This window comes from Lethenteron reissneri, chromosome 43, assembly GCF_015708825.2.
Source record: "Lethenteron reissneri isolate LAM-NWPU_2019-01 chromosome 43, ASM1570882v1, whole genome shotgun sequence".
Taxonomy (NCBI): domain Eukaryota; kingdom Metazoa; phylum Chordata; class Hyperoartia; order Petromyzontiformes; family Petromyzontidae; genus Lethenteron; species Lethenteron reissneri.
The window spans coordinates 3,334,232-3,580,778 of record NC_083821.1 but is presented as its reverse complement, the minus strand read 5'-3'; the positions used below and the strand labels follow the sequence as shown (position 1 = coordinate 3,580,778).

At 49.4% G+C, this 246,547-nt stretch overlaps 5 protein-coding genes across 5 annotated transcripts in view; 4 read left to right on the top strand and 1 right to left on the bottom strand.

Moving 5' to 3' along the window:
• Positions 1–16,289: 16,289 nt before the first annotated feature.
• LOC133353234 (uncharacterized) lies at positions 16,290–23,716 on the bottom strand. Its single transcript, XM_061569319.1, has 2 exons — positions 23,355–23,716; positions 16,290–17,159 (listed from the first exon to the last, which is right to left on the bottom strand). The coding sequence occupies exons 1-2, from the start codon at positions 23,529–23,531 to the stop codon at positions 16,290–16,292; spliced, it is 1,047 nt and encodes a 348-aa protein (XP_061425303.1). The 5' UTR covers positions 23,532–23,716.
• A 3,465-nt stretch (positions 23,717–27,181) lies between these two features.
• On the top strand, positions 27,182–53,457 carry LOC133353233 (collagen alpha-1(XXII) chain-like). The gene is made up of 14 exons (XM_061569318.1): positions 27,182–27,373; positions 34,296–34,421; positions 35,960–36,193; positions 37,114–37,340; positions 37,999–38,169; positions 38,978–39,203; positions 40,922–41,045; positions 43,833–44,220; positions 45,583–45,660; positions 49,290–49,301; positions 50,061–50,186; positions 52,011–52,064; positions 52,958–53,011; positions 53,431–53,457. Exons 2-14 carry the CDS (start codon positions 34,322–34,324, stop codon positions 53,455–53,457), a joined length of 1,821 nt encoding a protein of 606 aa, XP_061425302.1. The 5' UTR covers positions 27,182–27,373; positions 34,296–34,321.
• A 1,636-nt stretch (positions 53,458–55,093) lies between these two features.
• On the top strand, positions 55,094–92,618 carry LOC133353369 (collagen alpha-2(IX) chain-like). Its single transcript, XM_061569561.1, has 19 exons — positions 55,094–55,137; positions 57,086–57,139; positions 58,939–58,992; positions 60,660–60,713; positions 61,755–61,808; positions 64,033–64,086; positions 65,371–65,415; positions 69,357–69,410; positions 72,657–72,710; positions 74,307–74,360; positions 76,064–76,135; positions 76,898–76,933; positions 78,613–78,657; positions 78,913–78,945; positions 79,876–80,022; positions 85,256–85,432; positions 86,997–87,087; positions 90,774–90,851; positions 91,342–92,618. The coding sequence occupies exons 2-19, from the start codon at positions 57,110–57,112 to the stop codon at positions 91,542–91,544; spliced, it is 1,335 nt and encodes a 444-aa protein (XP_061425545.1). The 5' UTR covers positions 55,094–55,137; positions 57,086–57,109; the 3' UTR covers positions 91,545–92,618.
• Positions 92,619–99,858: 7,240 nt separating this feature from the next.
• LOC133353368 (collagen alpha-1(XXI) chain-like) lies at positions 99,859–234,539 on the top strand. The gene is made up of 32 exons (XM_061569560.1): positions 99,859–100,036; positions 108,071–108,211; positions 109,646–109,782; positions 110,983–111,222; positions 114,094–114,277; positions 114,607–114,772; positions 123,301–123,526; positions 124,364–124,537; positions 126,098–126,175; positions 130,560–130,571; positions 135,372–135,461; positions 146,672–146,725; positions 148,460–148,513; positions 151,333–151,386; positions 153,744–153,797; positions 158,183–158,236; positions 161,525–161,578; positions 163,151–163,204; positions 174,810–174,863; positions 200,579–200,623; positions 201,426–201,479; positions 202,530–202,583; positions 217,219–217,272; positions 220,271–220,342; positions 224,721–224,756; positions 225,489–225,533; positions 226,520–226,552; positions 227,970–228,116; positions 228,474–228,528; positions 229,521–229,709; positions 230,451–230,528; positions 230,832–234,539. The coding sequence occupies exons 1-32, from the start codon at positions 99,988–99,990 to the stop codon at positions 231,017–231,019; spliced, it is 2,979 nt and encodes a 992-aa protein (XP_061425544.1). The 5' UTR covers positions 99,859–99,987; the 3' UTR covers positions 231,020–234,539.
• Positions 234,540–238,092: 3,553 nt separating this feature from the next.
• Positions 238,093–246,547, top strand: part of LOC133353380 (KH domain-containing, RNA-binding, signal transduction-associated protein 2-like) — an 18,058-nt gene continuing 9,603 nt past the window's right edge. Inside the window, 8 exon segments of the mRNA XM_061569583.1 lie at positions 238,093–238,363; positions 241,637–241,764; positions 242,494–242,526; positions 242,528–242,611; positions 243,276–243,422; positions 244,025–244,167; positions 245,134–245,308; positions 245,681–245,752. Coding sequence (XP_061425567.1) covers positions 238,270–238,363; positions 241,637–241,764; positions 242,494–242,526; positions 242,528–242,611; positions 243,276–243,422; positions 244,025–244,167; positions 245,134–245,308; positions 245,681–245,752 — 876 coding nt within the window. The 5' untranslated portion in view covers positions 238,093–238,269.

Sequence of the window (246,547 nt, the reverse complement as noted above, 5' to 3'; positions counted from 1 at the left end):
ATCTATTTTCGCCTTCCACGCGTATACTGGGAACGGGTGTTATAAAAGAAAACACAGGCGCGAATGGTGTTATTTTTACATCAACTTTTAATACAATTTGTGCAGCGCATTGAATAAATGAACACGACCACCTCTATGTACCTTCGGCCGATTATATGAATAGATTTTCATTATTTGATGTTGCAACGTGTGCGTGCGTGTGCGTGTGTGTGCTTGTATGTGGAGGGCGGTAGTGTAGTAGTTAGCGCGCTGTGCTACGAACCCGATTACCCGAGTTGGATTCCCACTCACGGCCAATGACGATCATCTGTGCCGGTCATGGACCTCCCCTAGGTCGACTCAGCCGCAAATGAGTACCTGGTGCCCGTGTGTTAGCATCGCCACTGGGGAGACAAACGCGGCCGGACGTGGTGTTGGCCACCCACCCTTCGTGTGCCTTTCCGGCCTTCATAGGTGCTCGCTAACAGCACTTTCCCCAACAGTCTGTTAAAACTATACGGGGGATCTTTGTCTTGTGCTGGTCAACCACCCCTCGTGTGCCGTGCCGGCCTTCACAGGTGCTCGCTAACAACTCTTGCCCCAACAGTCTGTTACGGCCATACGAGGGATATTTGTGTATTGTGTGTATTATGTTGCTCCTCGCGAACAACGCCTTGCATGGGCTGTGCGGGAAAACCTTCGTTTTCGTGTATCGGGACTTGTTCGAAATATAATTGTCATTATCGACACTTTAGCAACGGGTACAAGTTCGCAGGCTTGCGACCGGACCTGTGCGTCACATAAATAGCCCGTGCGAGCTCGCAGTGCGAACACCTCGATCGCGTGGCGGCGGTAATAATGACTCCTGCCATGGGAAACTCGCCCCGACAAAAATGAAAAAGGCTCCACCGACCTCAATATAGCTTAGACGGCAAGCCGAGTCTCATTACTTGCTAGACTGCCGCCCCGGCTCGTAATTGCATCTAAATATAGCTGGTGTGGTAATGCAATCACGTGTGCGTGCGTGTGTCTGTGTGTGTGACCCGGGTCGTGTGTCTATATGTGCGTGTGGGGAGCGGTGGGGTAGCGGTTAGCGCGCTGCGCTACGAGCCCGGCGATCCGGGCTCAATTCCCGCTCACGGCCAACACCAGTGACGACTTTCTGAACCGGTCCTGGGCCTCCCCTAGGTAGACTCGGCCTCAAATGAGTACCTGCTGCGGTGTGTACACATCGTCACTGGGGAGACAAAGGCTGCCGGGTGTGGTGTTGCTGGCCACCCCTCGTGTGCCGTGCCGGCCTTCATAGGTGCTCGCTAACAGCACTTGCCCCAACAGTCTGTTACGGGCTATAGGGGGATCTTTGTCTTTGTGTGTACACAAGCGTTATCCGACTTTTGACAGCGGCGTCGTATATGTTTTATTATATTTAACGAAGTGTGCGCAACCTGCCAGTGGACCCCGCTCCCACCTTGACGGAAGCGCGGCGTTTACTTATGCATTATTATTTGCGGTGAGTCAGTCAAGAACAATGACTTTTGTTGGCTCAGACTTTTTTTTTTCCACGAGTTGGACACATTGAAAGCGCAGGTGTGGCTGTGTGTGGTGACGCGTTGTTGATTATTAATGTGCATCTAATAATAACATATATGCGCGCGTGTAAGGTGTTGGCTAACATTACTTGACCCATTACGGGGGATCTTTGTCGCAAGGGAACGTGATGTTTAGGTTTTGGATGGCGCGGATGTGATATTAGGAGATCGCAAAGCAACACTTTTCTCAAGTATTTATCGATATGAGCGAATTTCTTTTTTTTTCACATGTTCACTTCGCGCAAATGTATGCGCGCATGTTGAGCGTATGACAGTGCCATTTAAACACCTTTGAAACATGCGGTTCGCTTGCTTTCCAAGAATTCACGCCAAACTGCGCACGCGAAACTCGCAACGTGTAGCGATATGGGGAGACGCATAAAGGTTTCGCTTTATTGACCATTGCTGCCACCTATGGAAACGCTATTATCTTAACCATCAGCAGATCGCTGCGTTGATACCAACTTCAACGTGGTTCTAGATGCCCCGTATAGCCTCAACAGACCGAAGGGGCAAGTGCTGTTAGCGAGCGCCTCTTACAGGCCGCAACGGTACACGAGGAGGTGGGTGGCCAGCACCACGCCCGACCGCCTTTGTCTCCCCAGTTGCGACGTTTACAAACCGCACCGGGTCCTAATTTGAAGCTGAGTCGACCTAGGGGAGGCCCAGGATCGGTTCAGACAACCGTCACTGGGTGTTGGCCGGGAATCGTTCGTAGCGCAGCGCGCTAACCGCTACACTACCGCTCCCCACCTACACACACACACACACGTACGCACGGATAAATGCATCACCCACACACACAAAGACACGTGCGTGACCGCGCACCCTGTAAAATGTAATCGGGCACGAAGGATTGGCGACTTATTTGTGTCCGCCGGTCACACAATTTTTTTGCGGACTCGATTAATCGAGCGCAACAACCTCCACCCCCCCTCCCCTCCCCAAAAAAAAGGTGTTAAAAAATATATAAATGCGCTATGCAGACACTGGACGGGTCAGTTATCGGCTCTCTGCGTCTAGGGCCACGGGGAGGGGGGTGAGTCATCCCAATCGCCTACCGCCTCGCACGCGGATCTGACGGCGTTCGCTCCCCATTCTCGTCGGCGTCGTCCTCACAGAATTCTCGAATTCGAATCCGGCGGGGGCGGCCCCCTGGGAATTGCCTCTGCGGATGTGGACGGTCGTCATGGTGGGAATTGCCTCTGCGCGCGTGCGCGTGGCCCGCTTCTATGAACCCCACGGCCACCCGGGAGTGCGATTCTCGCTCACGGCCAACACCCAGTGACGATTGTCTGAACCGGTCCTGGGCGTCCCCTAGGTCGACTCAGCCTCAATTGAGTAACTCGGTGCGGTGTGAAGACATCGCCACTGGGGAGACAAAGGCGGTCGGGCGAGGTGCTGGCCAACCAACATCTCGTGTGCAGTGCCGGCTTTCATAGATGCTCGCTAACAGCACTTGCCCCTGCAGTATGTTAAGGCTATACGAGGGGGATCTTTGTATTTTGTGTGTGCGTGTGTGTGCCTGTGTGCGTGTGTGTGCGTGTGTGTGCGTGTGTTTGCGTGCGTGTGTGCATGTGCGTGCGTGTGCGTGCGCGTGCGTGCGTGTGCGTGCATGTGTGCGTGTGTTTGTGCGTGTGTGTGTGTGCCTGTGTACGCGTGTGTGTGTGTGCGTGTGCGTGCGTGCGTGTGTGCGTGTGCGTGCGTGTGTGCGTGTGAGTGTGTGCGTGCGTTTGTGTGTGCATGTGTGTGCGTGCGTGCGTGTGTGCGTGCGTGTGTGTGCGTGTGTGTGTGCGTGTGTGCGTATGCGTGTGGGTGCGTGTGTGTGCGTGTGCGCGTGTGTGCGTGTGTGTGCGTGTGTGTGTGCGTGTGTGGGCGTGTATGTGCGTGTGCGTGTGTGTGCGTGTGTGCGTGTGTGTGCCTGTGTGTGTGTGTGCGTGTGTGTGTGCGTGTGTGCGTGTGTCTGTCCAGTTTAACAGCAGAGGTCTCACTCCAAATCAGTCGAGCGGCATTACCTTTTCATCGGTTGCGTAACGCTGTGTGGAAGCTACCTGGTCTGTCGCTCCGCACGAAGCTTCGGGTCTTCTCGGCTACAGTCATTCCCGTGGACTCCCCTACGAACCTGGCGACCCGGGTTCGATTCCCGCTCACGGCAAACACCAGTGACGATTGTCTGAACCGGTCCTGGGCCTCCCCTAGGTCGACTCAACCTCAAATGAGTACCTGGTGCGGTGTGTAAACATCGCCACTAGGGAGACAAAGGCGGTCGGGCGTGGTGCTGGCCACCCACCCCCTCGCGTACCGTTCCGGCCTTCATAGGTGCTCGCTAACAGCACTTGCCCCTACAGTCTGTTAAGGCTTTAAGGGGGATTTTTTTGTGAGTGACTATGACTCTGAGTGACTGTGAGTGACTGAGTGAGTGACTGTGAGTGACTGTGAGTGAGTGACTGTGAGTGACTGTGAGTGAGTGACTGTGAGTGACTGTGAGTGAGTGACTGTGAGTGAGTGACTGTGAGTGACTGTGAGTGAGTGACTGTGAGTGACTGTGAGTGACTGCGACTGTGAGTGACTGTGAGTGACTGACTGTGTTATTGTTGAACTTCTTTCGCACCGTACCTCGTGGGCACAGATCTGCAGGTGGGAGCGATGCAGAACACTCCCTGGAGGTTGAATATTTACTCCGTGCACACCAAGACAAGTAAAAGTCGTTTAATATTGTGTGTGAGTGTGTAGTGAGAGAGAGGCTGGTGTATCGATCAGTATGCACTGTTGTTATCATAGCAGGTACGACCACAGTCAGTATGCACTGTTGTTATCATAGCAGGTACCACCACAGTCAGTATGTACTGCTGTAATCAGACACTGCCTTGGTAGTGGTGCAAAATTATTATTAATATTATCCGCTGACCTTTTAAGTCGTTAACATTGCCCTATAACATAAATACCATGTTAAATAGGATACAGTGTATGCCGAAGAGGAATATCCGCCGTTTAGTCTTAACACACTTTTAGGGCTAGCCTCCACGCCCGACCGCCTTTGTCTCCCTCGTCGCGATGTTTATACATGGCACCAGCTCCTCACTTGAGGCTGAGTCGACCTAGTGCAGGCACAGGACCCGTTCAGAAGATCGTCACTGCAGTTTGCGGCCGTGAGCGGGAATCGAACTCGGGTCACTGGGATTCATAGCGCAACGTGGCGCTAACCGATGCACCACCGCTCCACAACAACATGCCCGCGAGAGAGCGCGAGAGAGGAGATACGTCAACCGCGGAGATGGAACGATGAAATCCGATCTTGTGCAGGAGGTGAATTTATTGTTGCAGCGCGCAAGACCCGCGAGGGTTGGTTAACCGCGTTGGGGGAGGCCTTGATTCAGCAGTGGATCGATCGTGACTGCCGCTGCTAATGATGATGCCGCTGCTACTCTTTATCAGGTTAGAGCGATAATTATTGACATATACAGCAGTTCAAAAACAACATCGCCCTTTTGTATCGCGATAGCATCCTGGCATTGGGATGAATACCACGCCGCGGAGCGCCATTTCCGACGACACGTCAGCTGATATGGCTCTCGCTAGAAAGGGGTCATTACCCGAAACGTTAGCCTATTGCGCGCCCCTTTCTTCCGTTACGCGACGGAGTTAATGACGGCGGGCCGCCATATCACGAGGGCCGCGGACACACCTTGACAACGAGCCGCTAAGACCCCGTTCTTGGCGAAGCGTGCGCGGTTTGTGCCATGGAATTGACTTTAAATGTTCCGTGACGTATTTGTTGACCAGAAAGCGTGAGCCGTAAATCCTCGATGATAATTTTGCAATCAAGAATAATGTATGTATTAAAGGAGAAAACGTTCAGATGCGATCGCATCTAAATACTCTGGCTGCATAAGACATTAGTACGTGTGCTAAAACTTAATAATAATAATGTGTGTGTGTGTTTATTATACCGTATGGGGATCGGTGGCTCAGTCGTTAGCGCTACGCTGCGCTTCGAACCCAGCCCTCCGAGTTCGATTCTAGACCTCCCCTAGGTCGACTCAGCATCAAATGATTACCTGATGCGGTGTGTAAATATCGCTACTGGAGAGACAAAGGCGGCGTAATGCTGCCCCCTCCCCCGCCACCCCCAGGAGTCTGTGAAGGCTATACGGGGGATCTTTGTCTCATTATACTGTGGAGGGCATGATGATGGCTCTGTGGTAGAGAAAGTGGATCTCAGTTCGAAGTTTCGAGTGAAACTCCTGGTTCTGGTCAACTAATCGCATCGATAACATGAGCACCACTTTGTACTCAATAGTGGTTGTCCAATGTTTACCCTCCTTCCCCGTCATAGGAACGTGGAATGTACACTGCAGGATAGGTCTGCTTGTGAACGCGTGCATGCGCACGACTTGATTCCTGATTTGAGCAGCAATGCATTTTTTCTTTTGGATATTTATCATAGTTTTGTTTACATCAATATACCGTTACTACTAATAAGAAGAACCTCACAATATAGATCATGAATGTAGATATTTATGAGCTCGTAAATGTTTGAATATCAACGAGGTGCAAACAGCACAACTTGCATGCAGCTTTCTCTTTAAATATGCATGCATTGTTCTGCATGCTAGGCAAGATGCTGACGTCACCCACTTAGCATATACAACAAATGCCAAATTATCGTTTTGCATCGCTGGGTAGCACCACAAAAGAGACAAGAAAAAGATCCACGCCTTAACACACCGTTGCGACAAGTGACCTTAGCGAGCACCTATTAAGGCCGGCACACGGCACACGAGTGCGTGACTGGCCTGCACCATGCCCGGCCGCCTTTGTCTCCCCAGTGGCTACGTTTTAGAAATCCCATCAGGTAGCAAGTCGACTTATAAGAGGCCCAGGACCGGTTCGGATAATCGTCGTTGGCGTTGGCCGTGAGCGCTCACCGGTAGCACAACCGCGACGCACACGTGCACACACACACATGCGCGCATTCCTTAAACAATGTAATCCATAATATTGCGAGTATTCAATCTGCATACAAATCCATTTAGAGTGACGCACACGCAGAGGTGGAGGCGCGCGCGCGCCCGTGGTATGATTCAGGGACATGGAGTGTTCTCGCTTTTAAGAGGAATCCAATCCGCCCCGTTCAGATACGTTGACTTTCCTTTCTTCCCTTCATTGCAAGTTTCTTTGTGTTGTTGTTGCTGCTGCTGCTCCATTGTGAATGCTATAGAAGAATGGGCTTTGCCGAGTGACCTTCAACGGCAACACTGTGTGGTGGTGGGAGGTTTACTACACGAGTTACACGCGGGGGTTGGTCAGCGCTTTCAAGAGGTCGCAGCGAGCGAGGTCGCTTCTCTACGCCACGTAAATGCACCATTTAATCACCCCCGCGCGCGTGGGGTGTATGGAGCGGTGGCGCAGCGGTTAGCGCATTGTGCTTTTCGTCACTGGTGTTGGTGGACGTGAGCGGGATTCGAACTCGGGTTTCGCTGGATTCGTAGCGCAGCCCGCTAACCGCTCCACCACCACTCGCCATGCATATTCATACACACTACAACATACACTTATTCACGGATGAAAAACTCGTTTTACAATCAGGCTATGACAACGATTATTTGATCAATCTACACACGGATCCCAAACGTTCTGCTATGTGTGGATAATGATAGGGGGTTTTCCCCTTTTTTATGCCGATAAAACTGTAACCTTTTGTATGGAATAATGTATACATTAACCACAATACTTGCAGTCAAAATGCAAACGTAAAACAACACTCTGATAATTTATGCATTGTCCTTGAAACTGATTGGTCCACACCAGGGACAGCTTTCCTTAGAGCCGAGTCTCATACGGTGTTCGACCATCGTATTCGGTGCTTCACCTGGGATATGACTCCACGAGGGGGGACCGCCGTCTTCTGGCCACACATCCGCGCCTACAACACCTGGCAAGCCCCAGTGGTGGTGGTGGTGGTCACCCCAGACAAGTACTGTACTAACCAGGCTCAAAACGGCTTAGCTTTCGAGATCCGATAAGATCGGGCACATCCATCACAGTGATTTTGTCGAAGGCCAGGTAGAGGCACACATACAAGCACATCGCACCTGAAGGCCGGGTAAGGTCTCACTTACAAACACATCGCACCTGAAGGCCGGGTAGAGGCACACATACAAGCACATCGCATCTGAATGCCGGGTAGGGTCTCACTTATAAACACATCGCACCTGAAGGCCAGGTAGAGTCTCACTTACAAGCACATTGCACCTGAAGGCAGGGTTAGAGTCTCACTTATAAGCACATCGCACCTGAAGGCCAGGTAGAGTCTCACTTACAAGCACATCGCACCTGAAGGCCGGGTAGGGTCTCACTTATAAACACATCGCACCTGAAGGCCGGGTAGAGTCTCACTTACAAGCACATGGCACCTGAAGGCCGGGTAGGGTCTCACTCACAAACACATCGCACCTGAAGGCCGGGTAGAGTCTCACTTACAAACACATCGCACCTGAAGGCCGGGTAGGGTCACACTCACAAGCACATGTCACCTGAATGAATGAATTAACCTGGTTCAGGTGCCATGGCTCGCGAAAACCATTTTCGCGTCCACACCACGTCCCTGACACGTACGCGAACGACGCGTGCGCTGAATGCGACAGCAATGCTAATGCGCTGCACTGCTGCTTGTAAAATCCACTGCTGGACACAATGCCGACCGCCCCACGGCGTGCCGGTCAGGGGAGTTGTTTGGTCATACTTCACCACGATGGTCGGTGCGGTCTGGTTAAAGGAAGGGGTGGGCGAGGGGAGATGTAGAACCGATGGGGCATCACTCGCCACTGATGTTATCCGTGGGGCGGATATCCAACTCGTGTTCGATGGGGTTCGTGGCGCAGTGTTGCAACCACTGCGCCACCGCTCCTCGCCGTGCTAAATATAACGCCGACGACCAACGGCCGTAATGAATCCGTGATTAAAAATGCACAAGAGTGGGCTATGAAAGCCTGGGTATAATGTCACTGCTACAACCCCGAGGCGTCGAGTTGCAGGTTACATTTTCAAGCACTTTCGATGGAGGAAACACGGACGACGGAAGCACTAGCAGCTGTTGAATTTCCATCAAAAAATGATGATGCGTGCCGCGTGCACATCGCCTGCGGTACGGATGAAACGATGTTGCAAATTCATCTTCTTGGTTCTTTCGGTAAAGTCACGTAGAAGGGAAATAATAAAATAATAAAAATAAAACATAATAAAATACAATTCTCACGACGTATCGGCCACAACGCAAGCAGCCGTCCTCAGGTGCCATAAATATGCTAAATTCCGCTGTTGATATGCAAATTCCTTTGTCAAGGCGCCCTTCCTCCTCTAACGCAGCTTAAATATACGCTGCCAAGCCTGGTGGTGTTCATTCAGACGCTGTCTTTCCGACAGACCTGTTCTTCACCTGAGGACGGCTGCTTGCGTTGTGGCCGAAACGTCGTGAGAATTTTAGTTTATTATGTTTATTTTTATTATTTTATTACTTCCCTTCTACGTGACTTTACCGAAAGAACCAAGAAGATGCATCCCTGCAGTCACGAAAGCTTTAAATCGAAATTCATCCATTCATGTTATTTGTTGTTGTCCATCTTCTTCTTCCACCACGAATGTCCATTCGAAGAATCCATTCGGAACCCTCAAAGAGCCGGTGCATCGTCAATCGTGTGCTAGAGACTTGTCCGCAGAAGCGGATATCTCAGAACTATTTCCGTGAGATGCCTTCAGGTGAGCGTCATCACACGCTACATGGGGATGCAATGTCCCACATGCCCTGCTTTTGAGTGTAACATTCGCCGCAAGCTATAGCCCAAGGCGATACATTTAACATTCAAAGAGTTGGAATTTTAGGAAAATTTAATGTGAATACAAATTAAATGTGACGATTGTTTTTTTTTTTGGTGTGCAAGGAACTTGAGGCCCTCAACGCATTACAATTGAGAGTCCAGTTAGAGTATTTGGCTGCTATACATGACCACCTGATGATAAGCCACTTCGTTGGGCTATCATTTGTGGCAAGGTCGATTCTGAAAAATAACTGCATAGCTCAGTGGGCCTTACCTGGCAACATAAAAACAAAATATGTAGTTTAGTTTTTAGTTTTATTTTATATTTTCCTCACCATCAACGTGCGGAGAATCGACGAGTATTTGGCTGCTATAAATGCCCACGTGATGATAAGCCACTTCGTTGGGCTATCATTTGTGGCAAGGTCCATTCTGAAAAAAGTGCCGTACATCTCAGTGGGGCCTTACCTGTTAAAATATGAATGAGTTAAACCACAGGCGGCTCCTGCGATTCGAAGCGACGATATCCGGGCTTCTTATTCTCGATTATTAAGACTCGGTATGGACATCGATGTACTCTTCGGTTTTTTTCGGTAAAGTCACGTAGAAAATAGATAAAATAAATAATAGAAATAATAATATAATAATAATATTTTATTTTATTTCTATGAATCCTTGCAGTCACGAAAGCTTCAAATCTAGAATTAAGGACATCGATGTGTTTTTTTTTACGAGCGAATACAACTCTAAACAAGAGACAGAGGGGGGTGGGGACGGGGGGTGGAACGAGAAACAACGCAAACGAGACGGTAAAACGAAGGCAAGGCTGCTAAATGATTCTTTACGCGAATTGCCGCTTCGAATTGTGCCCGTTCGTAGGATCGTTAGTGCGTGAACTTTGACACACCGAGGCCACAGAAGAAGATTTTAAACAACAACAGCACAAGCGGAATGGGTTCACAATGGTGACGTCGTCTTGACACCCACAGAATGCTGCAGGTCACGATATTATTGCATGTCATTGGAGATACCCTTTTCGCGTAGGTTCGTGCCGTTCGGGTTACGGGGGTCATTTGACCATACTTCACCACGCTGGTCATTGCTTGTTGGTGCAGGCGGGGAGCAAAGACACGGGAGCATAGAAATGCAGCACAACGCTTGATTTTCCTGCGTTTCCCTCCGCTGTGGTCGACGTCGCGTCTAAGAATCTGTTGCGAGTCCCGAGGTCTTTATACAGGGCGTCCCAATTCATAGATATCCCAATAAAGTTATTGGCAGAATTTAAAGAGGAAACTCAGTTTCCCACCGATCTCAAAGACGCGTATCAAAGCGGTGAGCTTAGTAAACACATTCCTGCGGAGGGAGCTGGTAGGAACGTTGGGTTGCTCGGTCAATGGCCAGGGTCAACGGCGGCGTGGTGTATTCCGCAAATATTCCCGACTGTGAGGGCGGGCACAAGCCGGCGTGAGTAGGTTAAACGTTGAGTTTTATAAGGGCACCACGGGGTGACCAGCCCCTCCCCACCCAGCCCCACCCCCCCCTCCCACCACCCACCCAGCCCCACCCTCCCCACCCAGCCCCCCCCCACCCAGCCCCTCCCCACAGATCGATGAAATCAGGTGGCGCGGAAGTGCTCGTGGATTGATTGTGGGGGAGCGGTCGCGCTGCGGTTAGCGCACCTCGCTCCGAATCCGGCCACCCGAGTTCATTCCCCGCTCACGACTAATAACAGCGGTGAATAATTTCACCGGTTATGGGTCTCTCCTAGGTATACTCAGCCTTAAAATAGGTCCAAAATAGTGCAGGCATCAGCACTGGGGAGACAAAGGCGGCCGGGCATAGTGTGTTGCCCCCACCTCGCCTCTCGTGTGCCGTGCTTTCAAAGGTGCTCGCCAAAAGCACTTGCCCCAACAGACTGCGAAAGGCTATACGGGAGAACTTTGTCTATGTGGGGCTAGGGATGGTGGGGGGAGAGGGGGGGGGTACATTCAGCAGTGGATTGACCACGTCTTATCATGCTACCGCTGCTGCTGCTGCTGCTGATGATGATGGGGATGATTGATTAGTGGAGTACCCACAGTTAATTACCACGTTTGGGGACGTCGTTGACAGCTTGCTTTAGTGGCCAAGGGCGCTTACGCGTTGCTGATAGGGCTGTGTGCGCGCGCGTGTGACGGCGTCAACTTTGACATTTACTTAATGCGAGGCAGCGAGCATGAAGGCAAATATCACTTATCTCGTACGTACGCATCTCGAATGTGTGCCCAGGGTGGAGTCCGCCGCGAGTCCGCTAATGAGAGGGGGGCGGGGGGTGTGAAGAGAGTAAGTTAATTCAAATTGGCTTCCCAGTTTACCTGCAGTCACGTCACTCGGAGCGCACCTTTGGGAAGAAGTGACTTGGGTTTGTTTTATTCTTAGGTTTTTTCGGTAAAGTCACGTAGGTAAAACATCAAAATTAATAAAAAATTAAATAAAACTTGGGGTTTTGTGCAACGTTCTAAAATATCAGCTCCGTTGCGCACGTGATCGTGCGGAATATTATTATGACGTGGCAGATGACGTGAGAGAGATGGCGACGGCTGTGGGGTGAGACCTTCATCCAGCAGTGGAGTGGCTGATGATGATCATTTTTGCTGCGATACATCTCCACGTGACGATAAGCCACTTTGCTGAGCTATCATTTGTGGCCAGGTCGCTTCTGAAAAATACATCAATATTCTTAAGTTTTTTCGGTAAAGTCCCGTAGGTAAAAAAAATAAATTTAAGTTAATAAAAATAAAATATTAATTGTATTAATTTAAATTTCATTTTTTTACCTACGTGACTTTACTGAAAAAACTAAGAGTATGAATCATTGCAGTCACGAAAGCTTCAAATCTAGAATTAATACATTAATAGTTAGTTCAGTTGGCTTCATCTAGTAGGATATCATATAGTTTAGTTTTATTTGTATAAGTTTAAGTAATATGTTTACCTTTTCTATACCGTGGACTCCTATCATATGTTGTACTGTTTGTTGTTGTAAGGTTCTAACCCGCCCCGACTGAACACCTGCGATAAAGAGCTTCATAGCTCATCGGATTCCTCCAGTATGAATACAGATCCTGATTTCTGAAGAGGTTTCAAACGCGTGCCGGCCGTCCGACACGCGGTCACTCGCGGTTGCACGCAACAGCTGATCTTTGCTTCGGCGAACTGTGAACGACTGCGGTTTCTGATTCTTACGCAATAATCGATTGTCTTGAGTCTTTGCCGCAACTCTTAGTCCCCGATTGTGCGATCGTCACCGTGACACATTCAGACGAAGGATGCATTCAGTGCCCTCGCAACGCATCTCCGCCTGGTGTAGACAGAACGGTCCGCGGAAATAGACATCACACAACTGCTACCGATCTGTTATCCACACTCTAGGCGGCGGGCACTTTTCGACGCTGCAGAGATAATTATTAAACGCCCATGACGTGACGGTCAAACCGATATTTGTGATCACGACAGAGCTGGAACATTAATTGACAGTAAATGTGACGTGAAGTTATATTTTAATTAATCGACAAAGTAAATGTGGCGTAATCTTTTTTTTATTAATCGAAACAGTGAATGGCGACCGAGGCTGAGAAAAATCCGGTTAAATGATAGGCGGCTGTCTGGATTCGAACCCATGTGTTTTGGCGGTGCCGGTCCAGCACTCAGCCTTATGCGAGGCACCTGTTCACCGCTAACTCGTAACCACTGCAGGCGCCACGTGGCGGGCAGCCCAAGGGCAATGCAGCAACATCAATTAGTTGCATTGTACGTCCTACGTTCCCGCAGTCGAAACCTCACGACTTCAGCAAACCCGCATTGGTCGTCACGGTCAAACAATCCCGCAAGGACAAAGTTTAAAGCAGTTTCATTTCGATCATTGTTTTTTTACCCTTCTATCTGGCAACAAAACTGCCACCTTTTTTTTTACAAGGAGTCATGTTTGCATAGACCACAATAGCTGCAGTCATAATGCAAACAAAAAAAACATAACTCTGATAATGTATGCACTGTCCTTGAAGTTGATTGGTCCACACCTGAGACAGCTTTCCTTAGAGCTGAGTCTCACATGGGTTGGACCAGATGACGCCAAAAGGCGCAAAAAAAACAATTATCATATTTTTTACTGGCAAATGAGGTTCCAATGGTGCAGTTTCATATCGTTGAGCCGGATGCAATCTCAAGAGACCAGGAGGATGAGTTTCATTTGCAAGTATCACCCAGTCGGGAGATATGCTGCTGCTGCTATGTATAATCTAGATTTAAGAATGTGCGGCTCATTTTCGCCAGGTATCTGTAATGTCTCCTGTAAAACAGACGGGCGCGTATTTTAGCGTTTTTTTTTTATTTACACCAGTAGTATTAACCAGGGCGGCCGCTGGAGTCGAGCCGCGAACCTCTGCAACGACGAGCGGCAAAACGCTCTGCCGATTTGCCTTGCCACCGCGTCATAGCCATCATCCAGCAGTGGGTCCACGAAGGTGCCACATCACGAGGTGGGTGGACCGCTGTTGGGTCTCGATGAGAAGAGATGGGGGGAAACCACGTGACCTATGCACAGCCGACGTCGTGGATTTTACCGTCCACTGAACGTGAACCATGTAGATCCAACCGGTCTATGCGGCACACGTGGGATTGATAACGCGATGTAACACAATTTTTGTTCCTGGGTAGTAAGTGTTAGTTTGTAATTGCTTATGTCCAAAAAGTATAGAAAATGGCTATTATTTGGGGGCTGATTCGTGAAAGTGATTTGCATTATAATCGTAAATCTCGAAAAACTACTCACTTATAAATATTTTGGAGTCATTTTTGTATGTCTTTAGTATAAATACGTGTTAATTTTGATTCATATGTTGTTGTTTTCTGACTATACGTGAACGAAAATACACATTCGCCCGTTTTCTCATTGAGAATATGTAAATTTTAAGATATCAATGTCCTGGTAACAGAAGCAAAGTTTTTGGGGAATAATAGCCATTTTCTGTACTTGTGATGGATAAGCAATTAGGAAATAACACTTACTACTCAGGAACAAAAATAAATAAAAATGTGTTCCACGGTGTAATACCAGTGACTAAGCGTAAGCTCCCATCGCAAAGCCATTTAGCACAAATATATAAAAACAAAGTCCATCAGCTGCTGCGATGAGTCAGCGACTTACGTGGGGGTGGTTAATTGGTATCAAATTGTCTGCACACAACGTGCACACAGCGTGGGTGATAAGTCCCTTCCCCCCCCCCTCCCCACGTTTACAACTACGAGCCCATAAACGCCATTCAAGAGACGGGTATAGGGACTTCCCGACCACCCTGCACATTCAACAGACATGCCCTGGAGCGCGGTGTCTTTGTTAACGTCGATGATCATCAGCAGGTGGCTTCACGGCACCAAGTCACCACGTGGGCCCTCTGCAAGCAGTCTATATATAGATCGGGCGTGGTTCGTGCTTTGTACGTCTCTAACTGTGATCCAGCGCTATGGAGGCATGGGGTTAGTGGACCACGTAGAGATTTGTGAAAGTCACAAACTCAAACTGTTTTGTCTCATCCACACTTCCATCGCACCGGACGTAGCGAACCGGGCTCATCGGGAACGACATCAAACTAAACACAAAAAGCAGTTCTAAAGAAATGCATTTTCAATTTAAATTTAAACGTGTATATCTCCAGTGGCTTTACCAATGTCGGAAGAGCGTTCCAGACTGCCGCAGAAGCACATCTGACGCGGTGACCGTATTTGTTCGAAGGCCAGCCAAAAGCCGCTGCGAGGGTTACGGGAGTTCGCGTGATGATTTATTTTTCTCGACGAGATAAGCGAGGTTTTGTCGTTCATTTGTGGCACAGGCACTTTGTGTGTGATGAGTGCGACCTTACAATTATTCGCAAACGGAAGCCCATGCATGTATTATTTTATTTGACCAGGCAAAGCCCGCTGAGCTATGCAGTGTAGCTTTTTCGGAAGCGAACTGGCCACAGATGATAGCTCAGCGAAGTGACTCATCACGTGGAAATGTATAACAGCCAAATAATCTTAAGCGCATGTTTCTAAATGTGGAGGGGAAACACCGGAGGACGCGGAGACAAATCCGCGCTACCACGGGGAGAGAGAGACACGCGAACTCCAAATAGACAGCAGGCGTCAGGGTCGGGATCGAATCCACGGTCTCCTGCATACCAGGCGAGACATTTAACATCTCGCCCACTGAAATGCTCAACTTTGCAAATGCTTCCTCTTCGTCGTCTCTGTTACCCCCAAGTGATGTATAACCTTGCTCACTTCAGGAAATCTATCAACCCCCATATGTATTACACACACAAGAACATTGTTCGTTTTTGGCCACTTCGGAGTTTTGAGCCTTTGCTCAGCAACCGTGATTTTAAAAACAAAACCCAGCGGGCCACGTTAGAGATGACCAGGAGATGGCAGTAGACCCCTAAGTGGGATCTTTAACCCGTCTGTGCGGACCTTTGACCGTCGACCCTTCGGAGTGCTTTCGATTTCCTCCCAATAGCAAGAAGCAAGAACAATAAAAACATTCCTCAATTTTGAAAACGGAATAGGCCAAACATCTCAATGGCAGGATGCTCTTGAAAGGGAGTCTCGAGACTCATCAATGCGGTTTTCCCTGGAATACAAACTCGGGACAAAAAAAAAATTCCACGTGATTATGCCAGGGACCATTCTCTCCCTCGATGCTTCCAAAAGTTTGGTCTTTGCACGAATACAGTCGGAAGCGGCGTTCTTCACGGCAAGGCCCCTGGTGGCCTTTAGCGCGGCCCCTGACAATACACAAATAGTGAAGACCCCACCCCCCGCCCCATCATCGTGCTGTCCACCAACCCCCCCCCCCCCTCCCTGAAAAGGCATGAAGAACACTGCTCTAAAGTGTCCTGATAAAATCTGGCTTGTTCCCGTAGTCCCGTGTCGCCAACTCGCTCCTGATGTTCTGGAGTGTCTCTCCTCGTCCTCCTCCTCCTCTCTCGGCGGTGGTGATGATGCCCATCTCCTGTGGCCGCATGCAGTAATCAGCAGGCAGCGTCTCGGTCGAGCTGCCTTGATCCCCCTGGCATGCCGCGTCCGACCGCTCGGATCCGGCGTCACGGTTCGCGACCGGCTCGAGCGGGCGCGCCGCGGCCGCCTGCACCACCGTGGCGAAGTCGCGAGGCGTCGGCTTGAGGACCTCGCTTCGCTGCACCTGCGCGACCTCGTGGCTGGGCTCGTAGAAGGTCCGGCCGCACAGCCGAGCCACCGAGGGCCCGGTGCTTCTCGCCCGAAGCGGTGCGGCGGACGAGCCCGCGGGCAGGGCGCAGGGCGCCGGAGGCGTCGCGGGCGCCGCGGCCGCCGCGGCCGCCTTGGCTTGCGCCCGAGGCTGGAACGTGGTGGTGGTGGCGGCGGCGGCCGCCCTGGCAAATGCGTGGGGCGAGCACGAGCCGGGCGCGTCCGTCGAGTGGAGCCTCGGCAAGGGGATGGAGAGGGCCATGCCGCAGTGCTTGCCGTAGCCGCCGCTGCTCACGCTGCTCTGCCGCAAGAGGGCCACGGATGCGGAGGAGGGCCCGCGCGGCCTGAACGTTCCGCCCGCCACGACGCCCGGGAACATTCGCCGACGTCGAGTGTCGCCCGCGACGCCGCCGCCGCGGCGATGGGGAGCAGCGGCAGGACGACGCGAGGAGGCACGCGGAGGCGCCGAGGAGAGCGCCGATCGCCACCGAGACTGCGAACACCAGCAGGAGCTCGGAGAACGAGTCCAGACCTTCGAGAGGGGTAGACACGAGGATGGGCAGCGGAGGGGGGCAGAGCACAGGCGAACACAGGGAGTGACCGGTCACGGATTTGGCAAATCGGCGTTCGTGTCGGCTGCAGCGTGGATGATGACCGCTGTTTAATTTATGCTCGAGCAGTCAGTAACAAACATACTCGTAGGATCGTGGTTAACGTGGGGTTTGGAGGTAGAATGACATGGGAGTTGTTTACGGGCAGGTGGTGTAACTTAAAATCGAGTGATTTAGTGACGCAGCCCGACAGTCCACATTGCAAGCCGGCCTTTGAGGCAGCTCTCCAGAAAACATTGAGACGCTAAGATCCGAATCCGCACCTCCGATTGGCTCGGTTGGCTCCGTACGGTGCGAAAGAAGTTCAGCGCACATACATGTGACTGAACGCGGTTGATGTTCGTAGTGTATGATTGTTATTGTGCGCGGCAAAGCTGCAGCCCTGCAATTCCTTGCTGATGTCACTGCTGGCAGAAGGGCCTTCATTATTAGTGTTTTTTTAGAGAGCCCTTCAACAGGGTAATTTGGCCTTCTCTTTTACGCTGGCCACACGGCATGGGACAACTGTTTGAGTACCCACACTTTACTCCACCACACGTGCGAACCTGCATATCGACTAGCTCCGATGCACCCATTTGTAGATTGAATTAAACCAGCTGACCAACCCTCTCGATTGCAAGTCCAGTACGAGAAACCCTTCCACCACGCCAGCAGCAGCAGCCTTGTTATGGGTGCCACGGTGGCGAGATGTTAACTACCTCGTCTGGTGTACAGGGAGTCGTGGGTTCGATCCCGGCCTGTATATTCGAAGGTTTGCGGTGTCTCTCTCCCCGTGGTCGTGTCAATTTTTCTCTGGGTCGTCCGGTTTTTCCCCTCCACGTTTAGAAACACGCGTTTAAGAGTAATTGGCTGCTGTATATTCCCACGTGATAAGCCACTTCGTTGAGCTATCATCTGTGGCCAGCTTGCTTCTGAAAACGAGCTATACAGCTCAGTGGGCCTTAACTGGTAACATAACAAAAATGTTTAGTTTAGTTCGTTTTATTGTTCCAAGTGTCATTAATAATCATAATCAGTGCTCAGATCATCGTCATTATCATTCTTATCGTCAGCAGTATCATCGTGATTCATTACTTACCTTCACCCTCTGTCGCCTACAATTTGGCATAATCACTACGTTCACCATCCATAACCATCCATCTTCCATAACGTCATTAGTCTGTTTGTGTGGCAACAGCACCGTCAATATTGGAATTGATCGCCATAATCAATGCGCCCACTGAGGTCATCATCATCATCACTACCACCACCACCACCACCATCATTATCAAATCACCAACTGTTCAAGCTGACTATAACTTAGTCATGCACATCATCACCACCAGCATCAACATCGTGGTGCTGGTACGAAATGCAACGACCAACTCGTGTGTGTGGTTGTTACTCCGTATTCAGTAGTTCGGTACATATATGCAATAGGAGAAACTGTTTGTCGTACTGAATTAACCAAGTATATTGCTTTACCCACTTTCTACCACGAGCTTTTTGCCGTGAGCTTTTGCCACATACCATGGTGGGCAAGCTACTTGGTTCACTTAGGATGGGTTTGGGGATTTTGTTGGTAAGCGTTGAGCGTGACCCACAGTGTGATGTATAAATTTAGGCTGACGCTGCCTTACCCGTAAAACCCAACGGACTTTTGCACCCGAGTCTCATTTTAGGCTATCAACAAAGGTATAAGCTGATAATTGGTTTTCTACCCTTCTATCTGGCAACAAAACTGACACCTTTTTAACAAGGAGTCATGTTTGCATAGACCACAATACCTGCAGTCATTAATGCAAACAAAATACATAACTCTGATAATGTGCACTGTCCTTGAAGTTGATTGGTCCACACACGAGACAGCTTTCCTTAGAGCCGAGTCTCACATGGGTTGGACCAGATGACGCCAAAAGTCAGTTTAGTTGCCAGATAGAAGGGTAAAAAACCAATTATCATATTTTTTACTGGCAAATGAGGTTCCAATGGTGTAAAAGGTATAAGCTTTTGGTTTTCGGAATGTTCTGGTTATGTAAGCGTAGAGGCCGACCAAAACTTAATTTCTGGTTTCGGCCGAAAGCGAAACCAGACCGAAAGTAAAAAAAAAATACTTTCGGCCGAAACGAAAGTTAACCGAAAATAAAAAATGTAATTTCGGCCGAAACCGAAACTTTGCCGAAAGAAGCCATTTGCCAACTTTCGGCGCCGAAACCGAAACCGAATTTTGGTCGGCCTCAATGTTAGCGTAAACACAACCAGCTGTAAAATGTCAGCTTCATATCCCTTCTCGAACTATGTATGTATGTTGAGCTCCTTTCGCGCCGCGCGCAAGCCAACCGTGCTAAACGAGCATCCACGTGTAGATTGTATGAGCTGTGAGTGTACGTACAAGAGGGTATTCTGTGTGTATGTATATACTTAGCAGATGCTTATTTGCATGTCCATGCGACTGAGCGAACGGCACGAGGTGCTGGCAGCGCTGCGTGGATCGTTGCCATCGCAGCATTTGTGGGAGATGGCCATGACTTGGGGAGGCCTTCATCCAGCACTGGATTGACCATGACCGATGATGATCACCATGACATGATGAAAATGAGTACTACTTTACAGTAAATCTACAGCAAATATTCCGTGGAAATACTTACCCCTGCCTTGATCATGGCTGATGGGTACATGCAAATGTGTTCGTGGGGAGCGGTAGTGCAGCGGTTAGTGCGCTGCGCTACGAACCTGGCGACCCGAGTTCGATTCCCGCTCACGGAGAATGCCAGTGACGATTATCTAAATCTGTCCTGGGCCTCCCCTAGGTCAACTCAGCCTCAAGTGAGTACCTGGTGCGCTGTGTAAAAACATCGTCACTGTGGAGACAAAAGCGGTCGGGCGCGGTGCTGGTCACCCAACCCCTCGTGTACCGTATCGGCCTTCATAGGTGCTCGCTAACAGCACTTGCCCCAACAGTCTCTTCAGGCCGTACGGGGATCTTTGTCTATGTGTATGGGAGTGTACGTGCCATAACAATATGAGGTGCTCGCTAACAGCACTTTCCCCATAACAGACGGTGTGGGGGGGGGAGATATTCTTTGTATCAATTCGAGTGCGTGTGTATAGATCTACAGGAGTAGCACATATGCTTAAATGTACATGAGTGTATCTGTATGCGTGCACACGTGTGTAAATCTGCGGTCGGGCGAAAAAAAAACCCAACCATTTGCGTCTTTTCCTCACTTGGGAACGTCAAATTAGACCTGAGTGCTTCAACGGAGATGCCCCGGGCGATGTATTGGCCGGCCGTCTATCAATTTCAAAATCCTTCGGAACGAGGACACGAGAGCCGCCGTGTAAAGTTACAGCTCGTGCTACTCCGCCGTGCCAACGAGCGGCCCCAGCACGGCTCCGCCCGTGGAAAGCCGGGCGTGGATTTTTGTCTCCGCGCAACGACGCGACCGTGCTGTGATTGGCACGTGTTCATAATGCCCTCTCGGTGCGTGTCCTAACAAGCCCAAGATCAATGCTGCAGGTGTTATCCTGCGTAACTTGGATGAAGCGAAGACCCGTGGCATTGACTTCGTACGTGTGTTGAACTTCCTTCGCAGCGTACGTAGCCAACCATGCTCATCGGAGGTGCAGGGGGAAGAACAACAAACTGAACACAAAAAGCAGTTTTGAAAAATTAGTTTTCAATCTGCATTTAAAGGTGCGTCGCTCCGGTGGTTTTCCTGATATCGGAAAGAAGAGCATTCCAGACGGACTGCAGAAGCGCATCTGAAAGCGCGCGATGCGGTGACCGTTTTTGTTCGATGGCCAGCCAAGAGCCGCTGCGTTGAATGGCCGGAGTTCGCGTGATGGCTTACGCTCTTTGACGAGGGCATTCACGCAATGGACATGAAGTCTTCGTGGATGACACGCACGAGTGCTGTTGAGGTGTGATCATGTGCACGCTGGACTTGCGCTACAGATGTCGCCGGTTTGATCTCACGGAGTGGCACTCGAGTTCCTTAACTCCCCCACCCCCCACAACCACAGCCGACTGGCAGTTCGCACGTATGGTGGGGTAAAGTGCGGGTTTCTTTCCTCCCACTTCGTCGTTCAAGACGTCTGGCCATCCGATAAGAAGAGGCCGAACATTATTTAGAGGGGGGGGGGGGGGCTTGCTTAGATCTCCCACTCGTGGAGGCCACTTCCGACAGCAGTGGCGGAAGGCGGCACTTGCAGGGCTGTGCCTTTAGCCTCGTAGATGACAAATACGTTGGGCCATTTGTGCGGCCGTAGCAAACTCCGTTGGAGGGTCACGTGATGTGAAATCGCGCTCAGGCTAGCATTGCTCGTGTGCCCATAGGTCGTGGCTGAACGTTCAACCAACCATCGGCTTACCTCGTCCACTGCACAATGGACGATAAAAACTGGAGCAGCGTATGACACGTGGTCGCAAAAACGGGTAGTGACGGGTGCTACCCTGCAGTGTCCTGCTCATTCCACTGCTGGCAGATGAGCTTCCACTCGTGGGAGCTCCACCGTTGGCCAAGCATCTTGGAGGAGGAGGTGGAGATGGGGAGTGCCCACACTTTTCCCCCACCACATTCAGACTTGCTAACAGGCTAACAATTGATTTTTTTTTATGATACTGGACATATATAATGGTGGTGCTATGCACATATCCAGGAAAGCCTTAATGTGACCCTGGGGGTGGGGTGGGGGTGGATAGGGGAGAGGGGCGGGTTCTGCGTTGGGATGGTTGGCTGGGTATTTTTGATGGGTGTTCTTGTATCCGGAGAGGAAACCAAAGTGCCCGAAGAAAACCCACCATGAACGCAACTGGATAACTGCCAAAAGTTCGCACGGACGGCATCAAGAATCACAAGTTCGGGACTGTGAAACCCGCGCCGCGTTGCAGCAGCTGAAAACCGCCGGGGGAAAATATGTAATACGCAGCTCAGCTCTGTCGTATCGTTATGAAAAGAGGGAGATTGCAATGTCCGCGACCGCGACGCTGAATTTTGAAGATGCCACAGCGCACGATGCGAGCGCGAGAGAGGCAAATTTTAAGTTGACGAACGCTAAAATCGCCATCAGTGGCTGTGAGAGACCAAGATGGAGCCGTAATAAACGATTTATAGAATCACAAAACTAGGCGGAGCCATTTCTATGCAGTTCTCTAAAGCCAGAAAAGTTCGCTGAAGCCTATGACTGATTCATATACCACTCGCCACTGATGTTAGCCGTGGCAGGCAACAGACCCTGGGTTCATAGCACACTGCGCAAATGACCGCACCAACCCAGACTTATACTGAGCATGACATACATGAAGATTCCATATCTCTTTTGTAGGATAATGCTTTTGATTTAAAGCTTTCGTGACTGCAGGGATTCATATTCTTGGTTCTTTCGGTAAAGTCACGTAGAAGGGAAATAATATAAATATACTGCAACACAAGCAATCATCATAAGGTGTGAAATCCACACCTGATGATGATTGCTTGTGTTGCAGTCGAAACGTCGTGAGAATTTTTATTGTTTTATATTTATATTATTTTATTATTTCCCTTCTACGTGACTTTACCGAAAGAACCAAGAATATAGGCTAATGCTTGTCACACGTCACCGTGGGTTCTTGTAGTTACCATATTCAGCCAGTGAATAACATACAATAAAATAAACTCCAAAGTTTCCTGCAATTGCCACTTTCGATTGCTTCAGTATTACGAACGATCACATTTCCGGACAGGGAACCAGTAGTGGGATTTGCCTACTTCTTGTCGTATTATCGAATTTAACGTCAACCTCCAAGGATGGCAAGCTACTTGGTTCACTGATGATGGAGATTTTCTCTTTACGAGTGTCCACCGCGATGCTTGAAGCAACGCAGAGCTTCCGGCTGAGCCTGTCCCGTTGAGTGAAAGCAATCGGCCCCAGAGCCGGAGTTGTCGGGAGAAGAAAATTCGAAATAAGATTTTTTTATTGCTTGGCGAGGAGGGGGGGGGGGGGGTTCTCGATTAATCGTTAGTCAAAATGTCATCTTTGCTTTCACAGTTGACATCAGTCGCTCTGTTCACGGTCGCCTAAAATTTTGCACGCGTCATCGGCTGGCGTTGGTCGGCAAACCGTCGTCGTCGTAACAAACGTCGAGTCCAACTTACCGAAAATGTTGCTCGGATCGGGCGCGGCGGTCGAGTTGGTCGAGACGCTGCCGTTCGAATGCATCGTTGCTGTGCGAGGTGCAAGCGGACGGATCTCGAGGGCATGAGCCTTGCCGGACAGTTAGACGGGTGGGTGACACATAGAGCGGAGTGTGTCCCCGCGATGTAGGGAGGCATGGGGTGGGAGTGGTGGCGAGAGAATGGGTCATCAACGGTGGGATTTAAAAAAAAAAATTGGAAAAAAAAATTGGAAAAAAATTCAGTGACGGAGGGGCGTTCTCCCCTCTCCGCGCGTCCTCGGGAGGAAACGGAGCTACGCGTTTCCGACTTCCCGAAGCTCTTCTCGAACCCCCCCCCCCCTCCTCTCGTGCGTCTCCGTGCAGGCCTCGCCGATCAGGAAGCCTCCGACGCGCTGTTCCATTGTTCCACTCGCGCCTGTTTCCTGCGCCTCGTCCCTGGAGGAAGACTGTTGGGGAGAGCGCGCGATCGAGACGCGGCCTGGCCATCACCAGTGACGATTGTCTGAATCGGTCCCGGGCCTCCCCTAGGTCGACTCAGCCTCAAATGAGTGCCTAGCGCGCTGTGTAAACATTGCCACTGGGGAGACAAAGGTGGCCGGACGTGGTGCAGGCCAGCCGTTCCCTCGTGTGCCGTGCCGGCCTTCATAGGTGCTCGCTAACAGCACTTGCTCCAACTGCATGCATGGCTCTTCGGGGACATATTTGTCTTGGTGCACGTGTGTGCATACGCGATGGGATTTCATATTGATTTGTTTTCACATTTTGTACGATTCCGATTAGAGCCAGTTTCTCGACTATTTTACGAGGGGGAGATCTGCAGTGAGAGGGTTGCACAGCAACAACAACAACAACAGAAACGAAGACAACAACAATAAACGGCCATCGATGATGCAGAGAACGAGCACAGCAATATGGCACAACTGACAAAAGCGGCGTGATTCACGGTCATACACTGAGCGCAGTGCAAATGTAGCGTGCGAGCAACAGGCGCAAGAAAAGCGAGCGATGTGTGCAAGCAAGCTCGATACTTTAGCGACATGAACACACGCGAATCGAAAAACAGCGGTAGGGCAGTGCTCTGAGCACTGTGCCACGACCCCAGTGACCTGGCTTCAGTTTCCGGACACGTGCAAACAACCGGTGCCACTATCCTCCAATCGGCGCGGTTGGCTACGTACGGCGCGAAAGAAGTTCAAAGCGCGTACAATCCCGGGCCTTCCCTTGGCCGATCGCGGTGCGTGAACGCCAGCCCCTTGGGGAGACAATGTGGTCCGGGTGTGGTTCCGTCTGACCGCCGCGTTTGTCATGCCCAGCCGCATTGGGCGCTCGCTCGATGTGAGGCTAAACGGGGAATCTTTGTTCTTTTGTGTTGCGGCGATGGGGACCGGCGGGCATTGTGTTTGTGACGGCTGCGACGGTGGCGTCGCTACGTCGATTTGGGGCTCTGGGTGGAGACGGGCTTCCCTTAATCCCGGCCTTCCTGCACATCAATTCTCTCCTCTGTGCAACGGCCCCGTCGCTGCCATTCTCCATCATATAACGCGAGTCCACCGAGATGGAAAATCCACTGCGTATTGGGGCTGTCATGCTCCAAAGACAAAGATCAACCGTATAGCCTTAAGAGACTGCTGGGGCAAGTGCTGTTAGCCGGTACGGTACACGAGGGGGTGGGTGGCCAGCACCACGCTCGACCGCCTTTGTCTTCCCAGTGACGATGCTTTTACACACCGCATCAGGTACTCATTTGAGGGTGAGTCCACCAAGCAGAGGCCCAGGACCGGTTCAGATAATCGTCACTGGTGTTGGCCGTGAGTGGGAGTCGCCTGGTTCGTAGCGCGGCACGCTAACCCCTCCGCCACCGCTCCCCATGCTCCACACACACCCCGACTTTACGCGGCCTCCCAGAACCAATATCAGCCCATTTGAAAAATCGTTACGGGTTTTGCTTTGCCACGCTTCCAAGATTTCATTTTCGAGGGGGGTTTGGCTCCGGCTGAGACAAAGTCGTCGACGTGTGGCGAAGTGGCCGGCTGACTGAGACGAGGGGGTGGGGGTGGGTCAGAGATTATCGAGTGGACCGGCGCTGCCGAAATCCTGGGTTTGAATCCGGGTTTCGGCCGCCGCCCCTGTGACCCCGCCGGCTTCTCAAGCGTCGTGAAGAAGCGAGGGCCTCCACCTTGGTCGTCACCGAACACTGCCCGTGAAGGAACACCTCCCTGCCCCCCCCCCCCCCCAGTGTGTTAGTTACCGTTTTATACAGGGCTCGCGTCGAGTTGTAATAATAGTTTCTCAAAAAATAAAAACACACCACGTAACATTTGGTTTTCCAGTTAATCTGAATACATTCCACCGAGGATGTGTGGTGGTGGTGGTTGTGGTTGTGTGGGGTGGGTGCGGAGAGTTACGGCCCCACCGACCCCTCACTCAGATGGCTCCACGGTCCCTTACTGCACGTTCCCCAGCAGAATAGGGACCGCTGCGTGTGTGCGGGGAGGGGTAGAGTGGTGGCATTGGTGGTTCTGGCACAGCACTTGCATCTCAGCCACCTGGGTTTGATTCCCAGCTACTGGTTAACGGTTGCAGGTGGCATCTGAATCTTCCCCGGGCAAACCCCTGACACTGGGGGCCACGTTACCCCTCTCTGTGCTACACTGGCCTCAATAGGTGCTCGCTAACAGCACTCGCAGCCAGCGTTTGCAAGGCTTACGTGGATGATCTCTGTGGGTGCGAAACTGTTTTCTATCTGCTGTTGATGCGTGAAGGTCTCCTCTTGTCACGTATCGTCTCCCGCCGCTGTAGCCATCATTGTGTCGTCAACATTTCAGCGGTGCGTGGCTGTTGAGGCGCAATGCACCCATCGTACCGCACGAGACGAGTTGCCTTTATCCTCCACGTGCATCGGCTTCCGTTTGCGGAACGAATGCATGAAATGGTCCTTCCCCGCACCTTCGATTTGCACGGTTGGCTACGTACGGTGTAAAAGAAGTTCAACATGCGTACGTGCTTGAACAGGATTGCTAGAAACGACCCAAAATAATGAATGTACCCCGAGACCCATGCCAAATTTTGCCCATGATAGATCGATCAACATGTTATATAGTTACGTGGGAGCTTAAGCATTGTGTGATATTTGCTGTGCACAATTTCAGTCTGGCAAACCTTGCAGCAGTTAGTGTCCTCTATGTATAAATATAATATATTTACATATAAAATCCCAGTTTGACACGTGTTGCCGACAGTTAATAAAACTCGGATCTATAGGTTCCACGCCTCGAGCAGTCCACAGAAATACGGCAATTAATATAAAAAAGCACTTAAGCAATCTTATCCCTCGCTGTCCCGTGCTCGCTGTTACTCGGTGACTCAACGCGTGTTGGAGTCAGTTTTTGCCTCGCTAGTTTGGCGAGTGAGGGCGGTGTCGTCAAGGGAATATGTATGTGAAGACAGAGAGAGCATTGTTTGTTGACAGATTATTATATTCGCCTCTAATTGTGGCTCGTGCCAGATACATTTGTCACGTGGTGTGGGCCCAAAATTGAATTAATAATGGCTTTCGTATTTTTCTCCTCTACTTTTGAGTGTTTAATCTATCGAGTGTTCTTTTTTTCCCATTCCCTCCAGTACAGTACGGGGTTCTGACCGTAACTCTGGAATTTGCGGACGATCGCGCCTGGGTGCGAAATCTCCAGCCGAGCCAATCACGCCGGGCGTCTGGTCTCCTGGGACCGCTATTTCTCAGGGTGACGAGGTGGGCCCCTTTTCCCTGCCACCCACGGGTCCCCCCCCCCCCCCACTCCGCCCCCCAAGCCACCGTCACCTCTCCTCTCGCTCTCTCGCTGGCCGTGCTCGCTCTCGCCGTCGTCGCGTCCGCCTGCTCCGCCACTTACCGGGGCTTCGCGAGTTCGCGACGCGGTCCGAGAGTCGCTCACATAGGCACCCGGCCTCGGGCTTCGCGCGCTGACGACGCCCGACCGAGACCCCACGACCCCCGGATCGCAGGTGAGCGTCACCTGTCCCGCAGTCGCCGACTTTCGTGCCGACCGCTGTGCAGGGTCACGTGCTCGCGTTCGTGTATCGCTCGTGTACGCCGCGGTTCTGGCGGACCCACGCTGTTCAACCCCCTGGCGATTGCGCGGCGCCGGTGGGCGATTGGTGTCCGAGCATGGGACGGATGTTTCCCACGTTAACGATGTTGCGCTACGATGCTTGTGAGCCAGGCTCCATGCCCGACCGTGTACGATGAATGTATGCATGTATGTTGAACTTCTTTCACACTTTAAGCAGCCAACTGTGTTGATTGGAGGTGTGCGGGCAGGACAACAAACTAAACACAATCATCAGTTCTAACGAAATTCGTTTTTCAATCTAGGTGATGATTTTAAAGTGCATAGCTCCAGTGGCTTCCTACTATCGGAAGGAAGAGCAATGACCGTCTTTGATGGCTAGGATGGACTGCTGGTGGTCGTTGGTACGAAAGTTGGTTTGGACCTGTCGCACGTTAATGCTGCTCTGCTAGCGATCTTGGTGCCCCTGGATCAAGTCCTGGCAGTGCACAATGCTGGTGGAAGTTAGTACCTGAGGCTGGTATAGACTTATTCAAGGTTGACTCGGTTTAACATGAGTACCTGGTTTAGTTGTGGTGTGGTTGACATCAACATCGAGTAACAAGTGTCTGTGTGTGTGTGCGCTACGATCCTGTTAACCCGGGTTCAATTTCTGGTGCCCCGGTGGTGAAATATTACCTGCCTTGCCTCGTATACAAGAGTTCGTGGGTTTGATCCCAACCCTGACGCCTGTATATTTGGAGTTTGCATTGTTTGCGTGTTCTTCCCATGGTCCGTTTATCCCTCCACATTTAGAATCAACGTGCGCTTAGAGTGTTGGCTGCTATAAATTTCCACTTGATGATAATCCACTTTTGTTGAGCTATCATTTGTGATTTTCAGGTCTCTTCTGAAAAAGAGCTACATAGCTCAGTGAGGCCTTACCTGGTGAAATAAAATAAAATAAATTATTTAATTTAATTTAGAAAGTGGTTAATGCTAATCAAATCCGGTCAGGACCTCTCATAGGTCAACTTGGCCAAGAATTATTACCTGCTAGAGTGGAGCGATTGACATTGCCAATGGGAGACAAGTTAAGTTGAGCGCGGTATGGGGTGTAATAACACTGCGTCTTTAATAGGTGCTTACTAACATAACGTATCACAGCAGTCTATGGCGCTATAGAAGCAGATTCCTTTGTGAGTGTTAAAGAAAGCTAAGCTGCACTCAAGTTATCTTGAGTTTGGCCAGAATAAACTTTGTAAATGTAACAATTAGGTGACACGGCTGTCACGATCACAGGGATAATTTCACCAGCAATGCGAACCTAACAGAATGTCTTTAAAAGATCAATCGATGTAGATAAATGAGTCAAAAATCCGGAGATTTGTGTGGCCATGTTAAAAAAAGCTACAGCAGTTCCCTCTGCAGCGAGTCTCGTAACACACAGCCAGCTTCTCATGTTACTCAAAAGGCAGTTTGACTTAATTAGCCAACTTTGTTTTAGTTAAACGACACAACACTATTTAATTCCCAGCCGCATACAAGTTGACCAACGATTCATTACCAAAACAACTTGGAACAAAATTTGCGTTGAACGCCGTTGGCTTTTTCGTTGTTGCCCGCTGCTGCGACGTTTTCACGCTCGTACTTTGCGAACGTCCCATTACTTGCGGACAATATCCCTTTCTTTTGCACGTATAAAACTGAATGCGCCGTTTCGTGTGTTTGCTTATTTCCGCCGTGCACGATTTACGGAATAGAGAGAGTGGAGCATTTCTCGGGCGACAGCGGGGTGGGGGGAGAGGGTGGGAATATTTTGGTTGCTCGATGGTAAATGTCTCAACAATTCGCGAAAAATGAGACCAGCGCGTGACCTTGCAAATGACGGGCGCCCCTGGAAAAAGTTTAAAAAGCCACCATGGATGTAAATTTCCCATGATGATAATAATAATACTTTATCTTCTTGGTTCTTTCGGTAAAGTCACGTAGAAGGGAAGTAATAAAATAATAAAAATAAAACATAATAAAATAATTCTCACGACGTTTCGGCCACAACGCAAGCAGCCGTCCTCAGGTGAAGACCAGGTCTGTCTCCCTTTTACGTGACTTTACCGAAAGAACCAAGAAGATTAATCCCTGCAGTCACAAAAGCTTTAAATCGAAATAATACTTTAATTTTGTAAAGCGTGACTATTATTTTATTTCACCAGTTAAGGCCCACTCAGCTGCATAGCTATTTTTCAAAAGCGACCTGGCCACAAGTGATAGCTCAAAGAAGTGGCTTAAAGCATGGAAATGTATAGCAGCCAGATACTCTAAATGAAAGTTGATTCTGAATGTGGAGGGAAAAACGAGAGAAAAATCCACACTACCACGAGAGACACATGCAAACTCCAAATATGCAAGTGTCAGGATCAGAATTAAACTCACGACCTCCTGTACACCTGGCGAGGTAGTTAACATCTCAGCACCGTTGTGCAACGACGCTGTCCATTAATTATATATAAGGACAAAATCCCATATACGTGGTTGGCTACGTACGGTGCGAAAGAAACCAAACAAACACACCAAGCAAATGAAAACCTAACCACTACCAAGCAAAACAAAATCAACAACTTGAGAAATTTCACCAAAACAAAAAGCGTGGTAACAATCGTTCCATTTATTTAAACCAGCCAAGCCTCACCTTGTCTCAAGACTTTATTTTCCAGGAGAGTGCCACGACACTGCAATGTTTGGCCAATTCCTTTAATTCGCGTTTGGCTTGGTGTGTGGGTTGGACTTCTGAGCACACGAGGCGGGGCTATTAACATTCCATGCAGTCGGATTCACGAATCCGTTTAGTTTGATGCCAACTGCTGGCCACCTCGCAGACCCCAGCTTGCAACGCCTGGCATTACCAGGCATTACTCCGTCGCAAGCACCAGCCATGCTCGCGGACTTTGCCGCTTAGCTTCCAAGATCGAGTGAGATTGGGTGCGTTCAGGGTGATTTGGTCATAGGCCAAGCTGCACAATCTGTGGATATGGAAAGGTCACAAAGCATCCGCAGAGCCATTGCAAGGCGGAGGTTGGCAACATCATGCAAATACCCCAGTTCGCTTCACGTATTACATCAAGAAAGCAATACTTTTATTGGGGCCGTTTCACACCGTCTTGTTCGTGTTGGAATTTACCAGCATCCTGAATTTGTATGATGCGTTAAAATGTATTTTTTATTTCGGTGCAATTGTGAACAACAGCCATATCGGACATTAGTAATCGGCATGATCATTGGTTCACTGCAGCTCAAAGTCTAAATAAGGGTTCAAGAGTTGTTGGCCTTTGACCCCAGACACACGTGAGCAGTGTGCTGGAGGTGTCACGCTATACATGACCTGATCTGAAAGCATCCACACACTCGTAACAGATCGTTCTCAGGCAAGAGCCACTAGGTCCAGGGTTTGGGTGACCAGCGTTTTTGTTATACCCCCCCCCCCCACATCCGTGGCAGTAAGCGCCATGGTTGCACGGTGCTTACCGCCACTGCACCGTAAACCCAGCAAACTTGAGTTCAATTCCAGGCCACGGCTAAACATCAGTGGCGAGCGGTGTCTACACCTGTCCCGAGCCTCCCCTCGATTGCCTCCAGTTTTACGCTGGTGTGGTGCGTAAAAACATCAGCTCTGGGGAGACAAAGGCGGCCTAGGCGTGGTGCTGGCCACACCACCCCCCTCGCGCACCGCATCGGTCTAAATAGGCCATCGTGGTTGCTATTAAGCAACACTGGCGACCGTGCCTTGGCTCGCGTACACCTGCTCAAGCGTAGGCCAGGTGCGCAAGATAGCCGTGGGGCAAATTGGCGAAGCGGGACCATCGGCCGTGCGACAAAGTCAAAGACCTTGCACTGAATGAACGGGTTGATGAGCAGTTGCGGTCTCTCTGTCGCCGTTTTGGCACTTGCTCATGTCAGAGGCACCGAATGTCGTCAGATGGAGCAGTTGGACTTCATTTTAGCTCTCCAGATTGAAGGGATAAAAATGGGGGAAAAGAAAACTAGATTCTAACCCTGAAAGAATAGTTGGGGGTGGGAGGGGAATTAATTAAGTGCGAAAATGTGAAAAGGCGCGAATGTGGAGTGAATCATAAGTGTGAAGCAATGATATAAATATATTCTCACAAAATTATATGAATACGTGAATCGAGTCTGATGCAAGGATATTCTATACGTTATCCATTACCGCTGTTATTGCTGCCGGCGTGTGTCAAGCGCGTAACCTGGTGGTGAGGTGAACGGCGGGGAGAAAAAAAAGTCATTAAATTATTAACGGGCTTATAATATTTTTCTGTATCGCTACGCACTCAATTAAAAATCGAAACGACGCATTAAGATCATTCATCGCAATGCCCGTGTCACGCAAAGACACGTGTTAGCGATGTCACTCCTTGCACACATTTGATCGTAATTATTTTTTATTAATATTATTTAAAAAAAATCAATCGAGGCTTTAAAATTGAATTGACGTTTAACGCTGATTACGCGCCGAATGAAAAAAAAACGGTACGAGGAATACTCTCCGTGTCGCGCTCCGATTTCGGAATTAACCTTTGTGAATTGTCACCCCCGTGGCAGAGAGCTCTGGCGCTTGCGCCGCCGGTTGTCTGGCGTTGCCTCTCTTCTCACCTCCGCTCGTGCCCGCTGAAACTTGGCGACGAACACTTGATCTGTCCGCCCGCCCGCCAATTAGCGGCTTAGCCATGTAATGCACAGGTGGCGGATCTCATGAAGTAATCGTTTGCGGTTGTGGATTTGGGGATTTAAAAAAAATGTATCTTAATTTTTTTTTCAACAAACAAGGCTCTCTTTTTAAATCTACGATTGTGCATAAATGGAAAAGTATTAAATGATTAAGTCAATTCCCGATCAGAGTTTGAGGTTGGGGAGAGGGGTGGCTTTCTAACAATTTCAAGTATTTTTAAACAAGGCCCTACAATAATAATTTTAAGAAAAAGCATTCCATTTCAACTCACACTGTTTATTTATTTAATTAAGAGGTCCTACGGTGGTTAGATGTCATCTTCCTCGCCTGGTATGCAGGAGGTCGGGGGTTCGATCCCGACCCTGACGCCTGTGTCTTTGGAGTTTGCGTGTCTCTCTCACCGTGGTCGCGTGGATTTTTTTTCTTCAGGTCCTCCGGTTTTTCCCCTATACATTTAAAAAACATCAGTTTAGATTATTTTGCTTCCTACAAATGATAAGCCACTTCGATGAGGTTCCATTTGTGGCCAGGTCGCTTTTGAAAATGAAGCGCATAGTTCCGTGGGCCCTACGTGGTCAAATAAAAATATATAGTTTAGTGTTATTTCGATGTTTTCTAACTGATTTGTTTACTTTCCCGATGCTTTGCACCCCTACTGGACATCATAAAGATTATTTTAGGTCAGATCGCGTAAATATAAATGCGTCGTTAACCCCTCACCACCTGACACACGCAATTAGTAAAGCTTGCCACGTAAAACAAAACCTGACAATTAGTTACTGCTTCAGCCCACGGATGTGTTGGAGAGTAAATACACAACGTTTACAATATGAGTAGTACGATGTTTCGCTGCTAATTACACGCGGTATCATCGGGCGCTTTTTTCCAGAGTTGTGTTGATTTGTTACGTGACAAACCTTACCAACAGGCTGTGTCGGGTGGTGGCGGGTCAAACGACACATTCATAATTACGCGATTCTAACCCAACAACAACCTCTGCTGTGAATAATATTGGCCGCGAAAGCCTATTTACGTGTTAGACTGACCTTCTTAGCTCATTGGATTCCTCCAGTAAAACTACACATAGTGATTCTGATCGAATGTATTTTTCCGGTGAATATCAATAAAATGCCAAGGTTTGGGGGCCTCAAGGTGGGAGTCAAATGGAGCGGAGGGGGGGCAGAGGGGGGAGGTAGAAATCTCTCCTACTGCTTCACCCCCCCCCACCGCCCCCATATCTGCCACTGTTACCATTGCGACCCAAGTGATGTTTCAACGTCGCCAAGGGGAGGGCGAAGGTAATTACAGGCGCAGTGAAGGTGGCTCATCTAACTAAAAACAAAATCCAGGCCCAGCGGGGTAACCGAGTTGATACGAACGTTTGAGCAAGAGAAGCAATCATTAACTGGCATTGCAATGGATAGCGCAGTCGAAACGGGCGCGGGAGGACAGGTTAAGAAGCGTACAGAGCATATTTTGTCTGGAATAATAAAATTCATTCTGAGACGGGGGAGAGTTATAGACACAAGAAACGGAAGTGCCGACAGCCCATGGACCCTCTGGACCAAAGTTTTCCAGCAGTATGATGATGTTGTTTTTGTTGTTACTGTTGTTGCCATCCTTTGGGATCCTACTCCTGGGCAAACATCTCTCTCCCATTCTCTCCCATCTCCTCCTTTCCCCAGCTGCCCCAGTCTAGTCGTGGCCTCCTAGCTCTGATGATGCGCCCTCGCTGCTGCTGCTGCCATCTCTTCCGCTCTCTCCTTTCTGCTTCCCTTCTCTGCTCTCGGTCTCCCACTCGGGAGCTGATTCTGTCTCTCGTTAGAACAGCAGCACTCGGGACAGATGGCAACTTTCCGCGTTTCGCCAGCAGAAATGTGGCCAGTTAATCAAATGCCACCCACCCCTACCTCCAAGGTTACCCGATGATGTTCCAGGCAATGGGGCATCTTACTCGGTGCACAATCGAATTTTAACCACTTTTGCTGAACCGCTTTAGAATCGAAAATCGGCGTGCTCACGCAATTTGGCGTTGACGATCTCCGGATCAGAACAGCTGGCCTGCCCCCCGCCCCCCGCCGTGGCCTCCGCTAGCGCGGGGAACCCTCACGCCGCGGTCGGTGGTCTGTGCACGCAGTGGCGCTCGCGACCCAACGGCTGGAGATGAAGTTCGGCACGGTGAGTGCGGTGGCGCTGGCGGCGCTGGTGATGGCGAGCCTCTTGCCGGGCCCGGCGTTGGCGCAGGGCGACCCCTTCACGTCAGGTGAGTGCTGCGTCTGTGCCGCTTCTTAGCCCATCCGATGAGCCGTCCAGGCTCAACCCCTGCGTAGCTCCTGAGACCCGGCGAGGCTGTCGCGGATTTTCCGGTTGACGTATGTTCCGTTTTTGTTCATCGTGGTTGCTGAGCTTTAGCCTAAAACGCAAAGTGGTCAGCAACAAACAGCAGGCCAGATAAAAAACATATTTTTATCAGGAATGTACAATGCTAATAATTGTATTATTACCAGGCATCGCAGTGTTTACAAGTGCATTTTCAAACTCTTATTATCCACTCTTGTTTCTTTCACCTCTCTCTGTGTGTGCCATGAAAAGGGGCCATTGGCAAAAAACGTCGCCAATTATATACTGTGTTGAACCACCAACTGCCACTTGTTGTTTTGTTTCCGAGAATTTGGTTGGACGTGCGGGCAGCACCCCGTGTGCCAAGGACGCCTGGGGCTGCCACCCCCAGTCCTTGCTCCGCCACTGTTTGCCTACAGCGGTTGTTCTGCACTGCAAGACCCGCGGGCTATTGGAGGCCTCGGGTGGCCTTTAGCGCGGGCCCTGACATACGCCCCCCTCCCCGACAATACACAAATGGTGAAAACGCCCCCCATCGTTATCATCATCGTCGTGCTGCTGTCAAACCCCGACAATATACTCTTAGTTCTTTCGGTGAAGTCACGTACCCACGTGACTTTACCGAAAGAACTAAGAGTATGAATCCTTGCAGTCACGAAAGCTTCAAATCTAGAATTAAACCCCGACAGTGCTTTCAAACGTGTGGCGGCCCTCACGCTGATGATGTCTTTTCGGCGAAAGTGCCCCCCCCCACCCCCCCAATCTGAAAATTAGTGATGGACACCGGCTTACCGTGAACGCATTGGGTGACAGGGTGGCGCAGCGGTAAACCGTGTACCTCACAGCAACGAGAGCCTGGGTTCAATTTAGCGACTGTGGTGGCTTTCTGCGTGGTGTTTGAATGCCCCCCGCTTTTGTACGGGTGTCCTCCGGGTTCTCTGGTTTACTCGTAGATTTATCGATGTAACAAAGAAAACATACGACAGAGCTGATATTGGCCAAACATCGTGATGCTGAAAAAATGCATCGGCTGTACCCTGTCCTTCAAGCCTCATCTTCATTCTGGCAAAAAGGGTTCCATATATTAAACAACCTGCTAATTACTCAATTGCTGCTAATTATTAAATGGCTGCTAATTACTCAATTGAGATTACACACACACAGCGTCATCTCTCCCCCTAATGCATACAACTTTCTGGTAAACAAAACAAGCATCATAATAATAATAACCCTAACCGATGATTGCCCTACAACTGCCATCATAGTCAACTTGGAACCGTTAGACAAGCATTGGCCAAAACGTTTGGTCCAACGTTCCGAACCACATACCACACATTGTCGTCATCCCATGCGCGCCGGGGGGGTAGCGCGCCATCACCGCTTTCACATCCACGGCGCGCCCGCCCCCCCGACCGGGTTGGTACTGAGCTCCTCCAGGATGTGGCAAATATCTGCAAACAGACGAGTACTGGAACATCGGGCAGGAGGGCGAGCCGGAGCCGCGATCGTCACAGGGGCGTGACCCCTGGGCGACCTCGGGGGAGAGCGGCCCGACCCCCGAGCCTCCGCCGGAGAGCGTCCTGCCCACCATTCCACCCGTCGCCACGCTCTCGCCACCGCCGCTGCACTTGTGGTTCGAGAGCGGCGAGGACGACAGTGCCGCGTACCTGGAGGACGCCGAGGCCATGCTCGGGGGTGAGCGACAAGTGGGCGAGTGAGCGAGCGAGCGAGTGGGCAAGCGGGCGAGCGAGCGAGCGGGCGACTGAGTGGCGAGGGTTGATGATTAAGAACGAGTTTCACATTTGTTTTGTTGAATCAGTTAAAATAAATGCACTACGAACCCGACGACCTAAGTTTAATTCCCGCTGACGACCAATAACGGCGGTGATTTTCCGGTCCTGGGCCTCCCCTAGGTCGACTCAGCCTCAAATTAGTACCACCACCACGATTGTGGACACCACCATGGCCACTGTGAATCCGAGGTGGGGGCAATTCTCCCACCACTTCCCTCCCGCTCTGCGCCCCTCCCCCATCCCTTGAGATCCAGACAATTGGTATTGTATGAATAATTACTGGAGAAAATACATTGAATGTTACATTTTGCAACATAAATGCACAACCCTGTTTAAAACAGGGTCGCCGCTGTGGCAAGATGTTATCTGTCTCGCCTGGTGTACAGGAGATCGTAGGTTCGATCCCGACCCTGACGCCTCCTGTATATTTGGAGTTTGCGTGTGCTCTCTCCCCGTGGTCGCGTGGATTTTTCACTGCATCCTCCGGGTTTTCCCTCCACATTTATAAAACATGCGCTCAGAATTATTCGGCTGCTATGAACGCCACTTCGTTGAGCTATCATTTGTGGCCATGTCGCTGCTGAAAAAGAGCTACACAGTTCAGTGGACCTCACCTGGTTCAGTAAAAAAAACATCTTTACAATTTAGTTTAAAAAGTTTGGGAGCTTCTCCGCCGGAACAAAATTCTAGCTCGCACCGCTGCCACCGCTGCCAGCATCGACGGGTCGCGTTCGCCGTGCCATGCCTGGTGCGCGCCGGCGGTGACGCGGCTGCAACTTTGTCACCGTCGTCTTCATTGTCGCGGTCTTCGTCATTCCACAGCCTCGCACGATCTGTGCCGCGCGACCCCGATGGACCTGGTGTTCGTGCTGGACGGCTCGCGCAGCGTGCTCGCGCACAACTTCGTCAAGGTGAAGCACTTCGTCAACGCCCTCGTCGACTCGTTCAGCGTGGGGCCCAGCGCGACCCGCGTCGCCGTCGTGCAGTACAGCAGCCGCGTGCGCACCGAGTTCACGCTGGGCGAGTACGACTCCAAGGAGGCTGTCAAGGTGCGCACGCACTCACTCGCTCGCTCACTCGCTCGCTCATTCACTCACTCACTCGCTCACTCGCTTGCCCCCCACACTGCTGGGGCCCGCTGCGTCGCTCGGGCAGGGACGTTGGGGGGGGGGGGTGGTGGAGAGATGCCAATTCTGGGGGAGGATTTTTTATGATTGTCTCTATCCCCTAGGTAAATAAACGGGGTGTTTGGGGAGGGGGCTTTTTTCGTAACGGGAAACTATTGTCGCAAGAACAATAAGGGGGGCGGCCACGCATCACTGGGAGGAGCTGTGGCCGGCGGTCGACACTCGTGACCGGGGGGGGAGCAGCCAAAGGCGGGGGGGGGGGAGTGCTCCTGAAATCACGGCCGCCGCGATGGGAGACGGAGCGATGAATTCTCCCGCGTGCGCTGGTCCTCGAAGGATCGTTTCATCGCAGGATCGCCGCGAGAGGTGGCGGTAGCTTTGGTTTGGGGTAAGGGGAGAGGGGGTTAGGGGAGGGGAGTTTAGGGGAGGGGGGGTTAGGGGAGGGGGGGTTAGGGAGGCCTTAGTCCAGCAGTGGGTGGACCGTGTCCGACGGTGTCGACGACGACCGTGAACGTCGTTGACCGTTACCCGATGAGAGTCTGCGTGTCAAATTGAATGAATGGCTGTCGCCGCCGCACAGGCGGCCGTGATGCGCATGAGCTACATGGAGGAGGGCACCGTGACGGGCAAGGCGCTGAGCCACATGACCGAGAAGAGCTTCAGCCCCGAGGAGGGGGCGCGACCCAAGGGCCTCGGCGTGCGCCGCGTGGCCATCGTCATGACGGACGGCCGCTCCGCCGATGACGTCAAGGTATAGCGCGACCCACCACCACCACCGCTGCCACCATCACTGCCACCACCACCACCGCCACCACCACCACCGCCACTGCCACCGCCACCACCATCACCGCCACCACCACCGCCACCACCGCCACCGCCACCACCACCACCGCCGTCACCACCGTCACTGCCACCGCCGCCACCGCCACCACGCTCGCCCACGCTCGCTCGTCCACCCTCAGCCAATTGTCCCGCTACTCGTCCGCTCGCTCGCGAGTTGCAAGTCTCAGCCCACGATCGCTCGTTGCCCGGAATCACCCAATCACCATCTTCCTCCACTTTTGTATGGCAAGGTCAAGTTTAGCAACGTTAGCCGTGTGAATATTCTTAATCTATGGTTCTTTCGGTAAAGTAACGTAGATGGAAAATTTAATAACAATAAAAAATGTAAAAATTTAAATAAAGTGAATGTCGAGGCGAATCAGCCGTTCGTTAGCCCCTGTAGAAGCTTTTTGGATGTCGTTGTGGGATAATGAGACCGATGGTCTTGGCTCTGGTGACCACGGCAGCCATGTTCACTGACCTGCGCTCACCCGCTCGTCACTCGCCTTAATTCCGGTACTCGCCCGCACGACTGCGCATTTGTGAAAAAAAGTTTCGTAGCTCATCGGATTCCTCGAGGATAAATGTCACGATGATTCTGATTCCGCCTCGCCGACACTAATTCGCCCGCTCGACTTCACAGCCACTCGTCCGCCACTACAAATTCCTCGTCGCTTGGTGAACAGGTTCACCCGGCCGGCCGACATCTGCCGCTGTGTTCACGCGTGCGCGTCCAGGACTCGGCGCGTGCGGCGCACGAGGACGGCATCCTGGTGTTCGCCCTTGGCGTCACGGACAGCGTGGACGTGTCGGAGCTGGACGCGATCGCGTCGAAGCCGTCCAGCGCCTACATGCACCACGTGGACGACTTCGACCTGCTCTCCAAGCTGCACGTGCAGATCGTGCGCAAGATCTGCGAGGGCCTCTCGTGCCTGGGTGCGACGGGACGCGACGGCGTGCCCGGTGAGACCCGCGCCGACGACGCCGACGCCGCAGTGCGCGCGCGTGCGCCCGATGCGAGTGAAACGCAATCACGCGTGGATTTACGCGGCGCCTAAATGCGAGCGCCGTCGTGAGATACCGCACAGGGTCAGAGGGGCATATTCCATCGGTTAAAAACGTCGCAGTTACTGAAGAAGGCCCCGGGACGCGGGAGCAAAACGTCGGACGCCGCGCCGAGCGACGCGCGGCACCGACGCTAAACGAAGATCGCCCGCTTCCAACGGAGTCGTCGGGGCAAAATCTCCCGACGGAAGATACTTCCTGACGAGGCTTTTTGCGAGCGAGCATTTCAAATGATAATAATAATAATAGTGGTAATTATTATTAATTGCATTTCCGCGAAGGAAGTGGGCAAACATTGCGAAGCCCCAGCAGTGCGCAGGCGACGTGAAGCCCCGGGATTAAGGACCTGTCCCCATCATTATCCTCAAGCACGCACGCAGCGTGAGTGCTCGCCAAGCTGGCCCTTAATGCATATTTAAATAGCCAAACGTCTTTATTAATGAGCTGATGGGCAAATGTGTGCCGTTAATGAGGGCCGCGTTTTAATGAGGGTGTGTGTGTGGTGGCGGGGGGGAGGGGCGGGAGGGGGTTTGGTCTAAATCGCGATGACAAAGTTGAATTTTTTGGCTTTTGAAGCCCCGCATGCCTCGGAGTGAAGTTGAACACTTTTAGTGAATTGGTTGATGTAAATGTATGCAAATGAAGGGCGATTCATTAAATCGTGCACGTCTCGGTCTATTTGAGAAGTAACAAATCGTTGTAGGCTCCCGTGTCAAATTACCATTCAAGCACTTCACGAATAAGCAAACTGCAAATATGTGTAGAGAAGTTACCGACGGACGTACTCGGAGACGGAGGTAAGTTAGGGGCTTCCGCCAGGGTTTATTACTCTTGGTCAAAACTACACAGGGTACACAACTCCCAGGGGCTAGGGGTCCTACTCTGAGTCTGGGTCCCTGCCGGCTAGCTCCGGTCTCTCTCTCGTGTCGGATCGTGGAGTCTGCCGACTCCACCGACCGGAGAGAGAAGCACCTCTTCGGCTACCACCGGCTTCTCCCCAGACTCCCTATTTGATCCCTCTCACTATCCCTGGTTCCCTCTTCACCCTGTTTACTATCCCCGTTCCTATAGTGACCCCGCTTACGTTACGGGGTCTCCCTTATATACCCTCGGAGGGGTGATGTCGCGTGCACTGCCCAGCGCGTGCGACCCCACGTCCCGTGAGGTCACCGCACCTGACAGCGCACACGACGCCACCACTCTCCACTACTCCTCTACATATGTAAGCGCCTCTCTCAACGGCATTGAGGAGTTGATTCATTTTTATTTTGTTTAACATCGTTGCAAATGTTCGTGCCTCTAGTGGAGGGAATGCATAAAATAAAAAGCACTCGACTCTTACGTGCTCCGATCCAAGACGTGTATCGCGAGCTCAATAATCGAGGCGGCTCATTGGTCAGCTCACCGTGCTATGAACCCGGTGACCTGAGTTCGATTACAGGGTCATGTCCCAACCACTGCACAATTTTTTTACCGACCTTGTAGATCTATTGAAAGCCTTCTGGCTTATTGAAAGGCACCCGTAGTACATCGCTCTACTTCGGCACCTGATTTAGCGTTCACTTTGTTGCTTCGTTTCTTCTTTTTTTCTTTCTTCCAACATCTTAACGCCCCAGGGACCGACCTGGTGAAGGAGTTCGGTCTGGCGACGGCTCCTGGAGTGACGTCGGTGGAAGGAAGCTCCTCGGATCATCCCGCGTTCCACCTCGACGCTTCCGCCAGCCTCATCAAGGACACCGTGTACGTGCCGCTCGCTCGCTCGCCCGCCCGCACTCACCCCCAGCTACCCCCCCCCCACCCCCCGTTTCTCCCCTCTGACCCCCGTCCCCCACAACCTCCGGTCACCAGTCCGCACCAACGCAAGGTCAAATAACCCCGCCCGAGAGAGGAGCTCCGTCTTACTTGGGAGCCGGCCCCTTCTGCCAGCAGTGCCTGAGCAAGTGGTCGCAGGGCCGAGCCTTTGCCTTTTAACCCCACCCCCCCCCACCGCCCTGACGAATGTCCTTCACCCGCCGTGCCGACGCGAAATATTTTTTGCGGCTTTAGCGGCGAAGGGGGAAGGCATCGTTATGACGACGTGGACGACGGACGATGAGGACGAAGACGATCGCGGTCAATCTCAACCTGCCGTGCCTTGCAACGGTTCGGCTTCTCTCTGAAATCTCGAGGCTCGGCTGAGGTGTTAATGGTCACGTTTGGTCAGTGCTCACTTTGGGTGCAGGCAGCCGAAAATCTTGCTTTGGGAATCAGGCTGTGGACCATTTCTGCCGCGTCTTTTGCGCGTCGCCGGCGGTTTGGGGCGCCACGGTGACGAAATGTTAACTCCCTCGCCTGGTATGCAAGAGGTCACGGATTTGATCCCGACCCTGATTGCCTGTATATTTGGAGTTTGCATGTTCTCCCCGTGGTCATGTGGATTTTTCTCCGGTCGTGCCCTGTATTTGGCATCAATGTGTCATCCCACAACTGTTGTCAGGCCTGGAATCAGGCGCGCAGGTGTGTGCCGTAACATTTGCCTCTTTAATTGACCCCCCACTTGGCCTCTCGAAATAGCCGCCTCAAGATGAATGTCACAAAATCCCTCCTCCTACGCCTAGCGCAATTTCCAGCCGCCATCTGCTTTCAGACTTAAATATTTGCGACTGCCCTAATCGTTGAACGCACACGCCCTAACCGGTCGTTCGTTACCTGGAGCGTGCGGGCACCCAGAATCCTTTCACAAACACTACATTTTGACGAATGCCGAAAAGCAGTGCCGTGCCCTGGCCGGCCCACGCTTGCAATGGGCCAGAAGAGATTATTTCTCATCCCCGGCACCTCAAGGCCCGGGTGGCTACGTGGGGGTAATAGCCCTCCTCTGTCTCTCGCTGGCCCTGCCGCCCGCCCTTCCTATTCCATCTTTGATTGCGAGGAAGCGCTCACGAAAGTCACTCTCAACGAGGCCCAACGAATGCCTTCACGGTGAAGGTTGACGCTGCCCAGAGTTGAAATACCTCAGTTTTCTTCGTCTTCGGTCGTGGACCTTAGTGGCGTCGCGACCGCTTTGTCTCGAAGGCGACACCGGTAGAAATTGTGGTCTGACACTGGTGGTGAGACATGGCCATGAAGAAGGATGTCTCTGGTGTAGGCCAATCAGTTTCAGAGGCAACGCATATATTACACTGGTCAACAAAAAAAAAACTTTTTTTCTGGCCTGGACTTTTGCAGCTGACTAATTTCAGGGTGCTGATTCCAAATCTGATCTCAGATTTTCTCTATCACATCTCATCTTTATGCTATCGGCATACCCCATTTTCATTGATTTTACCCGAAATTAACTCTGTCACTTATGATTGCAAGTTGTTGCGAGTCAGTGACTGCTTTAGTGTTAAAATATGGTGCTGTATTTTCAGGATAGTGTGTTTATAATATAATTTTATGTAGATATCCACATTTATTTAATATTTTTCTTCTGCAGTTTTTATTGAAAATGCAATATTTGATATCTCAAAAAAAACCTGATGTGATAGATAAAAACTGCCAGATTTGGAATCGGCACCCCAAAATTATCCTTAAAACCGTTGGAATACCTTATACCAGAAAACGTGTGTTGACCAGTGTTATAAAACCGTTGGAATACCTTATGCCAGAAAAAGTGTGTGGACCAGTGTTATCAGAGCACGTTTGTTGGCATGGTTTATTTTGCCACAAGTGCGTGGCGCAGTTGGTGCAGACTTGATGCCTTGCAAGAGGTGTGTCTACTTGGTGTTGGAACATTTTAACACCTGTCCTGTTCTGTTGCCAGACAGGGTAAAGTTCCTACCTGAAGACGGAAGCTTGTGTTGCCGTCCGAAACGTCGTGATTTTTATTTTATTTTTATTTTACTTTTATTAATCTAGATTTTTTTTACCTACGTGACTTTACCGAAAAAAACCTAAGAATATGAATATAGGGTAAAGACTATTCTTGTTTTTCGTCATTGTTGATACTGGCAAAAAAGGTCCCGCAATTATTTATACTCGCTTAGTCATGGGGCAACAATCACAAATAAAACAAAAACTCAACATATTTATGATAACAAAATTAATAATTTAACTATAGAGAGCGTCATTCATGCTAATTGTATCCCACAACGCCGTACATTAATTATATACAATGGTCACATCCTACGTATAGCAACTACCTAGCAAATTAAAACCCATCAGAAATGTTAGTTTAAACAACAAAGAAGAAACGGCACGAACAACAACAAAAAAACATCACAACAGAGAAATTAGTTCATTATGTCACATCCCCGACCGCCAATGCCAACTTCACCATAAATTGAACATTGGTGATGATGTTTGGCACGTGACACTTCTCCTATCGCCCAGCTTCTACTGCTGCTGGCTGTTACCCTGATCAAGGCACCCAATGGGAATCCCAGGCGCAGCCGGGCGGAGGGAGGGGGGGGTCATCTTCCCAGTGGCCGTGAGGAAGGTGGCCGTGGAACCTATCGCTAAAGCGCCGGTTCCATCATCGTCGCTTCATCTGACCGCTCGATTCAGGTCCCTCCACCCGTTCGGGCTGCCCAACGAGTTCGCCCTGGTGGCCACGCTGCGTCTGCCCATCGCGATCAACTCGGAGGCGCCCTGGAGCCTGTGGTCGGCGCGTTCGCCCGACGGCGAGGAGCAGGCCTCGCTGCTCGTCGACGGCCCCTCGCGTTCCGTCGAGTTCTCGTCGCGCCGCTCGGGGAGGCACACCTTCGGCCAGCTGGACGCGCTCTTCGACGGCGAGTGGCACAAGCTGGCGCTGTCGTCGCGCCACGGCCGGGTGGCGCTGCTCGTGGACTGCCGCGCCGCCGGCGCGTCCGACGTGTCCGAAGCAAGGGACGAGGCGGTCGTTGAAGGCGGCACCACCGTCGTTGCGCGCCGGGCTGACGGGTCGACCGTTCCGGTTCGTCGCGCGCCCCGCCGGCACGTCGGTCGGGGTTCAGGCCGATTGGCTCGACAGCTACACGGAGGGGAAAAATCTCAACGATTGTTGGTTTTGCGATGGTTAGCTTGAACATTGCCAGCCCGCAATGATGTCCCGTGGTGACTGCTGCCACCACCCGCGCCTCTTGGGCTGTGGCCGTCCATGTTTAAAGAGCTGCTTGAGCTCAATGGGGCCTTACTGGCTGAGTTTTGACAGCCAACCCCGAGACCTGCTCGCCAGTGTCCCAGCTAAACTGTTCAGGAGGCCTCGATGCAGCAACGGCAGCTGGCACCACTGCCACTGTGACTGCTTTCATATATGGGGTGCCATGGTGGTGAGATGTTAACTATCTCACATGGTATGCAGGAGGTCGTGGGTTCGATCCTGACCCTGATGCCTGATGTATATTTGGAGTTTGCATGTCTCTCTCTGCCCGTGTTCGTGTGGATTTTTTTCCTGGTCCTCCAGTTTTTCCTTCCACATTTAGAATCGACATTTTATTCTATTTAGAATGTATCAACGCCCTTTCTAGGGCGCTGTACAACGCAAACTGACGGCGGTAGACAATTGGGGCAAAAGGGGAGCAACGGGTGGGGTTGGGTGGAGCGTCTGTCAGTGAGGTAGAGGTAGGTGACGGAAGGGATGGAGAGACAGGGGCTGGGAATGGAGCCACGTGATGTCGCAAGGGGTAGTGAAGGAGGAATAAGGTGGAGTGTGATCATGAATGAAGGTGACAGAGGGGTGCAAAGTGGATGAGAGACAGCGGCAGGTATAGGGCACAGGCGTAACGTGGCAAGATAGATAGGTGCTACGGCTGGGCATGGATGAGGAGGGTAAGTGAAAGGAGGTACGGGCAGAGGTCTGGTGGCCGCATGGTTGGGCTGATTGAGGAGCACAGCGGAGGACTGGGCGACAGAGGTGGTTCAGTGATTTGCTTACATTCTAGATTTGAAGTTTTCGTAACTGCAAGGATCCATGCTCTTTGGTTCTTTCGGTAAAATCACGTAGGTAAAAAATAATAAAAGTTTTTAAAAAATGAAAAATAAAATAAATGTTTTTTTTATAAAATAAAAATTAAAAATTAAATAAATGTATTTTTCTTTTTTTTTATAGATTTGCTTACCTTTCCTATACTTTTAGCTTTTGTCGTGTTTTTGTATTGTTTGTCGTTGTAACGGTCTGACCCCGTGCCCCCTATTGGACATCCTTCGGGGGGGAAACAAAAAAAATAGCTTCACAGCTCAGCGTCAACAAAAAATATCTGCGCACCGATGAAGTTGCGACGTCGTCTGGTTTTGCGACCTGATGCCCGATCGCGTGTCCGACCGTGCCTGGCTGTAGATCGACGTGCAGCAGCTGCAGGTGTACTGCGATCCCGAGAGGGCCTCGCTGGAGGTCTGCTGCGAGCTGCCGAACGTGGTGAGTCAGCACCGCCGCTGGAACCGCCGTCGACCAACTTGGAAGGGCGGCACGGCAGGAGCTGCTTTTGTTGTAGTCGTGATAATTATTGTTTTGATTCAACAAGAGGCCGGGGGACAAAGCACCGTTCAGTTTGCCGTCCTTCCCACCCGCACCTCCGATTAGCACGGTTGGGGGCCGTCCATAAATGACGTCACGCACCTAGAGGGGGATGGGGGTCAGACATTTGTGACGATGTGTGACGATGTGTGACGAGGGGGGAGTTGAGAAATGTGACGTCACATCAAAATGCGCAACTTTAAATAAATATAGACAACACGTTCTGCTTAATTAAATTGACTTTTTTAATAAATGTTTTCTCCTACAACATCAGAGTGCAGCGGCACATTAAATACGCACTACAATGACAATAGTTTAAAGCGATTTGAAGCATGTTTTATATTTTTTATGGGGGGAGGGCAGAGCTTTGTGACGTCATATTTGAGGGGGAGGGGTCTGACTTTTTGTGCCGTCGTGTGACAAGGGGGGGGGGAGGGTCAAAAATCGTCCAAAATCGCGTGACGTCATTTACGGACAGCCCCTTGGCTACGTACGGCGTGAAAGAAGTTCAACGCGCACATGAGCACGAGCGACGTGGGAGAGGGTAGGGGGGGGGTTATAGATGTTCGGCGGACAGAAAACCCCGAGGCCAGGTGCCCTTGGGGCAGGGGAGAGGGCTGGTGGTTTGGGCTCAACCCCCCTACTCACTTAGGGGCAACCCTTTTATTGTAAGACAACGCGAGGAGTTGAACACGCACACGTGCGTACTCACTTCTCCGACTCGACATCAATAACAATACTCGGGCCCCACGTCAACCCACTGCTTTAGATGGAAAAATGTGAACACTTCTGAGAATTTGCAACAACGCCACGATAAATGTGCTGCCTCCGAGCTCTGGAGACCACCTGGAGAAGATTCCAGGCACGTGTTGACAATGTTGGCGAACAAGTGGAGACTCTTTGAACTTTTTAAAGCTATTAACATTTACATTTGTTATCACGTTACAGTGTATTATCTTCTTGGTTCTTTCGGTAAAGTCACGTCGAAGGGAAGTAATAAAATAATAAAAATAAAAATAATAAAATAATATAAAGTCCGATATAAGTGTTAACATTTTTTTGAAGCACCCCGTCTTAAGAATCCAAAGTTCACGTCCGCAGTAGGTCCCAGCTTGCCCTCTCTCCGACTCCCCCCTTAATGAATCCCACGGTCCCATTGGCAGCTGCCTGGCACCCTCCCCGCTGTGTGAAGTTGGCCTCCCCGATAGACGAGGTTCACTCGTGCGTTGGCCCAGATTCGGGTTCGTCATCTTGGTTTAGCAACAGCAGTGAATACTCCCCCCCCCCCGTTTAACACGTAGCAGGCTTTCGCGACCAATATTATTCATAATCAACGTTTTTGGGTTTAGATCGCGTTATTTATAAATGTGTCGTAACCCTCCACCACCCGACACGGCCAATCAGTAAAAAAGTGTTACGTTGACAAAAGACAAATAGTTCACTGCTTTAGCCCACCGGTGTGTTGAAGCGTGAAACCACAACATTTACAATTTGAGTACGTCTGGCGAATTGCCCGATGATGCTGGATGCAATTAACAGCGAAACGTCTGCATTGGGTTAGCTCTGCATATGAATGTAACCGTGCATCGATTAGTCGATTCTTTAAAAAGCAATTATTATTTTCACGATACGAGCATTATCCCTGTGCCGGTAAGAAGTGGGGTTGCCACCCGTTCTGGTTTTCCCAGAATTGACCTTTTTTATTGAGGAGGTAGCTCTTCTGCGAAGTCTGCAAGTCTTCCCGGGAAGTATGCACGTATATATGTTGAACTTTTTTCGCACCAGCCGTGCTAATCGGTAGTGTGGGACATTGCAAGTTCTGGCATTTGTCAGTTGCGTAATATAACGCGCTACTCAAGACAATTTATTTTCGTGCACTTTTCCCCTCGTTTGCCCTTGCGAGGAATTCTTTTTTTCTTTCCGTCACTCGTCCCGGGTTTTGTGTACCTCCGAGGTGGCGGCGGCGCTTGTGAGACTCGATGATGATTCGTGCAAACACAGACGACCGTTGATTCCACCGAGCACGTGGCAATGCGTTGATGTATCGGTTACAAATGTCGCGCTCCCGATAGATGCGAGTGAAATTTTATTACTTAGCGATTAATGCAAATAATTTGGCCACGTCACTATGTAGGTTAAGGCGTGGACAACCACTGTGCAAAGTGTGATCAACAAACAAAGATATTCAGACATGATGCGGTCCAAAATGAGACAAACAGGAATTGAGCAGTCGTGTAACCACGTGGAGATTCATTGATTGAAATCCACCTTTCCAGCCATGATACATCCATTAGGTCATCAGGCGTTTCCACTTTCCAACATTTACTCCCCTTTACCAATTGACCTCCCTTTCAAACACAGTACAAATTAACTCGTTGCACGCTGCACACGCCTGATGATTGATGAAAACGGCCCACGTGACGCACTAGGCAATCGACTCTACGTGCGTCACGCGGAGCACGCGCGCGCGCAAAGATTTTCGATCTTCGTGTGCGAATGTGCTCCGTCAAACGCGGACGGCGGCAATTGCCCTAGCGCATCACGTCGGACGCGCTGAACAAACATCGGGCGCGTGGTGCGTGCATTGAGTGAAATTTGTATTTGAATGGAGAGAGTAAATTGGTCAGCGGAGGGGGAAAACGTAGCGTGGCCGTGGGTCGCGAGGACTGGAGTGTGGGAACACATTTTAACCTGAAACACGTGACGTTGCTCATACTCTTGGGTCTTTTGTTCAAGTCAAGTAAATAAAAAATAATAGCTCACGACGTTTCGATCGCAGCACAAGCAATCGTCTTCAGGTGAAGACGATCTATTATTTGTTTTTATTAACGCGACTTTACCGACAGACCCAAGAGTATGAATTCCTGCGGTCACGAAAGCTTTAAATCACGTGACGTTCTATTCTCACTCGTTGCATGCCACTTGTTCACGGGACCCCCGGTAGCCGCTAGAGGGCTCTACATTTTAGTTATGTCGTAGGTTTACTCTCCAACACGCCGGTGTTGCTGAACTAGTTTTACGCGACTAACCCTATTAATTGGCTGTGTCGGGTGGTGGTGGTGGGTTTAACGACACAGCATTTATCGATCTAACCCCCCCCCCCCCCAAAAAAAAATATCTATTACGGATATACTGGTCGCGATAGCCTACAACGCGTGAAAACTTGACTCACTGGTATTAACAAAAATGAAGAGAACAAATCTAGAATGGAATCGTCACGTTGTAGAATCGTGGAAATTCCGTCGGATCTCTGTGGGGGTGTCGTAGTCGGTCGGGGGCTGGAGTCGTGCACCCTCAGCCGTGTCACGTCCTTTGGGCTGCAGGCAGGCGTTCTCGCTTGAGGACGCGGATAAAAGAATACTAATTAAAACTTGATTTGAAGCTTTCGTGACTGCAGCAATTATAATAATAATTGTTAAATAATAATTGTCGCGCGCGCAACAGTGAAAGAACCAAAAAAAATATCCGTTGCTGATCTTTTTGTTAATTTGTATTTTTTTTTATTGTTGTCCCGTGTGTCTCCGTTTCAGATTGACACCAGGGTAAGTTGCGCATCTCGTGCCCTCTCCTGCACACACACGGACACGCGCACGCACACGCGTGAGCATCCACAATTTGTACGCGGCTAGCGTTGGCAGGGACCATCCCAACGACACGGCAACCCGTGTTCAACTCTCACACAAGTGTGTGAGGCTTATTGAGGCTTGACCTGCGTTTTAAAAAAAACCCGAAGCGATTCAGCGCACGTGAAAATCACTTCGAGTGTTGTGTTTTCTGTTGTTGCTGCTGTTGTTATCGTCGCTCGACGCATGCGTTAAGCGGTTGTTTGATTTTCTTTTGTCCGTGCGCTGAGTTTAATTTGTGCCGCCCAGTAGTCGGCTCCCACGCACAGTAATACTCGCACGGGGAGTTGATTAAAAAGTAATTATCCCAAAGCAGCGTTTTATTTATATCATTAATAATTTTAATAAACGAAAAGTGTCAAAATGCATGCATCAACAAACAAATATTTTGTCACACTCTTCAAATCCAGTAAAAGTTTCGGAAATAATTACTGAGAGTCTGGCGAGATCTTTTCTGTGTAAACAGATTAATTTCTCTCATATAATTATTACCGATTGATCATCTACATGCCTGATGAGACTTTTCTAATGCACACGCGCACGCACCACCGCACAGATTGCTATTGCCATCTTGAAGTGGTTCTCCAACCCCGCCATCGTGAGGCGCTGCCTTCTTCTTCACGCTTGGTTTGAGCTCTCTCACGACGCCCGCTTCGTTACCCCCCCCCCCCCCTCCAGTGCGCCCCGCGGGTCCTCGTGGTTCCGACGCCACCGCCGCTCCCGTCGCCGCAGCCCGCGCCGGCAGCCGAGCCTTGCACGTGCCGGATCGGACGCCTTGGACAGCCTGGGTTTCCTGGGACAAAGGCATTCGCACGCGCAATCACACACACGCACGCGATCACACGCATCGGAATGAGCGGTATTGCCAGCTGTAACAAACAAAAAATGTGTTCCCTAGATCGCCCTCTTCATGTGGTGTAGGCATCCCTAGGAAAGCCTAGGGACGGCTCATTGCGACGCGAAAAGTCCTGGGTTTTTTGTTGTTGTCGGTTGCGTAGTAATAACCATAATAATTATAATGCACCGTGTGAGATATTCTTGTTTCCAGATTGCGTCCCCCAGTCTGTTGTAGTTTAGAGGTAGCAATTTTAGGACGGATGTGAAATGCGCTGTTTTAGCCATGCGTACACAGGTTGACATCTCGCTCTATGTGGTAGTCGTAGTAGTAGATGCGTTCCGAACAAAGAGCACGCAAAGTGAAACTGCGCGAGTAGCACACACACACAGTACCGACGCACAGTACACACATAGTACACACATATTGCACACACAACGCTGTCCCATGTCCGACTGGATAACGGTGAAGGGCACCACCCACATTCGCCTTTTTCTTCCCAGTGCTGATACTTACCGACCGCGCCACGTGGCTCATTCAACAATTAGTCGAGGCCCAAGCACCGCACAACAACAACAATAGCCGCCATTCGCCGCGGTGACGTCACCACGGCGCTTGTGCCAGGCTAGGTGCGCTTCGAGGCCACGTGACGTGTCGAAGGCTCGTTGGCAAGAGGTCACGGGACAGACCCAGGTGGCATGGGTTGACTGGCTGATCACACGCAAAGGCAAAGATCCTCCCCGTATAGCCTTAAAAAATTGTTGGGGCAAGTGGTGTTAGTGAGTAGCACCTGTGAAGGCCGAGACGGCACAAAAGGGGGTGGGTGGCCAACACCACGCCCGGCCGCCTTTGTCTCCCTAGTGGTGATGTTTACACACCACACAGGGGCAACTCATTTGAGGCTGAGTCAACCTAGGGGAGGCCCGGGACAGGTTCAGATAATTGTCAATGGTGTTGGCCGTGAGCGGAAATCGAACCCGGGTCGCCAGGTTCGTATCGCAGCGCACTAACCGCTACACCACCGCTCCCCAAGGGGCATGGGTCGACTAGCTGGCCACACACACACCGACCTACACAGAGTCCATTTCCACAGACGAATGTTTACCTACGGTTGTTTTCTTGCGCAAGCTTTGGGCCGGATTTAAAATAATTCAAACCAAAGGGAAAATATGATCTCGCTCGTCGTCGTCGTCACTACCAGCCTTCGAGCGGTAAAAACGCGTGTGCCTTCAGTGTCATCTTGTCACCTCATTGGCATGCAGTTCGTGTGCAGCGTGTCCCGTGGGAGATATTCAACTCGCCTTTGCTCTCATTTACAAAATGTTGTTTTGCTTGATACTCAACGGCTCTGAGCATCACAAGATTAACAAACACATCTATTACATCCATGATACAGGTGTTTTTTGGGGGGGGTTAGATCGCGTAAATATATAAATGTGTCGTTAAACCCGCCACCACCCGACACAACCAATTAGTAAGGTTTGTCACGTAAACAGAACGTGCCAATTCGTCACTAGTACAGCACACCGGTGTGTTGGAGAGCAAAGTCACAACATTAGCAATCTGAGTACCATGTGTTGCCAGTAACTACAACCAGCTTCATCAGGCGACAGCCAGATTTGTGGAGAAATCATCCTGTTACGTTCCTGAAATAGAGGGGTAGATGTGATGACGACACTAGTGTGCTCTTCTTGTTCCTGTTGTCGTCATCGTTTTAGCAGCAGGCTTTGCACCCTTGTGCCGTTCGCATATTTCACCATTTGTTTCATGTTTTTTTTTTACTTTGAAACCAGGGTCCAAAAGGCAACAAGGGAGAATCTGGATTCCCCGGGAAGCAAGGTCGAGCGGTAAGCACAGCAACCAGCGTCGTGCCCCGAAGCGACGAATCCATTCAGCGCTCTTGCGGAGAGCCCTTGCGTGCGACACACACCCGTGCCAGAGAACATCTTGAGCAGAATGGGATATATATCACCATACTTGACCATGCTGGTCAGTGTAGGGCTGGTAAAGAGGTGTGGTGGGGAGGAGGCAGGACCGGTTTAGGCTATCACCTCGCCGCCGAATTTAGCCGTGGCCTGGAATCCAACTCGGGTCCGCTCCACAGAGGCACCTGGGGAACACAAGTCATTTTATTCGCGTGCGGATGGCGGTTTGACAACTGGATTATGGCAATCTGGACGTCACAGGGGCCGGTTGTAATAGTTGGGGTTTGGTACAGAGCCAGGTTTAGAGGCTCTGGTGCGGGGTGAACATCCCAACTCTGTTTCGTTAATGGGACGTTAAAGAAACGTAGACAGAAGCGGGTTCTGTTGAATGCTCTCACACCAAATTTATTACTGAAGGTAATGGTGGTGCTTTTAAATAATTTGGCGATACAAGTTTAATACAACTAAAAGTTAAATAATTTTGTTCAAGGTACATGACTCTTAATGGTTCCATCAACCTCATGTTTAGTAATGAGGGGCAATGAAAATCTGCATAATCACCTCTCTGAACTGGGATTTCATTTATTTCTGGGCCGTTGGACAGTTTTGTGATAATTTATGCAAATGTGTTTGGGTTTTATATATATGCCAGCTCTTGATGACTCGCGAAAATGGGCAGAATTTAATTTAAGGAGTGAAATGAGTGATTTTTTTTTCGGTACATATTTTAATTATATTCCCTGGTATTTATTTATATCGCTTTTTTTTCGTCTCTCTTTAATCTCTCTCTCTCTGTCTCTCTGTCTCTCCCGCAGGGATACCGAGGCTTTAAAGGAGCCCGGGGGAGAACCGGGGACGGTGGCCTCACGGCAAGTTGCTTCCTCCTTGGCTTCGCCCGTGTGTTCAGTCGTCTTTGTGTGCCCTGTGTTCCCACTGGACACAAATCCCTCCCCCACCCCCCCCCCCCCCCCGCATTTGCTCGTTCATTCTCATCGCCCGAGGTGTGCACGCGAGTGATCGTGCCTTGCTGATGATCACCGAGCAAGGACGAGTCGCAATCCGGCGTTATGTACGCTGCAGGCCAACGACCCTAATGCCTCTCTTCTTTATTTGAGCCTCTTTTGATGGGAATAAAATATTGTTTGAAAGTGAAGCTTGCAAATGCGTAAAGGCAACACTTTGTGTATGCTTGCAATTAATTTTAAGATCAAGTTTATTCAATTTTATTTTTGAGGTCTTTTGGAATTGTGTTACATTTTGGGGATTAACATGTGATACATGTGAATAGGCTGCATTGCTCATGCACACACTGTAATCGTTTTAATACATTTTATATTAAGCAAAAGACATTTGACCATTTTTACCTAAAAATTCTTTAAAATCAAAACGAATGCAATGTAAACTTGTTTACATTTTGATGATTTAAGCAAAAGTAAAGTTCGCGTTTCGTAGAAATTACTTTGAGAAACGGCACTTTCGACAGGAAAGAAGGCAAAAGTGATGTCACTTCCTATGACATCACAGTATTTCAGATCAGTTCGGAACAACTAATTCATCTTATTGGTTCTTTCGGTAAAGTCACGTAGAAGGGAAGTAATAAAATAATAAAAAATAAAACATAATAAAATGAAACATAATAAAATTAAATATTTTATTTTATTATGTTTTATTTTTATTATTTTATTACTTCCCTTCTACGTGACTTTACCGTGACTTTACCGAAGAACCAAGAAGATGAATCCCTGCAGTCACGAAAGCTTTAAATCGAAACAACTAATTCATTTTGAGAATCATCCAATAAATTTGGATCAATCAAAAAATCTGGGAAGCATCCAAGTTTTTTTTTTTTATAGCAATAAGACTGGTACAATTTTTTTGTATCTTGTGCTATTCATCAGTAGCAGACTTTGCTCGCTTTTTATTGGCTGTAGCCTCACACCCCATAGGAAGAAGACTACTTGGTTCATTGATGGTAGAGATCGTACATGTGTGCATGTTTCACAGGGGACTTAAAGCAATGTAGGCCTTTATACTCTTAGGTTTTATCGGTAAAGCCACGTAGGTAAAAAATAAAATAATAAAATAATAATAGGAATAAAATGAGAAATCAATCTCTACCATCATTATTTTATCATCAGTGATTTATTATTTTATTTATATTATTATTTATATTATGTTTATTTTTATTTTTTTACCTACGTGACTTTACTGAAAAAAACCTAAGAGTATGAATCCTTGCAGTCACGAAAGCTTCAAATCTAGAATGTAGGCCTTTAGGCTGATAGAATTAAATATTGGTATTGAAGTCCTTAGTAGTCCTCCCTCTCTATATACATACTGCATCGATACATTCAAATCAGTTTAGACTGCAGCCTCACTCACGCATGCACGCACACGCACGCACACATGCAGTTTGACAAGTAAGGCTTTCGCTGCCAATATTATTCAGAATAAGCTGTTTTAGGGTTAGATCGTGTAAGTATGAATGCTGCCGTTAACCCACCAGCGAAACGTCGCACACAAATTCTGAATGTTGTGGATTTGCTCTCCAACACACCGGTGTGTTGAAGTAATAACTAATTTGGCTCGTTTGGTTTACGTGACAAACCTTACTAATTGCCTGGGTCGGGTTGTGGCGGGTGAACGACACATTTATATTTGCGCCATCAAACTTAAAAAAAAAAATCACCTTCATTGTGAACACACACAGTGGCGTGTGGCGTGCTACCTCTGTGCCTTGCATTGCCACTTGAAAATTTAATTTTGAAAGTTTTCCGCTTCTGTGTTTTCCAGATCTCTGCGGACCCTGCGTCTGTTACCGCTCAATAAATGTCGTCGCTTTCTTCATTTGTCTCCGTAGCCCCGAGTATTGGTTTCAATCGGTTGAGGGGTTGTTTATTTATCTGTCTCTCTGTCTATTTGCCCGATTGTTTACCGTAGGGAGAAGCAAGGGGGCTTCGGCGCCACTGGTGAGGTGGGACCCCAAGGACCCAAGGTAATGAAGTGGCGGCTGCGAACTTGTTTCTTCACGGAGGCCGCTGGTGCGCTGTTAGCTAAGCCATCCCAATGGCAGTAATAATTAGAAGTGACAACAGCAACAACAAACAACAACAGCCGCGCCAACATATGTACGTACAACAATGCACGCGATAGGAAGCAGGGTTTCGCCACCTGTATTCAGATTCTTCATAGTTCGTCGGGGTCAGATCACCCGCGTGAGCAAAAATGTGCTTCTTAAAGCCTCCTCCCCCAGACACGTCCAGTGAATAAAGTTTCCACGTGATGAACAAACGTGCCGATGTATTACCGCCTCAATGTTTTCCGACGTTTGGCCAGCAGGTATAGCAAGCATCGTCAAATGGAATCGTTGTGACCCGTGGAGTATCGGTCCTCCCATCATGCCTGGCATGTCACGAGACATTTGTTAATGTAATTATTAACCGTTTCCCGTCCTGAGACAACTCCAAGTTACAGGTTGGATCCCGTTCATCGTTGAATCTCGGACCGAGCAAGCGGATTCGTCATTAATTTTCCTTGTTTGGCTATTGGTGTTTCATTATTGAACACTGAGTGTGTGTCGATTCAAACAAAGTGAGTTCACAAGAAAGAATACAATTCCCCCAGCAGTTCGATAGATCGTCAGCATTCGGGGGGGGGGGGGGGGGGTCACGTTTTGATTCCTGAATCAATTTGTTTCCATCTTGTTTGAGTCATCGCCCTTGTTTTCTCCGTCTCGTGTTCTACCACTGAGCCGTGAGAGCTATTGATGCCTCTCTTGGAAACTCACCGATTTAAATTGGCCTTTAAGCCAGAGTTCTGGCCATCTATCCTGTCTCCGTTGATTTCCTGCTTTCCACGCATGGCACATTGGTATCTACGTATGAAATGCGCCTTACAAATGCTAAATTATTATTCGTTTCTTGCCTCATGCTATTGACCTCAAGGTGAATTGTCACAAACTTTCCAGATAATTTATAAAAAGCATACATAGTCAATTGTTAGACGCGTAAATTAATGTTTTTCGGTATTTTCAGCATGATGAATGCAGCATCCTGCATCGAAACAAACACTAAAATATATCAAGTTTAATAGCATAAAATATGAAGAAATAGACGTATATAATTTTATCCAGATACGACTTACTAAGTCTCAAGGCTTGGCAGTAGGATGTTTGGCATGATCCTTTTCAACAGACGTGGTTTGGATGCTGTAGACTCTTATGAGTAAACGACCCTCGAAAATCCACACGGGTGCACTAGGAACCCACTTGCAGTTCTTGCAATCTCCTGCCCACCTCATAGCCGAGTAGATTTTGGAATTTCACAAATACATCTGAACCACTGACCCTCGGTTCAAAAGCCACTCGTTACCAAATGAGTCCTGATTGAGTCTTCAAACTCCTTTTTTATATAATGCTCCCGACCCTGCGATGTTTGGCCGAGTACATTCATGAATATTCACCTTGGTGTGGGGAAACCACTTGTAGAAACCCATACACGCATTAGACCCAAGGCCGGACCTATAAAATCAATCCACAGACGCACTCAACCCGTTGAGTGGACCAAATCTCCCTGTGGACCGAAGCCATCGCTGTAACGCATCCTTCGCGGGACCTCGCATCACTTGCAGTCATACGTCTAGGGCATGCGTTGTGTGGTCGCCGAATCGAAACGCTAACCCAGGCCAGTCCATGCTTCGGTTTTCATTTTCGCGTGCGATTGGCATGTTGACCACGTGCCCTGGATGAGCCCCAGCAAGAAGAGCTTGCGAGCGGCTTCCACTCGGGCTCCTCGCGCGCATTTCCCCGTCGTGTTTCCGGCTGCGGGCGGCCAACAACCTGAAATATTAACAAGGCGCAAGCGATGCTTTGTGTTCCGTTGTGGACATTGCAAGACGTCTTAAGTGTTTGTGTGTGTGTGTGTTTTTTATAACTATGTCTGTAGGGATATCCTGGTCCAATTGGGCCTATGGGTCTCACTGGAAAAAAAGGAGACAAGGTAGGGCAGCACAAAGGGAACCCTTCTGCACGCAATACAATTTAATGTTTGGAGCCTTACACCGATTGTACCATAAAGTATGTTTCTATTCTACGTTTAAGGGCCTTGCGATGCGACTGCATTTACACACTGCATGCAAAGGCACGTGTCATTGTTGTCGTCATGCAAAATAGATATATGCTCCTCCATTCGTGTCTCCACAGTTTTACGGACCGATAATATTTGGCAGCGTTTTTGCTTAAACCAGTCCACCTGTACTCGAGTGTGTTTAGACGTTTTTTGAGTCCCCCATCTGCAGGCAGGTCCGTTCAACACACACTGCTGGGTTGACAAGATAAGTGTCGTTGGCAAGAGGTCTCGGTCATCACGGCGGGGGGTGCTATTCAGCGAAACAAAAAAGCAATCAACGACTGTTTTGTTTAATAAAAAAAAACATCACTTATGCGGCTATTGTGAAGCAATACTGTTAGAAAAATAAACAAAGGCACCAGTTTGTGTATAGTTGTAAAGATGTTTTTTCCTCTACGGACTTCCCGGACCGCTGTTATCAAATCACGATTTTATTTCAGCACGGACAAAGAAAAGCCAACCAACATGTTCACTTCACACTTGAAAGCTCGTAATCCCACTGAGCTACACATACATAAACTGGAAAGAAAGAAATAAAAACAACGGACAAATAAAATTCAACAAGGTAATATGTCTCAGTTGTAAAATAAAAATAGAAATGCCTCGGTGGAGTTACGTTGCAAATATATTTTGGCTGCCGTACGTAGTTATACAGAATTGGGACAGAGCACGGAAAGAGCTAAAAGGTGCAGCCCCGCAATCGCCCGCTCGCGCCAATGCTGGCGGAAGGGCCCTCCCCGCTAGAGGGAGTTCGAGAGAGCCACTGTTAGGGGCCACGGTTTCCGTGTGAAATGTCGTCGCTGATTTTACCGTTCAGCGCTGTGCGCGAGAGGCAAGTTGCACCAGACTTTTTGATGGCCCAACTTTTGGGAAAGGCGTTCCTCTCAATTCGCGTGAGCCCTACGAAGGCGAAGCCTTATTCCTCAAACCTTCGGCAGCCATGGTCTTAATGTCGCCTGCTTCCATGCACGTGCCGCACGCCCGCCGAAACAGCGGACACTTGCGCCTCCGATGGCCGAAAGCGCGATTCGTCGCAATCTGGCTTTGCTTTTTTTTACTCTCGTTTTCTTCAAGCAGTTTAAAATTTGCCTGCTCGGATCTATGGAGCATCTTTCATGTCGCCCGATTTGACCGCGGAGGGTCAGAATTTAATCATAAGGAAGCTGCGCTTTTCAAAGCGAGCGAATTTTTAATGGTCAATTCCACCGCACGCAACGGTCCGCGGATAAACCGGAGAGTCTGAATCGAGCATCTGGGCTTTCGGATGTTCTCATCTCCCTGTTCCTCTTGAACATCCAAGGGCCACACGTCTGTCCCTGCTTTGTGCACGGACACAGACATAGACACCTGCGGCTGCCTCCCTCCACGAAATTTCTCGGTCGTTTCCGCGCGGCCATTGTAGATCCGGCTGCGTTAACGCCGCCGCCGTACAAAGTTCCACATTGTTGAGACGCAGCCACTTCCAGACGCTTCATGAATACAAATAGCGTGTACGCAGCAGTGCACGCTGCTCCTATGGCGAAATGGACAATCGCTTTTCAAACTCGAATATAATGTCAAAGTGAACTTCCAAGAATGCCCCCAAGCGTTTTCCATATGTAAGACAAATGCAGCAATACCCAGATTCCAGGAATGACGCTAAATAATGCATTGTGCTTTATTCTTTCTAGGGGTCAAAGGGCTTTGTTGGACTCCAGGGAGAGCTGGGACCTGACGGTGACCAGGTAAACTGCCTGAAATTATGCTTCACGTTGTGTTTTTTTTTTCCCCCATCACGGTAATTTCCTTCTTGTGCTTAATAATTTAAAGCCGGGCTTGCCTCACTTCTTAGCATTTACAGCCCCTTCTCAACCGCCGTGCCTTTTTCCCCCGCCATATTTTTTTAAAACTTTTAATAAATAATGAGGTTTTAACGAGTTGTCATTTAACCTCGGCGAAAATTGTGGCCATTCCGACAAAAGGTTTTTTTTTGTCGCCCCTTGATGGATTAATATTGACGGGAAAAGTGTTTTGGCAGTTAGCGAATGTACACTCTGCTACCTCTCTCGCTAAGCATGCATTTCCTGAGAATTTCAAGTGGGCTGACACCACACTTGTGTCTGCGTGTGCCCGTCTCTGTACAATTCACTTTGAATAGAAGATGTTTGAAAAAATCAATCGAGGGTGGACACAAAAAGAATTGCACATGTCCGTCCGAAATATAAAAAAGTGTCCAACTTGCGTACAGAATCGACAATTGTGCACACGTGCCTTGCGTTTTTTTGTTGCATTCGGGGCTAAGTGAAGGGGTTTGGATCGGTTGAAAATAAGCAGTTCGTTACAGACATCGTCCAATCGCAGAAGGTTATTGTCAAGAAGCTACAATGGAAAAAAAATAGGCCCCAGCATTAGGCCGAGTTCAAATCCTGATTTGAGCCGGTGGACTCAGCCAATAACCCATCTGGGATTTATAACAATAAGTTACCCCACTGTGCGGAGAAGGCACCCAGCCAGCAGTGGTTGTCCTATGGTTTACTCACCCCTGCCATAGGATCGTGGAATTTCCTACGGCTGGCTCAGAGCTGTAAACCGCCTCGATGCTGCGGATTTGAGCGAGAAATCACCATGAATGTAAAATTAGCTACACGTTATGGATTCCATCCGATCACAGACCGGTTACAATCAGAATCTGACCGTGATAACAGTATAACCCGTCAAAACTAAGTTTTTCACTATAAATCCTTTATATGCGTGGCGGCTAGAGTCCTCTCGTCCTCTGGCTTGAGATGGCTGCCACCTATGGGTCAGATGATTGCATTGCACCATTAAGCAATTGGTAATAAAATATAATATTTTTGTCCTAAAAAGTGTAAAATTTTGGAATTTTTTTCACGAACATTAATTGTCACGCACAACGAGTCTGTGTGGAAAATGTCAGCTCGATTGGATCACGGCAAGTGGGTTAAAAAACGACCGAAAGATTTGCACGGTCGTAAGCAAGCAAGCAAGCAAGTGAACTTAATATAAAGGATTTAAAAAAAACAACGCAACACTTCGGAGCACGCGAGAGCCGGTTAGTGGCCACGTCTCAGGAACGACTCCATTTTTATAAAGCGATCTGTTGCTCCGTCTATGCAAATCATAAAAACGGGGCAATTTTAGACCCAAAATTTTCGCGGACGTGTCGTAATTGCTTTCTGTTGATCGCCGAGCGGTGACAGGCTCCGTTTGCTGGTGGTTTTCCAGGCCGCCGGCGCTCTGTGAATCGCCGGCGCACTGCTGCCGCTGGGTTGTGCGCTCATCGGCAAGGCGCAGATTATAAGGGGAAACGCGGAAAATTCATCCTACTGTGAATAAGTCGATGCCTTCCCGTATTTCTCTCTCCCCCCCTCCCAACTTTTACCCAACGCAGGGAAACCTCGGGCTGTTTGGACAATCCGGGACTGGTGGAACGGGTGGCACTCTGGTAAATACAATTTCGTGCGTGGTTGTAGTCATAACCCGACAGATGACCGTACTTACATGAGCACACAAAATTACGTTGTCACGCTTGGGATGTTTCTTTCTAAAGCGTATTGATGTAATTAGGGTAGGAGTGGAATAATAATACAATCCCCCCATGGCGATTTGATTAAGTTTTTGATAGGGGTTGCCATTCAACCCAAAACTCCGAGATGTATTTATTATTTGGTTATATGGCGGTTAATGCAAGCCACCTCTAGTGGTTGCAGGGGCAATGTGAGCCCATTGCATACATTCATACACGTGATAAATTCCCTGCATCATAGAGCAAAATCGTGTCATTGGAAATTAAGCGATATTTGTAAAACTTCTGACTGCACTCTTGTGTTTTGTAAATGTAATGACACTGTTTAATTACTGCTTTTTATCGACTTTAATTCTGTTTGATGTTTTAACATCTTGGCACCTGTTGTATTGCCAGAAAGGGTAACACATATTGTTATATCATATCGAGAGTTAATTTACGGTTTTATGGTGTGACCCAGGCTTCCCCTTGAATCAAGAGACTGTTGGATTGCTTTGGGACCTTGCCTTAACGAAAGCATTACAACAACCGCCATTCGCGATTTAAGTGGCGGCGACGTCACAACTTCGCTTGTGCATGGCCAATGTGCACTTTGAGGCCACGTGAAGCGTCGCAGCCTCGCTGGCAGGAGGTCAAGGGACAGACCCATGTGGTGCCATGGTTTGACTGACTGAGATGGCTGCCAGGTGCACCACCTGTGCCCCCTACTGTGCCAACATGCCGCGTTTTTCAGCTAAAGCATGCGTTGGATACAGACACGCACGCACTCATCACGGACTTAACAATCGGTGGACCAACGCATCGCCCCCCCCTCCCCCCTCCTACTATTCGTACGACAAGCGTGACCAACCCAGCAGTGCACTGAGCGCACCATTTAAAAGCGACACCAAACTAAGGTCAACCGCTGCATTCTGCGTGCCCGCCATCTTTGTGATCGTCCGTGCTTCTTCCGGTTGTCAGGGCGACCCCGGTTTTGAGGGAGAAGAAGGCTCTGCCGGTCCGATGGGGCCTCAGGTGAGACACCACAACCACAGGCGGCCTGACCGCGTGCGCGCGGACGTGCGGACCCTCTCTCTGCCGTCGCCGATGGCTTCGTGCATGGCACGCGCGCATCTTTTGAGCGCGCGGTCATCGAGGTGGCGGCCGTGGAGGCCCTGCATTTGAATCGAGGCTTCCGCCACTCCGTGGCTGAGCTGCGTTCTCTGGTGCAGCGAGTCGATGGGCCTCGGAGCGGGTCACCGCAATGGCCGCACGGACATTCATCGTAACAGATCTGTGTTTTTTTTTTTCCCACTCACTTGAACTTGCCAAATTACAGACGGCGATTGTTGTGCCATGCGAAAGTTACACACGAGATAATTATACACGGTGATAATTACACGTGATGATTACGCACGTGATCATTACACAAGTCATATTACACCACGTGATAATTACACGTTGCGATAATTGCACCAGTGTGATCATTACACGTGATCATTACGCGCGTGATAATCGCACCACGTGATAATCCAAGAACGTTGGTTCAATGCGGGAGCACGGGGAAGTGTGTCGCTCTCCGTTGTGTGGCTCAAAAGGGTGCCTTGGAGACGTCTCAGAAGCAGTTCTGCGAATTATTCCCCGCGCTGGCTTTTTATCGTCCACGTGGGACGTGAAGCCGCAAATCGGGGCACCGCTTAGATCCGAGCGGTCGTGCTACGTCACTCGACGACAAGGTTGGCCAACCAGCAACAGGCCAAGAGCCACAGAGTACCCATTAGTTTCATTCATTAATCCACTACATTGGGCGCCACGGTGGCGAGGTGTTAACGACCTTCCTGGTATGCAGGAGGTCGTGGGTTCGATCCCGACCCTGATGCCTGCTGTATATTTAGAGTTTGCATGCTCTCCCTGTGGCCACGTGGCATTTTCTCCTGGTCCTCCTGTTTTTCCCTCCACATTTAAAAGCATGCGTTTAGAGTATTTGGCTGCTATAAATTGCTACACGATAAGCCACTTGATTGAGCTATCATTTGTGACCAGGTCGCTTCTGAAAAAGAGCTGTATAGCTCAGTCGGCCTTACCTGCTAAAATAAAACATCGTTTATTTTGAAATAGTTTTTAAATAGCCACATGCGGCCCACCTTGTCTCTCTCCTCTCGTGAATCGTGACGAGCGGGTGGACAGGTCGGCTAAATAGACAACAATATCAAATAATGAAGTTGGGAAACAATGAGTCGATTCTGTACATTTGTGTTCCGTCCTCATGAGAAGCGAGGCGACTCCACAGCAGATACGCACCAGAGGTTTTGCGAAACAGCAACAACGCTTTATTTCAAAGAGTTATTCCGAGGAGCGTTTGTGTGCCTGCAATAATGACCAGACACAACAACAACAACCGGCATTCGCCACTAAGTGGCGGTGACGTCACCACAGCGATTGTGCCAGGCTATGTGGACGGTTAGGCCACGTGAAGCGTCGAACGCCCGCTGGCAGGAGGTTACGGAACATACCCAGGTGCCATGGGTTGACCGACTGAGACGACTGGCCGATGCACCACATGACCAGACACACTCCTTATCACCCTCCACGTCACACAACACCTCAGCTAGGTCCCTCAGCATGGTATACACCCCAAAATCTAGATCAGGGGAGTGCCCCCTTACTCTCAATAGTCTACACACCGCCGCTCTACGGCGTGCTTTCGGTGGTTGTACGATGTCCGACGTTTCGCTGCATGTGCTTGGAAAAGCTCTTGAAAAAATTTCTTATCCCGAAGGTCCCCCCCCACCTCCCCCACTCAAAGCATGTGCAGCGACACATCTGACGGCATGCCCGACGATGCGCGGAACGATCCGAAAACGACACACTTTTGGAGAGCTACCAAATAGGAGGGCGCAATTTGAATACAATTGTCGGGAAGAGGAGCAGAACATTGTTAGTAAAAAGTAAAAAAAATATCAACGCCTAGACACGCGGCTGGATGGATTAATTGATTCAGCAGAACTGCTTAAACTCTGCCTCTTTGATATTCGAGAAAGTGCTCGCTGCATTTAGACCCAGCGCAAGGAGACGTCACGGCGATATGCGCTTTAATTCCCCTTCCGTATCCAAGGAATCGCTCGTGGGTCATTTGCGCTAAGCCGCAGCCAAAGCCGACGTTAATAACAGATTGCATTATGGGCCACTGAGCACTGCCGGGAAACTTCTGAGCGGTCGCCCGTTGCAATGGCCATGCTGATGCTGATTTCCTCCCCAGGGCATGAAAGGTGTGGAGGGGCTGGCGGGGAGCCAAGGAGATGCAGGCTACACCGTGAGTACTGGATGCACTTGATGTGCTAATCTCTGTGTGTTATCCCCAGCATGCCCATAAGACATTAGTCTCGGAGCCAGGGCAGTGATCCGAGCTGCGAGTTTCTCCTGCCCGAGTCGAGAGGGAGGCTACTGTGATGGATAATAATCTAACGTATGAGTGAGTGTGTGTGTGTGGGGAGCGGTAGTGGATGTACCCGGCGACCCGGGTTCGATTCCCGCTCATGGCCAACGGCAGTGACGAGTATCTGAACCTATCCTGGGCCACCCCTATGGTCGGCTCATCCTTAAATGTGTACCTGGTGCGATGCACTGGGGAGACAAAGGCGGCCGGGCGTATTGCTGGGCACCCTTACCCTCGTGCCTTACCGGCCTTCAGCACTTGCCTCAACAATCTGGCTCTACAGAAGGATAGTTGTCTCTGGGGAGCGGTAGTGTACGAACCTAGTGACCCAAATTTGATTCCCGCTCACGGCTTACACAAGTTACCAATTATCTGAACCGTTCCTGGGCCTTCCCTAGGGTCAACTCAGCCTCAAATGAGTACCTGATGCAGTATGTAAACATTAGCTCTGGGGATACAAAGTGTCTGGTGTGTGTGGTGTGTGTAGCGGCATTCTCACAGGTGCTCGCTGTTTGTTGCGCGCGGGGTGGTATTGTAGTGGCCACGTGGCAACTTCATTAATTTGCTGGGTCGGGTAGAGGAGGGTTTACGACGCACAAAAGCAATTGGAAATCATAATACTGGTCATGAAAGTCTAAGTGTTTTAATTGACATTTTTTATTGTTAAGCACAAGACTTGAATTAATGTGTAGCATTACTATAAGCCTGCGATATAAAAACCGCTCACCACCCCCGACGTGCCGAGACGCTCATTGACGTGAATTCAGAAGTAGTTCTGTGGCGTCATGTTTCAGAGCATTTCTCTGAGCTCCAAATGGGAATTACTTCGTCGGCGACTATAATGGCACGATTTTAATATCATTGGGAAGCAGACATATGAGCTGTTGAGCTACAACCACGTGGTCACCTTCCCCCGCACCAGATGCGCTTCTGCTGCCATCTGCAAACGGTCTTCCTTTCTATATTAGGAAAGCTAGTGGAGCCATGCACTTTAAAATCATGGTCTAGATTGAAAAACGAATTTCTTTAGAATTGCCCATTGTGTTTAGTTTGTTGTCCTTCACCCACGCACTCGGATTAATCACGGTTGGCTACACACGGTGCAAAAGAAGTTCAACATACATGTTGCGTTTTAACAATTCTCTCTCTCTCTCTCGGCAGGGGTTCCCAGGACCAATGGGACCACAGGGTGAAAAGGGGGTCAAGGTACGTTCCGTGGAATTAAAAAACAAAAACATTGTTCCTTTCCTTCAGCTCGTTCTTGCCACCGAATCCTATGATCACTGTTACATTGCTTTTATGGCTTTATTTCGGTGATTTCGAAAAGTTTTTTGGTTTGGCCATGTTTGTTTGTTGTAGTACGGAGTAAGACTGATGGCCTTAATCTAAGTTGTCTTGTGGTTGTTGTTGTTTGACTTGCATCCCACTGGGATTTTTGCACACAGCGTTGGTGTATGGTGCTTTTTCTGCAATATTTTGTTGCCTTTTCTTGGATTTTCTGTTTGCACATAGTCACTTTAAGATGTTTTCTTGTTCATGTTTTAGTGCTTTGCTTGTTGCGGTTGCACCCGATTCAAGAGCCGAATGGCTCACAGGGCTACACCAAATAAATGAAACTGAAAAAAAAATGAAACTCAAACTGAAAATCGCGTCGAAAACAACAACAACAACAACAAAACAATTCGATGCACGTGGAACCGACATGGGAAAGGAGTCGAGCTCGCGGCTCCGGCGGACAAACGACGCGCCGCTCGCCGAGGAGGCGATAGGCAAGTCGGGCGGTGTGCGAGCTCGTGGCCACGATGCGAAGTTCGTCGCAAGCGAGCGCTGATCAGGCTGCGCGCCGTTCTCCAATTCGCAGGTCAAACATCGCCGTGCGCCATCGAGCGATTTTCCACGATCCCATAAAATGCACTCTTAAACGAAACAAATTGTTTTGTTTACCAGGTTTGGCCCATTGAACTATGCAGCGATTTTTCACAAGCGACCTGGTCATCACAAATGATAGCCCCACGAAGTGGCTTGTCGTCAGGTTTGGACATTTATCGCAGCCGAATACTCTGAAACGCACGTCGATTCTAAATGTGGAGGGGGGGGGGGAACTGGAGGAGCCGGAGAAAAACCTGCAAACTCCAAATATACAACAGGCGTCAGGGTCAGGATCGAACCCACGACCTCCTGTCTATATCCCGAGGCCGTAACACAGCGCCAATCACAAAACAGGGGGGGGGGGAGGAGGGGTGGGAACAGAAACTCCGCGATCAGCAGCCCGACTTTGGCGCAGCAGGGCCATGCGAAGGGGGAGAATTGGGCTCACTGCCCCATGCCAGAGGGGGACCAGCAGCGGGTGACTTGAAGATTTATATTGGGAGGGGAAAAGGGTAAGATCACTCACACACTGTGGGAAAGAAAGGGACGGGGAGGGAGGAAGGGGGGGAGGGAGGGGGACCAGGAGAGGTAGTTAACATCTCTGCCACCGTGAAAACGAGCAAGCGCGGTGGACCCGCTGACGTGAAGTTGGATGCACGACGTCCGATCACACGACGCCACCGCCATCACCCGCGGATCGTCATCGATGGACCCTTCGCTCTGCCTCTCAAACGAGATCGCGGGCAAAGATGACCAACCTGCGCGCGAGAGGTCGCAATCTTCAATCCACGGCGGCCCTCTGCGAGCCAAGCGTGCATCTCCACAAATTTGAAGATGCCAAGAGACGTTTTTGAAAATGTCCCTTTTGTAAGTAGGTACTTACTTGTTGAACTTCGCTCGCACCGTACGTAGCCAACCGTGCATAATTCCAGTGGCTTCCTAATATTCGAAGGAGGAGCGTTCAGCAGATGGCATCTCAAAATGCGCGATGCGGTGATCGCCTTCGTTCGATGGCGAGCCAAAAGCCGCTGCGAGGATGACCGGAGTTTGCGTGACGGTTTCTGCGCCTTAACGATATCAGCAAGGGTGTTGTGGTTCATTTGCGGCGAGCACTTCGTGTGCAATGAGTGCGAACTCTTCGTTTATTTGTTGAGCAACAAATAGGACTTATTGGCGGTACACCAGTGCAGCATAGCACACCGGTCGTCAAAAAAAGTCTGGCGATTTCCCTGTTGCCCTTGAGTGAGCTGCAGGCTTTCCATCAGAAGTTGCCTTAGCTGCTTTCGCATTCGAACGCGTGACACCATGAGTCATATTCTTAGGTTTTTTCGGTAAAGTCACGTAGGTAAAAAATTAAAATTAATAAAAGTAAAATAAAATAAAAATCACGACGTTTCGGAAGCAACACAAGCTTCCGTCTTCAGGTGGAAACTTCAAATCTAGAACCATGAGTCATGATTTTTTGATGCCACCGTTCCACCAATAAATTATTTCGGAAACGAATCGACGAACCATCTGAACCAGGTCGAGGGCACGAGGAGTGATACCTGCCTTTGGAACACGGAGAAAGCCAATCGGTTGCCACGTTAGAACGTTCGTCTTCCTCCCAGCGCTTCGATGTCACGGGAACTGATGTTGACGCACCACCACCCTGCAAGATGTTCTGACCTTCGAGAAAATAAGTAAGTTTTGCTCTTTATTCTTTTATTAGGTATGATGTTTTTTTTACTATTTCTTTTATTAACATAAGCGTTTTTTTATTTGGAATTATTTTTATATTTTACTATTTTGATTTCTACTATATATATATATTTTATCTATCTCATATCATTTATAATAGGTTTTTTTTGTTATTTAATATCGCAACACTGGTCTACCGCCAATATACGTTCAAATACACAGCACCGGGAGGTTTGGCACCGCAATTTGCCATTCGCAAAAAAATACAATTTAGAAAGCATGAGATGGCGAGCGTTTCCCCCCCCCCCCTTTAGCCTATTTGCAATTTGGCAACGCTCCGTTTGGTTTGGAGCCACGGAAGGGCCGCGCTGGCTGGGTTGTTATTGTGTTCGGAGGCAGACCGTTGTCATTTCTCAGTATCCACCTCCGTTCCGAAAGCGACATAATATTTTGTTAAGGCAAAGAAATCCATTGCCACGGATTTGTTTTGGCGCGGCGGACGACAGAGGTAGAAAAGTAGTCATCATGATCTTCTTGGTTCTTTCGGTAAAGTCACGTAGAAGGGAAGTAATAAAATAATAAGAACCAAGAAGATGAATCCCTGCAGTCACGAAAGCTTTAAATCGAAATTTAGTCATCATGAGTTTTTTTTTGTCCGACACATTACAAAAGCTCAAAGTCGTCTCGTGTAGAAATATCCAAAGCTTAAGTTTTCCTCTTTGACAAATAAACTCCAGAGATTATACCTAGGTTAGATCGCGTACATATATAAATGAGTCGTTAAACCCACCACCACCCGACACAGCCTACGTGTTATACAAAAATGCTGCACGCACGCGCGTATCGTGATATTTAAACGAATATATCTATCTATTACCATTGAGTGTTGATTGAGTATTAGTCAACAACTTTTGTGTCGTGCCGTTCCTCCGTTGGCTTCCTCTCCGCTGTGTTCCATTTCTCTGGCTGCCCCCTTCCATCCTCACCCTTGACCCTTGGCCACCGTCCATCCTAGCAGCGTGTCCTCGGCCATGGCATGGAGTGTTTCCCCGTCGCGTGCGTGGGATCTTCCGGTTTCTTCACTTCTTTTCGCCACACGTAGACGCTCGTCAATTGGCCGATGACACCTTCACATATAGAGGACCGCAGAGCTTGGGAAATTGTTGGCATCGGCTCATCGCGTGGCCGCCTTCCCGCTTGACTGTTGCTTCTCGCACCCCGAGTCATTTTCTCTCTTTCTCCAGGAGAGCCAGGCGAATGCTGTGTGGTGTGTTAAAAGTTGAAACGCTTCTAAATTCTTGTTGAATGCGTACGTGCTCTTGTTAGGGTATTGCACGGCGCGTACCGCCTCATCGCGGTATCTGACCTCTTTCTCCGAGCAGACGACACTGCGGATGTGCCCGCGTGCAGCCCTGAATGCGCATCCCCGGTGAAACTCAAGCGTTTCGTAACCAGTCGTGGAGGTGTCCGCTTTTTAATTATTTCAAAGGCCATTAGTTTCATACGAGCCCGTGTTTTCTTTCCACCGAACAAAGGAAACGACTCGATGGTTTTTCCACTCGCGGCGGTTGACGTCGCTGCGATGATTTCTCCGGCAGGGAGACGTGGGGATCGCCGGCGTTCCGGGCCGGGACGGGATGCAAGGCATGGACGTGAGTAGAATCATCCACGGGAGCGACGGGTTCAAGGGGATTAAAGAGCCGGTTCGCAACCCAAATGGGTGGCACCCGCTCGTGGGTTAGGGGCTGCGAGAGAGTGCAGGCTGCGGCATGGACACTGTGCATGAGAAGTTCAGGATGTGTGCGGGGAATGCGAGCCCCATTGTGCAACGGTAAAACACACTGATGCGCAACGCGACACAAGTACCTTACCAACACAAAACACACGGACATACGGAATTAAAACAATTGCCTTATAAACACAACATTCATGCGGTACGTGGACACGTGATCTCTCTGTGTATCGTGGCCTTTTTACCTGGGTGGGGGCCAGGAGGTGGGGGGGGGGGCCTTACGGGGGCCAGGAGAGACGGCAGTACGGCAATGGATTCTTAAATCCATCTTTGCACAGCCTCGAGCATTGAATTATTTTCACTCGCCAATCAACTATAAATGGACTTTTCCAGGCAGCCCAATTCAGGACCCTCCACCGGCCGAACTGTGTCAACGTGTCCAACAGCTGTAGCCAGACTGCAAGGCGTTACACGCGGTGAGAGGCGAATTAAAAAAATGCTCCTTCCATTGATTGTAATCGTCGAACTTCATAGGGAAGAAGAAAAAAATGGCAAAAATAAATGTATTACATATTCAAAGCATTTTGCATATCCCAAAAATGCATTTCATTAGAGTACTGGAGCAATGTTTTGTCATAAAATAGAACGAAAAACCGCCACTCACGGCGCAGCGTGCACATTGGAAGCCTGCAAACGGCTATGTGATGGAATGTCCAATAACCGACAACACGCAGAGCTTGGCCGCTATTAGCGGCTTGCGGGGGAATGGGGATGTTTCCGCAGGTCGCTCGGTGCATGGTTATTAAGGCTGTCCGCGATAGGAATCCCAAATATTTTGATGCTCATTTCCCCGCTGTTTGCATTGCGGTTTTCAATAACTCGGGACCGCCAGGTTCCACTTAATTGCCGAAGTGGTGTCGTGATGATGATGATGATTTTTTTTCTCCCATCGTTTGCTTTATTAGCGTATTTTTCATATCTGCCCGAGAGCGGTTAAACCACTCCGCAGGCCAGGATATTAAAAGGTGCTCTGCAGCGCGTCCTTATTTCTTCATTATTGTCTGAACTCATAACTAAAGCGCGCGTACGCTAGGCTACGATAATGCCTGAGAGAAATGAACTGTCGATTTAAGTACAATAATCGGAAAGTTTCTTGAAACCACCCCTCCCCCTGCCCCCCTCGCCGCCTGCCGAGCAGTATAAATGGGTCCTCCACAGGTAATCGATCTTATTTATAGGGCACCTTAGCTCATGGTGCTTTACATAGTAAAAATAAAAAGCAGTAACAAACATGGAACGATTTAGGTGGCAGTGGCAGTGCAAGAGCCTAGGAATGAGTGACCGCTACAGAGGTCACACGGAGGTCACGAATGGGCGACAGGGGAGGGACGGGGCCGAGTGGAGGGGCGAGGGGAAGGTAGAGGAAGGGAATGGGCGGCGATGGAGAAGAGGTGGAGCTTCGAAAGAGTTGCGGTGGGGTAAAATGTGGGCAACTCACGCTTTTTCGTAGACGAATCACCCCGCCACCATTCCCCCTGTTGCAGTTCGCAGCGGAATGAAAAAAATTTACCCGTAAAAACAAAGTTTTTCACTCTAAATCCTTTATATGCGTGGCGGCTAGAGTCCTCTCGTCCTCTGGCTTGAGATGGCTGCCACCTATGGGTCAGATGATTGTCTGCCAGCATTAAGCATTTGGTAATTAAATATTTTTTTTCCCTAAACAGTGTAAAATTTTGGGAAAAAATTTTCACGAAAATTAATTGTCACGCACAACGAGTCTGTGTGCAAAATGTCAGCTCGATTGGATCACGGGAAGTGGGTTAAAAAACGACCGAAAGATTTGCACGGTCGTAAGCAAGCAAGCAAGCACGCAAGCAAGCAAGCAAGCGAACTTAATATAAAGGATTTAAAAATTAGCTCCTCCCTTCAAAGTACATTTGGCGGCGGAGGGAATTGCGATGCCTTCGAGTTGCATCGTTGCGGGGTGTCAAGCGCAGGCGTTTGTGTCGCTGCAGCCCAGACTCCTCGTCGCAACTTACTGGGTGCCCCTAAATGTCGAGGTGACCCGGTCGGCCGCGATGGTTTCCATCCGCCTTGCCGCTAGTCGGCGTGCGACGATGCAGCGAATCGTCGATTTAAAGTGATTATTTTGATGATAACATCAGAATCAGTTGCTCAGCGGTCATCCTCATCTATCCCTTCTGGCAGTTGATTATCGATAAAGAGGGTGTACATATTCTAGGTTCTTTCGGTAAAGTCACGTATAAGGGAAACAATAAAATAATAAAAATATAAAACAATACATAATTTTTTTATTGTTTCCCTTCTACGTGACTTTACCGAAAGAACCAAGAATATGAATCCCTGCAGTCACGAAAGCTTTAAATCAGGGTGTACATACTTTTCCACGACCCTCTTTCTTTAGCCAGCAATCACCACTTACGTTCACCCCCAGCCGTGATTCGTCTATGCTGGCTTCTTACCGCTGCGTCTATCCCACCTGGTTTTCCTGTCGTTAATGATCACTTTTATGGCAAACGCAGCGGACAAAACTGTGCAAACCGAACGGAGAGAAACGCGAAACGGCACACATCGAATCGCAGAACACCCCCAAGTGGTGACATTTTCATCGAATCTCTGCCGAGCACAACAATCGCGTGCCTCTCATGAACTCCGGGAATAGGAGCGGCGACTTTAAGTAAAACAACAACGACCGCTCGTACATGTTAATAGGTGTGGGGGTCTCCCTGGCAAATAAGGTCCCTTCACCGTGGCTTAATTAATACGATCAATGAACCGGTGTTAGTGGCGTTGGTGTCGTTTCACAGGCGGTCGATAGGCCTCTGTATTGCGAATGTCTACGTCCACACAAACAGCCCGAGCCGTGCTGAAGATGGAAGTAAAGCGACGCGGCGAGGAACGTACAACCGGAGGGGTTCGATCGCGTTTCTCAGAAACAAGTATTGACTTGTTAGGGCTGTATGGATATCAAAGGTTCCCAATCTCAGCAATTACTGTGACTCTACGATAAAACAGTTCCACCGCAACGGAGGCTTTTTCGATCGCCCTTTATCGATGTGTGTTGGGCGGGTTGGGGGTGGAGTGGGCGTCTCGCCAGTGCGCCCGCGCGTTTGCTGATCGTAGATTTGCATTTTGTTGTTCTCAGGGAGCTGTGGGACTCCAAGGGCTAAGGGGACCCTTTGGAGTTACCGGAGCGAAGGTGAGAGGAGACGGGCGACGCTTGAGGAGTCCCACTCCTCCTCGCCTCGTGGGGCACGCGGTCGAGGGCGCGTATGCGCGCACGCAAGCACGCGTACCGCGCACATGACGCAAGCGCTTGCGGAGTGTGTATCACGGGCGGGCGGGCGTGGGACGTATACGCGGCGAAGTTATTACGGTGGACGCGGAATGATTGAGCAACGGACGTGCACGCACGTGTACATACGCACACGTATGCACGCGCACGTACATACAACAACAACAACCGTCACTCGCCACTAAGTGGCGGTGACGTCACCACGACGCTTGTGCCAGGCCATGTGCACCTTGAGGCCACGTGAAGTGTCGAACATATGCACACGTACGTACATACGCACACATATGTACAAGCGCGCACAAACGAAACAGCACATGCACACAATTGTACAAGTGTGTTTGTGTATGTACGAGCATATACAAAGACAAAGATGTACACCAAGATAAAGATCCCCCGTAGAGCCTTAACAGACTGTTGGGGAAAGTGCTGTTAGCGAACACCTAATGAAGGTTAGTTCGGCACACGATGGGGTGGGTGGCCAGCACCACGCCCGACCGCCTTTGTCTCCCCGGTAGCGATGTTTACTACACACCACACCAGATACTCATTTGAAGCCGAGTAGACCTAGGGGATGCCCAGGACTTACATGCACACACATACACACCAGCATGAGCACACGCACACACGCACAGACGTGCACGTGCAGACGTGCGCGCGTGCGTGTGCGCTTGAACCTGTGGGACTTCCCGTGCGGGGGAGGAATATCACAAGACCCAGGGAGAAGAGAACCGCGCGTGAAGGAGTGTTGGCTATTTAATCGTATTATTATGCAACTGACAATATCACAGGAAGACTTATAGGTTTTCACCGGACGGCCACCACGGTGGGCGAAAAATCAGGATAACGTGGCAAGCCCTGGCCCGGAGCCTGAGTGAACGGTCACCCACGGGAACCCCCGCGGGTCAATTGCATGAATCACCTGAGAATAAATTACTTCCTAACGTGCAGAGCTGTCGGTGGCAAGAATAAGTGGAAATTCCACTGCAGGAGGTGTTTTTTTTATTACGCAACGGGCCACACTCGCTCCAAAATGAGGGCAGCTTTGCTGCGGTGCAAATGCAGCGGCCGGCTCGTCCGTCGGTGGCTGCGCGAGAAATTAAAATGAATGTGGCTTATCACGTTACGCCTTGACATCGGTAGGACAATCGAATCTGTTAGTTTAGTTTTTTTTTGCCGCATGATAATTTAAGCCCAGCTCTCTCCTCCGCGCCTGGGCTCGTATGGGAATACAAATGTGTGTGTGTGTCCCCTCCGACAATCGTACGGCAATACAAATGTGTGGACCTCTGACAATCGTACGGCAAAGCAAGGAGAGGAGTCGTGACGTCACTCGAGGTTGGGTTGACGAGAGGGTGATTGCCGTCACGAGACCTGGGGGTGGTGAAGTGGAATCGTCGGTTCGTGAAATAGTTAGTACACGAAGTTCCGAGGTTTCCTGCTCGTAATGATAATATTGTTGAACTGATTACATTGGCGTGATGGATGTTGTGTGTGTCGCAGGGAGACGTGGGAGACAAGGGCGTTGAAGGACCCCAAGGACACATTGGCCGAGCCGTAAGTTCCCTGCAAAGTGTCCGTGCCATCGTGTTTGTTTGGAGTCTGGCATGGGGTGGAGAGGAGATGGAGCTGATGCGGTACGGAAAGATGTGGAGCTGAGTGGACTTTAAATTTCGATTTAAAGCTTTCGTGACTGCAGGGATTCATCTTCTTGGTTCTTTCGGTAAAGTCACGTAGAATGGAAATAATAAAATAATAAAAATAAAACATAATAAAATTATTCTCACGACGTTTCGGCCACAACGCAAGCAGCCGTCCTCAGGTGATGGACAGGTCTATCGAGAAGACAGAGTCTGAATGAAACACCCCAGGTTTGGAGCATCTATTTAAGCTGAGTGGACTTGCTGATGGCCGGTACCGGCAGTATCAAGATCGGCCTCTGTGGAGGAGGAGGAGGCTCGTGAAGGATGCTACTGGGCAGTTGGAGGCAGTCAACTTCCAAAGAAAACCGAGGGCGGAGGAGCGACGCTCACAGGGAGTCGGCTTGCCTTCCAATATTCACGTGGCCTCAGAGTGCACCCAGCCTGTCACAAGCACCCTGGTGACGTCACTGGCACTAAGTGGCGAATGCCAGCTTTTGATGTTGTGTTGCGTGTTGAACATCTTTCACACCGTACGTAGCCAGGCGTGCTAATCGGAGGTGCGGGGGGGGGGAAGGACCACGAACTAAACACAAAAAGCAATTATCTTGAAATGAGTTTTCAATCCCAGATTGAAAAGTGCATAGCTCCAGTGGCTTCCTAATATCGGAAGTCACTGAACACGGTGTGCATGCACCAGTCTTGAGAATAGAACATTGCCACCTTGGTCAAAAGCCAGTGGTTTCCAGATCAATCAAGCAAGTGGGGGAAGCATTCATCAGCCGTTCATAGCTCAGATCCAATTGTGGGAAATTCCAGATTCCAAATGGCAGGGGTGAGTTCCATCATGCAACCAATGTTGATTTCTCTGCCAGAAGGACTTGTTTTTAATCAACCTTGGAAGTACAATGGGCTGAGTGCACCCCTGGCTGGCAAGCTGTCCTACCGCGGGAGCCACGCACGCGTAATGCCGTGTCGCCCAGTCAGGTTGTGTACTGACTGGTTGTAATGGGCAAAACGCGTTACTAAAACCTCATTGGGGAGGACATCCAATGTTGAAAGGATATTCCAATGGAGGGATTGTGTCAATAAAGTTGAGTACAATATAACTTGTGGGGGGAGGCTGCAGTTGTCATCCAAAGGAAGAAAAAAACCTGCACCTAAACATGAGCTTATCATTTGCATGAATTATAAACGGTTGATTCTCACAGATACACTGCAATGATCGTGATCTTGGGAAGCGATCGTAAGTTGGATCGATGCATCGTTACTTGCCTGAGTGCTCATCTCCTATGCACGTGTGGAAATTCCACTTTCTTCTGGTGGGATCCAGTTAATTTATAGAACAAAGTGGTACCTAATTTATTGATTCCGGGGGGGATGATGGTACGAATATACACCTCCAAATTGCAGTTTGAACTCGCAAACTTGCCAATTGCGAGTCGCGTTATCCGAAGCACCGAACCGCCCTAGATGGACGCTAAATAATACAAACGCAACGAAAGTTTCCTCCCCGCTGCTAATGGAAATCAAAATTACACTCGTGCCATTGTCGCTCTTGGCTGTTGTTGTCGTTGTCGTCGGTGGCGGCTCACTGCCCGTTGTTTCCGTGTCTCCCAGGGACCCAAAGGAGACAAAGGCACAGCCGGGCGTCACGGCAAGCCTGGCAAGCCAGGCCCCAAGGGGATGCGGGTAAGTCTGCCGCCGTCTCACGCGAAACACTCCGGGAAGGGGGGGCGGTGGGGGAGTGGGGGGCGTTTGCGCTCTCAAACGCCCCCCACTCCCGCTCGCTCGTGCCTCCCACACAACGTTGGGCACCGGACTCCTGATGGGCCGACGGACGCCTCCGACCTAAAAAACGCGCCGGCGCTGCCTGTTGACGCATCAGTAGGGTGCCCTCGTTCGTCCCCTTAATGGTGAGGGTGCATTACCCCTGGGCCTGTTATACGTTACGTGTTGGTGCGTTTTCCCCCTTTTGATATATAGATGCATATATACTCAGTGTATTCTGGGAATCTTGAAAGACCATAAAGAATGCTTACGAAAGAAATAGAGACGGTGGTGGGGGAGGGAGACATTTTTAGACACGGAACTGCGTGCCGCTCTGTCGATCCGTACTCCGTGTACGGGACACGTTTGTGAACGCACACGTTGGCACGTAAGAATTTAAAAAGAGCGTGTTTTATCCCCTCGCGGACCTTAAGGGACACTGTTGTTTGTGCGAGCAAACTAAACGCATGAAACGACAAGTTGACAAAGGACGACACGAGATGAATGTGAAATTGAAATCTTCACCGCGATCCCGGTTGTGTATTTCACACGGACGGGCAACGTTGCTTTATAGTTGCGAAAACTAAAATTGCTAAAGGTGTTTTTGTTTTAATTATATATATCTCACAACGAATATGGAAATGCTTTATTTAGCTTTTGGCGTTTCATATGTTCATGTTGCAGGGCTCGATCGGAGACGCAGGTGAAGAAGGTCCCATGGTAAAACTACTCGTTGCACTTTCACGCAGACGCGCACGTGCTAGCACACACGTGCTCGCACACACACACGCCTACACACACACATGTACATACACGCAGACGCACATGCGCACGCACACACACGCATACACACGCGCTCGCACACGCGCACACTTTCCACTCCGCCCGTGTTGAAGAGTCTGCTTCAATTACTGGTGTCTGTCGGCAAAGAAATACACAATGTACATAACACGGCAACAACACTCACAACAAACATTAGCGTCTTACGTTAGCGGTGGGCACTTTAATACGTGACGCACGTCTCAAAGTACGGAAATTATTAATAACATTACTTTGAATGTTTGTTTCATATTTAATTTCTTCATTATATAAACGCGGAAAAGTGATAAGCACAAGCGGTTGATTATGTATCTCGAGTGACGCCGGAGTGCACAAATAGCCGTACGAAACAACAACGATAATCTTGGTATTCATCCATTCATCAAATTCGCCAATGAGCTTCAACTTTATTTTCAGCGGGGTCTTGCATTGGGGATGTTTGGCCAATTGCATTTTTAAGTGACGAGTGTTTTAATTCGCGTTTTTACGGAAAAAAAGGCTGCTACCGTAGGACGTGATTGCCATCTCGGCAAAATAATAAACATTTCTTTGCTATTTTTTGTAACTAATTTTCCATTTCCGACATCACCGCAGTGTCTCTTGAACAACAACAAAAATCTAATTCCCATTCACCTGCTTTATAGGAAATTACTTCAGGTAATTTATCAGGCTCTCTGGGTATAAATGCGCGCGTACATAAGTGGAACCCTTTATAATAGCAGTCAACTGCCCTGAATTGGTTAAATTGTATATTTAGTTCCACTTCGGGGGTAATGCGTCAATAAAAGCATTATTTAATAGTTTACAGGGAGAATATATACACATTGAGGGAGCAGTTAAAATGTATTTTTAATTGCCTGGGAAAATAAACAATGACGTGCGCGTGCGTTATGTCGCGTCGGCTGAAACTTAAAAATGACAGCGTATGCTGCGAAATATCTTATATGACTTTAGTTGGGGGGGGGGAGGGGAGGAGGTGTAGGAAATTAAGCCCTGTAAATGTATCTTTATGACTGCGTTAAATTCATCGCCTGTGGAAATGTGAGGGCCCTTGATTGTGAACAAGCGACATGAGTCGGCGTATATACGCGCGGAGGCGGTGGGGCGAACGAACATCGCGTCGAAAATCGATTCCCATGCCACGGCCAACAATCAGCGGTGAGCGTTATCCAAGCTGGCCCCTGGGCCCCCTTTTTCACTTCACCAACTTTTGCACTGATCAGCTCGGTGAAGTATGGCCAAAACAACCCCTACACGACTGTCGCTACATGTCAAGTCAATTGTATGTTTTTTTGGTTGTACGCAGACGCGCACACGCGCACGCCGTTCTGACACAAACCCGCCACTCGTCAACATTAATGTTCAACATTGTAAAAGAAGCTGTCGAATGGACGGATTTTCATCCTGCAGTGGATTGGCAAAGAGATGTACACATACACCGTTTGTTTTTTATTCACTATCATTATTATCATTCACTTGCATTTGTCAACGTAAGATGTGCGAAAACGATGTGAAACGCTCGCTTCCTTTCGGCTCGAAGCGTGGCCGTGCTTGACCACCCCTGTGTGTGTTTTTTTTAGGGAGACATTGGCCGCGATGGGAAGGGAGGACCTCTGGGACCCAAGGTGACGTTAACTTCTCGGCCAGAAGTGGCTTGCCTTATCAGCCCACTCAATCATTCCCCCTCATCACCCACACTGCGTTTCCCCGCGCTTGAATAATGTAATAACCTGTAAAACTCACCTTCAGTCAAACGGCAAACACTGCTTGTATCGCGCGGGGCGTCGTTAATTTTTAATCTCCGCAATGACTGAGCGCCGTAATGAAAAAAAAAATTATGTTTTTTTTAACTCGACACTTTGTCTTGCCTACCGTTACAGGGGGACAAGGGCACATCTGGAGACAAAGGACAGGTAACACCACCTAAAGCGGACGCTTCATTTAGCCGCTAATCAGATTGTCACACTCGCTCCCCAGTTACATTTATTATGTTACCGACGGTTTTCCCCGCCTGATGAATGGCGAATTGTAGCTTTTTTGTCTGTTGAAAAAAAATTATTGTGGTTAACTTTAATCGGCGGTGACGTTTCTGGCATAGAAGTAGGTCCAATTGCCTGAAACGTCACCGATTACATACATACACGGAGTGCTGGTTGCCTTGGTTAGCACTCTGGCCTATGAACCTGGCCACCGCTAACATCAGGGGCTAGGGTCAGAATTGTTGTTTGTGCACAGACGCACACATTTATTGTGAATATGTCAAGTCCACCTCCCCCATCGGTCTGGAGCACTCTGGCCAGACTACATTCAATCCATCCCGTCTCACGAAAGCCTTTAGGCCTGACAAACGAAGGTCACCGGCATCTCCGCTACGCGAGGATCGCCACAGGCCTCGGCCTAGCGAAGTCGTCTCTGAATTAAGGAGAAATGTACGTGCTTGTTATTATCATCATTATTATGTGTGTGTGTGCGTAGGGAGTGGTGGCGCAGCGGTTAGCGCGCTGCGCTACGAACCCAGCGACCCGAGCTCCATTCCTGCTCACGGCCCAACACCAGTGACGATTATCTGAACCGGTTCCGGGCCTCCCCTAGGTCGACTCAGCCTCAAATGAGTGCCTTGTATTTTACGTAGCAAACATCGCCACTGGGGAGACTAAGGCGGTCGGGCGTGGTGCTGACAACCCACCCCCTCGTGTACCGTGCCGGCCTTCAAAGGTGTCTACTCGCTAACAGCAAGGCTACACGGGGTGGTCTTTGTGCGTGTGTGTCCGTGTCTGTGCGTGTGCCCCTGCTTGTGTGTGCGCCTGATGTGTGCGCTCTCCCCGTGGCCGTGTTGGTCCCAGAAAGGGCTGCGGGGCCTCACCGGCCAGAAGGGCGTTCTGGGCCAGCGAGGGTCCCCTGGCTACCCCGGCTCCCGAGGAATCACGGGGCCGAGAGGAAACCCCGGAGGCAAGGGCCTTGCTGGGCCCCCAGGTCCAGCCGGCCCATTGGTAAGGCTTCTATGATTTAATCTTCTTGGTTCTTTCGGTAAAGTCACGTAGAAGTGGAAATAATAAAATAATAAAAATAAAACATGATAAAATAATTCTCACGACGTTTCGGCCACAATGCAAGCAGCCGTCCTCAGGTGAAGAACAGGTCTGTCGGAAAGACAGCGTCTGAATGAACACCACCAGGCTTGGCAGCGTATATTTAAGCTGGGTTGGAAGGGGAAGAGCGCCTTGACAAAGGAATTTGCATATCATATCAAGATGTTAGTGTAAATGCGATTGGTATTACCTTAGAGTCGCGGCATCTCTTCAGAAAGGTGAGAGACTCGATTAGCTTAGCCTTCTTATCCCAGAGTTTGTTGAAAGATCTTAAAGTTTTGTCGACAAACATGATGCCTGTTTAAAGGGTAAAAACCTACTACTATATTTTGCCACTGGTAAAGGAGGTCTCATAGTGTAAATGCTTACCCCGAGCTCTCAATACTCTGATAGTGCACAGTTTTTTAGTTGTACGCCTTTTGGCGTCTTCTGGTCCAACACCAATGGTGACTAGGCTCTAAGAAAAGCTGTCTCGGGTGTGGACCAATCAACTTCAAGGACAGTGCATATCATTATCAGACTTGTTTCTTTTTGTTTGCATTTTGACTGCTTGTGTTGTGGTTATTGCAAACATGATGCCTTGTATAAAGGTGTCAGTTTTGTACCAGTTTAAAGGGTAAAAACCTACTACTACTACTAATATTTTTTTATTCATTAAGTCATGTGCACCACCTGTATTATTAGTTTAATCACTATGACCGATACGCAGTGAGAGGCCCTCGTATATTGCTCATAGGAAAACAATGACGCTGTCAGGAACGCATCCCCCCTATATGCAGTGGTATGACGACTCCTTTTAGCACCGATTTGGTTAGCGCCCACTTCTCCAGGAACGCATCTTAAGCACTCGGCAAGGTCTTCCTGTAATCAGCGAGTTTTTTTTTACTTTCTTTCGCTAAGGAATAGCTGGTAAGAGCACCACTACAGGACCGCTCGTCAAGTTATTTATATTTTTAAAAAAATGTACCTGCCGAGAACTCCAGGGGTCCCGTATAATCCCACTTGGCAACTTTGACCCGGGGCATTCGTCTACCAGTAGGGGGCGACAATTGCATTGTGTAAACTCAATTGAGTAATTATCAGCATCATTAAAATGTTTTTGCCAAATTTTAAACCCCGACGCCAATATGCAACATCCCACTCTTGCTAATCCCGTCGTGGGGGTAGGTGGGGGGAGGGGTCCCGCTGTGAACCGGAAGTCGCGTATCGTTATTGCTGTTATCATTATCACTACGGTTATTAACGCCCGCAGTAATCGATCGGGGTGGCCGCTGGGTTTGAACCACGATTCCTCTGCGGCGAACGACGAACACGCCACCGCTGGGGGTGACGCGTCGCTGTTCACGGCGGGGAGGCTCGATGACTCGGGGCGGCTGCTGCCGTGCTGGACGAACGCTCAGCCCGCCGGTCTATGTGAATGTTGGCTCCGATCTAATATTTGCACAACCCCGGGAAAATATGATTATTTGTTCCTACCGGCAAAAAAAAAAATCCGCTTTGGTTACTTAGAAAAACGACAGTTGGGTACAAATATTCAGGAAAATATAGGTTCTTATATTTCCAAATATTGGTTCCTAAATGGAACAGATATTCATTCCTCACAGAACAAACATTCGGGGGTGGGTGGGGGAACACATTCTCTTGACACGGGCCCTGCTGAGATCCTACCGAAAGGGCTTCAGAAATAGTTTTGATAACTTCACGTGACCATTGTCCAAACCAGGGGGGGGGAGGGGTGGGTCGGTCCACTGCTCGCTGTAATAATTTCGGATGGAATTGTCTTTGTCTCATGACGTGATTGTGGAATATAAATGGAAGGGGGGGGGGGGAGGCAGAAGCCAAAACACCGTATGACGGAGAAGTGAATGAAGGGAACGACACATTATTGAACAAGTGTCAGCCTTGTCTTTCGCTGTCCTCCTCCGTGCAGAGAGTAGAGGGGCAAAGTCGCGTCTAAAATCCGTCCGTCGATGAGACGTGTGGAGAAGCGCGTGTACGTCGGTGTGTACGTTGAACTTCTTTCGCGCACCGCACTTAGCCAACCGTGCTAATCGGAGGTGCATGGACCATGGAAACAGACGAGAAGCTTGACAAAAGCGCACTCGTGGGTCGAGAAAGAAAACATTCTGGTGGTGGGTTTAGGCAGAAAATAAGGCAGTGAAACCCAGACACATGATGCGTTTTAGTTTTTTTACCACATGTTGTTCAGCGTCACGTCTAATGTTTCAGTTCCTGAAGAAGCTGTCAGCACGTAGACCGAAACGTCGGACTACATTTTTTTGTTTTATTTTGCCAGGTAAGGCCCACTGAGCTATGTAGCTCTTTTTCAGAAGCGACCTGGCCACAAATGATAGCCTAATGAAGTGGCTTACCATGTGGAAATGTATAGCAGCCAAATATTATAAACGCGTGTTTCTAAATGTGGAGAAAAAAACCAGAGGACCCCGAGAAAAAGCCACACCACCACGGGGAGAGAGACACCGCAAACTCCAAATAAACAGGCGTCGTCAGGGTCAAGATCGAACCCACGACGTGAGGTAGTGAACATCTCACCACCGTGGCGCCCCAAACGATACGCGTTACGACCTGAAAGCACGCTCTTAAGAGCTATCTATGCAGCACAGATGCTAAAAAAACCTACGTAGCGGCATGTGATGGAGGTTTTAAACTTGGCGGAATTAGGTTGGCACAATTTGGCAGAAAAAACTTTTGTACTTTATAAAACAAATATAGTTTTAATAAAGTACAAGATTTTAAAATTACGTTGAACATGAAGTCATGCGCTAAATTACAAAACACGGCGGTTAAAATGCGGGTTAAATTTGGGAATTGATACCCCCCCCCTCCCTCCCCGTTTAAAAACTCGAGCTTAATACATCGGCTTCATTTATAAGCGAGCGGAGGGCACTCCTTAACACAGACGAAAGCCAAACACAATGCGGATAATGAAGGTTGATACATCGCCATTGTTTTCTTTGCGAGGCCAGGGACCCGAGTTGTAATTGGAATTTATCTCAGGGTCCTACCCATGGGGCCTACGCTACATTTTTTCTCCCTTTTTCAGAATGCCATAAATTGACTTGCCCGTGCCACTACCGTGTGCGGATGCGCCTCTGCTAATGAGGAATTTTAGAAGGGTCCTTTGGCCTCCTCTTCTACGCTGGCCACACGAAATTGGAAGGCGTGGGAGTACCCCCCCCCCCCCCCCCCCCACTTAATTCTCACCGCACGCGACCTGCCGTTCGACTGGCCTGTGGCAGATCCCGTTAATACCGCCGGTGTGGACAGAGGCGAGGGGAATTAACAAACAAACTAAAAACTTCTACACTATGGGGACCTCATTTGCCAGTAAAAATATGATAATTGGTTCTTTACCCTTCTATCTGGCAACAAAACTGACACCTTTTTGCAAGGAGTCATGTTTGCATAGACCGCAATACCTGCAGTCATAATACAAACAAAAGAACATAACTCTGATAATGTGCACTGTCCTTGAAGTTGATTGGTCCACACCCGAGACAGCTTTCCTTCGAGCCTAGTCTCATATGGGTTGGACCAGATGACGCCAAAAGGCGCACAACTCAAGGACAATGCACCATCAGAGTATGAGAGCTCGGGGCAAGCATCTACACTATGGGGACCTCATTTGCCAGTAAAAATATGATAATTGGTTCTTTACCCTTCTATCTGGCAACAAAACTGACACCTTTTTGCAAGGAGTCATGTTTGCATAGACCGCAATACCTGCAGTCATAATACAAACAAAAGAACATAACTCTGATAATGTGCACTGTCCTTGAAGTTGATTGGTCCACACCCGAGACAGCTTTCCTTCGAGCCTAGTCTCATATGGGTTGGACCAGATGACGCCAAAAGGCGCACAACTCAAGGACAATGCACCATCAGAGCCAATAAAACAAAGTCCACACACAGACCGGGTCCACAAACCTACTTGCTGTGCCGTCTATGTGGTCACCTCGCCGACCGGGGCATTTGGGCCGAGGCTAAATTGCAGCCGGATCCGTTCGGCTCCGCAAACACGGAGAATATTTCCACACCACATTCGGTATACCCCTCGCGATGGCTGTGGCTACTCGTCTGCTCTGTGGAGTATTCTCGTGAAGGATCCGACTGGGTAGTTGGAGGCAGTTGCCCTCCAACAACGAGCGGATTGCCCGGTGGCTCAGTGGGAGGTACAACTGGTGCAACTGCCAGTTTCCTTCGTCATGCAACCCATTGCACCTGGGTCTGTCCCGTGACCTCCTGTTCGCGAGCTATGGACACTTCATGTGACCCCAAAGTTCACCTGGCCTGGCACAGGCGCCGTGGTGACGTGACCGTCACTAAGTGCCGAATAGCGGGCACTGGTATTGGCTACTCGTCACAAGCCTACTCCGGCCTTCAACGAGTCCGGCAACGAAGCGGAAGAGTAGGCCGAAGAGCAGCGGGTGGTAGGAGGCTGTTAGGGCAGAACGTCAAGGGTTGGTTGTCTTACTGTGCAAGCATCTGTGGGATCTGGCGGAGCGGTTGAAAGGCATTGGGCATCAGTGACTCCTGGCTTCATTGACATCCCAATCGACTCCGGTGTGCCGGCAACCCCAGAGAAAATGTGCAGCGGGAAGTAACGCCCTAGGAGGTTTCCCCACGACGTCCGCGTGTACGTTGAACTCCATTCGCACCGCACGTAGCCAACCGTGATAATCTCGCCGCGATTCACCAAACCCTCGCCTCCAAATCGTGCCATCGGCGAAGTTTGGGCTAAAATGCCGGGAAGGTTTCGGGGTGGTGATTTGTTGGGGGGGGGGGGGGGGCGGTGGTTTCCGTGCTGCTCAGAGGTCCCAACCGGGTACCCGATACCCGTACCCTACCCGATACCCGGCTACCCGTACCCGGCCAGGTACGGGTACGGGTAGCCGTTTGCGACCCTGGTGCGGCCAGGTACGGGTACGGGTAGGCCGTGAGTCACTGGTGAGTCACCGTTTGTCACTCATTTCGGGTAGGGTACGGGTACGGGTAGGGAACGGGTACCCATTTGCGACCTTGGTAACGGGTAAGGAATCAAACCCCGTTTGCGACCTCTGGACTGCTGCTTGGGCCTCTGCTGCCACCACGTGACCGCCTGTGGCTACCGCAGGGCTCAAGCCTCAACGACTCGGTGGTGGCGGAGCTGTGCCGGCGCGTCGTTATGGAGACGGTGGACAAGTACGCAGGCGCCCTGCGCCGCACGTGCATCGCCGCCTGCCCCAACAACGGGCGCGGACTGCTTGGCTTGCCCGGACCCCCAGGACCGCCGGGACTCCCCGGCAAACCGGTGGGTGTGAAGGCCAGCGGTCATCGCTGCAACCCACGGGCAATCTGTGGTGCCACCCTACACCCACGAGAACACCGTTCACGATGGTGCCAGTCTGGATTCACTACAACACCATTCATCATGGTGTCAGTCTGGATTCACTATAACGCCATTCACCATGGTGCCACTCTGCACCCGCTAGAACACCGTTCACCATGGTGCCACTCTGCACCCACTACAACACCATTCACCATGGTGCCACTCTGTACCCGCTAGAACGCCGTTCACCATGGTGCCACTCTGCACCCACTACAACACCATTCACCATGGTGCCACTCTGCACCCACTACAACACCATTCACCATGGTGCCACTCTGCACCCACTACAACACCATTCACCATGGTGCCACTCTGCACCCGCTAGAACACCGTTCACCATGGTGCCACTCTGCACCCACTACAACACCATTCACCATGGTGCCACTCTGCACCCACTACAACACCATTCACCATGGTGCCACTCTGCACCCGCTAAAACACAATTCACCATGATGCCACTCTGCACTCACTAGAACACCATTCACCGTGATGCCACTCTGGATTCACTAGAACAGCACGAATGGCAAATTACAATTAAGCAACTTTCAGGAGCCGATGTGCTGGTGACATCACTGCAGCGACACAATGCCCTATCCGTCAGTCATGCACCGGTGACATCACTAGGAAGTGAGTTTAACGTTTATTTGTGTCTCTAATGAAACTTCAAACCTGTGACGGAGAGAGCCGGGGACACAGCCTAGATATATACAAGTTGTGCAACAGCAGTATTTTCAGTCTTTTTGCTGCTTTAGCGTGAGAACTGATAAATGTTCTTGCCTACACCATCTGAAAACCCAGCAACATTTGTTTGACGGGCTTGCCTCTGCTGATGATTCCCAGAGGGTCAAAACTATTGCCGACTTTACCTGCTCACACAAATGCTGCTCAAAAGCACAAGTGCAGGTGACTCGGATGACCATGGACTGGAAAAGTTGGATATTTTTTTCTTGTATAAAAAAAAAGTGAAATTTTCTGTTAACTTACGATTCCTTCACTAATCCTCCACGACAGCGCATGGATAATTAATTGTGTTCTTACATCATAAGAGCTCTTTATTCTTTGGGTTACATCTTCCTGTCATCATTCATAAGTTACAGTGTTGACCGCTGTGTAGTCCTGCGAAGTCTATGCAAGGTCGCACATGTCTTGGCCTGGTCTCTGTGGATAGAATAATCATCGACTCAAACCGTGTTTACCTTTATCTTAAGCATTGATCCACTTGCCGTTAGTCTCTTTCCGTCTCTCCATCTGTGCCTCCGTCCGTCTGTAAGTCCGTCTGTCTGTTCATCCCTCCGTCTGTCTCTCTGTCCATCCATCTGTGTGTCTGTCTCTCTGTCTATCTCACTGTGCGTCCACCTTTCCAACTCTCTGTCCATCAATCTATGCTATTGTCTCACCGTCTGTCTGTTTGTCTCTCTGTCAGTCCCTCCGTCTGACTGTCCGTCTGTTAATTCGTCCATCCGCTCCGTTCTGTCTCGCTGCGCAGGGAGAGCAGGGCCTCGTGGGATTCGATGGGGATGTTGGACTCCGGGGTTTGACCGGCGACGGGGGCCAGCCTGGCGATCCTGGAGAGAGAGGTGCGTGTGACCCTTGACGTCTCTGAACGTTGTCTTAGAAAGACTCTCGTACCCATTTTCCACTGCAGCAGCCAATGCGTGCCACGGACGTGAATGTACGTGTGTGAGCTTGTTTCGTACCGTGCATAGCCAAGCGTGCTAATCGGAGTTGTAGGGGAAGGACAAGAAATTATTTTTTTTATCGAGATGATTTTAAAGTGCATCGCCCCACGTGGCGTCCTAATATCGGAAGGATGAGCATTCCAGACGGCCGCAGAAGCGTTTCTGTAAGCAAGCGATGCAGTGATCATCTTTGTTCGATGGCCAGCAAAAAGCCGCTGCAGCGAGGATGACCGGAGTTCACGTGATGGTTTATACTCCTTGATTTGTGGCAAGCACTTTGTGTGGAATGAGTGCGACCTTATATGCCGCTGCGTTTGAGTCATACTGGCTGACGTCACATACAACGGATCCGTCATTAACCCCACCCCTAGTCCTGCTTGGCCCTGAGCCACATTCAGATGTCATTTTAGACCGGAATATTTGGATGCAACTTGGAATGACAAATTGCCAGTGGAAAAGCACCCTGACTGTTATTGGCAGCAGCTGGATAATACATTCGTGATTAATTACTTAGTTTTATCAGCTGGGAAATTGCGTTAGTATATGAAGATCTGCCTTACAACTAAATTACCCACAATGCAGCAGTCGCGTCAGCTATCATAGCTCAGCAGGCTTGAGTTTGGATATTGCTTTGATGGGCAACCACCAATCATGAAGCCTGTATTATCAGCTGCTGTGGAGCTATGTTGTCAGCAGAGGGCAGTGCAGCAAATAAATGGTTGTTGCTGTACCGGGGGTCAGCAACCAAATCAAACAAGAAGGGCCATTCTTTTCGAATTCGAGGGGAAAAATATGATTCAAGAGCCGCAATACATGCGAATACGAGACGGTGGGTCCCTTGATAAATAACCTCACGAAGCACTCCTTAATGAGCCGACCGCTGCTCCAGAATCGTAGGTTGCGGACTTCTGCCCATTGGTAAACCGGACTCCCATGGTGAACTGGACTCCCACGGTAAACTGGACTTCCACGGTAAACTGGACTCCCACGGTAAACTGGACTCCCACAGTAAACTGGACTTCCACGGTAAACTGGACTCCCACGGTAAACTGGACTTCCACGGTAAACTGGACTCCCATGGTGAACTGGACTCCCACGGTAAACTGGACTTCCATGGTAAACTGGACTCCCACGGTAAACTGGACTTCCACGGTAAACTGGACTCCCACGGTAAACTGGACTTCCACGGTAAACTGGACTTCCACGGTAAACTGGACTTCCACGGTAAACTGGACTTCCACGGTAAACTGGACTTCCACGGTGAACTGGACTCCCACGGTAAACTGGACTTCCACGGTAAACTGGACTTCCACGGTAAACTGGACTCCCACGGTAAACTGGACTCCCATGGTAAACTGGACTCCCATGGTGAATCGGACTCTCACGGTAAAATGGACTCCCATGGTAAACCGGACTCCCACGGTAAACTGGACTCCCATGGTGAATCGGACTCTCACAGTAAACTGGACTCCCACGGTGAACTGGACTCCCACGGTGAACTGGACTCCCACGGTAAACTGGACTCCCACGGTAAACTGGACTCCCACAGTAAACTGGACTCCCATGGTAAACTGGACTCCCACAGTAAACTGGACTCCCACGGTAAACTGGACTCCCACGGTAAACTGGACTCCCATGGTAAACTGGACTCCCACGGTAAACTGGACTCCCACAGTAAACTGGACTCCCACGGTAAACTGGACTCCCACGGTAAACTGGACTCCCATGGTAAACCGGACTCCCACGGTAAACTGGACTCCCATGGTGAATCGGACTCTCACAGTAAACTGGACTCCCACGGTGAACTGGACTCCCACGGTGAACTGGACTCCCACGGTAAACTGGACTCCCATGGTAAACTGGACTCCCATGGTAAACTGGACTCCCATGGTAAACTGGACTCCCACGGTGAACTAGACTCCCATGGTAAACTGGACTCCCATGGTAAACTGGACTCCCATGGTAAACTGGACTCCCACGGTAAACTGGACTCCCACGGTAAACTGGACTCCCATGGTAAACTGGACTCCCACGGTGAACTAGACTCCCATGGTAAACTGGACTCCCACGGTAAACTGGACTCCCATGGTAAACTGGACTCCCATGGTAAACTGGACTCCCATGGTAAACTGGACTCCCACGGTAAACTGGACTCCCACGGTAAACTGGACTCCCATGGTAAACTGGACTCCCACAGTAAACTGGACTCCCACGGTAAACTGGACTCCCACGGTAAACTGGACTCCCACGGTAAACTGGACTCCCACAGTAAACTGGACTCCCACGGTAAACTGGACTCCCACGGTAAACTGGACTCCCACGGTAAACTGGACTCCCACGGTAAACTGGACTCCCACGGTAAACTGGACTCCCACGGTAAACTGGACTCCCACGGTGAACTGGACTCCCATGGTGAACTGGACTCCCACGGTAAACTGGACTCCCACGGTAAACTGGACTCCCACCGTAAACTGGACTTCCACGGTAAACTGGACTCCCACGGTAAACTGGACTCCCACGGTAAACTGGACTCCCACGGTAAACTGCATAGTGAACAGTCGGCAACCAAAATAACAAGAAGAGCCATTTTTCTTTCGAATTCGGCAAAAAAACTCACTATTTGAAGAGCTGCAACGCAGTCCTTAAAGAGCCGCATTCGGCTCCAAATTCGCAGGTTTGCCAACCCCCGTGTTGCTGCGCCATGCCCCACTACCCATGCTTCCCGCACCTTCGAAAACCCACACCGACCAGCCTCGTGGACAATGCTTGGCTGATCCTCGTGACCCCTATGACGTTGAGAGGTCGTCATCCAGCAGTGGGTCGACAAATGGACTGTGTGTGTGTGTACACTCGCGAAGAAGATGCATGTTATGCCACTGTAAGGTTTAGTTGCTGTAAATGTGCATTTGTGTGTCTATGTGGAGCATGCCACAGTTGTCAGTGCACTGCACTTCAATTCTAGTGACATGAGTTCGATACCTTGGTCGTGGATGACAGCAGTTGCATTGAGTGTCTATAGCTGGTTTGGTCCTCCTCTTGGTCAACTCGGCATGAGATGATCACGTGGTGTGGTCTGTGCCTTGAGTAGCAGCGTTGGGGAAGGTAGCAAAGGTGTGGCCAAGGTAAGTTTGGGCAGCATCCTCCCATTTGAAGTGTCACGCCGGCCTTAATAGGCACTCACTAACAACACCTGCTCCAGCAGGGTGTGTGGCTCAACTGGATGGATATATTTGTCATTGTGGGTGTGTGTGTGTGAATGCGAGGTGAGCATTACTGCAACGGTTAGCGTGCTGCGCTACGAACCCGGCGACCCGAGTTCAATTCCCGCTCACGGCTAACACCGGTGACGATCATCTGAACCGGTCCTGGCCCTCCCCGAGCCTCAAATGAGTACCTCGTGCAGTGTGTAAACATCAGCACTGGGGAGACAAAGGTGACCTGGGCGTCGCGCTGGCCACCCACCCCCTTGTGTGCCACCGTGCCGGCATTCACAGGCGCTCACGAACAGCACTTGCCCCAAAAGTCTGTTAAGGCTATACGGGGGGGGGGGATCTTTGTCTTTGTCTTTTGTGTGTGAATACAAGGTAAATCGGGGATCAAAGGAATCAAAGGAGCGGCAGGCATTGGGCTGCCTGGATTGGATGGCCTACAGGGTCCCGTCGGTGAGTGGACAGTGCAGGATTGCAACATTCACTGCGCCCACGCGTTGCCCCAGTGGCAGGCTGTGTGGCCAAGCGCGACATGTCAACGCCAGCACATCGGAGTAAAAAATAGTTGGTGGATCGCGTAGAGATTCGTATTTAATTGGCAGCACCGTCTGGGCAAAGCACATGTTCTTAATTGCAAGTAGTGCATTCGTCCTTAGTTTGTGTCTCTCCAAGTGTATGGGTAACCCCTTGTAATCAACGTGGCCGGTTGTCATCCACGTAAGTCCTGAATATCAACGGGACATTGCGCTAAAGGCGTTCTTCATCTTTGATCACCTTCACGAGATCCATCGTACACCTCACCCCACCCACCGTCACAGATACACAGGCAGGACAGAGCGCCGATAGCAAATAGCATCAAACACGCGTAAACCTGAACCAGAGAGAGCGTTACGCGAATGTGCCACTCTGCGTCGCCCGTCTCACCCCGTTATCCCGGACGCAGGCGCGCCAGGAATACCGGGCATCGCGAAGGACGGCGTGCCTGGGATGGAGGGCCCCAGGGGTTACCGGGGCCGACCGGGCCCCCCTGGCCAACCCGGCATGCCCGGCGAGCTCGGCAAGTGCGAGGCGCGCGATTGCGGGGCGCCGCCTTTCGGCCTACACGCCGCCATCGGCCTCCTCAAAAGCCACAAGCGACAGTCTTAAGGCCCGCGCACAGGACTTCTTAGGCCACACCTCGTCATCCGTCTGCCGTCCCCCCTCGCCCCACCAACCCCGCCCCTCCCCCCCTTTCCCCTGGTTCCGTGTTTTACCAAAAGGGCAGCACGGTCCTCGTCCCGCGCGCCTCCTTGAGAACGCGGTAGCTTCAGCTGCCCCTCCCAGGGCCAACGTTACACGCTTAACACGCGGGGCGGGCGGGGGGGGACTCGAGAGAAAGCGAGAGAACGTCTTCAAATCCGGCTCTTTCGGTGGAGGCAGTTTCCAAGAGCTACTGCGGGTCGTGCGCGTGTTCCCGTGCGAGTTAAAGCGGCGTGCGGTCTTGCTTTAATGTAACCGTGTGTGAGCGCGCACATCGGGAAACCTGGCGTGTGCCTGATTCGTGTGTTGTTGGCGATTGCCTCCTTAACGGTCGAACTTTTTTAAATATTTTTTTTTTGTTTAAAGAGAACGCGTCGCCAACAATGGGTACAAATCCCGAGGGCGGTGCGATGTTGCGTTGTGGGCCATCTTGTCGAGGAGTTGATCTGGCGCCTCCGGAGTTTATTTTCTTAATTATTTTCGGTGTAAAAAAAAATAAAAAATGAAAAGTAAACATTCCGGCGGAGCAGTGAGTTGGGTTGATCGGAATGCACACCTCTTTTTTCTTTAAAGCAAATGTTCCTTCACGTGGTGCTATTCTATTATAAAATATGCTGTGCCCAATGTTCATACAAGTGCAGTCCATACTTCCCTTTATGTGCCTTGGGACCTCCCAGATGGCCTGTGAACGGTCTGAGCAAATCGCCAGTTTTGGAAGTGCATTTTTTTTATTTTGCTTCTTTGATTTTGGTCACTTTAAAAGTCGTATTTTTTTATTATTATATTTGCTTGTCCACGCTGTGAATAACCCGGTGGATTCACTGTGCAAAGAACAGCAGAGTGATGGTGTCCAGACATTTGTTTTTAATTCAAATAGTGTGCAATGGTGAATATAAAATGTTTATACGACGCTTATTTTTTTAACCACCTGGGGAAAAAACTTGAGTGCAAAAAAAATAAAACATCTGTACATTTTTTTTTTTACAAAAAGAGCATGTCATTACATCATCAAATTGTTAAACGTGCGTTCACCAAACAGCGTGTCGAGCTGGAAGATTTACCGTTGAGGGCTCGGGTTTTTGGTTTCGTGTCGAGATGAAGACGACTTTTTTGGGGGTTGTTAATTCAACAAATTCCCCCCCCCCCCGCCCGTAGTGAACACAACAATCGATGTAAATATACTGTGGCAAAAAGTGCATTACAGTCAAAATCATCTTCCTTTTCGGGTCTCTGCACCCTGCACGGCGTTCCTCAAATAAAAGCAAGAAACTACCAAAGAATTGGCGCAAACGGTCTTTTTTTCCGACACCCCGCGCCGACGAAACGCTTGGCACAAGTCACGCCGAACGCGCAAAGCGCCGTCGCCCCGCTGCGTTGCTCTCACGCGTGCGCGCTATTAAGGTGCCATCACAACGGAACGCATTTTTATCCACGGAATTCACGTGATTTTCTCTCGCTACCCACCATCGCTCGGCGTGGGGATATCTCCGACCCTTGACTTACGATCGCCGTTTGCCTGCCGGGGTGGCGTGGTTGCTCATCGGCCGTTTATTATTTTTTTGCGCCCGTCTCTTGCCGCGCCACCGGCCCGATCGCTGACCACGCCGGCTCTTGCATCCATCCATCCAATCCGCCGGTACCATCGGTTTCCACTGCAAGTGGAAGTACGGGTGATTGTAAAAAATTGCCGCACGCACTCCAAGTGGAACTCGCATCTTCGTTCGTTACCGGCTTGGGAACTGAACTTCGCGTGGCGATTGCTGCGGCGGTGTCAACCTCCAACCTCTTCGCGGCCGTATGAATATCGCGCAAGCCAGTGAATGTGATTGCCCCGGTAGGTCAACTGTGTAATGTTTGTGCACAAGGCGGGGGGGGGGGGGGGGCGCATCAAGTTTGGCGATGTGCAGTGAAAACTAATCCACCAACTTACGAATGATGTTTTTTAAAATAAATATTTAAACACGCAATAAAGAGGATGGAATTGGCACGGTGTTGTGTTTGTGAATAGACTAAACTGTCTTGCAGGGAAGCCTGCGCAGGGTAACTTTCGAGCATCATTAACGCCGTTGTTGGATCACATCTTGTTCGTGAGCACCTATTAAGGCCGGTGCTGACGAGGCAGTGGGGGTGGGGGGTGCTGTAAGCCAGTACTTTACCCAGCTGCCTCTGTTTCACCAGTGCTGACGTTTACACAGCTCAGGAACACGCCAGTTGCTATTTTTAAGGCTGAGCTGACCTAGAGGGAATCCAAGAACAAGGTGGGCCATTACGTGCCATTGACGTTGCCTGTGTATAGCTCAGTGGGCTTTACCTGGTAAAATAAAAACAACATTTGTTTAGTGGGCATCCTCTTGACCTTTCTTAACGGTCAATATTTTGGGTCTCATTTGTGTCGATTCCGTGATTCACGTGTTCCTTGCAATGCGGTTGGCTACACACGGACCTTGAAACTCCATGACGTGGCGTTGATGAGAATCTTTGGGTAAATAAAGCACGAGCAGCTTACGTTTACGCGGAGGGTGGCACACTGCAGGTGGTTGTCGGTGTTTATCAAAATCGTAAACTGAACCCAACGGACAAGTCGCCCTCGTCTTAGTTGTAGGTTCGGGCGGGCGGGCACGAGACATTGGTTTAGTCCATGTGTAGTAGGTTCCAGGAGACTTGGACGACGTAGTTGGATGCACACTTGTTTATTAACCACAATGTACATAACAGGCCGAGATGTACAACACTCGAAGGGGTATCAGCCCCTTCACCCGTCTAACAGGGAGATCACACAATCTATGTCACGCTAGCCTACTCCTAGGTCCTCCACTACAGGGCTAGGGGAGGCTAGCTAACCCAGCTCTGGTTAAGCTGGGATTACGGCACCCTGAGTCCCCAGACCGGCTCTTACAAGAGCATCGGCTCTAGGCTCTCGGGGCCACGCCACTGGCTTGCCCTGGTCGGTCCTGAGAAGGACAGCGATCCAGGGGAGTCCCAGGGCCTATCTAGCCGGTCTTCTTACTTCACTGTTTAAGGCTGAGCACTGAACCCCGAGCCCTCTGGCTCACCGCCTTATATAGCAACTCCCCCACTGAGGGGTGGGGCCGTGGGGGATCCCAGCGCCGTGTTAGCCCCCCAGGCTAAACGGTGAGGACGTGGATGTAAGCACCTCTCGGCGTACGGGCATAACCACGCCCAGTGTGTTTGTTTGCCCTCCGTAACACCTCTACACATGTGCCAGAGACGGGTTTTTGGTACACCACGAGGCGGTGGCGTACATTTGATCTTGGCTCATCGACGAACTTGTGGAAGCTCATCATACTCCCGCTGTCACAGCGTGTGTATGTTTTATTTGTGGTTTGATGGTGGTAGTGTAGCGGTTAAGCGCACTGTTTTACGAACCCCTTCACCCGAGTTCGAATCCCGCTCATGGCCAACACCCAGCGACGATATCTGAACCGGTCCTGGGCCTCCCCTGGGTTGAACCTGGTGCGGTGTGTAAAAACATCGGAGCTGGGGAGACAAAGGACGGTCGGGCGTGGTGCTGACCACCCACCCCCCTCGTGTGCCATGCCTGCCTTCATAGGTGCTCGCTAATAGCACTTGCCCCAAAAGTATGTTAAGGCTACACGGGGGGTAATCTTTGTGTATATGCGTGTGTGTGTGGTTTTGATGTCATGAATTCACACGAAGCTGCAGACAATCTGTGGCGGGCCTCAAACATGTGGAACACGGAACCTGGTCGCTCCCTCCACCTCTTCACCTGCGATGAGCCTGGCAGTCTTTGCCCAGGCCGCATCAGGGAAGAAGAACGAGCGCTGGAGAAGAAAGGGGATTGCCGAACACCCACGACGAACACGTGGCACCCATTGGGGGCCCGTCTGTGATTTGCGTGTTGACGTTTCGAACGCGGGGAATGATGTTGGTGGGGGGGTGGAGAGGTGGAGGGGTGGGGGGGCACCCCTAATTGCGGTGCACGTCTGGAAAGGTCGCGTTTGGCACGCGCTCCGTGTAAGGAATTCGTTAAACAATTAGGATCCTGCGGTGGCGAGGTGTTAACTACCTCGCGTGCGATGGAAGAGGTCGTGGGTTCGTTTCCGACCCTGACTGACGCCTGTAGATTTGGAGTTTGCGTGTCTCTCTCCCCGTGGTCACGTGGATTTGTATCTGGGTCCACCGGGTTTTTCCCTACACGTTTAGAATCAACATCACGAATTTATAGTATTTGGCTGCTATACATTTCCACGTGATAAGCCACTTCGTTGGGCTATCATTCGTGTCCAGGTTGTTTCTGAAAAAGAGCTATACAGCCCAGTGATCCTTAACCTGGTGAAATAAAAATATAACATTGTTTAGTTTAGTTTGTATTTTGCCAGGCACGTCACCTGCTATGGAGCACGCGTGTCGTCTTACGGAGTTGGAAGCCAGTCCACTCCGCGCTCGCTCTCGCGTACGTACATCGGCACGTGTCGGTTTTTAATTTTAAACAGTGTGCTAATTCAAAGTAGCCATAAGCGTAAGCTGTCGGCAGTGGTGTCAGCAGGGCTCCTCGACTTGCCGGTTCGAGCACATTTCTCCCCTTGCGCGGCGGTTTGAACAACGTAGCAAGATTCCAAAATCCTCACCGCCACCTCTCTGCCCAGCCAGAAATATAAATAGGTACTTCTTAAGTTGACTGGTAGGTGAGATGTGGTGGGATAAAGTGTGGGTACTCCCACCTTCCACGATGGTTTCACCAGCATAGAAGAGTAGACCAAGTACCCTCTAGAAGGGGGCTCTCTCTTGAGTGTTCTGTTTGTGGAGTTTCTTCCACCAGCAGCGGCTTGAGCAGGCAATAGCAGGAATGCTCCTTTACACTTTTTGTCAAATATATTATTATATATAGCAACGTAATATTTTTTTGAGAAATGTTTAATTCAAAAATAACACACTAATCCGCGAGTGGCATATGTTCAAGCAACAACTTAATATATTAAAAATGATGGTGAGGCTGCATCATCTTAAGGAATGGCCGCATTGTTAAAAAAGATATACAGTAGCTGCCAGTCTGCGCACATGCGTTTTATAATCTCACAGCGATTGACCAAACTGTTGTATTCTCTATATGCGCACTTCACGCAAAATAGCATCGGCTTGTACCGATCCGTTGGGCACAAAAAACGCATGACTACATTATTTTTTGCGCAGCCCGAACAGTCGGACAAAAAAACTAAGTTTATTTAGGAAAATCGTCAGCGAAGCATTTCGGGAAGTTTGGTGTCCTTCAAAAAAATTGGCCGAAGTGTGCATCCGCTTGACAAATATCCGTGAGAACCCGTCCCAGCCCAATTTTAGACCCACGAAGACAGATTGTTTTGCTTTAATGACAATCGTGGTAGATTGTATTTTTTTTTCCTTTAAACGGAATAAGATATTTTCGTTTCGATGCCTGGGAAGAACTATCCGTCCATCAATGTGTCCGCTCATCAGTCTCTCTGTGTGTCTCTCACACAAGTCCACTTTATGTTTTCAAAACAACCCCCACCACCCCACCACCCCACCACCTTTACCGATTCCTACAAAACTCACCGCGCAGCTTACCAACACCAATGCCCAGATGTGTCATCTTTTTTGATGGAGCATGATGTACCATCAAACGCTTTGACAAAGTTGCCGGCTTTTTGTTTGGTTGTATGCCAGCCAGATTATCGGCCGTGCATTGTAGAACACGTGCATCTCGTGTGTGCTAGCGGGTTGCGTTTCACTCTGCAGCGTGCGCATTTTTTTGTGTAACGGTCACAAATCCCCGAACCAAAAAATGTGGACTCCCTTAACGGACTGGCTTGTCGGCTTTTAAAGAAAAAAAAAATCGAATGCACTGTAACTTTTAGACTTAAAAAAAATAAGTCCGTTCCAGCAATCGTAAGGTCAGTTCTCTCACGTAAAAAAAAGTATTTCGGTGGGACAACGGTTTTGATCGACTCGTCGTCGATTTAAATTGCAGCGCTTGGACGATTTCAACAGAGTTTGTATTCTAATAGGGGTTTCCCCCTTTTTTTTCTGGCAACAAAACTGACACCTTTTGCAAGGAATCATGTTAACATTAACCGCCTTTTGGCGTCATCTGGTTGAACACCATGTGAGACTAGGCTCTAAAGAAAGCTGTCTCTGGTGTGGACCAATCAGTTTCAAGGACAATGCATAAATTATCAGAGTATTGTTTGCATTTGACTGCAAGTATTGTGGTTAATGTAAACATGATTCGTTGCAAAAGGTGTCAGTTTTGTGGCCAGAAAAAAGGGGAAAAACCCTATTAGTATATTTTGGTACTGGCAAAGGAGGTCCCATGAAATAGTTCGTATTGTTTTGAAGTCTCTTCAACTTCAACGCATTTGCCTGCAAACGGTTACGGTTTTCGTTCCTCGCAGGTTTCCTGGTCGACTCAGCCCGACCCCAAAAAAACATCGCTGTCCTGTTCCGTTCAGCGGTCGTGTGGGTCTTCTTGGTTGTTTCGGTAAAGTCACGTAGAAGGGAAGTAATAAAATAATAAAAATAAAACATAATAAAACAATTCTCACGACGTTTCGGCCACAACGCAAGCAGCCGTCCTCAGGTGAAGACCAGGTCTGTCGAGGCGCACGCCTGGCCTTCGTGGTCGACCGATCGGAAGGGTAAACACTTTGCCGTTTGGTCAAGCGGCGGTGGGAGCCGTGCGGAAATCAAAGGATTGCGCGGAGACCTTCCGAGGCTTCTGGCCCAATCTCACCGATGGCGTTGTAATGCGGGCGAGCGCTTGCAACAAACGGCGTCAGAAAACACGCGACGAGGTTTATACCACCCCTCGACCACCCCCGGAAGATTTCCCTGTTATTTTCAAGAGGTGGTATTTGTTTGCACACCCAGGGCGTCAATCACCTTCAATTTGCGAGGGATATCCCAGCAGCACTGCGTTTTGTCAACAGGTGCTATTTTGTGAAGGGCGGTGGTGGCTGTGCAACGTGGCCTCTGTGGAATCCAGCGGCATTGTGGAGGCAGCAGCGAGTATTGGCGGCATGGGACAAAAGTGTGACTCCCCTTCCCGTGAGCATCGACGAGGAGGCCCATACCCTGGCTCGCCAGCGGAATGCAGTACAGCAAAGTGTGGGCTCATGCCATGTGTTCCTGCTGTATGGGATAGAGCGTTGCACCCTCGCGCGTGTATAAACCGTCACTAATCGGCCGAAAACATCTCAGTATATAGAGAATGGCAGACAAATAGTTGGCACCGGCTCACCGTCTGGCCTCCCCCAAGCTTGGTCTGTGATTGTGCGATGCAATTTGCATGAAAGACGACGCTATATACAATTAATTACGAGATTTCATTTGATTTGTCTGCAGGAGCGAAAGCTGACACACAGGAACAGACACGCATACGCGGACAGACCCGGTTCACTCTGCAAAATAACAATTGCCTGCATCGTGGGAAATATAAGCAACAAAAAAACGACCGAGCAATATAACTTGTTTCCAATATCTGTCCCTTCATGTAAAAAAACGAACTCTATTTTTTTACACGTCCTGTCAGTCACACGGCCTTTGGGAGTGGCATAATATCGGCAGCATTGGTTTCGATCTCCACTGTCTCATCAGCAGTTCGGCTCCACTCCCGCCAAATGCTGGTTAAGTGCCAAATGTCCGCATGCAAGGAGTCCCTCTGTATACACAGCACTCGTTCACGGAGATACAACCGCGCAAACAACATTGGTGCCCGACAAGCGGTGTAAGCATGATTGACAGTGGGCCTTGGTGCGTGGAATTTCTCCCCTCCTCTTCACACTTTGGCCACTCCAACACCGCACGCTCCCGATGCAGTTGCACAGCCTGCACCCGCCATAGCCACTCCACACTGATGACGGCTGGAGGTCCCTTCACGGCCCTTCTAGACGAGACCGCCCGCCACAACCACTCCTCTCCCACGTTCCAACAACAACCCAAGCGCTCCTGCTAGCACCAGAGGGCGCTTAACTCCAACAAGTTATCCGTGCACCTCGAGGTGGCGGTGTTGAAGGAGGAGGAGACTGAATTGTTGGAAGCTTGTTCATTGGATTTGTATTATTATTAGCATTGCATTAATAGTGCAAGTGTGCGTGGTGTTGCATTGGGGAAGTGTAGGCGAGTGGCGAATGCCTGTTGGAAGGAGGAGGAGGTTGGGGTTGGGTCTGTGTTCTGGGGTTGCGGTGGCTGCGTTGGGGTGTTGCTGCTGCTCCGCTTGAGTGAGCTGCGAGGGAGGGGGGTGGGGGTGTGACATGGGGCAGGTGAAGTGGCAGAGAAGACCGTAGCAGTGCCACTTCACGTGCAGCTGAACTTCACGTTGCAGCAGCAGCGGCGGCAGCGGCGGCAGCGGCTGATGCCCTCGACTCCACGTGGGCAGAGAAGGACCTCGATCGCTCGCACGGGTACGGCTCGCGGCTGTTCAGCGATGCACCACGAGGACAATGCAAGCGACGAGGATTTGCCTTTGTTAGGAAATCGAAATGACCGCGTCTAATGAAATGTGTTTTTTTTTTAAAGAGGCGGTTTTACGCTTTTAAAATGTTGAAGTTTGCAAAGTCTTGTGTCTCTTAAGCGTGATAAATCTATTCCAGTATTCTGTGCGGAAGGGATTTTTTGTAATGCACAGGTTTTTCCGAAACTCTTAGGAAATGCAGCAGTGTCAGATGCATTCACGTTTATTTTATTCACACACTGTCGTGTTTGAGTTACTCTTTGCGGTCGCATTACTGGTTTCGACGATTATAACTTGAGAAAAGTTAAAATGCTTTTTAGTGGTCTGCAAGTCACAACTTGGCATACAACTTTGTGAGAAAGGAGTGAACTAGATTTTACAGAAAAGGCTTTTTTGCCTTTTGGCACATGTTTGGGGGTTGGTTTAAAAAAATGAAATCTAGTTAAATTAATGATTAATAGTTGTGAAGCATTGACTCTTAATCATTAATCCAATCAAAATTACAAACCTCCACAAAAGTATGCAGAGAATTAAGTTGATGTTGTTGCAGCTTTGTTTTTACAAAATCCGACAGTGAGATTCATGCGATAGCATTTCCTCCGGATAATCCCTTTCCCTGAATTTTTATTTAGCGTTACTAATCCAGGTAAGACAAAAAAAAATCTGATTTGACAAAAAATATACACGTTCCCTAGAGGTTATATAACCAAGTATTGAACTGTAATTCCACACGGCTTAGTAACAGAACAGATTATACATATTTTAATGTGCACGTTATTCTGGTGGTATTACAAAATAAAAAGTAGTAATTTATACAAGTAATTGGTATGCATTGGTCACCCGAGATGTTGTGTAGCATGACGAGTCTGTAGGGGCGGTCTGGATTTATGAAGCTTTCACTTTAAAAGCGTTCTTTTAAAAATACAGCCAGAGTTTCTGCCAAGACCAACTTTTTCCCCCATTTGTTAAAAAAGACATCTGGAGGGCCGGGGTGTTTTTTGTGGTGGGGGGTCGGCGTAGGGGTAGAGAGAGAGGGGGGGGGGGTCTTTATTGTCTCTTGTTTCTTAACATTTTTTGGTCTCGCTCTCACTTGGCTTGTGTTCGAGAGCGCGTCTGTGCTCATTTGGCGGAACACTCGACACAGACACGGGTTCGTAATTGCGGGGGGGGGGGGGGGGGGTATTTTTTGGGTTTTGGGTTAAATCGCGTAAATTTAATCGTGTGCCGTTAAACCCGCCACCACCCGACACGGCCAATTAGTAAGGTTTGTCACGTAAACAAAACGCCCCGATTTCGTTACTAGTTCAGCATCAGCGGTGTGTTGGAGAGTAAACCCACGCCAGTCATGGGCTATGCGTATCTGGAACGCACTTTCGATGTGACGACGCCACCCTGCACTTTTAAAATCTCGATTGAAATCTAATTTCTTTAGAACTGTTTCTTCGCTGTTGTTGTTGTTTACATTGTTGTCCTTTACCCGCGCACCTCCGATTCGCACGGTTGGCTACGTGCGGTGCGAAAGAAGTTCAACGAGTACAATCGGACGGTTGCACATGTTGATTGGAGGGGGTTGTCTCAGCCCCATCATTCCTCTGGGATCGATCAAATGAGCACCACCACTCAACAGCGGAGGTGGTCGCCACCCCCACCATAGGAATGTGGAATGTCCACAACTGTCCCAGAACTGTCAACGGGACATTATCCCCAATGCCTCATTTTAACAGGAAATTACTTCCACTGTTGGCTATGCATGTATAATGGGAGGAGTTTATATAGATTTTTTTTGGGGGGGGGGAGAGGGAAAGCTCCAATAAATGTACATGCAATAATAACGCACACACCGCTTTGTGAATCTACTGCACAACGGTGGTCTGTGTTCTGGGCTTGGGGTGGCTGAGTTGGAGATGTTGCTGTTGCTGCTGCTGCTCCAAACCACGCCGGCCAGTTAAGAGAGCTCGCTCACCTCCGAACCGGGGCGTGTCCAACGGTTTTGATGGCGCAAGCCACGGCTAACGTCAGTGGCGAGTGAAAATGCAAACCGGTTCAGAGTGGGCTCCCTTTCAACGCCCAGCACCATAACTCAAAAGCGTGGCGATGTCCGTTTCGAGCGAACTCCCGTCACAAGATGTGACCGTCTTGGAATCCCTCATCCAGCAGCGGATAAGACAAACGGGGCTGTCTTCTGCACTCTGACATTTCGATTATCGCATAACGCCAAAAAATGGGCGATCGCATGATTGGTCGAATGAAGGTCGCTTGCAAAGTTTGATTAACTTTCTTTCCACCACCCCCCCCACGCTCCCCACCCACCCTCCGAAGTGTTCTGCGGCCACTGTGTCTGCCCTGTAACTCTATACAGCCTGAATGTGTACACGCCTTCGTCTTTTTTGTCCATTGAATTCACACAATGCGAGCATAACTCTACAGCAGCAGCAGCATTTATATCGCCCTTCCCTTTTGCGTTGCATTCCATCGGAGGAGGAGGAGGGGGTGCCATAGCGTGTCCCCTTCCTTTTGCATTCATATAACATGCTCAGCCCTCTCTCGCTCTCTGTGTTTGATCATTTTGTATCTCTACCGGTCATGCTCCGCTGGAGATGAGTACAGGTTTCTTGCTTTGCAAAGTTGACTTATCCAGATTGAGTAATTGATCGCATCCTCCGATCGGGTGTTGACGCGGCTGCTACGCCCTCGTTCACAACATGGGGTTTTTCCACCTCTCTCTCGACAGAGAGGATAGGGTTTCCAGATCGCCTCTAACCTATATCTGAGTGACTCTGCGTATAGTGCATTTCGAACTGCTTTCGCACCGTACGTAGCCAACCGTGCTAAAAATAATCGGCGCTGTGAAACGTCTTCTCGTTGCATGGTTTATAAGGGCGAGCTGGATTTGCATTATTTCGGCATTTTAAGTTTCATTTATTAGGTATAGCCCTGTGAGCCATGCGGCTCTTAAGTCGGGTGCAACCGCAACAAACAAAATATGAACACAGAACATCCCAAAGCGACAACGCGCAACAGAAACATCCTGTAATAAACCAGCAAATATAAAAAAAACGTATTAAAATGATGTGTGCAAAAATCACAATGCATGGTTTATAAGGGCGAGCTGGATTTGCATTATTGCGGTATTACAGTGCTGTGCCTACACGCGAGACTTTACGATCCACCAGCGTGTTTGGCATTTCCCAGGGAGTGCATTTGTCGACAGGGAACGGGCGATTATTTAATTGTCAATCCACTGAAGGCTCTCGCAGCAGCGTTTGGCTGCTAGCCATCGAACGTCACCGAATCAGATGCGCTTCTGCGGCCGTCTGGAACGCTCTTCCTTCCGATATTAGGAAGCCACTAGAGCCATGCACTTTTAAATCATCATCTATATTGAAAACTCATTTCTTCCGAACTGTTTTTTTTTAGTTTGTTATCCTTCACCCGAACCTCCGATTAGCACGGTTGGCTACGTACGGTGCAAAAGAAGTCCCACATACATACAGGAATAGGTTCATATTACCCCACGCTTGCTGAAATGGAGAGGTGATTTCCCAGGACTCGTCCGGATATCACTCGTTGCTAATATTAGCCTGGGGCGGAAATTAAAACTCCGATGTACTTGGCTTTTATAGTACGTCTGCTAACCACTGCACCACCAGTCCCTGCCCCGTTCAGTCATAAGGCCAGCGCTAGTGGTGAGTGTTATTCAAGCCACCAATTGTTACGTGGCCTATTCAATCAATCAATCTGTTACATGGCCTATTGCAAGGCAACTCTTCAGAGTTTCACGCGTGGTTCAGCCCGTATGACTGCTTTGCGAATCGGTGGATCGCAGAAACAAAGACAAAGACCACCCGTGTAGCCTTTAACATCCTCCCACTCGGTCACCGTCCCCACTCACGCCCACTCACCCAACCACTTCACCCGAGCCATCACGCGTTCTATACTTGGGGCGGTGCAACGTCACGTTGTCCGTGGTTTGGAAGTTCATCGCCGCGCGCGCGCGCAGAGCTTCCACTGGACAAGAGGGGAGCTCCAGAGAAAGCTCCTCTGTCGGGTTATTTGGGCCTGTTTTGGCCTACTCTTCTACGCTGACCCGGCCGTCTCGTTCGTGATGAATGCGGCGAGTGTGTGTTTGGATTGTGGGTTATGCCAACTGTTGCTGGCGGTGGCGTCCCAAACTCGTGCTGGTCTGGCCTTAAAACCAGAGGCCGACAACCGAGATATCAAGAAGAGCCCTGTCGAATTCGGTGAAAGAAAATTTTAAAAACCTCAAATATTTCACGAGCCGCGATGCAACGTGTGGCGGATACGAGGTCCGGTGGTCCTTATTATGCAACGCCACGAAGTGGCAGTCCTGGAAGAGTCCGCACGCGGCTCCGGAGTAGCAGCTTGCCGACACCATCAAACATTCACGAGGCTTTTACACCATTGGTACCTCATTTGCCAGTAAAAAAATATGATAATTGGTCTTCTTGGTTCTTTCGGTAAAGTCACGTAGAATGGAAATAATAAAATAATAATATAAAACCAATAAGACCAGGTCTGTCAGGGAAACAGCGTCATTCAGACCTAGTCTTCATCCTGAGGACGGCTGCTTGAGTTGTGGCCGAAACGTCGTGAAAATTATTTTATTATGTTTTATTTTATTATTTTATTACTTCCCTTCTACGTGACTTTATCCAAAGAACCAAGAAGATGAATCCCTGCAGTCACGAAAGTTTTAAATCGAAATGATAATTGGTTTTTTACCCTTTTATCTGGCAACAAATCTGACACATTTTGGCGTCATCTGGTCCAACACCATGTGAGACTATGCTCTAAGGAAAGCTGTCTCGTTTGTGGACCAATCAACTTCAAGGACAGTGCATACATTATCAGAGTTGTGTTTTTTGTTTGCATTATGACTGCAGGTATTGTGGTCTATGCAAACGTGACTCCTCGTAAAAAAGGTGTCAGTTTTGTTGCCAGATAAAAGGGTAAAAAAACCAATTATCATTCACGAGGCTGTTTCTCTCCGTGTGATTAAACCTCATTATCCACCCCCCCCCCCCCCCGTTTTTTTGCTTGACACCAACAAACTCATCATCACCACGACACTCTTGGCTTTTCTATCTCTGTCTCTCTCCGTCTCTCTGCTCGGGTCTGACCTACACGGCGGCGGGGCTGGGGCAGTGTCGAGGAAGTTGCGACGCACAGGTTCGGTGCGTGGATTTGTTTTTGTTTATCGCTATTTATTTTTGTTGCGAACACGCACGTCATGTTGTGGGTTTTTTTTTTCAGCGAGTCCTTTTTTTTACCATGCCCGTGTCTACGCGTGCCAACGCACGGCGGATTGATTGCCTGTTTCGCAAAGTCGTCGCCGACCGATGATGAGGTGGGGCGATGGTGGGGGGAGGCAGCTGACCGCTGTCTTGACTTCTCTGGTGCTGGCCAAGACGCAAGACCGCCTCAATGCAGCCATTACAACGGCCATAGCTGCTTCTCTTGAATTTGTGAATCTCTTTGGAGGGCGGTTTGCCCGCCTCTATGTACGTGTGCGTTGAACTTCTTTCGCACCGTGCGTAGCCATCTGTGCTAATCGGAGGTGCGCAGGGAAGGACAACAAACTCAACACAGCAAGAAGCAGTTCTAAAGAAATTCGTTTTCAACCTCGGCCTGGCCTCTGCGGTCAGCGTTGCAAGCCGCTCGTTGTGGCAGAGGTTGTGGGTTCGTATCCAGCGGCCGCCCTGATGATTTCTACTGTGGGTTCTAATTACCGCCACGATGCTACAACGCGCCCTCTCTGCTTAGCTGCAGTGGGACGTCAAAATACCCCCTGATGTCATTCGCAGGAGTGGGCCATTGTGTGCCGGCGGTACGGGCCCAGATGTTGCCAAATTGGCAAACTTGCATAGTTGAGCACGCGTCAGTGGGAGCAGTGTCTTTTTTCAGGGGTTCCGAGATTTCAGTAAAAGCTACAATCTACAATTACGTCCCTTTCGTTTATCGAGGCGGGGGGAGAGGGGGATGGGGGAGGGGGGGAAGAGGGTATGGGGGAGGGGGAGCATGGGGGAGAGATTGGGTTGGATCAGAAAATGTTTGCAGTCCAGGACATCCCGATGGGATTGTGAGCCGAGATGGTTGTGTCAGGATTATTTGGGTTTCGCGTGTCAAGCGCAAGATGGAGTTTAAGAGGCAGCTGAAGCGTTGTGGCAAGCGGAGTCTTGGCATCTGCCTGGGGAAAGCGGCATAAATCAGAAACTACAGTTCTCCCCCGGCATCCCTTTGATGGAACTAAACAACTCTCCTGCCACATCTGCGGGTTGGTAGTGATTCGCAGATGCCTCTTCTTTCAAAACCTATGAATAAAAAATATATATTTGTGTCACGAATGCCACGGACTTGAGTTATACAAGGGTTAGATGAAAATGAAGATGCAAATAAAAAATGTCAGCATTAGCTTATGTTTTCGTGTTGAGTGTCAGGTTTGTGATCCATCACTTTGCGTGTTTTTTGTTTGTAAGCGTGAATCCTGTTGGTATTCTGGATTAACACCGCAGTGCAACACGTCACGAATGTGCACGTATATTTCTCCTATGCAACTGAATAACCACTTTGGCAAATTTGGGTTGGAAATCGAATTCAAAACCAGATTATTATTGTGTTGGGTCTCCCTACACCTACACAGAGCCCCCGTTGGATGTTGAGGAGGCCCTTAGCCTGGTGACCACACAGGGTGGTTCCAAGGCTCCCGCCCTCGCTCACTATACAGATCTCCCATATAGCCTCAACAAACTCTTGGGGCAAGTGGCGTTAGCGAGCTCCTATTAAGGCCGGCACGGAAGACGATGCGGTGGGTGGTCAGCACCACGCCCGGCCGCCTTTGTCTCCCCCCAGTGGCGATGTTTACACACAGCACTAGGTACTCATTTGAGGCTGAGTCGACCTAGGGGAGACACACAACCGGTTCATATGCTCGTCACTGATGTCGGCCAGTCACCCCCCCCCACCCTCACCCACTGCTCTCTCCCACCCAAGCCCACCAACCTCTCTCACCAAACTCACCACCATCTCTCAATGATCTCAACTTGCCCTCACACACCTGACTCACCCCACCCACTCTCACCCAAATCCCCACCCTCTCTCCCTCGTCACCTCTCTCAACTCTCCCACTGCGCTCCCCGCTCTCCCGTAGTGGATTCTATGTGTTATAGTCTGTGACCGCGCCACCCAGAATGTGGTGCCTGACCTTCATCAGATCTCGGAAGCTCAGAATATTTCAGCCTGAACGGTGCTTGGATGTGCAGATTGTTTACAGGATGTCGGGCTGTGTTCGTCGGCATCAGAGGGCAAGTGCAGAAAACGCGAATGTTGTACTCTACTACGCCCCAACGTCTATGCTCCCCCTACCTACGTCAACACGCGCTGACCAGCGTGGTGAAAGATGGTCAAGTAACACCCGTGGACCCGCTCGCCACGTGGAGGCCCTCATCCAGCAGTGGATTGACAACAGTGGCTGTACCATGGGAACCTCATTTGCCAGTAAAAATATGATAATTGTTTTTTTACCCTTCTATCTGGCAACAAAACTGACACCTTTTTACAAGGAGTCATGTTTGCATAGACCGCAATACCTGCAATCATAATGCAAACAAAAGACATAACTCTGATAATGTGCACTGTCCTTGTGTGCGCCTTTTGGCGTCATCTGGTCCAACCCATGTGAGACTAGGCTCTAAGGAAAGCTGTCTCGGGTGTGGACCAATCAACTTCAAGGACAGTGCATACATTATCAGAGTTATGTCTTTTGTTTGTATTATGACTGCAGGTATTGCGGTCTTTGCAAACATGACTCCTTGTAAAAAGGTGTCAGTTTTGTTGCTAGATAGAAGGGTAAAAAACCAATTATCACAACAGTGGCTGTAATTGTGCACGCTTTACATTGCGGCCTACACATATATATGTAGTGTGGAGGCGATTGAGTGACGTGAAATGTACTTCGATCTTCCAGACCTCGGCCTGGAGGATCATGCGGAGGTCGTGAACGTGTGTAGGGTCACGAGCAGAAACAAGACGATGATTGTATTACTGAAACTCCTCGTCCTCCTCGCCGCCCTGGGAGAGGCCCAGCAAGAGCTGGATTACAGGGCAGGTGCGTGCCTTGCATGCCGTGCGCAATGCGTGTGCGTTGTGTCAGTGCTGTGTGCGTGCATTGTGTCAGTGCTGTGCGCAATGCGTGTGCGTTGTGTGCGTGCATTGTGTCAGTGCTGTGTGTGCGTTGTGTGCGCTGTGTACATCGTGCGTGCATTGTGTGCGCTGTGTGTGCGTTGTGTGCGCTGTGTGCAACGTGCCTGCATTGTGTGCGGTGTGCGCTGCTCGCGTTGTGTGTGCGCTCTGCGTGCCGTGTACAATCTGTGTGTACGATGCATTGTTGCGTGTGTGCTGCGCGCATTGATCATCATCGCCCAACGTTTATTTGCGCTGTCGGGCGCTCGGTCTCGCACAGGAAAGCGTCGCCCAACGCGCCTTAAACCATTCCCGCTTCGTGTTGTGCGTATGCACGCTGAACTTCTTTCGCACCGTACGTCGCCAAGCGTGCTCATCCCCTTCCTGCCCGCATCGCACCTCTTCTTTGGGAGAGTAAAGCAAGTCTGCGTGCGTTCAATTCCTCCCAAGACACCTCAACGAAAGAACAGCGGCCCTCGTCCCCCACTGCGGCAATAGCGCTGGCACACAGCAGAAGGCTGGCGTGCCAGAGATAAAAAAAAAAACGGTGGGTAGAGCGGGGAAACGAGAGCGACACTTTAGCGAGACGGGCTGACATGTGTGACCTGTGTCTATCTCAAAAAAAGTACGAGCATTTTTTTAGGTATTTTTTTTTTACCAGGTAAGGCCCCACTGAGCTGTTACAGCTCTTATTCACAAATGAACGAAGTGGCTTATCTTTACGTGGGAAATATAGATCAGCCAAACGCTCGAAGCGTGTGATGTTGATTCTGAGTGTGTGAGTAGCGCAGACTCGAGCACGCTCGCCTTGTCAGCTTTGGTCACTTTGGGGCTCCCTCGGGGGTCTTCAGTGAATATCTGTGGCAGGAAACAGATTTTGGTAACTTTTCCTCCAGAATTCCATCGCAGTATTTCCGTTTCAATTTCTTCGATAAAGTTATTCTTTCTTTTCACTTCATTGTTTTACTCGTATTTATTTTCTTTTGCCTTCCGCCGTTCTGGTGACCCCTTTGGGAGGGTGTGGGGGGGGGGGGTTACTCTTTGCGAGTGAGATTCCGTACCCTGGCCGTCAGTGAATATTGCTGAGGAGCAAGATTCTGATAACTTTCCACCCACAATTCCATAGGAGTCATCATGACGATTATTATATTTTTCCCATAACGCAATAGTTTTTTTTTTCCTCCGATTTCTTTTCGTTTCAATTTAATTTTGCCGGGACCCGGCAGCTCCGGTGACCTTGTGAGCGACACTCTCGCACGCAACTCCCCCGCCACCACCACCACCGCCGCCGCTGCTTAGCCTCTAGCGAAGTTCTCGGTTCGAGCCATGAAGGTCCGACGCGCCGTGCCCCGCCCTGCAGGCTGCCGCACGGCCGCCAACGAGATGGTGTTCGTCCTCGACGGGTCTTGGAGCGTGGAGCCGCAGAACTTCGAGACGGTGAAGAGGTGGCTCGTGAACATCTCCAGTAGCTTCGACATCGGCCTGCAGTACACACAGGTGCGAGCGGCCGGTCTCATTCTCATCGCATCGGGTTGCCCGCCCCCCACCCCGCGGAGGCTAGGAGATGTTATCTCCCTCGGCTGGTATGAAGGAGGTCGTGGGTCCGAGTCCCCTGACTCTGACGCCTGCTGCTGTACATTGGGGAGTTTGTGGTGTCTATCTCTCTCTCTCACCATGGTCGCGTGGATTTTGCTCAGAGTCCCCCTCCTGGTTTTCCTCTCCACATATTAGAATCGACGTCACGCGTTTAGAGTATTTGGCCGCTATAAATGGCCACGTGATGATCAGCCACTTCGTTGAGCTATCATTTGTGGCCAGGTCGCTTCTGAAAAAGAGCTAAAAAATAGTCTAGTTTATAGTTTTATTTAATATTTCTATTTTTAAAGAGCACCTTCACTCAAGCTGCTTCACATAGCTTCAAAGAAAACGGTGACAGAACACAATTTGTGTACGTATGTATGAAACAGTCATGCGACCCGGCGAGGCATTCGTGTGTTAATAAGAGGTATAATTCAGAACACATGTATTTGTTGTTAATTATATATGTCGTTGGGGTGCAGTGGTGGTGCAGTGATTAGCGCATTGCAATATGAATCTGGCGACAGTGGCTTGCGGCCGCGACAAATCTCACTTAAAACATCAATCAAACGTTCACATAAACCCGTGTTGCTTATTGGAGACTCAACCCCATCGATAACTGGCTGACTCGAACGAATGTGGGTTTTCCCAAACCTTTGGATAAAAAGAAAATCAGCAGCAAAAAAGGTCTTCGACCTGTCGAACCTTTTCATCCTTCACCACCCGAGTCACGCAACGGCGTCTCCCGCTCCACTCCCGACGACCTCGTCTTGCGCAACATCTTCTCGCGACGTTTACTGCACTAAGGTGCGGGCCAAAATCGCAGCCCTGTCAGCTGCCCGCCAGCACACCGCCGGCTGGCAGACGGAAGGCGGCTCTAGCACAGCGCGCTCAAGACGGCATTCGGCACTACCCCTTCCCACGCCGTCACGTTCCTGTCGCTAAATTCAACGCTTCCGATGTATAAACGCACGCCAGAAATCGCCTGCGCAATCCTCGCGCGGGGCACGTGCATCTTTCTCCTCCTCCTCCTCTACGCTGTTTGTCCTGCCGTTCAGCCGAGCATCGCGGCCACACGAACCCTCTGTCGTTGTCGTGGCCGCACAACGGCGCGAGCAGGTCGGCGTGATCCAGTACAGCGACTGGCCGCAGCTGGAGATCCCGCTGGGGGCGCAGACCTCCAACGAGCAGCTCATGGCCGCGCTGGGTGGGATCTCCTACCTGGGAGGCAACACCAAGACGGGGCGCGCCATCCAGTTCGTGACGCGCAGCGTGTTCCCCGCGTCCCCCCGCGCCGACAGCAAGATGGTGCGCACCGTTGTGGTGGTGACCGACGGCAAGTCTCAGGACAACGTCACGGTGAGTTGTACTCCGTTTGGTGTCATCTGGTCCAACACCAATGGAGACGAGGCTCTAAGAAAAGCTGTCTCGGGTGTGGACCAATCCAACTTCAAGGACAGTGCATATCATTATCATCAGAGTTGTTTCTTTTTGTTTGCATTTTGACTGCTTGTGTTGTGGTTATTGCAAACATGATGCCTTGTATAAAGGTGTCAGTTTTTGTGCCAGTTGAAAGGGTAGAAACCTATTACTATATTTTGCTACTGGTAAAGGAGATGTCTCATAGTGTATCACTGACATGCTCAAAGCCTCCGCGGAGACTACTGATCGGCCGAATCACACACGCACGCACCCCGGTTCCCTGCGAAGGAAGGAGGCGTCCGAGGCCCCCGCGTCGTGAGCGAGCCGACGTGAGTTCGAAGTTTCCTTAACGGGGGGGATAGTTCTAATCATGCGGCACCAAAGGCCCAAAGCGAGGCAACGAGTTGAACATCTTCTATGATTCTTTCGGTAAAGTCACGTAGATAGAAAAACTGGGAACAGTAAAATAATAAAAAGAAAGTGAATACAAAATAAACAAAAAATCACGACGTTTCGATCGCAACACAAGCGGTCGTCATCAGGAACAGGGAGGTGGGCCTCTGTGGGCAAGCTGTTTATAAAGGTTTGCAGAGGGGAGGGTCAGCTAATGTTCATGTAGCAGAGGGCCACAACACTGGCGCGTGGGGTGCACCATTATCCGCGTGCGTCCGTGAATGCGCAAGACGCTCAAACCTCATGCTGAAAGGCTCTTGTCATCGACAACGACGCTACAGTGAGTTATTTACACAAGCAAAGCCTCGCCGATGGACTTTTGGTGAACCAGACTGTGGTAAGCCAGCGAGAGGCATAACTGCAATGTACTCGGATTGACGAAATAATAATAATAACGATAAAAACTGGCAGGCGATATTTGTATTATTTGCACGCGTTCTTATGAGTTCCCAAGGAGCTATTGAGGTGGTCTGGGGTAGAAGAGTCTGCTTGCCCCATGTCCAAGTGGATCGCGTCCAAGCCAGCTTTCATCTGATCCCTTTAATGTCCTATTGGGGGCACCCTATCAAAAACATGCGTTTTGTTGTGGCCATTGCTTGCTGGCCAATGGATTATTTTAATGCCAAAGTAACTGCACCGAAGAGAAAATAGTTAACAAAATAAGCAGTCGAAGCAGTGTGCGACGTAAGTGCCACCAGTCCTGCTAAGAGCTTTCATAACCAAACGATATTTAAAATAAGCAATCTCAAAGCTTTTTTAGCCTTTCTTCCAACGTCAGTCTTGATGTTTGCGCAGACAACCACGGTACCTTACTTTGAACATATGTTAGAGTTAAGAACAGATTGTTTTTTTTACGGACATCATTTTTTCTTCATTGTTGCTGGAAGTACTTTGAAGCACGCTTGCCCGTGTAAACAGGCACACGAAGCATGGCAAACTGTTTAATAAACAATTATTATATTTATGGCTTTCTTAGAATCTTTCATCGGCACCACCGCTCGAGTTCCATGTGCTCGAGTTTAGTTTCGTCTTTTTTTTTTGCCGGCATCTGCGGGATGCCAGTTCTCGACCTGAGCCATTTACTAACGGCGTAGCTCATTTCTAACAACGTGAAAGTCAGGAGAGAGCATTCGCCCCCTTCGCCTGCACGTGCATCGTTGTCAGTGCCGGATTATCCGAGTCGCAAAAGTAGCATATGCTACGGGCCCCGCGCTAGCTCGGCCATCAGAGTCGCTAGTAGCACACGAACCACTCCACCACCGCTCCATATGCATGTGCATAGATAATGTAGAACTCCGGTCATACTCACAGCAGCGGTGGCGGCTTTTGTCCAGCCATCAAACAAAGATGGTCACTGCATCGTGCGCTTTCAGATGCGCTTCTGCGGCCGTCTGGAACGTTCTTCCTTCCAATATTAGGAAGCCACTGGAGCTAAGCACTTTGAAATCATCATCTAGATTGAAAAACTCATTTCTTTAGAACTGCTCATTGTGTTTAGTTCGTTGTCCTTCACCCACGCACTCCGATTAGTCACGGTTGGTGGTGTACGGTGCAAAAGAAGTTCAACATACATGCATATATAAACAATGATCACGGCATTTGTTTATGCAGTCACAGTAAAGCCTCGCTGAGTACTGATTTGTTAGTTTTCGTTTGGGACAAAAAATATAAATATACAAAAAGAACATGACTCAAACGGTCAACACAGATGGATTGAAAATCCTACCCACGTGATTAAATGTACGGCCAATGTGAGAGCCCAGTGAGACTGACTTCTCGTTCGTTGATCCTGGCACCAGCGGCCCTAGCGTGGAAAGAATGTTTGACTCGCGGTCAGAAAATCTGAATGTTCAAATCTGAGTTGCGAAAATAGAAAACTCTTGAACTAAAACTATTCAACTATTTTTAATTTTTGCCAGGTAAGGCTCAACCGAGTTATTCACATCTGGGTGAATGGGCCCCTGGGTGAATGGGCCCTTGAGTTGATGTGCCCCTGGGTGAATTGGCCCCTGGGTGGGTGGGGTGGGTGGGGTGGGTGGACCCCCGGATGTTTGGGCCCCCGAGTGGTTGGGCCGCTGGGTGGTTGGGCCTCTGGGTGGTTGGGCCCCTGGGTGAATTGGCCCCTGTGTGGTTGGGCCCCTGTGTGGTTGGGCCCCAGGGTGAATTGGCCCCTGGGTGGATGGGCCGCTGGTTGAGTGGGCCTCTGAGCGGATGGACTGCTGAGTGAGCAGGCCCCTGAGCAAGTGGGTCCCTGATGCAGGTGGGCACCCCTTGGGGCCCATATGTCTTGCTCAACGCCCACGGCATGACCTCCTCCCCCCCATCCCACCCCCACATCTCCCGTCGCGAGCGCAGATCGCGTCGTTGGAGGCAAAGGAGAACCGCATCATCATGTTCGCCATCGGCGTGGGCCAGGCCATCGAGGAGGCCGAGCTGAAGGAGATCGCGAACCGCCCCTCATCCTCGTACGTCTTCTACGTGGAGGACTACAACGCGATCTCGCGCATCAAGGAGACCATCAAGCAGAAGCTGTGCGAAGGTGACGTGGCGCGCAAGGGGATTGGGGGACGTCACCGCACGTCACTCCTCGGCCGTTCTCCTCTCGTGCGGCTGATGTAGATGCAGAGAGCAAAACGAACCACAGTTTGACACATTCGGGTGGTCAAGCCAGACAACTGCGTCTGGAGCAGCGGGGTCACGTATTGCCGTGATGTCTGCTTTGTATTTGTGGCTTGGCATTGCAGGTATGCGTGTGAACGGGTGCCTTTTTGTGCATGTGAGTGCGCGCGACTGAATGTGTGAGTGAGTGAATGAGCGTGCCCAAGTGAACGGGTGCGAGTTCGAACGCGCGTGAACGTCGCTTTTCAGAAACCGTGTGCCCCGGGCGCATCCCGTCCCGCGGCCAAGACGAGAAGGGCTTCGACCTGCTGGAGGGGATGCGGATCTACCAGAAGGCAGAGCGCAAGCTCGGCTCCATCCACTCCGAGGTCAGCTTCTCCATCACCTCGAGGATGGACTTCACCGAGAAGACACGGTGAGAGCGCCGCGAGTCGGCAGACCGGAGGGCGAGTGGGCGGGTGGGCGGGCTGGAGGGCGAGCTAGCCAGACTATTAAGAGTGGCAATTAAGCTAAAGCTTTTTTTATCTTGTTATTTTACCGGGTAGGTCCCCCTGTCTGGATTTTTTTCAGAAGCGACCTAGCCATAAACGATCATTCAACAAAGTGGCTTATCACGTGGAAATGTATAGCGGCAGGCAAAGACTCAAAACGCGATGTTGATTCTTAACGCAGAGGGAAAAACCAGAGGACCCGCAGAAAAATCCGCGCGACCACCACGAGAAGAGAGAGAGGGACACCGCAAACTGCAAAAATACAGCAGGTGCCAGAGTCTGGATCGCACCCACGACCTCCTGTATACCAGGCGAGGTAGTGGCCATCTCGCCACCGCGGCGATTAGGCGATTGATGCCTTCGCATCCGACAATCGGGTTCATCAACGATCTGGCACCGAGCGTTTGTGAGACCCGCCAACCCTCGCCTTCAAGGTGCCGGCACACGTTAGCCAATCGTAAAACGCCCGTGCGCAGGCTCGAGCCTGCTTAGCCTGCAAGATTTGATGAGTTTGGGACGCATTCCGATCGAGTTTGTCATAGAGTATGCAAACGCGCAACGTAAACCAACGGTAGAACCTCTGAAAAATAAGAAAATAATAATAGGTTTTACCCTTTCTGGCAATAAAACAGGAGTTGTGTTAAGATGTTCAAACACCAAATAGAAACCTATTGCAAGAAACCAAATCTGCATTAACCACGCCTACTCATGGTGAACATGCAAACAAAAACATGCTTTGATAGAAAGGGTAGAACCCATTCTTACTTTTCATACTGTGATGCTGGCAAAAAGGTCCCATGATATAGCTGTTAACACCGAAATATAAATGCTCTGATACGGGAATTGTCTCTGTACTGGTCGCCTTTTGGAGTTCTCTGGTCTGACACTGGTGAGACCAGGCGATAAATAAGTAAATAAGGCCCTCTCTGCCGTTGGACAATCAGTTTCAAAGACAATGTTTGCATTATTATCAGTCCACGTTTTGTTTGGTGGTTAATGCAGACTTTATTCCTTGAAAAATGTGCTTGAACATCTTAACACCTGATTTATTACCAGAAAGGGTAAACAAATATTATTACTTTTCATAACTCTGCAACAACAAAAAAACGATCCCACGGTAGAACCTCAATCTCCTTTCGGCAAAGTCAAAGCGACGGGAGGAGGAGGTAGCGTTCGGGTCGGCGGCGAGGGGTGACATCTCCAGCCTGAGCGGTGGGCACGGGTGCCATTGATGTCAGGCGCACGGGAGAGACAACGCCGACCAGACGCGCCGTATCCACAGAAAGCTTTCAGGGAAATCGTCGTCCGACGGAGGGAGGGCCCGCGCACCGCTCCCCAATCCGCGGCGTGCGTTGCATCAGCGAGCAAGACCCCCGCCACGGGAGAGCTGCTTGTTCTTCCCAAGGTCGGCGGGCCAGATGTTGCGTGAACTATTCCCGTTAGCCGGTTCCCCATCTGCGCCGGTTCTACCCTGGGAGCGGCTTGGGTGAGTGCGTGCGTGGGCACGTGCGTGCGTGCGTGTTTACGATGCCGTGGCGGGAGATGATGGGCGAGCCGGCATGTGTCCTTAGTTCGTCTCCCCCCCCCCCCCCCCCGCACACGGAACGCCGCTTAATGTAGCGGAGAGCGGAGTTCGAGGTCTGCTCGTAAGTCCTGCAATTTTTTTGCGCTTCTTGTCCGCCGAGACGTCTGCAGAGTGTGGGGGTCCGGGGGGGGGGGGGCGTGGGGGGGTCGTTGCGGGGGGTGGGAAGGGCACCCCACTTGTATGGAAGGGGATTGAAGGGGGGGATGTCCGCGGATGAGCAAATTTGCGGACAAGAAGAGTTGCCATTCTGTTATCCGCGAAACTAACTAAATCCGGACATGTATCCGCGGACAATATGTAGCTGCATCCGTGGCATATGCACTGACAGAAGGGATGATGAGCACGTGGGTCAGAGGACCACGCCACCGATTAGCATGGTTGGCTACGTGCGGTGCGAAAGAAGTTCTACGTACATACATAGGTAAATGAATCGACCCACGAATAACAGGAGTTATTGCGCGTTGATTGGGAACGACATGCAATTGGAGCCTCGGATAATGGGGTAGTTGGATTACAGGAGTTTCAATTTGCCCATGCCCACAATAATTGAAGTCACCGAGAAAGGGATTTACAAATCAAGAGGAAGCTACTTCATCCATATCCGTCCAATCGTGCTGCCTGTGTGCTCGTACGCGTGCATGAACATGTGCGGTCGGAGTCGTGGTGTACTGCTTATTGCGCTGCATCGCGAAGGTTTGGTTACATGGGTTTGAATCCTGGCTGTTGATCGCGGGTGCATGATGTTTATTTTTTTTTGGAGTCATATTTTTTTTTATTCCTGCGGGACATTTCAAAAGTATAACAATTATATACCACGGAAAAAACCACGTTGAAGAATAGTGCCATTAGTGGCACGTATCTCCACATCGCGATGCCGATTCGGAGCATTAACATCTCAATTTTAAACTTTAAACACGTACATCTTGTTTATCCACATCATTAACATTCCAGCGGGGGATTTTTTTGTGTCTGTAAACCCTTGCAAAAATTGACCGCAATTAATTTTATCTCCTTCTGAAACCAAATAGAACCGCATGGCTAAATGATGGCAGCCGCTCTGGTGAGGTTTCCTGTTTAAGTTAAGAACAATGGTCACATCAACCAGGGTGACCTCTTTGCGACCTTTGGAAATCCGAATGGAAACAAAGCTGCAAAAGCCGCGTCTCATATCTCGCTTGCCTGCCTGCCTGCCAGCCACTGACCAGCATGTGCTACTCATCATCATTAACGTCGCCGTCGTCATCGACCGTGATCTATCCACTGTTGGGTGAAGGTCACCCCCTGCAGGTCATCGCTCACGGTTTCTCGCGACGATGCGACAGGAGTGTTGACGGGCACGAGCTGCTCCCGTCGCTGAGGCTACCGGCTGTGGCCGTTCCCTTGGGCGTCGGTTCCGTCCTTTGGGCCTCCGCTTCGCTCGTTAGACTCGACCGCCGGCTGCGCCGAACCTGCGGGAGACGGTAGTGGTAGTAAAACAATTAAAATTAAATCGTTTCGTGAATTGAATCTTGACCCCCCTCCCTCCTGGAGTCACGACAATTCCCGCGACCATTTTGGGGGCTGAATCGTCGCGTGCCTCGCCAACGCCACGTGCGTTACTTTCACTCAAATTTACAGTCGCAAAACTTGCGACAAAAATGTCGCAAGGCTGATTGACTGAATATCATCGGCAGCAGCCGGGAGCGACTCTCCATTTTAAACCTTGGTTGACGCCATGCGTTTGCCTGCGCGTGTTTTTCCGTCTTGTGCGTCTTGTGTTCCTGGTGGGTGTGAGGCCTACCAGCACGCATCATTGTCCTTCGGCCTCCAAGGCGGTTGTTCCGGTTCCAGTGGGACCACATCCATCGTCGGGTTCTTTTTCCAATGACCAATTCACCCTGAATGCACTCTGATCTCATCCCTTGATATTGGACGCTAAGCAGCACTGAGCCTTGGTGGGTAATTGGGTCACAGAGTGTCTGGAAAAAAGCGTGGTGGTGTTGTTGTAGACTTGGGCTACAAAGTGGTGTCAAAACATGGCAGTATGGCAACAGATTATTGGATCCATCCGTATGGAGACTCGCGCATTGCCCTCTCGTGGCGTGGTGGGCTTTCTCCGACTAATCTGGTTTTCTCCGACATAGAGGCGAACAACTCACTAGTGTTCTTGGTTCTTTCGGTAAAGTCACATAGAAGGGAAATAATAAAATAATATAAATATAAAACAATTACAATTCTCACGACGTTTCGACTGCAACTCAAGGTGGCTGACACGTGACTTTACCGAAAGAACCAAGAATATGAATCCCTGCAATCACGAAAGCTTTCAATCAAAACTCACTAGTGGCTTTGGCCAAACATCCCGATGTAGCAAGACTCTTCTGAAAAGGGAGTTTCGAGACCCATCGAGATTTTCATTGGTGAATAATGGGAACTATTATTCTTATTATTATTCTATTTCGCAGTTTGCAAACTTATACGGTATGTAAACATTGTCCACTCTTCCCATCAGTGCTTCACATGTGCATGTCCTTTTCTGGGTCAACCATCAAAGCGAATGAATGCATCGCATTTATCTGCAATCTCTGGCGTGCAGTTGGAAAATATTTCCCTCTTCTTTTGTAAGTGCACTTACTTATTAATTTATTTGGCTCTTCTGAGATTTCATTTTCCGCCTCCAACGTCCCCTAATCTGCCCCCATTTGGCACGCTTATCGGAGGCTGCCCTCCGGCTATCTCGTCTGTTTAATAACGGCGGAGACCTCCCGCATCTCTGCTCCAGGATAAACAACCACTGCCTCAATCGCGTCGGCTTTCGCAACCAATATCATCCATAGGTTTCGATTTAAAGCTTTCGTGACTGCAGGGATTCATCTTCTTGGTTCTTTCGGTAAAGTCACGTAGAATGGAAATAATAAAATAATTAAAATTAAACATAATAAAATAATTCTCACGACGTTTCGGCCACAATGCAAGCAGGACGGCTGCTTGCATTGTGGCCGAAACGTCGTGAGAATTATTTTATTATGTATTATTTTTATTATTTTATTATTTCCATTCTACGTGACTTTACCCAAAGAACCAAGAAGGAGGCACTTGCAGGCGCGTTACCGAAAGAACCAAGAAGATCTAACCCCAAAAAAAAACTGCATTATGAACCACTGCCTTAATCGGTGACGCGCCTGCAGGTGCCTCCCCAGTGGCTCAGCGGTGAGAAGCGCCTGGGTTCGAGATCCGCGTGTCGGCCACCTCTCGGTTTAAAACTGGCTCCTCAAATGCGGTTGAGTCGATGGTGTCGGCCCAGTCACCAACGACCGGGCAAAGTCAGCCATCGTCACGGTGAAAAGAGGACTGCAAGACGCCTCAGCTCCTGACGAAAGACAGATACAATTATTACCATTATTATTTATTACTTTACCAGGTAAGGGCCACCGAGCTACGTGGGTCTTGTTAAAGAAGCGAGCTTGGCGAGCACGAATGATAGCGCCCAACGAAGCGGCTAATCACGTGACAATGCACAGCAGCCAAATACTATAAACGCACGTTGATTCTAAATGTGGAGGAGGGGGGAGAACTGCAGGACCCGGGAGAAAAATTCACCCGACCACGGGAAGGGAGAGAGACAAACACATGCAAATTCGAAATATGCAGCAGGCGTCAGGGTTCCAGGGATCGAACCCATGCCCTTCTGCATACCAGCAGCCTGTGTTAAGCCCCCTTTCCAAAATGTGTAGAACAACTTTGACCATGAGAATAGGTTTTCCCCTTTTTTCCGGCAAAAAAACAGGTGTTAAGATGTTAAAACACCAAACTGAAACCTCTGACCATCTTTTCTCACCTCAGGCCACGCGTTCCCCATTGCAGAGAGCACGGTTGGCTACGTACGGTGCGAAAGAAGTTCAACGTACACACATACATACACCCCTACGTACTTTCATCATATTTCTCCCGCCGCGTCCCGAAGCATTCTCGCACAGCGAACCATCGCAAACGCTCATTTTGGTTCGGCACTCAACTTGCCCGAATTTCAAGCCCTGAGCAGAATACCGATCTCACCGTCCCGCGGCAAACCTCGCAACGCCGACCTCCCGTACGCGGGGCGAGCTGAAAGCGCTGCTGACCTTTGATGGGTGCACACCCGGGGCGTGAGTACGACGCACTGGAGCCCAAAGCATGTCAAGCTAAGGGTTCGTACAACGAGGGGCACCCGTATATTTTTGTCATATCCGAATGCGAATGACCGTTTTGGAGAGTCGTTTTTTTTCCCCACCCGTCCCCTTTATTTTTCAACCGATCACGTCAAACTTGAAACGTCGTATTATTTATATTTGGTGTTCTGGTTTAGAGGCTCCCCTCGTCGCGCGAGGCCCTAAGCTGTAGCTCGTAAGTTCAACTTTCACCAAGCGGGGGGAAGTATGCCCATACTCCTGTATCTATGTGGAACTTCTTTCGCACTGTACATAGCCGACCGCGCTAATCGGAAGCGTGGGGCGAAGGACAACAAAGTGAACACACAAAGTAGTCCTCAAAAAAAAAAATTCAATCTACATCAAAAAGTGCATAGCTTACTTAGCTTTTGCCTAAATGCGGCACTGTGCAGACCAAAGGTCACTTGATGTACACTCTGGGGTCGCTCTGTGAAATCCACTTCCACGAGCCGTTCACCGTGAAGGGCTTCGCTGCCCCGTGACAGTTCTGAGTGAATGCCGCGTCGCGTAACGACTCGAATCGGGAATAAAACCGTGGAGGATAATAATGATAACACTAATAATGATGCCATTGAAGCGAGCCGCAGTTGAAGCTGATTAGTCGATCGGAACGGCGCGCAGGGGCGGCTTAACGCTCACCGCCAGAGCTGAGGTTCAAGCGCGTGAAATCTAAAACCGCGGGGCGGGTCACGGTGTGGGGTCGATTCTCACGAGTCTAAGTTTTTTTTGCGCTCGGCAAGCTCCTTTGTGGTTTGACGCCGTCATCTCACGCTCGCCCCGCGCCTCACCCGCTCCGCGCAGCTGCTCGTTCGGATTCGCCAGTCGTAGCCCATCGCACCGCGGCGCGGGTGCAATCCCGGTTGAGCGACGACTTCAGAGGGTGAAGGGGCAACACCAGGTGCTTAAAACGGAGCCACGGCGTGCGCCAGGTTCCCGCATTGTTACGCTCGCACAGGCCGGAGACGCGCAGAGTGCTGGCCACAGACGGGCCACAAGACGCCGCTGGTCTCGTCAAGGAGCGTAAACCTTCGGTCATCTTCGCAGCAGCGGTGGCGGCTTCTGGCTGGGCCATCGAACTAAGATGGACGCAGCATTGAGGCGCTTTCAGATGCGCTTCTCCGGCCTTCTGGAACGCTCTGCCTTCCCATCTTAGGAAGCTACTGGGGCGATGCACTTTTAAATCATCATCTAGATTGACTACTTTTTTTCTTAGAACTGCTTTTTGTGTTCAGTTTGATGTCTTTCTCTCAAACCTCCGATTAGCACAGTTGGCTGTGTACGGTACATAAGAAGTTCAACGTATATACATACGTAGAGTCGCCGGCTTTTCCCCGTCTGATGGATCTATATTTCATTTGCCGCGTCCCCTCTAGCAGATTGGCTGATTCGATTGGTCACTACTGGGTCTTGTGGATGCCATGAAGAAATGCAAGGTTACAGAGAGTGCGGGCGGGTAAAGATCCAACCTTTGCCCAGTGATTTGAATAATTATCATGATTGATGGTTGTGATCATTAATCATGATCACGATTGAAGGCCGTGGTCCAACTCATGAATTGCTTTAATTTCGTTATATATATTTTTGCTCCTTTTAAATTACTTTTGGTTGACTTTTTTTCTTGACTTGTGTGGTTCTGTTTGCCCCATTATATAACGAACGTAACAGTAACCATGTCATTGGCGTATTATTTGAACATGTCGTGAATTGAAGCGACCGAGAACAAACTTGAACGATCAATCGATGCATCGGTACGTCATTACGCGCCTGCGCTCCAAAATGTGTTTTGTTCAAATTCGAAAAACGACGCCGAACATTTCTCAATTGGGATTCACGCACAGGAATCATCGTCACCCCCCGCCACCCCCCAAATCCCAGCCAGCTGCTGGGCCACCTTGTGCCATGGAGAGACGGCTGCCCACAGGGGTTACCCTTCGAACTGTTTTGCGATCGGACGTGATGCGAGTCACTTGGCGCGGGGCGTGGGAAAGGGCCCTTACCCACAGTGACCTGCATTTTTGTACCTCCGGTTATCGTGGTTGGCCACGTATGGTGTGAAAGAAGTTGAACACGCGTACGTGCATGAGTATGGTCATAACTTCCCCATGCTCGGTGAGAGCGCGGGGCGGTTTCCGAGGACTTTCGTTCGGATATCGCTCGTCGCTGATGTTATCCTGGGGCGGAGATCGAACTCCGGTGTTTTTGGCTCATAGTATGTATCAGGATCAGAAGAATCTGAATTTATGCTGGAGGAATCCGATGAGCTATAAAGCTCTTTTTCACAGATGTCCAGTAGGGGCGAGTCAGAACCTTACAACAACAAACAACACAAAAACACAATAGCAGTGCAAAGTACAAGAAAAGTAAACAAATCACCCAAACACATACAAATAACATCTAACCATCCCCATCCGACGAGGCAAAGCCCACTGCGCTAACCACTGCACCGCCACTCCCTTCTCCGTTCCGTTATAAGCTTAGTGCGAGTGGTGAGCGCTATTCAAGGTGAAGACTGCAGCCACCCACAGTCGAGAGGCTTCCCTTCCCCACCCCGTTGCACGGCCTACGCAGACCGACTCTCCCCCACCACCCTTCTCCCTCCCTGCGAGTTCTCCGACGCGACTCAGCCGATACGCAGCCTCGCGACTGACGCGCCGACTTGCCGTTCGATGCCCACACACAGGGAGATCCTGCCCGAGGGGCTGCCCCCGTCCTACGTCTTCGTGGCGACGGTGCGCCTGGAGGGGGCGGCGCGCCGCGAGGCGTGGGACCTGTGGCGCGTGCGCGCCCTCGACGGCTCCATCCAGGTGGCGGTGACCCTCGACGGCTCGGACCGCTCCGTCACCTTCTCGTCGCCCAGCCTGCAGAACGGCGTGCAGACGGCGCGCTTCTCGGGCCCGTTGCTCTGGGTGAGCTGAGCCACTGCCCGCGAATTCGTCGCAGCGAGCGTGGTGGAGAGCGCCCATCTTCTGGTAGTCCCGCCAACCCCTCTGCCTTGATGCTGGTAGTGGCCAGGGGTGGGTGTCCGGTGCTTTCACCGGATCCCCCCCCCCACCCACCCATCGTCGTCACCGCCGTCGACGCGAGTCGCTTTGAGACTTCAGACTTGGCGAGACAATCCTTTGTTGATCTAGAATTCGTCGTTGTCAATCGTCGTCGTCGTTTTCATCAGCCATGTGCAGATGCTCCCCGTACAAGAACGTAACCATTCCCGCCGTAGCATAACAGCAGCATCAGTAGCAGCGACGGTACGTACGTGCGTTGAGCTTCTTTCGCGCCGTACGTAGCCAACCGTGCTTGTCGCCGAGGTGGAGACGATCATAATAGTTCGCCATTTACCACGGGAAAATATTGGCCTCGAAATCCCAACGCGTTGAACAGCGGTGAGGACCGCTTGCCGCCAAACGTCCTTAAATCTTAAGTCTTAAAGTCACTTTATTGTCAAGTGTGTTACATGCATGACATACAACACAGATGAAATTACAGTCCTCTCTCTTGGTCCCACGGTGCAACCAAGCAATTAAAAAATTAATCACAATTAACAGACATAAATAAACAATAAACAATCGGCGATCAACACAAGATAAATAATCAAAAATGTAATAGACTTAAAATAAACAACAGTCAGAAATTTTTAAAATGTAAAATATTATTTAAATAAAGTCCGCTGACCCCCTCCTCCCCCTCTGTGTCCCGCGACCGGTCGCTCGCTCCCCCCGCCGCCCGCCCGCCCGCGCGCTCCGCAGAAACTCTTCAACGAGAAGTGGCACCAGCTGCGCGTGCTGGTGCGGGAGGGCACCGCCTACCTCTTCCTGGACGGCGACGAGGTGGGCCGGGTGGTGCTGGAGCAGGTGGTCGCCATGTACGTGGGCGGGCAGATGCAAGTGGGCAAGTACGTGGGCAAGGAAGCCTCCATCCCGGTGAGCAGCGGCGGGCACCCTGCCGGGCGTTGGCGAGAGAGCGAGAGCGTTCGGTCGCTCTTGTTCGCAGAGCTGTGCGGTTCGGCTCCAGCGGCCCGCCCTGGTTATTGCTGCGGTGGTGGTTAGATGACCGATGAGCACGGTTGGCTATGTACGGTGCGAAAGAAGTTCAATGTATGTAGTGGAACATGCTCACCGCTACGCTACCATTCCCCACACGTGGACAAACAAAGACAAAAGGCTGCACGAAAAAACGATGTTCTTTTTTTACGTTTCCCAGTGGACGGTTCAAAGTTCCCTGGTGTCCTTCGGAAGAGTTAGACGATCGAGTTGGCAAAAATCGAAAAAAAATGGCCATGCAAACTACATGGCCATCATATCTTTGGGACCTTTTTTATCCAGTATCAAACAATGATCACAAGTAAGAATAGGGCTTTTCCTCTTTCTGCAATTAATAGAGGAGGTGTTAAGATGTTCAAACACCAAAATAGATACCTTTTGCAAGGAATCACGTCTGGATTAACCACACATTACTCGTGCCAAAACATGCAAACAAACGTGCTCTCATAATGTATGGGTTATCATTGAGGTTGATGGTCACCATCATCATCATCATGATCATTGCCCCCCGATTGGCACACCGATGCCCAACGATCTTCCTTGCTCATGATGCCCCAGCCTGGTCTCTTGAAGTTCTCGCCCTGGTTCGACAAAGTCTCAAAACTCGAACACTCACGCGCTGCATATATATATATGTAAATTAAAATAGGATAAGGGTTCAGGGCCTCCACTGGAGGCAGCTCAGAAGAGCGCCTTGAGAGGCTGTTTGTCCCACTCTTAACGAGTCCCGAGATGCGATTGGCAAAATGTAAAATGTGCAGCCCAGCGAATAGTTGCTCACTCCGCTACTGGCGGAAGAGCCTCCACTAGGAAGAGAGCGCCCCTATGAACGGTGTTTTGGCCTCCTCTTCCTAGCCGACCGGACGTGCCATCACCGCACACAAACCGCCGATTGTAGACTTACTGTGGCGGGCCTGCTCACACCGCTTGGTGGAAAGAGGCAGTGGTGGCGGTGGAGGAGGGGGGGTGAGTGGTGGGGGGATTTAAGAAATCTGCCTCCTTGCTTCAACCACCGGCTTTGGTCATCCTCGCAGTAGCAGCGGCTTTTTTCATCCAGCCGTCGAACAATAGAGCGGTCGCCGCATCGCACGCACTTTCAGATGCGCTTATGCAGGCCGTCTGGAACGCTCTTCCTTCCGATATTAGGATGCCACTGAAGCTGTGTAATTTTAAATCATCTAGATTGAAAACGAATTTCTTTAAGAACATACCATTGTTGTGTTTAGCTTGTTGTCCTTCCTCCCGCACCGCCGATTAGCACAATTGGTTAAGTACTGTGCGAAATAAGTTCAACATACAGACACACTTGGCAGCCTAAAACAACAGGCGCACGTAAACATTGCTTGCCTTATCGTCATTGTGCTTATTATTATTACTTTTTAAATGCGGACGCCGCTCACGTTTTGCCTGCTGTTATTTTTTCCCCCCCTCCGTCGCAAGTTTGAGGTCCAGAAGCTGCGGATCTACTGCGACCCGGAGCAGAACGAGCGCGAAACGGCGTGCGAGATCCCCAGCGTGGTGAGTCCGCCCTGCACCGTCGCGTCCCCTTCCTCGTTGCAAACGGCGGGCCGCGAACCTCTGAACCACGCGCCTTCATTGAGGCCACGGCCATACGAGGCCCGATGCTTTGAAAAGACCCGCTGACGGTATTTATCAGTCTTAGGTTAACCACGTTCGTCAGGCACTGGAGGGGAATACTTTTTGAGCTGGTAACAAACGCCGTGCTGCTCATTTTGGCACCACGAGGGCTTCAAGCAGGTGACGGAAGTGAATTAGCTTAGCGTGTTAATGTGTGGTCGATCACTCGCTCATCCGGTCGCTTGCTCGCTCACTCGCTCGCTCACCCAATCACCCGCTCGCCCACTCACTCAACCGCTCACCCAAACGCTCACTCACACGCTCGCCCGAACACCCACTCAATCACTCGCTCACCCACTCACCAACTCACCCACTCACTAATTCACCCGCTCGCCTACTCACTCACTCCCCTGCTCACCCAATCGCTCACTCACCCATTAGCTTAATCACCCGCTCACCCAACTACTAACTCACCTGCTCACAGACTTGCTCATTCACCTGCTCAACCCCTCACCCGCTCACTTCCCCACTCACCTGCTCACTAACTGACTCACCCGTCCACCCACTCGCTCACTCACCTGCTCAACCACCCTCTCAATAACTCACCCGCTCACCCACTGACGACTCTGGTCGACTTCCGACCGCACTTATCTATCCTAATTGCACCGACCTCGTCTCGAGTGCAGCCAACCATCAAGTTGAGTGGATCACTACAAATTGGTATTCCCCCAGGGAGGCGCTGGTCCGTCTGGTGGTGTAACGCGATCGTCCACAGAACTTCCAATGTGCACAGCAGCTGTGACGAAGCTGCGTGACTGTAACGAAGTCTACCCATCGTAGCAATAATAATAATACTACATATGTATTGTGACTTCTCTCGCACCGTACATAGCCAACCGTGCTAATACGTTACGGAAACTTTGTCAATCCACGGTTGGGTTAAGGGCTGGGGTGTGTTTGACCATACTTCACCGCGCTGGTCTGTGCGGATCGGTGATAGGGGCAGGGCTCAAGATCGATTCGGTTGTGGGTCACCACTGGTGGTAGCCGTGGCTGGGAATTGACATCGATGAATGAGATCGATGAATGAGTTACATGAATAAAGTACGCGAATGAGAGGTGAGCACAACATGCACGAATGAAATGTATGAAAGTATTGGATGAATGAGATGGATGAATGAGATGGATGAACGAGATGGATGAATACGATCGATGAATGAAATGGATGAATGACAATTATTTAATGAGATGCATAGAATATACCACAGTAGACGGATTAATTCTGGCGCTGCTGGTGACGTTCCGATTATTCAGACCACCGCATTCGCAAATCCGCCAGAGGATTGGTCAAGTTGTAGGAATTCAGGACTCGCTGGCTGCACATTCAATCGCATCGCCAAGATTGTGTCCAGACGGATGGGGGGTGAGGCAGCGTTGTGGGAGGGGGTGTCTGTGTGGTGGAGGGGACATGGGGAGTGAACGCAGGGATGAGTCCTTGCAGAGCGCTTTTAGCGATGGCGGTGATTGGATGCAGGGCCGAGTCAACTGGGGTTTGTTCGGGGTGTCTGGCAGGAAGCCACCATCGCCAGTACGCACGCGAAAAAAAAAAACCCAGAACAGAAGACATTTTCATGAGAACTACTCTTTCGTTTTAAATGTGCCGGGCTTAATTGACGATGACGACCGCGTCATGGTCGTCATCGTCGTGATCATCACGGCTGGCGGATGCTAACTACCTCGCCTGGTATACAGGAGGTCGTGGGTTCGATCCAGACCCCGATGCCTGTTGCTGTATATTTAGAGATTGCATTTTCACCCCGTGGATTTTTCTGCGGGCCCTCCACATTTATAATCAGCACGGAGTTCAGAGTATTTGCCTGCTATCGATTTCCGCAAGATGATGAATCCACTTCGCCGAGCGATCGTATTTGGCCACAAATGATCGCTCGGGTAAGGCCCACTGAGCTACATAGCCTCCAGTGGGCCCTACCTGGTAAAACACGAACATAGTTGAATCGTTTAAACGAAGCCCCCCCCCACTCCTTCGCCATCCCCCCGCAGCCCTGCGATGCCACGATCCATTTCTGCTCGCACGTTGGTCAATCTCATTTTGCTCCATCTCCGCGTGAGTCGTCTTTCCTGTGGGAGTGGTGGGGTGCGGTCTTCAATTTCCTTGTGGCTGCCACTCCACCATCGTCGCCACTTCCAGCCCAAGGCCACTGGGCTTTTTTTTCAGCAGTCAATTTCACGTCTCTCCTTTGCGCAATGCACACGCGTATGTATTTGTTTGTATATGATCCGCATTTAAAGCGGCCAGTAGCAAACAGCACCAGCGACGGTGCAGTCGATGAGAGCCGATACGTCCCTTGAGTTGAGTTGGCATTCAAAAATCGGGGCCTGCAGTGGTGGTGGTGAATGAACCCAGTGGTGGTGGTGAGTGAACTCAGTGGTGGTGGTGTAGCGGTTCGTGTGCTACACTATGAACCCTACGACCCGAGTTTGAGTTCCGTTCACGGCCAACACCAGTGACGATTAAATCGGTCCTGGGCCTCCCCTAGGTCGACTCAGCCTCGAAAGAGTACACGGTGCGATGTGTAAACATCACCACTAGGGAGACAAAGGCGGCCGGGCGTGGTGCTGGCCACCCACCCCCTCGTGCGCCGCGCCGGACCTTCATAGCTGATCGCTAACAGCACTTGCCCCAACAGTCTGGTTAAGGCTATACGGGGGGTCTTTGTCTTTGATGGAACAGTCAGTGTCCAGCCGACCGGGTCCTCAATGTGGGTGGAGAAATCGATGAGTGAATCTGTTTGAACACCTGTGTACCAACTGTTACACGAATGCCTATGTTTACACAACTGCGTCGTGTCACATGTTAACGCCTACTGAGAATGTCATTGGATTTACAAAAAAAACAGGTCGGAGAAATAACTACGCCTATACAAATAATTATAGGGGGTGTTTTTTTCTCTCTACTGCGCCGTCGTATAAGTTCAGTAACTCACCATTTTTCCGTAAAAAATATTTCTAAAAAACCCCCACGTGCTTCCCTTTTATGACGACCCATCGATGCCGTGCGCCGTAGCGTCAGCGTGTTGTTGTCCTTTTTCATCTCTTCGCAGAAGCGTCACGATTATAGCCGTTAGCAACAATAATTGACGAGCCACGCCGAGTCGCAGGACTCTTTTCCAGGAGGGGTCCTGCCGATGCCGCTTGCCACGTTTGGCTCCGGTTTCGAAAAAGACGTGTGTCCAGCCAAGTGCGCGTTGTGTTTATGATACACGTGTTGGGAAAACCGGAGCCCTCGGGAGAATACCCACAACGGAGAGTTCCACAGTGTCATGGGAGCCAAGGCCCAGAAAGTTCCACAGTGCGGATGCCACGGGAGCGAAGGCCCAGACAGTTCCACAGTACGGATGCCACGGGAGAGAAGGCCCAGAGATCGCTGCCCATGGATTTGAACTTCATTCCGGGGATGTAGAGTAGGAGATCTAAGTCAACCGACCTCGGTTTTTTTTGTCAGAATGTAGAGGCGCAGTTGCAGCAATTCCTGAATGTACAGTTTGTTCTCCGAGAACACGGCAGTAGTTGCGTTCCTGAAGAACACCGCGTTATGGCAACAATCGTGTTATAATAAATTGTATGTAATATAGGGGGTAAAGCGCAGTCCGCGACAACGCGTGAGATGTGTACGCAGGCCGAGCAAAGGCTCGTGGGTAGGATCTAGAAGTATCCAGCAGCATCCCGCCTTGTGCGATGATGGTGCTAGGCCGAGGTAGCCGTGCAACCGCTTTTCCATACTCGCGCGACGCAGTTCCGTTCACTCAGTCGCGTTACATCCAATTCGCGTCATGAAAACTGCACGCGTTTTAGGAAAGCGGTGTGTACAGGGCTTAATTATACGCAAACACCATCTCTCTCCGAGGTCGCGTGGATTTTTCTCCGGGTCCCCCGGTTTTTTCACTCCACATTTAGAATCAACATCACGCGTTTAGATTATTTGACTGCTGTAAATGTCCACGTGATAAGCCACTTCAATTGGGCTATCATATGTGGCCAGGTCGCTTTTACCAGGTAATGCTCAGTGGGCATTACCTGGTAAAATAAAAAAAAGAAACGTTTAGTTTAGTTTGTCGTTACGTCCGTGCACAAACAACATCATGGTACAATGCCGAAAAACCCAACCGCTACCTATGCAGCGACGGCCGCAAACCCCTGCCCGTGCTAACGGGAATGCGAATTGTACAGCCGTTGCCCTTCTTTGTCACGTGTCTCACTACGTTTGTCTCTCTCTGTGTGTGTGTGTGCCGCTCTCTTTTTGCAGGACGATGAAAGGGTAAGTGGCGACCTTGATAGAAAGCACGCAGTTTGCACGCCACGCAGGTAAGTGGGAGGCAGCTCCGAGTCATTACGCCGCCAGGCAGTCGTTTACCTCCGACAGTTCAAGGCCGCCGGGGATTTGAATTTGGAGGGGTTCAGCGCTTTAGAGTTGACCCTCGATCGTTGCGTCACAGCATCGCGACGGGTTGGCGGCGGCATGATGAGGCCTCCGTCCAGCGGTGGATTTGACCACGGCTGATGATGATAATGACGATGAAGAGTTTGCCTTCCTCCTCCCCCCCCCTTGAGGGCCTGTAGCCCATTACTTTTCCGACCTTACTTCGGCGGTGGCCACCCGTGATGGAGGATGGTCTGATTCAATCTGGCAGGGCGGCTCAATTTATATTCCACCTCTATCGGTGTTCCCTGCTCATGGGAAGTGCCAATTTGCGTGTTTCATCATTCTCCACTGGTGCCAATGTCGACTACAGTAGATGGCGTTCCTCCTGTCGGGTCAAGTTACAAAGTAGTCCCACATGCAAAGGGTTGCCTTTAAACAAAAAAACAAAACTAGGACATTGGTAACATCGGGCGGTAATTGCTTACAGCTGAATTACAATGCTCTGGGTTTTTGGACAAGTTCCTTATATAGTGATAACATCTCCCAACAAATACCTCTTCCCCCCGTGACTACATTCTTAAAGTTATTTCATTTTATTTTTCCCGTCCGAAAAGTTATTTAAAAACCGCTGCCATCATTTGTTTTATTCTTTTTTTTAATTGGGGGTGGTGTGGGGGGGGGGGATGTGGGGACGTTATTTTGGAATTGTGACTCACGTTGTGGGAAAGGCCACACGATATTGAAAAGGGCCCTGTCCCCGACAGAGGCATCCCTTGTGTTCCAAATGCCACTCATGTGCCACAGACCAATGCCACGGCTAGACTGGTGGGAGGGGGGGGCAACCTCGGGACTTGAATGATCTTGTTCCAATGTGAAGAGGGGAAACTTTCACGTCACTCCAGCCCCGTCTGCGGAGAGCGGTGGTGCACCGGCGAGCGCGCTCCGCTTCAAACACCCAGACAAACTGAGTTCGATCTCCCGCTCGTGGCCAACACCAGTGATGATTATATAACCCAGTCCTGGGCCTCCCCTAGGTCGACTCAGCCTCAACTGAGTACCTGCTGCGGTGTGTAAATGTCGCCACGAGCGAGACAAAAGGCGGCCGGGTGTGCTGTTGGCCACCCACCCCCTCGGCCTATATAGGGCCTCGCCAAAAACACTTGCCCCAACAGTCCGTTAAGGCTACACGTGGGGGGGAAACTCTGTCTCTCGTCTGTGCCAAGTTTCAGGGCAGAGGCGCTTCTCTATTTTAAGCTCCTTTTCAAACACGAACGGAGGCATCACGGGAGAGTGAGTGCGACCATTGTGCCAGAACCCTGGCTCGCAATCCTCGCGGCCTGTGCAATTATCAGAGCGCTCACTCGGCCTGCCGTAAATCGGTGCCAGGTTTGTCCACCCCCCCCCCCCACCCCACCGTGACAGGGTGCCGGTAACGTCGCAGCAGGATTGTTCGGGTGGCCGGCCTCGGTTAACTTCTGCGATGCGCGGGCGAACATTGAGCACGCTTGCCAAAACAAGCCGACCAGCAGCATCCGTGAATAGGTCCCCCCCCCCCACTCGCCCCCCCCCACTCGCCCCCCCCCCACTCGCCCCCCCCCCCACTCGCCCCCCCCCCACTCGCCCCCCCCCCAAGTCCTATTTAGATTCGATTCGGACCCATTTTTTTTTTTGCCCGGTATCAAAATGATGAAAGGCAGAAGAAGAAAATCTTCTTGGTTCTTTCGGTAAAGTCACAAAGTGAGAATTGTTGTATTATGTTTAATTTTTATTATTTCATTAGTTCCCTTCTACGCGACTTTACCGAAAGAACCAAGAAGATGAATCCCTGCAGTCACGAAAGCTTTAAATCGAAAGGAAGAAAATGATTGGCTTTCACCTTGTCCGGCATGAATACGGGATTTTAAGATGTTCAAACGCCAAATAGACACGCGCTTATTATCGCGAGGCATCCAGTCTGCATTAACCACAGACGCTTGTGGTGAAACACGCAGACAAACATGCTTTGAGAATGTGTTCATTACTCTTTGGTTCTTTCGGTAAAGTCACGTAGGAAAAATAATTAAATAATAGCATACGACGTTTCGATTGCAACACAAGCAATCGTCATCAGGTACAAATGAAAGAGAAAACATACCTAGTAAACTTAGAAATATTATGCAATACAACACAGAGAGTCGGCTAACATAACAGTCAACACCCTACCTGGTTGATTACGTTCTTACAAAGATTGAGAGAGACAAAACACAGACACGGAGACACACAGACCGACACATAAGCAGAGAGAAACACACAGAGACACGCAGAGAGAGAGACACACACATAGGCACACAGAGAAACAACGCCTCTGTGTCGAGGCCTTAAATAGAGAGAGAGGGGGGTAGAGAGAGAGAGGCGGGGGGGGTAGAGAAATTAGCATGTCAATGAGAGATTTGGGTTGATTGAAACTGATTGTCACAGCACCGCCTTATCGCCGGGATAAGGCGCTGCTGTGCAGCAAAGTGTGGACTGATGTCATCCGTCCCCTCTGTACGGGGAAAAGAGTGTTGCCCCGTGCTCTGGTTTGCTCCCAGCATGCATAACAACATTGAACAATCGGCTGAAAACATCTTAATATGTAGAGAACTGCAGAGCATTTGTTTGGTGCCAGCTCTCTTCCAGCTTGGTCTGTGGTTCATCAGCGATTGCGAGAAGCAATCTGCACAAATGACGCTTTATAAAACAAAAAATTTGACTATTTATTTATTTTATGTAATATATATAATGTAAAAAATTGTACATTTACTAATCAACTGCTCCATTCTTAATTCATACGGGACCCCTTTGGGTTATGGGTTACGATCATGAGAGTCACCACTGCTCTCTAGAGCCCCTCTAGATTCATTCCCTCTAGAGCCCCTCTAGATTATTGGTGATTTCAAATGCTGTCGTCAGACGCGTAGCGAATGGTGCATTCCCAGGTAAACTGCGCTACCCCTGTGCAGGCAGGCAGAGAGAAGCGGCCGCTTCCTGTGTGTTTGCAGCATTGGTGATGTTTTGGATGATGCTGTTCTGTCTGGGACCATGGGGTGGATGTGGTGGGGGTGGTGTCGGTGGTGTGAGTGGGTGGTGTGGGTGGTGTGGTGGTGGTGTAGGTGGGTGGGTGGTGTGCGTGTTGTGGGTGAGTTGGTTGGTTGTGCGGGTGATGTGGGTGGGCGGTGTGGTTGGCGTGAGTGATGTGGGTGGTGTTGGTGGCTGGGTGGTGTGGTCTGGGTGGGTGATGTGAGTTGTGTGCGTTGTGTGGGTGGGTTGCATGGGTGGCGTGCGTGGCTCACGTAGGAATGTAAGCCAGACGCCTGCTGGTTGCCGGGTCGTTGCGAAACACAAATAAGTAACTTTGCTTTGGAAGAACTGGGCTAATTCCCCGAACAGTGGGACAACTTCCTGACGGACAAAAACACACGGGACTTTAAAATTACAGCGAGATAGAATAATAAGCAACATTTACTCTGTTTGTCTAAAGGGGTCCTGCAGAAGGGTGTTACTGCCAGTCAAACACAAACAATTTTTTCCTTTATAGTCTTAAAATTTTCACTCCAACACACCCCCGCCCCCCCCCCCCCAATAATTATCCTCCAAGTATGTTTTTGACATCGAGATGAAATAAAAAATTAAAGTTAAGCATGGAGCTTCACGGCAGGCAGTGTTGGAGGCCATTATCATCATCATCATCCCTTTGGGGTCGATAAAATTGGTATCACATTGCCGGGAAAGCCAGTTGTGGGTGTCCAATGAATGAGTAATCCCCGCCATAGGAATGTGGAATTACAGGGTTATAAACAAGTGGTGAGTACTGCTCCATGCTAAGCTGAGCAGAAAATGCACTCGTAGTTTTTTTGTTTAAACTAAAACTATAAACTAACCGAAACTTTTTTTTCAACTTAACTTTACCAAAAGAACGTAATTCCTGCAGTTACGAAAGCTTCAAATCAAGATTAAACTAAACTCTTTTTTATAACTCACTTTCAGAAGTGACCTGCCCAAAAATGATAGCTCAACGAAGTGGCTTATCATGTGGAAATTTACGGCAGCGTAACTGTGGTGGGAAAAACCGGAGAACCCGGAGAAAAATCCACGCAACTACGGGTAGAGAGAGAGAACACGCAAACTCCCAAATATACAGCAGCAGGCGTCAGGGACCGGATCGACCCCGCGACCTCTTGCATACCAGGCGAGGTAGTTAACACCTCGCCACCGTTTGAATGGCGATATCCGAGTGCTGACAGTGCTCTCCGACTCCGTGTCCGATGCATTGTCCCCTGTGCCGCGTGACCTCTGTGTGTGTGCGTGCGTGTGTGTGTGCGTGTGTGTGTGCGTGTGTGTGTGCGTGCGTGTGTGTGTGCGTGCGTGTGTGCGTGCGTGTGTGCGTGTGTGTGTGCGTGCGTGTGTGTGTGTGTGCGTGTGTGCGTGCGTGTGTGCGTGCGTGCGTGTGTGTGTGTCTGTGCGCGCGTGCGTGTGTGTGCGTGTGTGTGTGCGTGCGTGTGTGTGTGCCTGTGCGTGTGTGCACGCGTGTGTGCGTGTGTGCGTGTGTGTGTGCGTGCGTGTGTGCGTGTGTGTGTGTGTGCGTGCGTGTGTGTGTGCGTGTGTGCGTGCGTGTGTGTGCGTGTGTGTGTGTGCGTGCGTGCGCGTGTGTGTGTGCGTGTGCGTGTGTGCGGGCAGTGCGAGGGCGACCGCTTGCCACCAGCCCAAGCGCCCCCCTGCACGTGCCCCCCAGGACCCTCAGGGCCCCCCGGGACACCAGGAAAGAAGGTGAGACGCGCGAGGAAATTCCGGGTCCGTCAGATCCACGGAAGCCTAACAGGCAGATTGAGCCTGGCGGGTGCATAGATGGGCAACCATCGCGTATAAGAGGTCGTAACGGGCTGTGGAGCTACGCCTGAGTACACTCTGTTCCCCTAGAACGCGGCAGTAGTTGCGTTCCTGAAGAACACCGAGTTATGGAAAAATCGCGTTCTAATGAATGGTATATGATCTAGGGGGTAAAGCACAGTCCGCGATGACACGTGAGATGAGCAACGCAGGGTGCGTGGGTAGCATCTAGAAGCATCCAGCAGTATCCCAACGCCTTCCGGGATCTGACCGCTCATTCCTTCCCACGCGACGTGGTTCCATTCACTCGATCGCGTTGAATGCAACCGGCATCCGCTTTGTGAAAAATGTTCCTCCCGAAAACATTCGTCGCCTTACACATCCAATTCGCGTTGTGAAATCAGCGCGCGTGAAAGGAGATCGGACTCTACTTCTTAGATTCAACATGCGTGCTCCCCGCCATTGCCAACCCGCACTGACCAATGCGGTGAAGTATGGTCAAAACACCCCCCACACATATATTTGACCCGTACGTGATCAAATCAATTGTCCTCGATTGCCACAATGGCAAGGAGAAGCGTGATGTCTAACACGTAGGTTTTCGCGAACAATGTTGTCCATAACAGAGGGGTCGTTTTTTTGGGGTCAGATCCCATAATTAGGCGATCTCACCTCAAAAACAAAAGCCTCTATCGTGCAACATGATGCCTCTCCGCTCGGGATCGCCTCCAGAGCCCAACTCCATGGGACGACCCGAACATTTTCTATCGATGCAAGTAGCTCAAAGTGTGTGTGTGTGGGGGGGGGGGGGGGGAGGGGAGAGACTCTCATCCAGCAGTGGAGCGACACAAAAGGGCTCTGACATTGCCCTCGCCCATCGCCATCGTTGGGGATCCTGCACCTCGCCGGAGGTTTGTGTTCATTGCTTTCGCCTCCCTGCGGTTGGTTGACATCCTGCCAAGACTCAATGCTGGTACATACGGGATGGGGAGGGCGAGGGAGGGGGAGATTGGAGAGGGGGGGGGGGTTCAAGCCAGAGCATGTGGAGTTATTACATGAGAGGCACGCACGTCATGTTATGCAATCCCTTTGCCGTTCGGATCACTTTTAATGTGTTCGCGCTACGCTTCGGCTTGACATAATGTGGATTCTTTCCCCCCGAGAGTGTATTGTTACATAACGGATTACTACTTGCACGGCGGTAAGAGGGCGCTGCGGTGGCGAGATGTTTACTACCTCGCCTGGTACGCAGGAGGTCGTAGGATCGATCCCGACCCTGACGCCACGGTGGCTAGGAGATGTTAACTCCCTCGCCTGGTACGCAGGAGGTCGTGGGATCGATCCCGACCCTGACGCCACGGTGGCTAGGAGATGTTTACTACCTCGCCTGGTAAGCAGGAGGTCGTGGGTTCGATCCCGACCCTGACGCCACGGTGGCTAGGAGATGTTAACTACCTCGCCTGGTACGCAGGAGGTCGTGGGTTCGATCCCGACCCTGACGCCACGGTGGCTAGGAGATGTTAACTACCTCGCCTGGTACGCAGGAGGTCGTGGGATCGATCCCGACCCTGACGCCACGGTGGCTAGGAGATGTTAACTACCTCGCCTGGTACGCAGGAGGTCGTGGGTTCGATTCAGACCCTGACGCCTGCTGTATATTTGGAGCTTGCGTGTCTCTCTCTCATCATCATCACGTTGGCTAGGAGATGTTAGCTCCCTCGCCTGGTATGCAGGAGGTCTTGGGTTTGATCCAACATGGTCGCGTGGATTTTTCTCCGGGTCCTCAGGTTTTTTTGCCTCCACGTTTAGAATCAACGTCGCTCGTTCAGGTTAATTTGGCTGCCGCTCTAACTGTCCACGCGATAGGCCGCTTCGTTGAGCCACCATCAGCGGCCAGGTCGCTTCTTAATAAGAGCTGCACACCTCAGGGGGCCTTACCTGATCAAATAAAAAGATATAGTTTAGTTAATCATCGTACTTAGTCATCCTCCGTTTGCGCCACCACGTTTCGATCGCGTCTGTAGGGCTGCAGAATTATGCAGTATTTCTCATTTCTGTCACCTCTCCCTCGCGTCGTCAAGAGTCAAACGAGCAACGAGGGCAGGTTTGCTTAGCTCCCGTCTGCAGTCCCGAGCCGGAGGCTGATGTTGGAAATTCCACGTTCCTGTGGTGAGGCAGCGGGCGCTCTGCGTCGCCTTTGGGGATCAACGGCAAACTCCAAAACGCTCCCTGGGCGATACACCTATTGCGAGGTGTCTCGCCAGAGTGGACGATTAGGCCAAAAAAGTTTCCTCGAAAGGGGACTCTTCAGAGCACCCTTTAGCAGAGGACATTCCGTCCAGCCAGCAGTGGCAGTGAGCAAGCAATCGCGAGGCCGAACCTTCCGCCGTCATCTGGAGACCTGGGCAGATGCTCGCGTAATTCATGTCACGCTTGGTACTGTGTCAACACAGCGCCGTTATGATTGACTTTTGTTGATGAAATTTGAGCACTTTTGTCCGATTGGATGTATTAACCCATCGCTAAATTATGTTAAGTAACCGAACACTGATCGAAATGCATTGCCTGTCTTGAAAAAAAAATAACACGCCGAAGGCGAATATTGTGGTAAGTAATGGAATGGGGGGATAATCCTCAGCATTATTTAGAAGACTTGGGTATAATTCCTGGCCGCACATGCCAGTAGCAATTTATCTCTGAATCTGGTTTAGTGGGTTCATATTTCAATGTAGCGGAGATGCAGTGCTAGCGCCAGTGACCACATCACCATGAACACATCGGATATGGTCAAGATCCCTGAAGATAAGCAGCCTGGAGCCTGGATAGTCATTGTATGATGGGTGGCCCACGCTAAGGCTTGCTTGGCGTGAGAGGCGTGGGGCTGCGAGGTTTGGCCAGGCAATAATGAATCTTGCCTTTCTCGTACGTGTGGTTGGTTTTCTCCGGTTTCTTCCCACTTGATGCCAACAGTCATTTATGGAATTAGCCATTATGTTACCAGGTAAGAGCCCGCTGTGCTACACCGCTCTTTTCAGAAACGACCTGGACACAAATGATAGCTCAACGAAGTGGCTTATCACGTGGAAATGTATAGAGGCAGCCAAACGCTCTAACGGCACGTTGATTCTAAATGTGGAGAGAAAAACCGGAGGACTCGGAGGAAAATCCATCCAATCACGAGCAGAGAAACACCAAAAAACTCCAAATGTACAGCAGGTGTCAGGGTCTGAATCAAACTCAAGCTTCACATTGACTGTATTTTCAAAATTAGCAGAATCTACAGAATTTGCGAGAGAAACACTGCACGAGCGATTCCACCTTTTTATAGAAGTAACGGTTTACCGTCACCCATGCGGAGTGGGTGAATCCCAACATTTCGGCCGTTTTTGCAGAATTTTTTCGCCATCGTTGCTTTCCGCCCCAGCGACAATTCGGAAGGGACCGCATTGCCGCACGGAACCTGTCGCGCGGGGGAATTGCGGAAGCGTAGAAATATTCGCATTTTATTTTCCTCCACGTTTTTCACTAGAATTGGGTCCTCGTTCTGGCGAGAGAAAAAAAAATCGAAAGTCTGCGAACTTACGGCTTGAGACAGCGACACGAATCGGACCCCCGGCGTGTTAAATCATCGCGCGTTCCCAGAGCTCGTCGACAGGGGTTTGCGTGGGGGCCCTCTACCCTCGCGTTACGTAAGAATTGGCCCCCGGAACCGCGCTCTGCAAACAAAAAAAAAAGCGAGTGCCTACATTCACCCCGCAACGAGGCAGATTTTATATATTTATATTTGTTTCTCAAATATTCAAGAAAGCGTTCGTTCCTCCAGCAATGACGCGTGCGGAGCTTGGCACACGTGGGGGGGGGGGGGGGGGGGGTCTGGGCGTGACGCCTCTTCGCCTTCAAAAATAAAATATCCCAGTTCGGGTTCTACGTGCCCTGGCTCGGTTTTGAGAGCAGTGACTAGAAGTTTCCTTTATGCTGGCAGACAATTGCACATTTTGCTAATTTTTTTGCCTCTCATTATTATTATTATATGAACTGTATCTTCCCTGAAGAATGGATTCTTTAGCAGCAGTCTGTTGGCACAATGGACCCATTGCCCCGAGTTCGACTCCCACTCCTTACAGACGATATCAGCGACGAATATCTGAACCGGTCCTGGGCCTAACCCTAGGTCGACTCAGCCTTAAATGAGTACCTGCTGCGGTATGAATACATACCGGAACTGGGAAGACATTGCCCCGGGGGCAGATGTAACGTTGTACCGTTGTACTCACACGTCTATGCTCCCCGCCTTCACTAACCCGAGCTGGCCAGCGTAACCGCCGCGTCCCACGTGGTGTATGGATGCCATCATCCAGCAGTGGATAGACAAAGGGCTGTATATGCCACGTGATGAAGAAAGCCCCGCGGCCTGAGCAATGATTATCTTATGCAGAATCATCGTCATCAACCATGTTCAATCCACTGCTGCATGAAGCCTCCCCAAAATCTGCTGCCGCAGATCTTGAGGCACAATAATCCACTCCAGCACCTGCTCGCCAATGCAATTATTTGCTCAATCTTCTCGCTGTGGACGTCCTATCAGACGAGTTTTATCCCCTACAATATATATACACAGTATATATATGCAGAAAATACGGTACACCATTTGAATGTATGTATGTTGAACTTCTTTCGCACCATACATAGCCAAATGTGCTAATTGGTGGTGCGGCGGAAGTACAACAAACTAAACACCAAAAAATATATACTGTGCGTATTTACTGTGTATATATATAAAAGGTGTATTACACTGTGTGTGTATATATACTGTGTATATTTCCTGGTCACAGGCACTCGCAGATACTGTGAAAGGCGGTAGCGCATAGCTGGACGCAGCCCAATGTGGTCACGAATGCAACTTCGTAATCTACACAGAGTGCAGAGAGTTTCAAAAACCCTTTACCGGGGTTGCAACTCAGCTTCCAGAACTGTTGGGAATTTTAAATCCTTTATATTAAGTTCACTTGCTTGCTTGCTTGCGCGCTTACGACCATGCAAATCTTTCGGTCGTTTTTTAACCCACTTCCCGTGATCCAATCGAGCGGACAATTTCCACACAGACTCGTTGTGCGTGACAATTTATTTTCGTGAAATTTTTTTTCCAAAATGTTACACTTTTTAGGAAAAAATAAATTATATTTAATTACCAATTGCTTAATGGTGGCAGGCAATCATCTGACCCATAGGTGGCAGCCATCTCAAGCCAGAGGACGAGAGGACTCTAGCCGCCACGCATATAAAGGATTTATAGTGAAAAACTTTGTTTTTACGGGTTAATTTTTTTCTTTCCTGGCCACCACCACCACCACCACCAACCCCGACCTCTCCAAAACGGAACCGCGTTCCTCGGGAAGGAAATTCTCGGGAGGACGCGTTTCGATCTCCGCCAAGTTGCAGCGAGCGAGCGTCGGCGCGCCTCTCAACGGGATGGAGCATCGCAACCGGTTGCTCCGCGGTCGTTTCTGTTTATTTATTTCCACCCCTCATGCCCCACGTGGGACACGTGTTTCGCAGCAACGGATCTCGCGGCCTGAACTCGCTTCGTGTTGGCGACCAATCCAATTCGGTGCCGTGGACAGTTTGCGTCCGCTGGACAGCGCTGCTTTCCCCGCTCGAGGGTTTGAGCTGCCCCTCCACCATCCATGCCGGCCAGCCTTGCCGAGTTTCATTTCGTCACGCGGGCCCCCCTGGAGTGCAAGACGGCAGCAGCCTGCGCGCGGCTCGCCCCCGTCAAGTGGGAAACTGCGGATGAACAGCCGTCGACGCGGCGATCCAACGTCGATCGCCGATGCCCCGGTTTCCGGGGCAACAACAACAACACGAGGCCACGCCAACGGCCCTCTTCAGGGTCAAACAACGACGCGCCAGATAGGCCCCGGGACGAGGATCCTGCAAACTGAACATTGATGATGATGATGACGGTGATGTGGGCCCCCTTCTGAGCGGTGAAGAAGAACCGTCTGTTTTCTGCTCCTTGTTGGCCTTTTGCCCCAAAATCGATCCTTTGAGATCTTCGCTCAGCGAGACTTCCCCCCCCCCACCACCCTCCCAGTGCCGGATGAAGCAAGTGCGGGGCCTGTAGCATATGTTAGTAAGGGGTCCTAGATAAAAAAGACACGTAAATATTAAAACATAAATGTTTAACTTGCATAGTAAATTGATTGTACTTTTTCATTTGCTATACAGCCAGATATTACGACAAATCGCTAACCTTAAACACCCAGTCGTTCGTAAAAGTTGAAGGCGGTATAGTGCTATAGTAATAGAGCAAGTGCAGAATCACTGAACCGGAATTGATAGCTTGAAAGCATTTAGCGCGGGGCCCTTGAAAGTGCGAGGCCCGTCGCAATGTGGTAGCTACTACATATGTAGCTACTTTTGTTATGAGGATAATCCGGCACTGGGTCCTCCCCCCCCCCCGCCCCAGTACAGATCTTTTAACCTTCTTGTCAATTGTTCCACTTCGACTTTTGTCTCCTCGTCCAGTGTTTTTTGGTCAAGGCCCCACAGAAGAAAATCGATCACACGTGGCCAATGTATCGATCCTCATTTTGACCGACGAAGCTGCGCCTCAACGGTGGCTGAAAGGATTTTTGCCACGACGCGAGATTCATCGCCGTGGGAGCGCGACGGGCGTTCGGCTCAAACTTCTCGACCTCCGAAGCTCGCCGCCACCCGATGGAGGTGACGGCCATTCCAACATTTCATCAACCCTCCTCCTGCGTATGTCCACCCAGCGGCACGAGCGTGTCCACCGCAGTCAGTCGAGAAGCAGGTCACACGATTTGGGGTCGTTGCGCGCGGGATTCTGTAGCTTTTCCAGGACGTCTGGCCACGAGGTGCAAGATTCGGCCAAATGTCCCTCTCTTGAAGGCGCTTCTCTGGAGGTTTCTCTCTGGAGTGGAGGCCCTTCCGCTAGCAGGAGCGCGAGTAGGCAATTGCAGGGGCTGAACCTTTGGCCCTTAACTTGCGTGGTGGAGGTGGAGGAGACGATGGCGGCAGAAAGGGCATACTTAATCTGTGGCACGAATGTCTCGACAGAAATGCGAGGGGATTCATCCGAAGTACAAAAGAAAGTTCCGAGGGGATAGATCATGTGCACTTATCGGGTTCCAAGCAAATCTCATAAACCTCACGCAGAGTCCCACACAATTGTATTCGAGGGCTCAGTGAATGCATTTTTCATAGCTCGTGATTTTCCATTGGGTACAAGTGTTGGGTTTTAATGGAACATGTAAGTTGTATGTTTTTGTCGTTTCGTGTGTAACGGGTTCCGGAGACACTTGTAGATGTACTTCTTTATTACAATACAACACTCCAACAGTACTCCAACTCTCCAACAGTCCTGATACTCTGTTACAGCCTAGGTACACAGCCTAGCTACACAGCCTAGATACTCTACTCTGGCTACGCTCCGGAACTCGCCCTCACAAGGTCGTAGAGTCGGGAGTTCCAGAGTCCCAGCGCTGGCTCTCACAGCATCCCAGGGTCTTCAGATGGCTGGTCGTGGGTCTTGGGTCTTGAGTTACAACTGGGCCCTGATCGTCCAGGGAGCTCTCCTTTTATGCCTGGTCTAACGAGGGGTGGGGCCGTGTGCGCCACCAGACATCCCACAGAGCACACACAGCCCCCCCCCGTTGGCGGCGCCAAAAAGGCTTAAGCGCCTGGGAACCCAACGCCTGGCGCCCAGTGGCTTAAGCGTCTGGACCCCCTGGGAACCCAGCGCCTGGCGCCCAGAGGCTTAAGCGTCTGGACCCACCTGGGAACCCAGAGCCCCCAGCAGCCCCTCCCTTCTTATGTCACTACATGTGCAGTGGATTCCGAGAATATGATGTAAGATCTGGCCGGCTGATGTCATTTATTTATTTTTGCTGAGAAGAAGAAGAAGAAGAAATAACCTGAGCCAAAATGTTTTCCACTGACTTTCAGGAAGCTGCATTGGTTGTGAGCGTTTTCATTTGTTACTTAATTGACCTAATTTGCTGACAAAATTACGCGAGCGGGGAAATTTTAGTTTGTACTGGGGAGAGAATTAAAGAGCACGCTCTTATTAAAGTCACTGCCAAATCAACAAACAAACCGTTGGAAAGGACAGAACCACGGTGAGCATCGGTGGTGGAATGATCTATAATGCATTAATCGATTACTTACATTATCACATCCTGCCCATGTGTTACAAACTGATTTTTTTTTCAGTCGGTCTGTGTTCAATATAAGAGGTTTCAAGTCAGACCTGCAACTACTAGAGGGGCTAACATTCACTGGAATATTAAATCAATAAATTAATCATGGGCCATAAATTGCAAAAATAATTGTAATTCACTTGGGGGGGGGGTGGAGTATTAACCTCTCCAACCCTCGTAAAATAAATATTCGAGCCATTTGCTCTTACGACTGCCATCGATGTCGTTCTGCCAAATGAATGTTTAAACCGTTAGGTATTTGTAACGCGCTGCACAGACTTCCTCGGATTCGGAGGCGCGGCTAAAAGCCACAGGCAGGCGGGAAGAAGGCAGCCAGAGCCGGCACCACCAACGATTGCCCAAGCTCTGTGGCCCTATATATTAGGGGTGTTCGCCCAACTGCGTTAATGAATTGCTTATACATGCGGGAGTTAAACCGGAGTGCCTGGGAGGAAAAGCCGCACGGGTGAAAGGGGCAACACTCAATCCCCGTATAGATTTTGTTTTGCTCAACTAATTTATCCAGGACTTTAAATGCAATCGTTTTTTTCAGCCAATGAATGAATAACGGGTACGCTACGAGTTGGAGAAAACCCACGTGTGCAAGTTGAAGAGTTGGGGGCTTACAATCGACGACCCCCCTCTCCCTCCGTACAGATGTAAACAGATGGAGGATCAATCCACTTACCGTAAACCGCCACCTCCTGGTGAGCCCAGGGTACGGCGACTTCGATGACCACGGGGAAAGGGAAGTTTGCGCCAACAGCGGCCCCGGCAATAGCGCGCATGTTGGGCTGCTCTGCAACCTTCGGCATCGTCGTCACTACAAAAGAAATACAAACTCGAGCCCCCATTCGGACCGGCAGATCAGCGGCGACGAGAGCGCCGCAGCTTGATCGGTTCTCGCCGAGTTTCGGGCGCGCTCGTGATGTCGACGCCGGCCAAAGATCATTCGCTCGGTTTTCGCTCGGCCAATGTCGTGGGCGAATCGACGGAGGCGCGTGAACGAGCGCCTTTGTTGCACGCTCGCGTGTGCGGGCCCCGCCAAATTCGCGAGAGCACAGCAAGAGCGTTTGGCACCTTCACACTAAGCCCCAGTATGGCTGCGAGTTGTATATATATACGTGTATATATTTGTACGTGTGAATATGTGTGTGGGGAGCAGTCGTGCAGCTGTTTTAGCGCGCTGCGCTTACGAACACGGCGACCCGGGTTCAATTCCCGCTCGCGGCCGACACCAGCGAGGATTATCTGAACCGGTCATGGGCCTTCCCTAGGTCGACTCAGCCTCAAATGAGTACCTGGTGTGGTGTGTGTAAACATCACCACTGGGGAGACAAAGGCGGTCGGGCGTGGTGCTGGGCCACCCACCCCTACAATGTGCTGCTCGCTAACACCACTTGCCCCACCAGTCCGTTGAGGCTATATAGAGCAGCCTTGCCATTGTTATATTTGTTTTTCGTTCCAATTATCGGATCGGTGGGTGTTCACCATGTGACGTGGCTTTCCTCACGTCGTAATCAGGGCAGCGTGGTTCCCTTTTCGGCAGGTGCGGGCACAACAAATTCCGCGGCGGTCTCAAAAAATCCTTGGATCCCCAAAACCGCAGTTCACGCAAACATTGATCCCGGATCCGGTATCAAGTAACACGAACACAAAATCTCGGTGCCCACACACCGAGCTTAGGCTGGAAGAAACGCGCGCAGATTGTGCGAGCATTGCGATGTACGACAGCTGCCAACCTCGTCCAGACCACTAGCTCAGAAGAACTGCACGTGTGTGTGTGTGTGCTTTCAGTTGGCACAGTAGGGGGCACAGGTGGTGCATCTACCAGTTATCTGAGTCAGTCGACCCGTGGCACCTGCTGGGTCTGCCCCGTAACCTCCTGCCCTGCGGGCGTTCGACACTTCACGTGGCCTTAACGTGCACATAGCCTGGCACAGGCGCCGTGGTGACGTCACCGCCACTAAGTGGTGGGGATGTCACCACCACTTAGTGGCGAATGGCGCTTGTTGTTGCTCTCAATCAGCCAACCCATGGCACCTGGGTATGAGCTCCTCCCATCAGCGAGCCTTCGACACTTCACGTTGCCTCAAGGTGCACCAGGCCTGGCACCGCGACTTAGTGGCGAATGCCAGCTATTGGTATTGGTGTGCTCTCAATGTGTAGGCCCACCAGCTTGACCATCCCTTTGTGTTGTCACGGCCCACGCTAAGTGTTCTGCGTTTGATGGGGGGGGGAGTTCTCCGTATTTTCCTGGTGTGAAACCCAGGCTAACGGCCGGGTCTGTCCCATCACCCTTGGGACGCAGCCTCCTGTTAGGGTGACTACTGTGTACTTACAGGGCTTGTCGTCGTCATAGCCAGCATTCACGTCACATTGTCGAAGGGAGAGAAATGCATGGACTCAAAAATAACCCCGACAAAATATTCACCAAAATGTTGTGTGTGGGTTGTAATAATTGAGCACAGTATTGAGCAAGAAACTAAATACCAATGGACACGTGTATATTTCTAATGTATTAATGAACATCGCTATGAAGGAAGTTGAAAGGTTAACCGGGGATACGTGTGCCTGCATATGTGTGTGTGCGTGGGGAGCGGTAGTGTAGTGGTTAGCAAAATGCCGCAACGAAACCGCGCAACCCGAGTTTGATTCCGGCTCACGGCCAATAACAGCGGCGAATATTTGAAGCTGTCCTAGGCCTCCCCGTGGTAGACTCAGTCTGAAGTGAGTCCCTGGTCCAGTGTGTACGACATCGGCACTTTGGGGACAAATGCGGGGCCGGGCGTGGTGCTGGCCACCCACCCGACCTCGCGTGCCACCGTGTCGTTCTTCACGAGGTGCTACTCGCTAAGAGCGCTTGTCCCAAGTCTGTTAAGAAGCTACATGAGGGTATGTTTGTCTGTGCGTGTGTGTGTCAAGGGGGAGCGTGGTACCCAAGGAGAGACTGGTACCCAGGGAGCTGATGGTAAGCCTGTGAGTACTTCACCTTTCACATCTCCGATGAGTGCACGCGACGGCTTTTTCTTCTTCTTCTTCCTCGAGGACACTTTAATGCATTCGCAGAACCCCTCGCTCCAATTCGCTCTCGCCCCGCCACGCTCCGGGGCTTTTATCTCAGCGGGTGCGGCGTGCAACCTTGGCAGAACGTGAGTGTTTCGCTCTGTTGAGCTTGCAGCGGATGAAATATTTTTTAAAAATATATATATAAATAACAACTCTTGGAGAGTGTGTTCAGCCTCTCGCACAAAGACGCTCTCTTATATTTTAGAATATCCACTACTTTTTTCGACGTGGGGGGGGGGGGGGGCGGGTGGGTGAATAAAACATTCCATGCTTGTTAGCGGCACACGCCGTTTAAACCCACGCCTGAACAACGGGCGTTGGTTATTTATCGGGTAGCGTTGTCGACCAATTCGATCACCGCGAATGTTCCTAATTGTTCCGGACAAAATTCAAGACGAATATTTCCGCCGCCACGCACCGGATAAACGTACGGAACACGCCTCAATGACGTTTGCCAACACGGTATACATGTATATTTGTTTAAATGGAATGCACGTCACCGCTCGCTGAGCAATCTGAGCGCGCAGCATCGACGCGACGCACCTTACAGAACGAACCGCCCCGTTTACCACGGATCACCATTTTATATCGATGGGCAAAGTACAAACTTGCAATGAGTAATAATTTAGTTGAAAAATGAAAATGTATATTCACGGCTTCATTCCAATTGTGTCGTCGGCACTATGCCACGTGACACAGCACCTATTCAGAGCCCCCCCCCCCAAAGTGCAATGCAGCGTACCCACCACGTTGGAAGAATGACCCACGGAAGTGGACATGGCAGAGCTGCCTCTGAAGTCTGTTCCAGTGATCTCTTATCCACTAACTGAACTAATCGATTGGTGAATACTGGCTGCATTGGCAGTGGTGTACAAGCACAACACTCTGCAAGTCTGTCAATAACATTGGCTCAAAATAATAATAAATAAAAGCACGTGTGTATGTAATATGCGATGGTTCGGGCATGTGCTATGAAGAAGGAACAATGCCTAACACATGACTGATAATAATTTTTTTTTTATTGAAGGCCACGGTGTTGTTGACGAATGAGTTGAGGTTTTTTCTTACCGCCACAACAGGAGTTCTGTGATTTACCCCACATCCAGCTGCAGAGAAAATCTTTGCATAGCAATCAAAGTGGAAATTTTATTTATTATTATTATTTACCATCATACACGCTTATCACTTTCGCCAAGTTAGGAAGAACAATGAAATTGCGTGAACGTTTTGTCATTTTCTGACATCTACATGCATGCATGTTGATCTTCCCTCGCACCGTTCGTAGCTAACCGCGCTAATCGGAAATGCATGGTGAAGGACAACAGACTAAAGATGCGCAACCATTGCCGACCGTGCCGAGACAAACTCCCTGCACTCGGCAGACCGAGGTTAACCATTTGGCGGATGAACCTGGGTTCAAACCCAGGTTCTCCGGAGTTTTCCGGCTCCGACGTTTTCGATTCCCGAGCCACCGCCTCCCAAATCACCGTATTTGTTCTTGCCCGCCAGTGAGGCCAATGCTCATCCGTCGCTCCGCGTGATTTAACCCGTGCATCGTTCACCTTTTCCACCCCCTTCCCCGCTTAAGTGTCGTGATGTTGTTGTGTCCCCCCGTCCCCCCCCCCCGCCTGTTGGGAATTCTAGGGAATTCGTGGACTTCAAGGCAGCCAAGGGATAGCTGGAATCCCTGGTCCACAGGTGAGAAGGACACCCCGTGAATGAACTGGGCATATGCAGACAATGGCGATGTCTGCATCACTATGTGGGACAGATGGCTGGACCACAGAAAAGCCACTGTATGTTTGGAACAAAGCAAAAGCGTGTGGCCTCGAGTGCAGAAGATACTGGGAAATTTGCACAGGGTAAGCAAACTCGGACGATGTGTGGCGTACAATTGTGGTAAGACGGTCGTGATTTAAGAGGAAGCTCTGAGTGACAGGACACACGTGGAGGATGGAGGAGGATAGGGTAAAAGCGGTGGTGTGGAATAGAACGTGTCGAGAAAGCTATTGAATGATAGAAAAAAGAACAGGCTGTCACCCTTCCTGGCTGGTAACAAACAGACGTGAAGATACACTATGGGAACCTCATTTGCCAGTAAAAATATGATAATTGGTTTTTTACCCTTCTATCTGTCAGTTTTGTTGCCAGATAGAAGGGTAAAAAACCAATTATCAGACGTGAAGATGTTCAAGCACAAAATAGACACCGATCACAAGGCATAGAGTGTGCATCAGTCACAGCGCTTGCGGTAAAAAATTCAAACGAATATGCATCGATGATAGAGGGTTTTTTTTGGGTTAAAGCGCGTAAATATATAAATGTGTCATTAAACCCGCCCGACACAGCCAACAAGTAAGGTTTGTCACATAAGCAGAACGTGGCCAATTCGTCACTAGTACAGCACGCCCGTGTGTTAGAGAGACAATCCACAACATTTACAATCTGAGCACGACGTTTCGCAAGTAATTACAACCAGCTTCATCAGGCGACAGTAACGAATTGGCACGTTCTGTTTACGTGACAAACCTTACTAATTGTCTGTGTCGAGTGGTGGCGGGTTTAACGACACATTGACATGTTTACGCGATCTAACCCCCCCAAAAAAGCCTGTATTATGGATGATACACGTCGCGAAAGCCTACGTGTTAAACTGAATGTGCATTTTTTTATTCAAAGCTTTCGTGACTGCAGGGATTCATATTCTTGGTTCTTTCGGTAAAGTCACGTAGAAGGGAAACAATAAAATTATACAAATCTAGAAGAATTAAATTCTCATGACGTTTCGACTGCAACACAAGCAATCATCATCAGCTGTGAAAAACACAGCAAGAAAATGTGTGTGTTTTTCACACCTGACGATGATTGCTTCCGTTGCAGTCGAAACGTCGTTAGCATTTTACTGTTTTATATTTTTATTATTTTATTGTTTCCCTTCTACGTGACTTTACCGATAGAACCAAGAATATGAATATGCATTGACAATATACGCACTGCCCTTCAATCTGATTGGCCTGCAACAGAAACAGCCTTCCTCTGTACTATGGCTTCGTCTCACCAGTGCTGGACCCAAGGCCTCCTAAAGGCGACCGGTACAAGGACAATGCAAACACCAAAGCATTAATAGACCGTGTTCAGCAGTGACAGCTACGGGGTCCATTCACCAGTGTGAAGATTTTGAAGGATTAAAAAAAGCTTTACCCCGTTTTATGGTCGAACGTTCCGTCACGTTGTGCACAGAGAGGATCATCTCAGTGGGGTTTCTGAGCTGCTGCATTTATTGAGATGCTGGGCACAACGGGGGGGGGGGGGGGGGGGGTTCCACGCTGCTAGATTTACGAAGCAGCTGTGAGTCTTACATATTCAACTTTGTTGTTATTATTATTTAAATATTTGGGAGATGAGCCATTCTTAACGGCACACACGGCCACATGGGCTGTTCTTGAGTGAATATAAAACTATGTCAATTCACGGAGGTTCTTATCGAACTTTCTTGGGTCTCTTCTGAGGTTATCCCCCTTATTCCGTACCTTGAACACACGCGAGTGGTTTGAGCAACACCTCCGACGCGTCATCTCACTTTTACAAATATCTTGTGATGAAAACAAATAAAATCAAGACACGTTTGCTCGCTCTTCTTGCCTGTGGCAATGTCGATGGTGCTGTTTGCTGCTGCCCGCTCGGCGTGGCTCGAGCCTTCTGGGGCGGCGTTGCCCGGCAACTGACGATGAACTCCTGGACATCTATGAAAAAAGAGCTTTACAGCTCATCGGATTCCTCCAGTAGAAATAAACATTCTGATTCTGAACAAAACGACAAGCGCGAGCTTCTTTAAATGCATCCAGGCCGTGCAGCTGATCTTCCAGTCGTCGCAAATGTGAACATTAATCAGGTATTATGACTGCAGGTATTGTGGTCTATGCAAACATGACTCCTTGTAAAAAAAGGTGTCAGTTTTGTTGCCAGATAGAAGGGTAAAAAAACTATTATCATATTTTTTACTGGCAAATGAGGTTCCAATGGTGTAAATGCTTACCCCGAGCTCTCATACTCTGATGGTGCATTGTCTTTGAGTTGTGCGCCTTTTGGCGTCATCTGGTCCAACACCATGTGAGACTAGGCTCTAAGGAAAGCTGTCTCGGGTGTGGACCAATAAACTTCAAGAATAGTGCATACATTATCAGAGTTATGTTTATGTTTGCATTATGACTGCAGGTATTGTGGTCTATGCAAACATGACTCCTTGTAAAAAATGTGTCAGTTTTGTTGCCAGATAAAAGGGTAAAAAAAACAATTATCATTAATCAGGTTTTTTTGTTGTTACGCTGACCTTTTCCCGTGGACACCACCCAAGCCGCGCTGGCCTCGACCAAGCGCTCGGACGTGGCTTTGTACCGCAAAACACAACGTGTCTCTTGCTTCGTCACCACGTCGTGCCCCCCCACCCCACTCCCGTGGCTGCCGTCTCCGAGGTGGTTCTGACCGCCCCGTGGCTGCTCGTTCCTTTGTCTCAACAGGGGACGCGGGGGGTGGCCGGAAGCTCTGGGCAGCCGGGCAGCACTGGACCTCCGGTGAGATGGCACGAAAACCAAACTCTCAGCCGTTGTGGCATTCATTGGCCCTCCTGATAAATGATAACAAATCGTGAGCCTCAGTGGCGCGTCCCTAAGTAAGTAACGCGAGTGCTTTATTATTAAGACTGTTATTTCGACAGTCATAATTTACGATGCCGCTGTCGACTGCTGTCGGATGAAGTCGGATGAAGGCCTCCATTGTGGCAGTAATTGGGGGGTTGTTTGACCATACTTCACCACTCTGGTGTGCTCAGAGAAGGGGAGAGGGGGGTGAATATTGTTCCTCTGTACACACTGGAGGACGGGGGTGGAGGGCTCTCAGGACTGGTTAAGGTATCGCTCGCCACTGATGTTTAGCCGTAGCTGGGAATGTACCTTGACGGAGGGCCTAAATGTAGCTGCATTGAGATTATCAATGAATTTAAATGAGAATCTCAATGTAATTGTATTGAATTGAACCAAAATAATTGACAGTTGGGTCGTGCACACATTGGTTTCACAGGGATTGATCACAGTGCGGTCACAGGGGGTTGATCACGTATGTCCGTATGTTGACCTAATTTCGCATTGTACCTAGCCGACAGCGCTAATCGGAGGTGCCGGGGGAAAGACAGCAAACCACACACAAAAAGCAGTTCTAAAGAAATTAGTTTTCAATCCCGATGATTTAAAAGTGCACAGCGCCCCGTGGCTTCCTCGTGTCGGAAGGAAGGGCCTTTCGAGACGGTCGCAGAAGCGCTTCTGAAAGTGCCGCGCGATGCGGCGACCGCCGTGGTCTTTGTTCGATGACGAGCAGCCAAAAGACGCCGCCGCCGCTGCTGCTGCAGTTGAGGATGCCCGGAGTCTGCGGTGTGGTCACGTGAGGTTGATCTTGGTTCGGTCACGTGAGGTTGATCTTGGTGTGGTCGTAGAGGGGGAGGAGGTTGAACATTGTTCCTCTTCTATGAGTCGCTGGAGAGACGTGCTTGTGCCAGCGCCAGATGTGGGCTCGTGTATGCGAGCGAGCGAGTGAGTAATGTTTGTCCTGCTCATAACAACTGTATTTGACACACATTTCTGAGTGCTCTGCGAGCCTAGGGGCGATTCGAGGGCCTGTTGAGCGTCGGGGCTCGTGAAATTAACTCCCCGTCCTGGCGGTCGTCTGCCTATCCACCAAAAGGGAACCCCCCCTGCCCACCAACCCCCACCCCCCTAGGTCAACTTTGCCTGAAACGAGAAAATAATGGGAACCTCCCACAGGTCGACTCGGTATTTTGTACGGAACAACGCAATCCCAATTGCCTCTTCCTCCCAAGGTCGACTTTCCCCTAACATCGTGTCCGGCACAGCTGAGCATGTAGCCAGTTCCTGTGGCCTCGCTTACAGCAAGTGCAGGCTGCCCTTGGTTGGAGCGGCTGTCTTACAAAGTTGGCGGATAAATTGTTGTATCACTTCGAGTTAAAGCTTTCGTGACTGTAGGGATTCATCTTCTTGGTTCTGTCGGTAAAGTCACGTAGAAGGGAAATAATAAAATAATATAACATAATAAAATAATATAATATTTAATAATAAAACATAATAAAATAATATAATATTTTATTATGTTATATTATTTTATTATTTCCCTTCTACGTGACTTTACCGAAAGAACCAAGAAGATGTCGTATCACTGTCTAACAAGTTGTCGGGGTGGGAGGGGGGGGGGCATGAGGCTCTGGGTCGAGGTGATGCCGTGCCATTCCCTGCTCAGTGGAGAGTCGTGAATGGCGAGCACATTCTGTGGATGGAGGAGCTCTAGCCAAGGGAGATGGGAACAGGGAGTGAATCATTCTCACACGCCAGGGACACGGGTTCCAATCCCCCGGGGTCCGATTGCACAGGGCAGCTGGTGTACTTCTCCACTGAATTTCGATTTAAAGCTTTCGTGACTGCAGGGATTCATCTTCTTGGTTCTTTCGGTAAAGTCACGTAGAAGGGAAGTAATAAAATAATAAAAATAATGTTTTTATTTTATTACTTCCCTTTTACGTGACTTCTCCACTGAACTCAACTATACCATTTCCAACTGAAATAAAACGTCCTATAAATGTACTTTAAAATAATAATAAAAAACTACAAAGGTTCGCGTCGACGCCGATGTATGCACGTTGCTTATTTGGAACCGAGACGATTTTTGTTGCGCGCGTGGCCCAGGGTGTGTGACTTGACCTTCGACACTTCACGTGGCCTCAAGGTGCACATGGCCTGGCACAAGCGTCGTGGTGACGTCACCGCCACTTAGTGGCGAATGGCGGTTGTTGTTGTTGTTGTGACTTCACCTGCCGAGTGAATCTTTGACTTGGATTCTCTGTCCCGCTCTGCTCCGTTGTGTCCAGGGCGAGCGGGGATACCCGGGGATGCCTGGACTCCTGGGCCCCCCGGGGCCACAGGTAGATCACTCACCATTGTTCACGACTCATCATCATCGTCGTATATCACTCACCATTGTTCACGACTCATCATCATCGTCGTATATCACTCACTAATCACTATTGTTCACGACTCATCATCATCATCGTAGATCACTCACCATTGTTCACGACTCATCATCATCATCGTATATCTCTCACCATTGTTCACGATCATCATAGTATATCACTCACAATTGTTCACGACTCATCATCACCATCGTAGATCACTCACCATTGTTCACGACTCATCATCATCGTCGTAGATCACTCACCATTGTTCACGATCATCATGGTATATCACTCACCATCAAATATCACTCACCATCGTATATTACTCACCGTCATATTTCACTGACCATTCGACATCACTCACCATCGTACACCACGCACCAATATACAGACTCACCCCATTCATGACACCCACAGCAGCCTGATAAATGTGCGCATGTGTCCACATGGGTATTCGCAAGCATTCCTCAGTTTGGTTTGTATCTGAATGTGTACATTAGGGAAACTGCATTTGTTCTTGTGTGCGTGTGTGTGTACGTCTCTTGACACGTGTGATTATCCTGGGGCTGGCCTCCTAGCCTTCAACCTTAACGAGGCACGGGACGCCGTGTGTGTACGTAAACTCTTCAGGTGGACGCCACAAAGTCTGGTCTATACATTGCCTGAAAAGAAAAATCTGTTGCTCTGCTTTTAGTCGTGCATGACGGGTTGACATGTGATCGTGCACGCGTGCTTGTGTGTGCACACGCGCGGGTGTTGTATGTGTGTATGTCATGGAGAGCGGTAGTGTCGCGGTTAGCGCTAAGCTGCGCTACGAACCTGGCGACCCGGGTTAGATTCCCGCTCACGTCCAACACCAGTGAAGATTATCTGAACTGGTCCTGGGCCTCCACTAGTTCGACTCAGCCTAAATTAATGCCTGGTGGTGTGTGTAAACATCGTCACTAGGGAGACAAAGGCGGCCGGGCGTGGTGCTGGCCACCCATCCCCTCGTGTGCCATGCCGGCCTTCAAAGGTGCTCGCTAACAGCACTTGCCCCAACAGCCTGTTAAGGCTATATGGGGGATATTTGTCTTTGTGTCGTGGGGAGCGGTGACTTAAGTGATGAGCGCGCTGGCGTTTTTAGGATCCACTGTGCGAACCAAGTTCGATTCCCGTTCTCACGGCCAACATCGGCGACGAACATTTGACCCCGGTCCTGGGCCTCGCCTCGGTCAGCTCGGCCTTAAACGAGCATTCGGTGCGGCGTATGAAACATCGATGCTGGGGAAACAAAGGCGACCAGGCGTGCGGTCACTGGCCCCAACAACATTGTTGTTTGTGCTACATTCTGGCCACGACAGTTGTTCGCCAACGACACTTTTATTCCGCAAATGTTTATTCATGATCACGTTTTTTTTTCGGGGAGGGGGCCGTTGGCCCACCGACTCGTAAGGTTTGTCACGACGTGAACAAAACGCGATCAATTCGCGACCACCTCAGCACCACCGGTTGTGCGTTTCAGAGAGCAAAACCCACAACGACATTTACAACTCGAGCGCTGGTGACGTGTCGCTGGCGGTTACAGCCACCAGCATCCTCAGGCGGTTGTCAGAATTGTGAAGTTGGCCCTCCAGTTCTCGATCTTAATTAGGGTTCAGTAATGTCATCACTGTGCGCCTGCAACTTCGAAGGACCCAGTGGGGGGTTAATGTTTTCGTATGAATTCCATTCAATTATATGAATGTGAAATATTTAAACATACTGCTCATGTTTCCCGGTTAGGTTAGTTAGGTCAGGATATGTATGTAAAGTCTATCTGGGGAATCTCTGTGTGCGTGTGGGTGCGTGCATGCGTTGCGCATGTGGAGAGTGGTAGTGTAGCGGTTGGTGCACTCCGCTACCGACTCGAGTTCGATTCCCGCTCACGGCCAACACCAGCGATGGATAATCTGAACTGGTCCTGGGCCAAACGAGTACCTCGTGCGATGTCTACATGTCGCCACCAAGGGAAACAAACGCGGCCGGGCGTGGTGCTGGCCACCCACGCTCACGTGTGCCACAGTGCCGGCCTTCCTAGGTGCTCCCTAACAGCACTTGCCCCAAACGTATGTTGAGGCTATACGGGGGAGCTTTGTCTTTGTACGTGTGCGTCCATGTGCACACGTGCGAAGCTTTGCAGGGGCATGTTTTTGATTTTCAAAGCCTGCGCGCTTGAGTGGGATTGCTGCTGCTGCTTGCTCCTACTAAGGAGGTGCAGTGGGGAAATTGGGGAGAATGATTTTGCCAAAGCCCTTGTTTCATTGATTGCGCAGAGGTCTAGACAAAGGTCTTCAAGGGGAATGTAGCTTAGCCGTAAAACAAACACACACACGGTCCGGGAGTTGTTCGTATTTCCCCAGTCGTAACTTTTTGTTTACGATTTATTTGCATCTGAACGACGGCAAAAAGAAAATACGCAGTTTGCTTGAGTTAAAAGCAACACACGTTATTCTTGAAGAACGACGCAGCTAAACTTTATTGGATATTGCAAATCGTGGCCATTTTTTTCAGTATTTATGTATTACTCGGCATTGTTTTTTTTTTCGTCTTTTTTTGTTGTCAATCAAATTATACGCAGGGACCGTATTTTTTTTTACAATTTAAAGAAATCTAGCGACGCAATGAGAGTTGCACATGTGGCGGTGGCGGGGTTGGTGGGTGGGGGGTTATTGCATCCCTTCAAACGGTGCCAAAAAAAATGCCCATAAATGTGCTGCCCTGTAAATCAGGAGCATAGAGCCGGGAAGAGTTTAACTCTTAGACGCCGTCGTTTGAGTGTCGCGCATCAGTGGGCATAGTAAACCAACATTGGCAGCTCAAGGGGGGGATATTTTGATTTATTTCGCACGGTCGCACTTCGAAGCTGTTATTATATCAATAAGTATCACGGCTTCTCTTGCCATAATCACATCGTCGTTACGCTCGCGTTCTAGAACATTTAACGCTGTCGGGGCGTGCCGTCTTCGCATAAGTTGTTGTTGTTGTGTTTACACTGTTGTTGAAAACCATTCTCATGGTGGTTGTCTAGGGGGCCCCAACTCGTAGCTTTGGCTACCAGAGTGGGGGGGGAGCAAGGCACCCCCGTGCCGCCACGCCAAGTTACGCGACTGCTAAGCACATACACAAGTGTCGTACGAAGGTCATTAATTGTAGCTTCCAACAGAATATTGGAGCGGTTGGGTTTGGCGAGCGCCTATTAGGGGCTGGCGCCAGCGGACAACGGGGGTGGTGTGGCCAGCCCCACGCTCGGCCGCCTTTGTCTCCCCACGTGCTGACGCCTTTGCCGAAATTGGCACCAGGTGCCGATTTAAGGGCGGCTTGTCCCAAGGGGAGACCCAGCTCGGCGTTTTATATCTCCCGTAGCGGACGCTGGCCACGGCTGGTAATGATCGAACTCGCGTTAGATCGCGTGAATATATAGATGTGTCGTTAAAGCCGCCACCACCCGACACAGCCAACTAGTAAGGGTTGTCACGTAAACAGAGCATGCCAATTCGTCACTATTACAGCACACCGGTGTGTTGGAGAACAGATCCACAACATTTACAACATTTACATTGGATTTGCTCTCCAACACTCCGGTGTGATGTACTAGCAACGAATTGGCATGTTCAGTTTACGTGAAAATTTCACTAATTAGCTGTGTCAGGTGGTGGAGGGTTTAACGACACATTCATATGTACACGTTCTAACCCCCAAAAAAACCTGTATTATGGATTATATTGGTCGCGAAAGCCTTCTCAGTGTTAAACCAATCGAACTCAGGTTTGCCGGGTCTGTAGTTCAGTGCAGGGCAAGGGCCACTTACTCCGCACCACGACGTTCGCAATCGAACTCGGGTCGCCGTGTACGCGGTGGCAGTGTCGGACGAGGAAAGCGCGGGATCAGGGAACGCACGCAGGTGATTCAACGACATCATCCAAACTGCGAAGAAACGTGAGCGGGCTTGGGCAGGGCGCGTGACGGGCAGAAGGGGGCGATGACCGACGGTCGAAAGCAACGGAGTGACGGCAAAGGAATGGAGCGCATCGAAAAGGGATGAGATGGAACGATGAAATCAGCCCGCGCGCGGTTGCTGGGTGGATTATCAAATCACAGTGGATTGACGATGGCTGATTGATGATGATGATGAATGACTACGATCAACGATAAGTGATGATGATGAATGACTACGATCAACGATAACGACGATGACCGTACATCGTCTTGCCGGCTGCGTGGGCGGCATGTGTGAACATGATGATGTCATTCTGCCAACGCCTGACCTCTCACCTCTCCTTTTACCCCCGCCCCCCGCACCACCTTGTGCCCCCTCCTCCATCCCCGACTTTCAGGGTTCACCTGGCCGCCGCGGTGACCCAGGCCCCGTTGGTCCCGAAGGAAGAAAGGCATGTTGGTAATTTACATTGGCTTCATTTCTGTACAACAATGACGGGGCGTAAATTATCGAGTCGAACCCACGCGGGTTCGAGTGCGGTGCAGATGCCGCGTGTAGCGGGCGCCCTCGGTTGGGGTAGGTTCATGGGCGGAGTGAAGTTATTTGCTGTACTCGAATTCCCGCCCGCCATGTCGAGTTTACTTTTGAGTGGAAGCAGAAGGGGAAAAAGAGAAAGGGGAGGAAAAAAAGCAACGCGAAATGAACATAAATTGGCGGGCTCGTTAGCTGGCACGTGCGTTGCTGCGTCAGCGTTTCCTGGGACAATCAGGAAATTTAAACAAACCTTATACGTGTTGTAATAAAAAGTTAGTTTTTTTTCCGACCGTAGGATCACCCCTGCGAAAAGAAAGAACATGAATGGGGCCGTATTAAAATCGAACGAAAGAAAATGCTTAGCGTGCTTGAAACAAAATAGGCTTCGGCTTCATTGATAATTTTAAATATTAAACAATTTTAATGCTTGGTCTTTTTCCCACTCGCGTTTCAAATGTGCCATTGATGCGATTTTCCTAGACCAGAGGATCCATCCAGAACTGTCGCAATTTGAATGCGACGACTTTTTGGTGGAGTCATTGGTGACTGGGGTGAGATGATCTCATCACTGTGCTCGGTCGACTGAACTCTTCATTCAAACACGGAGTCTCAGCGGAGCAGGCTCCACAACTCACGATAATAAATACAATAACCAACTCACGCTTATTTCACAAATCGGACGCAATTTTCCTGGCACGGAGCCGGAGCCGCGAATGACATCACGGCATATTGAAACATCTGCCGTGCAGGTTGACCCGCTGAACCGTTGCAACGAGAAGCACCGGTTCAGGCTTTGCCCTCCACCACCCAGCCACTTTACCGAATTCATGAGAGACGCATTGCACGATAGCAAAGGGCCTTCACTTTTACTCGATGATGCATCAATTCGTCGATACGAATTGGTGTCCACGCTCAGGACACGCGCATTGCTTCAGGAGGGCGGGCGGCCGCTGGATTCGTACCACTCCTCAGTCCTCCGTTGTTGCTGGAGGGCGACTGCCTCCGACTGACCAAGCGGCGTCCTTCACGAGCCTCCTCCTCCACAGATTCACACACACGCGCACATAAACACACGCGCGCGCAGATACTGCAGACCCACAAATTGGCCTGCGCGGAATCACTTCGTCATGCGCGAGATCCTTGACCCCGCGCTGTGCACAGATGCGTCGCCCCAGCAGCGAGACACGCTTGCTCGCTCGCGCGTCTTGAGACGTGTCCAGCGTTAACTTCTTTTGTTCAGCCTCCTGGGGGGCTTGGCTGTCCTCCTCGGCTGATGAATTGCGACAGGAAAGAGCGACTTAGAAAAGCCCTTAATCTCGTTGATTCTGGGTTTTTTTCTCCTTTATTCTGGTGGTCGTCCCAAGACTGGTGCCGAATCGGCGAGTAGAGTGTTCGCCAGTGGAACGAGAATTCACGTGGCATGAAGCGCCCGCGGCCTCATTCATATCTGAATGCTTTGAAAGTAAAACGATGAAAAAAACTTTTTTTTTTCCCAGGTAAGGCCCCCTGAGTTTTATACATCGCTATTTTTTTCAGAAGCGACCTTGCCGGTCACAAATGGTAGCTCAAAGAGGTGGCCTCTCATCGTGTGGAAATTTATAGCAGACAAATAGTCGAAACGCGTGACGTTGATTCTAAATGTGGAGGGGAGAAAACCTGGGGACCCGGAGAAAAACCCACGCGACCACGGGGAGAGAGAAACACGGAAACTCCAAATATACAGCAGACGTCAGGGTCGGGATCAAACCCACGACCTCCTGTATACCAGGCGAGGTAGTTAACATCTCGCCACCACAGCACCGTTAGTTATAATTACAGGTGACCTTAGTAACTTAAATCACTTTTGTTTTTCCCCCGCTAAGGTGAACTTCAGTTACGTTATTGTATTTAAGCACTATTAATTGTAATACTGTATCATATTTTGTTGCGAGTGTAATATGTGGATTTTTTTGGAGTGATGCTTATAATTAAAATTAGGAGCTCTCTGTCAATTTCCCTGGCTGAATGAAGGCCTCTCCACACCATGTCGGTCATGGAGGCTGTTTGATCATACTTCACCACGCATGGTCAGTGCGGATTGTTCGAAGCGTGGCCCAGTTAAGTTGAAGAACAATTCAATAAAGAACCCGGGTCAGGTGACACATTTTATTCTGAACTTACACGGTCCCTCACCTGAAAATCTCTTGACGCAGTTTGCAGCGAAATAGCGTCGCATCTAAAGTGTGAAGTGTGCCCGTGAGAATTGGTCCTCAGCTTGACCCGCGGCGACCTGAAAAATGCAATCGTCCGCGCGCCGATTTCATTTGCATTGTCTACGTCGGGCGGTGGAGGATCTCACGACAAAAAAAAATGCAGGTGGTATAATCACGTTTGTAAAGGACTTCCAGCCACGGTCAGTCTCGAACATCGTCTTTGTGACGTATTGCGAACAGCGTGTCGGCGTGCCAGGGGATCGCTCCGTTGAGGCACCACCCTGACCCCCCCCCCCCCTTCTTCTATCCCTCCTCGTCTTCTTTCTTCCCCATCCTTTCCCGAACTTTCCACGACTCTTCCATGATCACCAAATCCTATTTCAACGACTCTCTGCCTTAAAATCAGATTGGATGCCCCCAATGTCAACTCCTCCCCCCCACCTGTGACAACTCCTCGCCAATGAGAGTCGAGCGCTCCATTCAAACTCGCAAGCCGGTCGCGTTGCGGTGTGGTGGGGTAGAGTTGTGGGTATTCCTACCTCTCCCAAGAAGTTTGGCCGGCGTCGGAGTGCAGGCTAGATTTCTCCTCGGGAAGGGCTCTCTCTAGAGAGCTCACTCCAGTAAAGGTCCTTCCTGCAACAGTGGAGTGAGCAGGTGATTTGAGGGATGCACCTTTATCTGACTGTGGTCCTCCCTCACTGCGGGCCTGGAGGTCATGGGGGTGCTGGCAGGTGTGCGTGCACACGTGTGGCCTTGGCAGCTTGGCAACCTCCAAACAAAGTCGGCTCTTGAAACGTACGCCCCCGAGGATGGGAGGCAGTGACGGATGGGGCTTCGTCGCGAGATCGCGACTCCAAGTTTAATGCTTCCATGCCATATTCTTTTTTCGCGAAATCCTCCCAGAGCCGTAACATTCTGTTCCCGTAAAAAATGATTCCCTTTTTTTAAGCAGTTTTTTTAACTCGTTATGCGTGCGCGTGTTTTCTGTTTTGTTGTGTTATCGCTGACCACAGGGAGACCGTGGCACCAAGGGCTCTCAAGGTCTACTAGGCTCCAGGGGACAGGAGGTAAACCGTACGGGATGTCTCTACACAACTGCTGCTTGCGAGCTCATGCTGCATTTTCACAGGCCTTCAGACACCAGGCCCAAGTGCCGGTTGTATAACGGGGCCCACGCCGCTCGCTTCTTGCCCCAGTGCTTTGTGGGCATGCAAGCTCTGTATGCATGTATGTAGAACTTCTTTCACACCGTGCGTAGCCAACCGTGCTAATCAGAGGTGCGGTGAAGGAAAATCTCTGTGGATACGGCCCCAACCCTCTGACCCTCCCCATGCTCCTCTCCACAGCCAAAGAGGGAAGTGATCATTAGTTGTTTTTTGGATTGATTTATTAACTTACGCTATCCCAAGGTTCCGTGCCTTTTCTATTGTTCCCCCCCCCCACCGCCACCCCGGTTTTAAACGAAATAAAACACCGCCCTCGAGTTAAACCGCGCTAGAGATGTCGCATGACGACCTCCCCCGCTCTGTCCACTTTGACCCCGTGCGACCTGCGGCCTCGACCGTGGCGGCCAGAAACGAGCGCAGGCAGACCGGGGCGGAAAGAGCTCCGCCCGGTTCCCCTTCTTGGCGAAGCGAAGCGCACACGGGCCCCCAGTTGGAGCAGGCCGTGCCTTGGCCCAGCGACGACGCTGTGGCACTTCGGGCTGAGCTCCGCTTGACCAGGGTCAAACGCCACGGTGGCTGGGGAATGTTAGCTACCGTCACCATGGTATGCAGGAGTTCGTGGGTTCGATCCCGAACCTGACGCCTGCTGTATGTTTGGAGTTTGCATGTCTCTCTCCTCATATTTTCGCGTGGACTTTTTTCCGGGTCCTCCGGTTTTTCCCCTCCACATTTAGAATCGACGTACGTTTCGAGTATTTGGCTGCTATACATTTTCCACGTGATAAGCCACTTCGTTGCGCTATCATTTGTGGGGCCAGGTCGCTTCTGAAAAAGATTTACCACATAGCTCAGTGGGCCTTACCTGGTGTAAGAGTAAAAAAAAATCTATTCTATTCTATGCCAGGCTGGCCTGCTTTTCATTGGTTGTGGAAACGCGGCATCATACACATCCCACTTACACCCAGCGCTTTAATCTAGGCGTGCGCATGCTGCTTTTAAGCCAAGGAGCAGCTGAAAAGCAAGAGCGCATATGGTCGCGTATGGTATGTTCGTAAATCATCAGTAGGCACTTCGAGACAGGATACATTCTGACTGGAAATCAAAACCCATGGTGACCATGGGTCTCTGGTTGAGCTAGCCATGACCAAAACACCACATATCCAGAAATGTTTCACTGGGGTTAATCTTACGGGGCGTTATAGATGTTGACAAACTCTGGTCCCACTGCTGTAATTCTTTGCCGTGAGCTTTGGGAATAATTTTGTAAGAAAGATTTTTAAAACAAGATAAAAACGTGTCGTTGACAAATGGGGACTTTGGCACGGACTTAAAATTGCTAGAAATAAATTGACGCTTTCCCGTGTTGACATTCACAAAGTTCTTTCGCGTCGTCATCGTCAGACCATCGCTGTGATCCGTATTTTGCTTCGCTAGGCTCACGATGGCTCTGTTCTTGTTCTGAATCTGTGACAGGGTCAGCCGGGCTCCGACGGGACGAATGGATCTCCTGGGATTCCTGGTGCCAAGGTAAATGAACATTCACAGGGCAGGCCCTATTAAATTGTCGGTGTCTTCTTTTAATATATTTTTATTTCAGTAATGAAGTGGCGTTTTGAATTTTTTTCCCCTACCCCGAAGCATTCCCAATTGTGCCGAGGTTGCAACATCCCACTGTGGAAATCCCAACAGAGCACCACAACCCAATGGGTCATAGGATGATTGCTGTTTCACAAGACATCTCCGGACACAACAAAAAAAGCCTTTAAACAGTCGGGGGTTCGCACTCTTCTGGTACACTCTGCTATGAGATAATTTTCATTGCATGACAGCCAAACTCAGCTGAATTGTAGCCAAGCCGTGCGCAATTTTACCCACAAGAGGGACACGTCTTGTACGCATGCCCCGCCAAGAGTGCTTGTGGCACGTCCATCAAACTGAAGTGTTTAATTCGCAGGGAGGGCTTGACTTTATCCCAAGTCAAGTGCAAAACCATATTTGATGTGCTGGGATTTTTTGGACCTGTCATTGTTGACCGGGCCAAGACTATCAACTCACTGCACTTGAGAATCCGGTTTAGTCACAGGCGGCTAAAACCCGGTATCGAACCCAGGTTCTCAGCTGCGCTGGCGAGGCCTACCATGGCCTCTGAGCCACTTGGGCACTTCCCCTCATGGCATCTTCATGCTAATAGCGATCCTCTTTCACCGCGAGATAAAACTGATTTTCACTCGATGTTTTGCGGTTTCCGCCAACGTGACGGATGTAAATCAGGCGCCCCCGTTAGATTCCTTTTCGTGAATCGTCTTCATTTAAAAACCTCCTCCTCAACTTCATCCTATCCCTCCCTTTGTCCTTCTAAATACGCTCAAGTGTATTGTTTGCAATTTCCTTGCGCGAGTCCGCGTTCTCTTGCGAACGATTATGACTCTGGAAAGCGTTTGCAGTGCAAGGGGGATTAGTACGGGGAAGCGGGACAGGCCTGCGCTCGCGCGAGCCGTGGGGGTGATCACGTCGGGGAGTTGAAAACAAAAATGTTCCAGCGTGGCGCAAGCGGTTTGGGCCGTTCGGAGCCCAGCGTTATCCGCTAGGCAGATGCACGGCACCGTCCCGATGTCTTCCCTCCCCCCTCCCACCCCCGCTCCCCGTGGCGGAAAATGGACAAAGGGCTGCTGGAAAATGTTGCAATATTTTAATAACAACTAAAAAATATTGACAACAGCAATGGCAACGGGCGCGATTTTTACGTCAGGTAGACCGTCACGAAAGCACATTTTCTGTGCCTGGCAAGCGTACTTAGTAACATCGGTCGCTTAATTTCCAGGGCAAATCACGATGGGTTCGAAGGAGCCTTAACTTTAAGAGTGTCCTGCGACATCGGCATCAATGCATGTCACAAACGATGGGATGAAGCCACAGAAGGCGGAGAAAGCCCGTGCGGAATGGGAGGAGAACATGAAAACGCCACGCGGGAAGGCGCCGGGGATCGAACGCAGGTTCTTCTTCCAGCGAGGCACGCGAGTGTTACTCATCGCCCACCACCAAGCCCTCCCCCGAGAAGTCAGATGTCAAAAAACTTCCACTCCTAAAGTCTAAAGTTTATAGTTGTCCCCCTTCCTCGAATAAGCTGAACACACCTCCGGCACGAAGAGCCGTCAACAAAACGGAACGGAGACCCCTACGCCGCGTGCCGTCAAACGCATTCATTGTTTCCTTTCCCACGAGCCAATTTTGCAACAGGACTTGTTGTGCTCTCCATTTCATCTCGACAAACATCCTCGGCTCTTACGCGACGGATCTCTCGCGCGCAGCTCGTGCAGACGTTTTCAAGACGTTACGATTTCACGGCCGTTCTTTGCAACAAACAAACCCTGGCTTTGCCCTTCGCCGAACAGTCGTCTGGCACCTAATTGCTGGCGTACACAACAGCAGTGGCCGGTCATGTTGGACCCAGCGAGAACAATCGGCAGTCGCTTGCCAAAGTTTTGCGCGAACGTCCTCACATTGCAAAAAACGCAGTTCCTAACTAGCGCAAGCTTAAAGAAAATAAAAAAATACGTATGAAAAAAAAATCGGTGCATAGCTATAATGAGCGTAGCAATTCTGTTCGGACGCGATTCGAGGAATTGGCATGGTGCGATTCTGGGATGCGATTCAGGTCGAGGATCTATTGATTATTTTAACATTGTAGGGAGGGAGCAGGAGGCAGGGGGGTGAGGAGGCAGCCACCTGAACCCATTACATCCCACGAACAATTTTTCGAATTGACGCGAGCTGCCGCAGTGTGGTGGTTAACACACTGAATTCTAGATTTGAAGCTTTCGTGACTGCAAGGATTCATATTCTTAGGTTTTTTCGGTAAAGTCACGTAGGTAAAAAATTAAAATTAAAATTAATAAAAGTAAAATGAAAATAAAATAAAAATCACGACGTTTCGGAGGCAACACAAGCTTTCGTCTTCAGGTGGAACCGTCACAGCACGACTGCTGCATCTCTTACTTGATTTTAATTTTATTTTAATTTTATTTTTATTTTACTTTTATTAATTTTAATTTTTTTTACCTACGTGACTTTACCGAAAAAACCTAAGAATATAAAACACTGAACTTGAAAAGCACAGGTCGCCGGCTCAATGTCACACTTATAGCAGTTGCATCAGTGGTGCAAGATGTTAACTACCTCATCTTGGATACAGGAAGTCGTGGGTTTGATCCCGATCTTGATTAATGTATATTTGGAATTTACATGTTCTCTCCGTGGTCGCGTGGGTTTTTCTCCAGGTCCCCCGGTATTTCTGTCCACATTTAAGAGACGTTAAGCGTATTTGACTGCCATACATTCTCACGTGATAAGCCACTTCGTTGAGCTATCATTTGTTGCCAGGTCGCTTCTTAAAACGAGCTCTATCGCTCAGTGGACCTTACCTGATAAAATGTTAAAATCGCCCACACCACCACCTCAGTCCACCCAGCCATATAAATGGGTTTCACCGCAGTTAGTCCATCGGTAGGTCGTAATGTAGTGGGGTAAAGTGAGGATACGTCATCCTCGTTCTACTAACACCTGCGGTCGATGTGGAAGAGCAGACCAAAAAAACAACTGCTTCAGAGTTCGCCCTAGTAGAGCCCTATCCATCAGCGGTGCTCTGAGCAAGCAATTGCATGGCTGTGCCTTTAACCTGTGCAAAATAATCGAAAATAATTGATCACACATACGAACCCATGGGTTAGTGTGCGATTCTACTTTCATCGCTCAAGCGAGGCATCTTGTTCCTTGCGGGTAAATCTATGTTTGATTTAATTTGTCCCGGAGGGAACTTTCCCATGGCTCAGCATTGACCACGTGAGTCTCCTTGCCGTGTGATTTAAAACGAATTCCGCGATTTTGGAGTCGATATCGGAAGTAAGGTTGTGCAAGGGTGGCAATGCGCCTCGGTGACGTGCGAGCCTCTCTGGTCTCATTTATCCGTAATGAATGAAATGCGGCGGCATAATTAAATCCGGATCACGTGCGGAAGTCATGGTCCCATTACGGAGCGCTCGATTCATTACGGAGCTCCCGCACTGATGGCATCAGCTCGTGCGCGATTGCCTCGAGATCTTCATCCGAAGCTGTGGCAATTTAACAAAAACATCTGAATCAAATACGGTGCCTGAATTAGTTCAGCTTTTTTAAATATAATTCTTAATCGCAAAACACTTGCGAGGTAGCTTTGACCAAATTAAACTGTTCCATGTGGCTTCTGAAAAAAAAAGATATTAAGCGTGAAAAAAAATGTAATTGACATCTGATGTGAAATGTTATTAGTTTACTTTGAACTTGGAGCAGTGGACGTAGTGGCAGACTCAGGGTCTCCTTCGCTCACAATCTGGCCACAGACATCTTGGACAGATTCCCATGTTTCCTAAGATTTAAATATATTTTGTACGAACAACTCCAAATGCCCAGATTTGTGTGAGCCAACGTTTGGAGCGTGGGTGCGTCTTGGCTGTGCCTCTCTCTCCCTAAAGATTCAGCAAATGTCATTTCCCTGCGGACTTCGGTTCAGTCTCTAAAAATCTCGCCGGAAAAAGTTAGTCGCACGATGCAGGAGGGCGTCAGAAACTTGCGGACTTCATTGGGTCTCTCTGGACACCACCAAAAATATGTTGAAACATGTTTACGAGACACCTCCGCGTGAAAATGTGAGTCCGCGATATTATGAGTCTGCGTTTCTCTCCTTTTAAGAAAGCTACGGGAATACTGGTTATGCAGATTACATTCCATCTAAGTACGTGGTAGTCCGCACACTTATCAGCAGGCTCAGTACTAAGTCAATTCGCCATTGGTTGCGTAGATTTGAACATAATCATAGCTCAGTCGGACTCCTCTGATCACACGACGAAGTGTGGAGTGAACATCGCGGATCCTGTCCGGAACGTAACCGACACACCACGAGGAAGGCAATTGCAGCCGGGATGCAACTCCCAGGCAACTCCGCAAACACTCAACAACGCGACGCCAAAATCCTCCTCGATCACTCCAACGACGCCTTATATCCGCACGGAGGCAAACATTTCCCAGCGAGAAGCCGGCATGTGGCAGCCGACCTTACCCTCGTAAATACCTGCCCGCGAATGCTACTTTACGAACGGTGGTTTTCAGGTGGTGAGGACGTCGGGTGCTCTGCACCTCCAACGGAGGCATCCCGCCTACCCCCCACCCCACCCACCCCCCCCCCCACCGCGCCTCGCCCGGCCATGTGCTTCGCATTAGACCGCACGGAGCGGGCCCTTGAGTGCGGACCCTGGCGCTGCCTGCACGTGCGGTGTGGTGGCCTCACCGTCCGGGACGCGCGATCGAAGGGCTGGGGCATTAGCAGCGCTAAAGGTTTCAAGGCCGCCCGCCTTATACGGCGTGGACGGAGCGAGCCGCGGCATTGGAAATTGTGAAAGGGTTTCCCTGCAGAATGGACATAGAGGCCCCCCCCCGCCCCCCCCGAGGAAACTTGGATAATACATTCCAGGATTTGCATTGTGTTTAGGGGCTGCGTAAAAACCGCACAGAGTCACGTGCTTGCGCCCCACCCGTCCTCACTCCTGGGTCAACATGAGCCTGGGCTTGAGGCCAATGATGGTCATAATTGGGTGCCCTGAGGCACTTCGGTCGAAAATGAATTCAACATTTTTTTTGGTTTGGTAAACTGATGACCAATGGTGGATTGTCGGTGCGCGCGTATTCTGCCGGGCCGTCTGTCTCCGATGCGACTCGCGTGTTTCTGGAAATCAATCTGTCCGCCTTTTGAGACTCCTTTCCGCTGTTCAAGTCCAAGTTCGAAAGTTTTCCTACACCTCCCCTGTCCACGACTGTCTCCAGTCACGTGCCTTCTCTCCCCGGCATTACCGTATCATCATCGCCGTACCACCCTTTCTGCCTTTTACCCGCCTGCCTCTCTTCCAATTTTATCTCATCAATGAAAACTTACCAACGAAATTCTCATTTTTGCCAACCGACCAAAAGATAAGATGCCCCGCTCTATTTGCACAACATCTTGGGGTGTTGTCCTTCGTTTAGGCAACAGGCATCCCAAACGCATTTCAGTACGGAATTGTAGATTGTGACATTGTGAACTGGCTCATGCTGGTCTGGGGGGGGGGATAAATGCTGTATTGCAGCACGGAGCCAGCACTGCTGAAAGCCTGGATTTGATTCTGGGATTTCGCTGCCCACGTTTAAAATCTGCTTTTCCAAGCTTAGCAGGTTGATGGTCTCAGACAGAGTCACCAATGACTGCACCAAATTAACAAGACATTCATTGTTGCTTTAACACACTATGGCAAAAAATTTGCCAGCTCTGAGACATTACACATTTTGCTTTGATTGACAGGTTACACATGTCGTCTGATAGGCATGGAAAATGTGTGCCTCTATCAGAGCTTATGAGGCCTAGTGAAGTGAGTTCATAAGTAGCTACGCGCATTGCATCTTCCTGGTCTGAGCTGATTACTGATCTATCTTCTGACATCCCTGGCTAAGAAAGGTTGCGAGGGTTGTTCGCGGTTTGTACTTGTACCGAAAATTCAGGCTCAGGTGAGTGTTTGTGCTGAATATACAGGGTCAGGTGAGTGTCTGTCCAAAAAGAGCTCACCGTAGAACCCCCTACACTGCTGCGTGACAGGTACGCAATGTCGTCTACTGCTCACTGCTGTGGTTAACTATGTACATTCATTCATTGCATTCCACCTCCAATTAGCACGGTTGGCTACGTACGGTGCGAAAGAAGTTCAGCATACGACACAAGTACCACGATTGTAATAGGTACACACTAGCTGTACTACCCGGCTTCGCCCGGGACTTGGATCCACCACGCCCGGCCGCCTTTGTCTCCCCAATGGCGATGTTCACACACCACAGCAGTTACTCGTTTTGAGGCTGAGTCGACCTAGGGGAGGCCCAGGACCGGTTAAAATAATCATCATCGGTGGTGGCCGTGAGCGGGAATCGAATTCGTAGCACAGCACGCTAACCACTACACCACAATGCGTTACGCTTCCACGTGCGCGGGTCACGTGACAGATTTGACGTCACAGCTCACTTGCCGTGCAAAAAAGATATGCATTATTGAACTCTCCCCCCCCCCCAAAAAAAAATTTATAAGTGTATTTTTATAATTTTTGCATGGTGTACAGTCTGCAAAGTACCCACATGGCAAATTTCAAATTTGTTGCACGTCGGGAAGTACGCGAAACATTTGAACAGACACACACAATCACAACTTTGCCTTTTATATACATGGAGATGTATACAGCAGGGGCGGTTTCTTCATTAGGGCGATTGGGCGACGCACCACCAAAGTGTGAAAGGGACTTTTTCAATCACATTCAAAATCTCATTCAACCACAGAGTCACGCTAGCCGTTACTGTGCCTCTGGATATAGTCCAATCAGCGTCATGTCACGTTCTGTGGAGTACCGCCTCTTTATGGGCGATTTCACTCTGGCTGAGAATCGCCCAGAGTGTTCCCATAGACTTACATTCAAAGATGTTTTTTTTCGAACGGCGGGCGCTGCAATGCATTCTCTATGGCTTCTGGGAGGGCTCGCACTAACGTGCTTACATCATCATACGTAAGCACGTTTCAGTCAACAATATTATTTGTCGCCACCTAGTGTAATCTTTAATAAAAGAAACTGAGTGGATTGTAATAATAGTGAGTATAGAAACAAACACGGAGATGTATTGTAAGAGTCACTTTATTTTTTTTAATATTAAAGTAGTGAAGTTGCCTTTACATGCTTAAGCTGTTAATTTATCCATTGCATGGGTGGACCTTATCCTTATCAATCATCCAGACATTTGCCCCCCCTGAGAGATTTTGCAGGAGCCGCCACTGGTATACAGTATATAACCGGGGAGGGGAAGAGTAAATATCCCACAGATGTACATCGTTGCCCTGCGCACTCCTCCGCTGCTCACGTGTCCCGCAACCAGATTCGCGAGACCAATGCTACAGACGGAATCGGCGTGCTTATCTCCGAATGTGTGTTGATGGGAGGCATTACATCCCTCACGTTGCTATCCCTGCGAGGTCGGAATGGAAGTTGCGCGTCCATGTGCCCTCCACATTGTAAAATAGCAGTTTAGCGAGACCGCACTGTGAACCATGCGACCTCAATTTGATTCACCCTCACAGGCAGCATTGCTGATGGATATCTCTAACAGGTCCTGGGCCTCCATTAGGTCGACTCGGCCTTAAATGGGTACCTGGTGCAATGTGTGTAAACATCGCCACCGGGGAGACAAAGGTGGCCTGGGCGTCGTGCTGACCACCCAGACCCTCGTGTGCCACCGTGCCGGCCTTAATAGGTGCTCGCTAACAGCACTTGCCGCAGCAGTCTCTTACGGGCTTTATGGGGGATCTTTGTTTTTTTTGTTGTGTGTTCCACATGCCGTGATGGATTTACTGTGAGGAGCAAAATACAAACTGTGCAGACCCTTGCGATTAAATCGTTTCTGCAAAATCGCATTTGAGGGCGTCAGCTGCCTCTGGGAAAGCAGTAACTTTTCTCACATTTGCGGTCGTAAAAAAATATGTATGTATGGAACAAGTTATTTAGGACAGGCCAACATGAATGGTCGACGATGTTACGATGATAGCAATGATGGCGAGGATGATCATGATAATATTGAGGATCCCTTCGTATTTAATTTGCTGTTAACCCTCAGAAATGCGACTCGTGGTGGAGCGGTGGTGCAGTGGTTAGCACACTGCGCCGTTAAGTCGGTGACCTGAATTCTATTTTTGGCCACGGCCGACATCATTTGGCAAGCTATGTCATCAACCCTCCCTGACCAGTATGGTGAAATAACCGTTAAAAATTGTGTGCTTGGGAACTTCATCCAGCAGTGGATTAACAAACGGCTGTAAATGATTATTGATCAAATATATATTATAATCAGTTGGTGGAACTAGCGGTTTTATGAATCCAGTGACTTGAAATTGAATTCCTGGCCACAGTTAAAAGCAGTGACAACTGATATCTGAAACTTGGGCTCGCCGCTTACAATCGTGGGGAAGTATGGTCAAACAACCACCACGGCATGGACGCAGCACTGGAAGGCACTCATCTAGCAGTGGATTTAATAACTGTGAATTAAAGTAAAACATTTTTTAAATAATGTTTCATATCTGACAACGGCGGGAGGGGCATGGGTAGGGGAGGGGGGGAAGGTGCATTTCGTGGAGCAGCATGATCAAAAATATAACAAATGCACGCGCTTGAAAAGGAAGTATGACATTAATCGAAATATCCCTGAAATTCCATGACGTACGAATGCAAATCCACGTGATTCCCCACTCAAATAAGCATCGGAGCGCTGCTCAACTCCTGTTTACAGCCCTGAGCCAATGGTGGAAATTCCACGTTCTTATGGCAGCAGCGAGTCTGCCCATAGAACAACTGTTATTGACTTCCCCCGCTAGGTGGCACTCATTTTATCGACCCTTGCAGGGATGATGAGCCGAGTGAACCCCCCAAACGAGAATTGAACTCACGACTCTCCGATTGCGAGCCGCCCGTTCTACCGCCGAGCCACTTGGCCGCCTCATGCAAAGGTCCCAAAGACAAAGATCCCCCTTATAGCCTTAACAGAATTTGCGGGGCAAGTGCTGTTAGCGAGCACCTATGAAGGCTGATACGGCGTTACGAGGGGGTTGGTGGTCAGCACCACGCCCGGCCGCCTTCGTCTCCCGAGTTGGAAACATTTACACATCGCACCAGCTACTCTCATTCGAGGCCGACGCGACCTAGGGGAGGCACACGAACCGGTTTAGATAATCGTGACTGGTTGTCGGTGGCCATGGGCCGGGATTCAAACTCTGGGGGTGGCGGGTTCGGGGCGCAGCGCCGCGACTCACCGCGACGCGGCCACTGCGACGCACGCACAATGTTCAACAATGGAGTTGATTGCATCCCTTGAGCGCAATTGCACCGTGTCAATGGCGTTCAATGCCAACCTCATGCATTGCTGCCTTTCTTTAAAATGTTTAGCCAAGGGCAAGACGAGACTTTTGGAAATATATAAATATATATTTATAATGTAGGGGGCAGCCGGGGGGGGGGGGTTACATTTAAAAGTGAACAAATAAATAACTTTTCCCATCGCGCGATGATTCACACCGCAAGATAAATGGGAACGTGTAAAACTGAGACGCCCCCTATTCATTAAAATGTCAGAGTTTTAAAAACGTCGTATCAAACCAAAGCTGTGTACTTTTTAGGCTCATTCAAAGTTTTTTTTCGGTGGGGGGGGGGGGGAGATAAAGCGTGCATGCTTTGTGTCCTGAAATGCAGACTTTTTATTTCGCATTTGGCTCAGAAAATGCCTACCGAAGAAAAATGAGACCTTGACGTTTTTTGAGACACGGTCTGAGTATGAAACAGATGAATGACACTGAAAGCCTTCTTCGCTAATGCCATGCAAGCATTATCAAAAAAAGATTAGGAAAAAGTATCCCCCCCCCCCGGTCATTTTTGGGCGGTTGTCTGGATAAATAGATAATAGATTTCATTCAGACCGTCTTGTTTAATGCGATCCCAGTTGACCGCAAGGGGACATTTTGATCTCATGAATGTCTTCTTGTTAAAGGCTTGTTACGTGATGCTGAGACAATGGTTCTCACAAATAGACAAATGCATTTCTGGGTTCATTTCAAATTATCGTCGCCCCCCCCCCCCCCCCCACCAATGTGGTTACTATTACTAAACGATGTTTTATTTTACCAGGTAAGGCCCACTGAGCCATGCAGCTCCTTTTCAGAATCGACCTGGCAATCGCCAAGGACACCTCAACGAAGTGGCTTATCACGTGCAAATGTATAGCAGCCGAATACTCTAAACGCACGATTCTAGACGTGGAGGGAAATTTTTCCACGCGACCACGGAGAGAGCATGCAAACTCCACATATACAGGTGTTGTCAGGGTCTCGATCGACGCCACAACCTCCTGCATACCAGGCGAGGGAGTTAACATCTCGCCACCGTGGCGGCTAATGGGACAGCGGCATCTCTTGCTCCTATAATCAGCGATTGCCGTGTTCACGTTTCCTTCATCCTGAACGTTTTTCAAAACGCCCCGTTGGCGTTTGTTGTCACGAGGCCACGACGGTGCGCGTCGCTTCGACATCTGGCAGGAGGAGCAGCAGCCCCGCCCCTCACTAAAAGAGATTTCTCACGGGGTGGGGGGGTTTCTGAATAATCCTTGTATCTCGATTTAAAGCTTTCGTGACTGCAGGGATTCCTCTTCGTGGTTCTTTCGGTAAAGTCACGTAGAAGGGAAATAATAAAATAATAAAAATAAAACATAATAAAATAATTCTCACGACATTTCGGCTATTATGTTTGATTTTTATTATTGTATTATTTCCCTTCTACGTGACTTTACCGAAAGAACCAAGAAGATGAATCCTTGCATCGTTGGCCTCATCTGGGGGCCACTTAGCCCTGAAGTGAGTGCCTGTGACGAACTACTGTGGGGATGCTGCACAATGACGGTTGACAAACCAAGCGAACTAAAAAAATCTCAGCGCACTTGTCAACAACACTGACTTCAAAGAGAGTGCGTTGGGGTTTTTGTTGTTGTTGTTGTTGATTTGTTCAGTGAGCACCTGGTGCTCTGCTGCGAACATCGGCACTGGGGAGACAAAGGCGACCCACTTGTGAGGGTCTCGCCACACCAACCCTCCTGTGCGCAAGGGCTGGCCCTGAATCGGCGCCCCCTAACGACCACTTGTGCCGACTCTCTATCAAGCTCATCAGGGGGAACCCGCGTGTGTGTGTTCTGTTTGCAGTGGGGAGCGGTGGTGCAGCGGTTAGCGCGCTGCGCTATGAACCCGGCGACTCGAGTTCGATTCCCACTCACGGCCAACACCGGTGACGATTATCTGAACCGGTCCTGTGCCTCAAATGAGTACCTCGTGTGGTGTGTAATAAACATCGCCACTGATGAAACAAAAAACGGTCGGGCGTGGTGCTGGCCACCCACCCCCTCGTGTGCCGTGCCGGCCTTAATAGGTTCCCGCTAACAGCGCTTGCCCCAGCAGTCTGTTAAGGCTATACGGGAGATCTTTGTCTTTCTCTTTTGTCTTTGTTTGCAGGGTGAGCCTGGAAAGACTGGAATTCCAGGGATGGATGGGGAGAGGGGCGGACCGGTAAGTGCGCGCACACCGCGTCACCAAAGAGCAACACGACTGACCACCCAGATGTAGCGCGTTCGCCGCTTGCTACGAGGCGATCGCGGTTCGAATCCCCCAGGCCACCCTGGTTAATGCTTCGCTGCGCGCGTGTGTGTGTATCGACCGTGAGAATACTGCGCACCGCCTGCTTCACAGTGTCCACTGAGATCTCGTGATGTCGTGAGCGAAAGAGTAGGCCATTGATTGTGCGCCGGCTTCAGAGTGCACATTTGTTCAAAATTTTTTTATAAAATCACCCAAAAAAATTACGCGTTTGGAATATGCAGTGCATTGAAATCGTCGTGCCTCGACTGCAAAAAAAAACTTGTCATGACCCTTCCTGAAAAGGAGTCACCGTGACTCGGAGCGTGAGGCTTTCCTTGCTAAACAATCAGCACTTAAAATTTGATTTAAAGCTTTCGTGACTGCAGGGATTCATATTATTGGTTCTTTCGGTAACGTCACCAAGAATAATCAGCACTTAATATAGCAATTGTAACAATAAAAGCAGCCCTACGTTTCACGAGCTCGCGGCGACCTGCTGCTGTTACCCGCGTGTAAACCTTCGCACCAGAGGAGTTACGGCATCTGCGACCCAAAGAGCTGGAACACCGCGACCGGCTCATGTTCGGGATCCATCCCTGAGTCTGAGCCAGTTTTGAAACAGACTCAAAACGTTGCTGCTGTTGTTGTTGTTGTTTCAGAGAGTCCACTTCAACGTGTGATCAATGCGCATCCGTAATGGACTCGATCCATAAGAGTGCGCAATAACAAATGTTCTAACTTACTCGCTACCCATTCAGGGTTTGGCGTCTGTGTTCAAGTGACGGCACGAATTCATTTGCACCGAGGTCTGGTTACCGGTTATCGCGCAGAGTTGAGTCTCTCAAACGTGGTCCGTTCAAGCGAAGTCCCATCGCCCCCCTCGCCGTGTTCTCTTTTAAAAAATTGGGTTATTTTTTTTGTTTGTTTACCAGGCAAGGCTCTACTGAAGCCACGTAGCTCTCTTTTTAAATCCTTTATATTAAGTTCACTTGCTTGCACGCTTATGACCGTGCAAATCTTTCAGTCGTTTTTTAACCCACTTCTCGTGATCCAATCGAGCTGACATTTTGCACACAGACTCGTTGTGCGTGACAATTTATTTTCGTGAAATTTTTGTTCCAAAATTTTACACTTTTTAGGAAAAAATAAATTATATTTAATTACCAATTGCTTAATGGTGGCAGGCAATCATCTGACCCATAGGTGGCAGCCATCTCAAGCCAGAGGATGAGAGGACTCTAGCCGCCACGCATATAAAGGATTTATAGTGAAAAACTTAGTTTTTACGGGTTAATTTTTTTATTCTTCCAGAAGCGACCTGGCCGTCGACGAAGTGGCTCATCGCCATGATCGTCACCACGCGGACGTTTACAGCGGCCGTGAAAAATCACGATCTGCCTGCTCTCTTGTTTGTGGCCGAGTGCGGCTCTGAAATCCGACGCTCTGAGAGCCTGGGTCGGCAACGCGGGTGTCTCTCTCTCGCCGGTGTCCCAAAGCCGGCTTCTCAAACGTGCGGAGAGTTGGCGGATGGGATTTCGCATTACGGCGCCTGTCGCGTGCGGATTTGACGTTGTCTCTTGATTCGCCTGCTTCCCCGGGGCGCTTTAGAGAGGGTGAAACGCTTTGTGGTTTGATTTGACAGGCGGGACCAGCATGCGCTCTTTGTATGAATGCACGTATGTTGAACTTCTTAGCCAACCGTGCTAATCGAAGATGCAGGGCTCATACAACGTGGGCCAGCCAGAGTGGGCAAGGGACATGTCGATGTTGGAATCAGTGGTAGTTCTGGGATGTCACCTCTTCTGGAGATATTCTTTGGTTCTTTCGGTAAAGTCACGTATAAAGAAAAAATAATAAATTAAATAATAGCTATTACTTTATTTATTCTTTTTTCTATTTTTTCTTTATACGTGACTTTACCGAAAGAACCAAAGAATAATTCCTGCAGTCACGAAAGCTCCAAAGTTAAGATTCTTCTGGAGATATTCACTGACACAGTGCGTGGTGCAAAATTGGCAACGCTCAAACCTCAGTTTGTTCGTTGTGAAGTATTCAATTGGGCCCTGTAATTATTATCTGCGACATCAATGATCTTTGATTTGAAGCTTTCGTGACCGCAGGGATTCATATTCTTGGTTCGTTCGGTAAAGTCACGTAGAAGGGAAATAATTGTTTGATATTTTTATTATTGTATTATTTCCCTTCTACGTGACTTTACCGAAAGAACCAAGAATATCAATGGTCTTGTTGTTCTTGACGTGTCCACGCAGCACCACGGATTTCGCGTGTAAAATAGCCGGGCAGCTGGCGACACGGGATCGTCGTGCGTGTAGCAAATTGGTAAAACAACTCAAACGTGAGATTTCCTGGTGGACGTTTTATTTTCTCATGACACAATGCGGACAGCACAATCGGAATGTAATAAAAACAAACACGCATTCCATGGAATTATAAAAAAAAGATCCCACGGCTCACACTGCCAATTCAGAGGCACGAGCTCGAAGCTTCGTCTGATTTTAATGACGGTTTTTTTGTTTCGTTGCGAGTAATGAATTTGATCTTCTTGGTTCTTTCGGTAAAGTCACGTAGAAGGGAAATAATAAAATAATAAAAGTAAAACATAATAAAATCTAATTCTCACGACGTTTCGGCCACAACGCAAGCAGCCGTCCTCAGGTGAAGAACAGGTCTGTCGGAAAGACAGCGTCTGAAGACAGACCTGTTCTTCACCTGAGGACGGCTGCTTGCATTGTGGCCGAAACGTCGTGAGAATTGTATTTTATTATGTTAAATTTATTTATTTAATTTATTTCCCTTCTACGTGACTTTACCGAAAGAACCAAGAAGATGAATCCCTGCAGTCGCGAAAGCTTTAAATCAAAATTTAATTAATTTGAATTTGGTGGTTTCTCAAATGTCGATCCCCCACCCTCGCAGAGCCATCGGGAAGGGAGGCTGCGTTCACGCCTCGGGTTCAGGTGCCTTTTGTCTCCGTCTCTGCCTCGAGTGATGGGGGGGGGGCTTCATGAAAGTGCGATTTTTTTGTTCCCGACGGAAAGGTTAAGTGGATACATACCTCCCGTTCCGTAAGGGCACACAGTTCGTGTGCGAGCTGACGGAATGAACAACAAAAAACCCCACCTCACTGCGCGTGCATACGCTAGCGGGCGTAGTTTGCGCTTTCGTGGTCAGATTGCTGATCGGCAGCGGACCTCTTTCGACTCGATCACTGGGCAGCTGTCCGTGTGGTCACGTGTCCGTCAGTCCGTGTGTCCGTGTGGTCACGTGTCCGTCAGTCCGTCGGCCCCTTTGTAGTCTGTGTGTGTCTGTCAGGCTGCCCATGAAGCTCTGCGTCTGTGTGTCTGGACTTCCCGTTACCCCCCGACCTCCTCCCTTCAATCCGATCACGTGTTTTGAAGATATAAAAGTGTATTTTTAACACGTCGGCTGTCGCGACAAAGATTATTCATAATGGAAAGGTATTTTGGGTTAGATCGCGTAAGTATAAATGTGTCTTAACCCTCCACCACCCGACGCATACAGTAATGTTTGTTACATAAACAAAACGCGTCAATCAGTTGGATGTAATTACCAGCGAAACGTCGAACTCAAATGGTAAATGTTGTGGATTTACTCTCCAACACACCAGTGGGTTGAACTAGTAAACTAATTGGTGCGTTGTGTCTTTGCGTGACAAACCTTACTGGCTGTGTCGGGTGGTGGAGGGTTACGACACATTTATAGATACGCGTTCTAACCCAAAAGACCTATTATTGAAAGTGTCTTTTATTTACCTTTTATTTACCTACAAAAGCCTCAGCGAGTGTCACGACTCTTCGTCGGAAGGACCCTGCTACATTGCGGGACATTTGGGCGAATCCCATTATTTGAGCGTGTTGGGGTTTATTTTGGCCCTCGCCAATGGGGAATTGGGCCAACATTCCAAACGCATTTTCAAAAGAGATTCGCGTTGATTTCTGCGCGGCGAACACGGCAGCGCGGTCCACGCGAGGCGTTGCGTGGATTCCCGGCCGTCGCAAAAAGAAAACGGAGCCCGATTGATGATGGTTGCATTGTGTTGCAATCGAAACGTCGTATTCTATTATTGTTTAATTAAATTTCGTTCGCCGTGACTTTACCGACAGAACCAAAGAGTAATTCCCGCAGTCACGAAAGCTTCGAATCTAGTTCGATTGCTTTTGTTTCGAACGCTGCGGGCTCCGTGCGAAAGCAAACAAAAACTCAAGTAAACGAAGGCATGCAGAATAAGAAGAAGAAGAAAAAAATTACTTGGCGGGCTTAGGGCCAAGTTAAATCAACAGGAATTTGTCACGTTACGTACCGCGGGCTGGCGGGCCCAGCTCGCTCGCGTGCCTCGTTTCGCCACTTCAACCGCCTCCACGTTAATTTTAATTTCATTTTTTTTACCTACGTGACTTTACCGAAACAACTAAGAGTATGAATCCTTGCAGTCACGAAAGCTTCAAATCTAGAATCACTGCCGTCCGTCTCAGCCGTTTTCACTTTGAATCCCAGAAATTCATCTCGCCGTGTCTTTTAAGACGACGCTCTCCGCCCCGCTTATCCACCGCGGAGATTGTGTGCAAATGCACAAAGTACATCGAACGTTCGCAAAAAAATTAACAAAACAAACTTGGTACGGTAAGCGAATGGGGGGTGGGGGGGTGCGCTTTGCAAGTTTCTCCGAGCCAAGGGTGCTGGGCTCAGCGCTTGCACACGCGCGTACGGACGTGCGATGAGCTTCGTGTCGCGACAGAGCACGTGGCCAACCCGTGCCTCGACGGCGGTGCGGGCTGCAGCGATTGGAGGCGGCCTCGCTAGCGGTGCCCGGGAACACGCTGGGCTTGGACGAGCGGTGGCGTTGGGAGGCAGCAACTCGATCCACCATCACCCCCCCCTCGCCCCCCCCCCCCACGGCGATCTATTTCCGCCCACACCACGGGCCCCCCCCCCCCTCGCAGCGACGTTTAAATAGACAAGTCAAACAAAGATAACAATGAGTTAAATTTTTTTATTCAAAGCTTTCGCGACTGCAGGGATTCATATTGTTGGTTCTTTCGGTAAAGTCACGTAGAAGGGAAAAAATAAAATAATATAAATATCAAACAAATTCATTGTTTTATATTTTTATATAGGGAAATAATAAATAATGTTTATCAAACAAATTTATTGTTTTATATTTTTATATAGGGAAATATTAAAATAATATAAATATAAAACAAAAAATATATATATTTATATTATATTATAAATATAATATAAGCAATAAAAAATTGTATATTTATACGATTTGATTATTTCCCTTCTACGTGACTTTACCGAAAGATCCAAGAATATAATAAATTTGATCTTTAACTCGCCGCCGCCGCACGATATATTTCGCCCGCTCTCTAAGAGATTGACTTGGAGACGAGAGGAGGAACCACATTCTCTTCCCCCCCCCAACCCAACCGCACCAAAGCTCTGCAGTCCTCTGTATATGAAGGTGTAGTCGGTCGATAAATGATGAGCCTTTACGGTTGGGAGGAACCCAGAGCACCCAGAGAAAAACCGCACGTGCGAGGGGGCAACACTGTATCCCATACAGCAGGGGAAGATGATATCAGTCTGCACTTTGCTGTACCGCCTTCTCCTGGCGGCCCGTCTGCTTCACCTCGACTGTAAGTCTGCCTCATCTCGATTGTCAGTCTGCTTCAACCGCGACTCTCAGCCTGCTTCGCCGTGGCGCTGGTGGTGCTGGGGATGCTGTCGCGTCTTCCCGAGCCGAGCGCTTCCTCGTGATTGATGTCCCCCCGCCAGCTCGACTCCTCGAGAAGTGGGGGCGATGTTGGGGATGTCTGGGTTGGCAGGGAGGAATCCGGGACACCCCCGCGGCTCGCAACTTGTTTGCGTTGCTTTATGGGTTTAATGTTTATATTTTGTTTCCCCTTCGCTCGTAACTCAAGCGCTTTGTTTTGTAAAAATATATATATATACATCGATGCGCGTTGCAGAGTGTCGCTAACGCGCCCTGGCACTCGTGTTGGTGGGTTTTGTTCTGTTATCAACAACAGCAAACAACGTAAACCATTTGTTGGCGTAGGCTTTGTGCCCGTCAGCTCGCAGACTTTAATCGGACACTTCAAAAGCAAAGGAGCTGAACCTTCAATTCTCCGTGGTCCTCGATATATATTTGAACGCATGGCTGTCAACCCCTTATCAGCGCCCTACCTTATTACAGACAAATTCAGATCTTAGTGGTCACCACGTGCCTCTGAAAATCTCAACGTTCATCCTACAAAGTCCCATCACAAGGGAGAAACATAGATACATTTTTGTGCCCGTATTGAAACGGCTGTGTGCGCCGTATAAACCTGAAAACGTAATTTCCCTGCAGAAGAATACGGGGTAAACCGTCGGGTTTGACAGCTACGCGAACTGAAACTCATCCCCGGAAAAAGAGCTTAAACTTCAGCAACTGAAACTCCAGTTCCTGAACAAGCTCCGCCCAGCACGTGCAACGAAACGTCGGACATTTGCCCGGACGAGCCACGCCGAGTCTCAAGACTCTACACCATTGGAACCTCATTTGCCAATAAAAAATATGATAATAGTTTTTTAACCCTTCTATCTGGCAACAAAACTGACAAAAAAGGTGTCAGTTTTGTTGCCAGATAGAAGGGTAAAAAACCAATTATCATCTCAAGAATCTCTTGCAGGGAAAACTTCCCTGCTCCATCCGAGACGTTGTTGCCAAACCAACTATTGAGTGCTTTGGCTTCACGCGGAGCAAAATAGAGAGAAAGTACAAATAAATAGACTCAACGGGCGCACACCATGGGGGTACCGTTCATAATCACACGCGGAGATGTATAATCATGTAGTTGTTGTTGTACTGAACTGCCAATGTGGCCACCTCTCAGATGGCCAGGCGTGTACACAGACACACGCACGTACACGGTACACCAACATTTTTATATACACAAAGACAAAGATCCCCCGTATAGCCTTAACAGACTGTTGGGGCAAGTGCTGTTAGCGAGCACCTATGAAGGCCGGTACGGCACGCGAGGGGATGGGTGGCCAACACCACGCCCGACCGCCTTTGTCTCCCTAGTGACGATGTTTTACACACAGTACAAGGTACTAATTTGAGGCTGAGTCGGCCTAGGGGAGCCCCAGGACTGGTTTAAGATAATCGTCACTGATGTTGGCCGTGAGCGGGAATCGAACTCGGGTCGCCAGGTTTGTAGCGCAGGGCGTTAACCGCTACACTAGCGCTCCTCACAATTTACACACACACATTACACGCACACATTACACACACACATCACACAGACATCACGCACACACATCACGCACACACACACATCACACACACACATTACACACACACATTACACACACATCACACACACACACATTACACACACATCACACAGACACATCACACACACACATTACACACGCATCACACACACATTACACACGCATCACACACACATCACACACACATCACACACACACATTACACACACATCACACACACATCACACACACACACATTACACACACATCACACACACATCACACAAACACATCACACACACACATCACACACACACTACACACACACATTACACACACACCACACACACATTACACACACACATCACACACACATCACACACACACATCACACACACATCACACAAACACATCACACACACGCATCACACACACACATTACACACACATCACACACACACACATCACACACACACATCACACACACACACATCACACACACACTACACACACACATCACACACACACATCACACACATCACACACACGCGTGAGCATACAATAAGTTTGATGACGTGGTCCACGTTCAGGACCGGGCCACGATCGCCTTCCCATGGCCTCAGGAGCTCCCTCGGCCCCAGTTGGCTGCTATCAACGCGCACTCGCCAAACGTGACCCCCCCCCCCTTCTCCACTACCCCCCCTGCCCCCCACCCTCCCACTGCCCCCCACCCTCCCACACACGCCATGCCACACCATGCTTCTTTCACGAACTCTTTTTTCCTTTTGCTAAAGCACCCCCAAGTTACTTTCCTCTCTCCCCATCACTTACTCATTCTCTCACTCATTCTCTCACTCACTCACTCTCTCACTCACTCACTCTCTCACTCACTCTCTCACTCACTCTCTCACTCATTCTCTCACTCATTCTCTCACTCACTTTCTCACTCTCTCACTCTCTCATTCTCTCTCTATCACTCTCTCTCTATCACTCACTCACTCTCTCACTCACTCCGTACCATCGCCCCAGCCAAACGCAGCCGCCCAGGGCTCTGTTCAAACCGCGTCACCACCACCCACCCACCACCACCATCCACCACCACCCACCACCACCCGGCTCCACCACCACCCACCACCACCCGGCTCCACCACCACCCACCACCACCATCCACCACCACCCACCACCACCCGGCTCCACCACCACCCACCACCACCACCCACCACCACCACCATCCACCACCACCATCCACAACCACCCACACCCACCACCCACACCCACCACCCACCACCACCACTCACCATCACCCACCACCACCACCCCTTGCCCAGTATTGTGCTGCTGCTGCTGCCCCCTGGTAGTGCAGCGCCTTGCCCAGTGTCGTTCGTGATTTGGAGCAGGCGGTGCTGCGGTTCGAGACGCGTTCATTCTCTCTCTCGCTTTCGGTTCTCTCAATTATCTCCTGAAACTCCTCCGTTTTGTCATCCCCTTGGCCAACTCTCTGCTTGTGTATCTATTTACATATTTGTGATGTACAGCACAAATAAGTCAATAGAAAGTGCGCGTTATCAATGTCATTTATTGACATTGTCGCCTGGCTCCTCCAAATGCGCCGTTAGTTAGTCACGTGTTGCGTTCGCACCTGAGGTTGAGTGGTGGCGCAGTGGTTAGGGCGCCGCACTCCCTACCTGCGCAGTCTTGAGTTCGACTCCTGAACGCGGCTAAAGTCAGTGGCGGCGAGCGACAGCTGCACACACAGGGAGGGACCAGCGTAAAGTATTTACATTCATCGTGGAGACAGACGAATATAGAGTCCTTCTCACGTGCATATACACCGCCACCGATAATGTTACACAACAAGGCACAACTACGAGTTTGTATACAATGTACTATAAAGACAAAGATCCCCAATATAGCACTTTTGGGAAAAGTGGTTATCGAGCACCTATCAAGGCTGGCACGGCACACACATGTGTGGGTGGCCAGCACCACGTCCGCCCGCCTTTTTCACCCCAGTGGCGATGTTTACTACACACCGCACCGGGTACTCATTTGAGGCTGAGTCGACCTAGGGGAGGCCCAGGACCTGTTTAGATAAATCGTCGCTGGCGTTCGCCGTGTGATGTGTGTGTGTGTGATGTGTGTGTGATGTGTGTATGTGTAATGTGTGTGTGTGATGTGTGTGTGATGCGTGTGTGTAATTAGTGTGTGTGTGTAATTAGTGTGTGTGTGATGTGTGTGTAATGTGTGTATGTAATGTGTGTGTGTATGATGTGTGATGTGTCTGTGTGTGTGTAATGCGTGTGTGTGATGCGTGTGTGTAATGCGTGTGTATGTAATGTGTGTGTGTGTAATGTGTGTGTGTGATGTGTGTGTAATTTGTGTGTGATGTGTGTGTGTGTGATGTGTGTGTGTGTGATGTGTGTGTAATGTGTGTGTGTAATGTGTGTGTGTAATGTGTGTGTGATGTGTGTGGTGTGTGATGTGTGTGTGATGTGTGTGTGTGTGTAATATGTGTGTGTGTAATGTGTGTAATGTGTGTGTGTGATGTGTGTAATGTGTGATGTGTGTGTGTGTGATGTGTGTGTGTGATGTGTGTATGTGTAATGTGTGTGTTTCTCCGGGGTTCGTAGCAGCAGCAGCAGCGTAGCGCTCGCCGTTTCGCCACCGCTTCCACTCCCGACGTGCGCTCAGGGCGCGGTCACACAACGCCGACGGTTCAACACGGAGTGGTGGGGGGGGGGCACTCGCCCCAGCTGTGAGTTGCCAAAAAAGTAGCAGCGGAATAATCGTCGGCGACGTCTCGCAAGAGCTGTCACTTCGACGGGCGCGTCATCAGCGCGGTCCAGCACCGACTGCCACTTGCCTATCACCACCACCACCACCCCTCCCGTGCCCACGTGGGTTGAATGGTTGTCTCACTGGCGCAGCAACGTGTCACAGCAACCCACTCTGCCCTGCCCATCTTTGCGCCTCGCGGCTTCAAGAGCTCTCGCTGCCCGGGCTGTTCTTTGAAGAATTTAATGAGGGCAGATTTGACTCCCTGGAAACCAATGTGGGGTAGCAGCCGCTGTCGCTTCTGGGCTCGGAGAAGCCGTTGCTGGAATCTTCCAGCAAGCCTCGTCATGGTTGTCGTAACATATACATGAATTGTGGGTGACTTGTCATCGTAAAAATCAAGTGACGGGATTAATCCCGGTACTTAATATTATGGAAAAAACTGGTTTATTTTATATTTCGCTGGTCATAATACCACTACTGATTTGTCTTGCTCGATTGCATAATAATGCTAAATCAATCAATCATCGTAACTATTAATATTCTTTATGAGGCCCCATTGCTGTGTCGGCCATGGGGGTTGTCTGACCATACTTCACCGCGCTGGTCAGTGCGCGTTGGTGAAAGAGAGGGGGCCAGGGATTAGTACGAGTGCTGATGGATGGTATCTCTCCATGCCCACCTGTGCACGCGTGCGCGTTGCGTAACGTCGTGGGTAGGTTGTTGTTGTAGTTGTAGAGTCGTCCTTCCACTGCACCTCCGATTAGCACGGTTGGCTACGTACGCTGCGCATACATGTCAACCCCTTATCAGTGCCCTACCTTATTACAGACTAATTCAGATCGTATTGGTCACCCCGTGTCCCTTAAAGATCTCAACGTTCATCCTACAAAGTCCCATCACAAGGGAGAGACACAAACAAATAGACAATTATTTTTTGCTTGTATTGAAATGGCTGTACGCCGAATGGACCTGAAAACTAAATTTCCCTGTACGAGAATACGCGTAAACGGTATGCGTTGACAGGTGTATGTGCGAAATAAGTTCAACCCTCCGTACGTACACACAAAGGGGCACGTGTGATCTTGCTTCTTGTGGGGCGAATATCGCGGAACCTTGCAAAGCCTCCTAATATATATTTACTCCATCTAGTTGTTTTTAATATATATAATGCGTTCACGATCAGCTTCAGCCATGCTCAAGTCCACCGCTGGAGCGAAGGCTCTCCCGCAAGCCTCCCAGCGTCGTGGACGTTCACCGAATTCGCCGCTCCGTCTCCCCCCGCGGACGTGCTCTCGCTCTCTCTCTGTCTCTGTCTCTCTCGCGCGTTTTCGACTCTTCGTTTGGCGAGTAAGCTGGTGGCCCACAATTGATTCTGACATCGTTCCAGCCAGATCCGGCCCAGCCACTAAGCGACCCTTGCAATTGCAAAGGGCCCCGTGACCAGCAGAGGGCCTCCTAGAGTCACTGCTAGCGAGTGGGTGAAAAAAAATCCTACATCAAAGAGGCCTCCAACCAAATTTTGCTTAGGGCCCCCAAAGGTCTAGGGCCGGTTCTGGTTCCAGCCGGCGGGCGCTATCCCAGCGCAGCATTCTAACTCAGGTTGGAACTGCTGCGCCACCGCTCCGACCCCATTCCTCCACCCCCCCCCACCCCCCCTAAGAAGCCCATTCATTGAAATGTTTTCTTTTATAACGCGAAACCAAAATGCTGGAACAGAAAAATGTAATAAATTTGGGTCGTTATTCAAACGTGGAATTTACGGTGCGAATACGCCGCCGCTGTAATGGGATAACACGTATTTATAGAGTCGGTAACAGAGTCGCAAGTGTTTTTGAGCGTTAATTTTCCGTGTTGCTTTAAATTCGACACTCGTTTAATTTGCGTCCATTTATCAACGGCAATGCTTTTATTTACATATATGGGTGAGTGTGGTGGGGGGGAGGTACTAACTTACAAAAATCAACGAGAAGGGGGCCCGTATTTAAGCGCCGCAGTCTCGAGGGAATGTACAACTGATGCCGACCTCGGCAACACCTAACTACACATTTGGGTCGGGGCGTCGTTCCACCACCGGGCCCTGGCACAGCGCGCACGGCGAACTCCGCGAGAAGTCGTAAATGGCGCCGGATGAATCTGCATTCCACAAAAAAGCCAAGGTGGGTGGCTTTGCTTTTGATTTATAACTTAGGCATGAAGGGCTTATGCTATTAGCCTCGGCAAAACTAAAAAGAAAATCAAAGCGATTTCCTACTCAAATGAGTAATGAGGTGGTGGTCACCCGCCCCCCCCCCCCATTTAAAGTCTTTGGTGGAAATTCCACATTCCTACGGTGTTGAAAGAGTCCATCCATAGGACACAAACAGTGTTGACGAACCCACAAAGTGGTACTTATTTTATCATCTGCCGTGAGGTGATTGGTTGAGCCAACCTGGTCCGAGATCCTGAACCCCCGCCCTCCCTCCACCCATGCCAACACCGCAGTTGTTGGGCACTCCCCACCACTTGCGAGATTGTGGAGCGTGGAAGAGTAGGCCAACTGCTCTCTAACGGGATGTTCTCGAGAGCTCCCCGCGGTGCCGGGAGAACTGTGTTCATTACTTAGCCGTCATCACTGGACTTCTGCCGAGAGCGGCCCTTTTTTTAAATTTAATATTCATTTTGTAACCGGAGCAATGGAGTCACTCAGGAACGGACCCCTTCGGAACCGTGTCCTGTGGGGCTGCCGGGTGTCCACCACCTCGGTCCGTTATTCCCCCCGTTGTAAGCGCTTCGCTCGCAGTCTCGTTTCATTCCGCAGAGTCGGTCTCATTTTGCAGCAACGCCGCCGTTGTTGCCGTTGTTGATGTTGTTGTTGTTGTCGTCGTCGTCGTCGTTGTTGTAGTTGTTGTTGTTGTTGTTGTTTTACAAACGAGAGTGATCGAGGTGGCGTTTTTCTCGCGAGTGGCATCTTGGGTGTGATGTCGCGCTCTGCGCAAGTCGGTTCTCGTCCGACGAAACAAACTCGACGTATTGTGTCAACGGTTCGCTCCGCACGGTTTCAAGTTTCAAGTTTAATTTATTAGGTACAAGCCCTGTGAGCCATTCGGCTCTTGAATCGGGTGCAACCGCAACAACAAAAAAAACATAAACATGATTAAAAAAACATCTTAAAGTGCGAAATGCAAAATAATGATAGTGACGTCCACAACTTTGTCCATCCACAGCTGAATGAGTATGTTCCAATCCCGTGTGGTTCATTGAGCGGGGTTGTCTGACCATACTTCACCGCGTTGTGAAGGGATTGGGGGGGGGGGGGCACACAGTCCGGTACGGATGTCACTCGCCACTGGTGTTAGCCGCGGCCAGGAATAATCGCACTCCAGTTGCTGGACTCATAGCACTTGTCCCATCGCTACCCCAGTAGCCAACATCCCCGAGTATAAATCTCCACGTCGCCGCACGTGGTCCTCGCTTGGGCGGAGCAGCGAAGTGCGAACTTCGCCTCCATCCTAGCGGTCCCGACGCGCCGATTTTGTGGTCCAAGCTCGCGGAGTTTCGGTGTTACTCCTCCCGTTCGCGTTCGGCGTAATGGTGCCGTGCTCGCGTCGTGTTGCAATAATTAAAGACAACTAAGTAAATCCCGATTTAAAGCTTTCGTGACTGCAGGGATTCATCTTCTTGGTTCGTTCGGTAAAGTCACGTAGAAGGAAAATAATAAAATAATAAAAATAAACCATCATAAAATTATTCTCACGAAACGTCGTGAGAATTATTTGTGAAAATTGTTTATTATGTTTTATTTTTATTATTTTATTATTTTCCTTCTACGTGACTTTACCAAAAGAACCAAGAAGACAACTAAGTAACTCAACTAATCCCCTCCGATTCCTGCATAGACGCATAAGGTGGTTCTGTTTAGCTCACTTCAGACCAAAGCGACATCTCGCCTTTCAATGCCAATATTAACCCGGCAGCATTTGTCCATTGTGTTTAAGCTAACACTATCGGGACAATGTTTTGACCTCGTGGGTCTCCTCGGCAGAGTCCGTTCCACCGTTTAAAAAAATAAAAAATAACATTCCACTGTCAGAGATTGCCAGTGTTGCTTCTGAAGTTGTGAGTTATTCGCTTCCTGCCTCATTCTTGTTTAGCGTTTCCCCGCGTTTCGTCGGCGCTCGCTCGGAGACGCGCTTTAAAGTTCCCCGTTCAGCTCTGCAGTTGTCTCCTTCCCGCTTTTCGTACGGTCACTCCATGTGACAACAATTAACTGTGGCAGAACAAAAAAAAACACACACGCACGCAGAGCACACAATCGAGCAATGGTCAGCGTAGTAGGGCATCTGTGAACGCGAAGATGTGAAAATGTTCCGTTTTATGGGGAGAGACGCTTTCAAATGTGGGAATGTGGGAATGTGATGTGTGGGTTACGGTCTTACTTCGCCGATTTAGAGCCATTTTGCATTGAACGAGATGCAACACTGCGCTTTGTTCACGAAGCCCATGGAGATGCGAAACGTTGTACGATCCATACTATCGGTGTTTTGTTTTTGTGTTAGATCGCGTAAAATATATAAATGTGTCGTTAAACCCGCCACCGCCCGACGCAGCCAATTAGTAAGGTTTTGTAAAACAGAACGTGCCAATTCGTGACTAGTACAGCACACCTGCGTATTGGAGAGCAAATCCACAACATTGACAATCTGAGTACGACGTTTCGCCAGTAATTGCAACCAGCTTCATCAGGCGACGGACAGATTCGTGTACAACGGCACCCTAATTCAGAGCAGCGGCGTCGGCATTGCTGTTCGACTTGAATAACTCACGTTATCACATCAAATTTACTAATATTTTCCACAATTGGTTAGTTTAGATTGTATATAGTTGTTATTCACCTGAGGACGGCTGTTTGCGTTGTGGCCGAAACGTCGTGAGAATTATTTTATTATGTTTTATTTTTATTATTTTATTATTTCCATCCCACGTGACTTTTCCGAAAGAACCAAGAAGATGAATCCCTGCAGTCACGAAAGCTTTAAATCGAAATTCATGTTTGTATATGTACACAGTGTTTTGTTTACATACCGTAGCCTCATAGCGTGGAAGAGTAGTGCCAAAATGTACCCTCCACAGGGAGCCATATCGAGCTCCAGGTGAAAGGAGGTAATAATTGGAGGACTGAAATCTTGCACCTTCATCGTCCGCTTTGTTACGTAAGGTAAAACAAATTGTGCCTAACCGTTAAGCGTATGTTAACAACAACAAAAAACCACGGTTGCCCAGTCTTGCCACGCATATGGCAATACGCAGAGTAATTAACACAATACGTTCTTTTTTTAACATTGTAAACTAAGGATTGAAGCGAATTGCTACTACGTTGTAACGCTGGGGTGCCTGGACTTGCGCTCTCCACCACCACCACCTCCACCACTACCACCATCTCCACCACCATCTCCACCACCTCCACCACCATCTCCACCACCATCTCCACCAACACCTCCACCACCACCACCACCTCCACCACTTCCACCACCACCTCCACCACCCCCACCACTTCCACCACCACCACCTCCACCACCTCCACCACCACCTCCACCACCACCCATGCCTCTGTCCACCCAGCCCAGCGGCAATAAACACTGCAGTTGAATCGATCGGCGGCAGGTCGCGTGGATGCTCCCACCCATCTCCCTGGATGTGCGTTGAAGAGCAAACCCAAATGCCGCTTCCAGAGCCCCAACTAACGGAGGCGCCCTTCCGCCAGCGGTGGCGCGAGCGAGCCATTGCAGGGGCTGCGCTTTTGCCGTTTAACTGACCACGTGGTGATTTCGGCCACCGTGTGGGTTTGTACATTCCATTCAAATGTGTTCGTTACCGAAGTTGCTTTGGAATCAGTTACAGGTTCCTGACTTTCAGAACCAGTAACCTGCTCGGTAAACGGTTACCGATTATCGTTCAGCAACCCAGTTCCAGTAAATAATAACAATAATGGGTTTTTTTCAGCCCTTTGTGAATGCACTGCTGGATGAAGGCCTCCCCCATGCTGTGTCATTTGCCGGGCTTAGTTTTTTGGCCGGACTTCACCGCGCTGGCCAGCGGTGTGGGTCGATTGCGGGAACCCTCGTCCCGTCGAGATATCACTCACTGGCTGATGTGTAACCACGCTCGGAAACCTGGGGCTCACCACTCCTGTCACATGTACCGTGCTCTGAAACGAAGACATTATTTTCGTTCGTCCTTGAGCCTAAATGTGCTACGTATTATCGATTAAATTTAATACCCAGCCCCTTCCGTTACCTCCACAATGGGTTTAGGGTCATCTATAAACTCAGTTTCTGTCACTTGGGTTTATGTTTTTTAAACAGCAACAATCGCACGGCACTTTCAGCCAACTCCACGTCAGCCAAAATAAATTGACTCCAGAAAGGGGGGGAGGGCGCGGGGGTGGGGGGGAGCGGCTGGGGGGCCGGGGTGGGGAACTGGAAAAAGAAGCCTCCCATCGTCCCCTACACACCACGGACAAATATAAATTAAAGGCGCAGCCCTGCAATGCCTGCTCAAGCCACTGCTGGTGGAAGGGCCTCTGAAGGGTTATATTTATTGTGGCCTCCTCTTCCATGCTAGCCAGACGCATTGGAAGAGTTGCGAGCACCCACAACGTACCACGCGACACGCGGCCTGCGTTCTACTAACCGTGCTGAACCCATTCACGCCACCGGGTGAACAGTGGCGTTGGCGAGATGTTAACTCCCTCGCCTGGTGTGCCGGAGGTCCTGGGTTTGATCCCGACCCTGACGCCTGCTGCTGTATATTTGGAGTTTGTGTGTGTGTGTCTCTCTCATCACCATCACGGTGGCTAGGAGATGTTAACTCCCTCGCCTGGTATGCAGGAGGTCGTGGGTTTGATCCCGACCCTGACGCCTGCTGCTGTATATTGGTAGTTTGCGTGTCTCTCTCCACCGTGGCCGCTTGGATTTTTCTCCGGGTCCTATGGTTTTTTCCCCCAAAGTTAGAATCAACAACACGCGTTCAGAGCATTTGGCTGCTATGAATCTGCACGTGATAAGCCACTTCGTTGAGCTATCATTAGTGGCCAGGTAAAAGAGCTACATAGCTCAGTGGGCCTAAACATTCGTAGTTTAGATAAAGGCGGTGGGCGAGGTGGGATTCAATAATTGCTTCAAATGCCGCGCCGGGAAATTAAACTGGATTGTAAGTCCAGTGCCGTAAACTATTGCACCAGGGCAGTTAGTAACCCCTGTGGACGCATAAGTGAGCGTGGAAATAAATAAATAAGGGCGGACTTTACACAAAACTATAAATCACGTAGGGTAAACATGTGCACCTCAAGGAGCGTCTTAAAAGGTCTCGCGTCGGACAGAATTTTCTGTCGGTTGTTTCGACTTTTTTTTATGAATGCTTGCGCGCAAAAAATGAAGAAAAAAAAATCTTTCCGTGCGTAATGAGATCTTTGTTTGTGTGTGTGTGTTCGTGTGTGTGTGTGTTCGTGTTCGTGTGCGTGTGTTCGTGTTCGTATGCGTGTGTTCGTGTGTGTTTCGTGCCTCTTGGGGGGGAGGTCTTAATGAAAACCATCGCCAAATCCTAGTGACGTGCGCGCAGCATGCATCTCTGCTGCAGTAGCATTTTTTTGTTTGCGATGCTCGTGCGGTGCTGTGCATAAAAAAAATTGTGTGTGTATATATATATAAAATGCCATAAATAAATAAAAATGTTATTCAGTTGCCAGAATCTGCAAATCATTATGTGACCTTCCAGAAGATAAAAAAGAAGGATAAAAAAAAACTCAACCCATAACCATTCCCATGTTTTATTTATTGAAGTAGCTACTTTGGTTCAGCTTTTTGATGGAGTCATTTGGAGATGCACATTATCAGCTACCGACTGCTCATCTATTTTTTTTTACGTGGGCGACGAGAAGCAGATGGCCCTCTGTCAGAATGAGACAGACCGCGATTTCAGCGGGCCGAGAAAACGAATTCGTCACCACGCAACGCCACCTCGAATCTTCACACATCGGAGATTGCGCCGATGCAACAACGGGCGAGCTACGTTAGACGGCGGGGCAGTGGCGGCGGCGGTGATGGCTGCTGCAAAAATTATCTTTAGTGGAACCCATTTTCAATTGTAATTAAACGCGAGCGAGATGACGGCCTGCGGCCTGGACGACGGGAGAACTGTAGGCAAATGTGGCTTTCTTGGAAGTCGGCGCTCCGACCATTCTGTGCATCGCTTTGTCGTCTTCGCGAAGCTGTGGCCCCTTGAGCCGCTCGGGTGCCCCGAGCATTTTTTCGTTGTTGCTTGGTTTGTTCGCGCCCAGCCGCTTGCCACTGGTGGCCGGCTCGCACTCTCGTGTCGGGTCCCTAAGAATCAGTGATGTACAACGGGTGCTCCACTTTAATTTCAAGTTCAAGTTCATTTATTAGGTATAGCCCTGTGAGCCATTCGGCTCTTGAATCTAGAAGATGTTTGCGTAATTTACTCACCGATATTGACGCTTCGTGAGCGGAATGCGTTTTTCTCTTCTTCTTCAATTTTTTCACGAAGCGGTAATTTGTCGCGGGTAATAATATCCGCGCCGACGCTCCACCGGGTAATTTTAGAGGGGTTCTCTGTGCTTTCTCAGAGGGTGGTAATTGCCCGGAGAAAGCGGTGTCGAAATGCCCTTCGCGGCACGTGCCAACAATGGTTGCTACCGCGTCACCCTGACGCTCGCCCGTGACCTCTTCTCGTGCCGTCCCTACCCGTAAACACCTTCGCTTGCGCGTTCGTTTCTCAGCGCTCGGTGTCGCCGGTTCAATCCAACCTCCCGGCGCGGCAGCTGAAGCGACGGTGCGAGAATCTCCAACCCCGCTCCCGCCTCCGTCCACCCAACAGCATATGTACAAGGGCATGATGTCGGGCCACGGTCATTCGATCGGCATAAGGTGGCGTGAAGTGGTGGGGTTAAGCGTGAGTCCTCGTTAGAGGCGCTGCCTTTAGTTGGAGCCCCTTCTGTCAGCAGTGGCCACGAGCGGGCAATCGCAGAGCTACCGCCTTCACCCAGAGCCGTCCGTTAGGGTTATGGGCGAATCGGGCAGACTGCCCTGGGCCCCGCGCTTTGGTGGGGTGGGGGGGGGGGTCCCGGGCCCCATACCCCTCACCCCCACATGGTTTTCCCTGCCTCCAACTATTCTCCGCGCCGCTGCACGTTTTCCACCGCTTTTCACTCTGCCGATGGTGATCACAGCCGGAGTCTCATTTAGCTCTGTGGGTCGTGGCCACCGCATGAATTTGAAACACGTGTTTTCTGTTTGGTGGCATTGGATGTGCTGTAAGTCCGTGCACGCGCGCGCGTGTGTGTGCGTAGTTGTGGTGCAGCGGTGTGCCTCGCAGGCTGCACCACACAACCGGCCACCTGAGTTAGATTCCCTCTCGCCCACTGCCCCCCCCCCCCTTTCAACGCACACTCACCGGCATGGTGAAGTATAGTCAAATAACCCCTCGTGAGCAATGTCGGGAAGCATTCGCCTGGCAATGTCCCTCGTTGTTGCTGACTAAAAAATGGAGTGGGTCGCATCCACCACGGTTAGTACATGACACCACGGAACCCAGAGAGCTGAGTTAGATTCCCGGCCACGGCTAAACAACCACAAAAATCAGTCATGAGCAGTGCAGTATCTGAACCAGGTGTGGGCCTCCCCGAGGGTTAACTCAGCCTTAAATGAGGACCTAACGCAGTCGGTAAGCATCAAAGGAGCCTCTTGGGCGCTGTGCTGGCCACACCACCCGATCACGTGTGAATTGTCGCTTGCCCTCATCGCCTCTGCCTAGCACTAAAGTGCAAACAATGGAATCAAAATTATTTAAATATATTCCACAGGTATTGCGATTTTTGCACCCATAAACGGCACAACGCACACACATAGTGCACGTACGTGGTGTGCGTGCATGATGTGCATGCACGATGTATCATGTATGTTGATTAACTGTGAAAAAAACTACCAAAAATAGATATCCATTGTAATTTGCATGACTACATTAAATTACGGCTAAGAACAATGTTAGAAACATGCACCTCCGCCGCCACCACAACCGCCACCAACCCAAATATAGATATCGTATTTTTTTTTATTAATTAAAAATAATGTTATAAGCATGCACCACCGCCGCCACCACAACCGCCACCAACCCAAATATAAATATCGTATTTTTAAAGAATTATAATTAATTATAACGTTACGAGCACGGCACCACCGCCGTATAGCAGGAGGTCTGTTCATCTGCACGCAAACTCCCGCAGCTTTAACCACCGCATACGGCCCTCGCTCTCGCTCGCTCGCTCGCTCTCTCGCTGTCTGTGCGAGAACTCTCCGTCGTATAATTACTTGGCGTGTGGCTGTGAGGATGACGATGATTTTTTTTTTTTCATTTCTTTCTTTCTTTCTAAAAAGCCCACAAAACTCTTTGACGCAAGTTCTGCCCTGACCGAAAAAGAAGTCGGGAGTGGAATTAAAGTTAATGGAGGTTAATGATCGCAGCAGGCGAAAGGGAAAAGTTAATTACTCCTCGACTGCAATCCTCCTGGACAAATGACGGTGGTGCCGTGGCCATTGGGGAGGCCTGTGGGAAATTATCCGGCTCACCCCCACGCCCCCCCACTAGGGCGGACACGGTCCGCGTGTCGTACGCATGGTGCGCGTATTTCCTGGACAACTGGCAGGGTTTAGGTTTCTCCGTACCTAAGGAGAGCGTGGGGGGGTGGGGGTGGGCGGTGCATGTCATACGTACGTAGGATGAGGTTCGGATGTCATCATTTCGTTTTTCTCACGGCACATTTCCAAATGTCCAATTTGGATTTAGAATTTTGCAGACGGCACATTGCTACAACTGCATGGTTGATGTACGAGATTGATGAGGGGAAGTGATATTTCTAAATTATCAAACCTTGAATTGGAATTGTTTGCGTGAACTTCAGTCAGTAAAACAAACGACGAATTTGGCACTATGAGACATCTCCTTTGCCAGTGGCAAAATATAGTAGTAGGGTTTTACCCTTTAAACTGGTACAAAACTGACACCTTTATACAAGACATCAGAGTTGTTTCTTTTTGTTTGCATTTTGACTGCTTGTGTTGTGATTATTGTAAACATGATGCCTTGTATAAAGGTGTCAGTTTTGTACCAGTTTAAATGGTAAAAACATATTACTATATTTTGCCACTGGTAAAGGAGATGTCTCATAGTGTAAATGCTTACCCCGAGCTCTCAATACTCTGATAGTGCACTGTTTTTGAGTTGTACGCCTTTTGGTGTCATCTGGACCAAAACCAATGGAGATTAGGCTCTAAGGAAAGCTGCCTCGGGTGTGGACCAATCAACTTCAAGGACAGTGCATATTATTATCATTATCAGAGTTGTTTCTTTTTGTTTGCATTTTGACTACTTGTGTTGTGGTTATTGCAAACATGATGCCTTGTATAAAGGTGTCAGTTTTGTACCAGTTTAAAGAGTAAAACCCTACTACGACGAATGTGACGTCAGGGAATTGAAGCTACTTCACACGTTTAAGATCAATCAAAACTTATTTTTTCGGGGGGGTTGCGACTCGGCACAATTACTAGATATTTAAGATTGATCTGAAAGATGCCAATACGTCGCTTATATAGAACCATCATACCTTGCAGCACTGTTCAATTTCATCCAGCAGTGGATTGGTAAAGGGCTGTACACTTGTATTAATATCACCAACATTCATATATTACCCTAACTTCATTATACCATTGAGACGAAACTTTATTCTGCGGTGGCCTCATGGTGAAGGCGTTCCCTCTCAACGATCATCAAAGTGTTTATCAGTCCATCCGTAGTGATGATGAGTTAAAAGCTGGCCACAATTGACCAAAAACGACCTTCCATTTGTGAGTTAAGTGCTCTACACGATGCTTGCAAAAAAGGAGTTGAAAGCCAAGCGGCTGATTTCTGTAGCTTCATCGTCACCAGCCATGGTCAGTCCACTGCTGGATTAATGCCTCCCTACACCGTCTGCCATTTCTCTGCAATACACCCGGGATCTTCGCATGAGCCGATTTCATCGCTCCATCTCTTCGCCCCACGGCTAAAAGAACACATTCATGTTGTGCAATAAATTAGTGTACGTATGTTGAACTTCTTTTGAAACCGTACGTATAACAAACGGGCCACGAACTGTTAAATCAGCCTCTGGGCATTCTCAGTGGCATAGGAGCGTGGTTGGCATGGGCCCTGGTGCTAGGAATGAATTGGTGGAGGGCCCTGCCCAGTTACCGCCCTCACCCCTCTTTGTGACCTGGCACCAGGGCCTCTCTGGCCCATCGGGCCTGGTGCAATTGCACCACCGCCTCTACATTCGATAGCTGCGCCACCAAACCAATGTTCTCCAGCAGGAAACCCTGGCACCATCTTCAACTTTACGAGTGTCATCTGCCAAGTGCGTTTCGTCACCTTGCGATCGACCGTGACTGCGCGTTGTACGTTCGGGAGAACGTCCTGACTCGAGGTGTAAATGTTGCGTGGTTTACTCTCCAACACACAACCGGCGTGCTTAAGTAGTAGCTCATTTGGCACTTTTGGCTTACGTGACAAACATGACAAACCTGACGAATTGGCCGTGTTGGGTGGCGGCGGGTTTAACGATGCATTTATATTCACACGATCTAACCTAAAAACATGCACGCGCCAATAAAAAAACTTTGTTACGGATAGAACGTTGATGTTATCTTTGTCAAGGCCAGGCTGTATATCACACCTGAGCAGGGAGGTATGGTGCTCCTGCCAGGAACGTGGGGTTCAGACTTCAAAAATAGAAGCGGTCGGGGTGACCGCCGGTGGCTCAAGGGGATCCAGGCGTCTCCGAGCTGGCTCCAGCTGAGATCCCGCATCTGGATATCAGGTTCGGCTGCCCCGTGATGACACACCGAGTGAGTTAACCGGTCCCAGCCTCGTCACCGATAACTGCGCAGGAGACAGCAAAACACATTTTGGGAGGGTGAAGCATTTTTTTCCAGCTATCCAAGTAGCATGGTTGGCTACATACGGTACGAAAGAAGTTCAACATACAAAGACAAAGATCCCCTGTGCATCCTTAACAGACTGTAGGGGCAAGTGCTTTTAGCGACTAGCACCTATCAAGGTCGGCACAGCACATGAGGGGGTGGGTGGCCAGCACCATAACGAGGCCGCCTTTGTCTCCCTCGTGGTGATGTTTACACACACCGCACCCGGGTAGTCATTTGAGGCAGAGTCGACCTAGGGGATGCCCAGGACCGGTTCAGATAATCGTCACTGGCGTTGGCCATGAGTGGGAATCGAACTCGGGCGGCCGGATTTTTAGTGCCGCGCTCCAAACGCGACGCGACCGCTCCATACGTACAACAGACATGAATACAATTTGGCAACATTTCCCACATCTGTCAATTCAACAAAGAACAAGTGAAATCACAGATCGATTGGCCGGTTGTGGCTACGTTGCTGCCACTTGTAGAGGCAGCAGCGAGGGTTGATGGATCACCGCGCACACACAGATGCCGTCAAACTCCATTCCCGTGTGCATCGAGGAGGAGCCATATCCTGGCTCGCCAGGGGGCGGCAGTGCAGCAAGTGGACTAATCGCCATCACGTGTCCATCTTGTGCGGGGATAGAGTCACACCCCGCCACCCCACGGCGTATCCCACCCCTCTCTGCCACCCTTCTCGTCCTTGCCGCGCGTTTTCTCCCGAGTGTGGTGGGTGAGGGGGCAGACGACACAGCTACGGCAGTCGCACACGGACGGCATGGACACAGCCCCGGTTGCATAGCCAACAGTGGCCGGCATCCAAAAAGTTGGTGAACGTGATCTGCGTAGATGTACAGCACCCTTTGTCAATCCACTGCTGGATGAAGGCCCCCATGGGGGGTTGCTTCGAACGTCGTTCTTCACCGCACTGGTCGGAGGGAGCTATTTGGGTAAGATATGGTATCCGGGACCGGCTCAAAAGTATCGCGTGCCACTGCTGTTAGCCGTGGTCTCCAGGCTTGCCAGAAATATTTGACAGTACCCAATAAGCGGTTAAGGTGCGGGTACTCGCACCTCTTGCAAGACGTCCGGCCAGCGTGTGCGCGTGGAAGAGTAGGCCAAACGACCCACTGCGAGCGCCCTCCTGAGCTCCCACCTTTCCTGAAGCCCTTCTGCCAGCGGTGACCTCCAGCGAGAGATGTAAACGGCCGCCCCCTTTTAACCTCTGTGAGTTGTACCCGACGGACGGGCTGCCCTCGATCCCTTACGGCCGCGAACCCGCGTCGACCACCCCGCAGGACGAACGAGCGCAACGACGATCGTTTGGTTCGCGTTGCGAAGAACGCATCCGGGACAGCCGGTTTGCGGGAACAAAACGAGCCCCTGGGTTTATCGTTATTTATTGCTTGTCACGCTCAGGCAAACACTCGCGCGGCGTAAGCCGGTAAAGCCGCGGCGGCGTTTTCGAACGGGGCAACTGGGGACCGCGCGATACTCGGCAACGAGAGGCCGCTGGGAAGCCTTGTCGGCCCCGCGCCACGGCAGGAACTGTTTACCGAGGCGTCGCTGCAAATCACGTCGTCGCGACGGAACAACACGGCGGAATATTTCGCGATGCGATGACTCCAGTTTTTCAATCGTGTTGCCACCCTTTTATTGGCGGCATGTTTTCGCGCTTCGCTCAAATGTTCTTCGACTGCGGTTCGCCCGGCACGAGCCTGCCATGAGTCTATAAACTCGGGAGTGGAAATGATAAGAAAAGAAACAGGTTTAATTATTAATTAATTGTAGATTCCATGAGAGGGCAAAAGTGTGATCTGCGGCGCGTTCGACGCCCCCATTGAGGGTTCACTCAGCCCCGTCGCCATTCCCTGCCGGGGAGTCGATCAAACAGGAGTCGCCCCCTTGGAGGAAAAGTCAACAGTGGCCATCCTGCGGATAGACTCGTCCCCGCCATGAGGACAAGTGGAATTTCCACCGCTGGCATCAGAGGCTGCGAGCAGGAGATAAGCAATGCTCATTCGAGCCGGACAAAATAAAAACACTTTGGCTCACACGTGAGAATTAACAAAAAAAATAGAAAATAAATCGTGAGCCTTTTGCAAGCCCAGGGCCTTACCGATAAGCCATTGTCGGGGCAATTGCTTGAGGGGTGGTAGTGGCGACTGACCTGTGCGTATGTGTTGTGTGTGTTGTTACGTGTTGTGTGTATGTTGTGTGTGTGTTATGTGTTTTATGTTATGTGTTCCCCAGAGCAGTAGTGCAGCGGTTAGCGTGCTATGCTCTGAACCCATCAACACGGGATCGATTTCCGCTCACGGCCAACATTGGTTACGATTATCTGAACTGGTCCTGAGCCTCCCCAAGGTCTGTTCAGCCTCAAATGAGTACTTGGTGGATTGTGCAAACAATCGCCACTGGGGAGTCAGAGGCGGCCGGGCGTGGTGCTGGCAACCCACCCCTTCGTATGCCATGGGTGATGCTACTCGCTAACAGCACTTGCCCCAACACTCTGTTGAGGCTACATGCGTGATCTTTGTCTTTGTTCCCCAGGGCATGCCAGGGATTCCGGGCAGCAATGGGCCTCCGGGCCAGAACGTGAGTCTACCTACACATGCACCGCACCGCTCGGGGACGCGCTTTTGCTTATTGCCGCCGTTGCAAAGATGTGCGAGGAACACGATCCACACGCGTCGACAGGTGGCTGCCCGTGAACCGCGTTTCGCCACGAGGGGAATTCTCAACGCGGCCGCACCCATTCCGGAATCGCCCTTAGAGTCCCGTCCCTCCCGAGGTCGTGAGCGCCGAAATTTATTAATGACGGCGTTTTTTGTTTTTTTTTAGGAACGAAAGATTCGTGGGAAAAAATGTTGAGTTGTATGCCGACAGATGGCATTATCTTGCCAATTACACAATTCACCTGTGTGGCTTGAAAATAAGTTGTATATAAATGTATAATACGATGTCCCCGGCCGAATGGCCCCTCTTAGTAGCACGCCCATCATGGTGTTAATTGTGCTTGTGATCGGCTGCCAACGCAGCAGCAGCATCAGTGGCGTCAGCGTCACCGAATAATGATCTGCATTTTTTTCCAGCACGAGTCTTCGTTTTTCTTTCTTTCGAAGCACTTCTTTGGCCACATTCTCATCGGTGCATTCGTCACGGCAAATGCGATCTCGCGTTATTTAGGAAAAAAAAAACATTATCGAATTGCCTTCATAGGTGCTCGCTAACAGCACTTGCCCCTACAGTCTGTTAAGGCTATACAGGGGATATTTGTCTTTGTCTGTGTGTGTCTATGTGTCTGTGTGTGTCTGTGTGTCTGTGTGTGTCTGTGTGTCTGTGTGTGTCTGTGTGTCTGTGTGTATGTGTGTCTGTCTGTGCTGGATGCACCTGGCAGGGAGAGTTTGGCTCTGCTGGCCCACCAGGAGAGAGGGGGCCCCCAGGTGTGATGGTACGTGACTCCTGTTCAGCCGGCGGTTCGCACAGAGGTCACCTCCAGCTCCCGCTTTTACCATGCACAGCGCTTCAATCAATCAATCAAACTTCATTTCTAGAGCACTATTCGTGCACGAAATGCAATGCGTAGTGCTTTACAGGCATGAACAATGAAAGTGAAATTGTAGGGCAAAATAAAATCACGTTGTAACAAATTTCTAGCGAAGACATGATCAAAATAGCACATTATGAAAATCCGAATTGAAAGCAAGTTTAAAAAAGTAAGTTTTTATTTTAAAAGTGCTTAATGATTCTGAAGCCCTCAGGCGAGGACTGTCAACACGAAAAGTGTCTTCTCCCTCGGGTTTGGATCCTGGCCTTTGGGACAACTAAAAGACCAGTACTCAAGAGGATCAGAGGGATCTTGGCTCAATGGATGTGTTCACACCCTTGCTATCATCATCATCACTGTCGTCGTCATCATCATCAGCCATGGTCAATCCGCAGCTGGATGAAGGCTCACCGAGAGAATATGCCCCTTGTGCTACAGCCAATGTGTTCCAAGGAATGGAATGCATCCAAGATGGCCTTGTCATCAGCACAGTTTAATCGCTGAAGGAATATATAGCCCATAACGCTACACAGCAGCACGTAATAGAGTTATTTTTGATAAATTAATACACGAATTTTTTTTACAACTATTAATCACAGCTGCTGAGCAGGGGCCTAAAAAACTCCAAACTCCCAGCAGTCAGCAACAAACCGCACTATTAATGTTGTACTAGATAAGAGTTCTATTCTTGGTTCTTTCGGTAAAGTCACGTAGAAGGGAAATAATAAAATAATAAAAATTCAACAACAAAAATTTCACACCTGAAAAATGAGCCGATTGCATTTCCAATATGACTTTCAAATGATAGCCCCCTTTACCTGGGTTCAGGCCCCTTGGGTCCGGGATCACAGATTCTGCGCAGGAGTGAACGTGATGATGAGAAGTGCGTTGTCAGTGATGCGGAGTGTCCACTGCACAGGGTGCTGGAGCGTCCTCTCTCCTTTTTTGCCCCAGGGGATCGATGGCCTGCCAGGACATCACGGTCCAAGAGGCCCCAAGGGCATGAAGGTGAGCGAACGTACTTTGGTACAATTTTCCATGTGGGACATTTTTTGGTTTTAATTGTATGTTCATTCATCGCACCTCCAATTGGCACGGCTTGGCTAAGTACGGTGCGAAAGAGGTTCATTATTGTGCAATATTATTTTGTTGAAAATATATAGACAGAGAGAGAGAGAGCACTTTAGCTCATGGCACTTTGCACGGTTTTAAAAGAAAAGGTAACACAAACGGAGTGGCTTAGATTGGCAGGGCGTCTGGTAGTGAGACTAACCATTCAGAGGTCTCACACAGCAGTGGCGGTCGCCCGCGTCCGAGAACAGCAGCCCGCTGAAGCAGACACCGCCGAACTACTTCTGAGATCCCTTCAAGTGACCCCCATGATCCACGCAGAGTCGTGTGAGACCATCGAAGGGATTTCGATTTAAAGCTTTCGTGACTGCAGGGATTCATCTTCTTGGTTTTTTCGGTAAAGTCACGTAGAAGGGAAATAATAAAATAATACAAATAATAATTATTATTAAATAACACGTAATAATTATTTGTATTATTTTATTATTTCCCTTCTACGTGACTTTACCATCGAAGGGATGTTTATAATTCTCGGAGCTGGAATGTGTTTTCCAAATTAAAGTGAAAATCCAATTTTAATGTGAAGTCATTGGTTGCTGCAGACCTTAGTAACCATTAACTTGCTACACTTGAAAAGCCGGTTTCATCACAGGCACCTCTTTTCATCTTTAGATTTTATATATCACTTTACAATAGTGGGAGGGGGGGTTAAAAACGCTTCGGGAGGTTGGCAGATGTTGAAAGGCTTCCATAAATGAGTGTACAAACATAAATCTTAAGGTGGAATGCGTGGCAATGTGATGTGATGCAAAATTCTTGGCTCGTAAATTCAATTCCAGTTTACGGACAAATGTTCCATAATTTGGTAGGTAAGTCGGTCGCACGGGGGGCGGGGGGGGTGGGCTCTAACATTTTTATATTCGAGTAAAAAAATGTTGACAATGTACACGGCTGGGGCAGAATGTACGATACACAAAAGCAGATTGCATCGTCGCTCATTCTGCTGAGCGTCTTGACGTCCGTTTCAAGCTTGATTAACGCCGACCGTGTCGTGCCGCCCTCTCTTGGCATTTGTATGCCCCCCCCCCCCACAGCGCCCCCCCCCCACCCATCTGCTGGGTGGGGGAGCCGGGGGGGTGGCTAATGGCCAGCCGTGTAGGTCACACTTACACGGCTGGCCATTATGGTTGAGCCTGGAAATCACGATCACGATTTCTAGATTTGAAGCTTTCGTGACTGCAAGGAGTCATACTCTTAGGTTTTTTCGGTAAAGTCACGTAGGTAAAATAAAATAATAATGAATGAAAATAACTAAATTAATTTAGCTATTTTCATTTATTATAATTGTATTATTATTTTATTTCATTATTATTATTTTTTGCCTACGTGACTTTACCAAAAAAACCTAAGAGTACAATCACGATTGTGGCCACTAGATCCACGGTTTAAGCCGTGTGCCGGAATATAATAACCAATCTCAATAATAACCTCGATAATAACAACGCTGACCTTTTAGATATGTATGCAGGAAAGCTTCACTTAAATAGCAAGATGTGTTGTGTGTGTGCGTTCAGTGTTGGGATGTCTTTGTAGGGGCTGCCTCCGTTTCCACTGCAGACTAAATCCGCACCTATTTCTCAGCCACCACTGGGTCCGTTGTCGGCACCGTGCAGCTAACGCCGCTGTGATACAGTTCAACACGCGGTGGCAGATCTCGCTACGAATCATTTCCTGCCCCCCGAACACAGACGCCAACTTTTTTCGCGGTACCAATACCCCGGACAAGTTGCAGTCTCGCGATCGGAAAGTTTGCGAATTCAAATCGTCGTCGGGGCGGGGGTTGACTCAACTCGTCATCCTTATTGGGGGGGGGGGGGGTCGATAAATCACGTACCACTCTTTGGGGGAAGTCAACAGTGGTTCTCCTCTGGATAATCTTGTCCAGGCCATAGGAATGTGCAATTTCCACCACTGTCTCGGGGCTGTTAACAGGAGATGAGCCACCGTCTCAATGCTTCGTTTAAACTGCAAATCGCTTGGGCTGATAGCCACTTGGACGAACCCAAACACATTCCTGCGGAGGGAGCTGGTAGGAACGTTGGGTTGCTCGGTCAATGGCCAGGGTCAACGGCGGCGTGGTGTATTCCACAAATATGCCTGACTGTGAGGGCGGGCACAAGCCGGCGTGAGTAGGTTAAACGTTGAGTTTTATAAGGGCACCACGGGGTGACCAGCCCCTCCCCACCCAGCCCCACCCCTCCCACCCCCCACCCAGCCCCACCTTCCCCACCCAGCCTCTCCCCACCCTCCCCACCCAGCCCCCCCCTCCCCACCCAGCCCATCATCTCCTCCCCACCCAGCCCCACCCTCCCCATCCAGCCCCTCCCCACCCTCCCCACCCAGCCCCTCCCTCCCCACCCAGCCCCTCCCTGCACGACGGACACAATAATCCTCTGTGGGCTGGTGTAACCAAGAGGTTCCTACCAGTATTAGGGTGTTAATTCTCTGCACCAGGCAGGGTGGTGACACGTGGCATTGTGGCTTCGTAAGTCTGCTGTAAATAAAGGCACGTGTAAGCAGGCGGGTCAGCAAACGCACGTACACGTTCGTACGCCAACTAGCACGCGTACGCTTTGAATAGAATCCACGGCCTTGTTCAGGGCAATGGCTTGTGTCAGCTCTCAGCCACTACAACAACACAAAACGAGGGCAGAAAAATATCAAATCTCGACACGTTGGTCACGTGCCATTGTGTATGTCTGTTTTTTCTATCTGTCAAGCTCTGTTCGTTGTCACACGTGGCTGACACTGCCACCGGCCCCACGTTGTTGCCGTTAATGCGTTCGCGTCGTCCCGCTGGCTTTTTCTGTTATTTTGTTTTGTTATTCTGCAGTCCGGCCTCGGTTTCCGTGTTATCGTATCGCCGGCAGCAAAAGAGAAAAAAAAATTCCAAAAAAAAGGAAAGAAAAACAACGCGTGGCGTCGTGCCACTGCGATAGCGAAGAGCGGACGGAGTCACTTGATTAGAAGATGTTTTTCCTTTTTCTCCAAGTGGAGTCTCATTCCATGCGGGACTGTGAGGCATGGAGACAGCATTTTCATCAGACAGTTGATAACACCATAGCTGCTGCAGCTGCTGCAGCTGCTGCTGATGATGAAGAGATGCCAGTTAGACTAAGCAGATCTTTTGTCGAAGGGAGACCTTGAAACGAGCACTACTGTGGCTGTGCTTGTGGGACTGCTCACCTTCTTGGGGCAGCTCGGCTGGCAGTGGGGGGTGGGGGGGAGTGTGTGTGCCGCGACCTGGTGCCATGAATCGTTGCCACGAGCTGGTGCCGCAAGTCGTTGCCAAGTCGTTGCCACGAGTCATTGCAGAGGCCAGAAACCAGGGCATAGTTTTTACGTGACGCCGCATCGCCCAAGCCCCCCCAACTCCCTACCCCCCCCCCTCCTCTGACAGCTCCGGAACACATCGCCGTGCCATGTAGCATAGCGCTTGGCAGCGGAGGAAGGGCGGCGGCGGTTGCGGTGACGCCTCGCAGCGAGAAGGGGGCCCCGGGTTCGATTCCTCGACCCCGGGAGGCGCCTCTCTGCGGTGCTTTCTTCCCCTGTTCGGCAGTCGGGCTTCTTCTCATAGCTCAAAGAAAACAAACAAAAGAAATAAAATCACCTGCGTGTCGTGAAATGAACTTGAGTCAGACACCCCAGTGCTAATAAAATGACACCGCAAGCTACTCAAAGTGGACCGAGTCCACCCACAGCTGGGATTTGAACTCGTAAACCTCCGCTCGCCTGAACCAATTCACCGCCCTTTATGGGGCGTCACGGTGGCGAGATGTTAACTCCCTCGCCTGGTGTGCAGGAGGTCGTGGGTTCTATCCCTGACGCCCGTTGTGTATTTGGAGTTTGCGTGTCTCTCTCTCTCTCTCTCTTTCCCGGTGGTCGCGTGGATATTTTTCCTCCGGGTCCTCCGGTTTTTCCCTCCGCCGTTTAGAATCGACGTCACCCGTCTCCTCGAGCATTTGGCTGCTACAAATTTCCACGCGACGATGAAGCCACTTCGTTGACCTACCACTCGCGCTAGCCCGGTTTGCTTCGGGTGAAAACAAAATAAGTAGCTAATAGCTCGGTGGGCCTTTACCTGGTAACAATTGTTTTGTTTTTTTAACATGAACAGCGGCTCGCCACCCACGTCAATGCAAAGCCACCCGACGCAGATTATTTTTAAATCCAGTTCACTTGCTTGCTTGCTTGCGCGCTTACGACCGTGCAAATATTTCGGTCGTTTTTTAACCCACTTCCCGTGATCCAATCGAGCTGACATTGTGCACACAGACTCGTTGTGCGTGACAATTTATTTTCGTGAAAAAAATGTCTTTAACTTTACACTTTTTAGGGAGAAAAAAATTATATTTAATTACCAATTGCTTAATGGTGGCAGGCAATCATCTGACCCATAGGTGGCAGCCATCTCAAGCCAGAGGACGAGAGGACTCTAGCCGCCACGCATATAAAGGATTTATAGTGAAAAACTTTGTTTTTACGGGTTAATTTTTTTTGTTTGGCCCTGTGAGCCGCAATGGAAAAGAGACGTGGAGACGTGGCCGCCCCTTTCCGGTCGGCCGCTCCTCTGGCAGAGAGGGAGCCGTAAGCTTCAAGGGGACCTCGCCTCCCGGCACCGATTGCTACGAGCACGCCAAATTGGCGGCACTCGGCCCGCGGTTTCATTCTTGGAAACCCGCATGATGTCATTGGAGAGAGACTCGCATGCGCGCGCGCGTGTGTGTGTATGTGTGGGTTGGTTGGTTGGTTGGGGGGGGTTCTTTATGTTACTCTGTCGTCTCTTTCTGCCGCGCGAGCCGGCAAAATCGACAGCCGGTTGCTGCGTGATACCTTAAGTTCCGACTCGGCTGACTGTGCCGGCATTTTGGCGATGGGAGGGATCGTTGGTCGTACGGTGGCTTGCGGCTGCTGCTGCTGCTGCTTTTTCTGATGATGCTGCCACTGCTGCTGCTGCTTCTTTTGCTAATGCTGCTGATGATGCTGCATTTTGCTATTGCTGTTAATGATAATGCTAATGCTGCTGATGATGCTGCTGCTTTTGCTAATGCTGTTGATGATCCAGCTGATGCTTATGATGCTGCTGCCGCTACTGCTGCTGCAGCTTTTGCTAACGACGCTACTAATGCTAATGGTGCTCCTACCACTACTGCTGCTGCTGCTGCTTTTGCTAATGCCGCTGCTGATGATGCTGATGACGACGATGCTGCCGCTATCACTGCTGTGGCTGCAGCTGCTCCCTAAAGCCACTCACAATAAAACTCCCTACACATGTTAGCGATGCCATTGGCCAGATATGCTAAGTTTTTTTCGTATATTTTTTTAACTGATCGATCGTTTCTGTGCCCGTAAGCGTCGCAAGATTAACACGTTCATCCGTTTACGCGTGCGTCCTCGTGTTTCTGGGGGCACACTGCGTCGTCCAGTCAACTCCCCCAATTAAATACTGAGCCTCCATTGATGGGCTGGCTTGACAGCTTGGTTTAAAAACCTCGTGACAGCCCGTTTAGTCTGTGGGCCACAGCAGAAATTGGTTACCGCACACATAAGGTGGCAAGCCCGATTTAATTATACGGCTGACAAGCGTGAATTATTTAGAAACCCAGTCATGTGATATAGCACGTAATTCACCGCTATTGAACAAATCAGAATCATGAGAATTTTTATTTATACTGGCAGAACCCAACGAGCTGGACAACTTCTTTTCACAGATGTCCAGTAGGGACACGAGGTCAGAACAATACAACAATAAACAATACGAAAACACGATAGGAGTGCAATGCATAGGGAATGTAAACAAATCACTTAAAAATATATACAAATTAAACTTATTTTTATCTTACCAGGTAAAGACCAATGAGCTATTAGATTATTGTTCGGAAGCGACCTTTCCACAAATGATAGCTCAACGAAGTGGCTTATCATGTGCAAATTTATGGCAGCAAAATCATCTAAATAATCTAAACGCATGCTGATTCTAATTGTGGAGGGGAAAACCCGGGGGATCCGGAGGAAAAAAGTCAACGAGACCACCACGGGGAGCTCTGAGCGACGCAAATTCCAAATATACAGCAGCAGGCGTCAGGGTTGGGATCGAACCCATGACCTCCTGCACACCAGGCGAGGTAGTTAGCATCTCCTAGCCACCGTGGTGATGATGATGAGAGAGACGAGCAAACTCCAAATATACAGCAGCAGGCGTCAGGGTCGGGTACGAACCCATGACCTCCTGCATACCAGGCGAGGTAGTTCACTTCTCTGAGCCACAGTGATGATGATGAGAGAGAGAGAGACACCGCAAACTCCAAATCTACAGCAGTAGGCGTCAGGGTCGGGATCGAATCGGGCCACAGCGGAATGGATTGAAACAACTACACGAGATGCCACCTAAAGTGAAGCCGACGAGCGCAATATCCGGTCTGTGTTCGTGGACTCATTAATTCATGGACTCCGGGAAACGCAGCGAGAAACAGAGGCACGAAGATGCGGCGTCGAGATCGTGAGAGAGCGACGTGAACCCGCAGGCATCCGTGCGCTTGTAAGGCAAAGGCAAAGGTGCAGCAGACGGAATCGAACCGGCGACCTCCTGGATTGCTTAAGGCCGTTGTGCTGCTAACCGTGACACCACCGCTGTGGCAACCACGCCCTTCCACCCACCCTCACCACGCCCTTCCACCCACCCCCACCACGCCCTTCCACCCACCCCAACACGCCCTTCCACCCACCCCCACCACGCCCTTCCACCCACCCCAACACGCCCTTCCACCCACCCTCACCACGCCCTTCCACCCACCCCCACCACGCCCTTCCACCCACCCTCACCACGCCCTTCCACCCACCCTCACCACGCCCTTCCACCCACCCCCACCACGCCCTTCCACCCACCCTCACCACGCCCTTCCACCCACCCTCACCACGCCCTTCCACCCACCCCCACCACGCCCTTCCACCCACCCTCACCACGCCCTTCCACCCACCCCCACCACGCCCTTCCACCCACCCCCACCACCCCTTTCCACCCACCCTCACCGCGCCCTTCCACCCACCCCCACTGCTCCCTTCCACCCACCACCCCCTTCCACCCACCCCCACCACCCCCTTCCACCCACCCTTACCACGCCCTTCCACCCACCCCCACCACGCCCTTCCACCCACCCCCACCACCCCTTTCCACCCACCCCCACCACGCCCTTCCACCCACCCCCACTGCTCCCTTCCACCCACCACTCCCTTCCACCCACCCCCACCACCCCCTTCCACCCACCTCCACCGCCCCCTTCCACCCACCCCCACCACCCCCTTCCACCCACCCCCACCGCCCCCTTCCACCCACCCCCACAACCCCCTTCCACCCACCACCACCCACCACCAGTGCCGGATTATCCTCATAACAAAAGTAGCTACATATGTAGTAGCTACGGGCCCCGCACTTTCAAGGGCCCCGCGCTAAATGCTTTCAAGCTATCAATTCCGGTTCAGTGATTCTGCACTTGCTCTATTACTATAGTACTATACTGCCTTCAACTTTTATGAACGACTGGGTGTTTAAGGTTAGCGATTTGTCGTATTATCTGGCTGATAGCAAATGAAAAGATACAATTACTTTACTATGCAAATAAAAAACATTATTTTAATATTTGTGTTATTTTAAATTTAGGGCCCCTTTATAACATATGCTACAGGCCTCGCACTCGCTTTATCCGGCACTGCCCACCACCCCCTCCCTCCCTACCCCCACCCCCCTAAAAAAAGCCGTAGCATTGAAAGATGTAGCCGTAGCATGGATTGTAGCGTGAATGTAAACAGCGCGATACTTACGGAAACATTGCACGCAAATCGTGTCGAGCCGCGTGGGAGTTTTTTTTTATTTTTGGTTCCACTTGTCTGTTTTTTTTTCTTTCAAATCTCTTCTTACTCAGATGTTTATATCAAGCGAGTTGTGTTACGGTGGGAAGGGGGAGAGAGAAAGAAATCACGTTTGAGAAGTACAAATGCGGAATAACAGGCGTGCAACGTTCAGCCCACTTGGCTCATCGCGCGTGCTCCAGAAATCCATCAAAATCGGGGAACCGATTGGGATCTGGATTCCTGCACCGTCGGTGTCTCTCCGCGCGAGCGCCTCCAACAAAAACTTCCAATTAATTATTTCCCCGCCGGCCGTCGTCCAAGACAAAGCCTCTTGGATGCCTTCCCTCCCTTTGTCTCGGTCGGCTGACCACCGACTCGCCACTCGCGCCCCAGCGACGGAGAAACCGATTCCGTTTAAGCAAAAAAAAACATTATGAGACATCTCCTTTACCAGTGGCAAAATATAGTATTAGGATTTTACCCTTTAAACTGGTACAAAACTGACACCTTTATACAAGGCATCATGTTTGCAATAACCACAACACAAGCAGTCAAAATGCAAACAGAAAGAAACAACTCTGATAATGGTAATGATATGCACTGTCCTTGAAGTTGATTGCTCCACACCTAGTCTCCATTGGTGTTGGACCAGATGACGCCTTTTGGCGTCATCTGGTCCAACCCCAATGGAGACTAGGCTCTAAGAAAAGCTGTCTCGGGTGTGGACCAATCAACTTCAAGGACAATGCATATCATTACCATTATCAGAGTTGTTTCTTTTTGTTTGCATTTTGACTGCTTGTGTTGTGGTTATTGCAAACATGATGCCTTGTATAAAGGTGTCAGTTTTGTACCAGTTTAAAGGCTAAAAACCTAATACAAAAAAAACGTTTTAACACGTCGTGTAGAGCTGTCGAGAGAACGGTTACCGTGGTGGTTATCGTTGTTGTGAAACGTGTCTCCCCCTTCGCATCGTGAATTTGGTGCGGTGATCACCTCCCGTTTTACTGCCCTGAGCCAGTTGTGGAAATTGCACATTCCTATGGCGGGGGTGGAAAAGAGGGTGGGGGAGTCAAAGGCGTCGGACAGCGACTGTCTTGAAACACAAATATTATTTTACCGCAATTTTTTCCCGAGAAAGCTCATCGGCATCGGCAACTCTCGCAGAAGCAGATGTTGCAGAACTACTTCTAAGGCCCCTCCAAGTGACCTGGCCCACACAGCAGGGAGCAGCACTTCTCCACCCACCCTGCCACAGAGGTGAAATCGTAGCCGAATAAACTCGGGGTACCACTTTATTTTTGTGTGTGCAATCATTGGTGAATGGCCGGTTGCGCTTGAGGACCAGCAGCTAAAATATGCAGGCTTGGATTCGCTCGGCGGTGCCAGCCCAGCGGCCCTGACCTCTGAGCCACTCTCGACATCACCACATGCCGACCGGTTATCGCGTTGACCCCGGAGAGATGAGACGCGCTTGCGTTGTGGCCCGTGACCCACGTCTGTGGTGCATCGATTCACCCGCATCGGAGATTCAACGAGCCGTTGTGATTCGCGGTCACGATTCGCTTGAAGACACGCGCTTTTTAGTCTTGTTTTACATCGTGGTGAATGTAGCGGCCTCTGGTGGCTGGAGAGGTCACATGAACCAATTACATATACCGTTTCATATTAAGTACAAAATTTCCGACCTTTTCCAATCTACTGCTGCTCTGGTCATGGGTGCTGCTTGGCCATACTTCACCAATCCGGTCCCTACGGGTTGATGAAGGGTGTAGCCCAGACGCCCATTCGGGTTTATCACTCACCGCTCACGGGATGCCGTGGCCAGGAATCGAACCCGCACCTTTGACCGGCGTGGTGAATTATGGTCACAGCACCTCGGTGACCAACACTGCATTGGGGAATGTCTTCATCCAACGGTGGGCTGTTAAATAGGCGGGTGGGGGGAGATATTGGTTCTAGATTTGAAGCTTTCGTGACTGCAAGGATTCATATTCTTAGGTTTTTTCGGTAAGATCACGTAGGTAAAAAATTAAAATTAATAAAAGTAAAATAAAAATAAAATAAAAATCACGACGTTTCGGAGGCAACACAAGCTTCCGTCTTCAGGTGGAACCGTCACAGCACAATAGCTGTATCAAGTGTATCAGGTGATACAGCTATCGTGCTGTGATGGTTCCACCTGAAGACGGAAGCTTGTGTTGCCTCCGAAACGTCATGATTTTTATTTTTTGTTTTATTTTTATTTTACCTACGTGACTTTACCGAAAAAACCTAAGAATATGAGATGTTGGTTATCGTCCAATCAGCACGGTTGGCTACGCACGGTGCGAAAGAAGTTCCACACGCGCGCGTGCACGCGCCGCCTTTGTTAAACGTGTGCTGGATGTTTACCTCGCGCCGGAAGAAGGTGGCAGCGAATTTTGGAAATGACATTACTGGGTGTTTTATCGTTAAAGCGATCTTCGCGAAATAGGAAACGGGTGCATCGCCTGCGTGCCAAATAATAACCACTGGGCGTCATCTCAAAACTTCCCCGGTGGGGGCGGGGGGGGGCGGGGGGGGCGAACCTCTCATCCTTTGAGATAAACGCTTCGCTGTGCAGAATTCGGGGGGGGGGGGTGCGGGTAAGGGAGCGCCTGAGTCCAACGTGCGGCAAGCCCAGAGACTGTGAGCCCCCCCCCCGCCCCCCCCCCCGGGGATCTCACGGAGAATCCCACGGCCGACTGTATTCAATAACGGGTAACGCGGATTGCATGGGGACGACTCATCAATCACTCAACAGCCCTTGCATTGGAAGCACGCGACGTGGGCGCCGGAATCTGGAAGGGGGCTGGGGGAGAGGGGGGGGCAGGCTGGGGGGGAGAGGGGGGGGCAGGCTGGGGGGGAGAGGGGGGCAGGCTGGGGGGGGGCTTTCCCTCCATTGGTCGACGTTCGTGAAAAGTCTCCCTTTTTTGACACGCGCAACGACCGTCGTCACCATCACTCCCATTGTCACGAGAATGTGGAATTTCCTCCACTGACCGACTTGCTGACTGATCTCGCAAGCGGGCCTTCGGCACGGTTAAGCGCTGCCCCATTACCCATTCGAGCGGTGAGGCTCGTTGAACGGGATAACATCGGCGTGCTGCGGTGGTGGTGGCGGCAGAGATGGCGGCGGTGACGGCGGTGGTGGTGGTGGTGACGATGGTGGTGGTGGCGGTGGTGGTGGCGGTGGTGGTGGTGGTGGCAGTGGTGGTGGCGGTGGTGGTGACGGTGGTGGTGGCGGTGGTGGTGACGATGGTGGTGGTGACGGTGGTGGTGGCGGTGGTGGTGACGATGGTGGTGGTGGTGGTGGCGGCGGAGAAGGCAGCGGTGATGGCGGTGGTGGTGGTGGCGGTGGCGGTGAAGCAGGAGCATGCCAGTAAAACACGCGTGGGCCGGACTCACCCCTCGTCGCTACTTCCCCGTTGCAAGGCGCTGGGTTTGATGGAGCGCGGGTTTGATGGGGGCCCTGACGCCGATGTGCGTTTGGATGTGGTTTTTGGCAAACGAAATGAGACATCCGCGGATTTCTTCTCTGAGTTTCAAAGGCCGTGGTGCAGACTTGGCATTACGAACAGATGTCGCCCCGCTTCCCGCGAGCGAGGCCACCGCCGCCACCACCACCCCCACGGTTCTTGCGGCGTCCACGCGGAGGGGGGGTGCCCAAAACGTCGCGCGGCTGGCGGGGGTTCGATTCGCCGCTCCGCTCCGCTCGGCTCGCGCCGTCGCCGCATGGCGATTTCCACATTTGAGTATTCAACAAAGAGAAAACTCGGGGCACACGGAATTCGAGACGCGTACATTTCTCTGGGCCGCTCCAATGTCGCGTCGTCGCATCTGGTCCGCACGTGCCTCTTGGTGGCCCCGTGTCAAAATGTCACAGGTTCGTGGGATTCCGAGCGGTGCCCGCGATCGCTGTGCGTGTGGATCAGGTGTGTGCAGACCCCAAGGGGTGTCCATCGCAAAGTGGAAATGTCTTAATTTCACTTGCGATCAACACAGTTTTCCGTTGAAGTCCTCCAGCCTAACTGGTTGTACTTTCCCTGTAATTAAACGAATCGTTTTAACGACGCTGCTGCCACCGCTACATTGACAGCGGTGCACAAGCACAATTTTGCAGATGAAATCAGCTCGTTCGTCAGGCACACCGTGCGGCCTTAAAAGCAAAAAAAAGTATACAGTAGGCAACGTTTCGGGCAATGGTCCTTCTTCATAGCACGCGAAAATACATTCTCATAGGCAATTACTAATGTGCACAATCGCGTATCATCACTAGCCGTGGTCAATCTACTGTTGGATGACAGCCTGCCCAAATGGTGGGGGGGGGGGGGGGTGTTCCTACATCATAGTCTGGTAGGTATCTTAACCAAGCCACACTGAGCAGCGCGGTTAAGTGTTGGTCACACAAATCCCTCCCCACCTCACGGAGAACGTTCAGGAGGCCTCCATCCAGCAGCGGAGTGATCATGGTCCGTTGATAATGACTCGCGAGCAATTATTTGTAACGATGCCTCGGACGGCTCAGAAACGAACGTCTGCCGTCGGATTCAACACCACCACCTGCCGTGGTCAATCCACTGCTGGATGAAGGCCGTGGAAAAGTGTGCTGACCGTTGCGCCATGGAGGTCACCCCCCTCTCCCCCCCCCCCCCCCCCGCGTGAGGACCATGAACCATCACGTGACTTCGGCCATCCTCGCAGCAGCAGTGGCTGAGCCAAAGACGGTCGCCGCGGCCGTCTGGAACACTCTGCCTTCCGATGTTAGGAAGCCACTGCTGCGATGCACTTTTAAATCATCTTAGACTGAAAACTTGTTTTTTTTTTTTCTTTAGAACCGACCCGCAGTTCAACGTGCATACTTACAAAGTGGTGTGAAAAAAAATGTCGGTGGTTTTTAGCCGACAATTTTTTCCCCTACAAATTACCGCTCGCGCAGCATGGCCTTGACGCACGCAGCGCCGAGGATAATTCACCATGCGGGCAACATCTGATGCTAAAGTGTGGCCAATTGGACAATGATTGCTTGGTTTTAAATTTGCCAAATTTGAAAATTATCCCGTAATGACTAATTTGAAAGTCATTTCTTCTCCTCCCCCGCCTTCACCCCCCGTGACGGTGGGCTGTCGCCGCGAGTGAGCCTTGAGCGCTCGACTGGATCAATCCGGCAGAAATGTGTTTCGAATGAGCGAGGAAGTGAAATGCTTGCCTTTGGGGTGGTAAAGAAGGCACATCGATGCCTTGTAGTGCACCTATCCTTCGCCAGGGCTGTTGGCTAAGGGTGACGCGGAATTTAAACATTAAACATTAAACATGTGCACGGCGATAGCATGCGCTGGCTGGCCATCGAACAAAGATGGTCACCGCATCACGCGCTTTCAGGTGTGCTTCTGCGGCCGTCTGGAACGCTCTTCCTTTTCGATATTAGGAAGCCACTGGAGTTATGCACTTTTAAATAATCTAGATTGACGAACTCATTTTGTTAGAACTGCTTCTTGTGCTTAGTATATTGCCCTTCGCCCGCACCTCTGGTTAGCACGGTTGGCTACGTAGAGTGCGAAAAAAGTTCAACATACATTAATGTAGGGAGGTTTTTGGATTGTTACCATCATGCCATGTAGGCATCATAATATATTTTTGATTAAAATAGAATAATTGCTTTCATGGTGTTAACATACATCTCTTTGTTGTCAATCCACTGCTGGATGAAAGCCTCACCATGCCGTGTAGGTTGTGGGGGTTTATTTGACCATACTTCACCACGCCGGTTCAGTACGAGTTGGTAAAACGGGGGAGCGTAGGCGTGGGAGCAAAGTGCACCTCAGTCGGTGGAAAATATTTTCCGGCGCTCAGCCCCGGATGAAATTAAGCCCAGTAAACAACCCCCCCCCCCCCTCCTCCTCACCATCGCTGGCGAGATGTCAACTACATCGACCTGGCTACAAAAGATATCTCATTGAAGTGGCTTATCACGTGGAAATGTATTGCAGACAAATACTCTAAACGCACGTTGATTCTAAATGTGGAGGGGAAAAACCGGAGGACCAGGAGAAAGATCCACGCGATCACGGGGAGAACACGCCAGCGCGAAATATACAGCAGGCGTCAGGGTCGGGATCGAACCAATGACCTCCTCTATACCAGGCGAGGTAGTCAACATCTCCCCACTGCGGCACCAAAATAAAAAAAAAATAGAATATAATTTCTTTTTAAATAGGCATCGCCCACTGGGGAGTCGATGGAATTGTACAGCGGGAGCACATTCACCGCTTGGCGCAGAGGTTCGCGGTTCGATTCCGGCTGGCCGCCCTGGTTATCGCTGCGGGTATATAGACCGGGAAAAAAAGTTCTATCTGCTTCACGGTGGATATTAAGAACTCGAGATCAGTGGGTCCATCGTGAGCTTCAGTCGTGGTCCAAATTTATCAACTTTGTTACTCAATTGGGATTTGACATAATAGTAAGAACATCGCTCCCTACTGGCAAACTAAAATACATCGGTCGGTGAAGCATAGCGCCTTCGTGATAGCCCTGCGCTGTCGGGATAGCTAGAAGACCAACCGCACCGACTCATTATTATCATCGTTATTTGTATGACTTTGGACATCACTGCCTGACACCTGTCTTTTCTCACGTCCGGCAGGGAGAGAAAGGAGAGGTGGGATCGCCCGGTTCATCAGGCTTGCCGGGAAGCGTGGTGAGTTCTTTCTCCGTTACTCGTGCCGCCCGGTGTTAACCAGCCCGCCCCGCGGTTGTTTTGCGGGGTGCGGCGGCGTTCCCCGCCTGTTGCAGCGGTGCACAGTCCCACGCGAGATCGGCTAACCCTGCCGGTTAGTACCCCGCGTGAACTGGAGGAAGAAAACAAACGTGCTGTGCACCGTACGCTTCGTGGGGGGGAGGGGGGGACGTTGACGATTCCCTGCGACGTCGTTCGCAGGAGTGGGGCCTCTCGTTTGCCAGCGCCGCGGGTCAAAATTACCGGCAAAACGTTGAAAAATGGACCTCCAAATTACTCGGTGGAAATATATATAGAGAGCGGTGGTTCTCAAACTTCTATTTTTTTGGCTACTGTGATCCCCCTCGTTGAATTTTGTTTCCACCCAGTAACCCTCCCTTGCGTGACCCGACATTGTTCTGAGAAATAAATGTACGAATAACGAGCGTGAACAATTGTCCATTTTGTGTGGTGTCCTAACTAGCGCGTAACTGCAAGCGAAGGAAAACACAAAATCAACGGACGCTCTTCACGCGTGACCTACTTTGTTCGAGCTGGCTGGTTACTCTTGGAAACCGCGTTGTTGACATTCAATGAGTTTAGAAAGGTCTTGAATGTCGTTATAGGTTACCATATGGATTAAAATGTTATCCTAGTTAATTTTATATTGGCAGATTCATCCGTGATTATTCACCCTTGACCCTCACGTACGATATGATTTCACGCGTTTATTAATCGCCTAACGTACCCCCCTTGGACAATGCCACGTACCCCCAGGGGTCTGCGTATCCCCCGATTGAGAACCACTGCGCTAGAGCATGTCATCGCCTCCTGATGAGGAGCCTTGAGACTCAGAGATGCGCTCCTGATGAAGCAAGCGGAAAATGTTCCCTGGTTGCCGTTGGTCCGAATGAGCTCTTGGTTCGCTCTAGAGAGCGATCATTACTCAATTAAATTCCGCGAGTGAACATTTCTGATCGATGGACGAATTAATTTACTCCTTACGTTGCCTTTTAAAGCAAGGGACAACTCACAAAATGTAATCGTTCTTACCTGGTCACCATACACCTTGGCTGTGTGTGAAAGTTCCTTTAAATAATTACATTCTCAAAAAAAAAACGCTGTTTAACGAGCACACACATCTTGCAGAGACAGCCGCTTGCATTTAACATCTGGTGTTTCGCCAGCTTCGATTCAAACAAGCCCGATTCTGCTGACGAGACACTGTGTCGAAACCGGTCCACAGTTGTATGTCCCAGTCTGCTGTGAGTTTCGTACCGATTCGGCACTGGTGACGGTCTCGCTCCCAGAAGGCCGTGGGGGCCGATGGGTTGTACAAAGAATACTTAAATGTTTTTGCTCACGTGGGGAGACGGATACGTTCTTGCTGACGTGTTGTCCGCCTAATCTGTTTGGTTGTGTATCCAGCCAGATCCGTTGAACAAGTCGTCTGTTGAGATTGGATAGTTCGAGAATCATTACACTGGTCAACAAAAAATAAAACATGTATTTCTGGCCTGGACCTTTGCAGCTGTTTTAGACTAATTTCAGGGTGCTGATTCCAAATCTGATCTCAGATTTGCTCTATCACATCTCATTTTATGCTATCGGCATACCCCATTTTCATTGATTTTACCCAAAATTAACTCTGTCACTTATAATTGCAAGTTGTTGCGAGTCAGTGACTGCTTTAGTGTTAAAATATGGTGCTGTATTTTTAGGATAGTGTGTTTATAATATCATTTTATGTAGATATCCACATTTATTTATATTTTTCTTCTGCAGTTTTTATTGAAAATGCAATATTTGATATCTAAAAAACCTGATGTGATAGACAAAAACTGATGGCAGATTTGGAATCAGCGCCCCAAATTTACCTTGGAATACCTAGGAATACCTTATGCCAGAAAAAGTGTGTTGACCAGTGTTATCGACCGCGTTTCCATTCGAATGAATGGCAGTTCAGTTAAAACAACTGCAATCCATATCACGTGCCGGCTAAGAGGGAGGTTCACGTGGCAGCTGAGAGGGTACTATGGTGACGAGATGTTAACTACCTCGCCTGGTATACAGGAGGCCATGGGTTCGATCCCGACCCTGTCCCCTGCTGCTGTATATTTGGATTTTGCGTGTCTCGCTCCCACGTGGTCACGTGGCTTTTTCTCCGGATCCTCCGGTTTTTCCCTCCACATTTAGAATCAACGTCATGCATTTTGGGTATTTGGCTACCATACATTTCCACGTGATAAGCCACTTCGTTGAGCTGCAGTCTGAAAAAGAACTGCATAGCTCATTGGGCCTTATCTGGTAAAAATAAAAATAAAGTTTAGTTTAGTTAATCTAGTTGGGTTCCGCTCTCGTTTGGCAGAACGTGGCCGAAAACGACAGCCGTCTTAACTGGCGATGTCCCCGTGCGTGCGGTGGGTTTTTCTCAGGGCTCTTGAGTTTCCTTCCCCGTGCCAAAGTCCTCGGCGGAATAAACCCAGCTGCTGGCAACGCACGCGGACGCCCACTCTCTAATTCCACGCAACGCGTCCCTGCGCTTGCCTTTACTCAGCCGGCGGCTCTCAGGCTTTTATCGGTTTGGCGGTTGCCCCCCCCCCCCCCCCCCAAGTTAAGAAACACGGGTCCCCTGTCACCACCACCACCACCAACTCTTGGCCGCAATCGTCGCAAGAGATTTCCCCCTTACTTAAATGAGCCCGGAGAAGTCAGCGGTGGCAATTCCACGATCCCATGACGTACGTATGTTGAACTTCTCTCGCACCGTACGCAACCGATCATGCTAATCAGAGGTGCGGGGGGAAGGGCAACAAACGAGCACGCAACAGGCTGTTCTAAAGAAATGTGGCGAGTGTCTCAGTGCGTTGCGTCTCCAAGGCATGACACGAACAGACGTGACCCCCCAGCACCCTCCAGCACACCCCACCACCCCACCCCACCCCTACAGACGTTCACAATCTCTCCGTTGTGCCGGCAGGGCAAGCAAGGGGACGCGGGCTTCCCCGGCCTGCCCGGCTCGCCGGGACTGCCAGGAAGTCCGGGCGTGAAGGTACGTTTGTCCGTGGCTATCATCCGGCTGGGTCGGTGGCTCGGTCCAGCGGTCGCGTGTCGTTCTCGACTCGTTGTCGAGTCTTCGCGGTTGGAATTTAATTTGCCGGGCCGCTCTGGTTATTACGAAACTGAACTAAAACTATTTTTTTTTATTTTAGCAGGTAAGGACCCACTGACCTGGCCACAAATGATCGCTCACCTAAGTCGCTTATCATCACGTGGACATTTATAGCAGTAGCAAAATCCTCTAAAACGCACGTTGATTCTAAATGTGGAGGACGTGGAGAAAAATGCACGCGAACACGGGGAGAGAGAGGGAGAGACACGCAAACTCCAAATATACAGCAGCAGGCGTCAAGGTCGGGAGTGAACCCATGAGCTCCTGCATACCAGGCGAGGGAGATAACATCTCGCCACCACATCATTGCGGTGTGCGTGTGTGTGTGCGCGTACTGACGGTACGAATTCGCAGTGTACACGATGCCCTAGCGTCACAACGTATTAGGCACAGCGGTGACGTTGCTAGGGGAGCATACGTATCGACGGCGGTGGACGCATCTCACCCGTAACCCCTTTGGCACTTGACCAAGAGCTGAGAATTAGTTGCGAGGAAAAAGAGAGAAAAAGATCCCGGAAAATAACTCGAATGGGATTTCACATCGCCGTCTTTACTCCCCCACTGGGAGACGCCCCCCCCCCCACAGCCCGCCACATGGAGGCCAGGCACTGAGTCACGGCGTACCGCGCAAGGGCAGCTGCCACCGGGGGTGCCCTTCCAATTGTTTGAGATGTGATGTGAGTTGCTTGCCGCGTGTAAAATGCACCGAAGGCCCCCCCCCCCCCACCCCCCCCCCCCCACCGGCTCGGAGGATGCTCTGTAGGGAAAATAAAAAAGTTACTTAAAAAATAAGTAAAAAACAAACCTCTATCGTTACTTTCATTGTTACTCTTGCGCGCATCACACTCGCCACAAATCGCGCTAACGTGGCGCCATCAATCTCGTTGTTCGTCTGGCGGCGCTTTGTGCGTGGGATTGTCAGCTCTTGGGTCAAGTGCCATGGTAGCGAGATGTTAACTAGCTCGCCTGGTATATAGGATGGTCGTAGGTTCGATCCCGACCCTGACCCCTGCTGTGTATTTGGAGTTTGCATGTCCTCTCTCCCCGTCGTCGTGTGGATTTTTGCTTCGGGTCCTTCAGTTTTTCCCACCACATTTAGAATCAACATCGTGCGTTCAGAGTATTTGGCTGCAATGCATTTCCACGTGCTGATAAGCCACTTCGTTGCGCTATCGTTGGTGGCCAGGTCGCTTCTGAAAAAAGAGCTATACAGCTCAGTGGGCCTTACCTGGTCAAATCAAAAATAGTTTTGGAAGTGGCAGAGGTACGGTGAGACGCGTTCACCGCTCACTGGTCCGCTGTTCCCAGTACATTAATCTATTTATAAACGCGCAAAGGTTTTTTTCATTTGCGTACTGTAAATGGAATTTCAAAAAAACCTTTAAGCCCACTCCTTCAGAACGTGCTCTTGCCAACAACATCTGGCAACTCGGCAGCATTGTTTAACAAGCCTGACTTTGCTGATGAGAACCAGAGGGACGAAATGGTTGAGAGCTTGCTTGCTCGCTCGCTCGCGGAAGCAAATGCGGCTGGATAATCGTGGTCTGGAAAGCCAAGAGGTCAAGGGACCTCTAACGTCTTAGTTATTTCTGGAGAGACGCAGAATGGGGGCGCTGCTTCAACTTGGGAGTGGAGCGGTGACGATGTTAGATCGTGACAAGTCTAAAGCCGCCAGTGAAGAGCTTTGTAGGTCAGATTCGGACCGATACGTTGGCGCGTGTTGATCATATTTTTGTGTGTGTGTGACAAATCCCGTTGGGTGGTGGAGGGGTCAATGACGAGATTTTGGCGTAAAAAACTACTGCCACGTGGCCTCAACCTTAAAACGAATGTGGATCGGTGGTGCAGCGGTTTGCACGTTGCACCGTGAAGCCGGCTAGCTGAATGAATACCTCCACATCAAATTATTATTAGATATTTTATTTACACATCCCAACAGTCGCGTGGCCTTCTGGGAGTGTATCATTTGAGCAGAATAGGTTCAACAAAAGCAAAACTCTGCACCGGTTTTCACGTGCAGTGTCTCGTCAGCAGAGTGATGCTCGCTAAAAATAGATGTTTAAAGGCAAGAACCCTTCCTGTTCGGCATGGGTTACGGTTCTATGCAAAATTATATAATACATGACACAAAATAATAATAAAATCTTGATTTGAAGCTTTCGTGACTGCAGGAATCCATACTCTTTGGTTCTTTCGGTAAAGTCACGTAGGTATAAAATATTAAATAAATCACGACGTTTCGGGCGCAACACAAACGTCGGTCATCAGGTGGGAAAGCATGATACAATCTTAGTAACAAAATAAATAAGGATACAATACACTTTCACAGATCTGTCCCTCCACGTAAAAAACATTAAAGTAATGTTTTACTCATTCCATCAGTCACACGGCCTTCCGAGAGCAAGTGATATCTGATGTGGTCTCGCCCCCTAAGACAAAGATCCCCCGTATAGGCTTAACAGACTGTTGGGGCAAGTGCTGTTAGCGAGCACCTATGAAGGCGAGCATGGCACAGAAGAGGGCGGGTGGCCAGCACCACGCCCGGCCGCCTTTACTCCCAATTGGAAATGTTTACACACCACACCAAGTACTCATTTGAGGATGAGTCGACCTAAGGGAGGCCCAGGACTGGTTTAGATAATCGTCACTGGTACTAACCTCTACACCACCCTACCATCTCCCCACCCCCACTTCACTATACAGTACTGACCAGCGTGGAGAAGTATGGTCAATCAAAGGACCGCACGTATATTTCTCTATTCACTTCATAGTCACATTACTGGCTGTTTTTATCGTTCGTAAAAATCTTCGTTTTTTTTATTTTCCCATTTTTATTAGCTCATGTTTTAAAGTGGTTCCTTTCAAAGGATCTGGAAGATGAACAAGGGATTTTTTTTTATTTTTGCTCAATGTATATGAACCCTTCTGCGGCTTTCCCTGTGGTTTCCCCCGCAACTTTCACGGACGCGGGTCTTTGACTGGTGCACTTAGGGGCCATCCATTTAGTGCGTACTCATGGAGGGGGGGGGGGGGGGTTAACTCAAATGCGTACGCTTGCGTATGGGTGGTCTACTAACAATGTACCTACGCGTAGGAAACGGGGGGGGGGGTGAAGCCTCGATAATAATTGGTCTACGTTGGCCTTCAAATGCGCCACAGTTCAGTTTCTTCAGCTGTCAGACAAGTACAACCGGAAGAAGTTGGACTGTGGGAGAGGTATCACTTGCATGCCACCGTGCCCCTGACTGCAGCTATCACGCAGCTCAGCAACATAAGTGGTCAAGGTACGCAACTTAAGTCTTTAATGCAGCCGGCGGTGGAATTTCCGTTTGCCTAAACACGTTAATGTTATTCATCCTTGATCGTTTCTGCGTGGATTAAATATCGGCCGTTCTATAGGATTCGCGGGGAGGGGGGGCGGTGCGTCAAGCGTACGTACGCAGGTGGGGGGGGGGGGTGTAGAAAGACCGCGTGCGTACAGGGAGGGTTAGGGGGGGTCACGTTTTGACAGATTTTTGCGTAACCTACTCAATGGATGTCCCCTTATCCACCAATGCGATGCAATGCCTCCCTCTAGTGCCTAGGCCAGGGGTTGGTAACATTTCAAAGAGGGTTGAGACATTTTTGTTATTAGTATTATAATTAATGGTGTCTGTTTATTGTGTTCTTTGGAATATTTGACGCTTAACATCTTCGGATCTACGAAGCCGAACGAGCTGAAATTGTCCGCACAGACTCGCCCGCCTTGCGTGACAATTCAAGACTTTGTTTAAAAAACAAAAACGGTCCAGGTGCCACCTAACGTTGTCCTATTCGTGTTTTTAACTAAATGTTCGTCATTAAAAATCGTGTTTTTAACTAAATGTTCATCATTAATAATCGTGTTTTTAACTAAAATGTTCATCATTAATCATCGTGTTTTTAACAAAAATGTTCATCATTATTGATCGTGTTTGTAACTAAAATGTTCATCATTAATAATCGTGTTTTTAACTAAAATGTTGGTCATTAATAATCGTGTTTTTAACTAAATGTTCATCATTAATAATCGTGTTTTAAACTAAAATGTTCATCATTAAAAATCGTGTTTTTAACTAAAATGTTCATCATTAATAATCGTGTTTTAACTAAAATGTTCATCATTAATAATCTTGTTTTTAACTAAATGTTCATTAATAATCGTGTTTTTAACTAAATGTTCATCATTGATAATCGTTAACCGCTTTGCTGTTGTTGGGTTTTTTTTTTTTGTCGACAGGGAGACAATGGACAGAACGGCCGTACGGGTGCACAGGTCAGTGCTCGCGATGACCCAAGAAGCACGCTATACTTCTTCTCTTACGGTCGAGCGTTTCAATTGCGCCACATTTGATCGCAGGCACTTTTTGCGGCCGATGACACGGAACAGTGGGGCGCACGCAGAAACTACTAAACTCTTAAAACCATTAAACTATTCAACTATTTTCTATTTTACCAGGTAAGGCCCACTGAACTATGCGGTTCTTTTTCAGACTACAGCTCAACGAAGCGGCTTATCACGTGGAAATGTATGGCAGCCAAATACCCTAGATGCGTGACGTTGGTTCTAAATGTGGAGGGAAAAACCGTAGGACCCGGAGAAAAAGCCACGTGACCACGGCGGGAGCGAGACACGCAAAATCCAAATATACAGCAGCAGGCGACAGGGTCAGGATCGAACCCATGACCTGTACACCAGGCGAGGTAGTTAACATCTCGTCACCATAGCACTCTCTCAGCTGCCACGTGAAACTCCCTCTCAGCCGGCACGTGATATGGATTGCAGTTGTTTTAACGGAACTGCAACCTGTCTATCACAAATGGTAGCTCATAAAAGTGGCTTATCGTGCGAGACGGGAGTTGAACAGGAGCCCGGAGTTGTGAAGGACGCATGCCTGGGGGACGGGGGGGGGCGGAGGGAATTCCAGACCTGGGACTTCATTTTCTCGTCCGGACGATTTCTCGTGACACACACGCGGCCTCTGCGGCGTTTTTTGTGCCTTTGCAGGGAGATCCCGGGATCGAGGGTCCGCAGGGGATTCAGGGACCCAAGGTGCGTCGCGTGTGTGTCTTCGTCTTGTGTCCGTGACGTGCGTTGGTACTGGCCACCCATCCTCCCTCGTGTGCCGTGCCCGGTCTTCATCGGCGCTCGCGAATAGCACTCGCTCAAACAGTCTGTTAAGGCGACACGGGGGGGTCTCTGTCCATGACGTGTGTGTCGCTGTAAATGTACCGGTTGTGACCAGGCCATTCATGACACTGACGATTTAACAACAGATTCGTTGATTTAATTGTTTATTTTTTATTGTTCACGGTTTGTGCATTGAGTAACGCGGAAGATTTCGATTTAAAGCTTTCGTGACTGCAGGGATTCATCTTCTTGGTTCTTTCGGTAAAGTCACGTAGAAGGGAAGTAATAAAATAATAAAAATAAAACATAATAAAATAATTATATTTTATTATGTTTTATTTTTATTATTTTAAAATAATTTTATTTTATTATGTTTTATTTTTATTATTTTATTACTTCGTGACTTTACCGAAAGAACCAAGAAGATAACGTGGAAGAATCAATTACTTACAATTTATGCTCATCATATCGACATTTAATGCTAGTTTGTGCATTCGGCTGCGATCTGAAACCATTATAGAGGTGTTTTGGGTTGGATCGCTCCAGAATTCTGGCGCTCGCCTGATGATGCTGGTTGTGATTATCAGCGAAACATCGCGACACTCGAATTGTAAAGGTTGTGGGTTTACTCTCCAACACACAAGCGGCGTGCTGAACTAGTAACTGATTGACACGTTTTGTTTACGTGATAAACCCTTAATATTTGGCTGGGTCGCGTGGTGGCGGGTTTAACAACGCATTTATGTTCACGTAAATCGAATCCAAAAGAACCTTGATTATGGATATTGGTCGCGAAAGCCTACTTACGTGCTAAACTGCTATCTGAATGTGTGTGTGTGTGGGAGAGAGAACGGTTGTGTGTAATGTGCTGATGTTCTGTGTGGCCGATCCCCTTTCTGAACCTGCAGGGGGACCCCGGGAAAAATGGAATCAAAGGAGAGGTAGGGATGATGATGATGATGTCGGTGGTGGTTGAGTCTGAGGTAGGCCTCGGCCAGGTAAGGTAAAAGTTAAAAGGTAAAAACAACGAGCCTACCTTTACCCTACCTTTTACCTTACCCCAATACAATCACTCTACCCTACCTTGTACCCTTCAGCAGGTAAGGTAAAAGGTAATAGGTAAAAAGCAACGAGCCAATCCTTTTACCCGGTAAAAAGGGTAAATTACCTTACCTTGCCGAGGCCTAGTCTGAGGTCTGCTTGTATTGAACTATTGTCGGGGGACATTCAGTGAAACGTAGAAAATACATTAATTTATTAGCAAACACCCATCTCTAAAGTGTCGCGATTAACCAGGGGTGGAGTTGCTAGAATGTCTGTATGCTCTTCGTGTTTTAGTTTGTTGTCTTTCCCCCGCACCTCCGATTAGCGCGGTCGGCTACGTACGGTGCGAAAGAAGCTCAACGTACGTACAACGGCTCCGTCCCCAATGGGTCTATAACCCCACTGCACGCTGCGACTGCACGACGCAGTGCGCACCACACCATCACCTCGTGCCAGTGCGACTGATTCCCATGCGCTGCTACGGAGAAAAGGCACTCTTATTCTTGATTCTTTCGGTAAAGTCACGTAGATAGAAAATGAAAATAGACCGCTTGTGTTGCGATCGAAACGTTGTGGTTTTTTGATTTTATTTTAAATTTATCAAATAAAAAAAATTCTATCTACGTGACTTTACCGAAAGAACCAAGAATATGAATTCCTGCAGCCACGAAAGTCAGAAAAGGCACCGCTACTTCTAAAGGAGAAAAAAAAACTCCGACGGAGCCGGCCACTGCGCCCGCACGCCCGAGAACCGCCTCCCCCGCAAAGATCCTCTTCTCCCGGCTCTCAAGTGGGCAGCAAGTGGACGAGGGGCAGGACAAATGGGAAGCAACGGTTCAATGACACCCTCGATTCATCGCCGAGTGAGCGTCGACAACTTCGGCCCTTCGAACACCGGGATGAGCAGCAGCAGCCTGCCGACCCGCCTAAGGGGGTTGGGCGATGCCGTAGTCCACCGGGCCACGGGGGGAGGCCCACGTCGAGACCCCGATGACGTCTTGACGCCAAAGTGGATTGCCGCCAAGAAGGAGAAAGCACTAAAGGAAGCCGACCCCGGGGCACTGCGGATGGAGGAGGGAAAAAACGGAGGACCAGGGGAGGGGAATTTTCAGGCAACCATTGGGGAGAGAGAGAGACACGCAAACTCGATAGATACAGCAGGCATCAGGGTCGGGGTTGAACCCACAACCTTCTGTATACCAGGCCAATCCATGCATTGTCACTGCCTACAGCTGCTGCTCACGCTGACGCCACTTTGCTTTTTGCTCTTGTTGTTGTTGTTGTCGTTGTCTTTACCGCACGCGGTGCGACCAGCGAGGGAGTCACGGAGTGCCCGGGGAGCGTGGCTTGGACGGGCGCAGGGGCGAGATGGGGCCACAGGGGCCCACGGGGCCGAAGGGCCCACGGGGCCTCGACGGGGAGAGGGGGGTGCAAGGGCTTCCAGGGGCCCAGGGAAAGCCGGTACGGATCGCTCGCCATCGCTCGTTGACGTCGTCGTTGTTTTTCTCATTGTCCGACCTTCTTCTCGGCTCCGTTCTAACCGTGCTGTGGCCTTTGTCATCGTCTCGTCGAGGCCAACGTCTTATTTGTAGCGTCTCGTGCGGCCCGCTGAAAAGGTGGTAATGCAGAACTACTTCCGAGACGCATTGAAGTGACCTTTTCATGCGCACACTCTTCTATTATCCCACGTGCACTGTGCTTATCTATATATATGTACGTATATAAAACAATGCTCACGCGTGGCACCTACGCGTGCTCGTTTTTGGAACTCCGCATGGGTCGCTCACCGGTTGCTTGTGCACTCGCCCTTCATCGCAGGGCACCCCGGTGTCGGATGAGCACATCCGCAAGGTGTGCTACGACATGCTGAGAAGTAAGTTCCCCGCGGCGGCTTGCTGCGCTTCACGTGGGTCTGAGTAAACCTCCGGCCGCCCGGATCACCCTCGCAAACGAGACTCTATCCTTGGCCTCTCACCCTGTTAAAGCTGAACGGACTTGAACGTGAAGCGGCAGAGTGTCCGCAGTCGTGTCCCGTTACCATCGCTGAAGTCGCACGTACGATGCGGTTTCCAGGCTGCCGCCGCGCGTCGATCGTCGTGGTGTCCGACGTTTCGTTCCACGTGCTGGGGGCTCTTTCACGGGCGTAAATGTCGGACGTCGTGTCGATCGATCGCGGAAACCTACGCTGCAGCGTACACAGACATTTTTTTACAAAGAAATAATAATAATAAAAAAACATAATATTCTGCCCTTTGTCAATCCACTGCTACATGACGATCTGTTCACGCCAAACATTAACTTAAGGTGAACAAAACACTGTAAATTCAGTGTACGCGTCCGTGCATTCATGCGAGTGTCTCTATGTACAAATGTGTGCGACAGTAAAATTTACCTCCCCCCCCCCACCCCCACCTAAAAAACACTTCAAACATTTACAAATCCAATTTGTTCTTCACATTTCACCAATCTTTTGACGCCGCGCGTGCCGTCAGCCACGAAGCTTTTTTTTACTTCTCATGGACTTGAATTGAGAAGCACCCGTACTTAGTTCGATGTTTGAGTTGTAACTCAAGCTGCTGACTTCAGGGGACAGCGAGTGTCAATCCCACCCATGCCCTCGGAGACATAGAGACCCGGTGGCTCGCACAGAGACCCATAGACTCACACAGAGACCCATAAACTCACACGGAGGAGACCCACAGATTCGCAACACGTTCCACCGTTTGTTGCGGCGCGCCCCGCATTCACATTTGGCTGATCATTTTATTTTCAATTTCATGGAGGGAATCGGTCGTCGATTGCATTGCGCTGAACAAACCGGGCGGACCTCTGACCGTTCGTACCCCCTCCACCCCCCTTGTCCAGCCCAGCTCCCGGCGATGGTGCACAGCTCCCGGCCGGCGTGCGAGCCGTGCGTGTCGCGGGACGGCGTCCCCGGCACCCCCGGGTCGCCGGGCTCGCCCGGAGAGAGGGGCTTCCAAGGGTTCCCGGGACAGGCGGGTCGCATGGGCCTGCCCGGCATTCCTGGCCAGCCCGGCACGGAGGGCCTGAAAGGTGCGCGGCGGCGTGCTTTGTTTGTGTGCGTGTGTCGGTGTCGTATGCGCGGCATGTGCATCCGCCGGTCGTCTCAGTCAGGCGACCCATGGCACCTCGTGTCTGTCCCGTGACCTCCTGCCAGCGGGTCTTCAACATGTCACGGCGGCCTCAAAGTGCACAAGTGCCGTGTTGACGTCACCGCCACTTAGTGGGGAGCGGCGGTTGTTGTTGTACGCACTGAGCGGTCGCGCTTCATCGCAGTCATGTTAGTGGGGGAGGCTTTCATCCAGCAGTGGATAGACAAAAGGCTCTGCATGTTATACGTGTGCGCACACGTCACCGATAACCTCGCCAATAGCCGAATTATTGAGTGGTGCTGCTGCCGGCGGCAGTGGTGCACAAGCAACGTCAAGGGATATAAACCATCGCGCTTGTTCCGGTCAGTCCTCGCAGCAGCGGCTTTTGACTGGCCATCGAACAAAGATGGTGACCACATCAGCGCGCTTACAGATGGTCTTCTGCTGACCGTCTGGAACTGCTCTTCCTTCCGATATTCAGAAGCCACTGGAGCCATGCAGTTTTAACTTATTACGATTGAGAACTAATTTCTTTATAACTGTTTCTTGTGTTTAGTTTGTTGTCCTTCCACCACACCTCTGATTAGCACGGTTGGCTATGTACGGTTTGAAAGAAGTTCAACATACATACATGCATCCATGTGTGACTCGTGATGCTGTGTCTGCCCCTACCTACACGCAGGCGAAACAGGCAGCAAGGGCGAGAAGGGTGGCAGAGGGGTGGGATACTCCGGTGTAGATGGGCCACCTGGCCTCCCAGGTAAGTCCATGCGATGAAAATTAAAGTGAGTTCTTGAAACATATCCTCACTGAGGTTTCTTCAGAGCTCCACGTTCTGGAAACTTCTTTAGTTCCTCAAGTTCGGGTTCCACACCACCAATTAATTATCACTGTTGGCTGCGTGCAGGTGTGAAAGAAGGTCAACATTCCTACATACGAGCAACGCTTGGTTCAACCGCGTAAAGCCTGTGCAGTCGTGCGTGCTTACCAGGCTCAATATCTCCGCTTGTTAACCGAACACTTCCTCTGTTACCCCGTTCCTCCCCCTTGCCTTCTCACGCAGGCCCCCCAGGGCATCCAGGGGAGGGGAAGGACGGCCGTCCTGGAAAACCAGGACCCCCAGGGAAACACGGCGATCCTGGGAAACCAGGGCTGACGGGCCTGCCGGGACCCCCGGGGATCTGCGATCCCTCCTTGTGCTATTTTGCAGGAGGGGGCCGGAACCCCTTTAGCAAGGGCCCCAACTACTGAGAGGGCGTCTGTATAATAAATACAAAAATACATGAATTTAAAATTAAGACCGATGATGATAATGGGGTTAATGAGGAGGGATATAAAAAAATAATAATAATGTTTTTTTTAAACATTGCAAGTGTAGTTCTGTTGTTACGTCGCAAAATGAAAGACCCAAATTGTTCCTCTTTTCTTGTGCAGTTTCGGAGAGGTGCTCTTAGTTGTCTTCGATAAGGAGATGTGTTGCCAGAAACAAGGCCTTGTTAACGCCACACGCTCTCAAATGGGAGGATGGGAAAGTCACATTTTCACAGTCAAATATACAACAATAGTCATTCCATTTGTTTATCCAAATAAGCCTCATCCGAGTCTTAAGACTCATGTGGAAAAGTGCTGCCCCCTACTGTATTCACCAGAGGTCACTTGAAGGGATCTCGGAGGTAGCTCTGTAATATCCGCTTCCGTGGGCCGCTCGTCAACACGATGGCCTCGCACTGCTCTGTGAGAGTTCGCCACGGATGTTTCATCTCGTGACAAAAGTACAATCGAGGTACACCTGGGATTAACACACAAAAATACACCAAAGAAAACCTGACACTTTTTAAAAAATAAAATCCACCCACTCCCTGGGATCTCTCGCGTGTCCACCGTCCATCCACTTTACGTGCGCTTATGGCAGCGCTGGCATTCCTGTGAAACTGTGAGCCTGTGAAGAGTCACGTTACGGTTATTAAATATCACCTCCCTGAGGCTGATTTGGATATCAGACGGGTTTTTTTTTTTGCACACAGGGCGTCTACAAAGCTTTCTGTTTTTTTGTCCGTTTCCACTGAAGGTAGTGTCCAATGCGGTGTTGAAATTTCGACTTTGAAAATGTTACTTTTATCATCCACTGTCTGAGACAGTTTTTTTTTTAATCACTACTTTAAAGGGTTTGCCGTCTTTATTGATCCAACAGTTACAGTTGAGCCTGTGATATTTTATACTGTGGCTCCAACACAATGGCTTTTAATTGAGGGTTGTGGGTTATTTTTTTCTCTCCACGTTAATATTGTGGGATGCAAAGGAGTACAGTACTTAAAAATTCTCTCTTACATTTTTTTTTATCACGAACCACGTTATGCTCAGGAACCAAATTCACGATATTTTAGTGTCTTTAATGATAAAACATCGACGTAGTACAATGACAATAAAGCCAAAAGGTACAAATATTTTTTTTTCAAATGCAAAAAACAAAACAACACAAATGTATTTTCACGCTTGTTCAAATGTTATGTGTTTTTCATGTTGTTTTTATCGCCTATGTTTTAAATGAACAGGCATGTGGGTGTTTATCAATTTAAGTTCCGTTACCTCCTAATTGGCAATGTGTTAGTTATTTATGTATTATCTCATATACGTGATGCTAGACATTTCCTATTAGATTTAGTCTTTTATATTAGCTTTGTTGTTTTGCATTGAGGACCTATAGTGAATTGATGGGCAAATGCCGCTTCATAGGTCAGAGTGGCATAGAGTCGCATCAACAATAATATAATCAAACACTGCGACGAGTGTCTGAAATGCTCACCAGTAAAAATATACAACCCAGAGTACTTATTTGGTAAACTGAAAAACACCATCTCTGGATCAGCAATTCATTAACGGATTCTATTAGGAGGTTTTCAAACCACTTTTGAATATGGCTCAATAATTAGTTTATATTTTTTTTGTTCCCCCTACTGGAAGATCTTCCTAGTTTTAATCACCAAGATTGAATCATCATTTGTACTTTGAACGATTGTCCCGTTCACTGGGAGTTGTACTATTGTCAAACAAACCCTTGAAAGGCATTCCTTCAGAATTACAATTTGACTGCAACATTTGTAAAGCTTCCAGCAAGCTTCATCCACTGCTAGTTTTAAAGTTGCCCTCTTCATTGCTCATCTGCCGTTGAGTTTTTTTTAGATACAAGTTAAAATGTACAATCCCAATTGGTGACGGAGGAGCCAGTTAGTACCCACTTAAATCGATTGTGGCGCATGTGTTTCATGAAACATTTAGTATTTATACACACCGTCTACACGTGCATATAAACACATGTAAATAATGGAAATGTAAAAAAATATATAAATATACATACAGCAAATCAATTAAGTATCAAATACGCAGTTTATAACCGTAAATAACGGCTTTTTTCTTGGAGGTATGTCAATTAAAATTAAAAAAGCTTAAGTGGGAATGACAGTGTGGGGGTGGGGTGTGTCACAAACTAAAATATCAAAAACATCAACATGACATTGATCCGTGTGATTGGCTGAGGCCTTGTGGCTTAACCCAAAATGCATTATGGGATCAGAGTATTGGCTCCGGCAAACCTGCTTTTTTACGCTAAACAATTACAGTACTTTATTGATAACCCGGTGTTTAACATTGCACTCGATTTACATCAACATTCATTGGTGCTTCGAAAACATTGAGAAAGGCTTAGAAAAAAAAGTGTGTCTGAGGAAATGTTTTTTTTTGTTAATTATTGTATTCCTCGCATTGTTGATGATTCTGGTGCTACTGTAAATCACAAAGTGACGATGGCATAAATCGGCGATGCTTTTTGAATCCGCGGTTGGCAACCTATGGCCTTACCGGTCAGTCCACGAGGCTGTGATGAAGTGTTCCTCGGAACTGCTGCAGATATACTCAAAATTTCGTCACAAAACGACCGCATTTCATGGTGATATGTAATTGATGCTATGGCGATTCGACAAAAAAAAACATGCTGAAGGTTTACAGTGGTCCGTTGGCACAAAAATGCTTAGCAACGACTGCTCCAAATTATGCTTTTAATCAGTAATCCTCAAACGCTCAGTATACTTTAGGAATTGCTAAAGTCTCACGAATATGCTCTGCAATTTGGCATCGTAAGTGGCACTAGCAATGAATGCGCTTAGGTAAATTAATCTGCATGGATTATTTGATTAAAGTTTTGAACGCACGGGACTGTATTGTTATGCTGCGGAGAATTGTTTCCAATTTGATCGGGGTGAATCGGCTCTAAGTTGCATTTTATTAAAATTGTCTGCCTGAGTTGAATGCATTACCGTATTACGTGAAATGTGTGAACTTCTGAAGGAACTTACATGGCAGAGCTCTTGAAGACAACAAGGGCTCTTGTAACAATAAGACGGAGATTTAAACATGGATCAGTTCAGTCTTGCCGATTAATTTCCTTAATTTCCAAATTGGCCACACGCTGGTGGCATTTAAAGTTAATGTACAGAGATGTACGTATACTCTAGAAATTACTTTCAGAATAATGTTAAGGAATCAATTGATAACCGATGACCCCCAATGCTCATGTGAAATCTAAAACTCAGTCATACTTCATTTCGATTTAAAGCTTTCGTGACTGCAGGGATTCATCTTCTTGGTTCTTTCGGTAAAGTCACGTAGAAGGGAAGTAATAAAATAATAAAAATAAAACATAATAAAACAATTCTCACGACGTTTCGGCCACAACGCAAGCAGCCGTCCTCAGGTGAAAACCAGGTCCGTCGAGGCGACAGAGTCTGAATGAAAGCTCGTGTGCTGTTTCATTCAGACTCTGTCGCCTCGACGGACCTGGTTTTCACCTGAGGACGGCTGCTTGCGTTGTGGCCGAAACGTCGTGAGAATTGTTTTATTATGTTTTATTTTTATTATTTTATTACTTCCCTTCTACGTGACTTTACCGAAAGAACCAAGAAGATACTTCATTTCGTTTATGAGCACGTGTGTATTGGGGTTTTGTTTTACATAGAACCCAATTCCTTACTCACCGCGACACAGCCTTAGTGCTGTCTTGGCCAAGGACATCCTTGAGGTCTAATACCCATTATTGTGCCCGCTAATTAGTACATGACCATCGTGAAGGGGTCACAGTCCCCCGTAATTCTGAGCGTTTAACTGCGTGGAGGTTTTTTTGTGTTTCAATTTGGGAGTCTTGTGACATTAACAAGGTTACCATATTCAAATATGATTTGTCAATTTCATGGTTACATTTCCTGCATTTCTCTCCATGATCTGGGTGACCAATAAAAGTCTGTAAATTTTTTCGTGTAATTTCATATTTATGGAAATTTTAAGACATTTTCTATTATACAATTCAGTTTTTCTTGCCCAATAATGTACTGTACATTGTGGGTTAGTGCTCTGCACCATAAACCAAGTGATCTAAGTTTGAATCCATATCACGAGTTATCCATCGGTGGTGAATGTCTGAACATGGTTCAGGCCCCATCCCCCTTCACCAACCCACATTGACCAGCATGGTGAAGTATGGTCAAACAACTCTCATGACACACCGTGGGGAGGCCTTCATCCATTCGCACGGTTGGCAACGCACGGTGTGAAAAAAGTTCAACATACATATGTACGTAGTGCGCATCTTGAAATAAAGAGGTTGCAAGTTCATATCCTCGTTGCAGGTCAACATAGCTCTTTATCTCGCCATGGTCGATAAAGTCAGCAACACTGTAGGTCACCAGTGATCTGTCGACAAACTGGCGTCTGGCATAGGATCGTGAAACTTCCATCACTGGCTCAAGGAAGTTAACTTTTCAGTTCAACACGTAGGCTTTCATGACCAATTTCATCCATAATACATGTTTTTTTCGGTTAGATCGCCTAAATATATAACAGGAGGATTTCTCCACAAATCTGGCTGTTGCCTGATGAAGCTAGTTGTAATTACTGGCAAAACGTCACGGAACTCTAATTGCTGATGTTGTGGATTTACTCTTCAACACACAAGTGGTGTGCTGAACTGGTAACGAAGTGGCACGTTCTGTTTACGTGACAAACCTTACGAATTGGCTGTGTCGGGTGGTGGCGGCTTTAACGACACATTTATATTTACGTTATCAAACCCATAAAACCTCTATAATGAAAGTTAACTTGTGATGAGCACCACCCTAGGTTCGTCTGAGGTGGAAACCACTCGGATTCGTTTCACTTAAATTGCAAAAAACGGTTCCCTCTCAGTATATTTGCGGTTAACTAGTCCAGATACTGCATCGAACCTGGAGAAAATGTATGTTGAACTTCGTTTGCACCGTACGTAGCCAAACACGCTTATCGGATGTGCGGGGGAAGGACAACAAACACTAAACACTAAAAAGCAGTGTTAAAGTAACTGCTTTTAAAGCAACTGCTTTTAGGCGAGAGTGCCTGGAGGCAGCAGGTGATATAAAATTGGGCTGCCGCATGGCCAGGAGATCACACTGCAGTATTGGACTGCTGAATCTATCTGTGTGAAGCTCCTGAGTGATTACCACCTCGTGTAGATGGAGGTTTCCTTGGCTAGCCCAGTGGCCTCACGCATGTAATAGTTTTTTTAAGTTTCGATTTAAAGCTTTCGTGACTGCAGGGATTCATCTTCTTGGTTCTTTCGGTAAAGGCACGTAGACTTTACCGAAAGAACCAATAAGTTGTTTTAAAAGCATTGGACAAACATCTCAATGTAGCAGTAAAAAGAAATGTATCTTAAGACTCGATGAGACTCCCGTGTTAATTCGAGGGCATTCGCACTCTGTAGTACCACTAAGAATTAAAATCTTGGAATGACAGTTTGAAATAAAAGCCTAATCAACAGTCCCCTCAAAGAGTAGATTTCTAATGTTAAGTCCCTGTGTTAACTGTAAGGGTTGTCAACCCTCCCGGATTGGCCGAGAGTCTCTACCAGAATTGGCATCGATCTCCCGGTGACTAATGAGAGCAATTTTGATTATGGATATTTTAAGAAAGTAAATGAATTGAGTCAGACTTGGCAACCCAAGTTAACCGTTAATTTGGAAATTACTGAATACTAACACTGCAAATAACCAGACAACACGTCTCCTTGTATCTGTCCCTCCCATAACACATTCCTGCGGAGGTGAGCTGGTAGGAACGTTGGGTTCCTCGGTCAATGGCCAGGGTCATTGGCGGCGTGGTGTATTCCGCAAATATGCAAGACTGTGAGGGCGTGCACAAGCCGGCGTGAGTAGGTTAAACGTTGAGTTTTATAAGGGCACCACGGGGTGACCAGCCCCTCCCCACCCAGCCCCACCCAGCCCAACCCTCCCCACCCAGCCCCTCCCCACCCAGCCCCTCCCCTTTCCACCCAGCCCCACCCCTCCCATTTTTGGATGCACGACGGACGGACGCAATAATCCCCCTGTGGGCTGGTGGAACCAGGTGGTTCCTACCAGTATAACGATCTACAAATTCCATCAGCCAGCCACACTGCTTTCTGGGTGTCCATAATTTTTGTACCATTGGTTCAAGACAAGAAAAACTGTGGGCCGGTTTCAAAATTCAGTGTCTCATCAGCAGTCAGCCTTGCTTGAACCAATGCTGTATAGCCATATCTAACAGAGAGGTCCCTTGGCTATAGACATCTGGCAGTTCACATCTGGTGATGAGACGCTGAATATCGAAACCAGTCCAGGGTTTTGCTTGCGCTGAACAAATGCTGCTGAAATTCTGCACTCCTAGAAGCCTGTGTGACTAATGGGATGTAGTTATTTTTTTAAACCGTGTATTTATATTTTTTATGTGGAGGGACAGATACGGGAATCAGGCATATTTCTTGATAATGTTTTTGTCACATTTTTTATGTTTTGTCATGCCAATGTCAGGCTTGTGTTGCCTCCGAAACGTCGTGATTTTTATTTTATATTTATTTCCTTTTATTAATTTAAAATTTTCACCTACGTGACTTTACCGAAAAAAACCTAAGAATATGAATCCTTGCAGTCACGAAAGCTTCAAATCTAGAACAATGTCAGGCCCTCTGCGTTGGGAGGTTAAACCTCTGTTCTGGCATGAGCCCCCCCCCCCACCTCGTAACCGGATCCGGAATAGGCTCCAAATCCATTCACGAAGAAATTAGTCCGCCGTCGTAACAATCGATGCGCGACTTAACGTTATATATTTTTTTAGTTTGATCGTGCTGTACTCGCCACGAAAACAATTAATCGTCGAACCCCAACCCCTACCCCTCTTCTTTTTCATTTGGAAGCAAGTCGCGAGCCGGGTTCGACTGCAACGCCGCGCGCGCTATTTTACCTCGGCGCGGAGTGATACACGTTTTAAAAGCGTAGCGTGGGTGGGGGGCGAGCGCGTTTGGCGGTGCTGCGGTCGGTGCTGAGCCTCTTGAACGCGGAGTGTTTTTTTTCATAGCGTGGACTCAAAACAAGTCTTTAAACGTCGACCTTTCTCTCCTTTCGCGTCTCCAGCCTGCCGCTGATTTCTTTTTGTTTGCAAGTGCAATGTCGTCCGGCTCTGTCTACATCCCCGAGCTGGTGGCGGAGAAAGACAGCCTCGACCCGTCCTTCGTGCAAGCCATGCGGCTGCTGGGCGCAGGTGCGAGCAGGCTTCGCTAGGCCTCGCTAGGCCTCGCGTGGCGGGAAAAAAACGCAACGGATTTGTAGCGAAACGTGTTAACGAACCATATATTAGTTTGTTGTTGTTGTTTGTGGGGGTTTGTAAGGGAATGTTGGGTGCTTGTTTGATGGCGCTTAGGGTCCGTGGTTGCTTATGGGGGCGGGGGGAGCGGTTGTGGGTCCGCCGGGCGTGTTGCGAGCATCAATGGTGGTGACATAGGCCCCCGTCCATTGTAAGTGGATGATGATGGGTTTATTCATTTTCACGCCGTTAAACATTAAATTAAGAGATCGAATAAGAACGGCTCCGTTCTGTATCTTCACCTAGTTTTTTTTGTTCAGCCGTTACTAGCTTTCCACACCCCCCCCCCCCCCCACGTGTTTATATGTATTTGTTCTTTATTATTAGCATCTGTCGTTCGGGGTTGATGAACAACAACATTTCTCTGGCTGGCGTTTTTGCCAGATGTCTTTGGCCAAAGTCTGCGCTTTTCTTACCCAGGAGGAGGAGAAGTAACGTGAAAACTTCAAGAACTCTTTCTTATCCTGAAGCCCTGTCGTCGTGCACGAGCAGATATTGGCATTTAGCGCCTGAACATTTTGCCATACGCAAGAATAGACTTGGCAAAAGCGCTGCATATATATATGCAGAGTGGTCCCGGATGAAGCAGAATCTTTATTTAAACTTAATATTTTTAAAATACTTATTTAAAACGTAAATACATTTTCAAAGGGGAAAACATGTTCGGGTCAATTCGTTGGGGGGGGGGGGTCGCAAGACAATTGGACCAGCCTACAATCTGGGGCCTCGGTGTTATAGAAAAAAAGCAGTACAGTACAACACGTTGTTGCCTTTTTTCCTTCTAAATACAGAATGGCATTTTATTAAGTCGTTTTATTTTTACTTGGCATGTGTACCAATGAAATAATAATTGATTAAAGTGATAATATACGTACTAGATTCTTGGCCCGTCCTAGAGCGAAAGCTGTAATATTTCCGATTTTTTTATTTAGCAGAGTATCATTAAAATCTTGTGTAAATTTAATGGCAGTGAATCTTACACAAAAGTATGCCATCAAACACTTAACTGCATTTCACTGTAGCAATGTATTAATGACTGAATCTAGCACAAAACTATGTCAAAGAACACCTCACTTCATGTCACTAACACTATGTAACTGACCTTCAATTTGTTCAAATTCACTGCTCTAATACTTTATTCTCTTCTGCTTTCGGTCGCTGGGTTGAAATACATTGGAATTCGATAGAATATCTGGAAAATCACCGAGAAATGTCTATTTTACCATAATGTAGAAGCGTAAATTAGACTTACATTTTGTCTCAAGTGCTAAAGAAATTAACAAAACACCAAATCCATTTTGTTACTGCGTAGAATTATTTATTAGATTAACTTTCAGTAAAGAAACGTCAAACTTAGAGCGAATTTGCGAAAAAAATCGCTCGACCGTCTTCTGGGCGAGTGTAAAAATCCACCCGCTCATGAATATTAATGACGGGGGGGTGCGGCATGTGGAGTGGCGTCACGCGCGAGAAACAAACACATTCTTGGTCCATAGTAATTACACTTACAATCCTCGGCAACACAATACTGTAAAATGATCGTGTTGCATAGCTGTCAACTCCATACTGTTTACTCCGTATTCTTGTGCAGCGAAATTGAGTTTTCAGGTCCATACGCTGGGTACAACCGTTTTAATACGGGCAAAAGCATGTTTTTTACTTTGTGCTTCTCCCTTGATTGAACTTTGCAGGATGTACGTTGAAATGTATAAGGGCACGGGGTGACCAATTAGATCTGAATTGGTCTGTTATAAAGTAGGAACTGAATGAAAACAATAATGATCTGCGCTTGATATTTCTTAACATCTGGTTTAACAGTCAAAACATGCACCACGCCGGTTTGTGTCCTAGTACGGTTAAAAGTTTATTTTTCTCAGTGCATGGCACTCACTAAGTTGTGGTATTTAACACTTAGAGAACAATGTTTCACTGATTTTGCCAGCGTCTATACGAAGCAAATAGTAAGGCTTATATTTATACTTAACACTGATTATGGTGTACATAGAACCGAGCTTGCAGACGTTTCAACAAAGCATGTGGTGGCAGGCTGCAGTTTTTATATACATTTAATTAGATTTAGGCGTGGATGATGACGGATACATACCTATAAACCGCTTATCAGAGCCTACCTTCTTTAAACCCAATTCAGACCTTATTGGTCACCCCGTGCCCTTATAAATCTCAACATTCATCTTACAACGTCCCATCACAAGGGAAGACATAAATAGACAAATTTCCCATATTGAATCGGACCTGAAAAGTCAATTTCCCTGTATAAGATTATGGGTAAACCGTATTGGTTGGCAGGTATACGAAATTGCTAGTAATGTCCATAGAGGTTTTTGGGTTAGATTGTGTAAATATAAATGTGTCGTTAAACCCACCCACACAACATGGCCATTTAGTAAGGTTTGTCACGTAAACGAAACGTGCCAATTCGTTACCAGTTCAGCACACCACTTGTGTGTTGAAGAGTAAATCCACAACATCTGCAATTAGAGTTTCGTGACGTTTTGCCGGTAATTAAAACCAGCATCATCAGGCGATAGCCAGAGTTATATGGAGAAATCCTGTTTTGTGGTTTGATAATTAGTCCTTAGCTAAATGTAAAATTGCGAACAACAGTGGAAAACGCCTTGATCGTAGTTGAGAAAGCGATCGCCCTTGATGCGCGCGTGCTTATCGCAATTTCATTATCCTTTTTGAGTCCTGTCATGAAGCCACGTTTAGAAACAATGGATCTTTTAAACTCATGTGGTCTTGTACACGTGATTGTTGTGTTATTGCTAGTCTAATGATGCTATTTTAAATTGTTTAAAGAATTTTCACACTTGGAATTTTGGCAACAATTGTCACACCTGTACAGGAAGTTCTTTTTTATTTCTTAGCGAAGGAGGTCTTGAACCAGAGCATTGTTTTTGGGACATCCGTTATGTTTAGTTTAAATGACAACGCAAATGCAGTGTGAAGCCAGTCAAAAATAAAATCTTGAGTTTTATTTTTTAAAATTAACCAAGCACCACCACAGCTTATGAATTAACAGTGTATGTCACCTTTCTACAGCTGCCAACACTAAATCCATAGCATACATTCAGAAGCATGCCCGCTCATTCTCATGTATACAAATGAGTGCAAATTAACTTGTAAGCCTTAATTCTGTTCTCATCGCAGAAATATCACGTCTGCAAAACGGGGGCGACGACAAGAAAGACGATGACAAGAAATATCGGAACATAATTGGCGAGCAGAATTTCAAGTTGGCGGAGAAGGTCCTCATCCCAGCTAAGCAGCACCCGAAGGTAATAATCATCGTGCATATTTTTCAGGATTCGTGCAGACCCGGTGTGTTAATTGTTTAAAGTAGCACTTGTTCTAACACTGTGTGTGAATTCCTGCTTGAATGAGCATTATTAAGGCGGGTGTGCATGTGCTGTTCATTGCCCGTAGTCTGTGGGGGAATCTGCATTTCTATGGCAGGGGTGAGTCTTGAGGACAACCACTGGATTTCTCCACAAAGTGGTGTTTGGTCTTTTTTGAGCCTACAGGGATGATGGGATTGGGTGAACCCCAGACAGGATTCTTTACTTGCAACCTTCTGATTTCAATCAACTCGCTGTACCACTGACCTGCCTGTCATTTTTTTGAGACGAGTCTACACAAAACTGAGGAAACAAATAGCGAACTCAAATTCGAGAAGCGCTTCGATTACACAAATAATACCATCCCCCAAGTACTGTGTTTATAATTATGCTTGTAGCAGGAGAGCAATGATGTGAATTTGTCACCTAAGGAAGAGAAACATTGCTTTTATGGCTACCATTTAACTCCCTCGGGGACAATCCTATGTACGTATGTATGTTGACCTTCTTTCCTAGCATACGTAGCCAACTGTGCTAATCGGATGTGTGGGAAGGAAAAGTTGTAACTTGCTGACCCCATGCCCCGACTGGACATGTGTGAAACAGAGCTTCATAGCTCATCGGATTCTCCAGTCTCAATAAAGATTTTGATTCTCCCTCTGCTTGCAGTTCAACTTCGTGGGGAAACTGCTTGGCCCACAAGGGAAACACGTTGAAACGACTGCAGGTTGAGACGGGCACCAGGATGGCCATCATGGGCAAGGGGTGCATGAAGGACAGAGCCAAGGTGCGTATCTCAACATGTTCATCTCCGAGCACTCGGGTTCAGTGAAAGTGTGAAATTTATGTAATTTTACATTGGCATTTATTTGTGGTTCATATAATCGTCGTATATGATCCAGGAGTGAGATTTTTTAAGACTAAAATTTCCCTTTCACCCCATACCTGGGTCACGAAAACAAAATACATCAACTTTGCGTAAGATCAAGCAGCAGTGTGCAAGGGTCGAAATATCCAGCTCAAGTAAAAACTATGAACTATGAAGCACATTTAACAACAATTTATGTATAAAATTTTAAATAAAAGGGTATCCTTAGGTTCAAAAGAGATATGATATTTAGTTCAAAAGCATTTAAGTTCATATTGACCAAGTGGTGGGTCCAGTTGCTGGCTAGATATTGACAGGGAGGTGAAGATAATTTTTTGCCTTAACTAAAAGCAATTATTTGCATTTACTAGGAGCATTTTGGGAGAACGATTCTGAATTGGTATTTAATCTTGGTACATAAGTTATGAAAGTTTAGGCACATTCAAAATTGCAAAGGTTTGATTGTATAGTTAATCTTGCCTGTGATTTCTTAGTTAACGAGTGGGGCTGTTGTACGGTTCCGATTGAATAGTGCAGAGGGCAATTGCCACGTGGCCTCTGTTGTTCTTCGTTGCGACTACAGGAAGAGGAGCTCCGAAACAGCGGTGAGGCCAAGTACGTTCACTTGAATGAAGAGCTGCACGTGCTCATTGAAGTGTACGCACCGCTCCCTGAAGCCTACAGCCGCATGGGGCACGCTCTCGAAGAGGTCAAGAAGTTCTTCAACCCGGTATGAAGTCCAGCGCAGCAGTGCACATTTAATCGTTACATTTCTTAAAACTTTTTTTTATCAAACGAGCTGTGATCGTGTTGTCTGTTTCATCTCATATGACAGTAAAATTCCTGATGATTTATTTTTGGGTTAGACTGCATATTGATCAATTTGGTTGTGAGAGATTTTTATATGTACCTTGGAGCTGAAACTATAATAATTGACACGTTAAATGCTTGCATATGCGACAGTTATTTTGGTTCTAACAACACAATATTTGGCAATATAATTACAGTGGCCGAATCGAAAAATATCTTATGAAGCATGCTATTGGCTGCGAAACCTGAGTGTAAAGAACTTCCTGTCCAGATCTCTTCTTACATCGAGCAGTATAGGATAACATCCTCGAAAGATGACATTGCAAAACTACTTCTGAAATCACCTCGATAGCTCCTTTATGAAATGGAAAAGGTTTTAATTATCAGAGATTGAATAGGCTGAATTGATTGGGGAAAAAACTATTTTAACATGAATTTTTTGTGTAGTAACTATTGACCAGGCCGAGACTATGAATTTAAGTTTTCCCTGTTCTTGCCTTCTCTCCTACCCGTCTACACCAGGACTACAACGATGAAATCTGCCAGGAGCAGCTGATGGAAATGACATACCTGAATGGCGTGGAGGTGCCCGTGGTAGCGCGTGGCCGTGCCATGAGAGGGCGCGGCATTCCCCCGCCTCCTCCCGGTGCTCCTGCGCTCATAAGGTGGTACCCCTTACCGCCCATGTGCATGGCTGCCGTGACACCTTTACACCTCCGAGTCACGTTACTATGATTTCCGCAATGTGATTGATCACGTTGCCTTATTACATTTCACGATCACAACGTTTATCGCGCAATACATGTAAAGTTCTTCTTGGTGCTTTCGGTAAAGTCACGTAGAAGGGAAGTGAGAATTATTTTATTATATTATTTTATTATGTTTTATTTTTATTATTTTATTACTTCCCTTCTACGTGACTTTACCGAAAGAACCAAGAAGATGAATCCCTGCAGTCACGAAAGCTTTAAATCGAAACATATAAAGTTTCCTTCAACTTTGTGTCTGTACGTTACGTCTCTATCGTCTTGTTTTTTTGTCATTTTACGTACAAAAAAAGATGGCGTAAACGATTCAACTGCAGTTAACTCTCGCTATAAGTGTCTTTTGATCATTGCAATTTTTACAATCTGTTACGCACTTGCTGTGGGAAAATTACATCATGAATTGTAATGCCATCACGTTTAACAGAGCAGTAATTTCACAAATATTGTCAGGAAATGAAATATTAGAAACATAATTGAGCAACGATAATTCACAATATGACAATATTTTATGACTATTTTGCCAATCGGACAACGTGGACCTTGTATCGGACACTATTTTCCAAGGCCGTAATTATAATATATATTGGGGGGGACACATCCCCCCCAGTATTGATGTAAAAAATATATATTTTTAAAAAATAATTGCTATGCTACGACAGGCAACCACGCACCGCCGTCCGAAACTTAACACCATTCACACTTGTAGCGCACTCATTGCAGTTAATGCAGCTCAAATCACGAGTTAAATTTCCCCCCATAAACAATGCCCGGCTATCTCCCTGCCTGCAATGTGGGTCACACAGACGTGTAGCCACTGCTACTTCGATCCCTGTGTGAACGCCGGAACTTTCCCCGTCTCTGCAGGGGCCGTGGTGTGGGCCCCCCGTTGCTGCGTGGGCCACAGGGGGGGTCACGCGGAGTCTCATCCCCCAGGGGGGCCCCGCGAGGGCGCGGGGGACCTGGGGGGCCCGTGGAACGTGGCGGAATGAGTGCACGCAGACCCATCGGACGAGGTGCCGCCAGGGGTGCTTCGAGGGGGGTAAGTTAAAGCGCCTTGTACAAATATATATCCACACACACGGGACTTGGGCATCACGGAAATAATTAAGGTGTGTGTGGGTTGTGGCATGGGCCTTCCTTGAGTTTTGGGATGTGGGGGGGGGGGCTTGTGAGTTTTTTCTCCAGTTGATTATAAGCTTGGATGAACAGAATGCTCGATATTGGATTGGGGGAAAATGACGGAGCATATCTCCACTGACATTTGGGCAGGTGAATTAAAACAGCCTTGTTTTGTTAGGTACTGCAAAGCCTAACTGGCGAGGGACTGGATAGCCTGGTGGTCATAACGCTTGAGTGGGGGCTTTGCTAGGACGCAGAGCAGATTTTTTTATACGCTCGCGTGTACGCCCAGGCGCCGCCAACTCGTGGGAGAGGAAATGCGGGCGGTGCCACTTCGGGTCCCATCGCGTCCACCCCTTCCCAGGTGCCTAGCTCCCGACAGGCACCCACCACACAGAGGGCGGCACGCCTGTACACCCCCCGGCAGCAGCATGGCCAGGAGTCCTACCAGGACTGTGTGAGTCGTTAGCAGGGGCCAGCGTTCAAGTGGGGCCCCCCGCGGGTCACGAGCCCTCAGGCGGTGTCGTGCCGTATGGACCTGGCAGCCGCGTTGCTTCGGTTAGCGTGTCGTTTCTATTATTTGTTCTTTCACGCACTGCCAGAGCGCACTTTGCACTCCACCACGAAATGATCAATGGATTGAAATTTGAAAGGACTATTTATTTGTTTATTGTTATTCCTATTCTGTTGCTTTTCACGACGGTCGTGTGCGAAGTCCGCTGGCTTGCACTGCGCGCGATTACACGGGTGGTTCGTTAACAGTCGAGGGGTGCTGGGTGAGGATTGGCAACACCTGGGGGAACGTGACTACCGCGTTCAGGCGCCGATTTCCGTGGCATGGCTGGTATCCTGTCTAAGACTTCACTTGGTGTGGCCCTGCTAGGGCTATAACCTGATCCCCAACCGTAGTAGGCAAATGAGTCGGCTTAGTTTTTCTCCGTGGATAGCCGCTGTTGTTTTAATACTCGTGAAACCCCAAGTAACAACAGGGGTGGCTCATTTGGCTAATTGGCATGGTGCGAGGTTCCAGCTGTCTGGCAGTGCTTCTTTATTAGCACGCAGAACCATTTACAGAGGACGCACGAACATTGCGTGTTGTTAGAGTGGGTAATTGAGCAGTGTTTTTATTTCTTAAATATGATCGTCTGGCTAGGATAAA

Coding starts and splice junctions, on each gene's coding strand:
- LOC133353234 (XM_061569319.1), bottom strand. CDS start 23,531: ATGCCTCCCTACATCGCGGGGACACACTCCGCTCTATGTGTCACCCAC. Junction 17,160..23,354: donor CGATCCGAGCAACATTTTCG/GTAAGTTGGACT, acceptor CCCCTCTCGAAG/GTCTGGACTCGTTCTCCGAG.
- LOC133353233 (XM_061569318.1), top strand. CDS start 34,322: ATGAAGTTCGGCACGGTGAGTGCGGTGGCGCTGGCGGCGCTGGTGATG. Junction 37,341..37,998: donor ACTCCAAGGAGGCTGTCAAG/GTGCGCACGCAC, acceptor GCCGCCGCACAG/GCGGCCGTGATGCGCATGAG. Junction 44,221..45,582: donor CTGACGGGTCGACCGTTCCG/GTTCGTCGCGCG, acceptor GCCTGGCTGTAG/ATCGACGTGCAGCAGCTGCA.
- LOC133353369 (XM_061569561.1), top strand. CDS start 57,110: ATGGGTCTCACTGGAAAAAAAGGAGACAAG. Junction 72,711..74,306: donor TTGGAGTTACCGGAGCGAAG/GTGAGAGGAGAC, acceptor TGTGTGTCGCAG/GGAGACGTGGGAGACAAGGG. Junction 78,946..79,875: donor CATCTGGAGACAAAGGACAG/GTAACACCACCT, acceptor TGTTGGTCCCAG/AAAGGGCTGCGGGGCCTCAC.
- LOC133353368 (XM_061569560.1), top strand. CDS start 99,988: ATGCCCTCGACTCCACGTGGGCAGAGAAGGACCTCGATCGCTCGCACG. Junction 100,037..108,070: donor GACCTCGATCGCTCGCACGG/GTACGGCTCGCG, acceptor TCGATCTTCCAG/ACCTCGGCCTGGAGGATCAT. Junction 174,864..200,578: donor ATGGGGAGAGGGGCGGACCG/GTAAGTGCGCGC, acceptor TTTGTTCCCCAG/GGCATGCCAGGGATTCCGGG.